The sequence below is a fragment of the Dicentrarchus labrax genome, unplaced genomic scaffold (assembly GCF_905237075.1).
Source record: "Dicentrarchus labrax unplaced genomic scaffold, dlabrax2021, whole genome shotgun sequence".
Lineage (NCBI taxonomy): Eukaryota > Metazoa > Chordata > Actinopteri > Moronidae > Dicentrarchus > Dicentrarchus labrax.
In genome coordinates this window covers 6,877,038-7,134,243 of record NW_026136717.1, presented here as the reverse complement: position 1 = coordinate 7,134,243, position 257,206 = coordinate 6,877,038, and the positions used below count along the sequence as shown (strand labels likewise).

At 41.1% G+C, this 257,206-nt stretch overlaps 12 protein-coding genes, 2 long non-coding RNA genes and 1 other non-coding gene across 31 annotated transcripts; 10 read left to right on the top strand and 5 right to left on the bottom strand.

Annotated features, from left to right (window-relative positions):
• Nucleotides 1–23,311: 23,311 nt before the first annotated feature.
• On the top strand, nt 23,312–42,267 carry si:dkey-183c6.7 (urea transporter 1). The gene is made up of 8 exons (XM_051429124.1): nt 23,312–23,752; nt 24,298–24,487; nt 25,288–25,416; nt 26,052–26,241; nt 29,719–29,866; nt 39,445–39,579; nt 40,928–40,977; nt 41,527–42,267. Exons 1-8 carry the CDS (start codon nt 23,626–23,628, stop codon nt 41,707–41,709), a joined length of 1,152 nt encoding a protein of 383 aa, XP_051285084.1. The 5' UTR covers nt 23,312–23,625; the 3' UTR covers nt 41,710–42,267.
• A 75-nt stretch (nt 42,268–42,342) lies between these two features.
• On the bottom strand, nt 42,343–62,298 carry si:dkey-183c6.8 (protein O-GlcNAcase). The gene is made up of 17 exons (XM_051429123.1): nt 62,092–62,298; nt 59,770–59,821; nt 56,568–56,665; nt 55,925–56,055; nt 55,648–55,819; nt 55,434–55,532; nt 53,504–53,773; nt 51,884–51,970; nt 50,355–50,827; nt 50,061–50,235; nt 48,841–48,897; nt 48,316–48,401; nt 48,068–48,172; nt 47,577–47,668; nt 47,218–47,407; nt 45,874–46,033; nt 42,343–45,471 (listed from the first exon to the last, which is right to left on the bottom strand). Exons 1-17 carry the CDS (start codon nt 62,129–62,131, stop codon nt 45,335–45,337), a joined length of 2,424 nt encoding a protein of 807 aa, XP_051285083.1. The 5' UTR covers nt 62,132–62,298; the 3' UTR covers nt 42,343–45,334.
• A 4,062-nt stretch (nt 62,299–66,360) lies between these two features.
• On the top strand, nt 66,361–69,625 carry LOC127379418 (C-type mannose receptor 2-like). The gene is made up of 6 exons (XM_051428961.1): nt 66,361–66,485; nt 66,614–66,656; nt 67,639–67,809; nt 68,093–68,326; nt 68,577–68,676; nt 69,348–69,625. Exons 2-6 carry the CDS (start codon nt 66,623–66,625, stop codon nt 69,622–69,624), a joined length of 816 nt encoding a protein of 271 aa, XP_051284921.1. The 5' UTR covers nt 66,361–66,485; nt 66,614–66,622; the 3' UTR covers nt 69,625.
• Nucleotides 69,626–70,224: 599 nt separating this feature from the next.
• LOC127349596 (uncharacterized) lies at nt 70,225–93,479 on the top strand. Its single transcript, XM_051375462.1, has 37 exons — nt 70,225–70,266; nt 70,429–70,666; nt 70,919–71,176; nt 71,396–71,653; nt 72,240–72,494; nt 72,714–72,971; nt 73,183–73,440; nt 73,666–73,923; nt 74,135–74,392; nt 74,604–74,861; nt 76,488–76,745; nt 76,965–77,222; nt 77,434–77,691; nt 77,911–78,168; nt 78,380–78,637; nt 78,849–79,106; nt 79,326–79,583; nt 79,796–80,053; nt 80,266–80,523; nt 80,743–81,000; nt 81,225–81,482; nt 81,694–81,951; nt 82,171–82,428; nt 82,640–82,897; nt 83,110–83,367; nt 83,579–83,836; nt 84,056–84,313; nt 84,525–84,782; nt 84,996–85,253; nt 85,466–85,723; nt 85,943–86,200; nt 86,413–86,670; nt 87,803–88,060; nt 88,272–88,529; nt 89,230–90,155; nt 92,490–92,569; nt 92,689–93,479. The coding sequence occupies exons 1-35, from the start codon at nt 70,225–70,227 to the stop codon at nt 89,556–89,558; spliced, it is 8,862 nt and encodes a 2,953-aa protein (XP_051231422.1). The 3' UTR covers nt 89,559–90,155; nt 92,490–92,569; nt 92,689–93,479.
• Nucleotides 93,480–93,709: 230 nt separating this feature from the next.
• Nucleotides 93,710–97,273, top strand: LOC127379617 (E3 ubiquitin-protein ligase TRIM39-like). The gene is made up of 8 exons (XM_051429427.1): nt 93,710–93,784; nt 94,215–94,787; nt 94,880–94,975; nt 95,447–95,680; nt 95,903–96,050; nt 96,133–96,159; nt 96,418–96,563; nt 96,672–97,273. Exons 2-8 carry the CDS (start codon nt 94,218–94,220, stop codon nt 97,101–97,103), a joined length of 1,653 nt encoding a protein of 550 aa, XP_051285387.1. The 5' UTR covers nt 93,710–93,784; nt 94,215–94,217; the 3' UTR covers nt 97,104–97,273.
• Nucleotides 97,274–97,344: 71 nt separating this feature from the next.
• rpgrip1 (RPGR interacting protein 1) lies at nt 97,345–107,839 on the top strand. 3 transcript variants are annotated; one of them, XM_051429425.1, is made up of 32 exons: nt 97,345–98,012; nt 98,528–98,654; nt 99,265–99,318; nt 99,469–99,586; nt 99,787–99,992; nt 100,091–100,193; nt 100,289–100,303; nt 100,766–100,903; nt 101,202–101,307; nt 101,459–101,482; nt 101,598–101,744; nt 101,836–101,909; nt 102,061–102,281; nt 102,459–102,565; nt 102,735–102,785; nt 102,870–103,049; nt 103,149–103,266; nt 103,462–103,625; nt 103,726–104,071; nt 104,243–104,403; nt 104,551–104,783; nt 104,869–104,984; nt 105,157–105,356; nt 105,486–105,542; nt 105,642–105,826; nt 105,995–106,073; nt 106,165–106,237; nt 106,451–106,545; nt 106,666–106,855; nt 106,941–107,025; nt 107,140–107,267; nt 107,441–107,839. In XM_051429425.1, the coding sequence occupies exons 2-32, from the start codon at nt 98,570–98,572 to the stop codon at nt 107,719–107,721; spliced, it is 4,140 nt and encodes a 1,379-aa protein (XP_051285385.1). In that variant the 5' UTR covers nt 97,345–98,012; nt 98,528–98,569; the 3' UTR covers nt 107,722–107,839. The 3 variants fall into 3 exon arrangements, with proteins under 3 accessions (XP_051285385.1, XP_051285384.1, XP_051285386.1); XM_051429424.1 differs by having other exon boundaries at nt 99,466–99,586; XM_051429426.1 differs by lacking the exon at nt 100,289–100,303 and having other exon boundaries at nt 99,466–99,586.
• A 618-nt stretch (nt 107,840–108,457) lies between these two features.
• Nucleotides 108,458–114,568, top strand: LOC127379283 (PC-esterase domain-containing protein 1A-like). The gene is made up of 8 exons (XM_051428692.1): nt 108,458–108,702; nt 108,927–109,008; nt 109,097–109,176; nt 109,261–109,493; nt 110,732–110,882; nt 112,070–112,316; nt 113,363–113,569; nt 113,683–114,568. The coding sequence occupies exons 1-8, from the start codon at nt 108,700–108,702 to the stop codon at nt 113,829–113,831; spliced, it is 1,152 nt and encodes a 383-aa protein (XP_051284652.1). The 5' UTR covers nt 108,458–108,699; the 3' UTR covers nt 113,832–114,568.
• On the bottom strand, nt 114,554–127,934 carry LOC127379281 (dynactin subunit 1). 10 transcript variants are annotated; one of them, XM_051428682.1, is made up of 32 exons: nt 127,793–127,934; nt 125,808–125,873; nt 125,512–125,706; nt 125,335–125,416; nt 125,199–125,230; nt 124,784–124,804; nt 124,146–124,169; nt 123,225–123,311; nt 122,641–122,793; nt 122,435–122,458; nt 121,702–121,899; nt 121,367–121,571; nt 121,183–121,261; nt 120,910–121,069; nt 120,617–120,721; nt 120,163–120,354; nt 119,949–120,062; nt 119,693–119,845; nt 119,388–119,548; nt 118,632–118,800; nt 118,306–118,374; nt 117,913–118,125; nt 117,581–117,742; nt 117,083–117,214; nt 116,834–116,959; nt 116,535–116,677; nt 116,255–116,421; nt 115,861–115,982; nt 115,584–115,779; nt 115,417–115,490; nt 115,233–115,322; nt 114,554–115,137 (listed from the first exon to the last, which is right to left on the bottom strand). In XM_051428682.1, exons 2-32 carry the CDS (start codon nt 125,847–125,849, stop codon nt 115,000–115,002), a joined length of 3,828 nt encoding a protein of 1,275 aa, XP_051284642.1. In that variant the 5' UTR covers nt 125,850–125,873; nt 127,793–127,934; the 3' UTR covers nt 114,554–114,999. The 10 variants fall into 10 exon arrangements, with proteins under 10 accessions (XP_051284642.1, XP_051284643.1, XP_051284645.1 ...); XM_051428683.1 differs by having other exon boundaries at nt 115,861–115,979; nt 127,793–127,911; XM_051428685.1 differs by lacking the exon at nt 122,435–122,458 and having other exon boundaries at nt 127,793–127,911.
• Nucleotides 127,935–128,806: 872 nt separating this feature from the next.
• Nucleotides 128,807–149,247, top strand: tdrd7b (tudor domain containing 7 b). Of its 2 annotated transcripts, XM_051375271.1 has the most exons (20): nt 128,807–128,976; nt 130,868–131,074; nt 131,492–131,636; nt 135,923–136,130; nt 138,949–139,031; nt 140,103–140,311; nt 141,014–141,382; nt 141,476–141,783; nt 141,868–142,060; nt 142,189–142,300; nt 142,405–142,607; nt 142,692–142,826; nt 144,626–144,709; nt 145,033–145,167; nt 145,323–145,433; nt 145,623–145,771; nt 145,882–146,123; nt 146,240–146,423; nt 146,676–146,836; nt 147,313–149,247. In XM_051375271.1, exons 2-20 carry the CDS (start codon nt 130,868–130,870, stop codon nt 147,531–147,533), a joined length of 3,459 nt encoding a protein of 1,152 aa, XP_051231231.1. In that variant the 5' UTR covers nt 128,807–128,976; the 3' UTR covers nt 147,534–149,247. The 2 variants fall into 2 exon arrangements, with proteins under 2 accessions (XP_051231231.1, XP_051231232.1); XM_051375272.1 differs by lacking the exons at nt 128,807–128,976; nt 130,868–131,074; nt 131,492–131,636 and adding an exon at nt 133,853–134,060.
• Nucleotides 149,248–149,320: 73 nt separating this feature from the next.
• Nucleotides 149,321–155,186, bottom strand: si:cabz01076231.1 (calcium-binding protein 2). Of its 2 annotated transcripts, none has more exons than XM_051375277.1 (9): nt 154,436–155,186; nt 152,079–152,203; nt 151,781–151,843; nt 151,564–151,690; nt 150,858–150,888; nt 150,397–150,540; nt 150,173–150,282; nt 149,794–149,941; nt 149,321–149,664 (listed from the first exon to the last, which is right to left on the bottom strand). In XM_051375277.1, exons 3-9 carry the CDS (start codon nt 151,840–151,842, stop codon nt 149,636–149,638), a joined length of 651 nt encoding a protein of 216 aa, XP_051231237.1. In that variant the 5' UTR covers nt 151,843; nt 152,079–152,203; nt 154,436–155,186; the 3' UTR covers nt 149,321–149,635. The 2 variants fall into 2 exon arrangements, with proteins under 2 accessions (XP_051231237.1, XP_051231234.1); XM_051375274.1 differs by lacking the exon at nt 154,436–155,186 and adding an exon at nt 154,183–154,408.
• Nucleotides 153,659–159,826, top strand: LOC127349496 (uncharacterized). Its single transcript, XR_007880306.1, has 4 exons — nt 153,659–153,913; nt 156,576–156,906; nt 158,680–158,803; nt 159,683–159,826. It is a non-coding gene; the product is annotated as an uncharacterized LOC127349496 (long non-coding RNA).
• Nucleotides 155,039–155,202, top strand: LOC127349605 (U1 spliceosomal RNA). The gene has a single exon (XR_007880336.1). It is a non-coding gene; the product is annotated as a U1 spliceosomal RNA (small nuclear RNA).
• tmem88b (transmembrane protein 88 b) lies at nt 155,891–163,427 on the bottom strand. Its single transcript, XM_051375273.1, has 3 exons — nt 162,774–163,427; nt 159,678–160,085; nt 155,891–156,850 (listed from the first exon to the last, which is right to left on the bottom strand). Exons 2-3 carry the CDS (start codon nt 160,077–160,079, stop codon nt 156,566–156,568), a joined length of 687 nt encoding a protein of 228 aa, XP_051231233.1. The 5' UTR covers nt 160,080–160,085; nt 162,774–163,427; the 3' UTR covers nt 155,891–156,565.
• Nucleotides 163,428–170,655: 7,228 nt separating this feature from the next.
• kdm6ba (lysine (K)-specific demethylase 6B, a) lies at nt 170,656–224,406 on the bottom strand. 3 transcript variants are annotated; one of them, XM_051375270.1, is made up of 24 exons: nt 223,685–224,401; nt 201,288–201,349; nt 186,300–186,386; nt 184,107–184,228; nt 183,370–183,493; nt 183,054–183,149; nt 182,599–182,899; nt 182,399–182,476; nt 182,005–182,175; nt 181,712–181,879; nt 180,942–181,502; nt 177,053–180,750; nt 176,705–176,831; nt 176,307–176,412; nt 175,968–176,173; nt 175,411–175,517; nt 175,251–175,319; nt 174,554–174,702; nt 174,320–174,434; nt 174,037–174,224; nt 173,807–173,948; nt 173,453–173,579; nt 172,410–172,580; nt 170,656–172,289 (listed from the first exon to the last, which is right to left on the bottom strand). In XM_051375270.1, exons 5-24 carry the CDS (start codon nt 183,486–183,488, stop codon nt 172,272–172,274), a joined length of 6,717 nt encoding a protein of 2,238 aa, XP_051231230.1. In that variant the 5' UTR covers nt 183,489–183,493; nt 184,107–184,228; nt 186,300–186,386; nt 201,288–201,349; nt 223,685–224,401; the 3' UTR covers nt 170,656–172,271. The 3 variants fall into 3 exon arrangements, with proteins under 3 accessions (XP_051231230.1, XP_051231228.1, XP_051231229.1); XM_051375268.1 differs by having other exon boundaries at nt 181,703–181,879; nt 223,685–224,400; XM_051375269.1 differs by lacking the exons at nt 170,656–172,289; nt 172,410–172,580; nt 173,453–173,579; ... (3 more) ...; nt 174,554–174,702; nt 175,251–175,319 and having other exon boundaries at nt 175,406–175,517; nt 181,703–181,879; nt 223,685–224,406.
• Nucleotides 174,604–176,447, top strand: LOC127349495 (uncharacterized). 2 transcript variants are annotated; one of them, XR_007880305.1, is made up of 3 exons: nt 174,604–174,719; nt 175,427–175,662; nt 175,912–176,447. It is a non-coding gene; the product is annotated as an uncharacterized LOC127349495 (long non-coding RNA). The 2 variants fall into 2 exon arrangements; XR_007880304.1 differs by having other exon boundaries at nt 175,427–176,447.
• Nucleotides 224,407–257,206: the final 32,800 nt, after the last annotated feature.

Sequence of the window (257,206 nt, the reverse complement as noted above, 5' to 3'; positions counted from 1 at the left end):
TTATTGAGCCAGTTTTTGTTTCCAGCATTTTTTTCAGCAAAAAATCCCTGATAAACAGTACGCAACAAACAGCAGACATACAAAGTTAGCAGCAAACAAGCAAAGAATTAGCAAGAAATGTAACTCAGGGGTTGGTGGTGACTAAAACAGGTTTAAAGGGAGCGTATATATTTTACTTAATTAGACAGGACAACAGACACATGACTTTATATGGCTGGATGTGTAAATAGGCAACTGTTTGCTAATGCATTTGTCATAAACTTTGGTTTGTCCATTCTGGGCTACTGTAGAAACACGTCAGCTCAACATGGTAGCCTCCATAGAAGCCGTCCCACAATGCAGCAGCCCCAAATAAAACCAACTAATTTTAATATAACGAAAACACAAGAATTCTTATTTTCAGGTGATTAGACTGTACGCTGATGAAAACATACCTACTGTATGAATATATCCCATTTCTGCCAATAGACCCTCCAAAATTGCACACTGAACCTTTAAGTTTATTATTTGTCATTCCCAGAAAATATTTTTGAAAATTACATTTGTAGAGCTATAATAAGACTATGGTTTCTATAATGAAACCTCCCCCACACCCGTCATCAAATCCCCCACACATTTTCCCCTCCTCTTTCTTTTCAAAAGACAATTCCTCCCAAACATCAAAACAGGCCCTCAATTCTACTTTCTCTTTCTGTCCATCTTCTGTTCTACAAAGCCCATAATTATTGTGTACCCTTTATGTTGTGAAAACCAGGCAAGAAAATATAATAAAAGCGTGAAGGATGAAATGTTGGAATGAAAAGAAGTAAAAAAATAAATAAAAAAAGACTGAATCAATAAAAAACACAACAATATCTCCTTCAATCAAAAGATGAAAATAACAATAGTGACGAGGAGAGATGTTTTTCTTTTGCCAGCAAATGTCAGTTTCATTATACCCAAACAATCACAGTTTAGACCTTTCAGTGAAGCAGGGTTTAATTTTTCCTTTGCTGTTTTCCACATTGATTTAGGATTCAGACAGCCAGTGCAAGGGCAACCGTCTCATCAGCCTTTCTAAACCACTCAGCTGCTTTAATGAAATCTTTGCACAAAAAGATGTAGACAGACAGACACACACAAAGCTGGACCTGAAAGATTCATGTCTTTCAGAATTCATAGTTATTTCATAGCTACTCCAGCTCAGACTCAAGAAACTGCAGCTGAACAGCATACTGTGTGTTAGTATAAGTATGTTAGCATGCTATGGTAGGATGCTAAGTACATGTATGGGTGTGTGTACACTGACAGTTGGCCCACTAGGCCTACAGCATTCCCTCAGGATCTAATCAAAGAGCGCCTTCTCTGATGTAGAACCAGGCCCCTATGCTCCTCAATCCAATCTTAATACTTAATACTCACACACACACACACACACACACACACACACACACACACACACACACACACACACAAACACTCTTAAACACCAATCAATGTGTAGCCTGTCTAGATCCTAACACTTGTCATGGTGAGGTCAAGTCTGATTCAGAGAGACAGGTACAGAAATCAAATCACTAACAGCAGAGTGTGCGTCTGCCTAATATGCAGAGTGTGTGTGTGTGTGTGTGTGTGTGTGTGTGTGGACCTAAGAGATTATAGATTTGTCCTAATTAAACCAAATTAGATATCTCTGGTCCTATTAATGCCTCTCATCACCATGGTTGAGCAACTCTTGCTCTAAATCATCCTCCTCTTTTATGGTGCTAAAAGTGATAAAAAAGAAAAAGAAGCATCACTGGTTAGGTTTTTAGTGAATTAAGGACTCCAGGGGAATTCAAACTGAGAGGAAATATTACATCTGAACTGGGTTGTGTAAATGCATTACTTCATGTGTGAAGTCCTACTAGCTAGTTTCAAATAAGTGATCTACTCATTTGAATTGCACCAATAAAACGTATAATATAGATTATAAAGACTTTATTTAATGTGCACATTGGTTGCCAGGAAACATTTGTAACCCTGTTCAACCAAAGCCCAATCAATAGTGTGAACAGTTTTAGGTGACCTATACAGATATATTAAACTTATCTGCCAATCCTCTGTAAATTTGAGTGTAATATGGAGAAATATGTGTTTTAGTTTAGTTGGATTTTGGAATGAGTGGAAAATATCTGATTTTGCTAACCTAGCTAGCCTGATTATCATAACATTTTTGTACTTTGAGATTTTGGTGCTGTGTTTGTGAATTTTAATTTAAAATCATCAGTTTGCAGGTACAGAAATCAAATTACTAACAGCAGAGTGTGCGTGTCTGCCTAGTATGCAGAGATGGTGTGTGTGTGTGTGTGTGTGTGTGTGTGTGTGTGTGTGTGTGTGTGTGTGTGTGTGTGTGTGTAGTATCTACGTATAACTAGGCTAAGTTTGAACTTCATTGAACCTATGACTCCTGGTCTCTGAAATGCAACATAAAATAGATTGTGAACCAGACCTGGAGCTCCAAGTACTAAGTATGCACAATACTCCTCTGAAGCACACTTCGAAAGATCAATCCACAGAGGGAAGTTAGGGAATGAGGAGAGGAAAGTTTTCAAAGTGAGACTGCAGAAGTGGAGGAGGAAGTAGATAGATGGCCGTAGGGAGGAGGAGGTGGCAGTCACACAACCTGACAGAAATGGAAGGAGGTGTGGAGAGGGATGACATAGTGCCATGTTGACATATGAAGTAGAGGCCAGGCAGACTGCAATGAGAAAGATGAGCAGGGGAAATGTTATTCGGGGCACAGTGAGATTAGTCGGCAAATGGCTGGTGTGTGTGGGTAAGCAGACAGTTGTCTAGGTGGATATCTGAGGGTCATTTGCTGATAATGAAATGACGGCAAAAGAATGGAATGAGGAGGCTGAAGACGTTGAGTAATCAAGACTTAAACCTGATGACTGCAGTAGAATACAAGAGAGAACTTGAAAAAGGAAAGGTGAAGAGTGATGTTCAGCATAATAATATAATGTCCTTGTGTTTGATGAAAAGAACCTTTTAATATCTAAGTACTGCAACAGAATAAGAATAAACATAAGCAAGTAACATAAATCATCTATACTTTCAGCATCATTTTACAGTCAACCAATATATTTACAAATGTATGCATGGAGTATGGTGTGACAAATCCCGAACTCACAGACACACTTTCAGTTATGAATGATTGAATTTTCACCTTAAAGGTCCAGTGTGTATGATTGAATGGCATCTACCAGTGTAGTTTCAGATTACAACTCCCTCACCCCACCTTCCCATTCAGGCGTGTAGGATAAACTACTGTGGCTGCAAAAGTAAAAAAAAAAAAAATGCGAAAGGCCAAATCAAGAGTGAGCGTTTGGTTTGATGATGAATATTATATTACATATTATAATATTATGTTCAATTTCTGCCAATAGATCCTCAAATGTTGGACCTTTAACATAACACTTATTTAATCTTTATTGTAATAGTTATTATTACATATTTATTTATGCCACAAGGTAATACATTCATTATATTCAACAGTATAGTCATTAAATCATTCCTTTATCTACGAGCAATAATTATCATAATGTGCTTACACATTTGCTTATGCTACATTAACATCTGTTACCAAAAAACATTTTTTCCCCCATTTCCTTCTCAAATATTGAGGTGCATATCTGTGTGTAAGTGTATAAGTGTCTCTCAATTTGTCACCAAAACATCTCAGTTATTCAAGACATAATGAAAACCATGGTTTGTTTGTATATGTACAGTATTTTTTTGATTTCAAATATTTTATTTCATGTAATACTTCGCCCCAAGGTTGCTCTATTGTGGTGACAGCAGAGGAGAAACAGAAGGCACGACTAACACTGTGGAGAGGGGACATATTTATATAATCTGTTATCGGTGTTGTATCTTAACCAGGGGCACACTGTACTAATGCACAGAGGGAGAGCGGGGACAAACAGCAAGGAAAGAGCAGGAGAGAGTAAGAGCGATAAAGCAGGAGAATACATGTGCGTGGTGACAAAACTTCAAAGGAGGCCGTTGAATTATTAATGATAACAACATCCTTACATAAGACTCCATGTTAGAAAGTGTTTGCTACCTTACATGCAGCTAAACACTGGTTTCAAATGATCATTGCTCACACACATCCAGAGGGACGGAGTAGAGGGGGAGGTACACTGAAACAAATGGAGGCACAGTAGAATCAAAACACCACCAATTTATATTTATGTACTTATCCTGTTAAATTGGGGTGCCAAAGTTAATCTCATGCATTTTGAGAGTATACCCTGAACAGATTGTCAGTCTATTGGGCTGCACAAATAAACAGACAGCCACTGAGTAACCAGATCACTTGACCCACACTTGACCTTCATGTTGTTGGACTGTGGGAGGAAACTAAAGCACTGGAAGAAATCCCCACAGACACAAGAATAAGATGGAGAACCCAAACCCAGGGCCTTCTTTCTGTGAGGCAAATATGCTGACCACTGTTCTGCCTGTATATAATGTGATCCCACTTTGGATTTCTCTGTGTGCATAATGTATTATTATTTCATATTTTGAGAGACAAAGCATAACAACACTGCAGCAAAAAGATTATATCTTGATATCATGTTTTCACAGATATATCATATTTGTGTTTTGTGACTCTAATACTGACACAAACCCATGGTGATATGTATATCCTTTTCTGCACACTGTTTTAAGTATGCTTTATATACCATATTTCATAAGAAGCTTTTTAGCTCAAGCACTTTTTGTCTTTATTCCTCTTTGGTTGAATTTCTGCTATTTCTTTCTGCTCTGATCTGTTCTGTCACTTCTGCTTCCCCACAATGTCAAAGTTCCTGACATTCATGAATTGGACGTCACAGCATCTGACCAATGATTTTCCTGGACGTATTCCTCGAGCCACTTGTTTCCTTGGATGTTGCTCTATATATCAGTGCAGTTCATTCTGTCTTTCAGACTAATTGCACAACCCACACCTCCACATTGCTACTACAAGCTGCAGGTTGGTCATTTCAGAGTTTCCAACAGGCTTTACTACATCTTGACTCTGGTAAGGTATCACCTCCTATCTCCATATAGGCCCACACTGAATGAAGATGCTTGACATCTGTGGAGTCTAATCGGCAAAGTCTTCCTCTGTTACTACCTCAATACCATCCTGATTGAAATCTCTTCAGGCACAGCACAGACATGTGTTCTGTTCAGTAATAATGATTTACTTGTTCTGCCTTGAGCTCAGCAACCTCCCTTGCCAGGTTCAACCCACTCTGAGTCACAATCTTTATTGTTTTGTCCTCCAGAGTCATTCTAATCTGACAGTGCTCCTCTTTAAAACCATCTGTCTGCTGTGTCTGTCTGTCTGTCTGTCTGTCTGGAGAAATATGTCCCCAATGCACTGTGGGATGGAGGGGATGAGTCATTGTGGAAACGACCGACAATTAAACAAGTTTCACTGAGACCTTTACATTTGGCACACACACACACACACACACACACACACACACCTATACACACAGGAGTATTCAGCACATACTGTATGCATACTTTTACACAGACACACTCTTTATTACAAACAATTTTAGTTGATGTTCCAAGCAACTCGGATCATCAACTCTAATGTGACAATAACATTAAGCATCTGCTGCAATCCTGATGCTTACAACACAGCACACATAAACACACGCACACTAATTACCTAATTTTAATGGGTACTGAAGGCTGCCTATTAGTCAGGACGTGGGAGCACAGAGAAATATATTAGTAAGGGGTTGAAGCCATTAGAGGGAAAAGGGCTAGCATTGGTTAATGAGAGCAAACAGTCGCTTTTGGGGAGTTACAGTTGCTGAATATGTGACAAACAGAATGTCACTGCACATTAAAAGATTAATTTAAGACTCTTTCTTTAACTCTTTTTTTTCATTTTTTAACATTTAATTAGTCAATGTGATGACCTATGAATGAAATGGCCTTATTTGAATATATAGTTAATCTGGGGTAGGCAGTCATGTATTGTGCAAAGCTAAAAGTCTGCAGACTTTCATTCCAAGCAGCAGGCAGTTTCACTGATTAACAGCCCTGCAAGGAGGAACTAATCAGCTGCTTTTGTATTTGGTTGAAAGGAAAATCTACAGATTTTGGGCGGCCCACACCACATGGTTGACTACACCTTCTACATAATGTTACATTTCCTTCTATCAACCCTCCATTCATATGCAAAACCCATTACTTCTCTATGGCTGCAAAAAGTAGTACTTCAAAAATCCCACCAAGAAAATGGTGGAGAGAGCAAGAATGTAAATTCATCCTGAATGGAGCGTTAAATGTGTTTAATGGATTTCACATCATCTGAACTTTACATTTTGGCATTTTTTGGTTATACAATGAATTTCTGACCTGACAGTGGCACTAAGGGAAAGGTCAGGGGTGTCACATCATCATCAATCACTAGGAATCATCCATGAAGGACTATGAATATCTGAGATGATTGCTCTGGGCACATAGGTGAACCAATGGACCAAGCAACTCATTCACAGCCTGTCACTGTTAAAATATGGCTACAATCTAGAGCCGAAGTCCTGGCGTCAGACCCAGCAGTCTCTTACTGAGCATCACATGACGTGTTCCTGTGGTTTACTGGCCATATTCTGAGATCAATCGCCATTCACTACAGCACTTTATATTATTAATTAAATGGCAACAGTGCGTGTCCTCTGGCATCTTAACTTGGTTTTGGTCACATCCATAATATTTACAGACACTCTCTTCTGAAATCATTTTGTCAGCTTGTTTTGCTGTATTCTCTGCCGTCTATAAATGTCAACACTATCCGGTTCCTCTCTGTAATTATAAACATGTCTGCACTAGTCACAGCCCCACTCGCCTCTTCTGCTGAGCTGGTAACATTTAACCTGTGATAGTCTAGAGCAGAAGTTTTCAAAGTCTGACAATGTGGGCCCTGTGTTTTTTGTATTTGTCTACATTTGCTGCTGCAGACCGCTGATGTTTTTGGAACACCTGCATGCATCTGTTTCTTTCACCCTATGACTTTGACTCATGTCTCCCCCACTTCAACTCTCTTGCACCGCCCTGGGGAGGTAAGCCTCACTGTTTAAAAACCTCTGGTCTAGGGCTTATGGTAAATAGTGTTTATTAAAGTGGAGTGAACCATACACACCATAATGCACAAGTCACGTTTCATGTTACCCCAGTTCTTCACAATATTTGACAAAGCTGAAAATGAAATGTTTTGAGCTTAGATTTCAATCAGCACTGTTAACAAACCTGACCAATGGCAATGGTCTCCCTCTATATTAAAACAACAACAACAACATTTATTTGTAAAGATTGTTAATGAATTGCACCCTCCACTGCTCCAACCAATCAAGACTGGGGTATTTCAACCAAGGAAGGATGGAGTAAAGGATTCATATAGGTTGCCATAGCTACGGCATGAAGGCCACAGGTGTCTATCCTTGAAAAAGGTGGCAAACGAGATAGACAACGAGATTCTGTTGGGTTTACAAGACGGAGCCTATAAAGCTACAGCCACCTGGGGGCTGGAGCATGTGTGTGTGTGTGTGTGTGTGTGTGTGTGTGTGTGTGTGATTTAGGCACACACACACACACACACACACACACACACACACACACACACACACACACACACGCAAACAAAAGGTTAAAAACAGGTTTGCTGATCTCTTGCCTTGACATTACCTTTGCTGTCATGGCAACAGAGCGCTGTAGTGGTTCCAAGGTAGCAGGGCAGTGGAGAGCATGAGAGACAGAGAGAGAGGATAACAAATGGAGGAAGACAAGTTGGAAGAGAAGGAGGAGGAATGGAGCGGGGTAACAGAGGTGGGAAGGAGAGATGAGGGGGTGGATACCTCGGCCAATCTGAGCGGTCTCGCTCTGTCAGTCTGGTGATGAGGCAGAAGAAATAGAAAGGAGGCAGCGTGAGATAATGGGTGTGAAAGGAAAAGGTTGGCGAGACTGCACTGACAAGTTTGTTCTTTCACTGACAATTCCCAATTCTGCAGGCCTATCTCTTGTTTTTACAGAGCAATATAGACCCAGAGTATGTGTGTTGCAGTTTAGAATACATTTAAAATATACAAAATATACATGGGGAATCTAGACAGGTATGGTTGGAGGTACATTTTAAGGAAAATTTAATGGGAGGAAACAGGAATGGAAGGATTAAACAACACAATTGTTGGCCATGACCAGTGTATAGTCTCTTGGGTTAATCTCATTTCTCAGTTGGCTTCTGCCTGCAGGGACCACACACAGAGAGACAGACGGAGAGAAAGCAAAAGGAGGTGAAAAGACATCTTATCTTAATCAGGTCACAAAATAAAAACTCAGGAGGATAAATTGCCTTAACAGTGCAAACACATTAGATGGCTTGACTATTAATGACGGTACATACAGCATATGCAACATGCAACAGTTTAACATGTAGGGCTTTATGCAGTTAACAGTAATGATTTATGGCACAGACGGTTGGTATTTGCCAATTACAGCAACATCAATCGCAGCTTCACCAGAACCACACCCCATGTAGAAATTGAAAACACACCACCACATTCAAATACACCAGTTTGTTCATGGCACAGTGTGGTTTCCTAGATTTCCTGATTGAGAACAATCCATTTTGTGAGTTAGCTTAATTTCTGCAAGCCCTGCAGCTTTATTTCCTCAACCCACATCTATGGACTGCATATTTTCTTAATTTGAGGAAGGGCAGAAACACGTACATTGCCGTACTTTACAATCTTTCTATATTCTTCTTCTTTTTTTAGCATTCTTCAATACAAAAGTCCAACATTAAAAAAACACAATAAAATGAAGATTCAACATCCAACAAAATTGTTTTAACATTAGATGTTGAATAGGAAATCATGTAATGTTTTTCATTGTTTCTATCATCGATCCCCTTGTTCTGGTTGGTGCTTCTTTAGTTAGAGGTGGGTAGTGGACACACAGTAGAAAATCCATACCATGACTGCTCATCTAAATGTTTTTCCTAAATGTTTGGAGAAATGTGTGAATGTGCCCAGTAGCAGCCATCGAATTCCACAGAATCAGTTGCCCTAGACATTTATCTCTAAACAAAATGAAAAGCTGAATTTGTTTCTCAGATTGAATCTCCAGGCTGACAGACCTTCATCATATTTATCGCCTTGTATTTCCACAGCTGCTTGCAGAGACTGGGGGAAGGTGTGGCTAATGGTCTGCGGAGAGGAAGCCAGAGGAAGATCAAAAGCACAACCAAATCTGAACACGGAGGATTGTGTGAGCGTGTGAGATTGGTGCGAATTTCATGTGTTGTTAACAGACGTTTTACAGCCCAGGGCGACAGATGAAGGGAGTGAAAAACTTCCTTTTGATCTCTTCCATACCACCCCCCCCCAGTTTTTCCTCCATCACCATCTATCTGAGTGTCTCCCTCTCTGTGTTTCTCCCCTTTTATTTATCGCTCTCATTCGACCACGCTCTCCCCGTGCAATTCCCAGAACATCTCCTCCTCCTGCTCACCGCATCATCTTTCAGATGCAGGTCTTGTTACCAGCTATCCACTCTGCTCTCTCTGCCCTGCTCACCACATTCCCTGTGGTCAGTAGGGCCATCAGTCACGCACACACACGCTCACACATACATGCACACACACAAACATACACACACACAAACCCTTGATCTCTGACCCCGCTCTCTTTCCCACCAGCATCAGCTCCTGCCATGTTGTAAAACCACAGAGTTCGTATATCCTCAATTGATTGCCACTCACTTTTCATCCTTCTTCCCCTTGTCAGTCTTTTCGTCACGTTTCTTTGTCTGATTCACACACACACACACACACACACACATCATACTATACAAACAGATACAATACTGGGGGAAAATTAAATGAATAGAAAAATAATTGACAATAATGACGTTAGATGCTACAACATGACTCACAAGACACTGCACTGCATGACAATTGACGTGAACACACACATACACACACACAATCTCTGTCATCAAAAATAATCTTAGGAAGGACAGAGTGTTGAGTCTCTATCATTCTTTGTGTGTGTGTGTGTGTGTGTGTGTGTGTGTGTGTGTGTGTGTGTGTGTGTGTGTGTGTGTGTGTGTGTGTGTGTGTGTGTGTGTGTGTGTGTGTGTGTGTGTGTCTTCAGTTGTGTATAATGGTGCATTTCAAAGAATGTCCCATGTAAAAATCTGCAGTGGGTCTAGTTTGGTGTACCACAGTAACAGCATAAGCAGTAATACTTTCCCCACTGACTATGATACAGATGAAAAGGTCATAAAAGTAAATTTACAGTATTAAATCGTAAATCACAGCATGTCCTCCATTAGAGTCTGCAGTGATATCCCATCACAGGAAAACCCTCATTGATTTTGATCATCGATGCTCTTAATCGTAATTTTTATTTACATTACAGAGAATATGATGTTTTCTCTGACCGTGGGATTATGTTGCTTAAAACACCAAGACATCAATATTTGAATTTATTGTTTTTACACTCTAGTTCACACACTCTGAAATAAATATAACAATACTGTTCATTTAATAGATTCATATGGAACCATCAACATTTGTATGCATTTATATTAGCGCCCCAGAGAAGCCTCCCAGCATGCACTGGGACAACAAACTCATGGACAAAAGTCTCTTCTTATTTCTTTTTGCATTGCTACTGGTGTTCTTGTGTTTCACTTGTCTTTCTACAATATTTGTTTCCACATTTCCACTGTTGTCATACAATTAGTTATTAACAGTAAATGCAGATAGATGTGGTGAACCCAGTTAGTGGCGTTACTGCCAGTGTAAATGCTTAGAGCAGCTGTTGCATCGCTGGTTGCCACCACTGACAATAGACAGATTAAGGCGTTTGTTGATAGTTTTGTAAAAATATTATATAAATTCAATTAATCAGCCATTTTAATGAAATGAAAAAGGAAAAGTTAGGTAATATCAACAGTTTGCTTTGCCTTGACTTAAAATACCTTTCAGTTATATTAATCAAACTATGTTAATTTAATCTAAAATATGTGAATCATTACCTACATTTTTATTAGGTTGGTTCTTTTTAACCCTCTCTCAATATTACTTCAATACTTAAAATAAACCTCCCTAAATTATTGTAGCACATTTAAATGCTAATCTTTGTAGCCATACAGAATTGTTGCTTTAAAAGACTTAACTCCCTGTGTTTCACATGCAGTATAATGCACAGTCACAACCATCAACCTGATTGCAGGGAGGTCTGACGTTGTGGAGGTCAGATCGGATCAGATACACCTTAGTTATCAAAGGTTCTTTTGAGTTCACGGGCGCCATACCCAGTGGATTAGCAGCTGAAGCATGGTGTTGAAGAGGCTGTTTGCAAGGGGCTATTTGTGCCACAGCTTAATTTGCATAAAATTCTAAGTGAAAAAGATTGCGTACTTTCAAACTTTCAGCTAAAGAGGCTGAGGCACTGTGAACAGCTCAGCCTATTTAGATTTTACTGTCAAATTTCTCTCAAAACCAAAAATCCTCAGTCTGCATGGATGTAAATTGAGGCTACAAATGGATAGTTCCTTTGAGGTCCCGGTAGCTCTCTTTCTGACAGAACTAATCCATCCTCCTCCACTCCTTGTTCTCCAGATTTAGCAGAGGCAACTTGGATTTGAGGGGGTAAGTCTGGGCCAAGAACCCCAGAGACAGGCAGCTGTTGTGGGCTTAGTGGAGGGTCAGCGGTGGCTTGTCTGGAGCACAGGTGGCATTGACAGTACAGACATGATGAGACTGACTGGGCAGAGAGAGAGACAGGCTGACAGATTGTGAATGTGCTGAAGCTGCATCCCAGAGGTGTTAAAAAGATAAAAAATTTGCATTTTCCTACCAGACTGGGTCCTCAGGATACCAGGCAAAATCTCTCTCTCTCGCTTTCCTGATGCAGTCTCATGGCAATAAATATTGCACTTTATAGACCACTTTAAATACTACACTTTAAATTAACTTGACTTTGCATCGGATCCAGCATTGTATCAAAAGGGAGGGTAAGATCTGGAGTTAGAGAGGCAAAGCAGAGTCTAATGATTTTCTGTGTCGATGGCAGCACAACCTACATATTTAGTAAGATACACAAACACAGACAGCAAGCAGACAAACACTCATAAACACACACACACACACACACACACACACACACACACACACACACACACACACAGACACACAGTTGATCGTTAGGGCTTAGCCTCTCTAATGATCTCTTGTCTTTATCTGCTGCTGCTGGTTAATTGCTCAGCCGCTGGAGGGAAGAAGGAAGGTTATCGACCGGCTTGACACAACAGTGTCACTCATCTCAATCACATCGCTCTCTAAGGAAGCAAAAGGTTGGGCCACTGCAAGATCTCATCTCCATAGCTGTCTGAAGAAGTTGTCATGGACAACTACAGTTAAGCTATGATGTGGTCACACCTTTATAAATCTGCTCAGAGAGAAAATCCTATTTTTAGATCAGCATGAACTGTATAGGGTATGAAACCAGGTCACAATAAGATTTAATGATTTTTTAGAGCATGTTGCTTCTTTAATTGAGATATTTGCAACTGAATGAAGATATGTGGGTAGATACTGTAACACAAGCTGGGGTTAATCAAATATGTAATCTGAGATCAGTTAGGGAGAAAAAAGGGTTTTTTTTTTTTTTTCAAGAGAGTGGCAGAGTATTATTTGTTAGGATTTTCTGTAGTGAAGAGCAGTAGAAGAGTAAGGACGACATTGTGTCATTGTGTTTTTTGGGAAGGGAGGAGAGGATTTCGATTTAAATTACATAATGACATATTTGTAGTGAGGCATTTATTACAGAGACTCTAGATCAATCATGTAACATATCGTTTTTGTTTTTTTATTGACAGAAATTAGAAGGTTTGCAACTGCTCTTAACCAGATGTAAATTTGCTAAACTAACCAGTTAATCCCCATCAATAAAGTATAATCTCACCTTTGTGTCACTTGTTTGTTGAGTGTGGATCGGGGTCATTGTTGCCCCTTGTGGCCACTCTGGAAAAACCAGCCACTACATTGTTATTGGACCTCTGTATGTATACATATGTCTTGTATGACAGCTTCACCTAAATTTCTACTTGAGTGTAAATCTTGAGTGTGGCAGTTGTTCCATCTTCTTTTGACAATAAACTTAAGTAATAAAACTGTCTTCAAATTCTTTCAGTTGCTTGTTTTTCTTCCCAAATGGGTTTTGAAATAAAGGACAGAAATTGTTTTTTGAGGCAAGAACTTTGTCCTCATTCCACCTCCCGAGATATAAATTGCTTGTGAAATGAATAAACAAGTTGAAAACAGGGAAACATAAAGTAAGAGCTCGAATGACAGATGTTAGTTTTCTCTCCAGCTAGGCCTATTTATTTATTTCCATTCAACTTTATTTTTCAGCAACAGCTCAGGGGAAGGAAGATAAAATGCTGATCTAACATGCAGCCTTTCGGGGAAAAGCATCCCGAACTCCCTGTCAAGCTTTCACCAAAAACTGCTGTTTTCACAGCGAGAGATCAAACAGCTGATATAAACTCAATGAAAAAACTATTTTAAGATCAAGGACCTCATATTGAGGCTTTGAGCCTTTAAAGACCACATAAAATGGCTACATGTTTTTAATAAAGCATAAATAGTTTTGAGTGCGCAAAGTCTAAACTCTCAACAGCACAAATATACTGTAGCACATTTTTTATTGAGTTATTTGAAGGTTAAACAATAATGGAAGTCTGTCCAGTCTGTTTATACTTCTTACAATAGAGAAATAAATGGCAGGGATGAAGTGCAAGGGTGAAATTTAACAACATTGTACAGGCTATCTACCTGACACTGCTACCAATCATGCCAAGAATACAACTTCAACAACAAAAAGGGAAAACTAAAGAAGTGGTAAACTAAAGTTAAGGTTTTAACATCCCCCTGGTGAGCAGAGTGCTGCGCCAACAAATTGAACTATGTGGTCAATTCTACAGAGCATCAAACATTTATGAGTTTCACAGGGGAGGTCAGAGTACCTTTGATTGGTGTCATGTTCAAGGACATGTTAAAAGAGATGGAAACCTAATCCACTCTCTGATTTCCAAGTGAAGGAATGAAGTGGGAACCACCAGGATACTTACGCCTTGCTGGCTCTTCTTTAAATGTTAAAGCAGGTACACCCCCTTAACTAGATCAGAGCAATTTAGTTTACATTCATTTTACTTGTTTTTACATTATAGTTTACATTTATTTTTAACGCTGCTTTAGCACTAGGACCTCTAAGCTGCACTGGAGCCTTAAGTTGATGTTAACTTTGCTGCAGAGACTCAATTTCAGCTCTAGATCAAGTCAAACAGAGCAGTTGATTATTTCTCTTAGGGTCAACTTTGTTTTTATATTTGGCCATGTTTCTGATGATTGCCTTTTCTAACCTTTGAAGCTATTTCTCCACTAGGTAAATGTCTACAAGTTGATAAAAAAACAACATTTAATTGATTTCTTTCCACAGAAAGAGAGCAAACATAAAGAGTATTCAATAAAACGTTCTGTGAGTTTTGTTTGCAAACTGGATGAAATGATGAAACCTGGGTGAAATGCTCCTTTTGAAGAATAGTTAGCAATAGTTTGGCATTTGGGGAAGCATGCTCCTTCACATTTTTGCTCAATGTTAGTTGACAACATTGATGTAACTCCCACGTCTATACGCTGGCTGCAGGCAGCTTAGCTTAGCATAACGAGTGGAAACATGGGGACACAGCTAGCCTGGCTCTGTCGGACGGTAACAAAATCCACTTACTTACACGTCTAAAGCTCAGCAGTTAGTGTGCAGTCGTGTAATAAGTAACATAGTGTTTATGTCTATAACTATTTACATGTTGTAACTATTTACATGGGGGTATGTCATTTTCTAATTACAGTGAATGCAGCCTGAGAAGTTTGTTTGGTTTTTGTATGTGGTGAAGGTTTAAATCTACCCTGCTAATTTGGCATCCTATGTTGCTGTTTGATGTAGCCTATTCCAGTGGTTCCCAATATTTTTCTTTAAGGGACCCCTTTTCTATCATTTGGTAAACTGACGACCCCTGACTAAGTGACATATTTTATGGATATTTCATATTATATTCTGTACAATTAACCCAAATAGTGAACTCAGTAACTGCAAGACGTTTATATAAAAAGAGTGATTTGGATGAATTTTTGATAGATAGATAGACTTTATTAATTCCCGAAGGGAAATTGGGTTGTCATAGCAGCCAGGTACATTTAAATAGAATAAAATACAACAATAGAATAAAATACTGAGGTAGAAAAGATAAAAAAGATATATAGATAAGGTCCGACAAAGATCTTGTCCCTGATGTTTGGCCATTGTTTTAATTGTTGTAAATTTGAACAATTTAACAACTTAACAATTTACTTCACTTTATATTGACTTATCTTCATGGAAGTGGACCAAATGCTGAGATAAAGGCCTATTGTATATATATTTTAAGTTTTCTAGCACGCCTTAAATCCAAGAAGGCCTCGCGGCGACCCCTAGTGGGGGTCCTGACCCCCAGGTTGGGAACCACTGCTGTATTCTACCTTTATATATACTGTCAATGACCCTTACCTGTTATCAGTCCAGAGTCATCCAACCAACGTCAAGTTCCTTAGATTCTGATTGATGAGGGGCGGGAGAACAACAACAACAACAACAACAACAACAAGGAAGTGTGAGAGCAGTTTGCTTTACTGGTTCCTCAGCAGATCGACGAAAGCTGTAGAGATTTGTGTCGGGACATTATTTCTATGGTGTGCTTTGAGAAGAGCAGTACTGCAGTTGAGAGACGCAGTGAGTTGCCTCTGCTTCTATTGTTGAGTTCAGTGTTTTCAGATAGCTGCAGACTACTGCCACTGGTCAGCTAACGCTAAGCTAACAATGACGCTGCCGCCAAGGACTTCTTATTAGCGCGGGGGCTAACCCGTCAGCTAGCTCTCTGGTGGATATCATCAGGCCTGAAAATGGACAACAGAACAACAGACAGCGCACTGGGTGACCAGGTAAAGCCCAGTTGCACCTCTGGCAACGAGGGAAGAGAGACTTTCCTCATGAACTGACACACAAACAAACGGGTGAGGAGCCGCCCTTCCCCTTGATAAAGGCCTCCTGGGGTGAGTAACCCTGTCATCTTATTCGGTTATTATATTGAACTTCTGCCAGTAGTCCTCCTAAATGTTACCCACTGGACCTTTAAGGCATTAAAGATGCTCAGCAATTCAATATTTGGATGTCAAAAAGATGTTTATGAAATTAATAATCTTTATCTGCTAAATTTTAGTTTAGTTTTCAAGTTTAAGCACTTTGTTGTTTACTCGCAGCTGCCCTATGTGGTAAAGTAGTGCCAAAATACATCGTAAAGGTTATTAGCATTCAGATTTTACTTCAAATTTAGAAGTGAATTTCACCTAAGGGGATCAATAAGGTAACATCTTATCTTATCTGGTTATAAAATGAAACTGTTTTAAATGGCTTGTTTTTCCGAAATGAAATATCTTTTGTAATCATACAAATTCAGAGAGTTTTTACTTAAATGTTAAATAGATCTCATTTCTGACCAAAATACACTCTCCTGGTTTCAGTCCGTCTACGTTTCATCAGCCCTGATGAGCCCCTCTTTCATGACCCCTTCACTGTGGTTAAAAAGGTTGATGACAATATAAAATCCCCATGCACAACACACAGCCGGTGTATGAGAGCCTGGTGAGGAGCTCAGTAGTCTCAGGTGGTGAGTCACAAACACAAAGCAGCCACTCACCGCCTCCATGTTGTCTGTTTCCTCTCATGTCGTATATTAATTTGATTGGATTAGGTTTGGTTGTCATCATTTCTGCACAGCCAAACAAGGAAACACACATGGAAGGAGAAATACAGAGTGAGAGAGGGTTATATTTAAAATCCTCTTCATAGCTGTCCAAACCAGACTATATTTACTGTGTCTGTGGAATCAGTCACCTAACAGTACAAAGTTTCAGGCTTTTATTGCAACATACACACACTGACTATAACAAGAGATACATGAACAAACAAACATGCACGTGGACACATTCAGGGATTCTAGAAAGTCAGTAAAAATCCATTTTAAAAATGAAAACGATTTACTTTGTGTGTATGTATGAGTGGGAAAGAGAAGGATGGTGATATTAAGGAGCTACAGTAGCTAATTGCTGTTAGTTGCAAAGTTTGCAGCTGAATGTTTTAAATATGAATATTTGATTGTATAATAATAATAATAATAATAATCAAGTCTATTAGTTAGTATTTTGTTTTTCCAGACCAATGAATCTCAAATGTTGGCAGGACTGAACATTTTCAGTCTTGGATGTTGCACACGAGCGCTGCATGCTATAAATACAGAACTGAGTTCACAAAAATAGTAAGCGATGCAGTGGTTGAACAACATCCTGTCATTGCTCAAAATACTACAGAATCTACCGGTATTATGTTCATTTGCTTAAAAATAAAATACTGCAATATGGAAGCCCATTTTTACTCATGAGCCATTTAGTCGATGAGATAGTGAGTCAAAATGATAAGATTGGGATTCACTTTTTAAAACGAATTGCGTTAAAAGTGTTATTTTATTAATGAGTCAAAACTAAGATATAGGCATAATTGTGAGATGATAAATCAAAATTATGAGAATTTTTTTGTATTAAGCCTACTAAGTGAAATATCTCTTTGTCAAATACTATGACATGGTCAAGTCAAATATATGAGACATGAATAAAAAATAAAAGAAAGTAAGTTGAATTGATGAAAAAGTAATTTGAAATTTTGAGATGCTAAATCAAAATAAAGAAATATTACATCAGAATTATAACACGCTAACTTGAAAATCTTAAGTACTAAGTAATTCTTTATTATTAAGTCACAATTATAAGATTCTAATTTAAAACTTTGTCTCAAAAAAGTCAGAATTTTCTTGATTGTCAAGATATTCTTTTAGGTGAAGATAGACAGGAAAGGTGGGAGAAAGAGAGCAGCAAAGGGCAACAGGTTGGAATTGAACCGGAAGCCGCAGCTATAAGGGCTCAGCCTACATGAGGAATTTAACAACAGCTTTAATGGTTGATATATATATGTATGTATATTCAGAATTTGATGCAGTGCCAGATCAATGTTTGACAAGGCTTTACTTTGTTTATTTATGTAGAAATGACTACAGTTTAGAGTGCAGCAGTGGAGTTGTCTCAATCTGTGTCAACAAGCGCTGATCATAATAGCCCGTGGTGGTTTTGTCCATTAAGGCTTTACTGCAGATTTCCGAGCAGTTATGCCGTAATGACTGTATTGCACGTTTGGCTCTCTAATCTGCAGCTACCAAATCTAGTTAGTACTATAAGTGAGGAATTAGAAAACCACACAGGAGAATATGTATGGGGTTACTTTGCATACATACCAGTAACAGGTGGTGACAGGGACTGAGCTCAGAGAGTGAATTGCTGGACTGGTGAGAAGTCCATGAAGGAGAATGGAGCTCCACTCATTACCCAGAGGGCTCTCAGCTGGAGCAGCATGAATGATCCCTCCATTAGTCAGTCACCTCTTCCCCCCTCTGTCTTTTTACTCTCCAATGCTTTCCCTAATAGTCTGTGAAGAAGAGGAGCCTTTTGCAATGACACTTGTGCTTAAGAAGTCAACGTTAATTAAGATGCTGCTGTCTGTTGTGTGTACTCTTGAGAGTGTTAGAAGGGCATAGTGTCTTCATAAAGATGATGATTGGACTGGCTAGTGGACGAAGAAAAGAGTGGGAAGAACATCTGTACATTCTCAAGGTCCTATTTTAATGTTTTGCCCCCCTCATGATTAAATTATCTGTGAGGTCAGTAAAGGTAATGTGTGTTTGAGTAAGAGAAAGAAACTACAAACATTTGTTCTTGAATTAAAAGAATTATAAAAAGTAGTGTACTCTTTTTTGTTTGTGGTGAGGACAAACAAAATAAAATCAAACTAGGAGCAGGTCAAGGTCATATCCCAGCCGGCCAAGAAATCAAATGAAAAAACCCTGAGCAAGACTCCAGCTCGACTGATCAGCTCGACTGTACTTTATATCCCTGTGTGTGTGTGTGTGTGTGTGTGGGGGGGGGATATTTGCATAGTTCAAAGTCAGCATTTCCGACCTGAAGTTGAATTGTCAAGGTGGTAGAGGACGACTACACTACAGTACAGTCAGGGAGTATTAGGCTAATGAGCCATTTGTTGTTGTGCTGGCTCTGTACTTCAGCACGCTGCATTTCAAATAAAAAACAATGAGTGAGGTTAAAATGCTGATGCTAATGCTATCTGCTTCATCCACATTAGATTACCAGTGCAAGAACTTTTTTATATACAGTGCACCCAGATAGGAGATAATAAATAATTGAGATAAAATAAACTTAAATCAATCATATGTAATATTTAGTTGCAAATAAATTCTACTGCACACATCAGCTGACAATGAATATCATCTCAATCAACCCCATGACTCTGTTGTGTTGTATCGGGTGGAGGAGTGATGGACGGTAGCGTTGCATGTATTTGCCATATATCGTCTGGATAGAAATAGAATATATGTACTGGTCAGTAATACAGTTAGCTCACCACGGTCGGCTCAGACCCAAGTCCCCAGGAAGAGCGCCAGGCTTTAAAGCAAATTTTACATAATGGCCAAACTGTACCATCCTGTGATGCACATGGACCCCAACGTACTTATACGTACTTCTGAGGGAGGACGTCTGTTAGCCTTAACCTTACACTGCTGGAGTTATAGCAAGTGAAATCCCACTCTGTACAAACCCTGTTACACTCTGACAGGCTTGTATTGCAGCTATCTTCACTTCTCCCTGTTCTTTTAGCCTTTATTTTGGTCTTCAGCAGATGAAATGCATGATCAGTTGTATTTAGGTTAGGTGATGGAATGGTCATGAATATTTCACAATTTGGCCTTTTTAAAGGTCCTTGGTTGCTTTATCTATAATTATGGGTTCACTGATCTGCTGCAGAATCCTGAAATAGGGGGAGGTACAAAAACTGCAGTAGATCCCACTAGTTGTAATGTCACAAAGTCCTGCTCAAACCTACACATTTAAAGGCCCAGTGTGTAACATTTTGTCTAACACTGCCAGATGCCACTAAACCCTACTGGTCCTTTTAAAGAATTAAATATTTAAAAGTGTGCACAGTGAAACTTTTCCCCCTTTAGCAGACATATGTGAAGTCTTGCAGCTTCAAACTATGCACAAACATCATTTTACACAGTGAAAGTCAGTAACAATAAGCAAAACGTGTGGGACTGTTTCCCTTGAGCTGTCTGTGGTAATATAGGGTAAAAGTAAAAGAAACTCGCAGAGTTCCAGTAATACACCAGTGTTCTAGACAGGAGGCGTCTGTTGGCTCTAATGGTAGTTCAAACTTTGATATTTCAGTGTTTTACAGCCAAGGCAGGATGTTGTTAAGCAGCTCACCTTGACTCTGCAGTGCTGTGGGCAACTCTGATTAAATTATGAAGTATCATGTTAACCTAAAGTAGCAAAATAGAATAAAGTGTGTGTGTCTGTGTCACACCGATTTCCTGCTTGCAGCATGCATTCACACCAGGAGAGAAAGGTAGAAAAAGAACAAAGTTAATATAGAAACAGAAGGAAATGATTGCTTTTGCTCTTTTAGATAACACAGTTATCCAGTGTCATCAGTATGTTGCTCCTCTCTCACAACTATAATTCAGTGTTTACACAGAGAGGAAATGTTTTAAGATGAGTTGCCCTTTTGTGTTGACTTCTGAGAAAGCTCTGAAGCTAAGTACCATGATGAACAGTGTGAAAATTGCATCTTGAAGTCCAGATGGGCTGTAATTTTAGCACCTCATTTGAGATGTTATCAAGGCCTCATGCTTCATTTGCTTTGGAGATTGGATTCTTTCAGCCAGTTCAGTAATTAGATATTTTAGTGGCTTGAGGGAGTTCTTTGAACTAATCCAAATGCTCACAATCATGTTTTGATTGTTATCTTGTTTTGTTGATTTAGAATCAACCCGAGGTTAATAAAGTAATACTTCTAAATAACATTGTGTCCCTTTTGAAGTGCTGCACAGTTGAATTTAACTGTGAGCAATGACTTTACTGAAAAACAAGTACCGTCAGGTTTTGTGAATTTTGATATCGACTTGGTACCGAAGTATCGGTTCTCGTGACATCCCTCTTAGATAATGTGGAATAAGATCATTTCACTAACATTAAAGTTACTTTACTTAAAGGGCCAGTTTGTAGAATTTAGTGGGATCTAGTGAAGTTGTAGATTGCAACCAACTGAATATTGCTCGCAAAAACCTGAAAGAATGAACCAGTGTTTGGTTTGTCCATTCTGGGCTACTGTAGAAACATCTACCAGCTCTAAAAATGTCTCATTCTAAAGTAATGAAAACAAAACGTTTCTTATTTTCAGGTGATTATAAACTAATGAAAACATACTTAAGAATATTATATTCCATTTCTGCCAATAGGTTCTCCTAAATGTCACACACTTTTAAGGACACTCAAAAGAGGGGAACTGTATGTTAGAAAAAAGGACAGCTTGTTTTAGTTGTACAATGTAATTTCAACTTTCAGTTCAGAAGCAGGTTGCCTTCCTTTGTGATTGTATTTAATAGCTTTTTCTCTTGTGCCCCAACTGTCCCAATTTTTGACTGTGTTGGGCTGCACAAGTAGTGACAGTATTATCTGTGTGGGAGATCCACCTTGTGTAATGCTTACTCTGTTACAATACACATTTAAAGGCATATGTTTTCTAAGTAAGGTCAAATTTCAGCCTCATTCATGTTTTTATATAAACAGAAGAGCTTACTGCTTCATATGGATATATTGGAGTATACATGTGGTTTTTGAGTAAAGTAAAAGTGCAGTAAAAAATAATTAATAAAATGTAATAGATTTTTTTATGAACAAACGTCTTCACGTCAAGTCATATCACTGGGGTCAGTGTTCTGTTAGTACTCAAGAAACAGGTAACATATTAGGTCAGACAATCATGTAAAGTAATGTATGCTGACTGTATGGCTCTGCCCATAGAGCGTGCTGTACTTGTGCAGTCAGTGACCTTTAACCTGTGTTAGAATGACTCTGGAGTGGAACAGACACAGCTACAGTCTGGTGGGTTGCCTTAATGTGCTATATATGTTCAGCTCCGTGTGTCTGTCTGTGTGTTTTGCCTCAACAAAACCAACACATTTGCAGGTCAAAGTGCAATCGGCCGACGTTTACCTGCATCTCTTCCTCTTATTACAGCCCACTCTGGCGTGTGTGTCCATCTGTAGCTCGTTTCCCAAGCTTCACAGCCTGTGATTGATGGAATGAGCCAAGGAGCAGAGACGGACAGAAGGAGGCGGATGTATTTATCGAAGCAAATAAAAAATGGCTAGAGCGACGGAGACAGAGGAAGAGAGAAAGAGGGAGAGAGAGAGATGAGCTGTCAGGGGTTCTTGAATGGCACAGCAATTTCCACCTGCAAAAACAAGCCCTGTGAATCCCTGCTGCACTGGCTCAGACTGAGTGAAAAGATTCTCTCTCTGATGGTATCTGACATGCTGTTATTGCCTTTCACTTGATGCACTTTGAGCGCACTAATGGATGTGCACCAGCAACCACATATGAACACACGCAAGTACACACGCACACATAGATGCACACACTTCTTCGTAAGTCACATTTTTGTGTTTCTCAAGTGGAAGCAAAATCAAAGCTACTTTTCTGTCATTTAGGTCATTCAGTGAGGTGAAAACTGGGAAAAGGGGCCAACAAGAGGTAGAGTTGCAGATATGCATGCAAATTAAAACCCACACACACCATTGTTTCTGAACTCCAAGTGCTCTCACCTGTTCTTAAAGTGGTAACAAAACTCCTTCAAAGGCAGAAGCATTGTGAGGAACTTGTTAAAGCGGATGTCAACAGAAAGTCAAAAATAAAATAAGTGCCTCTCTGGTGTCAACAATGTTTCCCTCTCCTGCATCCATTTTCTCAAAGAAGGCAAAGCAGCAGAGATAGCTGGATTATATATTACACCTTTTGGAAAAACTTGGAGATAACACAACACCCACTAATGGCTTTACAAATGAAGGAAAGACAAACATTTATGCGCAGGCTGCAATAAAAAGTGGATGAGTAGCTAAAATGGACAAACAATAGGTGAAGAGATGTCACAGTGGGCTGGAATAGATTGGGGGGGGGGCTAGACGACGGAGGAACGAGGTGATTGCGAAATGTGAAAGGAGCAAGGGATGGAATAGTCTCTTCTTTACCAGTTCTGATGGGATTGGACTTTGTTCTTATCTGGCACGAAAGCTGAGTGAATATGTTACCCGGTCCACCGGTTTATAAGTCATCCCCTTAAACCTCACCAGGGAGGAAAGAGGGGGGAGGAAGAAAAGGGATGACTGAGAAAGAAGGCAAGAAAGAAGCAACAGGAGAACAAAGAACCAAAAGACGCAAAGACTTAAAGTGGAACTCTGTGGATTTCTAACATTACTCCAACATATTCATCAGATTAATAGTGGTGCCGTCCAGCAGCTGCAGGGATGTGGATGGATACCAAACCAGAGGCTGAGGAGGCCAGCAGGAGCCGTGCCAGCCTCAGTCGGCGTGTGTTGAACAGTCTGCTGTTGTGTACCGGGGACATGGAGCACTTGGATAAGTACATGCAGGGTAGGAAAACTCAAAACACACTGCTATGTTCATAAAACAATTTCTTCCTTCTAATCTTGAACCCAAGTATAAAATGTAATGTGCTGTATGACCGTTATCAAATGTGCTTGGAAAATGCTCAATTTGTCAAGTCAAGTTTTCACGTAATGTGATTAATTAATTGTCAACAGGAGCAAGCTTCCAAACATTTGGAATGTGTTTAACTGCCATAATCATAAATAAATGAGTCTGAAATGCTTACACTGCCATTAAAATATGCAGATGTAATCATCACACAACTCCCACGGAGAATGCTGCTGCACTCCTCCTCCAACATAAAACATAACATCATTAAACTCCAATCTTGATTCTTTTATAAAAACCCTGTATTTGCATCAGGAAACCCAACTGAGAAACAAGTTTTGTGCTGCAGTTAGCCTCTTTAGTTCCACTTTTACTGCGTTTGAGAAAAATTATCTGGATATGTTTTTTTCCCCCAGAAGATTTTTTGGGAAAAATGCTGCCAAGAAAAATGTGTAAAAAATGTTTTCTTTCTGTGTCCTCAGACAAGTTGTTTGTGCTGCAGCTGGCGGTGTGGGGCTTAAGAGGGGTGGCCAGGGTCATTCTAGCAAACAACCCGCTGAGTGGTGCTCTCGTCTTGGCTGCACTGTACTGGGCCTCTCCCTGGCAGGGCCTGCTGGGAACTCTGGGTGTACTGGCCTCTACGCTAACAGCTATCATCATAGGGCAAGACAGGTGGAATGAAGTGACTATATACAAAAACACACACTCATAATATAGAAGCTCAAGAAAGTACACATTTGTATGTACACGTTTAATGATCTGGATATTTCAAAACCACACAACAGAAAAATGTCCCCTTAATTCATAATTGAACCCTCAATAAAATCCTGTCTGTTGCTGGGAAGCAGACCCTGTAACACAAGTCTATAATTTTCTCAACCTTACAGCTAAAGTAGATTGAAGGTTCTACTTTAAATTCATGATAATAATGGCTCCATGACTGATATCCCTGCATTCACCCACTGCCTAGCAATTCTTATTTTAGTCCCTGTCCCAATATTTATACCAAGAACAGCATAATATGCTAATATACAACCTTGTTTTGAGTTTTAAAAAGAATTCCATCTGAACTGGGACCTCCTAACGTTTTTTAGTCTGACATGTCAAATACATTTAGTGTCACCGTGGGGCCTCTGCTCATTAAAACTGAACTCTTTGTTTCAGCAGGACAAATAAGAAGTTGCGATAATGTGTGCTTTGATCATTTTTATGATCTTACTGTACACCAATGTATTACAGAAATGTTGTCCTCTTTTTTTCTCTTCAAAATAGAGGAATAGAAAATACAAGCTGTAATTGTGTTGTATTAATCTTCCTTGTGTGTGTGTGTGTGTGTGTGTGTGTGTGTGTGTGTGTGTGTGTGTGTGTGTGTGTGTGTGTGTGTGTGTGTGTGTGTGTGTGTGTGTGCGCGCGTGTGTGCATGTGTGTGTGTGTGTGTGCGTGCGCGTGTGTGCATGTGTGCGTGTGTGTAGTGCTGAGGTGTCGGCGGGTCTCCATGGTTTTAATGGCATGTTGGTGTCTCTGCTGATGGGAGTCTTCAGCTCTGCTGGAGACTGGTACTGGTGGCTGCTACTGCCTGTGTGCTTGGGGTCAGCTACATGGTAAGACACACGTGCACACACACGCACATGCCTCTTGTACTGTAGCTCAGCATTCATGGCAGGTGCCCAACACTTCCTCCAAACTAAAAACAAAGTATTTTATCTTACATTGCTTCCTAAAATCTGCTCGGGTCTGTCTTTAGGACAATGCTGTTTGATTCATACTACAGTTCTCTGCCACCACTAGGGGGAAACTATGTGGTTCAGGTTACGGAATATATTGTGGTCAAGGATGTCATCATTATAGAAACGACTAATTAATTTTTAATTTTATATTTTTATTTTGTGAGTTTTGCAGATTTCACAGTAGTTGTGAGTCACTTTATGAAACCGTAGAATCACCCCTGTTTCCAAGGGAACCATGTTGCTAATGTCAATCAACCTGCAAATAGTGAGAATTTTTACACACATTTCCACACTGAAAGCTAAATATAATGGCCACCCTCTCACTACAGCATCCAATGGCATATATCAGGAGTGCCTCCACTTCACTCACAATGTATAGAATGTGAGTGATGTGAAGGATGGGCTCTGCATTTCGTGTGAATGATTGCTACACGTAAGCTTGTATGTAACGAGATCCATTTTCTTAAAAAATAATGAAAACACCTCCACTCTCTCACCCCCATCTCCAGTGTCTTTCTGTTCAGTGGGCTCTCCTCAGTGTTGGACCGCTGGGACTTGCCTGTTGCTGTGTTTCCCTTCAACATCATCATTGTTCTCTACCTTCTTTGTACTGGCCCAGACAACCCGTATTTCCCGCACCACCCAGCTACACCGGCGGGGGCGCTGGAACCTAATAGCACCGAGCTCATTGCAGTAGAGGTAAGGCAATCCAACACTGAACTAAATGTTTGTGCATTGGTTGAATTCAATCATACCGACGCTGGCAGGTACTATTTTGGTTAAGCTACTATATAAATATTCACATGTACATGCTAATATGTTGCATACCATGTGATGGGAATTCGTCAGTGACGGATTTAACATCTTTAAAATAATATCTTTACTGGAGGACATGATTTGGTGGTTAATGGTTGTTGTAACAAGTAATGCTTACAATAAGTGTCTCCATTATCTATTAATCGCTTTCATTTTGTGGCCCTTTTCTCAGCTCCTATGGAAAAGGGACACTTTTAGGCTCAATTTGCATTTTTTCGTCATCAGCCATTCATCACAAGGGTATCTGTCAGAGTAACATTTGCAGTGATATTTGCACAGAGACGGCCCGTCAAGTCACATGATCACAAAAGCCGGTGCAGATCATTAGTAGTCTCAAGGGGCGCTATTAGAATTGACAGAATATATGATGGAAATTTTAAAGAGACAGAAAGCAAGCTGAACGAAGGCCAGAGTCATCCTCTGTGTGTCTGCCATGTTGAAGCCCGGTCTCCAGAGTGGAGTAACTGATAGGAGCACAATATGTATAAGATCAGCCAGCTATGACTCACCAGTTACTTAGCAACAGTCACTGATGGAGCTCCTGTTTGGAAATTATAATCAGCCCAAACTGTTTTAATTAACAATTCTTGGTGATTGAAAGTCTTTGTGGCTGATGTAAGCTGTTGCATTCAAGATAAAGTGTTAATGTTATTTTGTTCAGTTACTGTGGACTGAGATTGTGTAATATAAGTACAGATTTAAATACGAGTTTCGAGGAGGCTTCCAAGACGGATACGTTTAGGGTGATTTTATAGCTGCCGCTTCCTTTGTATTGCCAGGGAGTTGAAAACAAACAACAACAATAAAACCTTGAGGCCTAAATTTATGTTCTACTGAAAGTCCACTTAGAATGCAAGATGTTGCACAGTACACCTTGTAAAGAAAATGGAGAGTTCGCTTCGACCACTGAATTTAAATGAAATGCAGCTGCCTTGAGCTGCTTCTTACAAAATTTGGCAAAAGAATCCAGAGCAGCTGCTGCAGTTGGTTTTTGATCTCCGTGAGGCAGCTGGTATTTCGATGCTTGAAGAGTGATGCTTTTGTTTGGAACCGGGCAGAACAGATTATGGAATCCGAATCACAAGACGAGCTCTACCTTCTTCCGAATGTAATGAATGTACATAAATATTACTTGTTAGCATTTGTGCATATGTATTGACTTACAGCTTGACTTTTATATTTTAGTAGAATACCATATATATATTTTATGTCCAATACACAATGAGATCATTTAAAGCTGCACCAATCCATATTTGTCATACTAGAGTAACAATGGCTCAAATATGTTGTGGAAGAAGTCATTCTGATAAACCCGACAGAATTATCATCCAACCCTGCATTTCCCTTCAGCTCTACAGAGTGATGCAGCCTCATTCAGCTAATTTGTTTCCGTTTTTGGCCCACAACTTTACTGTTTCATCCCCTCGGCTAAGCCCCCACTGTACATTAGCGGCAAGGCACCAAACAACTAACAGACAAAGTTATGGGCTTGCTGGTGCATGAGCTAAAAAGCTAAAGAGGCAGATATATCCCAGGAGTTGGTAAAGACTAAACCTGTTATAAGGCAAGGGAATATTCCACTTATATTTGTCTTGTCATTAAATAAATGCTGATATTGCACCATTTCTGCTGAATGTGTAAATGGGCACTTTTTTGCTAAAACAGTTGGCTCATTTCCTCTCATTTTCCTCATGGACAAGGGGAGGATGTTAACCAGAGCATCTCCATGATTTTAAGTACATTTTGGAGAGATGAAATAGGAAACTGTAAACAGTAGCAAGATTCAAATTAAGTGTTTAAGAGAAATGGAATGACAAAAATAAATACAGCATTTTGGAAAATTTAAGGAAGATGCATTCCACCCGGGGACCTTTTGTATATTTATTCACCAGATTATCCCAAACAAAGGTAACTTTCCACTTTCCTTACATGGTGGAAAAACACCAGTATGACCTTGCTTCATTCTTTCTTCTATGAAAAACCCTCTTGAAACACAATACTGAAGATGGAGACAGTACCTAACTAGAGCTGGAAGATAGTATGAAACTGACAGTGAATATCGACTTAAGTTGTTGGATTTATTCACCACATGGCGTATATTTCTGCACACGATGATCTGCAAACTGACTGTGGAAACTAGATTAGCTACGCTGCTTAAGCCCTCTCAGCGTTGTTAGGTGTCCTGAATATAGAGTCAAGATTTACACACGATTCTATTAACAAGCAGCCTTTGGCACATTATCTCCCTCACACTAAATCATTGCTTTTTACAAGTTTCAGGCCCCTGACTCAGATTTTTCTCTCTCGTTATATTTCAGACTTTCTCCCTCGTTTTCTTTCCCATCCTTATCCTTTCTTTTTAATATTCAACTCACATCTTTTTCTTCCTGTTTCCCTTCATCTGCCCGTCTCTCGTCTTAGAAAAGCTGTCTCTCTTTATTTCATAAATTCCCTTTGGTTTGTTACTTAGGAGATCTGAAACCTCTAAATCCTCCTTTTCATCTCGCTGCTTCCCTTCTCCCTATCTCTATCCATTTTTCTTCCCTGCTATGCAAATCTCCTTCCTCCTTGTCCCACTTTCTGCATCTGTCTTCATCACTTTTTTCAATCATCTCTGTCTTCTTCATCCTCCTTTGGGCTCCTTACTCATAATTCAACCATAAACAACTAGTATATATAACCACATTTTCAAGGACAGCAATTATTTTTCCTGTTACAGTCCTTGATGTGAAACAATCTCATTACCTCTTTCACCTCTCCTCTGTCTTTTCTTTGTTTTCTTCTATTTTTTTCTTTTTTTGTTCTTTTGCTCTACTCCTTCCATTCCTTCCACCCATCTCCATTTCATCCTTCCTCTGGTTCTCTCTAGAGATGGCGATGACGTCGGTCCTATTTATATTTAATGTCTTCAGCTTTCACTCTGCTGTGGATGGCGCTCTGGCTGCACCACCACGGCAGCATATTTAATCTCTCTGCTCGCAAACACACAAATACAACTGTGTACATACATAGAAGCACATGCGCACAAAGAGTTACACGGCCGCGATATAATTAAAGACCATTTATGACTTGTAAATATCAGCGACAGGCAGGTGCACCCATCACGTCGCCATGGAAACTCTTCACTTCTCACTGACTGTTGGGAAAGCAGCATGTGAGTGAGAGTGAGTGTGTGTGTGTATTTAACTGAAGAAAATGGCTGATTGTGACTGGGAAGAAAGAATGAATAGAGTCCACACTTTTTGTCATTATGTTTTTGAGTGTGTTTCTGTTTCATACTTGAACATAAATCTTTTTCATGGTAATTTGCAATATGCTGCATAGTGTACAAATCTGCTATAACTTCTCCCTTTCATCCAGGTGATGCATGGCATCCTGCTTGGTGTGGGTCAGATCTTTGCCTGTGGAGCCCTGGGGCCCTCCCTTCTCATCCTGGGAGCTGTTCTGCTCTACTCCCCCCTGCTGGCCATCCATGCTCTGCTGGGATCGGCAGTTGGAACATTGGCTGGTGAGACTCCATCTGTGTTGTCTGTGTGTCCCTGTTAGAGGAGTGAGAGAGTTAAAAGTGGGGGCTATTATTGTGGTTTTTTTTGTAGGTCATACTGTACATGGTAAAGTAGAAAAGCATCAATGTTGTGTTCCACAGACACAGATTGTAACTCTGACTTCACAAACAGGTTATAGTTCTTGTTTATTTGGTTAAACTAATCACTAATAAGTTTCAAATGAACCTTTCAGTGCCAGTAGCTCACTGTATGGGACTCCGTCTTGGGTATTATTACTTGCAGGAAAACTCCCACATTTTACATCTATATGTCAGTTTACTAGCCATGGGGAGTACTACTCAGTCTGTGAACACAGTTGTATAATACTGTCCTTTGTGGCTCTGGAGGAGTTTTCTTAAGCCTGAGAAAATAACTTCTAATGATATCATCAGGGTGATCACAGCTTGGGCTCTGAGACAACATTTGTAACAAAAGGCCTGTAATACAAACTGAGTGTGGAGTGTGTTCACAATCCAGGAAGGATCGAACAAGTAGATGGTAATGGTTGTGTTATGTGGAGATCCAGCACCTTTAGAGCTTGACCCATATTAAGGAGTTTAAGTCAGACTATTTTTGCAGCTGCTGTTTTGATTTTGACCATTCTGTCTTTTTGGGGCATTTCTGTGCCTTTTATTATAGACAGCAGAGATATAACAAAAAACAGGGAAGAGGGAAATGCAACAAGGCTCTCCAGCTTGAGTCAACCCCTAAAGCCATTGCAGCGCCCCCATTCTGTCTTTGAATCTGTCTCTTGTGAGATCTCCAACTTGGAAATCCATCCATTATCTACAGCCACTTACCCTGTGCAGGGCGGTAGAACATGTAAACTCCAAACATTACTGTAACTTAAATGTGCAATAGTAAATTGCTGTAGTACCTTCAAAATATATGTTTCCTCTTCTTCCTACGGTCCTTCACTGTGCAGAGTTTGACACTAGAAGGATGTTTTCACATTAATCTGCTGAAAGTGGAAAGTTTCTCTGTGCTCATTGAAAATCTCACTTTAAGGGGCAGTGCTACAAGCATGATTCGTGACATCACTAATATCCTGGAGGTCCAACCTGGTCCAGTATGCAACTTGTACAGTGTGATGTAGACACTTGAAGCCACCAGTGCACATCCACTGAGAATGGACTTTACGTGGAGTAGATGCCTTTTTAAGGATTTTAATGTGGAAATTATACTTGCGATACCATACTAAGCGAGATCATACTTGCTTTATGTGGTTACTGACACCATGCTCTGCAGTCATAGTTGCACAAGTCACCAACTGTCCTTATAGCGTAATGCAGCATCATTAATCTTTGTCTTAGGCAGCAGTATAAACCTTCCATTTATTAAACCATCAGCCAGGACCTCAAATAGATGGCAGCCTTAGCTCCCTGCATGGCATAAATGTTGAAATACAGTCGGGTAGGTTTTATGAATCCCTCTGGCAATAAGACAATGTCAGCAGCGCATATGAATATAAAACTGTGAGATAGGCAGAAGCAGCCTGTGGGCAGCTGCTCCAAAAGACACAGAGCAATTAGCCGGGGCATTGATAACGACTGGCTTATATACAAACACACAGGCCTGTGGCTGTGTGCGCCTTTTCCATCTGTGACTCTTTTCAGGGAGAGCGAGAACGAGAAGTGCTAGAAGTTTAAAAGACTTCAGCCCCCTGCTTCCGTCTGCTGCTACAAGTACAATACAGTGTCCTAAAATACTTTGTGTGTGTGTGTGTGTGTGTGTGTGTGTGTGTGTGTGTGTGTGTGTGTGTGTGTGTGTGTGTGTGTGTTTGTGTTTGTAGCTATGAGTCATACTGTAAAAAAAAAAAAACAGTGGGAGTGAGCTTGTGGATACAGACACTGCACAAACCAGTGGACATTTGCTAACAGTGGCAGGTACATACACACACACTGCTGCAATAAAAACAACAGTGTGACAAGAAAGTAATCAAAGAGATGTGATTGTAATGAGATTGTGTAGGCGACAAAACAGTGGGGAAACGGCCTGCTGGAGCATGGCAGTTCAATGCAAAAGAGCAGCACAGCAATCAGGAACTCTATTCTCTCATTTGTAAATTCTTTCTTCCTTCCTTCCCTTTACATTGTACAATCCATGTTTTCTCCAGTGAGTTTGTTTATATAACTCAGTATTTTAGCCAAAATTAAGCCATTTATAGCATTCATAAATGTTGAAAAAGTCAGCCATGCTTTTATTTCTTTCACTGGATGCTTTAATTCAGAGTTCCACCAGATCTTCTATCTTCCCCAAATCTGAAATGTGGGCCTTTTAAACTAATCCCATGGGACAAGGGTATATTGCATTACGTCTCGCTGCTCTTTTGTGGCTTCCTTCCAGTTTAAGCATTAATTTTGTTATTTTGAATGTCTGAAGGATGAGGCTGGTAATATTCTATACATTTCTTATTGGCAACAAAAAAAAGTATTCTCTGTGTATCCAAAGCCTGAAATATTTTATACCTCTGCACCTTATTCTCCAAAATCTGCTAAAAACACATCAACGGGCCACACTGCTGTACTAGGTGAAATGTTCCCTCATTACAATGCACATGGGCACTGTAGTTTCAACTGTGTGCTAATCCACATCTGAAAATAGTACCCAACAAATGCGCTGTAATCCTGTTTTAGTAATGTTTGCTTAAAACTACAGTACCCAGCTGTTTCAGGAAATTGTTTAACCTTTTTAATTTATAAAACTATATAATTGTGTGCCCTGCAGTTTAGATACTGTATGTCAGTCCAGGTGTCATATGGGGTCATTCTAAAAAAGGCTTCCTTGTCTTTGCATCGCATGTTAATGAATTCAATATCTCCTTTTGAATTTAAAATTCTGATACGTAGAATTTCTATTGGTATTATTTGTTTTTACCTTGTAGTTGCTTATTATATTCTTATTCGCATTAGTGTTATTCTCTTTGTTGTTAGGCACTTTGAAACTTTGTTTGGAACGATGTGATGAAAAGGTCTGTTATAATGACTTGTGTTGCTGTTATTATAAGCACAATCTGGACGTTTGGTGTTGTTAGATGCATATTATACCATGGAACTTGGTGTACCGGCTGCCCTGAATAAATGTAAATTCACTCACACACACCCACGCACAGAAACAAATGATGCTGCGGCACACAGTGAGATAGTTAAGACTGTGAATAAGTGCTACAAGGTCAGATTCAAAACTTAATCCTGCCTGACAGAGACCTGGAGGGAAAAAGAAAGATCAGTGTCAGGAGACAAAGAGTGTCAGATGAAGATGGAAGAGGAGAGAAAAGGAAAAAGAAGAGGGGGCATAAATTGAGTGAAAGACAAAAAGTGCCAGAGAGAGAAGGAACAAAAGGGGAAGATGCTAATAAATGTTACAGAGTAGAAAAGAGGACTCAAGAGGTTCTGACAATATGTGTGTGGTTGTGTGTATTGAACTGACACCATCCTCTCCAACACGGGCACACGTTGTGCCCCTGGCTCTGTCTTTCTTCTTCTGTCTTACGTCCCCTCCATGAACAGCCGTTTCTTCTTTCTAGTTCTTTCTTTATCTCTTTTAATCCTTTCTTCTTATCAGCTTCCAAAATTACTCCTCATTCTTTTCACTTTTCACACCACTCTCTCCACTGCTGCTCTGCATTCATTATCCTTCAGTGCCTACAAAATGCTGAGTGTACAGATAGTCTGGTTCGATTTCAGGAAAGAAAAGGTGTGTGTGTGTGTGTGTGTGTGTGTGTGTGTGTGTGTGTGTGTGTGTGTGTGTGTGTGTTTGATGTCATTATCAACTTTTTTCCAAAGGCAAGCGGTCATTAGCTAGCTTATTTTGTATTTTAGGAGTGGAACATTAATGTGCTAGGATATCAGAGTTTAGAGCAATGTTAGCAGCCATGTCCTGGGGGGGTTTACATGCCGGAAACACCAGCCCATCTTGCGTTAAATAATTTAGTTTTACTTTTGCCACATTCATAGGTTATCCAGCAAATATATTCTCTTGTAAAAGTGAATCATACTGACATTATATCTAGCCATTGTGTTGCTTGTCCAACTATGTTTTTCTATAGTAAGCTTTCAAACCATCCCTGGGTTATATTATAATAGTGACATTTTATTCCATTGTTATTTATAATACTGTACTATAATACTACGGCTAACTACCTTTTTTACCGTTTCTTTGTCTTCTAATGTTTGTAAGACCCTTTTACAGCCTTCTTGGTTTAAATCAAATCAGCTGGAAACACTAAAAACTCTTCTGAAGACCAGGATTTCCAGCATTAGCTGACGCAAACCGTCATCTTTGTCACCAGTCGTCATCATCATTATTTTCCTTTTAACCACATCATCAGCACATTTAATGTTGTCACCATCATCATTATCCTCCTTGCAATTGTCCTCGTCTTTAGCCCTGTCCCTACCTTTACTGTCATCATCTTCATTAGTTTACTGTTTCCATTATCATTACCATTCTCCATTTCTCTCCATTATTTTCAGTCACTGTCGTGATTGTTTTTTCCATTCGCCACTATCAGAATAGCCTCCAATTTAAGTATTACCTCTGTCATCTCATCACGTCCACCTTTGGTACTGTTGTAATTACATCATCTTTTTTTCTTTTTAAGGAACGCTGAGGTGAGAGACCAAAGGCAGGCTGACAGCCGATGTTTAGACATGTGTGGATCCTGACGTCAGGCAGGGGAAATCACTTCGGCTCTCTATGAGTAGTCAGCCCCTTAATCATCAACTTATACTTTGTCTGTGAGAAGGAGTGGGAATGACAGATACAGTAGCATGGGTCAGACTAAGAGAGGAAAGAGACATGAAGTCCGTCTGGGACAGGCAGAGTCTGAGGCCATATCTAGAGCTGTCACTCAAATCGTTGTGGTGTAAACTATTCCCACAAGGGGTTTCCAGAGGAGGAGATCAGGGGCTGTATGTAGGCCAGAGCCTCAACCTCCTGCTGCATTCATGTTATAGGAGAATAATTGTCGAAACGCTTCAAAGTGAGATCAAATACAGGAGGAAAGATGATATGAGGCAGTTGGAGAAGTCATCTGGGGTTCACTGCTAAACTCAGAGGTCTTTTAGTAGCTTTGTACTTATGATGTGAAAACACACATAAATATATATATTTTCAAGTAAGAATCTCACATGTGCTATCTCCGGTGTGACAGGCTGTAGATGCAGCATCAGACAGGCGAGGGGAAGAAGAAGCAGAGGCTCTCAGTCTTAGAAAGAAAGTATTTTTAGGAGAGAGATTATGACCTGTACTTCACCGAAATGTTGTAATACAACATAACACTATAACACTTAAGCCATGGCCATCTGTGTGTTACATAACAGGCCTTAAGATGGACGGGGGGTATATTACATTTCACCACTGAAGATAAGCGACAGAGGGAAATTCCGATCATCCTCCATCCTGTTTTACTGAAAAACACCAGTCCAGATGTGTTCATTAACAACAGCAATACCTAACTGTACTTTGTGTTAAATGCTAATTAGTGAGTGTCAGCATGCCTGCTGAACCTCAGCATGTTAGCAGTGTCATTGCAAGAATGTTAGCGTGCAGACATTAGCATTTAGCTCAAAGCACAGCTGTGCCTTAGTACAGCATCACAGAGCCACTAGCATGGCTGAAAATAATGATAATGTTAACACACTCCACTGTCCAATACAAAAGGGTTAAATAGAGGTGTTCTATAGCAAGAATTTAACTCCTAAAAAGAGAAAATGAATTCATCGATTTAACGGTAATCCTAGGAGGATAAAGCACAAACATGAAATTCTTAATAGATATAATTAGAAACATTCACAAAGAAGGAGGATTGTAGAAATAGGCCTTTACAGCATCTGAAATGAGGCTGGTACTTTAAGAAAGGTTGGTGGAAATGGAGACACACAAAGTATTTTTTCTCTGCATGGATAGAAACAAGCTGTTCCCTCTACAGCTCACTCCGCTGATATCTGGACAGTGTTAACAAATGAGCCCACATAAAGAGCAATCCATTTAGCTGCATCCACAGACAGTTTTTCCCTCAAAGGCATCAAAGGACAGAATAATGGATTCACCAGCTGAATGAAGAGCAAAGGCCCAAATGCAAAGTTAGCCATTAACCACTAACACTTGAAAACAAGCCATTATGTACAGTTCATTTCAGTTGTTTAGTCCAACCTATTGCTCTATCCTCCATTTAGTCTGCACATAGTCACTGTGGTATGATGCAGGCAGCAACTGGAAAAGAGGAGAGGAGATATTGGGTTTGATATGATAAAAGCTCTCTGACTCATTCTATTAGCATAGACAGCATCACACTGGGAGTGACTCACACACACACACACACACAATAGTAGAAAAACAGTAAAAAATTTAGGATCCTCTGGGGCCCCCCTCCCACATTGCCATTAGTCTTTAATGACCCTCTTATTGGGGAAGGGAACTAGGGGAGCAGAAAGAGAGAGAGAGAGAGAGGCTGTGATGAAGGAGGCAAGGAAGGGAATGAAGGAACAAAGGGCAAACGGTGACAGTGAAGAGGAAGATGGAGAGGAGGATAATGAAGTGTGGAATGAGGAAGAGACAAGATGAGTGCAGAGAGAGCCGGAGCATTTAAAAACAAAGAGGGTTGATGTGAAAAAGGTACGACAAACAGAGGGTGGAAGGAGGGGAGGGGATGTCAGAGAGAGTAGCCCAGCAGACACAGAGTGAGGAGGCAGCACTGGGGTGTGGTCAGTCTGCTTCAGGACCAGACTTGCTAAACTGCAGCCCACAATGCCTGGTAATGAGGAAATCAATCAAAGCGCGCCCCGTGGGTCATTTATATACAGAGGAGCTTCCAAAATTTACTGTTACTGCAGATGAATTCTTTGGAAAATCCTGCAGTATTAATACAGGGGAAGGTGCAGGGTGCAGCAGCTGCAGTGGTGAATGATAACATTTATACTGTTGTCATTTTAGTCATCTTTTGTTTAGCATACATTTCCAGCACGGCTACGATGAATTTTAGAGGTTTGAAACGGCGTCTTCTAACCAAGATGCGACAATTAAATATGTTGTGATATGACAATATTGAGCAAAGGATAATTCCTTCACCCAGGAACACATACAGCTTAGTGCACGTGTGTGTAAATAATATATAGCTGCTAAAGCAAATAGTGGTGGGCACTCTCCTGCACAGTCAGACGGTGCTCAGTAATTTTTTATGATATTGCTATTACTCAGAAAGGTAAAAATACACAATTTCTGCCTTCGGGTTGATGCTCCCACAGAGATAACCATTGTATATAGCGATAAAACAGTCGGTAAGCAGTTTTAAGGCTCATGCCTTTCCTAAGCTGAGCAGTGTCAGCTGCTCTGGGTGGGGCTACAGGATGACCTTTTCTTACACACACAGATGCAGTGTTGGTTGGTGTGCAGCAAAAAGCAGAAATGAAAGTGCGATTTATTGACAACGTTGATTCCAACTGCACGTTTAGCTTGGTTTATTAGGTAACGCTACACCAACATCCGTGCAATACATCCCGTCTTTGTGAATTATAATGTGCTTATTTGTGTCAGAGAGGAGTTTGTTCAGCTGCTTTCTATTTCTAAAGCTGGAGTGAATGTTGTGTTGGACTCCATGGATGTACATGAGGGGGACCAAATACATTGCTATCTCATTTTGTGTTTACTCACACAATAAACAAAACACGCACATTTAATCCGAAACAAATGAGAGAGAATGTAGCAAGAGTAAGATACAACTCTGTAACATACAAAAAGCTTCAAGTTCTGAGAAACAGCTGAGCTACCGACATCCTTGGACTGCTTCTTTGACTTCTCTTAAAGTGGAGGTGGAGGTTTGTTCACTCGAAGGATTTTGACTCTTAACTTGACTCCTCCAATGTCATCTCTGCTGATGGAACTTAGCTGACTTTAGTATATTGTATAAGTATACTGTAGTTGGTTATTTTTAGTTATGTTGTAGTTGGTGATATTTGCAATTGTACTCTTGCAACAGTCTACTCGGTCAAGTTTCCATCCAAATTTAGCACAAACTTGTCAAGTGAATTTCAAAAAAGATCGGCAAAAGAAAATGTGAATGAATGTTTGTGTCCATCCATTACTGTTATGCAAATATGAGGAGTCGGTTGCATCAAGGTAAAGAGTTGGTACTGATTCTTGCAGAAAAAGAGCCAGAACCTCAAACGAATGAGAACAATGTGGAAAATATGACATTTCTGTTCGGTTCATACATTAATTTGAGGAAGGTTACTGTCTCCTCTTCCCTCGACACAAAATGCACATAAAAACAGTTCTCTCAACTCATTTATTGAAGAGCACCTTAACAGCTCCTAAAAATCATATTTTTGCTCATCTCCAGCTGTTAAACTTCTTACCCCAGCTCCAGTGTACTGCCTCCAGGGTGTGGCAGTACACTGTGATATCACCGTTGGTTATAGGTGCAACAGAGCAGAGCCCTGACCCCACCCATCAGTGATCCTGGGTTTCATCAGAGGGGCAACAAGCTTCTGCCTGGGGGGGCGAAACAAAAACTATTTACTGGTTTTAAATATTTCGAAGTAAAGCAAAGCATCATGCTGCTTGCCGAGTGGCCCTACTCCTTCTGATGTCATTGTGACTTTATTGTTATTCTCCCTCACGTGTGGGTTGAAAGACACAGATCAGCTGCTGCTGAAGGCCAGCAGAGAAAAGGTCACCGCCTCTGGCCCTGAAGAGATGTTTCTGGGCCAGCATGCCCACTGTGCAGTCTGCATATAGCTTCACAACATAGTGTCTGTTCAGTACGGTTGTGAGTCAGGGGTGAATGGTGTTCATCCACCTGCCACAACATATTGATACTGAAGCTGTTCTTGTGAAAATGAATATGATTAATATGCAAATAAAAAAAGGGAATAACATGACAATTAAATAAGTTAAAAGTCCAATATGAAACCACTTATTTTAGTGCAACTCTGGCTCAGAAAAGAGGACACAGGCAGGGTCTCAGTCAACACTTCCTCTACCCAGCCCTGTTCGCCATCATCACATACTGGCTGAACACAGACTTCTCTTCCTTGGAAAAACCATAAATGCAAGAGGCAAAGCAGACAAATTACACCTCAGTTCTTCCTCAGTGGCGCATTATATGCTGTTAACACTGTTACACAAGACTCCAAACAAACAGTGTGCGAGTGGCAGCACTGAAAACAAATGATGTTTTAGCAGGGGTTAACCAAAAGGTCATCTCCCATGTTGGACCAGATATTCATATTCCCTATATGCAGATACCGGGGAACACAAAGGCAACGTCAACATATTTCCTTATTAGGTTACACGCAGACCGAAGTGTGAACTGAAGGCAACCATCCAGCAGTTTGTGTCTAGCACCACCACGTGGATAAATGTTGTAGAGCAGTTCTACACTGTGTATTTCTGCCAGTGTGATTCCCTGATCAGCAGTGACTCATTGGTTCTTGTCATCAGACTAAAGATTTAACACTCACTGTGTGTGTGTGTGTGTGTGTGTGTGTGTGTGTGTGTGTGTGTGTGTGTGTGTGTGTGTGTGTTGTGTGTGGCACAGGTTTATCCATGGCAGTGCGTCATGGTTCTCTGTACTCGGGTTTGTCAGGGTTTAATGGAGCTCTGGGCTGCATGGCTGTTGGAGGACTCTTCTTCACCTTCAGCTGGAGGACCCACCTCTTTGCCATCGCCAGCGGTAACACACAAGCACACACACACACAGACACTGTTGCTATCTTTTGTTCGAAGCTCTTAATGACAGAGTTAGTGATCTAACATGAAGCTTTTCCATCACAGTTTTAGTACAGAGGGAACAGAACACTGTGCGTATGCTACAAGGAATACATTGTTTTCCAGCAAAAACAAAATAGGCCACGTTTTCTTATGTTGTTTTTTTGTGTACATTTAGTTTTTTGTCCTACTACCCCTTAAACACCTTGACCTCAGCAGTCAGACTGGTTAGATCGTTTTGCATTAGATTATAGTATATAAATATCCTAGTACTTTTAGGTTACATGCCTTTTTCACATTTTTCCAAACTTAATAATAGAACTTTAAAACCAAAGAAACTCATACAAAACATTCAGCCCCATACTTTTTAATCTTTAAACACATCTTCTGGAGACTAACTGGTCACTGGTGCTCTCCCTTGTAATTTAGGCTGAAATGTAACTCTTTTTATGAGACCCTTGGTTCTATGAAACCTTTTCAGAAATGCACTGGAGCCAATCAAACAAGGCTCATTTTCCTAGTTCCAACACAGTAGACCCCAGACAGTTTACACATGACTCTCACATTGTTACCTGCTTTTGCAAAATGCAGCTTGTTATGAGTTCATGTAATTTGTGAGAGCCCTTTGAGTACCTGAGATGTTACTTGCTGCATCACTGCTCCTCTCAGTAAATCATGGATTAATTAATTCCCCATGTGAATAAATCACATGATGAATCACACCTTCTTAAGGAGGTAAATGACTACATACAGTCAGAAAATAGGTAAATGCCACACATGAGCTTATTCAGCCTTCTCATTGTACTGTGCTGGGACTTCATATGTTTCCATACATACAGTATTTCCCCTTCACCATCATGCGTCCAGTTTACATCTCTTTTTTGCATACTACATTCTACTTATGTGGGCTCTTTTTGCTCTTTCTCTGCACCAAATGGCTGTAATTGCAGAAAAGAGATTAATAATTCTGCAATTTTGTGAGTTCAAGCTTGATTTAATTGATCTATTTAGACTGGGCCTCCCTCTGCTTCCACTCATGGATACAGACAAACTGACAAAATTATGCACATGTTCTATCTCACTCATGCAACTCATCTGAAATTACAACTGGAGCACCATGGGCCCATTAGTGCTGACCAGGATGACAGGGAGCTAATCAACTCACATTAGGTAAATTGTCCCTAATTGGAGCTTCCAGTGTGTCTCCTATCTGAACCGACTGCAGCTAAACTCTGTTCCAGCAACCTGGAGAAAGATACAGGGTGAGTGTTTGGAGGATATATTTAGCCTAATGTCTTCTCCTCTGCCCGCAGCCTTCCTCTCTGCATATGCTGACATTGCTCTGAGCAATCTGCTGGGTACTGTAAGTACACACACCTCAAGCCAAGTGTGTATGATGCAAAACAACAATTTTCCTTCGTTTTGTATACTCTGAAGAATAGCATTGCTGCAAAAAATACACAACAATGATGTCCAGCTGAAATATATATTGTATTGCTACATTACTTCAGGGTGTGACACATTCACTGCATGGCAAAAAAGAAAGCAGGATTTTCAACCAGTGTGTTTCAGTTTGGTCCATTTAACAGCAGCTTCATCATAAGGCAGTTGGGCTGTTGTATCATAGATACTCAGCACTCCACACGAAGACGACATTTTATTTTATTGGTCCATTTTATTTAGCTTAATCTTACCTGGAATAAAACTGCAGGTGCACAGGAGTTACTTTTTTATTTTTTACCATTCCTGCTAACATACATATTACTGTTTGTCTTTTATACCTTCATCAGAGCACAAAGAGTAGGTTAATGCTGAAACTGTACATGTATAGAGCTTGTTCTCACTCAAACTGTCTGACTCACTTCACTCTCTCTCTCTCGTATGCATTATTACAAACCCTCTCTTTACCTAGGTTGGTCTCCCAGCATGCAGTTGGGCAGCTACTCTGACAGCCACGCTGATGTTGCTGCTCACCGGCAGTCTATCAGCGTACCGCATCCCTATTGGTCAGGTCATGGCCCCTGAACGCAACATGCACTCCCGCAGCCAATGGGAAGCTGGGAACACCGTAGAAAGGGAGAGCACTGATGTGTAACACTAAGAAGTTCACACACTGAGTACTGTATCAGTACTTTGAACTTTTGAGTTGGATAACACTGATACATGTTTGATATAAACATGTTATAAATTAGGGCTGCAGGATATGGTAAAAACATTGGTTATTTTGACAGATGTTGCGATTCACAACTATGTGGGAATTTTTGCATCACACATTGAATTTTTATTTTGAAAAAACTATTAGAATCCTGATAATGTGACATTTTTGGGGGTCTGTTTTCTTCTTTCTTAATTCTGGAGAACTAGATCTGTAGAGCAGGGCAGCACTGCAGGACTTCATTAAAATGCTGTTTTGTCACACATTCTACCTTTTATCAAAAGATTACAGCTCTTACTATTTGCATATTGCACTTGGCCGTATTGGTATTTCCATCATTTTCACTTAATTGTGCAGCCCTATTGTAGATCTTTAGATATACACTCGCATTCCACAGTATGTCCACAAGGTGGCAATGTATATTCAGCAATAACATGTTGAAAATGTCACAGTCTGTATACCAACCATTTCTATTAAATAGATAAAATTTTCATCCAAGTTTTGTCCATGCTTTTTGCCACGTTAAGTGTTTTTACTCGACACACGCTAAAAAAAGCCAAACAAAACAGCCAGTTTAAAGGAAAAAAGAAAACGTATTTTATTTGCCATGAAATCAACAAGTCAGTTCAATAAAATCATTCATTGTTAAAATGACAGTTTAACTGCTATTGTCAATAAAAACACAGACTGAATTGAACAGTAATTATTTTCAACCCCTTCATTACCCTGCATAGACATACTACATAGCACTCCACTGGAACTGATTGTAAAAACAGACTTAGTGCAGGCAGACAGTGGGACAATGAGTACAGACAGACAATGTGTTTCTGGAATCAGCTGCTTAGGCCAGCCAACTGTTATCATTATTATTATTATTATTATTATTATTATTATTATTATTATTATTATTAAATTCTCTCCAATGAAAAAGTGAAGGAGTTCAGCTGTGGTTCATTATTCAGTCCTTCCAGGATTATGTAGCCTTCTTTGTAGGGATTGTGGCATAAAAGGCTTGATTTCACAGCAGATTTTGAAAAACAATTGCGATGTTTTTTGGGTTTTTTTGTGGGGGTAAATGAAAATTGGAAAAAATAGTTGTAATTTAATTTTGTATAGTTCATTAAAAAACAATGGCAACTTGTTCCAGTGGGAATATAATTGCTTGTAGTTTGGTGATGATTGGTGGAACCCGCAGGAAACTACAGCGATTGGTGACATTGCTGTTACTGGACAGAAATGCAAGGTCGGGCAGAATTCAGAAGGATTGGTTGAGTTTGCAGTAAATGTTGCGATCGCAACTTCCTGGAGGAACTGATTATTACACTTTTTCCACAGTGCTTCAAGTTGCCTGTGTAGATTATTTTAATGTACATTTCCAATCAACATCTATATTCCCAAACATACACACAAGTCCACATTCACACACAAACCACACAGCCCAGTCTAATGTCAGAAAATATCAAAGCATATTAAATCTTAAAAAGATTATTTTCTTTTTTCGTACGTACGCTTTCGGACACAATAACGTCTTTTCTAAACATTTTTCTTTGCATCATGCATTTCTACCTCGGTGCTTGTAGGATTTTTTTTGTCTACATCATTTTCAGTTCTGGGACTAAATAGTTTTTATCATGAACTACCTCACAGACAATGGTGATGAGGTTGGTAACAATTAGAAACACACAAAAGTGCCTCTCAGTCTGTGATTGATCAAGCATAATAAAAAGAAAATAACAAAAAAGAAATATAAATACTTGCACAAACAGTACGTGTGTCTTTAAGCTGCGTTACAAAATAATGAACATTCGTAGTTCTACGTACTTTCAGTTGAAGATGTCATAAGGACTGCTGTTGTGCTTCTGTTAGCATGACTGTGTGTGTGTGCGTGTATATTTCTGTGTATGCCTGTGTTCATTGTGGTTCAGAATAAAAGCAGAATGACACACCTGTCTGAATTGCCATGTTTGCAAACACACACACATAAAACGTACAAAGTACCGCCACATACACCATACATACTCACTGGTGATGTTTACAGTGTCTGACAAAAAAATTAGGGAGAGGTATCTATTATATCCAATTGAACCCAGTGTAAACTTCAGATGTGTGTGTGTGTGTGTGTGTGTGTAATGTCTGTCAATAAATAAATAGTTTTTCTAATGAATTTTAGCGTGCATGCACTTGCATTTTGCTATGTTTTCTCCTAAGACTTTATAGCTATAACGGCTGAGGAAAAGTTCAATAAAGAAATCTTCATTAACGTCGCCATGTTAGAGCATTCCATTGAAATGATAAGCCTATGTTTGTGTTTATGTCAGTATATACGTAATCCTACTTTGCGAACAGTCACACAATGTTTTGTTCTTCATGCATGTAAACATTCATCTAATCTAAGCGAGTGTAAACAGTGACGCTGTGCCTGGGTCCAGTCTGGTGTTGGCAGCCTCTAGTCAACCGACAGGACAGCAGCTAGAAAACAACATCCTGACTTTTAAGAAGAAATGTCGTTTATGAACGAAGCAGAGGGAGCAGAGTACAAGATCAGCTGTAGCAGCTTGAACCCTGGTTGTGTACAGGAGGGGATCATTTTATGTCAGCCTAAAGGAATAGTCTGACATTAAGGGAAGGAAACGCCATTATTTGCTGAGAGTTAGACAAGAAGATCAATACCACTCTGTCTGTATGGCAAGTATGATGCTATAAGGAGAGGGAACGCTAGTCTGGCTCTGTCCAAAGGAAACAAATTCCTCCTACCAGCACCTCTAAAGCTCTAAAGAGTACCACGTTATATATCGTGCTGTACACTTGGCCGCTTGGGGCACAAACTGTAAACACATCACTAGCATATTATCACCTTTTATAGATGATATGGAGAACATGGTAGCAAACAGTTGCCTGCTTACACATCCAGCTGGTACAAAGCAACATTATCATTCATTTCAAGTCATGTTTCTGGACACCTGGCAAATATAAGTCCAATATTCACTCTCCTTATAGCTCTGTTTTTGGTAATATATTGATATTATAGCTGCTTTAAAAAAAATACATGTGTGGATAATGACACAGAGGAGATGTTGTAGCTGCTGTGATCTACTGCTCTGCTCCCATCTCAAACTATTCTGTTGTTTATTTCCTCTTACCTAGACTAAATCTTGTCATCTGTAGCCAGGGGTGGAATCCAAGAAAGATTAGCACAGCTCTGCTGAAGGTTTAAACTCTCAAAGCTTATTTTTTATTTTGTAAATCCCTCAGAAATCTCTGGGTTCATCCCCATTACTGCCACACAGACTCAAAGGAATCCAGGATTGTCCCTTAAAAAAAGGGTTTTCTCTCTTGACGGAGAGATTACAGATCCTTCTTCTTTACAAAGCTTAGCATGCTGTTCTAACATCTTTCTGTGTGTGTGTGTGTGTGTGTGTAAGTGCCTCTGTGTCTACTGTATGGGTGCAAAGTGTATTTATGTGTGTGTGTGTGTGTGTGTGTGTGTGTGTGTGTGTGTGTGTGTGTGTGTGTGTGTGTGTGTGTGTGTGTGTGTGTGTGTGTGTGTGTGTGTGTGTGTGTATGTTCAGAGCAGCCTCCCCAGAACCACTCCCTCTCTGCTCCTTGCTTCTCCCCTGAGGATCTCAAGGAAGCCCAGTTTTGTCAAGAACTCCAGCCTCTGGCGGTCTGTCGGCTGCACCTCACAGAACACACCCTGAGATCCTACACACACACACACACAAAAGAAATAAAAGATGTGAGTCTCACTCTCCAGCTGCATAGAAAAAAGCAAAAAACCAAAGTCAGAGGTTCATATAAAAAACAATGAATCATACAGAACTAGAGGTGGTCTGAGGTATCCTGTCAAGAAACATTTAAAAAACGCAGGATTTCAACATTCAGGGTGAACAGCAGCTTACCGGCAGTCAGGCAAATAAATGTTTTAGGACTACTAAACTTCATGGTGTGAAAACATCTATAGGCAGCTTGACACTTGACCCATGCTCACTTTAATGGAGTGTGTTAGTGGTGTTACGACACTGTTCAACGCTTAATTCTTTTCTGCTCTTCTGCTAAACTAATTCTAAGAGAATCCTCCACACACACACATACACACATACTTACCGTTGGCCTTGAGTGCAGTGAGAAGGGCGGTGAGCAGGGTACGGCTGACGCTGATGTCCACCAGCTCAGGCAGGGCGTCCAGTCGCAGCTGAGAGGGGAAGTGGTAGAGGAGAGAGTCTGGGTACTCTCCCTGGTCTTCCTCCATCAGCTGGATCAAGTCCTACACAGTAAAGCGGAGACATTGTCACAATGTGACAAAGTCTTTTGTCAACAGCTCTATGTTGTTGTAGTTTCCAACAGCTGCTACTAGATATTACTAAAAGGCCATATTTGACTGATTACACCTTGTACAAACTCATTAGACCAAGGTACTTTCAAATTACCCCAGCAACAAACAGACAGTATGAAGACTAGTCATCACCATGCATTCAGATTTCACCAAATTTGTTTTGAGCGTACATTCAACGCCTTATAACCTCAACAGAGTCTGTGCTGTAATCACAGCTTGCTAGCGAGGAGGTTTTCTCAACCTAGTTTTCGAGTCATAAAACATATTAAGACAGTAAAGTAACAATAAACTTAGGATAATAACTAATTGCATGAAACACTGGTGTTCTGTTCCTATGTCTAATAAAGCAGGAACAGATACCGTTCAAACACTGTTTGGCCAATTCAACTTTGATTAACAGTAAATCCTTCAACTGGAAAACTTCGACCTCCATACACCTGTGCCTGCAGTGTGGCTGATAGTCATCCAAAGTAGGACTGCGCACCATGACGCACAGAGTGGGCAGATGAATCCACCACAGATGTCAAGGACTGACTGTCCCCGTTGCTCACCACCAGCTCTGTTTGGCTCTTAGCCGAAGATCACTCAACTGTTTGTCATGGTGGGCAACAGCAAGACTATAGCCGAGCCTCCTGTGCTCAACGTGTCTTATCAGTAAAGTCTTGACTGATGCGTACCCCGACCATAACTATCATCTATTCCTGCTGTTAAGTCATGGTTGCACTACAAGCACCTGGCAACACAATTTCTGTACATTAACATGGTGCACTGCTGATGAGGAAACTAGAACCCCATAGTAACGTGGAGAGGTGGAGAAAGAATGTTATAGGTGGTGGCTACATTTCTGTCCAGTCTGTGTGAGTGTTAATCTGCATGTGTGTGTCATTTGCTTTGTTTGTGTGTGCCACCCACCTCCCAGTGAGTTATTAATCCGTCACAGAGCGATCCAGATGGTGTAACTGTAGGTGCCGATATGTCTAAACATTTGTGCGCATAATTTCACCTGTGTGTTGGGTGTGTCTATAACATGGTTTCAGTCCTGTGCCCTTCAGAATGACAGAATAATCAATGTTAGTCATTATTAGTGATTCTTTACTGCTACTCGACATATTCACCTGTGTGTTGGAATGTGTGTTGCCCCCTTTGGATGGGTACTTGTCCCTCATGGCGGGCATCCAGCTGACCTGGCACCGCTTGGCAAAGGAGCGAACATCCAAGATGCCCAAGACACAGCCACACACACCCAGCTCATCCTCTAGGATGAAGCTGTACTCTGGGCACAATGCCAGGCACGGTCCGAGACATCTACGGAAACGAAAAGAAAATATGTGAATATAGAATTCTAACGTGGTAAATTATTAATGTGGAAGTGTTTTGCAATGCAGACAATTCCTCTATCTCCTTTCTCTCTCTCTCTCTCTCTCTCTCTCTCTCTCTCTCTCTCTCTCTCTCTCTCTCTCTCTCAAGCACACACCTGTCTCCTATGACATCTGGGTGAGCAGTACTGGACTCTTGGCCACCCTGAGTCCTCAAGTGGAGTTGGCGAACCATTCGATACAACTCCACCTACACACAAAATCATTATTGTTTGGAGATATGGTAGTGCCCCAGTCTATTAGGCCATATGTTTCTCAAAACCAGAGTGTATATGTTGAACTATAGATCGACAGGTGACTGAACAATCAGGATCCTTCAAAAACTTTGTATAATGTCGCAGCATTTCCCCATAAAAGCTTCCTACTGTGGTCTGACTGAAAAGTCCATACATTTCCCACAACTTTCCAACACTATGTCAGAGTGTCTAAAGCCTAAAAATCTTCCTCCTTCCTGGTTTGGTGACAAGGAAGTGTCTGGTGAATGAATTCAACAGTATACATTAATAAAGTAATAAAAACTGCAGTTCTTTGAATGACCATTATCCTGGCATCACGTGTGCAACAGGAACATGTGGGTGTGACTTCTCACCTTGTCCTTGCCGTGGTAGGGCCTGATGTTATAGAGACGAGAGGTAGGGAAGAGAGGAGGAGGATGAGTGAAGAGATCATTGCTGCTGCCTATTGGGAGAAGCATCTACACACGTAAAAAACACACACGTAGGCAGTTATAAGCATATTGAACTTCAACAGTACATATTATTATGAATTTAAGAACACAAGCAGGCACAATAACAGAACAAGAGGAGTAATTCACAAAATCTATGGAAAATGTTATACCTGCACCTCCCCAGACACGCCCCCTTTGAACACCCATGGCTCTGACTCCATTCCCAGTAGGTCCGCCCCTGTGGACTTTCCACACCCTACCACAGACAAGAACCAAATGTCAGTCCGGTGACATTGTGATGTGAGGGCCAATGGAATGCCAGGAAACATGTCAGTGCAGATGGAAACTGATCGCACAGTTAAATCAGCTTTTAAATATTCATGCCAGCATAAAAGTTTAGTGTTTTACAGCATTACAGCTCCTCAAGAGATGTTGGCTGAAATTAACTACTTCATTTTTATGCTAGTGCCATAAATATTTGAAGCATGACTGCTGGTTCAGTCCTCAGTGCACCCTTATCTGCTGAGCTGCACGAAGCTACAGCTGAGTTATAGCTACTGGATGTTGGGTTAATAGAACATTGTCAGACTGATTTTAATTTTGATAATAATGGTTTGTGAAGCAGTGGTTACTTGTAGTTTGTTATTTCAGGCATAGATATGGAGACCAAGAGTTCAAAGTTCATGCCTACTCACAGTGGAAGCAGTTCTTCCAGGTGCCCAGGGTGGAGCTGTCACTCAACACTCGTCCATCTGAGTGAGATAGATGAGTGAGTGGGGTTAGATTATAATATGTATTATATTATATTATTATAGCATAGGATACTACTGGTATACTATACTATACTATACTATATGCAGTATCATTGAGTAGTATCGCATAACATACCATTGCTTTACAGCACTATACTATACTGTGCTATGCTAGTCTATAGGGTAGAATAGAGAGCATACTACACTATACTATACTGATATACTATACATTACTACTGTATTGTACTGTACTGTATATACTGTGGTACTATACTATACTCAACCGTACTATAGGCTATGTTATCGTATGCTATATAGCATAGAATAGTATGGTATTATATTAGGTAATATATTATATTATAGTGCTATAATACTGTGCATCTCTGACTCTTATTTCCTGTTTTATTTTGTGAACTTCTCCTCTTGTGTCTTCCTTAACTTTCACTTCCTGTCTGTTCTCTCCAGTTTAGATTGTCCGTCCCTGATTATTTTTTCCTGTGACTCGTCCTCCCCCCTACACCTGTGTGTCTTGGTTAGTCTTTGTGTTCCCTTGTTTCTGTGTCAGTTCGTCCTAGTTGTTCTGTCCCTGGTTGCTTTGTCCCCTGTTGCCTTGTTAGATGTTTTTACTTTTGCTTTGCCTGGATCAGTATATGTTTACCTACCTGTCTACCTGCCCGCCTGCCTACCTGTACCTGCACCTGCCAATTTAGCTCAATTTATTTTGAATCACTCATCATCCTGCTGCTGTCTTGCAGTGGGTCTCTGTAAATATTTTTATGAATAAAATCTAGACCGGCTATATATATGAAAAGTTTTCTAAGATAACTTTTGTTATGATTTGGCACTATACAAATCAAATTTAACTGAACTGAATTAAAACTTGATAATACCATACTATATTATAAGCAAAGTATAATAGGCTATCATATTGCTGGTATATTATTGTTCCCATGTCACTGGGGCAGGGAGGGCATCTGGTGTAAAAAGCCTATGCAAAATCGAAAAAAGGCAGATCATCAGATCTCCACGCCGGGTTGGGCAAGGCCCAGTAGTAGTATCAATAACACAGTAGTAGCATATTATACAGTAGTGCAGTAAAGTAAAACACATGTTATTATTCTGTATTTACATACTTTCCTGCTTCCATTTCTCTTTATACTCACCCAGCCAGCATATGAAGGCTTTTGCCACCAGCGCCATGTTCCTCAGGTCCCACACATAAGGGTAAAGGTCATAGAGCACGGCTCTGTTGGCTCCGCCCACCACACTGCAGTGGAGCTGTGCTATGTCTTCACACAGGGACATGAACCTGGAGGCCCGGCCACGCCACTCATCAATCTGAGGATATGCACCCAAGTACGAAAGGTCATGCACTTTTTATCACTCACAATTATCAATCAACAAAAACCCCAATTAAAACTTCACAAACAAGAACTCTACACAAAACACAGACCAACCTTCTGAGGCGGTGCCTTCTTGCTGTTAGTGCTGACCAGGTGGCAGTTTGTTTTCAGCCAGGTCAGGTCCTGCAGCAGTTTCTGGGCTGACAGGCCATGCTCGTGGGGTAGATAATGAAGACCAACCAGCAGCCGCACCTGCGACTCACTGAGGAGACCCTTCCCACCACACAGTCCCCGACCCTGGGCCTTCTGTCCCTTACCCCCACCTGAATGTGCCAAAGGCTTGGATCCTGGAGGCTGATTGGGTTGAACGGACTGGTTTGGCCTCTTCTTCTCCCCCTCTCGTCCCTCCCTCTCCCCCTTGACCTTAGTGGGTGATGATGGGGGTGAGCTGGAGTTGAGGGGGAAAACAGGAAGTTTGGCCACGGCAGAGGTTCCTCTCAAGCTGGAGGGGCAGTCAGCTCTGTCAGGAGTCTTGCAGCGAGATGCTGGAGCAGAGGAACGCTGGTCTGCTCGTGAGCTCTGCCGACCTGTAATTATTAAAACAAAATAAATAATTGCGTTACAGAGCAGCTGAAGTGTTTGGGTCTGGTCTAATGCTGGTCTCAGCACACACATATGCAAGCACAGCACCAAATTATAATCAATCAATCAATCAATCAACTTTTATTTCCAGACTCAAGGTCCAATAAATACACATACCAATACAAACAACGGCACATACACAAACAACAAAAGACCAGAGTTTGACAGCAGCATAATGATGAGGTTACATGAACCATTCAATCTGCAAATAAATTTGTGCATTAGGTTTCTCAACAGTGCATGGAATGTGTTGACTCCTACCCTACAAAATAGTTCACTTGCACTGCTCCACCTGGGTTTTTAAGCAGTATACGCAAATTATAGGCAATTTGGAGCTTCTGGATGCTAGACTTTTTAAACTTGGTCCATAAGGGGCAATATACAGAGGAGTACAATATGCTTTAAACAAGCTTATCTTAACTTTATCTGAGCACCAGTGGAATTTCCTAACCAGCATGTTAGCTTGTGCATATAACATACGGCGCTGCCTATAGATGTCATCATCATCACACATTTGATCTGTGATGATGTGTCCTAAATATTTAGTTTTATTACCTACAGTTAAAACTTGCCCTGCCAGGTAAAAAGATGGAAAGTTTAAATCCTTATCTCCTTTTGTTTTACAGATCAGAACAACACTCTTTTTGCTATTGTATTTAACATCAAATTTGACACCATACTCAGTACATATGTTCAGCATCTCTTGAAACCCAGCACTGCTAGGAAAAAGATAGCTAAATCATCAGCATACATAAGGTAGTTTACCAGGGTGTTGCCAACCATGCATCCTGTTTTACTGGCTCTTAGTTAGTCAGATAAATCATTCATATAAATATTAAAAAGGGCAGGTGAGAGTAACCCCCCTGACGAACCCCATTACCCACGCCAAATGGTGTAGAGACTGCATTCCCCCACTTGACCTGCATGCTCTGGTTAGCATACCAATATGCCAGGATCCTAATTATGCTATTGGGCACACCTCTTGTAATGTTAATGTTTACCTGCTTGTAGTGGTTGGTTGAGTTCTTCCATCCAGTCGTGTAGTGCAGCAGACAGAGCTCTATCGGGACAGTATTCACACTCCTCATCTAGAGCAAACATATTGTGTTACTATGAGGGTACTAAATTACTCATATTCACACAATATACAGGGCAGAAAACCGCTCTCAAATTCCTTAACATAATCAGTCTGTGGTGTTCATTGCATTCTAGTTGGACATGTTTTGGTGCATACACATCTACACAAATTGCATAAAGCTGGAATATTCTAATTTCACAATTATTTCATTGGCTAGAAGTTTGCTCAATGCATAAAAATGACTATTGTGTTCAGAGGTTTCACACTCTTCACTGTTAATCTGCCAATCGACAGTATAGACAGTCGACTAAATCTTATCAGACGATCCCTGAGGCTACATCTTATCAACTACAGTTCTGCATCCTAATGTGTATCTACTTGGGAGTACTTGACACCAAAAAGGTTGAGAACCCCTTCTCTACTGTACTGGAGATACTGCAATCTGCATTATGTCATGTCCCAGAAATGCACACTATGTCAACAAATTCTGTTTTGCAGTGTTGAGTGTTACATATGACACATTTTAAATCATAGACAAGTCTAATTAACTAACTAGCATAACAAGGTCAACTTCAGCTCAATGCTTAAATGCTAAACCTGAAAATACTTTTACATGTCTAATCTAAACTCCAGAAAGTAGACCCTGTTTTTTTTATAATTTTTAGTCAATCCCTCTCACACGAAAAGACTGAAGCCAGTACTTATTTCACACACTACCGCGCCCCCCACCCGTTTAATGCTGCCATTAAAATTCTTCATCCATTTCCATCCACATCACAGGCTTCAGCCTGCCCTTCATCTCTCTTCTCATCCCCCCACCCCTTAAAGCCCTCCGCCTTGTTTCTCCTCCACCGAGGGACCTTCCTCTCTTTTCATTTCTTCCTTCATCACGCCACACAATTATTCCTCCATCACCACCTCTCCCCGCTCGGTCCTTAGAACATCTCACGCTACAGTGGTTCTCTCTCCAGCAGTTTTCCATCCAACTCCCTTGTTAACTCTTTCTTTCTCTGCTGGTATTCTCATCTATACTAAAGTAAATTAAATGCAACCAATATGAACCAAATGTCAAATCTTACTGAATACCTCACATACAAAATAGCAGGACTGTATGCACTTTGTGTGAAATAGACTAAATTAATCTGAAAGCTATGATCTCTTTGCTGTGAGAGTAAATGAATATTAATGGAACTGGTGAATTATGCAACTCAGAATTGGGTAAATATTTTAATTCTGTGCAACCATAGCTTAAAATTTACAGAAAATATTCAACCAGGACAAAGGATGGAGCTTTAATTCTTAAGTTAATTGAGTTGTTAAGTAATATCAGGCAACATTTCTGCCTGGTGGTTAATATTGTGTTAGTTGCCAAGCAACGCTGTCTTATTAAACATTTCTTCAGGAAGCAATGAGACTGTACATGGCTCTGGTCTGGCAGAGCCAATATTAGTTTATTAACTGGGGACATGTCTCATCACTTCTTCCTTCCAACTGCTCATTAATCCTTTTGCCTTTCTGTCCTTCCCTCCGCCGATCCCCTCACCTTTCCTCTCCTCCTTTCCAGCTCTGTACCAGCTTCCCAGCGTATGGAGAGGGATGTAGTTGGCTTCAAACTCGCAGTTCGGGTTGAGTAACAGGCCTCTGAGGTTGCTCCTCAGCTGAGGCTCTCGGCCCTTAAATGGCCCCAGAAAGAGACGTCTGGAGTCATAGTCATTAGCGTGCAGATTGTCCCAGATGAGCGGGGGGCGCTGGAGGACAGACTCCACCTCAGCCAGGCAGTCTACAGACAGTTTCCTGGAGATGACCTTACTGCCTGTGGAGTGTGAAGGGAAAGGGGTGACGAAGGGAAGCTTAAAGGTTTGAAAAACAGACTTTGCCACATCCAAATCTGAGGGAGAAAACAAGAGACTGAAAGGAATAGGTTGTTCTCTCTATTTCTGAGGCACTTTCAGACCAATCAGTGTATTTGAACTTTGGAGTTGCACCTTCAATGTTGGTTCTCTTACAAAAGAAAGAATAGTTATTTCTTTTTCTTTTTTTTTTCTTTTTGGAGAGAGAGGCGACAACAAGCATCAAAGTGCCACAAGAACCACAAGAACCCAGGCTGCTGCATGGAAGGATGTTAAAACAGATAACCATCAGTTAACCATGCTTTAAGTGTCTACTGTAGCTCACATGCGTAGATGTCCACATACCTAAACGAGAAAACAGGACGATTATGAGGACAGAATGGTACAAAACAAGATAAACTTGGTGCTCCAGGAGACAAACGTTTTTTCCGAATAGGTCGACAAGCAGGTATCACAAGATGCTTATGTTCATGACATTGTGACCCTTTTGCAGCTAATTTTTTCTTCAATAGCTTTGTGGCATATTTTGCACGCTGAGCTGTCTTTGTCTTTTTACTGGAAGTATTTGTTTTTCTAATCCAAATTAGGTCAGGTGTCACCTATGTTCCAGCACACAAACAAACCACAACATCTCTGTTACTGTCCCTGTCAATTTCATACACTGAAAAGCAGACAGTCCATCACAAAAGTTTGCAAACTAGGGGACCAAATTAGGCACTAAATTTGCAGCGTGATATATTTTCCTCTCAACTTAATTTTGACACATATCACAAGTCAAAAAGGATAACATAGTTGTGACTCATGCCTGAGCTTCATAGGACTCGCAATTTACTCTGTACTTTTCAGGTAGCATTTTTTTGATCACGTAATCATCACTTGCAAAAACGCCTTCAGGTATGGCTCAAGAGTGAGTGAGGGTTGAAAGGTAAGTGCTCAGGCAGGTCTGCTTTTCCTACCCCGTCTATGTTGACAAGGGAAAGTGAAAAGCAAGCATAAAAGCTTTAGCTCACAATGTATAATTAACGATTCGAAATTCAAAAACTGAAATAGATGAGAGAGGAGGCGATAAAGTGTGTACGTGTGTCTTTCTATTGTACTTCCATATGTATGTGGGTGGATGTGCACCTAAATCATCTTTGGAGAATGTTTAGTGTGGATTTGTGCCTGCACTTATTTGCATGTGTGCATGCCAAGCTGTGTTTTGCCCGTGCGTGTGTGCTGTTACTAAGGGAGACATTGCAGGTCAGCTAATGAGGCCAAAAAAACAAGAAACAAGAAACTGTACTTAAAGCCCCTATAAGGAACTTTCATTTTGTGTTGATTCTGGCTTCATTTATTTCAAGGAGAATCCGACCAAATCTGACCCTATGGCAGGCATAAAGAATACTATAAAGAAATAGTCTTTGTTAATGTAGGTATATAGAGGCATCAGTATTAAACTCATAACCAGTTCAAAACTAATAACAGTAAGTTTAAAGACTGTTGCTTATGTCAACAGCTACATCATACAGTGTAGTAAAGAATACAGTTTCATTTTTGTTGTTTTATTAGTTATAGTCATTTAAATCAATGACTTCATCAGTTAAACTTTAATATTTATGCTGACTTGTGTATATGTCTCACCTGTCCATACCACTGTTATGTCAGGCAGCAGGTCCTCTCCAATAGTCTGCAGGTAGGGAGACTTTGATATACTGGGAGAACACAGAGAACCACAATACTCTACAGGGAGAAAGACAGAGATTTCATCATCAAGCTTCATGTACAGGCAGTAAACACTGCACGTCAAATTTTACTAGGTTCAACACTCCAGTTCAATTCAGTTCAGCACTCCTACCTGTAGGGCAGAATAGGAAGACAGGAGGTTCCCCCAAGAACCGATAGATCTCATTGGTTACAGTGACCTGAGCATGGGCGAATGAAGAGAAGGCCTCGCTGTCGGCCTGACACATGGAGTGATCGATGTCGTCAAACAGAATGGCAAATGCCTGGCAACCCAGGTCTGATACCTGGAGAGAGAGATGAGGTTGTGTATGAAAGAGAAAAGTAAACAGAAGCTCAAATCAGAAAAAGTTAAATTCCTGTAGTATTTATTAAAAAATTGTGTCCTATACCTGTCTCAGCTTGCGTTTGAGTAGTGTGAGGTCACAGGAAGAAGAGAAGACAATGTCCTGACCAGGAGAGAGGGCGTAGACAAACTTCAGGCCTCTCGACTGGGCCTCCGCTATGAGAGTGCGTAACTGACCTGAGAGGAGGAGGAGGGGAAGGAAAAATCTTGAATTTAAAGCGAGATGAAAAGAGACACAAAGGCCAGTGTTTACAATTACAGAAGTCTTTGGGAGTCTCAAATCATAAAATCCTATGAGAGTACTTTAGCATTGCACTCCTATAACATCGCCGGACTCATGATAGACAGAACCAGAGATATTTTCTCTTTTAATCCATGCATGTTTCTTCCTTTCCAAAACACAATGCAACAAAGAGATTTAGGTGTGTTATGCTAGTAGTGTCTAATGTAATGAGGAAGGGGCTACAGAGGTGTGATATCACTTCCTTTACTCCCACATATTTTATATTGCCATTTTAACTGATAGTGGCAGGAAAGGGGAGGAGACAGGGGATGACACCCACAGGTCAGATTTGAATCCTGGGTTGCTGCAGTAAGGACTCAGTCTTGGTACATGGGTCGCCAGCTCTACCAGGTGAGATGAATGTTGAATAGATAGATTGACAGATGGATGAATAGGATGTTCTTACCTTCCTCTTCAGGAGAATAGACTTCTCTCCACAACAGTCTGTGTTTTAGGTCGTCCTTTGGGCCGTACAGGTACGTGTTCAACCCCCAATGCTGCATCCTGGCACAGGGAGACATGGACAGAGGAGACATGGGGAGGGAAAATGTTACTGAAGTGCAGGTTTAACTAATTTAATTAATTTTGTAAGTCTGCAGCAGACACTCACTTAAAGCAGCTGTCTAAAATTATTGCAGAAAAACAAATCCCAGTGGTGATGGGAAAGTCAATGTGTATTTTATACTATGTTACAATTAAGATTGCAAAATATTTATGCATTTACCTTTTTTTTTATTCAAGCACTTTTTCACTTTTTTTACAAATTATAATATAAAAGCAGGTCTAATAAAGGTTTAAGAGTTTTTATTCATTTTAACTGTAGTTGCTATTTTACTCAATATGTAATATAATTCATTAGGGTTTATTCTTTATATTCTAGTAGAAAACTTTCTGGGGTGCAAAATCTCTTCAAAACACTTTTCAATTGCTTTGATAATAACATATATTACTTTGTATATTTATCTGTTATATACAGTATATTTTATCTGCCTTTTCCACAGTTTAAAGCCATAGCTTTATCTCTGTCATGTACTGAAGGAGCCCTAGAGAGAGACATGAGCTGCTGAGAAGAAAAACAAAAACAACAAGCAGCCAGAAAACAGGTCCACTGTATTGATTGTGGGGCTCCATGGCCACCTCAGTTACAGGAAATAACCTCCTGAATTATAAATAGAGCATAGTACTAGGAGTGAAACAATATCTGCATCCCAGAAACACACATATACACAAAAGCATAAATATTGCTCTTTCTCTCTCTCTGTTTCTGGACATGGACCAGCTCTTGTCATGCTTGTCATTTGTGGGTGGACTATTTTCTCATTCTCTCCCGGCTTCATTTCCTGGACAGATGGTGTGTAAGTCACCTCCACAAAGCTGCAACCTACCTCCCTCGAGCACACAATCGCACGCACTCACTTACTGTACACACGTTCGCAGCCCTGCACTGCCAAACTTATGCAACACTCAGTGTATGAATTTTGCCTGCACCCCACACTTGAGTCTAAAAGCTGATCTATAAATAAACCTGGAGCCCACACACTCAGATGCTGCTACACTGATGAAGTTTTGGAAGTCAAATTCATCCATATAGTCTCTTCATAACGCAGTGATAGCCTGCAGTTCAAATAAACATTGTTCGCCAGTTGCCACATCTCTAGACTTCATGCATCATAAAGCATAAATCACCCAAATAGAGGTTTAGGGACACATTATAGTGAGGCGGTCATGGTTACTGACAGTATGCTATAATGATTTGGTCTGTATTTAAGAGCAGTGGAAAGCAGAGAGCAGAGGGAACAACTAACCTCCAGGGATGTAGTCGACAATCACTATTGGCTGTTCCACTCATTTGCAAAATCAGTGTGTCATCAAGAATTACTAACTACATATACATATACATAGACAGTGACTGTACATGAGAAGGGAATACCACCTACCCTTTATTATTTCATATTTAACACACTGTTGTCCCATTATCTGTGTGTTTTCATTTTCAGGAATATACCAATGCCTTAAATGGCGCCTTGACTGTTTGTTTTTTGTGATTTGAAATGATCTTTTACTGTAATTCATGCAGAATTCAAAGAGCTTGTGTTTCTTTGTGAGCTGATGAAACTGTTGTGGCAGTCTCAATAAGGGGCTGCCGCCTTGATTTTGTCTTGTCAAGATTCAAAGAGTCTCGGCTCATTATCCTGCTGCCCTGATATTGGATTACTGTCTCTCAGGCCACTCATACTATATAGACCATTTGATAATCTTGATTGTTGATTTTATCTGGTTTGAATGGCTTTTGTCTACAGTGTTTATGTTGTCACAATGCTTGCAAAAGAGAGCCTGTTATGGCACTATCACTCCACACACTGTGGCCAACAACTGTGGTTGTGCTCAGCAGCTCCCTGGTGTGAAAGTCTCTATGTGGAAAAATATGTTGCTAAATAAGGAGCCATGGGCACAGAAAAATCTCCCCTCTGTAAAGGTGAAGAGGATACATCTAAAGGCGAGAAAGGCTAAAATGTAGTGAGCAAGTATGATTAGTATTCCAGTTAGCTCTAAATCTGACTGATATCACTATTGTTAACACAACAAAAACAAACAGTTCTGTATCTTTAAATGTATTTATTATTTATTTATTTTTTGTTTTCCAGTAAAGTACATCAAAAAACTTCACAAACATGCTTTGGTGTTTAAAGCCTATCAAACAATAATTATTACTATTATCAATTGATCATTTATTGGGTATAATTAAATTATCAGAATAATACATAATAATATAAATTCCCCATTATCAGACAATATTGGCCCCAATAATCATCATACATCCCTACTAGCATTAATGTTTACCATGTTTACCTTAGTTTAGTGTGTTAACATTTGCTAATTAGCACTAAATACAAAGGGCAGCTGAGACAAAACTTAATACAGTAGAAATACAAATAGAAACTAGAGGAGGTGTGAATGGTGGATGTTGAAAAGCTGATGTTTAACTGAATTGCTGGCTTTAATTTATGTAAAGAAGCAGCTAAAGGAGCTGGAAAAGTGGAAAAGGGTTTGATGCAGCTAGATGCATCACAATTCTACAAACCTTTAAAATATGAATAAATAAATGAAACTGTACAAAATGCCACGGCAACCCATCCAGGACCAAACCTGACCCATTCCTACCATCCCTAGTTTGGCTGAAAACCATATGTATGGAACCAAATGATCCGCAGCCAATCTTTGATCCTCTTTCTCTATCCTTCCACTGTAAGAGAAAGCAGTATCTGCCCCCCTCTCCTCCTGCCACCCATGGCTGAGCCTCAGGACGGAGGATGAGCCTGTCCTTTGCTATGGACTCATTCTGCATCACTGATTTCTCTCAGGTCGTCCTGGCACTGAAATAGAGGCGTGCAACTGGGTTCAGCCAACAGGCGTCAGGTCAGTAGTTCCTGAGCTGACGCTGTTCATGTGAAGAACAACAACAACACAAAAACCTCCCCACTCTGACCGGGTCAACACAACATATGTGACACCTGTACCTATGTACATACAGGGCAGCACATGCAAGCTTGCAGACACCAGGTTCATTACAGTTTACTAGCTTGTTTAAAGAGCGCTGGCAGACTTACCACTGGAAGAGGACTTTCCTCTGATCCATAGACCACGGCCTCCCATAGAAACCTGCAGAGGAAATATAAAAATGAAACGAGTGCACAAATGCCACTATAAATCCACACCTTCAGATATACATGATCACTGGCAGAATGAAACACCTACTGTAGAGTACTGTTTCATTCCACAAGGCCATGCAGGGGAGTCAATTCTATTACTGATCTGTTTACTATTATAGGTTTTAATGGATTGTGGAAATCTTTTTGGATATATTACACTTCTTTCTTTTAAATTTCTATTCAATTCATTTTTTTTCCTTATTGATCAGTAAATAACAAACTGTGGTGTTTCTGATAAAAAAAAAATGTTAATGTCTTTTCAGTTACAGCAGATGTTATTTCCCACATTTTATATTCAAACAGACATACTGTATGCATATGCACTATGTTTATCATACGATACTCGTATGTTTTTAGTTCAGCTCTGCAGCAATTAATCACAAATCAGTTAGTTCTCAGATACTGGACACTATTAGCATTACAGCTGCAGTACTGTATGGGCACACAAAGGATGTGAGTTCTCCCACTGACTACTTCGTCACATCCCCTCTGTGTTTGGCAGAGGCATAATTTATCTCCAGCTACACTCTCCATCACATTTTCTATTTTTAGAAATGGGAGCATCTCCAGTGTCCCTCTCCTTCCTTTGTGTTTTTGAATAGGTCTGCAATGTGTGTTTGTGTGTGTGCGTATGTGTGTGCGTATGTGTGTGTGTGTGTGTGTGTGTGTGTGTGTGTGTGTGTGTGTGTGTGTGTGTGTGTAGGTATGTGTGCATGTGTGTCTGTGTGTGTACGGTAAGTGGGTCATAGTGAGAAGTAAATCGGATCCACTAAAAATCCAGTCTGCTTTCCCCTGCATGGCCGTAGGGAGAGTGAATTTCAGTGTGCATGTGCGTGACACATGTACCTGTGTGCATGAGTCTGCATGTGTGTGTTTTCATGTGGAGTGCTCCCCACTAAGCCAGACCCAATTACTAACTCTGTTGGATTCCACCACATGGGACTGAGAAACACACAGGTTTAAGAGGTTCCAAAAAGTAATAAGGTGTGTGTGTGTGTGTGTGTGTGTGTGTGGTGTGTGTGTGTGTGTGTGTGTTTGCTAGAGCTACATGATGTGTCATACTTTTATTATCATTGCGATATGAATTTCCAAAATAAGCCCATCCCAAAGGGCTGTGAAACCACACTAGCTGAGAATTGCAGAGCGAGTAGACAAACAGACCAGTGCTGAAATAATTAGTCATTTGACAGAAATGAATTGGCAACGATTTTAATAATCAATCAATAATCTTTTAAGTAATTTAATAATAAGTAATGGCAAATATTTGCTGGTTCCACCTTCTTAGACACATGGGGATTTGTTGCATTTCTCTGTTTTATATCACTGTGAATTTAGATATTTAAGGCTTTCTGACTGGTGATCAGACAAAACGAAACATTTAAAGATAAATATTTGCAGCATGATTTCTTCACATTGTGTGTGTGTGTGTGTGTGTGTGTGTGTGTGTGTGGTTGTGAGGGCGAGTGGGTGAGTAGGGGGGACACTTCTTCTGCCATTATTATTATCAAGTTCTTCTTTGCAATCCTCGGCAGTAATTAGTCTGTATCCTGCTTTGTCATTGTCATAACCTGTTTCTACAACCTGTATCTTCACTGGAATTTTTTTCTTTTTCATTGAGGCCCTCATATTGTCCTCTCCTTCATTGCTTTCTTTCATCATCCCTTTATCATTACCATCCCATTACCATCATCATTCCCCCCTCACATCCTCGGTCACAGCCTCCCCACCATCACCCCCACTGTCACATCATCCCAACAAACATCATCAGTAGCAATTACCCTCCTCATCATCAAGTTCACCTTCACTATTATTGCCATTATCAGCATCATCACATTGTCTTCATTTCCTCCATTACCACCATAATCATCACATTAATATTATCATCTTCATCCATTATCGGGAGTATTTCCTTCCCTCACGCTGCAGCCTTTGAACCAGACATTACTGAACGCTTTTCACCGCCTGCTCTTTGATCTCCACTCCGAGCCTGGCTGATCACCAGCACACCATCATCTGATGAAGACCCCTAACATCCTACCTACGTCTGTGTTCATAGTACCACTCCCACGCCCCCCTTCACCTACAGTGAGTGACAAAACAATGCTGAAATCTAGGTCAAACGGTGGGCTATTCAAAGACACCCCCCCCCCCAACCCCTGAGGTAAGAAAAAAAATCACATGATCTTACAGGAGGTCAGTTCTGAAGTCGGCCGCTCTTACCTTCCACCACCCCGCAAAGAAACTGCTTCTTCTCCTCCATCCTGTCCTCGGCCCCGCTGCCTCCCTCCGCTTCCAGTCGGCCCCTTAAGAGCGAGGGAAGACGAGATGCTCTCCCCGTCTGACAGCTTAGGTACCGGGGATATTCTTCATGCTTCTCCTCGATCTGCCTCCACCTCCTCCTCTCCCCTCTCCTCCTCTCCACGTCGCTGGGGCTCTCGTGTTGCGTTCAGGGGCTCAGCGGAAGCTCCCGCTTTCAAGCCCTTGAAGCTCATGAAAACAAAAACAACTAATAACAAAAGTGACCCTGCAATAAAGGGGGTCGTTTTTTTGGTGGATTAGTTTTTATTCATGTTTTATACCGTATATATAATTATAATAAAGGCAAACGTATGCTATTTTAATCTGCGGTTACAGTTATTGACATACTGTTTATTGTTATGGTTTAATATATTATAATATAATATAATACAAAAAACATCATTTGTAGGCTATTGCATGTAGGCTATCTAAACGAGGTTATGTTCCTTTACAATACAACTGCAGAATGAAACAATGACATTTGCTAAAATTAAGAGACAACATGAAAAGTAGAACTCAAAATAAAAACACTAAAAGGATATTATTAATAGTTTAATGGACATAAAGAGAGAAAACACATTTTCACAATTAAAATGCATAAGCTATCAGACTAGAGCAGAAACCCTTAATCTTAATTATAAAGCAAAATATTGTTATACTTTTTTTGTTCCCCTTTAATATCTTTGTGCTATATTATATATTCATATACATATATTCAAGGGGTGTGTCACAATATCTGTCAATTAAACCACTTTTGCAGTAAAATAGTTTTATACAAGAATCCATCTCTTATATGGGAGACCTTGGAGAATATAAAAAACATTGTTGGCCTTTCCCTCTAGCTTATATGGGAATGGGAATATCCTCTCAAGGAAGTGAGGTCCAAAAACACACCTGCTATTACCTCCTATCTCCACACCTGATCCTAAAGGTTGGTACTTGAATGTGATCAGTTCCTTTCACTGTGCTGCTCCTGCTGAGGGCTGCTGGCTGCAGTCTCCTCTTCTGGACAGCAGGGGGCAGAAGAACTGAAGAAGCAGGTCTGACATCTTGAAAGTTGCTAACTTAGCTTTATTGTCATTCTGTTGAAGTTTTGTTTGTGGCTACCTGACAAATGTTAGTCCAGTATCCACTAGCCCTAGCTCTGTTTCAGCCCTCACCAACTCCTGAGGAAAATCTCAGCGTTCAATAATGTAATATGAACAGGCGGTAGCTAGCGTTACTTTCACCTGCTAACGTTAGCTTAATGTAGCTAACAAACGTTAACAGTAACATTACACTACTAGCTATAAGTTATATAATTCTTTACATAATATCACATTACAAAGTTTGTAGTTAAGAGTACTTTTAGCTATTTTACTTAGTTACTTTACTTTTAGCTAACGACATTTAATGTATAACAATAGAAAGGCTTATTTTATTCAATAGAAAAACATATAGGATAAAGACAGAATACTGCACTAATATTACAGTGGCTTACATATATACATATAATATACTATATATATTATATATATAATTACATAGGTACAGACACTAGAAACTATTTGTGACTATTCACATATGAAAATTAGCATTCAACCTAAGAACTAAGAAATTTCTTTTATGAATAAATTTTAGGTCCGTTCAGCTTTTCAAATACATTTTCAACATAAATCCAATTTTGTTTCACACATATAACATTAGTTATAATGGGGTCTGTGCCAAACGTGTGCTATAAAATTGAGCTGTAAAGAAAAGCCTTTCAGTTTCCTCTCTGTGACAGCAGTCCTATATTTCAAATATGTATATAGATTCAAATAAAATACGAGTTACTGCTACGTGCCCTAATCCACCTTTTCTATTTCTCATTTCAGTGTTTTTTCATATGATTCAGATATTTCCAGTAGCCCTGAAGGCACCATCTGCCTCTGCTTCCAGTCTCCATTCTGCACAGGCGCATTGAAGAGATGAGAAAAGTGAGTGAGTGTGTGTTTGTGTGTGTGTGTGTGTGTGTGTGTGTGTGTGTGTGTGTGTGTGTGTGCAAGTGAAAGCTTGAAAAATACACACTGCTGTATGCAAAATACTTTCCAGGGGACTGTTTGGTCTCTGTTAATGGATTGAGGGCCATAAACTTAAATGTTTCTTAAACAATTAAACAAATATGCTTTCTCGCTCTCCCTTTGTATTATAATACTCATAAAACAAACTTTAGTTTTTTACACTTACAATAGAACTTATTTGTAATATTTCTTTGTAGACAAATTAACTGTGGGATAAATGTATAATATATTTGTACTACAATAACTACAATAAAATTAATAGGCTACTATATAAATCAGACTATGAGCACCCCTTGCTGGAATTGAACTAAATTACACTTGTGCCACATTAAACAATGAACTGATAGCTCCATGTCCTTTAAAATGCATTAAAATATGTCCCCTAGATAAAACTAATACTACATTGAACATTACCAACATTTTGTATCCAACATAACACCCATCAGAAGACAAAATATATTAAATACCGTGTACACATAACATACCAGTAATTATATTTAAAAAATATAACTGTAATTCACTGTTGGCCCAAGAAGAGCCAACAGTGAATTACAATACAATTAGCACGGTTACGCTGTCTAGTTCACTATGGCTTTATAGATGAGTACTGAAACCACAGACCTAGACTGGCTACTTTCCAGATTTCCCTGAACAAGTAACTTATTAGAAGAATGTGGTATAACTAGGTACTTCCCAGATGTGAAGGTATGTACATCTCAAAAAGGGTGTGCTAAAAAATGTCTCTGACCAAGCAATATACAGTACGATTAAAGCGAGAAGCATGTTTATAGAATTTCACAGCATATTTTATATGAACATACAATGTTTGCATTTTGTTATGGACACTTATTCTGATTTCTACAACATTTTTATTTATGCCATGTAGCATGTTTTGTTAATGGAATATATATACAATGCCAAATCTAGGACATGGGGTACTAAACTTCCTCTATGAATTGAACAGGAAAGATCCTCAGTAGCAGTGTTAGGTTTTATTAAAACATTCCTGAATAGCTTTAACAGTAAACAGCACTTTTACATGATTTGCTTTTGTGTCTGTTACATCTCTGCAATCTACAGAACTACAGTACTAGTATTTTATCACTTTTTTGTGAAGAGAGCTAAAAAAAGAAAATGCTAGACACAGGAATGCATATAGAATATGTCATCCTCATATTATAAAGCATTACTAACCACATATGAGTGAATATGTGTACGTTGGACAGTCAGATCATGTCTGACACAGTTCCCCCAAATTATTTATGTAAAAGTTATGTACATTATCATATAGTACAATGTGAAACAGTAAATTTTGTGGACCTCAACACAGAAGACCTTGATCATGAAAAAAAATATTTAACAGGAAAAAAAAAAAAAACAATGTTACATAACATTTCATGCTACTAGATTGACTGTGATTAAAAAAGGTATGGGGAAAACCCCAACTGCAACTGCTTCCTCCAAGCATAAGGCTAAATATCAGGTTACTCATTACTTAATTCAGAGGTGATTTAAATAATATCATAACAACAACTCAGGTAAGCAAGACATTGTTTTATTATAGTATTTTACAATCAAATAGATACAAGTAATTGTATTTACAGTGTATTTTTACCTTCTTTGTGCTGGATTTGCATCTCTTTGTAGTCGTTTTGCTTTTCTTTGTAGTTGTTTTGTGAATCTGTGGTTGTTTTCGGTCTCTTTGTGCTCATTTTCAGTCTCTCTGTGGTCATTTTGTGTCCCTTTGTGCTCTTTATTTGTCTCTTTGTTGTTGTTCTGTGCCACTTCGATGTTTGGGGTCACTTTTTAGTTGTTTTGTCTCTGTGCCATCATTTTGCCTTTCTTTATGGACATTTTGCTTCTCTTTGCAGCCATTGTGCATCAGAAAGAGACTGTAGTTGTTTGATTGACTGTCCAACAAGAAATGTGAACAGTCCCTTCCTACAGTATAGAGCGCCCCTGATCCACTTAGGCCTTTGTGCACAGTTAAACACGTTGTGGTTGACCAGATCTGCATACCTTTCCATTTGTGCATTCCAAAGAAAAAATGATTTTCAAGTTAAACCTTTACTTCCTGATTCCTGCGCCAAGGTTGTCTTTCTCACTGAAGGGTTGGTTTATCTTCACTGAATCCTAACTACACCAATGACTGAGGACATACTCACAGCAGCTGATTACTGATAAACATCAAACAAGTACTTGGCTGCTGTACAAACACAGTGCCTGACAGTCTGGGAATGTATTTTTAAGCAGGAAGAGGTTAAAGAGTTAAGCGTAAGTAGAATCAATAACTGTACCATATTTTGCATAGAAATGTATTGGGCATTGATATACTTGCACATATCCACATACATCTCGTATAAAAGATGTATAGAGTTGGTTTAACATGTGTTTTTTTTAAGGTTTAACTCATGGATTATGGGCTGATTGTCCTTGTCCTCACAGGTTGGTGCCTCTTGTTTGACTATTCTGGCTTTTTGTCTTTTCAAAGTACTTACAGTTTAAGCTGTCTTCACTCAGTGTTCATTCAGTATAGGTATTTCTACCTTTGTTAGAATTGAGAAAAAAGGACAACTTGCATAAAATGACTGTTGTAGTTCAGGTTAACACTTTTTATGAATTACATAATAAATAACTCTTTTCACACTTATAACCTAACTACTTATATTCCTGAGTCGGTTTTTAGTGCAGGAATTCCAAGCACACAAAATGTTTTATATAGGGTAACTGGATTTTTAATGAGTTATAAGGTAAGACTAGTGTATGGTATAGAAAGTGAATGATGAATATTTAACACAATAGGGAGAGAGGAAAGTGTGTACTGTATGACTCCCAGTCATACACTTCCCGGGTCCTTATGCCAGTTCACGTTTTTTGCTCACCTTTATCTTGTAGTTGAATCTTCAGTGGTGAACAGTGAACACTGATTTTCTAAGACAGACTGAAACTTGATCTGGCTCAATCTGTGGCGGAGAAATTGTTGAGGCTTTAGACGTTAACTTCAGCCGGTCTGTTTGGTTCATGTTCAGTGGCGCATTCATTGTTATTGTGGCCTGAAGTTGTGATGCTGTGCAACCCAGTCAATGACATGGCAAAAATGGTGGGGAGGGAGGGTTCATTTTTCACAGTGAGTTTAACAATGAATACATTTGAGACGAAGGTATAAATTTATCACAACAGCTCTTAGTATATGAACAATATACAAAACATTTCAACTCCATAGAAAGGAGGACTGTTTTCTGTTCTTGCCACAACTGCTTGCAGATAAGAGTTCAAGAATCTCATCAATGAGGAAGAAGCTTTGTGAAACCCCGCAGCCCACTTAATGCATGGTTCCTCTTCATATTCAACCTAAAAGAACATAGAAAGTCTACATAGTTTATAAGAAAGTGAATAATTAAAAAACAATGAATATGCTTCATTTTAGGAGCACTGGTTGATGTTGCATTTGCCCAAACCCGTCAGTACTACTTTGTGAACAAGCTACTGAACTGGGATAATTCTCAGAACTACTGCAGATCTTTCTTAACTGACCTGGCCACCATAGAAAACACAGATGACGTCGATGCCATACTCAGCACTGCATCAGACTACACAGGCAAGTTCTCAATATTGGAATCATATACATGACATATGTATACATACAGTATATGTATAACCATATACTTACACAACAGTCAAGCAACAACCACGTTTTTCATAAACTTACAATAAACATGAAATTGTATTAATTATTAATTAATTTTATGATAATGTGAAATATGAGACACATAATTTAAGTGATGTTTCTGTAAAATCATTTACATTTTAGGTCTATTCAGCACTTGAATTATTTTTTATTATTTCCTGCTGTTTTGTATAATTGACATCTTTTTGAACAGGCAAGGCTTGGATAGGTCTGTATGATGGTTTGATAAACAGCTGGAGATGGTCCCTGAATGACAGCAGCTTCTATGCTGAAGGAGAGACAGAGTTTAGAAACTGGCATAATGACAGTGACCAGCCCAATAACCTTGGAGGACAACAGTACTGTGTAGAGCTTCTTAGTGGTTCATACTTGGGGAAATGGGGAGACACTAAGTGCAGCGAACAACGACACTTTGTGTGCTACAACGGTGAGTTTTCCTATGGCATAAGAACTAAACCAAATAGATCTTCTACACTGCATTTCCAGAAACATTATGCCACTTCAATGTATTTGTTAGGTGGAGGTGACATGAGGAAAAGTTTATCCCTCTGAATCCAGATCTTCCAACTTTTTTTTTCTTCCACTTTTTACTTCAGCATACATTGTAGAAAAATGAGTGTTGTCTACAAGTTCATCCTGACATTGTCTATAACTTCTCCTTATCCATGTATTTCCAGGTACAGTAAATGGCATATCATCCTTTATAAAGGTCAACAGATCTCTGAATTGGACCGATGCTCAGACATTCTGCAGGGAGAATTATGTCGATCTAGCCAGGTACGGTACTAAATCAACTTCTTACGTTTTGATCCGTTCTGTTTATGAAATCAGACTTATTCATTATCGTGACAGTTGTCTGGAATCCCAGCATGAGAATGTTCACAACACTGTGAAGGTGGTCCAAAAATACAACATGATATTTTTAAGGATTTATCTACTACTACTGTTTTTTTGTCCTCATCATTTAAATTCCTTCATTCCTGTGTCTGTTCACATGTTAATTGCTTTTCTTATAAGTTATGTATTTTTCATTTTTATTTTTATGACTCTAGGGAACTTGGAATTAGTCATGCAGTATGATTGTGAATGTGATAATTACAACCAGTATTGGCAGTAGAAGTATCGTAGCGGTAGTACGCTGTGTTAGCAGCTAAGTGGTTAGCACTACAGCAAGTAGGTCTATCAGTGCCCTGACTTAGAACTGGAGTTGGCCCACTGGTCCTATAAACATATAAATGTTTAACTGTAAGATAACTATTGTTGCACTGATTTTAAGTATTTTAAGTAGTGTTAGTTAAATGGCTACATTGTCCAAATCATCTAAATCACCAAATCAGTCACATATCGCATTTTATTATATTTCCAAACAATCAACAACAATGTATTGCATTGTGCATCGGATTGTTATACTCAACACTGATATGCATATGCTGCTGTGTCTCTCTCAGCATACGAAATCAGACAGAAAATGACATTATCACAAACCTGGCAAATGGGGAATTTGTGTGGATCGGTCTTCACCGGGAAAAAGTTTGGTCTGATGGAAGCACCTCTCTATTTCGACACTGGGCTGCCGGGCAACCAAACTCTGGCAACCTTACGTGTGTCACCACTTTGTTCAATGACTCAGGACAGTGGTCAACTGAAAAATGCTTCACGAGATTGCCATTCATCTGTTACACAACACGTAATGCATTTTATTTCTATATTCCACATACTGTATAGAGAGAAGTTCATTGCTGAATAAATAGAATATATTAGCAAATGCAGTATATTTCATGATATATATTAGGAATATATATATATTAGCAAATAGATTGTGATATCTTTTTGCTAATACATTTTACCGTTAAGATCTGATTCATATGTGTACATGAACAACTCTATTGAAGATGAAGGAGAAGCAGAAGAAAAAACATTCTGCATTTTATACTATAAAGCAAATTGAAAGTTCACTTGGAGTCCAAGTGTGTAACATTTAGGAGTATATATTGTAAAAAAAAAAGGTAATATATGTATTCATTAGTGTATATTCACCTGAAAATAAGAATAGTTATGTTGAATGAGCCTTTTAAAGACGCCACGGGCCATCTAACCCTAACCCTAACCCATCGTCAAAAGGGACCAACATAACCCTGGCATTAGATAAGGGGGTTCGCATTTGTCGAGCGTCCACCCTAGTTTCCCTTGCGCTTTGAAAGGCAGAGTGAAGTTAGGGAGTTGCTGTAATCTGTAACTACACCGCTAGATTGCACTGAAGTTTTCAGCACTGGACCATTAAGATAGAAACTGGATTCTTGCTTAACTTTTGGACTAATGGCTATCATGAGAATAAAATTGTTTGATCTGAGAAAGTATGAAGTAGAAGTATGAACCTACAGTACAATGATGAATTGATCAATTAATTTAAAGGCGTGGGTGAATCATCATTGGGAATATTGATTATGTCAAACAGGTTATATGAAAATACATCATATGGGTTGCATCAAACAACTGATGAGTTCAAATGATTCTCACCATTGTATTTAGCTTCTGTCAACAGGACAGAATGAGACCAGTATCACTTTGCAGTGGAATAACGTGAACAACAGCACCAGCTTTATTCTCCAGTTTAATGGCACAGAGATAAACATCAGTGCACCAAATGGAGATGGACCAGTAACTCACACAGTCTCATCTCTCACTGCTGGAACTAGATACACTTTCACTCTCTTGTCTGTGTTTGAGAACAACAGAAGCAGTGGAATAACCACTACTGCAGTCACTGGTAAGATGTTTCATTTCATTGATGCATTTTGAATCAGGAATAACTGTATTGTTCTGTCACCTTAGTATATATGACAGCATTCTATATCATTAAATATATGTTTGAATGCCCAGGGGATTATTGAAATAGCTATATTGAATGCTTATAAAATGAAGTTACAATGTTTGGGCTGCCAGTAGCCACTCAATTTCACACAACAGCAGCCATAGCACTTATAAACAGCAACTGCACTGCTCTTTTTTCTTTTCTCAGCTCCTCCAAACACAGACAGCTTCACATCAACAGGGCAAAATGAGACCAGTATCACTCTGCAGTGGAATAAAGTGAACAACAACACCAGCTTTATTCTCCAGTTTAATGGCACAGAGATAAACATCAGTGCACCAGATGGAGATGGACCAGTAACTCACACAGTCTCATCTCTCACTGCTGGAACTAGATACACATTCACTCTCTTGTCTGTGTTTGAGAACGTCAGAAGCAGTGGAACAACCACTACTGCAGTCACTGGTAAGATGTTTAACTTTGTTACTGTGCAGTATTATTTTTCTTTTATATAAAGTGTGATCCTTGCATTGACAAACACAAGTCTTTCAATATGAACGGCTGTTTCACTTTGTGTTCCTAATACTCAGCGTTACTTTTCATGTTGGAATGCAAAACGGATCATATTAACAGCCAGAGGGAGTGACTCGATCAACTCATTCACGACTCTTTTTCCTTTCCCAGCTCCTCTGAATGCAGACAGCTTCACATCAACAGGACAGAATGAGACCAGTATCACTCTGCAGTGGAATAAAGTGAACAACGACACTAGCTTTATTCTCCAGTTTAATGGCACAGAGATAAACATCAGTGCACCAGATGGAGATGGACCAGTAACTCACACAGTCTCATCTCTCACTGCTGGAACTAGATACGCATTCACTCTCTTGTCTGTGTTTGAGAACATCAGAAGTACTGGAACAACCATTATTGCAGTCACTGGTAAGATGTCTGACTTCATTAATGCATTTTGAACCAGGAATAGCTGTATTGTTCTGTTAGCTGTGTATATATGACAGTATTCTACATTTTAAAATACATGTTTAAATACCTAGGGTATTAGGTTAATGTTTCTATTGAATGGTCACAAAGTTGCGATGTTGGAGCTGCCAGTAGACATTCAGTTCCAGACAGTAGTAGCCATTGCAGTTGTCAACAACAATTGCAGGTACCAACAGTGAGCTGTTAGCAGCAGCAATGACCTAAAACAAACAACATGGGGTGGAAAGCTGGATGGTGTGGTTTTCACCTTGACATGAGGGAAGCTGCTGGACACCAAACAGTTGTAACTAGCAGGTGTAGTAAAGATGAAGAATCCACAAATGTATGGAGGAGGCATTTAAATATCCAACTCTGCTGTATGAACTTGTGTTAGAGGTGTATTAAGCATGTGGGGATCACTTATCGTGATTTCCTGTTCTTCCCTGGCACAATGCTACTGCAATGCAAGAGGAAAATGGTGCAGCTTAAACACCTCAGACGATCCCATCTTGATGAAATCTGTCACTGCTGTGCTTTTCTTTCTCAGCTCCTCCAAACGCTGAAAGCTTCACATCAACAGGACAGAATGAGACCAGTATCACTCTGCAGTGGAATAAAGTGAACAACACCAGCTTTATTCTCCAGTTTAATGGTACAGAGATAAACATCAGTGCACCAGATGGAGATGGACCAGTAACTCACACAGTCTCATCTCTCACTGCTGGAACTAGATACACATTCACTCTCTTGTCTGTGTTTGAGAACGTCAGAAGCAGTGGAACAACCACTACTGCAGTCACTGGTAAAATGTTTAACTTTGTTACTGTGCAGTATTATTTTTCTTTTATATAAAGTGTGATCCTTGCATTGACAAACACAAGTCTTTCAATATGAACGGCTGTTTCACTTTGTGTTCCTAATACTCAGCGTTACTTTTCATGTTGGAATGGAAAACGGATCATATTAACAGCCAGAGGGAGTGACTCGATCAACTCATTCACGACTCCTTTTCCTTTCCCAGCTCCTCTGAATGCAGACAGCTTCATATCAACAGGACAGAATGAGACCAGTATCACTCTGCAGTGGAATAAAGTGAACAACGACACCAGCTTTATTCTCCAGTTTAATGGCACAGAGATAAACATCAGTGCACCAGATGGAGATGGACCAGTAACTCACACAGTCTCATCTCTCACTGCTGGAACTAGACACGCATTCACTCTCTTGTCTGTGTTTGAGACCATCAGAAGTAGTGGAACAACCACTACTGCAGTCACTGGTGAGATATGTTCACTATTTTAATGTGTTTTGAACTATGATTCACAACTATGTTTTGGTAATAAACAGCCAAAGGGAACATAGATTATTTCATAGGCAGTATTGTTTTTATAAATGCTTTCCAACCAACTTTAGGAACTAACAGGGAGATTGCTTATTTTTACACGTAATCCTTTTAGATAAATCCATTCACTTTTGTTTTTCTTTCTCAGCTCCTCCAAACACAGACAGCTTGATATCAACAGGACAGAATGAGACCAGTATCACTCTCCAGTGGAATAAAGTGAACAACAACACCAGCTTTATTCTCCAGTTTAATGGCACAGAGATAAACATCAGTGCACCAGATGGAGATGGACCAGTAACTCACACAGTCTCATCTCTCACTGCTGGAACTAGATACACTTTCACTCTCTTGTCTGTGTTTGAGAACGTCAGAAGCAGTGGAACAACCACTACTGCAGTCACTGGTAAAATGTGTTAACTTTGTTAATGTGTAGTATTATTAAAATTTCTTTTGATATAAAGTGTGATCCTTGCATTGACAAACACAAGTCTTTCAATATGAACGGCTGTTTCACTTTGTGTTCCTAACAGTCAGCGTTACTTTTCATGTTGGAATGGAAAACGGATCATATTAACAGCCAGAGGGAGTGACTCGATCAACTCATTCACAACTCTTTTTCCTTTCCCAGCTCCTCTGAATACAGACAGCTTCACATCAACAGGACAGAATGAGACCAGTATCACTCTGCAGTGGAATAAAGTGAACAACGACACCAGCTTTATTCTCCAGTTTAATGGCACAGAGATAAACATCAGTGCACCAGATGGAGATGGACCAGTAACTCACACAGTCTCATCTCTCACTGCTGGAACTAGATACACATTCACTCTCTTGTCTGTGTTTGAGACCATCAGAAGTAGTGGAACAACCATTACTGCAGTCACTGGTGAGATATGTTCACTATTTTAATGTATTTTTAACTATGATCCACAACTATCTTTTGGTAATAAACAGCCAAAGGGAACATAGATTATTTCATAGGCAGTATTGTTTTTATAAATGCTTTCCAACCAACTTTAGGTACTAACAGGGAGATTGCTTATTTTTAGACGTAATCTTTTTAGATAAATCCATTCACTTTTGTTTTTCTTTCTCAGCTCCTCCAAACACAGACAGCTTGATATCAACAGGACAGAATGAGACCAGTATCACTCTGCAGTGGAATAAAGTGAACAACGACACCAGCTTTATTCTCCAGTTTAATGGCACAGAGATAAACATCAGTGCACCAGATGGAGATGGACCAGTAACTCACACAGTCTCATCTCTCACTGCTGGAACTAGATACGCATTCACTCTCTTGTCTGTGTTTGAGACCATCAGAAGTAGTGGAACAACCATTACTGCAGTTACTTGTGAGATATGTTCACTATTTTAATGTATTTTGAACTATGATTCACAACTATCTTTTGGTTATAAACAGCCAAAGGGAACATAGATTATTTCATAGGCAGTATTGTTTTTATAAATGCTTTCCAACCAATTTTAGGTACTAACAGGGAGATTGCTTATTTTTAGATGTGAACTTTTTAGATAAATCCATTCACTTTTATTTTTCTTTCTCAGCTCCTCCAAACGCTGAAAGCTTGATATCAACAGGACAGAATGAGACCAGTATCACTCTGCAGTGGAATAAAGTGAACAACAACACCAGCTTTATTCTCCAGTTTAATGGCACAGAGATAAACATCAGTGCACCAGATGGAGATGGACCAGTAACTCACACAGTCTCATCTCTCACTGCTGGAACTAGATACACATTCACTCTCTTGTCTGTGTTTGAGACCATCAGAAGTAGTGGAACAACCATTACTGCAGTCACTGGTGAGATATGTTCACTATTTTAATGTATTTTGAACTATGATTCACAACTATCTTTTGGTTATAAACAGCCAAAGGGAACATAGATTATTTCATAGGCAGTATTGTTTTTATAAATGCTTTCCAACCAACTTTAGGTACTAACAGGGAGATTGCTTATTTTTAGATGTGAACTTTTTAGATAAATCCATTCACTTTTATTTTTCTTTCTCAGCTCCTCCAAACGCTGAAAGCTTGATATCAACAGGACAGAATGAGACCAGTATCACTTTCCAGTGGAATAAAGTGAACAACAACACCAGCTTTATTCTCCAGTTTAATGGCACAGAGATAAACATCAGTGCACCAGATGGAGATGGACCAGTAACTCACACAGTCTCATCTCTCACTGCTGGAACTAGATACACATTCACTCTCTTGTCTGTGTTTGAGAACATCAGAAGCAGAAGAACAACCACTACTGCAGTCACTGGTAAGATGTTTAACTTTGTTACTGTGTAGTATTATTTTTCTTTTATATAAAGTGTGGTCCTTGCATTGACAAACACAAGTCTTTCAGTATGAACGGCTGTTTCACTTTGTGTTCCTAATACTCAGCGTTACTTTTCATGTTGGAATGCAAAACGGATCATATTAACAGCTAGAGGGAGTGACTCGATCAACTCATTCACAACTCTTTTTCCTTTCCCAGCTCCTCTGAATGCAGACAGCTTCACATCAACAGGACAGAATGAGACCAGTATCACTCTGCAGTGGAATAAAGTGAACAACGACACCAGCTTTATTCTCCAGTTTAATGGCACAGAGATGAACATCAGTGCACCAGATGGAGATGGACCAGTAACTCACACAGTCTCATCTCTCACTGCTGGAACTAGATACACATTCACTCTCTTGTCTGTGTTTGAGAACATCAGAAGTAGTGGAACAACCATTACTGCAGTTACTTGTGAGATATGTTCACTATTTTAATGTATTTTGAACTATGATCCACAACTATCTTTTGGTAATAAACAGCCAAAGGGAACATAGATTATTTCATAGGCAGTATTGTTTTTATAAATGCTTTCCAACCAACTTTAGGTACTAACAGGGAGATTGCTTATTTTTAGATGTAATATTTTTAAATAAATCCATTCACTTTTATTTTTCTTTCTCAGCTCCTCTAAATGCTGACAGCTTCATATCAACAGGACAGAATGAGACCAGTATCACTCTCCAGTGGAATAAAGTGAACAACAACACCAGCTTTATTCTCCAGTTTAATGGCACAGAGATAAACATCAGTGCACCAGATGGAGATGGACCAGTAACTCACACAGTCTCATCTCTCACTGCTGGAACTAGATATGCATTCACTCTCTTGTCTGTGTTTGAGAACATCAGAAGCAGTGGAACAACCACTACTGCAGTCACTGGTAAGATATGTTCACTATTTTAATGTATTTTGAACTATGATTAACAACTATCTTTTGGTTATAAACAGCCAAAGGGAACATAGATTATTTCATAGGCAGTATTTTTTTTATAAATGCTTTCCAACCAACTTTATTTTCTTAGAGGAACATTGCTTATTTTTAGATGTAATCTTTTTAGATAAATCCATTCACTTTTATTTTTCTTTCTCAGCTCCTCCAAATGCTGAAAGCTTCACATCAACAGGACAGAATGAGACCAGTATCACTCTGCAGTGGAATAAAGTGAACAACAACACCAGCTTTATTCTCCAGTTTAATGGCACAGAGATAAACATCAGTGCACCAGATGGAGATGGACCAGTAACTCACACAGTCTCATCTCTCACTGCTGGAACTAGATACACATTCACTCTCTTGTCTGTGTTTGAGAACATCAGAAGCAGTGGAACAACCACTACTGCAGTCACTGGTAAGATGTTTAACTTTGTTACTGTGTAGTATTATTTTTCTTTTATATAAAGTGTGATCCTTGCATTGACAAACACAAGTCTTTTAATATTAACGGCTGTTTCACTTTGTGTTCCTAATACTCAGCGTTACTTTTCATGTTGGAATGCAAAACGGATCATATTAACAGCCAGAGGGAGTGACTCGATCAACTCATTCACAACTCTTTTTCCTTTCCCAGCTCCTCTGAATGCAGACAGCTTCACATCAACAGGACAGAATGAGACCAGTATCACTCTGCAGTGGAATAAAGTGAACAACGACACCAGCTTTATTCTCCAGTTTAATGGCACAGAGATAAACATCAGTGCACCAGATGGAGATGGACCAGTAACTCACACAGTCTCATCTCTCACTGCTGGAACTAGATATGCATTCACTCTCTTGTCTGTGTTTGAGACCATCAGAAGTAGTGGAACAACCATTACTGCAGTCACTGGTGAGATATGTTCACTATTTTAATGTATTTTGAACTATGATTCACAACTATCTTTTGGTAATAAACAGCCAAAGGGAACATAGATTATTTCATAGGCAGTATTGTTTTTATAAATGCTTTCCAACCAACTTTAGGTACTAACAGGGAGATTGCTTATTTTTAGATGTAATATTTTTAAATAAATCCATTCACTTTTATTTTTCTTTCTCAGCTCCTCCAAACGCTGAAAGCTTGATATCAACAGGACAGAATGAGACCAGTATCACTCTGCAGTGGAATAAAGTGAACAACAACACCAGCTTTATTCTCCAGTTTAATGGCACAGAGATAGACGTCAGTGCACCAGATGGAGATGGACCAGTAACTCACACAGTCTCATCTCTCACTGCTGGAACTAGATACACATTCACTCTCTTGTCTGTGTTTGAGAACATCAGAAGCAGTGGAACAACCACTACTGCAGTCACTGGTAAAATGTTTAACTTTGTTACTGTGTAGTATTATTTTTCTTTTATATAAAGTGTGATCCTTGCATTGACAAACACAAGTCTTTCAATATGAACGGCTGTTTCACTTTGTGTTCCTAACAGTCAGCGTTACTTTTCATGTTGGAATGGAAAACGGATCATATTAACAGCCAGAGGGAGTGACTCGATCAACTCATTCACAACTCTTTTTCCTTTCCCAGCTCCTCTGAATACAGACAGCTTCACATCAACAGGACAGAATGAGACCAGTATCACTCTGCAGTGGAATAAAGTGAACAACAACACCAGCTTTATTCTCCAGTTTAATGGCACAGAGATGAACATCAGTGCACCAGATGGAGATGGACCAGTAACTCACACAGTCTCATCTCTCACTGCTGGAACTAGATACACATTCACTCTCTTGTCTGTGTTTGAGACCATCAGAAGTAGTGGAACAACCATTACTGCAGTCACTGGTGAGATATGTTCACTATTTTAATGTATTTTGAACTATGATTCACAACTATCTTTTGGTAATAAACAGCCAAAGGGAACATAGATTATTTCATAGGCAGTATTGTTTTTATAAATGCTTTCCAACCAACTTTAGGTACTAACAGGGAGATTGCTTATTTTTAGATGTAATATTTTTAAATAAATCCATTCACTTTTATTTTTCTTTCTCAGCTCCTCCAAACGCTGAAAGCTTGATATCAACAGGACAGAATGAGACCAGTATCACTCTGCAGTGGAATAAAGTGAACAACAACACCAGCTTTATTCTCCAGTTTAATGGCACAGAGATAAACATCAGTGCACCAGATGGAGATGGACCAGTAACTCACACAGTCTCATCTCTCACTGCTGGAACTAGATACACATTCACTCTCTTGTCTGTGTTTGAGAACATCAGAAGCAGTGGAACAACCATTACTGCAGTCACTGGTGAGATATGTTCACTATTTTAATGTATTTTGAACTATGATTCACAACTATCTTTTGGTTATAAACAGCCAAAGGGAACATAGATTATTTCATAGGCAGTATTGTTTTTATAAATGCTTTCCAACCAATTTTAGGTACTAACAGGGAGATTGCTTATTTTTAGATGTGAACTTTTTAGATAAATCCATTCACTTTTATTTTTCTTTCTCAGCTCCTCCAAACGCTGAAAGCTTGATATCAACAGGACAGAATGAGACCAGTATCACTCTGCAGTGGAATAAAGTGAACAACAACACCAGCTTTATTCTCCAGTTTAATGGCACAGAGATAAACATCAGTGCACCAGATGGAGATGGACCAGTAACTCACACAGTCTCATCTCTCACTGCTGGAACTAGATACACATTCACTCTCTTGTCTGTGTTTGAGAACATCAGAAGCAGTGGAACAACCACTACTGCAGTCACTGGTAAGATGTTTAACTTTGTTACTGTGTAGTATTATTTTTCTTTTATATAAAGTGTGGTCCTTGCATTGACAAACACAAGTCTTTCAATATGAACGGCTGTTTCACTTTGTGTTCCTAATACTCAGCGTTACTTTTCATGTTGGAATGCAAAACGGATCATATTAACAGCCAGAGGGAGTGACTCGATCAACTTATTCACTACTCCTTTTCCTTTCCCAGCTCCTCTGAATGCAGACAGCTTCATATCAACAGGACAGAATGAGACCAGTATCACTCTGCAGTGGAATAAAGTGAACAACGACACCAGCTTTATTCTCCAGTTTAATGGCACAGAGATGAACATCAGTGCACCAGATGGAGATGGACCAGTAACTCACACAGTCTCATCTCTCACTGCTGGAACTAGATACACATTCACTCTCTTGTCTGTGTTTGAGAACATCAGAAGTAGTGGAACAACCATTACTGCAGTCACTGGTGAGATATGTTCACTATTTTAATGTATTTTGAACTATGATTCACAACTATCTTTTGGTTATAAACAGCCAAAGGGAACATAGATTATTTCATAGGCAGTATTGTTTTTTATAAATGCTTTCCAACCAACTTTAGGTACTAAGAGGAAGATTGCTTATTTTTAGATGTAATCTTTTTAGATAAATCCATTCACTTTTATTTTTCTTTCTCAGCTCCTCCAAACGCTGAAAGCTTCACATCAGCAGCACAGAATGAGACCAGTATCACTTTCCAGTGGAATAAAGTGAACAACAACACCAGCTTTATTCTCCAGTTTAATGGCACAGAGATGAACATCAGTGCACCAGATGGAGATGGACCAGTAACTCACACAGTCTCATCTCTCACTGCTGGAACTAGATACACATTCACTCTCTTGTCTGTGTTTGAGACCATCAGAAGTAGTGGAACAACCATTACTGCAGTTACTTGTGAGATATGTTCACTATTTTAATGTATTTTGAACTATGATTCACAACTATCTTTTGGTAATAAACAGCCAAAGGGAACATAGATTATATCATAGGCAGTATTGTTTTTTATAAATGCTTTCCAACCAACTTTAGGTACTAACAGGGAGATTGCTTATTTTTAGATGTAATATTTTTAAATAAATCCATTCACTTTTATTTTTCTTTCTCAGCTCCTCCAAACGCTGAAAGCTTGATATCAACAGGACAGAATGAGACCAGTATCACTCTGCAGTGGAATAAAGTGAACAACAACACCAGCTTTATTCTCCAGTTTAATGGCACAGAGATAAACATCAGTGCACCAGATGGAGATGGACCAGTAACTCACACAGTCTCATCTCTCACTGCTGGAACTAGATACACATTCACTCTCTTGTCTGTGTTTGAGAACATCAGAAGCAGTGGAACAACCACTACTGCAGTCACTGGTAAGATGTTTAACTTTGTTACTGTGTAGTATTATTTTTCTTTTATATAAAGTGTGGTCCTTGCATTGACAAACACAAGTCTTTCAATATGAACGGCTGTTTCACTTTGTGTTCCTAATACTCAGCGTTACTTTTCATGTTGGAATGCAAAACGGATCATATTAACAGAAAGAGGGAGTGACTTGATCAACTCATTCACGACTCTATTTCCTTTCCCAGCTCCTCTGAATGCAGACAGTTTCATATCAACAGGACAGAATGAGACCAGTATCACTCTGCAGTGGAATAAAGTGAACAACAACACCAGCTTTATTCTCCAGTTTAATGGCACAGAGATAAACATCAGTGCACCAGATGGAGATGGACCAGTAACTCACACAGTCTCATCTCTCACTGCTGGAACTAGATACACTTTCACTCTCTTGTCTGTGTTTGAGAACATCAGAAGCAGTGGAACAACCACTACTGCAGTCACTGGTAAGATGTGTTCACTTTGTTACTGTGCAGTATTATTGTTCTTTTATATACAAGTGGATCCTTTGCATTGACAAACACAAGTCTTTCAATATGAACGGCTGTTTCACTTAATGCTGTTCCTAACAGTCAGTTACTTTTCATGTTGGAATGGAAAACGGATCATATTAACAGCCAGAGGGAGTGACTTTTGATCAACTCATTCACAACTATTTTTCCTTTCCCAGCTCCTCTGAATACAGACAGCTTCACATCAACAGGACAGAATGAGACCAGTATCACTCTGCAGTGGAATAAAGTGAACAACAACACCAGCTTTATTCTCCAGTTTAATGGCACAGAGATAAACATCAGTGCACCAGATGGAGATGGACCAGTAACTCACACAGTCTCATCTCTCACTGCTGGAACTAGATACACATTCACTCTCTTGTCTGTGTTTGAGACCATCAGAAGTAGTGGAACAACCATTACTGCAGTCACTGGTGAGATATGTTCACTATTTTAATGTATTTTGAACTATGATTCACAACTATCTTTTGGTAATAAACAGCCAAAGGGAACATAGATTATTTCATAGGCAGTATTGTTTTTATAAATGCTTTCCAACCAACTTTAGGTACTAACAGGGAGATTGCTTATTTTTAGATGTAATATTTTTAAATAAATCCATTCACTTTTATTTTTCTTTCTCAGCTCCTCCAAACGCTGAAAGCTTGATATCAACAGGACAGAATGAGACCAGTATCACTCTGCAGTGGAATAAAGTGAACAACAACACCAGCTTTATTCTCCAGTTTAATGGCACAGAGATAAACATCAGTGCACCAGATGGAGATGGACCAGTAACTCACACAGTCTCATCTCTCACTGCTGGAACTAGATACACATTCACTCTCTTGTCTGTGTTTGAGAACATCAGAAACAGTGGAACAACCACTACTGCAGTCACTGGTAAAATGTTTAACTTTGTTACTGTGTAGTATTATTTTTCTTTTATATAAAGTGTGGTCCTTGCATTGACAAAAACAAGTCTTTCAGTATGAACGGCTGTTTCACTTTGTGTTCCTAATACTCAGCGTTACTTTTCATGTTGGAATGCAAAACGGATCATATTAACAGCCAGAGGGAGTGACTCGATCAACTTATTCACTACTCCTTTTCCTTTCCCAGCTCCTCTGAATGCAGACAGCTTCATATCAACAGGACAGAATGAGACCAGTATCACTCTGCAGTGGAATAAAGTGAACAACAAAACCAGCTTTATTCTCCAGTTTAATGGCACAGAGATGAACATCAGTGCACCAGATGGAGATGGACCAGTAACTCACACAGTCTCATCTCTCACTGCTGGAACTAGATATGCATTCACTCTCTTGTCTGTGTTTGAGACCATCAGAAGTAGTGGAACAACCATTACTGCAGTTACTTGTGAGATATGTTCACTATTTTAATGTATTTTGAACTATGATTCACAACTATCTTTTGGTAATAAACAGCCAAAGGGAACATAGATTATTTCATAGGCAGTATTGTTTTTATAAATGCTTTCCAACCAACTTTAGGTACTAACAGGGAGATTGCTTATTTTTAGATGTAATATTTTTAAATAAATCCATTCACTTTTATTTTTCTTTCTCAGCTCCTCTGAATGCAGACAGTTTCATATCAACAGGACAGAATGAGACCAGTATCACTCTCCAGTGGAATAAAGTGAACAACAAGACCAGCTTTATTCTCCAGTTTAATGGCACAGAGATGAACATCAGTGCACCAGATGGAGGTGGACCAGTAACTCACACAGTCTCATCTCTCACTGCTGGAACAAGATACACTTTCACTCTCTTGTCTGTGTTTGAGAACATCAGAAGCAGTGGAACAACCATTACTGCAGTCACTGGTAAGATATGTTCACTATTTTAATGTATTCTGAACTATGATTAACAACTATCTTTTGGTTATAAACAGCCAAAGGGAACATAGATTATTTCATAGGCAGTATTGTTTTTTATAAATGCTTTCCAACCAACTTTAGGTACTTAGAGGAACATTGCTTATTTTTAGATGTAATCTTTTTAGATAAATCCATTCACTTTTATTTTTCTTTCTCAGCTCCTGCAAACGCTGAAAGCTTCACATCAACAGCACAGAATGAGACCAGTATCACTCTGCAGTGGAATAAAGTGAACAACAACACCAGCTTTATTCTCCAGTTTAATGGCACAGAGATGAACATCAGTGCACCAGATGGAGATGGACCAGTAACTCACACAGTCTCATCTCTCACTGCTGGAACTAGACACGCATTCACTCTCTTGTCTGTGTTTGAGACCATCAGAAGTAGTGGAACAACCACTACTGCAGTCACTGGTGAGATATGTTCACTATTTTAATGTGTTTTGAACTATGATTCACAACTATCTTTTGGTAATAAACAGCCAAAGGGAACATAGATTATTTCATAGGCAGTATTGTTTTTATAAATGCTTTCCAACCAACTTTAGGTACTAACAGGGAGATTACTTATTTTTAGATGTAATATTTTTAAATAAATCCATTCACTTTTATTTTTCTTTCTCAGCTCCTCCAAACGCTGAAAGCTTGATATCAACAGGACAGAATGAGACCAGTATCACTCTGCAGTGGAATAAAGTGAACAACAACACCAGCTTTATTCTCCAGTTTAATGGCACAGAGATAAACATCAGTGCACCAGATGGAGATGGACCAGTAACTCACACAGTCTCATCTCTCACTGCTGGAACTAGATACACATTCACTCTCTTGTCTGTGTTTGAGAACATCAGAAGCAGTGGAACAACCACTACTGCAGTCACTGGTAAGATGTTTAACTTTGTTACTGTGCAGTATTATTTTTCTTTTATATAAAGTGTGGTCCTTGCATTGACAAACACAAGTCTTTCAATATGAACGGCTGTTTCACTTTGTGTTCCTAATACTCAGATTTACTTTTCATGTTGGAATGCAAAACGGATCATATTAACAGCCAGAGGGAGTGACTTGATCAACTCATTCACGACTCTTTTTCCTTTCCCAGCTCCTCTGAATACAGACAGCTTCACATCAACAGGACAGAATGAGACCAGTATCACTCTGCAGTGGAATAAAGTGAACAACGACACCAGCTTTATTCTCCAGTTTAATGGCACAGAGATAAACATCAGTGCACCAGATGGAGATGGACCAGTAACTCACACAGTCTCATCTCTCACTGCTGGAACTAGATACACTTTCACTCTCTTGTCTGTGTTTGAGAACATCAGAAGTAGTGGAACAACCATTACTGCAGTCACTGGTGAGATATGTTCACTATTTTAATGTATTTTGAACTATGATTCACAACTATCTTTTGGTTATAAACAGCCAAAGGGAACATAGATTATTTCATAGGCAGTATTGTTTTTATAAATGCTTTCCAACCAACTTTAGGAACTAACAGGGAGATTGCTTATTTTTACACGTAATCCTTTTAGATAAATCTATTCACTTTTGTTTTTCTTTCTCAGCTCCTCCAAACACAGACAGCTTGATATCAACAGGACAGAATGAGACCAGTATCACTCTCCAGTGGAATAAAGTGAACAACAACACCAGCTTTATTCTCCAGTTTAATGGCACAGAGATAAACATCAGTGCACCAGATGGAGATGGACCAGTAACTCACACAGTCTCATCTCTCACTGCTGGAACTAGATACACTTTCACTCTCTTGTCTGTGTTTGAGAACATCAGAAGCAGTGGAACAACCATTACTGCAGTCACTGGTAAGATATGTTCACTATTTTAATGTATTTTGACCGATGCTTAACAACTATCTTTTGGATATAAACAGCCAAAGGGAACATAGATTATTTCATAGGCAGTATTTTTTTTTTAGAAATGCTTTCCAACCAACTTTATTTTCTTAGAGGAACATTGCTTATTTTTAGATGTAATCTTTTTAGATAAATCCATTCACTTTTATTTTTCTTTCTCAGCTCCTCCAAATGCTGAAAGCTTCACATCAACAGGACAGAATGAGACCAGTATCACTCTCCAGTGGAATAAAGTGAACAACAACACCAGCTTTATTCTCCAGTTTAATGGCACAGAGATAAACATCAGTGCACCAGATGGAGATGGACCAGTAACTCACACAGTCTCATCTCTCACTGCTGGAACTAGATACACATTCACTCTCTTGTCTGTGTTTGAGAACATCAGAAGTAGTGGAACAACCATTACTGCAGTCACTGGTGAGATATGTTCACTATTTTAATGTATTTTGAACTATGATTCACAACTATCTTTTGGTTATAAACAGCCAAAGGGAACATAGATTATTTCATAGGCAGTATTGTTTTTTATAAATGCTTTCCAACCAACTTTAGGTACTAACAGGGAGATTGCTTATTTTTAGATGTGAACTTTTTAGATAAATCCATTCACTTTTATTTTTCTTTCTCAGCTCCTCCAAACGCTGAAAGCTTGATATCAACAGGACAGAATGAGACCAGTATCACTTTCCAGTGGAATAAAGTGAACAACAACACCAGCTTTATTCTCCAGTTTAATGGCACAGAGATAAACATCAGTGCACCAGATGGAGATGGACCAGTAACTCACACAGTCTCATCTCTCACTGCTCGAACTAGATACACTTTCACTCTCTTGTCTGTGTTTGAGACCATCAGAAGCAGTGGAACAACCACTACTGCAGTCACTGGTAAAATGTTTAACTTTGTTACAGTGTAGTATTATTTTTCTTTTATATAAAGTGTGATCCTTGCATTGACAAACACAAGTCTTTCAATATGAACGGCTGTTTCACTTTCTGTTCCTAACAGTCAGCGTTACTTTTCATGTTGGAATGCAAAACGGATCATATTAACAGCCAGAGGGAGTGACTCGATCAACTCATTCACGACTCCTTTTCCTTTCCCAGCTCCTCTGAATGCAGACAGCTTCATATCAACAGGACAGGATGAGACCAGTATCACTCTGCAGTGGAATAAAGTGAACAACGACACCAGCTTTATTCTCCAGTTTAATGGCACAGAGATAAACATCAGTGCACCAGATGGAGATGGACCAGTAACTCACACAGTCTCATCTCTCACTGCTGGAACTAGATACGCATTCACTCTCTTGTCTGTGTTTGAGAACGTCAGAAGCAGTGGAACAACCACTACTGCAGTCACTGGTGAGATATGTTCACTATTTTAATGTATTTTGAACTATGCTTAACAACTATCTTTTGGTTGTCAACAGCCAAAGGGAACATCGATTATTTCACAGGCAGTATTTTTTTTTTGTAAATGCTCACCAACCAACTTTAAGTACTTAGAGGAACATGCTTATTTTTAGAAGTAATCTTTTTAGATAAATTCATTCACTTTTGTTTTTCTTTCTCAGCTCCTCCAAACAAAGACAGCTTGATATCAACAGGACAGAATGAGACCAGTATCACTCTGCAGTGGAATAAAGTGAACAACAACACCAGCTTTATTCTCCAGTTTAATGGCACAGAGATAAACATCAGTGCACCAGATGGAGATGGACCAGTAACTCACACAGTCTCATCTCTCACTGCTGGAACTAGATACACTTTCACTCTCTTGTCTGTGTTTGAGAACGTCAGAAGCAGTGGAACAACCATTACTGCAGTCACTGGTAAGATGTCTGATGGCATTAATGCATTTTGAACCAGGAATAGCTGTATTGTTCTGTTAGCTGTGTATATATGACAGTATTCTACATTTTAAAATACATGTTTAAATACCTAGGGTATTAGGTTAATTTTTCTATTGAATGGTCACAAAGTTGCAATGTTGGAGCTGCCAGTAGACATTCAGTTCCAGACAGTAGTAGCCATTGCAGTTGTCAACAACAATTGCAGGTACCAACAGTGAGCTGTTAGCAGCAGCAATGACCTAAAACAAACAACATGGGGTGGAAAGCTGGATGGTGTGGTTTTCACCTTGACATGAGGGAAGCTGCTGGACACCAAAAAGTTGTAACTAGCAGGTGTAGTAAAGATGAAGAATCCACAAATGTATGGAGGAGGCATTTAAATATCCAACTCTGCTGTATGAACTTGTGTTAGAGGTGTATTAAGCATGTGGGGATCACTTATCGTGACTTCCTGTTCTTCCCTGGTGCAATGCTACTGCAATGCAAAAGGAAAATGGTGCAGCTTAAACACCTCAGATGATCCCATCTTTATGAAATCTGTCACTGCTGTGCTTTTCTTTCTCAGCTCCTCCAAACACTGACAGCTTCACATCAACAGGACAGAATGAGACCAGTATCACTCTGCAGTGGAATAAAGTGAACAACAACACCAGCTTTATTCTCCAGTTTAATGGCACAGAGATAAACATCAGTGCACCAGATGGAGATGGACCAGTAACTCACACAGTCTCATCTCTCACTGCTGGAACTAGATACACTTTCACTCTCTTGTCTGTGTTTGAGAACGTCAGAAGTAGTGGAACAACCACACGCAGTCACGAAAATAACCATACGTCGTAAAAACAGTGGTAATATAACAGTACCACTGACCTGCAGTCAAATTCTTGGTATAGATGTTTAACTTTGTTACTGTGTAAAGTATCTATTTTTGCTTTTATATAAAGTGTGATCCTTGCATTGACAAAAACAAGTCTTTCAATATTAACGGCTGTTTCACTTTGTGTTCCTAATACTCAGCGTAACTTTTCATGTTGGAATGCAAAACGGATCATATTAACAGCTAGAGGGAGTGACTCGATATACTCATTCACGACTCTTTTTCCTTTCCCAGCTCCTCTGAATGCAGACAGCTTCACATCAACAGGACAGAATGAGACCAGCATCACTCTGCAGTGGAATAAAGTGAACAACGACACCAGCTTTATTCTCCAGTTTAATGGCACAGAGATAAACATCAGTGCACCAGATGGAGATGGACCAGTAACTCACACAGTCTCATCTCTCACTGCTGGAACTAGATACACTTTCACTCTCTTGTCTGTGTTTGAGACCATCAGAAGCAGTGGAACAACCACTACTGCAGTCACTGGTGAGATATGTTCACTATTTTAATGTATTTTGAACTATGATTCACAACTATCTTTTGGTAATAAACAGCCAAAGGGAACATAGATTATTTCATAGGCAGTATTGTTTTTATAAATGCTTTCCAACCAACTTTAGGTACTAACAGGGAGATTGCTTATTTTTAGATGTAATATTTTTAAATAAATCCATTCACTTTTATTTTTCTCTCTCAGCTCCTCCAAACGCTGAAAGCTTGATATCAACAGGACAGAATGAGACCAGTATCACTCTGCAGTGGAATAAAGTGAACAACAACACCAGCTTTATTCTCCAGTTTAATGGCACAGAGATAAACATCAGTGCACCAGATGGAGATGGACCAGTAACTCACACAGTCTCATCTCTCACTGCTGGAACTAGATACACTTTCACTCTCTTGTCTGTGTTTGAGAACGTCAGAAGTAGTGGAACAACCACTACTGCAGTTACTGGTAAGATGTTTAACTTCATTACTGTGCAGTATAGAAATACAAACATACATGCGGTGGATATAGTATTCACTTGGTGATTCATCTACAGTCAAATTCGACTTGATATTTTATTCATTAACACAGTTTACTCAGACAACTCACGTTGGAAACGTTATTACAGCAGTATCGCATAGTTAGATTTTGGCGTCCAGGCTCCGACCTCATCACCCCCCACCGATATGTTTACATAGAGATATTGGGGAGTGATGAGTAAATACCTTGAACCCTTAGGCAGAGCCTCCAGGTGGATGCTGGGTTGGTGGTGGGGCTTACAGAGCTACAGGCAGCAATACTTATGCAGGGCAGCAGGCAGCATTGACAGAGCAGAGGGAGAGCTGGGAAATTGTGCAGTTTAAATAGACTGCCAGATTGGAAGGGTGCACTTGGATAATGATTATGGAGTGAGGCATGTCATGTGTGTATAGCAGCACATCTCGAGTTGACTGCCTGAACTAGCTTTCAGGCTTCGCTCCATTTATATCTATTATATAAAGTGTGATCCTTGGATTGACAAACACAAGTCTTTCAATATGAACGGCTGTTTCACTTTGTGTTCCTAATAGTTAGCGTTATTTTTCATGTGGGAATGCAAAACGGATCATATTAACAGCCAGAGGGAGTGACTCGATCAACTCATTCACGACTCTTTTTCCTTTCCCAGCTCCTCTGAATGCAGACAGCTTCATATCAACAGGACAGAATGAGACCAGTATCACTCTGCAGTGGAATAAAGTGAACAACAACACCAGCTTTATTCTCCAGTTTAATGGCACAGAGATAAACATCAGTGCACCAGATGGAGATGGACCAGTAACTCACACAGTCTCATTTCTCACTGCTGGAACTAGATACACATTCACTCTCTTCTCTGTCTTTGAGAACGTCAGAAGCAGTGGAACAACCACTACTGCAGTCACTGGTAAGATGTTTGACTTAATTTTTCTTCATTTAACTATGCATAACACTCTGTTAAGCATTACAGCGTACTAGACAATGAAATAGACATTTGAATGGCTCATTGTTTGTGTTTTTTTTAAACACATTAAATTAGCTTAGGTGCAACATCGTCATGGCCACTATCTATTGTATCTATTGACTGCAAGATAGCATTAACCAAATCAGTTTGCAGCAGCAATAGTTAGAACTGAACAGAGAGTTGGTGAAAGCTGCTTCATCTTCACCTTGAAACTTAGGAAGCTACTGAACAGTTAGTAGTTCTTACCAGCAGCAATAGTATTTATTTCCTTGTTACATATGATCTTTTTTCCCTTCCTCCTTCATGTCCTTAAGAACTGCCCTCTGTTTTTTGCCTTGTTCCTTGTTTTTTTCTGAGCACCATTCAAAGCCCTCTGCTTTCCTTGGTTTCATTTTTCCTTATCTTTGTTGTTTGAATCAAAATGTTTTCATTTGATTTTCAGTTTAAAAGTCATGCAACAAAAGTTTGAATTACATCTAAGAGAAATGTTCATATTAGATCTTTGAGATATTAACAAAATATAATTTCTTTTTAACATATTCTTCTTTCAATGTGAACAAACACCATCATGCCAAAACTGCTTACTCTGCGTCTCACAACAGGAGGGCCTCGTAAGTATATGCATTTATTAGATACAGTACATTTCATTGTCTGAGTCTTTGCCCAGGTAATACATGTATTTGCATCACTTTCATTGTTATTAACTCAATGTCACAAAATTATTTTTATTTTATGTATATGTATATATGTATATTATGAGCACTGACAGGTGAAATGAATAACACTGATCATCTGGTTATCATGGCTCCTGTCAGTGGGTGGGATATACAGTTCTAAAAGTTTTAGGCAGATGTGAAAAAATATAAATAATTATTGTTTAATTTTTATCAATTTACCAAATGCAAAGTGAGCGAACAAAAGAAAAATCTAAATCACATCAATATTTGGTGTTACTACCCTTTGCCTTCAAACCAGCATCAATTCTTATAGGTACACTTGCAAAAAGTCAGGGATTTTGTAGGATTGTAGTCAGGTGTATGATCAACCAATTATACCAAACAGGTGCTAATGCTCATCAATGTCACATGTAGGTTGAAACACAGTCATTAACTTAAACAGAAACAGCTGTGTAGGAGGCTTAAAACTGGGTGAGGAACAGCCAAACTCTGCTACCAAGGTGAGGTTGTGGAAGACAGTTTCATGTCACAGGTCATACACTATGGCAAGACTGAGCACAGATACAAGTCACAAGGTAGTTATACTGCATCAGCAAGGTCTCTCCCAGACAAATATTTCAAAGCAGACTGGTGATTCAAGATGTGCTGTTGAAGCTCTTTTGAAAAAGCACAAAGAAACGGGCAATGTTGAGGATCGTAGACGCAGCGGTCGGCCAAGGAAACTTCAGCAGATGAAAACACATCAAACTTATTTCCCTTCAAAATCGGAAGATGTCCAGCAGTGCCATCAGCTCTGAACTGGCAGAAACCAGTGGGACCCAGGTACACCAATCTACTGTCCGGAGAAGTCTGGCCAGAAGTGGTCTTCATGGAAGAGTTGCAGCCAAAAAGCCATACTGCCGACATGGAAACAAGGCCAAGCGACTCAACTATGCACGAAAACATAGGAACTGGGGTGCAGAAAAATGGCAGCAGGTGCTCTGGACTGATGAGTCAAAATTTGAAATATTTGGCTGTAGCAGAAGGCAGTTTGTTCGCCGAAGGGCTGGAGAACGGTACAATAATGAGTGTCTGCAGGCAACAGTGAAGCATGGTGGAGGTTCCTTGCAAGTTTGGGGCTGCATTTCTGCAAATGGAGTTGGAGATTTGGTCAGGATTAATGGTATCCTCAATGCTGAGAAATACAGGCAGATACTTATCCATCATGCAATACCATCAGGGAGGCGTATAATTGGCCCCAAATTTATTCTGCAGCAGGACAACGACCCCAAACATACAGGCAAGGTCATTAAGAACTATCTTCAGCGTAAGGAAGAACAAGAAGTCCTGGAAGTGATGGCATGGCCCCCACAGAGCCCCGATCTCAACATCATCGAGTGTGTCTGGGATTACATGACGAGACAGAAGGATTTGAGGAAGCCTACATCCACAAAAGATCTGTGGTTAATTCTCCAAGATGTTTGGAACAACCTACCAGCTGAGTTCCTTAAAAAACTGTGTGCAAGTGTACCTAGAAGAATTGATGCAAGGGGTGGTCACACCAAAAATTGATTTGATTTAGATTTCTCTTCTGTTCATTCACTGCATTTTGTTAATTGATGAATATAAACTATTAGCACTTCCATTTTTGAAAGCATTCTTAGTTTACAGCATTTTTTCATACCTGCCTAAAACTTTTGCACAATACTGTATTAGGCAGCAAGTGAACATTTTGTCCTCAAAGCTGATGTGTTAGAAGCAGGAAAAATGGGCAGCGTGAGGATTTGAGCAACTTTGACAAGGGACACATTGTGATGGCTAGATGATCATCTCCAAACCTGCAGCTCTTGTGGGGTGTTCCCGGTCTGCAGTGGTCAGTACCTCTGAAAGGTGCTCCAAGGAAAAGAACCGAAGACAGGGTCATGGCTTATTGACGCACTGCTACTGTAGCTCAAACCGCTGAAACAGTTAATGCTGGTTCTGATAGAAAGGTGTCAGAACACAGTGCATCACAGTTTGTTGGTATGGGGCCGCGTAGCCACAGACCAGTCATAATGTTATGGCTGATCGGTGTGGACATATACACACATATATATATATATATATATATATATATATATATATATATATATATATATATATATATATATAGTAATAATTAATAGTATAATATGATGCAAATACAGAAGTTATGGTTAATTATTTAATAATCTTTAATACTTATCTATTATCCATTTATAGTGTTATATCTATTATTTAATGTAACATATTGTGTATTTTTGTCAACAGATTATGTTGTTGGATTGAACTTCAGATTAAAGTCATTTATTCAGCTGTCAGACTCGGACATCCAGACTATGTTGGAGGAGGTGAGAATAACTGCCGTTTCAGTTCATTTCAATGCCATGACTGGTTTGTATTAAATTCAAATAATTACATTATCAAGTTAATGCTAAAAAAAAAATATTTGGTTTGTTTTTTTGTCTAGCTCTTCAGACAATACGGATTATCATCACAATTGTTATCCCTAAAGGTCATTCAGACATAAAACCAGTGGAGGAAAGATGGGAATAAATGAAGGACAATGGATCTGCAATGCAAAAACATTGCTTTTTTGTTATTTATTTGTTCTTAAGTTATTTAGACGTTTCACATTTTGAATTACTTTCCTTGAAGTGAATGGGGGAAAAAAATTATGTTGTGAGTGATTTTATAACGTTATAGTGTGAGCTTTTTGGAGAATTTTCTTAAAATAAGACATGACGTGTCCCAAATCCATACTGCACAGTTCCATACAGTATGCACTACATACTAATCATTATAATATACTGTAGTTACTATGCAAAGCAATTCAACATAGTATTATCATGTCATACTACTAGTAAATGATACAGTAATTGCACAAAAATGTAACTTTGGAATTCACTTCCAGTAAACCAAAAATTTCACTTTTTCTTTCTTTCCAAGCTCTCGTTTCGCCACCATTGACAATTTTTTTTCAAACATTTTTCACTTTGAGCACTTCGATTTCCTTTGTGCATTGCTTTGTGTCCATCGACAGCACACTCCAAAGATCAGCTGTATTTAGTGTGCATACTGTAGCTGTAACTATAGCAGGGATCATTCCCAAAACAAATATACCTTACTTATCTATTCTGTAATTCTCTCAAGGTTTTTGATTGTCAGTATTCAGATTTTATTGTTACAGTGTTGTAATAGTGTGTGTAAATATACCTAGTATGTTTCTGAACATGTGAAATAAAGATCTTTGGAATGTTATGTGACTGTGAATGATGAATGTGACTGAGCTTTATTCAAATATTCCCTCGTTGTTGCTCAGACCAATGCAAAACAATACAAATACAATACTATTATATAATACAATACAAAGGAACACAAACCCAGCAAGGCACCTGATCTAGACATTACTCCTCCCACCCGGGAATAACATGGTAGTTGAAAAAAGGAAAAAAATCCCAGAGGGAGTGGTAACAGCAAAACAGGGAGGACTTTGGCTCCACAACCACAGTGCCAGCATTTGCGTTTGCTACCCTCAGAGGTCACATTTCACATTCAGCAACAAGGTAAGCCCAAGACAAAATAACAGATGGCTAGGTATCAGCATTTGGATTAAACAGATAAAATAATTTCAATGATGTTTCTGCTTTGTCTTGTGCCAGGCAGGTAACCTGGAATGTAACAGGGACTCCTATTTGAAGTCATTAGGGTTTGCAGTGAATTATGGGAATGTGGTACATTTAAACACTTGCACTGACGATTTACACTGGGTGGGAACGGGCATGCATGTTTTGTGTTTGGATTTTAGTGGTTGTATTCATGTTTCAAGCTAAGCTTACAGTGAGTTTCTGCCAGTGAACGAGAGGCTGAGTCATGTGACCATGCATCTGGACTTTGAATTGTTTAAAAAACACCTTTCCTCTGTGACTCAGAATGTAAATCATTCATTTCTTATTTACAATCAGTTAACACTGATCCTTTGTCTTTATTTTTGAGGTCATGGCCACCCCCAGCATTCTCCTGTCAGAGGTGCAGTTTCAGTGTTGTATCTGTCAGGATGTTTTCTATGAGCCCGTCTCCATCCCCTGTGGTCACAGCTTCTGCTTCACCTGCATCACATCACACTGGAAAAACAGCCTCGCCATCAACTGTCCCAAATGTCAGACAGTGTTTGAGGGCCGCCCAGAGCTTTGTGAAAACTCTTTCGCCAAGGAAATGTCAGAGCAGATCCGAACGAGGAGGCAGAACGGCGTCATGTCATTGGCAGGAAAATCAATATATTGTGATGTGTGTGTGGGAACGCAAACAAAGGCCCTGAAGTCCTGCCTTGTGTGTCTGACCTCATATTGTGAGAGCCACCTGGAGCCACACCTGAGAGTTTCCACCTTGAAGATTCACAAGCTGATTGAACCTGTGGCATCGCTGGAGAACCGGATATGTAAAAGGCACCAAAGGCTCCTGGAGCTGTTCTGCCGGAGCGACCAGAGGTGTGTGTGTGTGATGTGCACTGAGACCGATCACCGCAATCACGACACCGTCCCAGTGGAGCGAGAGAGTCAGGAGAAGAAGGTGAGGTCCTAAACTCCTCATCATCATTCCATCCAACACATTGGCAGCCTTTGGACACTGATTCCAGTTTTAATTCCTATTCTGATGTTCAGGCTCAGATGAAGAAGATGGAGGCTGATGTTCAGATGATGATCCAGGACAAACTGCAGAAAGTGGAGGAGATCAAACACTCTGTGGAGCTTAGCAAAGTGAGTTGACATAACATCACAGTTCGCTGTTGGGAAACTGGGATCTTGCAGCTTACAGTCTATGTATAAGAATGTAAGAAATAGACTGAACAAATGCAGCTAACACTTTTCACACAAGAATGGTACATAGCAAAAACAAACGATTGGTACTACTACAGTAATAGTCCCAAAACATCTACAAAAACATGTTTGTATATCATTATTCTGCTTGGAATCTATTTGTATTTACTTATACTAGTACTGATATGAGGATCACTTGTTGTAAGTATTGCTACTATTAGTAATGCTTCTACTAATAGATCCCTTCCAGACATGTCTTAAGACAAATGAAAATATTATTCTGATAATAATTTGTGTATTTAGAAGAAAAAAAGTTCAATTATGTAGTTAAAAAGTTTCAAAATTACATCTACTCTTTCTTTCTCATAAAAAAAAATCCTAAATCTATGTTTTGTTATCCGATGTCTTCAGGAAAACTCAAAGAGACACATAGTGGAAAGCAGGGAAGTCTTCTCCGCTCTGTTTCGTGCAGTGGAGAAAAGTCAAGCAGAGCTGGTGGAGATGATCGAGAGGAAGCAAGCAGCAGCAGAGCAGAGGGCAAAGAGGCTTCTCACAGAGCTAGAGCTGGAAATCACTGAGCTGGAGAGGAAGAGGCGTGAGATGGAGCAGCTTTCTCACACTGAGGACAACCTCCATCTTCTGCAGGTCAGGAGTTGTCTCACAGTAAGATATTTGAAGTTTGATAGTGATATAGGTGCCAATGATGCCAAAGAACATTCTTATGAAGTAGGAATTTACAAACTTGTGTGCTTTGCTAGTGGGCTTTGCTAGTTAGTAGTTGGAGTTGTCTTTTATCTTAATTCCCACCCCATCCTCTTGTCTTCTCTACTTTAAAGCCATTTCTCTAATTTGACTTCTCTGTGTCAGAGGTTCCCAGCTTTGAGTTCTCCTCCATCTGCCAAAGCCTGCTGTGACATTATCGTCCATTCAGACACGTGTCTGGGGACTGTAAGGATAGCGGTGGCCAACATTGAACAACAGCTTCAATCAGCTTTGAAGAAGTTTTCCATGAAAGGTGAACTTCTAAAAAGATTTGTTGTTCGCATTTTGTGACAAAACAACTACTTACATTATGTTATGTTTTTTTTCATTTACAGAGCATGAGAAGATGCAGAAGTACGCAGGTACAGTTGAACTTAGACAGTAAAAATGTCAATAACAGTCTCTCTTTTGTGTTTGCTTATAAATTACTAAATTGATTGCATGCAACTCGACATTACCGGCATTTGTAACACTGAGACAAACTGTGATTTCATAACTTTTCATCCAGTATTTGGGACAGTATCTTTCTGGATGCCTCAACTAATGCAACTAAACCACAAATAACTAAGAATAATTTAGTCTCAGCAGAAAGAGGATAATGGAGTATGTTTGTCTACCAGTTGACGTTCATCTGGACCCCAGGACAGCCAACCCTTGGCTGGTTCTATCAGAGGATGGGAGACAGGTCTTTGATGGAGATGTTGAACAGGACCTGGTGGATATAGCAGAGCGTTTCGACACGGCACCATGTGTCCTCGCCACCAAGGTAAACAAAGATGTGGATTGTATGTGTTTATCTCTGTAGAGATGGCATGTATTTCTGTTTTACTTGCAATGAACAGCCCCAGTGACTTGAGCCTCTGTTGTTATGCAGGGTTTCACCACAGGGAGGCTCTACTGGGAGGTAGAGGTGGGAGACAAAACAGCGTGGGATTTAGGTGTGGCTGGACAGTCAGTCAACAGGAAGGGTGTGGTGACACTGAGTCCAGAGGACGGTTATTGGACAATTTGTTTGAGGAAGGGCAGTGAGTACCGGGCATGTGCAAGAGAGGCGGAGCTGCTGTGTCTCTCTCAGAGGCCACAGGTGGTTGGGGTGTTTTTGGATTACGAGGATGGGACGGTGTCCTTCTATGATGCAGAGGCCAAGTCACATATCTATTCCTTTACACAGTTCCAGTTCACTGAGGCCATGTTTCCCTTTTTTAACCCAGATATGAGTGACAGCGGCAGCAACAAATCACCACTTATCATCCGCCCTGTCAATGGAGGCAATGGAGTCGGGGATTTAGATGACATTACAATATGATGTATTTCTAGGGTCTGTTTTTAATGTCATGGCATAAAAATGGCAATATGACTTCAAACTAAATTAACAAACAATATGGTTTATGCTGCCAACAATTAATCTGGAAATCTGGAATGTTTTAATGAAAAAAATGCATATTGTACAATAAATACTTCATTAGTCACCTCAAACACTGTCTTATGAAATCTTTTTTATATTAAAGGGATTCATTATTTGTTGATTTATTAACAGCAACAACTGCTTTCACACATGGATCACACATTTCCTGTCTCGGACTTGCCCCCCCTCCCTCAATAATTTTCAGTGTGTTGTATTTGTTGTACATGCCTACCTCTTCTCCTCCTCCTCCTCCTCCTTTTTCCTCTTCACTCATGCTCTCTTAAACAGTAACACCTTGAGCACAGATCTTAGACCTGCCTCACTCCAACAGTATCTATCCTCAGTAATTACAGGCTAACCACAAAACTGACTTCAGACCACATCTTAGATCTACAACCTGACGGCTGCTAATCAGATTAGTGCAGAGATGGGATTATCCTTAGGGCAGATGGGGCACTGAGGGAGACTTCAAGATTGAGTCTCGGGAGGAGGTATTATGCACACAATCTGCACACTCACAGGTTAGCAACTGAATTAAATGTATGCATGCAGACACACAGTCTTTGCATGTACTCATTTAACACTTGTGAATTCCTGAAAGAATTTCAATGAGGAGACATGTCTGTAAAGAGAGAGCTAAAAGGGTTTGCGAAAGAAGGAAGGAGGAAGGGATGAAGAGGGATTAAAACTGATATCATCCAAGCACAAGGCGGAGACACACATATGTAGAGAGCCAGCAGATTGCACTGAACACCAGACTAAAGCAAGAACACTAAACATTTCTGTACCAGACCTGGCCAGCAGACTAGGGTAAGTCAAATATTTTGTTAATATAGTTTTCAGTGTTGGTGTCTGCTACTGTAGGAGGATATACGAGAATGCAAACCACTGTCCTAACAGTATGATTCCTTCCCAGCAACGTAGATCTCAAGTCAGCAAATAGTGAATGAATAATTCTTTTTTTTTTACCCTTATCCCTAATCCAAACCCCTAACCCTAACATTTAATCCTTAAAAATGTACAACGCAGCTAAAATTAGTCTCCAGGCTTCAGTAGATTATACACAATGTGAGTATTGAAGTAATTCACCATAATGGTAAAAACAAGGAAGGGAAAGATATTTTAGACTCTACAATTACTAATGTAAATGTAGCAGGTCACGGTCACAGGATTGAATTATAATTTTTGATTCCTCCATCTTGCTGTAGTCCTAAGAACCTTTATAACCTTATATTAATTATAATATATCAACCTGTTTCCTATATAACCACAGCTGTGGATATCTACTGTGTATGACATATGTTTGCTGTTATGACATTTCAAAGTCTGGAGCTTTCTGATTGGCTGAGTCTGAGTGGAGAGGTGTGATGTCGCCAGTGGTGGATGAGACAGCCGGGGATCTCCCAGTCAGAGACGTGGGAATGAGGGGGGGACTGATGCCAACTGTCCCAGGTTTGTGTGCATACGCCATTATCTGTTTCTACTTGTTCTTTAACAGTTCCATTAATTAACATCAGACATTTAGGTATTAAAATGAACTCCCACAAGATCATTGAATCTTTGGATTGTTCTTTCTTCAGGCTCTTAGTAGAATACTCACTGTCTGCATCTTAAACATTAAATGCCTTGAACTCATTTGGTGGTATAGACAGATTTATAATGCAAGTCCTTTAGGTGAGAACCCATATTTTCATCTGTTGTGTGATCATGTTTAATATGCTAACCCCCTTCATGTATATTTCCTGTGGAAAATGGGAAGGTTTAACATCATGATTTGTTGAATTTCACTCATTTTGTACACAAAACAACTAGAACTGGTGTTATTTTAATATCAGCCAACATTGATAGTGTGACAATGTTGGTATAGAGCCACAGAGCCGGTGAAATAATGGGACATCAATCATGTAAATATTATCAACATAAATCCAGTGAGCTGCAGTAGCTTTAAGTTAAGGTGTTTAGTTGTAAGAGTGCAGGTTAGCAGTTTAGGCAATGAAATGACTCAAAGGCCTTTGTGAATTCTGCAATAGAAGTGCATTTGTTTACATTTGTTTGTTTACAGATTCTCTACGTGATGTGAAGCCATGGAAGAAGCATCGTGTCATGAAGACAAAAGGTCAAACCACTTTACAAAACTCATCTCAACATTCAAACTCAAATATTCAGACCTCAATTCAATCAAAAGCACACAAAAGTAAATTTTCTCTCTCTCTCTCTCTCTCTCTCTCTCTCTCTCTATGTATCCGTCTGTTCCTCTCTTTAGTAGATCCTCAGCGCCTGTTTCGGTTTTCCAGAGAGCACCTGGAGGACCTATGTCTGAGACTGCAAGAGGAAAACAGCGTGCTAAGACAACACACACGTACACAGGAGCAGAGGCTACGCAGGTAACACACGTTAACACAGAAACACTGACACATACCCTAATGACTGTGTAACACCAGACAAATTGGGATCATCACAATGGCATATCTGTGAATAGCTGGGACAGTCATCCCTGTTGTTGGCCCAGGATGAGACTTAAAAACATATATGATAAGATAATTGCCCTATTATGGCTGATTTAACCTCCTTCTCCTTACCTCAGGATGTCCACCAGACTGATGCGTCTTCGTCAGGCCCGTCCTGGGTCTAGTGGAGTGAAGGAGAAGGACATGGAGGACACCATACAGGAGCTGGAAGCCCGTGTTGCTATGCTGGAGAGACAGAAAGGGGCGCTACAGAACAAACTCAGCCTGGCCAAGCAACACATTATGGACATTGGGGGGCGCACCCCATACAAGTTCAGTAAAGGTGTGTGTATATAGCACCTGAATAGAGGCCAGGGTGATTACTGCTTCCTCTTCCATCTTGGACATTCCTCCCTCTCGTCTTCTTCTTCTTCTTGTCAGGTAAAAGTATGGAAATGGAGGGTGGAGTCAGAAGGGCAGCCCAGACTGCCCCGCCCCGCTACGGCCCCATGTTGGAAGACACCAGGGCAGACATGGATAGACTGTAAGTGTCCCATGTAACACTGAGGAGAACAGAACAGAACTAAAGAATATTTGGAAAGTATTTGTCAATATGATACGTTCCTTTTTCCTAAACAGACACTGTCTCCTCAGGTATGTGAGTAAATATCTGCCTACAGGCAGATAGAATAGCTCTGTGGAGTGCAGTTCTTTTCATATTAGCTAAAACCTTAGTACTTGTGTCCAGTCCACTCTGGTAATAATTAAGCTATAGGATTTGTGCAGGAAATGAAGAATATGCATATACATGAACATATACATATACTACCCTTCCTGATCAGATAGTGTGTACAATTATTATCAAGAAAATAAATCATGTTAGGAAACTGTATGTGTATTTGTTCTGTTTCTATGTCCGTTTTTTCTGCCTTTACCTCCATTCCTTATTCTGTTAAACAAATTTGTCCTGTTTCTATCCTCTGATCATATCATCGTTTAACCTCCGTTTTACTAAGTGACTCTTTATTTCCTCTCAATCCCACTCTTACTCCCAAACCCCCTTCATCACTCCACCCTCACCTCCCTCTACCCCTCTGCATCCCTCCCTCTCAACAGGTCAAGTGTGACAGAGCAGGTGAGGGTTGCAGAGCTGGAGCTGACCGCCCAGACGCTCCGAGACACGCTGAGAGACAAGGAGAAAGAGATCGAGGGAACTGTGAAAGAGATCAGGAAGCAACAGGCTGACAGACACAGGTTACCACTAATGTTACTAATACTTATATGATGGCCACTCCTGCAGTTGGTGACAAGAGGCATTGCGTTTTCTGTGTGTAGTATATTTTCTGTAAATACATTTTTATTTGAATACATTTCAGTGTACTTTGCTTCAGTACTGCTACTAAGTAGATTTTTAAACCTGCATTTACACAATAAGTAAAATATATTTGAAATAGCTAATTTCTGTACAAGGTGGTCATTATAGCACTCTTTCCATCACAACCATGTCAATAAAAATAATTAATGTTAATAATTATGTTTATCTTTCTGACAGAATAACTATAAGAGAGAATGTGGATCTGATCCGTCTACAAAAGCAGCTTTCAGAGAAGAGCACTGCCCTGAGAGTCACCCAGGAGAAGTTTAACAACCTGCAAGAGGTTACATGACCTTATGTGTCTATAAATCATTAATTTCTTCTTCTGTTATTTTATAACTTGACATCATCTTATTAATTCAGGTTCAGTTACACTTTTATCTGTTCACTTAAAAGTTAAATATTTCCCTTCTGTCTTCCTTCCCTCCTTTCAGGCATATGAGAATCAGCTGGAGGAGGTAAACACCCTGTTATGCAAAAAGTGTAATGAATACTTCAAACAAGTAGTCTGATATTTATTCAGACATTAATCAGTAATCATATTAATTTTGATTGTGTTATGTCACCTCCTAGAGTCAGAGGTCGCTGAGGGAAAGCCAGGGAGCTCTGCTGAGGAAAGTGGAGGAGCTGAGCGAGCAGCTGAAGCAGGAGAGACAGAGAGCTCTGGCACTGGAGGGGGAACTTACCGCCTCTACTCTGTCTCTCCAGACCCTGGACAAGGTATCGCATCTATATCTGCATTTATAAGTCCAGACTAAGAAGGGATCAAGTAAAGTTTTTTTAAAAGATTTCATTCTTCTTCTTCTTTCAGCTACAGGAGAGGATATCCGATCTGGAGGGTGAACGGGATCTAATAAAAGAAAACTATGACACTTTACTAGAGAAGTAAGAGTTAAAGTCTTCTAGACCATGCAAAACAATCTCTAGGATCTTATGGAGCACCTTCGCCAAGAGACTTGGCAGATGCAAGTTGCCAGAGCAACAAAACACAGCATTTTGTGTTTCACCTTGTATGTTTACATATTTTCTTTCCTAGTACTTTATCTGGGCAAAGCAACCCTGATGGCCGGGTGGACAAACACATAGAAGTGGACCTGAGGAGGGAGAAACCGGAAGAAAACATCAGCAGGACGGACATCCAGAGACTGGAGGAGAGGCTGCAAGCCGAGAGAGAAGAGAGAGGCCGGCTGGAGCTGGCGAAGGAGAAACTGAGACGAGAGAAGGAGACATTAGAGGAGCAGACAGAGCGAGAAAGAGGTGGGGGTCTCAGCATGTTGGCACTGCATCTGCTGCAGCTTGATGGATGATATAGAGTTAGTTGATGAAGATACATTTTTATCAAGGATTCCACTATACACCCGAAGCCTTTTCCTGTGACAGAATAATACAATATATCAGGTTATTCATTTATGTGTCCTGTGTTGTTTCATTAAGAGTTTTCTGGGATGATGAGAAACAAACGAGAGCATCTTGAGCGGGAGGTTCTCCAGTACAGAGAGCAGGTTTCTGCTCTGCAGGAGAGACTGGACTCTGTCACCAAGGTCAGAGAAGAAGAAATTTATGATATAATTCTGAACAGTTTCTCACATTTGTTTTCTCTCTCTCTCTCTCTCTCTCTCTCTCTCTCTCTCTCTCTCTCTTTTCTGTGTGTTATCCTGTTTTTAACACATATTCTGACCTTTTTTATAATCTCTTCCTTCTCTCTTCCAGGAGTTTGACATGAGTGTTGATGAGCTCAGTGACACTCTTTTGCAGATCAAGGTTTGCACACACAAAGACTAAATGAATTGCTTTTAAAAAACTAAATGAATTGCTTTTAGTTGCATGCTTTGCCTCCACCTACAGGCATTTAGGATACAGCAGGAGAGCAGGGGGGGGCTGCCTTTCCTCTGGACTGATGGGAAGGTGGAAGATTCCCCCCGTGAGCTGGCAAACATCCAGGCATCGCATGCTGAGACTGTACTGGAATTACAGAAAACCAGAAACCTGCTACTGCTGGAGCACCGCATCAGTAAAGACCTGCAGGTACACACAAATAGACACTCTACAACATGTCTTTCAGATGAATGATCGCGTCATTCTTTATTTTAACTGAGCTTCTTCAATCAACCTTTCCTTCCCAAGGAAGAGTTAAACACAGTCAAAGAGAAAATGGAGAGAGAGAGGGAGGAGAGCAGGAGGAGGATGGCAGAGAAAGACAAACTTTTATCAAAAAGATCTCTTCAGATCAACTCTTTACAAGGTATCAACAACAACACTCATTTCCATAGAGCCAACCAAACCTAATATAATTCCTAACCGATTACCTCTGTGCTGCCTATCGCTGATTGACTGACATGCAGAAAATGATGTGTAAACGTGGTTGGCATGAGCAGCAAAGATATAGAAAAAAACTCATCAACTCAACTCATTTTGTACTTTTGTTTGTACTCTACAGCTCAGTTGAAAGAGTTAGCATACAGCCCCAGGAACTACAAACGGACCATACCAATACAGTACACCTGGCCAGGTGGAGACCAGGAGGTGGTACAGCCTATTGAAGATGACATGCCTTATTCTCAGCTGAGGGCTGGGGAGTCACTGTTGGAGATCCACCTTAAGGTACAAAAACACTGTGCCTTAAGGTTGTACCTGATCTTTTTTTCATTCCAAATCATTTGCATATTTCCCATGAAGCTTAAAAATGTTTTCGTTTCTGCAGGCTGCCACCTTCACCCCAGCAGGGCTTCGTACTATGGGCAGCATCCGTCCAGGAATGGATGGACGTGAAGACATTGTGACCTTCTGCACCTACAGCCTCCTGGACTTTGAGGTGCACTCCACTCCTCTGATATCAGGCAGCCAACCCAGCTACAGCTTCACATCCCGCTACGCTCTAACAGCCCGAGATCTGGGCAGGCTGGGAGGTCAGGGGTCAAGAGTCAGAGTGGAGCTCCACCAAGCGTTAGGAGGGGTCAAGTTTGTTACACATGGAAATGGGCAGATGTCCCTGATGGGCGCCATGGAAAGGAGAGGGGAACGCATGGGTGGACATGTCAATATCACAGGTGAGTCATTTATAAATAAAAAGCAATATACTGGATTTTATGCTTTTTTTCATGCACACAGAATAAGTATTGTGCTGTAATGTTCTTACATTATTACATAATGCATTGTGTGTTCATCTGCAGTAATAAGACAAGAATCAGTGTCTAAAAATCTGCCTTTCTCTCTCCAAGGCTCTGAGGGTGAAGTTGTTGGTGTCGTGGATTTCTGGGTGCGCCTGTTCAATCCCGCAGAGCCCGTAGACACTGTGGTAGAGAGAGGAGCTGACAGGAGAACAGCCATACAGAGGAGTCCTGTGCACATTCCTCTTGGCTGGCAAGATACTGGTCATGAGGTAAAAGAGAGTGATTTACTGACAGTCTGTCAGCTTATAATACAATACATACATACAACATACTGTACGTAAAGAAAAAAGACTTGTTATTAATATGACTATCATTGAAGGTTCTGTTCACCCAAATATTTACATATTTTCTAACAGGAGTTGCATGACTACGGTGGGGGGATCCCAAATGAGTTGGTGGTTATGTTGGAACACTGTGTAGGCCTCAGTGCTCGCTGGCCTGGACTTCTTCCTGACGCCTACCTGACATACAGGTTCTATGACCTGCCACCTCACGTCTCTCAAACAGTCCAGTGCACCGCTGACCCGGTGTTCAATGACACCACGAAATACCCACTGGCAGTAACAGCTGATGTGTTGCATTACCTTAGGTATGACAGTCAACCTTTTTACATTACAAAGTCTCTGACCAAATATATGTGTATCCTTACAACATTAACCCCCTCTCTGACCCAGGTCCAGCAGTTTATGGGTGTATGTGTTTGATGACAGCGATGACCAGATCCCACCAGCCTATCTGGCCAAGACCCCCATCCCGCTGCGAGCCCTGGCTACAGGCAGAGAGATCAGAGGTGAGGGAGAGAGAAAAGTAAAACAGCAAACATTATTCATCTGCATCCCTTACAAGAAGAAACATTCTTTTAGATGGAGGTGAAAGCCAACAGGTTATTTTTATTTTCACAAACTCAAAGGTTGTACAAAATTAGTACCCAATCAGCAGTTGTTCTCTCTCTGCCCTGTCAGGTGACTATGTTCTGAGAGATCCAGCTGGTGGACCTCGGGGCATGGTCAGAGTCATGATGAAATGGAAGTACCCCTTCCAGCCATCAGTGGACGCCGTGGTGGGTAGACAGGACAGAGCAATGGAAAGCACTGAGAGGGAGGAGAGGAGGAGAGAGGAGGCTGAAGTGTCACAGAGACCCATAGCCAAGCCCAGAGTAAAGGTGATATTAACAAGAGTGTATCCAGCATCATGTTAGTTAGCATCATGTTACAGGACTAAAATGTTGGATGTGTTCAAAGACACTTCCTGTTTCCTATCTTAATACCTAATCTTTGCATCTTTACCACAGACTCAGCTACTTGAGCCAAGAGAAACCAAAGCAGTGCAGAAAGGGATGAAAGCTTGGGTAAGGTTTTAAGCGCCCACAAAAGTAGCTGATGTCTGCATTTTAATGATGAACCAAGTATAAACTCTTTTGTTTACTAGTATATTTGTCTGTTTACAGCCTCAGCCTCCACCTGTCAAACAGAAAAGCTCACAGAACATGCGACCAGAGCAACCCACCTCTGTGGCCACTCGCCAGTCTGTAGACAGGAAGAGATCCACCAAGAGGTCACCTGAGCTTTACCAGCGCACACCCAAACTGACCCCTGAGCCGAGACTGACGCCCTCTCGTTTGTCAACAAGGAAGTACGTTGCACATTTGTTTTTCTTTTTGAAAAGCTTGATAAAGTTCTAAACATTTAGGATGCATGTGTTATTCCACCTGTCCATGGTTGTAATTTTCACTTCTACTTAAAATATTTTTAAGATAAAATAATGAAAATATATTTGAAAAAACATGTCATCTTATTTAAGATTATCAGAGAGAACGTCTTCCAGACAATCAGCCGCCACGCTGTCGAGGAAAAGCTCTGCCAGCGATGCTAAGACTCAGGTAGGAGCTCACACAAACAAGACTTAATTAGAATTATAACCAATTGAGGACTGGCTGGTGAACGGGCTCATATGTCATTTCTTCTTCTTAGGACCTTCCCTCCATGGATCAGGTGTCTATGGATGAAGAGGAGGAGGAGGAGGAAGAGGAGAGGAGTGAGAGTGGTAACTATTCATGTGCACACAATAGGCCTAAACACCTGCTTTGAATTACTTACTTTCAGTAACTTGAAGCCTCACTCTGCCATTGTTTAAATATACAAAAAATTATTGTAAGATAACCTATTTGACCTCTAAACCTTTCCTCTAATTTTCAGTTCAACCAGTTGAATTTAAAATGAAATAAATCATGTTCATGTTATTTTGTACATCATACAGCTGCAGCACCAGACAGTGAAGCCCCAGAGTCTTCAGAGTCAAGTTCCTCACAGAGCGACATTATCGTCATTCCACCCAAACGAAAAATGAGGAAGGTATGAACTGTGAGAAAAAAACATCTGAATGAAAGAGAAAAAAGGGAAAGATTTTAGCATCAGTGTTTCATCTGCTTCAGTAAAGGTTTATGAACCGGACTGAATTTCACTGTGTTTCAGGGAGACAAGCTGAGAGTGGAGATTCTGTCCCTGACGTTTGAACCGTCCTCACACGTAGCGCTAGACAAGTCAGTGCAGCGTGTTTATGTGGAATATCGGCTGCTGGGCGTCCCGATGGAGACCACAGAAACACCCATGTCCCTCCGCAAACCCAAAAAGGGGGAGGAGATTCACTACAACTTCACCCGAGGTGAGAGTGAGTGAGATTTGTGTATGTTTGTTTTCATCCCAAAACTCCTTTACAAACCCCAAATCTCTGTGTTTGTCTCTCTCAGTGATTTATGTGGATGGTTCTCAGTCAGCTCCACTCAGGCAGTATCTTTACACCATGTTGGAGGGCAGTGACCCCAACCAGGGCAGGTAGTGTCATCAGTGTTGTCTTTTTACACAGTAAATGTTTGTGTCACTTTATGGATGTGTCTTGTCCCAAACCACAAAATTTAAGTGAGGCATGTCTGTGTGTCATGGCTGAAGGTTAAAGTTCACAGTAGTCAGCGAGCCAATGGACGATGACGAGGAGTGTGTGGACGTCGGACATGCTTTTCTGGACCTACAGGAACTGCTTCTCTCTGGAAATGATGTCATTGACCAACAAATTGACAGTAGGTGTTTTTTTAGAAACAGATTTAGGTTCAGATTTTGTACAATGTTATGTATATTTGTAATTGTCCTCCTTCAGTTTCAGGCAGAGGAGGATGCTTTTATACCCTTTCTGGGATAAAGTGTGAACAGTTTTCTTACAGTCTGTCTGATCCCGTGTCTCTGTTTCCTCCAGTTGTTAGTGTGGATGAAGACAAGGAAGTGATTGGAAATCTGAAAGTGTCTCTGGAAGCAGCGAAAGCTCTGACTGGGATATACCAAGAGTTTCACCAGAAAAGCGAGACCAAGGAAGAAGACGAGACAGATGAAGAAGAAGACAAGGAGGAGGAGGAGGAGGAGAAAGAGGAGGAAGAGGGCGAGGAAAAGGAGAAGGAAGAAGAGGAGCAAGAGGAAGAGGAGAAAAAAGATCAGATGCCAGTGGTAGATTATGGTGATGAAGACAGTGACTTTTACTGAGTGCAATTAGATGATCAGATGGTTGGTTTTCTGTGTGAACCTGTTCTAATGTTGTTTGTAACCTCTTCTTCAACATTTCCAAAAGCAATGAAATAAAGATTTTTTTTTTTAAAAGACATTTGAGGCTGTGCTTTGAAGTTTGTTTATGGATTTTAATTAAAACAATTTTTTTAAAGTTTATCCAGTCCATCTTTATTATGTTTCTGATTGACAGACACATTAGGTGTTACTTATTTCTCCACCAAACACACACAAAGAGCTATCTCTGTTACATTTTGTATTCTTCAAAAAGTCATACAATTAAAATCATAATTATATCCTAAAATTGAGCAGTATCGGTATTTGTTCCAATAGATGAATAGAATAAAAAGAGTGGTGTAAAACTGATGACCATCATTACTGCTGGTAACTTTGGTGGCAGCAGGGTTCACAATGCAGTAGTGTGCACAAGTAGATACATTTAAAAGACTTAAGATTACGATTAAGGACATTTAATTTGTATTTTTACTGCACAATTTTAAGGAAAGCTCAACTATTACATTTATAATTTCTCTTTTAAAATGTATGAATTTCTACTTTGATCCTTACTAAGGTAATCAAACCACATCTCAATTTGTTTTGTGGTCTCGCGAGACTGTGATTCAAAATTTGCCCGAAAATCGTCATTTTTCCGACAGGCATTAAAAGCATCATACAATTAGAAACACCTGCATCCTCACAACGGCAGAGCAAACCTTAATGTGGAAGGCACAGTTTTAATAAGATATACGAGCGGTCAGACAAGTTTAACAGTGGAGCCAGTGGCAGGTTGCAGAGGCCGCCGCGGGTTTGAGTCCTGAAACTAAAGGCTCCAGATAAAGTTAGCTAACTTGAGCTAGATTTGGAAAGAAAACACAACGTGCCAACAACAAGATATTTTTTAAACGGGTAGCTTAGCTCCGGATTTTAAATTGTTCTACAAGTTGTTCCTGTTCAACAATGGTAAGTGTGTATTACCTCACGTTCATTTAGGTCAATGTTAAAACCAAATTAGCTTAAGGCTAGTTTATTAGTCTGCTAATTGGTTGTCAGAATATCTTAGCCGCCATTACTAATTGTGGCTAAGAAACTTGGCCTTGTGCTGCTTCCTCAAAACGAAGCAAATGGACCTCATTTCCACAGTACTTTTAATAAAACAACATAAATGTTTGACTTCTAATTAACAGAAGGAGACAACGAAGCCTGTCAGCCACCAGCAGGCCAGCCAGCTGCTCCACAACAAGTTCATTGTGGTGCTCGGAGACTCAAGTGAGTCCTCGCTGTAGTTTTACATACAGACTGTATCTGGTCACTGAGTTGTGATCCACTTTTAATGCTCTCTGTGTCTCGTCCTCAGTCCAGAGGTCTGTATACAAGGACCTGGTTCTGCTGTTACAGAAGGAGAAATATCTCTCTTTAAAACAGCTCAAGAGCAAGGTAAGTGATGTTTTATACAGTCTGTAAACATCTGTATCTGCAGTCTGTCTTCACATCCCTGTGTTAACTCGCTCTCTCCTCCAGGGTGAGATGAGCTTTGAACAGGACTGCCTGGTGGAAGGAGGTTGCCTGAGCGGTATGCACAATGGCACGCAGTACCAGGAGGTTCGACAGTTTCAGTCCGCCCACCATCTGGTCCGCTTTTACTTCGTCACACGCATTTACTCTCGCTACATGGAGAGCATCCTCGAAGACTTCCGCCAAGGCTTGAAACCAGATGTAGTCATTATCAACTCCTGCGTTTGGGATATTTCAAGGTGGGTCCTGTAAGATGTTATTTTTGAAGGTGTGTGTGTGTGCATTAGTTTATTTAATCAAACGTGATTTGGTTCAACCAGCTAACACCCGTCCCTTCATACAAGACTGCACTTGACTTTGTTAGCTGTGGGTGATGTGGATTTAAAAAAAAAAAAAAAAACATTTTGATGTATTTAATCACAATCATTTTGTAATGCCCTGTAGACCATAGCCAGGTTTGAAATGGCCTATAAACTACTCCATTTGCACCATTAAAACACAATAGTGCATTAAAGATACTGCACAGGTTTCAAAGTGTCGAGTAAAACCTGAGTTTAATTTGAAGTTGTATAACATAATCATAAAATTACACTTTCCAAGTTTTTTTCAAGTACTCACAACTCAATTGTTTACAATACGTCACCCAAGGAAGAGCAATTTGTCAATTGTCTAAAGATTGAGTTGGATACATCACTCATGACTGGGTTTGTTCACGTAGAGCAAATCTGTTAGTCAGTGTGGTTAGGTTAAGTTTGGAAACAGAATTAATTCAGTACCTGAAAAAGCAAATTGTGGATGCCTTGGATCACAATCTTGATCTAAAATTGTTAGTTGTCTACACCTAGTTGGAGGTGTGTTTTGGATTTGGCAAAAAGGTGTGGTTGAAGTCTAATTTATTCTTTTCTCCCTCATCCCCACCTCTAGATCTAACAGTGAGGGTGAGGTAGGTGTGGGTAGCCGGGAACAGTTCTTTACAATCTTATAACAGGTGATATCCTGCTCCAAACAGCTGTACTTTTCCACAGTCACACCCTCATTTAAGTGATGTGTGTGTGTGTGTGTGTGTGTGTGTGTGTGTGTGTGAGTGTGTGTGTGTGTGTGTGTGTGTGTGTGTGTGTGTGAGTGATACACACACACAGCAGTAGCAGAGGACAAAGCCCTGTTCAGCTTGAATGTATCAGGTTTGCCTGAAGCACAATGAACTGAAGCTGTTTGCCTAACGTGTTCCCTGGTGTAAGGGCTCACTGAAACACCGGCTCTGAATAGGGCCTTTGGCATTTTTGGAGGTTTCACGGCCACTGTAGTTTCTCCTACCCGCTTGGAAGGCTGAGCTGTATTCAGTTAATTGCAATCTGCAACTTCACCACTAGATGTTTCTAAATCCTGCAATCCCGTCCTTTTGAGCCCCAGTTTGATTAGTTTGTGCGTAGTGAATGTGTTCTTCATCGGTTTGTCTGTGTTTGTGTTGGGTTTGTAGATACCTTTCCAGTTGGATTGATGACTACAAGGAGAATCTGCATAAATTCTTTAAAGAACTACGTGGCGTTCTTCCGGAGGAAGCCCTGGTTGTATGGAACCTCACCATGCCCTTAGGCGAGAGGATCAAAGGTGGTTTCCTGGTCCCAGAGGTACGTCGTCGCCAACCATCCGCATCACAACCAGACATGGAAATCTGGTCTTGTTGGGGAAATTGGAATATCCCCTCTTTCACTGACAGTCGGATCTCATCCTGACAATTGAAGGGGTGATTGACGTTTGGTTTTCCTGTGCTAATATTAAGGCAATTTTAATTGGCCTTTCTGTGGATGTTTATAAAAATCTCTGCATTTAAAGGCAAGTCCTTAATGACAAACCAGTTTGCATTTCTTTTCCACGGACACCTCACATCCCCCTTCTCTATATGCCTGCTCACCAAAACCTGACTCTATGCTCTATACGAGTCACTGACTATGATTTGGATTGTGAGTTTGAAGGTAAGATAATGATGTTAAACAGAACATGATGCTGTGATATTGTGCTGCACCTGGCACAGACACACACTTTATTTTATTGATTTGTTTTTTTTAATCTATGCTGCTGTGCCTATCACACTTTGCATAAGAATTCATAATAAATGATTAATGTCAACCAATAATTTAGCAGCTGAATTTAATTATGGGGATAATCTATAATTATACATTTCTCATTATTGGCCAATAATTTATCTGCCTTAATTATTGTGCATCCCTAAATAATAAATATATTTATTCACATTTTGCAACGTGTGTGGAGCAGAGTGTGCTAGAGCCAGTGCTGGCTTGTAATCCCAGCAACGGACCACTTTTCCCATCATCTCCTGTCTGAGTGCTGGCTGTGTAGTTTTTATTTTCCACAATGCTAATGTTACTTATTGTTATTGCTTTTAATGTGTCGGTTCAGAACATGGTGGTTTATGTTGGTAATTGTCATTTGTGCTGGTTTATAGTTTTAACCATTAGTTCAATTTTATTTGTATAGCGCCAATTCATAACAGGAGTTATCTCAGGACACTTTTCAAATGGAGCAGGTCTAGACCGAACTCCTTATAACGTGAGGTGGTTGTTAGATTTCTTGACTGAGTCATTCATACTGAGAGTTTACTGTGTTCACAACATACAGGCAACAGGAGATTTGTGTCATTTGTGCCTGTGGAGTTTAATTTAGCCACTTAGTAGGTGGGTTGCATCCCTAGAAATTAAGAACATCTTAAAGACCATAGTAATGTGTATTTTGTATCCAAAATATATATATTATGTTCAACACTTTGTGTTTGTTCTCCCTCCCTCTTTCACCTCAGATTGAACACAGGGCCTCTCAGCTGCGTCAGGATGTGATTGAGGCTAATTTCTATAGTGGGACTCTGGCTGACGCCTACGGGATGGATGTGTTGGACCTCCATTACCAGTTCCGCTTCTTCCTGCAACACCGCACCAAGGATGGAGTCCACTGGAACGCTCTCGCCCACCGCAGGATAACCTCTCTGCTGTTGCAGCACAGTGCTCAGGCCTGGGGTGTCGTCATGCCCTCTCCATTGACTACTGTTGGTGAGGAAGACGACACACAACCACACACAGGAGTAAATTATAAAGCCCCACTGTAAGATGGGACTTATTATTTAGGCTTACTGCACTAATGGCCTTTGTTTGAATTAGATTGACATTTTGTTCTTTTGGTGCTATCCATTTGTCTCGGAAACCGACCGCCCGAGTTGGAAAGTGTAAATCTCGCAGCTATCTTGTGACATTTCACGAGACACACCCCCTTTTGGTCGGAACTTCAGCCGTCCAGCTCGGGGTACCTCACAGTACACCGAGCTAAACGAGGACGAACGTATTTGTACTACGTTGGTCGTTTTAATGTCGATTTTTAAATGCTCCTACACACTTGTTTACATTGCTGCTTTAGTTCGGTCACCAATGTATGCATTGCACGATGTTGTACATGCAATACAATGTAAAGTTTTGTTTTGGAGCTGGTTTGCTAAATAGGCTAATGTAGCTAACAATAACACTAGCCTGCCACTGCCCCTGGTGGCTGGAGACAAACGCCACAGCACTTGTTGAAATTGAAATAGGCGAAAATGGCAAAATATTATTGAAATGTAAGACTTGCATTAACGGAATTACTAAATTGCTTCTGTAGAATAACATATTATTTCACATTATTTTCAAAAAACCCAAAACAATAACAACACAGCTGCTGCACTTCATTCTGCCTCGTAATGCCCAAAGACAATCTGGAACGCTATAAGTGGTACAAGCCAGGCAATTACGTCCAATCTCGCGGCGGGGGATTTACCAGACAAATGGATAGCAGCATTTTTTAGAGCAAACAGAGTTTACTGAACAGCAGCATGGAATCAAACCTGCAGGTAAGACAGCAGATGACGACAGTGTGTTGATTAGCATTATTTCTGTTGATGCATTAACAAAGGGCAAGCAAATATGGGTGAAATAAAACACAATAACCGTGTGACCTTCTAAAATAAAGGCCCTGTACATTCAGACATGTTCTTGGATTTGCCACCTGTTAAATTATATACTTGGATGTCCATCATCATCCCTCTATTGTCTCTGTTACTCTGTGAAAGGCCACTCATCAAAGGAAACTTACAACAGCAACAGAGAGGAGTTCTTCAGCGATTCCTTCACTTTAGGCTACTTGAACTTCGAGAAGAACGACCCTTGGCCACAGGCATGTCACCGTAAGGCTGCTGGAGCTCACAGACCCGCCCTCCCAACACTGCCTTACCTACCAGTTCACAGACATCCATATGAACATGGACAGTTTAGAAATGGTAAGTGTACTGAGCTGAACAGATTGGAGAGATTAGAGTATCTGTGTGTTCTCTGATCTACTTATTGAAAATGTCTTTGAGCAGCCCATTGACATTCCCTGTGTGGTCTGCAGGTTTCAACTACAGGACTCCACACCACTTTGAGCCCTACCATGAGCACCATCATCAGCATGTGATGAGGAGCCGACACACCAGACACCACTATGCTCCGTACACCCATCACAGACACAGTCAGTACTCCCGTCACGGCCACTACTACTGAGGCAGGGTGCATCACGACATTCAGACATGGTGAACTGTTATCTACGCCAGTCTCTTGCTTCACCTGCAGTACATTATGGTCCTCTGTGTTCTAAGGAGGAGGCGTTAATCCCCAAACTGCTTACTTTAGTTCACTCAGATTTGATTGAATTCAGCGAATTGCCTTAGACATACACATATATTGGTCCTTTTTCTTATATTGTAAATTAGTTAATTACTCTTTTTTTTTTTTGCACCAATAATAGATTTTAAATATATTTTTCATTTCAGAGAACTTTTAATTCTACACTTCAAATGTCAGGTGCTGTGTTCTAATTCAAAACATTTAAATGGGACTGTTTTTGACTTATTTTAAAATCAATCACTCAAAGTTCTAAATTAATGATCCCTCTGATGTCTCTTAATGACAAGTATGGGATAAAGATTTTGTTTCCTTTAGGCCTTAAACACATCAATGTTCAGAGTGATTTTTCTATCTGATTTATGCAGTCAGAAGTGGTAGAGAAACCGCTTTGGACCTGTCTGCCTTGCCAGTAACAATGTAATCCTGCTTCATTTTAATAACGTATTCACTCAAGCATAATACCAGCTTTGGCTTTAAAGCCATTAACTGAAATGTGTTAATAGTGCTGAGATTAAAACAGGATTACAATTTGTAGACACTGGTGCCCTAAACTCTTCATGAACACTTGTAAGTTTGACATGACACATTTAATAAAGATATTTTTTTGCTCTGAAGTGAATTGCTTTTATTGTCTGACAACAAATACAAAAGATACAAAGGGGGGTGGGGACTTTAATTGTGGAAGTACAGTAAAAATGACTTGCTAGCATTCCCCTTTTCCACAAAGTGTTGGTAAAACTGTTACATACAAAGTGTTTCAGTGATGAAAACACTACCCCATAAAGTGACATAAAGGAGTCAAATCCATTTGGACTCTGTTATGGAACAGTCACACATCAGTTTTGTCAATATAAAGAAACGACTGTGCCTTAGTTTTGTTAGTGCTATAATATTGAATGCAAATATTGGATACAAGTTCCTGAGAGTAGTGAAAAGCAAAAGGGATAAATAAAGGAGAACGTTTAAATGGAAGCTGGAATGAAAATAAGGAAAAGCTTTTCTTGACGTGTTGTCAATCATGGCTGTGGGCCAATGGCATGCGGTCTCAGGCCATGAGGAGGTGGTGCACTTTCTGCAACTGCTGCTGCGACAGGACGAGGCGGTGCACTTGTTCCTGTCCGCGGGAGCATGGAATGGCAACACGGCCTACAAACACGGTACCACCCTGCTTCTCTCCCTTGGCCTAGGAAAAGACACATATATACATGCGGTTTCATTTCTTGAACAAGTATCGAAATCTTCTGACAAGAAAAGATGAAACTTGGTGCAGGGTTTTACCTTAACAAAGGAGGAGACGGGGAATGTGGCGAAGTCAGAGGAAGCCTTTGCTCCAGGCTGATATGAGACTACATGTTCAGCTACTTCTCCCTGAAACAGAAAAGTGTCCAGATGTTTGGTTTTGTATTGCGGTCAGCTTACTGTCACGGTAAGGAGAACTGATATGATTCTGAAGTTGTGTCACCTTGAGTTTATCCAGAGCATCACTGAGGTTCTGCAGTCTAGCCGTCTGCTCCAGCAGCTGGGCACTGGCAGTAACTGGAAGAAACACAGAAAATCAACCAGTTCACTCAGCTGAGAACAACCATAAGCACACATGGGAGCGCACAGTGTAGAAACTGAGACACACACCTGCTGTCTTCCCAGTGACGTCCACCACTTTCACCTCTGAACTCAGCTTGAGCAGGGTGGCCAGCAGTTGGTCAGTCCTGCGATAGATGCCTGTGTTCAGTCCCTCTGGTGGCATGGAGCTCTCTTTGGACACTTTTGGTAGTTTGGGAGGGCAGAGTGGAGGCAGGGAGGCCAGCTGGGCTCTCATCTTCTCTGCCTGTGAGTAAAATATACTCAGGGTCAGTATTACCAGGGTTTACAACAATACCACAACACAACAACACAAACACCAGTGTACCTTGAGTCTGTTGTTTTCATTCTTAAGGTGTTTGATGCCCAGTCTCTGAGCTTCAACCTGCTGCCTGAGGAGAGGGGAGTCCACCACCTGTACTGGTCCTGCCAGGGATGGAGGCAGACCTGCTGGAAACAGAAAGGGAGAGCGGTGAGAGGCGTTCAATCACTATGACAACTGTGCTTTTCCTGTGACAGCAGTGAGTCTTTTTTCCCCAAAATTGTGAGACTATTTTTGTGATTCCCAATATCTAAATGTTTTCTAGTATTAATTGTACAATTACTAACTACAGGAAAAACATCTCTCATTACCAGCTGGTTGAAACTGCTTTTCACAAAGTTGAATTAGAGGCTATCACACCTTTTATGAAACATAAAATGACAATTTCTATCTGCCTCACCTCCTGCGGATCCCTGGACTATGGAGGCAATTCCAGAAGCAGGCGGGCCTCTCAGGCCTTCAATGGTCAACTTGGACTGGTTGTTAATGCGTTGTTTCAGCTCTGCCTTCTCTGCCTCCAGCTGGTCAATATCAGCCTGCAGAGCGTCCATCGTCTCCTCAAACTCCCTGAAGATAAGGAGAGAGGAAGGTGAGCGAACAGGAAAAGTAAGAAGAGAGAAAAACGCACGGAAAATCTAACTTGTGTTCATTTCTTATTCTCCCTTCTTTATCATTCTTACTTTTCTTTCTTCTTCAGCAGGGCGAGGTTCTCGTCCAGTTTGGTCTGAATCTTCTCCACCCGTTCATCTGCGTCTTTGGTGGACGTGTCCAGCTTCTTCTCCAGCAGGCTCAGACGGACGTTGGCCTCACTCAGCTCCTCGCCCTGGGGGAGGGAGGTACAGATGCATTAATTAGGCCCTTCAGTTTGGCATTCCAGTTGGGATTCTTTCAATTTCAAAGTGGCAGAATTATGTAGAACACTTCACTTGGCAGAGAAAGATCAAGTGATTTGTCGGAAGTGTTTGATGTAGTGTGTCACCTTTATCTTGAGTGACTTTTTGAGCTCCTTGATGACCGTCTCTCGGTCTTCTAGTTTAACTCCGAGACCCTCAGCGTCAGTCATCTCGGCCCTCACGGTGGATGCTCTCATCTCAATCGGAGGAGTCTGAGGATGTGGGGGAAGTGATCAAGTAGTGAGAATTGGAACAGGGAATAAAAGACCAATTTGCTTGAATTTCAGTCTCAAATATGCGATTCATTAATGTGAATGTTCGAGGCACGCACATACCATAGCCTGTGGTTTGTCAGCATCATACTCTCCTTCCTGCATGGCCGTGGCCATCTTGTTCATGGTACTGATGACAGAGCTGCAGGACTGGCGCAGACACTCTGGGCCATTCAGGCCATGGGAGCCATACACCTTGGGGACAAGTTTGCAGATTTAGATAAATATAGATTTAGATACAATAACACAGCTGCAACCTAAAATCAACTACCTATGCCTACTTGTCCCAAAACAACAATACTCAGAACTAAAAAGTGTTTTCTAATTAATTCAGTGTACAAAGTTATTGTATTTCAATGCTTGATAGAACAATCCCCGACCACTACTTCACAACAAATGCCAAGAAATTTTTGCAAATAACATTTTGCCAAGGTCTAGTGAGAGCATCTGTGACCATCAATTGTCCATTTAAACCAGACAAAAGACTCCAAACTAAAATAATCAGTGACAAATGGGTCAAGGAGTATCGGGCGAATGGTGCATGATTGATGGTTGAACTACCTGCTCCACAGCCTTGCAGGCGATATCCTCCATCTTGAGAGCGTTGAGCCCCTCCTGTTCTGCCAGTGAAGCAACCATCTGAGCTCCAGCTGCAGCCACTTCCTGCAGCACAGCCACCACGCGGGTCTGCTGGCGCCTGCACTCCGTCAACGTCTCCGACACCTGCCAGTGAGACACAATATGTCAATCAAATATTTACTGCAGATCAATCATTTCTGAGTGTGTGTTAGTGGGTCGATGATCTTCAGACAGTGTGTCAATAAATCATGCAAAGGATAAACATGTAAGACAAAAAGGGAGTTTTCTATTATGTTTGTTTCTGTATCCTATACCTGTGGTCCAAAATTGAGAGCCGCGGGTACTCCAACTACATCTGTTCCAGGCATGCGACGGCGGATCTTCTTACAGAACTGTCTGATATCAGAGCAGGAAGTGTCCAAGTCCTTTAGAAGGACAGCGAGGCTAGAGCTCTCCTGACCCGCGCCCAGGAACGCCCGGAGACGAGCTACCTCCACTCCCATGCATTCCAGGGCACTCTGGGTAAACTGGAGGCGAGAGGGTGGCATTGGTGAAGTTAGGAAACTCTTATTACTACACTGTCATTTATGTTTTACTACCATATTTTCTCATAGGGATAAAGAAAAAAAATTGTTGAGATTTCTTATACATTTTTACCTTAGTAACCACATGAAAATGACTCTAAAGAAAAACAAAGCTTGAAGTACCTTAATGTGGTCAGCCAGCTGCACTGTGCAGTTTTCAGTGTGATCTGCCAGATGGACGCTGTACAGTTGCTGGAAGACAAAACAGTGGACAAAACTTTATGAAAAGACTATATTCAGATTCATATAAATATACTGTATATTTGTTTGATAGTAGTCGTACAATAGGCTGAGAGACTCATTTGAAGCCATCACATACTAGTTTTAAATGCGTATTGGAAGATCTGAATAAATATAATGTAAGGAAAATGTATAGAACTGTCAATCCATAAGTTTGATTGTGTTGATATACAACTCTTGTTTCATATAAAACCACATTCTTTTGTTACCTGATAGTACTTGATGGCCTTAGTAAGAGGTTCCACCTGAACAGTCTCATCTAGCTGATCTTTATGCAGCAGGTCGATGAAATAATCCAGAGAGCGCTCATGGAAGCTCATCTCAGAGTAGAGTGTGCCCATGCGCTTGAAAACCTCCACGCTGCAAGTATTCAGAGCCCTGGAAGCAGAGCAAGGAAGACGGAAAGAACAAATTATGATTTTTCTAGAGATATCAAATATTTCTTCATATAATAAAACAATAATTCTGCTTTTATTGCCAGCAGCCAAGACGCAAATCTTTAAAATCCTCTAATAATAAGAGCTGTGTATGGGCAAGAATTTGTCGATACGATACACAACATGATACCGAGATTATGATTATATCATATATTGTGTATCATATTGTGATACTGTAAGAAGGCAATATATTGCGTTTACTTTATTTTATTTCAATTAAATTTATTTTAGGAAAACTACATTGTATAAAGAACAAACCACCATATGCATAAAATCTGAAGAGCTTTTTTTAAGCAAACCAGAACAGTGAGATCTGAATTTGTTTTTATTACAGTACCTGTAACGCCCAACAGTTTACAACAATGCTATCTAGCAGTGGGAGGTTTAAATATAAAAAACAATACAGTGTTTTGAGAATTGATACTAATAATATCACAAAACAAAATATTGCCATATGATTTCTTACACCCCTAATTATAACACCATATTTGATTTCTGAGGCATTAGTGATGAGGCTGCAGTGCTTACTGTTCGTATTTGTGCAGGGTGGCCTGCAGCAGACTCAGGGAGTAGACCAGTCCTGAGGCAAAGCTACGCTGCTCTCCCGGAGGCCCTCTGAGCCCCGTCCCCTGGGCCAAGTTCCCATTCAAGTCAAACTTCTCCTGAGCCTGTTTACTGATAAGCTCAGCCTGAGAGGTAAAGGACACACACACACATAGAGAAGCATTGATTAGAGGGACAAACTAAGCACAGTGGAGTTAAAATAGTGATGAGGATTCAACAAAAAGATCCTTCTCACAAATGCACCTCCAAACATACACACAGCTTCATACCTTGCATATGAGCCTGGGGATGAGCAGGAGGACCAGAATACAGTCGTGATCTCCACCATGACGGAGGAAGGAGTCCGGCATGAAGGAGGTGAGGAGGGATACCTGTCTGTTTGACTGAGCTACTTCCATCTTCCTCAGCTCCATCTCAATGGCCTAGAGAATTACAGATTACACACAAATGGTGGCAGAGGTGTAAAAACAGGCCAACTCCCATCAGTCATCACTCCTGGCATGATAACACACAAATGTTTCCTACCTTGGCATAAGCCTTGGTCTCTGCAAACTTAATCTTGAAGTCAAATAGCTCAGCAGGAGGTTGCTGAACTTCAGCGTTTGCATTCTGCTGGCTGATCAGCTCCCTGTTGGCCTCCTGATGCACGGGGAATGGAAAGCACATAGTGTCAGGGCATCCACTCGCACAGTGTACAGTCTATCCTTTGATTGTTTCCTTGAGCATCCTATCCACTCACCTGTAGCCCCGTGGTGAGCTCTCTGTATTTGCTGATGGTCTGCTGGTAATCAGCTACAGTCTCCTGCGCAGCCTCCACCCTTTTCTCAGCCTCTCGGACCTTCGCTCCACACAGGTCAAGCTGCTCTCTCAGCTCCATTTCTGTCTCCCGGGCGTTCTCCTGGAGCTCATCGTTCATCTCGTTGATGGCCTCCTATTGTTGCAGATACAAGTTAGAGATCAGTAAATAAATATCCTTTTTTTTTTTTCTTCGACCTGTGTAATAATTTTCTGCTTACATTTACCATAATGTTGGTGTTGAAGTTAATAACTCAAAGATTTTACCCAAAAATGTATTATTATTATTATAATTAATTTATTAAAAGTAGGATCTAACTGAATACTTGCACAGTATGAACACGGCCTGTTTTGGTTAGGAAATAATTGTAGGGAATCATAAGTGCAGCTGTACAAACCAGATCAGTGACTGTTTCTCTCATCTCTCTGACTTTCTCCTCCAGGTCGAGGTTCCTCTCCGTCAGGGTCTCCACCATCTCCTCTGACCCCAGAGCAGCATCCACCTGGTACACACACACACACACAAGCAAGCACATATGTACAGTTTATTTCTCAGATGGCTAACCAGAACAGCCCATTGTTTCTTCTGAATGTCAATAACAAATACCTCAGCCTAAACCTTTTGTTTACTGTATCTGACTCCGCAAAGCAGCAGCAGACATTTCCTTTCTGTAATTACATTCATCCATACCTGCTCCTTCAGTTCATCAATAGTGGCCTCCGCCTGCTTGACCTCTTCCTGCAGCTTTTCCTTCTGAGTCCTCAGAGTCTCCAGCTCATTGTTCTTCTTCTCCATCTGCTTCTGCAGCTTCACATGCTCCTGCTTCTCTGAAGAAGACAGGTCACGCATCCTGAGGAGGAAAAGGACAATTAAATTAGATGGCCCCTTCATAGACCCTTTTATGGAAGTTTTTAAATTTTGTATTTACACTTTAATCAAACGCTTTTTAGACATTTGACTGACCGAACCAATGCTTCCTTTAGCCTGCTGTTCTGCTCCTCCAGCTGTTTGACATGATAACTTGAGGCCGCTCCATCTGAGCCTGAAGGAGAAAAAGGAAACACAGTGAGGGAAAGCATTAAATAAAGGATTGGCATGACAAGAAGAAAGAAAGGGCGAGACACAGATATCTGAGTGGAGTACAGACCTTTTTCTGAGATCTCATGTCTCAGGATCTCCAGGTCCATGGAGAGCTCCTCAACTTTCTCTTTCAGTGTGTCCACCTCCACTTGCAGTGACTCTGCCCGCTCTTCAGCCATCTCTTTGTCCAATGTGGCCATCTCTATGGCATCTGCGGTGTCGGACATCTCTTCCATGTAGCGGTCCTTGGACTCATGTGCCTCACGGGCTTCCTGCACGTACAAGGAGGTACAAAATAAAACTCTAGAAAGTCATGTATGCTGATAGTGGAGCTGCTTCTTTCATTCTTACGGGCTAATTCAGACTTAAAATCAATTATTAGTACTTTATTTTTCTGTGTACCTTCTTGGCCTCTTTTAGTTGTTTCTGCAGCTCAGCCTGCTGCTCCTGCATTTTGTTCTTCCACTCCTGAAGCTGCTCCAGCTGGATCTTGTGTTTCTCAAGCTCCTTCAGCTTGGCCTTGTCCTCCGTCCGCTTCATCTTCAGCGTTTCCAGCTTCTCTTCCAGGTCTTTGACCTGACCTCGCATTGATTCCTCTTCCTGGGAAGGATGGATGGATGGATGGATGGATGGATGGATGGATGGATGGGGAGGAGAAGAGAGAAGACTGTTTTAATGTGCTGCCTATAGCCATTTTAAAGGATTAACTGGACCTCATTTATGTCCCAATATTTAGTTTTAAGGCAACAAAGAAACATAACAAAAACACTGATTATGTCCCACCACCAACAACCCAGAAAAATATGTTAATGTAAATTCTGCTGCCCCAAATCAAGTTGCAAATAAGTTTCCTCATTTAATGGACTTCATCAACTGCATCAACAGGAACCTCTGCCAGACACTTTAAAGATCAATGAAGGAAGATTAATGCATTCCATCCAAACATAATGGTGAATCGAGTATTTCATTCAGTGTCTCAGAAAGTTAATTCATGCATCATTAGCACCATGGGTATATTACAAAACCATATTTAAGTATTGACAGGGTGTGCTGGGGGTCATTCTGTCCTCTGATGTTATGAGTTTATTAGTAAACTCGTGCCAGGTGCATGCATGTAGCCATCAGAAAACTCTACCTGCTTGGAAATGGCAGGTTCCACCTGGTCAAACAATGACAACATGGATGAAATGGGACAAGCTCATTAAAATGACAAATGGAGATGATGGAAATGTTGATCTTTTGTGCTGGTGATATTAGACTAAAAACCTTTTGATTATAGGTCTTTATGAGCACAGTTTTCCCGGACACTAAAATGGGCTCTTCTAATTGTCAGTGACCCACCTTGCTTGGAGTAGCTGGGATCGCGGCCGCCGCCGCTGCAGGTGACCCGCTGGGCTGAGGCATGACGGGAGCCCCCAGTGCACCCTGGTGGGAGGACAGGCCCACCTCGCTGACATCGCCAGACAGAGAGGTCGACAGGCTCTCGCGAGACGTCTGTTGACCGATGCAGGTATGTGTTGGAGAGTGGTGGGAGGCAAAAGGTGAGGGATGAAACAGAGGAATGGTATTTGATATTTGATTAGTATTTGAATGTCAGTTAACAATCCAATAAGAACAAAAACAAAAGCTTATCCCACAGTGAACCCAGTAGAAGAGTGAACATGCTGTGTTATATGCTGTGCCACTGTATTCATCTTGTGATAGCTTATGATAAAATACAACAATCTTCCCGACTTCCATGAGATCAGTCTTCCAGGACCAAACAGTTCACCTCACAAGCTCCCACAGACACCACTTTGAGTTCATTTATGTAGGAGAGTCCTGCACCTGTGCACCGAAAGGGCAACAAATCACCAGTTTTTATGTGACAAAACACAGCACTCCCTGTGAGGCAACAGGTGAGGTCCCCCGATGTGAGAGCGTACCATGAGCGTCTGGCTGGTGCGGCCGGGGGTGCGTCCCAAGAGGGAGGGGAGGGAGGTGGCAGGCGTGAGACGACTTGGAGTGCTCCACTGCCACAGTGCGATCAGAGACACTGCGTTAGGACTCTCAAGAGTTATTTGTAAAACTCAGCTGCAGAGTGAAGCCTTGTGGTTCTTACCCATGCGCATTGTAATTACCAAGTGCAGAGAAGTACAATCATCTTTTGAAAATAATTTTGAAAATGAAAAAAAAAAAACAGTAACACTGTGCATCACAACCTTATATATAGTGTCAATGATCACAACACATAATCATCATCTTCATATAAACCTTAAAATGATTCAATACAAAACTCACTGAATTGTTTATGTTCAGATCACAGTTTTAAGGTAAGTTTGCATTGTTATTCCAGGTCGTTTACTCATTTTATGAATGAATGTCTTGTACCTTCAAATCTCAACATACTAATGCCTAAACCAATTACCATGTACCTTCCTTCATTCTGTTATCATTTATGGCAAATCTTTATTTTGGTGAAAACCAGCTGAAATGGGCCACCTGAAAGCTATAGTGAAAGCTTTCAAATGTAATCTACCAACACCTTCCAGACTTACCAAATAACTATTAAAACTATGCAAAAGGGCCTTTATTAGAGGCACAAATGCGGATAATGAATGAAATGGATTTCTGTTGCACTTATCAAACCAGTGTAATCTTGGTTCTCTTCTTACTGTAGTTTGAGGACAAGTATGTACTTCTTATCGTACTACACAAAAATGCATGGCCTTTGAAAACATTTTGAACATGTGAAGCTGTGCCCTTGGTCTAACTTGCCAAGTATTACAAAGATGACACATGAAAATAACAAAACCATTCTATTTTGATGCTGTTTGACCTCCCCTGTTTGCTGTAGACAAGCTCACCTTGGAAGAGCGGCGGGTAGAGGACTGGAGGAGAGGAGGAGGTGAGTTGCAGAGAGAGGGATGCACACACGCACACACGCGCACACACACACGCGCACACACACACGGATATACACACGCACGTCCGGTGGTGAAGCAAGAAAGAGATTAGCAGCACATAAGAAGCATAGCCACTGTTAGTTTAAATACACTGATCATAGCTTTGATGGCTGCATGCACCATTTTAAAGGACAGTTATTCTTTATGACTCAAGCCATAGGAGCAGGATAAAATGTGAACTCATGCAACAATGTTAAACAGTGGCAAAAGGTCACTGAACTGTGAGGACAAGAGGAATGACACCATCATGATGACCTCTCTCTCTGTAAATGTAAACACTGGATGTCTTAACCAGAATAAAAAAATAAAATAAAATAAAGTTAGCCAACAAGCAACATCATCTGGTGTAATGAATGGAGTGTGGCCTCGGAGAAAATACAGTGAAAATGATATGTATCAATAACAGGTGATGTCTTCATGTCCCGTGCAAACGTTGTAAATGTAAAAGGGTAACTTAAATATAAAAGATGAGTAGCCACATTAGTGTGATTAACAACAACCAAGGCAAAAGCAAATGTGCTGAATTTAAATATTTCTACCTTCTTAACGTTCACAGGTGTCTGTAAAAGGTATTCAGAAAAACAAAAATGACAAGTCAACCCAAAGCTGAGAGGCAAACAGAAACTCATTTGCATTGTACACGAAAGAAAAAAAGAAAGATTGGGCAACATTTTGAAACAAAGCACCTCTGCTCAGGAAAACACAGCAAAGGGACGGAGAGAGGTTTGACAGTCATATCAGAGTGGATTTAGTTGCACACAAACACATTTACATTAACCAACATGGAAAGGGTATGTAAAGTGTCAGTAATTTACTTAAAAAGAGTGAGTATATGGACAAGCCATATTTCTTAAATCTATGGTACATACACCAAGAGCCACAGGAATCCAACCATCTTTAAAGCCAAGTCATGGAAACAACACAAAGCAGTAAGGTGTATGTAATGTTGCCTACCTGCTTGGTTGTTCTGGGAGTCTCAGGAATTTCTAAAGGAAACCAATCAAGAATTATTGTCTGCTGTTATTATTATTATTATTATTATAATTATTATATTATTAATTTTGAGTTACTCTATTATTCTCACACTCACCTTTTTGTCGGAGTATCTTTGCAAGGCCTGATTCAGGAGTATCTGGTGAGGTGGCACTGGAGCCATCGTCCACCACCTGGATCTGTACAGAGAGAGAGGCAGAGAAACACGGGTTGCAATCAGGATGTGATCAGGACAACACGCACATGAAAAAACACAACACACACACACACCAACCTGGGACTGTCTGACAAATATCCCATGGTTTTCCTCACAGGTGAAGTAGCGTTTCCCCTGCACGGTGCCATCATTCTTGCCTTTGGCCTCATTCAGTATGACGCCCACCCACTTCCCAGAGGCAAAGAGGGTGGCGCCGATATAGGCAACAGTGCCACGCTGACCCTTCCCTATTACCTCCACTACAGAGCCAATCTAGGAGAGACAAGAGGGTGAGAGACAGTGAGTCATTGTACACTAGTTCATAGTAATGTCTTTTTTCCCATTTCTTGTGTCTGTATTGATTAATGACCTACCTTTGGAGGTTTGCCACTCTCCACCGTTCCTGCGCTGCTCATTTTGCTGATCAGTGGGCTGGTCAGCTGGAGGATTTGAGAAATACAGTTGGGGATAAAGTAGGGAGAAAGATATGGTGAAAGGTTGGTTACCAATGGGAATGAGGGGTACAGTGTGGGTGGGGTCACTACAAACTAGAGAATTTATTGCTTCAGTTTCAGAATCCCTCAGACATGGTATCTTTTTATATCTTAATTTGGTCAACTAGACATAGCTTAGTGAGAGTATGTATGACAAAGAATGTCAAATATTGTCCACCAGACCTGCTAAAGACCCAAACACACAGCATTGTTTTATGTGCAACAATAATGCCCCATAATTCTCCCTGCTCCAGCTATTAAGAGCAGTCTTAGGAATCAAAAAAAATAAATGACAAGAGAGTCTTAAGGCCACAAAGCACAGAAACACACTCATGCACCCGGTCATATGTCCTGGACCACAATAAACAAGCCATATTCCTGTCTTGCTCACACAAAGATGCTTATTGAAGACAAACTAGGACTGCGGTAGAGTCTAATCCTTTTATGGAGCTGTAGGGACATGTGAATTCACGCTGCCTCGCAGTTTTAAACCAGAGGGCAGAAAACTGGATAGAAAAGGTTTATCAGTACGTTATGATGTTGTTGCTGTAACACAGGATTTTTTTTATTTGTTTAGAGAAGCAGAAAGAAGGTTTGGCAGAATTCTCCAGAAAAAACAATGTAAGGTTAATGGGAAAAGGATTAAAAATTAGGAAGGAATCTTTATCTTATCTCCAGGATAACTAGAGTTACTCAAATTATATTCTTCCTCCTTTTTTTTCGGACGAGGACCCAATATGCAACATCTGCTGTACGGTGAGTGACACAAATCTACTAATCTCTGTAGGTGTAGTCATTACAGTGTAAAGACTTATACTGATCAGGTACAATAATCAAAACTAACACTAATGTACTAAATAAGATAGTATTCATTGTCGTCCACGTTACTTACCCGGGGGGTATAAGAATGTCGCCTGTTCAACGCCATGGTAGCAAGTTAAAATGGTTTCAGCTCCAGTACGAAGATAAAGCTCAAGCACTAATTTAACACCACTTTTTCAACTACATCCCTTCCTCTTTTCCAGAGGGAAGAGAGGACAATTATACAAGGCTGTGATTTCAGGGAGGGATCCCATGTGGTGCATCACAGACCGTCACAGCTGCTCTGAACTGAGAGAGGGAGGGCAATATCTGGCTGCTGTGTCCTCCCACAACAGAAAACACATGGATGTTTAGTCTGGTGCCTTACACTGAGCCTTTTAAATGGTGACCTGATAATTTATGTACTGGCCTGCATTTACTATATAGCTGTATTTGTACAGTAAAGAAGTAGTACCGTATAGAGAAACTGCTGTGTTTTCCCCCTTTCTTAGATATATCATATCCGCCTAACTTATATAAAGTAATCTTGACATATGTTAACAATGAGCTTAACGTTAGACAGCAGCTAACACACAGGGGTTAAGTGCTTAATTAATCTAATGATTTGTTTTTATTCTGTCATAAAACAATATTTAAGTATAGCACACTTGCAAAAAATACACAATGCAATAAAACATCTTTACGACAGAAGAGGGTGGACAAAGTACGAGAGAGAGAAATGTCATTAAATACAGGCTCTTCTGCTTCAACCGTGTTCAGTCAAGGTTCAAAATAACACACACACACACACACACACACACACACACACACACACACACACACACACACACACACAGTGACTTTAAAAAGACTCAACGCTTTACTTTGCCCTCTGGGGTTAGTTTGACTGAAGAATTAGGTTAACAGCTAGCTAACGAGCTAGATTAGCTTCATAGCTAGCGTTAAAACTGGACAAAGCGGCTTAGCAAGGAAGCTAAAGTCAGAAAGAAAAGTGCTGCTAAGACGCTAACACAGAATACAATTATTTTGTAACGTTAGCTCACCTGGCATACACAGAGATTCCTGTCTTTAAATGTAGCTCCTCAAGGTGTTCATACAGACAAACAATGATCCTCTGTTGTTGTTTCTTAGCTACCTAGCTTGGTATCCGGTAGTCTTTTCCGTTGTTTGACAGGTCACTTCCGGTGATGCGCCCCTGGTGGCTGCACCCACTCATGGCTACCTTTGTTTTACTCACTGCACATCTGGGAAGGGATCTTGACCATTTACCTTTTCTTTACAAGGTTTAATGGGAGTGTCTTCTTTCTCTTGAGGACCTAGAGAATGGGGTGTTATTCCTTTTTTTTTTTTTTTTTGGGGTCATTTACTGTCTTTATATAAAAAGAAATGTACAGGTAAACAAACAAGGACTATGGACAGAGATCAAAAGGTGGTGATGATCTTGAGTTTTCACAATCTGACTGAACTCAATTATCTATAAAACAAAAAAGCACATTATATTGCTATTTGAATTTAAATATAGATGGGGATGATTGTGTTAAAGCAGTCTATGAAGCAAGATGAAAGGCAGGAGTAAAATTAACACAATAAGATACTTCAACAATTACCTGAGGTTTTTAAAACAGCATTTTTATTATCAAATGGAAATGTGAGTGAAACGTACAGAGTACAGTAAGTTAATGACAGAGAGTGCATCAAATATTATAGGGGATGGGAAATAAATAATTTGGGTGTGGACAAAACAAGCTATTTGATGTCTTGGAGTCTGGGTAATTGTAATAGATATTACTTATCTTATGGACTAAACAATAAATTGTATAATCAAAAATACTGTACAAATGATTAAATAATGGGAATAATTTATATACATGAAAAATATTAATTTGTTTGGACTTTCAGGAGGAAAACTAAGGTAAGAGCTGACCTTAATAAACTTACAGCTCCAGCACACATTATTCCATACAATGTAACGTTAATGATCTTTCTCTGTGGTTGGACAGGACGCTCTGTGTTGTGCTGCGGGCCCGGATGCATATATTGACGTGTAATTAGCCAGAAGCCGGTGCACAGCCGACCAATCAGGTGGCGGAGGAGAGGCTGTGCCTGGACCGGCTGGCAGACGCTCCGGGGACAGAGCTCCGGCCGCAGCTCAGCCCTGTGGCGGTGACAGCACTGACAGCGACTGGACCAGGTCCTGACTTCACCTCCCCTGTCTGTGTAGAGCAAGGTAGAATGTTTCTTATAACTTTTATTCTGACTTACATTTACTTTTTATAATACTTTCTCCTGGCAAAGTCTTGCCGGGTGTTTATTATACTCCCGGTTTGGATGGCTCGAAAGCTTTCAAGCTAGCGAGGACGTAGCGACGTACTTCCGGTTGTGATTTTCAAAATCATAACTTGTGTGACTAATGTGCCTAGTACAAAATATTCGGTGCGTCTCTGTAGTTTTATTATGAAGGCAACATTTATGTGCTTCCGGTCGTTGGGTAGCATTTACCAGCTAGCTTCACAAGCCGCTGTCCAGGAGGATTTAACTCGATATTACGCGCTGTATCGTTGCCTGGGCGGACTGTACACCGTGTCTGCGACATTGGGCCGGCTTCATTCAATATTTCAGGACCATTTAACGACAGTTTAGTTCAGAAAACGAAAAAAAGACGGGCAAACTTCATCCAAATAGTTTGGTCCCGATGGAGGGTGTGGAGTCGAAGTGTGACGCGTTACGTCATTCATAGTTTCTCTGTCCCGTCTGTTGTCTGAGCTGCAGAAAGTGGCCATATCAACAAGTGGCCGCCACTCATCCAGTGCGCAAACATTTTACTCGTAACTAGTCAAGTTGATCTGACAACATCATTTCACTTGTTTCCAAGAGTTTTCACCCTTTTCTTCATCACAGTACCATCAATGCCCAGTACGGGAAAGGCTAACATGTACTTTTAAAACACATCTTTATAGAGACTTTATAGAGGGAGGTCAGGAGGGAAGATGAAACTGCCTCACAAACAGGGGTGACTGTACAGATCACACAGTAGGTTGGACACTTGTTTTTCAGCGCCGCAGTGTAGCGCTGGGCAGACTTGCGTTATTGAAGCTGCTTGTTGAGGGTGTGTCTCCACGTCCGCAAGAGTCCAGAGTTTTCTTTCACAACGAATATTTGTTGAACTCTTGAGATGTAGTCGTTATTACACTTTTTACGAAGACCATAATGGCTCAGGTTTGTACTTTATAGAGTTCTGTAAATTCCTCTGTAGGGTTGTTTGGTTTGGCTGCAAACAAACTCAAAGTGTTTGGTGTTTTTTTTGCAGGGAGATGGAATGTAACAGTCTGTACAACAGAGGGGAAATCAGTAACATCTTCAGTCTAAAGCCCTTCATTAAAATGTCTCTAGGGGGCTACAGTGATACCTTGTGGCTGTAAAAAACTAGAGCATTTGGGAGTGAATAAAGTCACATACCTGCTTATTACAGTGGAATGGTAATTGAATAGAGATAGATGAGGCACATACATGTTGTGATCACAGAAAATGACTTTATATCTAACAAGAAATACTTATTTTAATGTACATGACTATACATAGAAAACAAACTACCTCCATTCATTCCAAACCAACATTTCTGACAGCCATTGCTGTCTGTAACAGGGTTGTAGCTTGATTGAAATGCAGTTAATAGAAATCTGCCTAACCAGTCAGCAATTGGCACATGGAACAAACTCAATCTATGTGCACACTGTTGCAGTTCTGAATGGGTTTACATCATCATCATCATTATCACTTAACTTCCTGGCTTAAATGGTTTAGGGAAAACAAAATTGACAAAAAGCTTCAAAATGAGTTAGTCAAGTTCAGAGGATTGGTTCATCTGTTTGTTTTCTTGTTCCTTTCTTTGTTTACATGGTTTATATGAGCTAGTAAATATTCTTTAAGATCTGTACTTCTGTCAATGTATTTATTGACTCTGAATATATAAGTATTTCTCTTGTGTAGTTTTCATTTGTGTAGTTATTTTTATGGCAGGTGTGGAGCTGTTTCCGTTTCTACCTTTCAGCTTTCTATTTCTGCATCAGTTTTGTTTATTTATTTGCTTATTTATGGAATATAGGATTTTTTTTTTCTAGATGGCTGACGTGGAGCTGGTGAAGAAGATGCTGCGGGCCGTCCTCCAGGCTAACAAAAGCGGAGTGTCATTGTCCCGTCTGCAGTCAGAGTACAAGGAGCTGACCGGAGAACAGATACCACACAAACAGATGGGACACAACCACCTGGACGCGCTGCTAGCCAGCATGCCCACTTTAGTCCGCATAGAGCGCAACCGCTCTGGAGAGGTGTGTGTGTGTGTGTGTGTGTGAGACTGGTGCAGGATGGTTGGTTTGAAAGATAGACGTGATTAAACAAGACTTATTCTTTTTTCTACTGCTTACAGCTGTTTAGGAGCAAGGGTCATTAGCAGGCAAAATTTAACAAACAAAACATTTTCTGGTCTAGAAAATACCTGTTTCTAGTCCAGTATTTCATCTCATATAACTTAAAAGGATTAATTCCAGATGACTGATGACAACAAGCTACTATAATGAGATTTCTCCCAATTTCTTTATTGGTTTTATGTGGGTAAAGTTTCAATGTATCCAAAGCGCTATGTGCATGATTTGGATGCACACCTGGAGGTTAATGGGAGGTTATAACTCTGATGAATCTCTTATTGATATTAGTGTGTGTCTGTCTGCTCCTCTCCATCTCTCCAGACAATGTGTTTTGCCTCAGGGTCCAATGAGACAGCTCATCTAGCCAAGGTGGTGGCTCGCCAGCGCAGCTCCAAGAAGACAGGCCGACCCCACCTGGTCAACACCCAGATGAGGGTCAAACCGGCTGCCCCACTCGTCCTCAATGGTAAGATTTTGGACCATCATTTTGGGGCATTTGCAAGCATTAACACATCTACACAACTATTGTCTTTAGCTTGTTTTAAAAATCATTATAACTTCTGTCATTGCTGTTACTGAACTCCATTCCAGCATTGTTTAGCATGCAATATTTTGGGCTAATCACTCAACTATTCTGGTCGGGAAGAGGCTAAACAACTAAATTCCAAGCTAACTCACTTTATGAATACAGAATTGGCAAGGCTTTGGATCTCATGGGTTTACAATTACAATATTCATCAGGAAACAACCCAGTTTCACAAACTGCACATTCCACCTGTAATCTTATAGACTTTCCCTTTTATCAGCCTCCTCTGGAGAACACACATTTAGCTCTACCCTATTACAGATGTTTTTACTGAGTCACAAGGTGACTTTAAATCAGTTAGGTATTGATTAAATGTTATTACAGTTACTGCTAAAATGTAAATATGCTATATATAGTGTATCTTCAAGCTAATTTGAGATCATTACAAATTCCTAATCTGTATTTAACTCTTAATTTAAGAAGTACAAATAAATATGGACTGAAACAGTCTGGCAGCTCTGTGGCTCAGTACCCAAACACTGGAATCAAACAATACATGTTTATAAAGGACTTGAACGTCATTCAGATGTGAATGAATGACTATTTGGCTGCATTATTCCAAACATGTTTGACAACAAAGCAAAGACAACACAGCATAAATGCTTTTGGATGCTTTTGGATGAATATCAGCACAAATGTACAGTACATGTCCATGTGTTGTGATGCCAAGTCATCATCATTGTGAATATAGAAAACATGTAGAAAAAAGTAAACAAATAATGATAAATAAGTGCATCTAATAAAAATGATATTTTAATCAGTAATATTTCATTAAGTGTGTAAATTGTGTTGATGTCAAAGTGAAGTCCAGTTTCGTGAAATGTCTGCCTCAAATTATTGTCATCATCAATTTCTTTTTTTGTTTTCAAAATATATGGAGAGACATCTTTTAGTGATGCAGAGAATGTGAGTGTTGTGTTGACTACATGTTGTGAGTCCTTACTTCCACTAGCACTCACAGTCAGGGCTATAGCCATCTGCCAGTGGTGGAATTGGTGAAATTAGTCCACTTTGTCCTGAAAATCTGTGTGTGTGATACTTTATTTGCCTTTGGGAATTCCTAGGTAATCAACATTGGAATTAATATGACTTTGGTTTCGCACCACAAACAATATACTGGGAAGGTGCATCCTTTCAAAGATCTAACTATTCTGTTAATTATTTCCTGAGAATCAAACAAAAGCCCTTTTTAAAAGGGCCAAAGGCCTTGGATTTGGCCAGCTGGCCACTGCATATCTTTGCTGTATAAAATCCCTCCTGTTTGTATATTGGTGATGACAATTTAGTTTTTTGCCCCTCTTGTCCCCCTTACTGTCATATTGTGTGTTTTTTTTTTTAATCATACCCTGACTAAACACATTTTACAAAACAATAGTAAGCTGTAGCTTGGAAATATATATGTATTATATCCATCCATAGCAACCACTCAGTTCTGTGAATATTTCCTGACCTTTCCAAGACTCCTCTTGGGACCGATGCTACAGTGCAGCAGCACTGCAGAAAGAGAAAACTAGAAAGTTCCCTGTTCCTGTATCAGTACTGTGACAATGCAGCATTAGCAAATGCTTTCTGTGGTGCAGCCCGGCAGTCTGTGGATGAATGACTGGCCTGTTTTAACTGTTGCTTTGTGGAGGCCTGCAGTTCCTTAGACACTAAGAATATCACACACACACACACACACACACACACACACACACAAACACACACACACACACACTAGCAGATAGGTGTATCAGGGTCATATGTGTACAAAGATGCTATCTTTTTCTGACTTTATTTGCACTATAAACACTCATAAAAACTACCATAAATGCACATATGCAAACACGTAATCACACAAACCCCTCCACATGTGTGCACATACACACACATACAGAAACATGCATGTAGATTTCTTTTTAGCGCATACACCTCCGCTAGACTGTGATGCTGCAGAATATTCCCAGAGAGTCAGAGGAGGAAGTGGGAGGTGGTTGTGCAGGGAGGAGAGGGAGAGGAGGAGTGGCAGCGAGAGAGTCGGAGGAAAAGAGAAGCAGAGGGATGGTGAAATGGCAAGGAGGGAGGGGGCAGACAGATGACAGGCAAGGAGGGAGTCTGGAAGAGAGAGAGAGAGAGAGTTGGGTGTTGAGATTTGAGGCTAATGCAGCCTATAGCAGCTGAGAGTCAGCTGCAAGCGAACAGCAGCTGATTCACAAATCAACCTCTCCATCTCTCTCTCTCTCTTTCCCTTATTCTCTCCTCTGCTGCCTCACCAGGATATTGATATTCAGGCAGAGACAGACCAGGGACTGTGTGTCCATGCTGGTGAGGTGACGCGGCGTCTGCTCTGACTCTGTGTGTGTGTGTGTGTGTGTGTGTGTGTGTGTGTGTGTGTGTGTGTGTGTGTGTGTGTGTGTGTGTGTGTGTGTGTGTGTGTGTGTATGCTCGTCCTTGCCTATATTTGCATGTGGATTTAAGGCTGTGCCTGCCTGTGTGTGACTGTTGGGTGTGTATAATGTGTGTGTCTGGAAGTTTTATTGATTAATTAATAGGCTGATTTATTAACTGATTGACTGCCGGTAGCTCATATGGTATAAGTAGCATATCCAGTCAGAGAGAAAGGAATCCTGTTTTGAACTCGCAATTGCCTATTGATTACTTTTGAAGAGGTATAAGCTGATTAACTGCTTGTTGTGTTTTGTCACGGGAAAAGAGATTCAGCAAGAACAGAGAGGATGAGGGAGAAGGAGAAAGTTCTAGATGTTGCTGTGAAAAGAGAGATAAAGAAACAAGTGAAGATAAAAGAAAAGGCAGTAGGAGGAAGAACTGAAAAAGAAAAGGGAGTGTGGGAGTGGAAATGACTAAGGGTTATGCAAGGTATATTGGTGATGTCACTGAGCAGAAATGTGATGTCATGCCGGTCATGCTGTGCTTGAATGATGTAAAGTGATGAGGAGCTGGACTGCTAGGTGCTGTGTTAGGATGATGGGCTTTTTGCTTAACAGACAGTGACTACAGTTACTGGGTTTAATAATCATAGTAGAATAATCTTGCTACTTGGTGTTACATGTACTTCCTCCACAATGATGTTATCAGTCTTAAGCTAAGGAGATAATTAAGACAATTCAACCATTCAAAAAGGTGGAAAGCGTTTTCAACAAGAAACATTATTTTTAATTTATGTATATAGAATATAGTTTGCTATATTATATAGTAGGCTCTTTTCCAGCAGAGCCCCACATCATATTTACACACATACTTTCACTCACCTTAAATGTTCCTAGTGTAGCTGCAGTCACCCCAGTACCAATTGTGTTGTTAGGAAACATCTATTAACTTTCACTGTAACACAAAATCAAGTTAGCCCCATTCAGAAGCTTGCTAATTAAAAAAAGTATTACAATAAATTGTTCAATATTTTGGGAAATACACTTATTCAGGAGGGTTAGGGAGAAGTTCAGTACCACCCATGTTTGTGCATTAACTATTGAACAGCTTACCTTCCAGGCACTAGCTTACTTTACTGTAGCATAAAGACTGGAATCAAGGAGTAACAATTAAGCTGGCTGTCCCCTAAAATTCCTAAATACACATAGCAGCTCCCCTAAAGTCATCACAGTGACTGCCTGGAGTCTCAGCTGGTTTTCCCAGTCCTCACCAGGAAGTTAATTACTGAGATTAACAGGTGCTGACAGGCAACCTTTTTTCCCCACTTCCAGTCTTTATGCTAAGCTAAGCTAAGCTAAGCTAATCGACTCCTTGCTCTAGATCCATAGCTAATGCAGTGACACTGGATCGATTGTCTAATCCAACCCTTGGCAAGCAAACAAATAGGTGTAGTTCCTTTTACTCTCCCACCAATTTATTACACAATCCAATTGGGAATTAACTTACAAGTTCAAGAATGTAAGAAAGTTTTCTCAACTTCACTTTCGATATTGTGATGTTGCTGCTCGCTGGCTCGCTGATTGGAGCTACGATGTTCTTCAGATCTACTGAATCTACAGTTATCCACAGATATCTATGACACTGTGTCCTCCAGACAGACACACTGGCCTGTCTCAGCATCAGGTTCAGCTGAGTCAGGGTGTGTTTCTGTGTGTGTGTGTGTGTGTGTGTGTGTGTGTGCCTGTGTGTCTGTGTCCATAGTTTTACTTCCCTTGTTGGCTTTATCTTTCTCTCTGTAGCCAAACCTCAAACCTCTCTGAGGCAGCCGAACCACCGCGGGCGAGGCGGGGGTAGAGGAGGAGGCGGCGGCCGAGGGTCAGGACATGGAGACTTCAGACAGGCGAGGGACATGAGGGATGGCCAGTCAGAGGGCAAGACTGGGGCGCATCCACACAAGATGTCCAATCAGAACACACCCAACAGGAAAGGGAACCCTCCTACAGAGAAGTGAGTAAGGGGAACGGTTAGGAGCTAATTAAGTGTAAGCAGTTGGACACAGAGGAGAAGCTCAACTGAATTATTAATTTAGGTTACCTATAAATGACCTAGTTCAAATAAGTGTATGAATTTAGATGATTTTAAGTGATCACTTTTATGTTGTTTGAGATAAAATATATCCAAAATACAGTCTTTTTTGCCTTTGAATAATCTACATAAAAATATGATTTGTTTCAGGCATTTAGTATGAAAAGACAACTGTAGCTTACATCCCAATGCTAAAGCTCCACATATTTGTGGGATTTACTAGCACCATTATATGTGGAAGTCACCAGCCAGGCTTCCACACTGCTTAGGAAACAGAGTAGAGGAATTTGTAAATGACCAACATGCTGAGAAAAGCTAAATCTCATGCCAAAACATTTCCTGTAGATTCACTCTACAGTGCAACAGGCTTTCAAAATTCTTTAAACCATCTGAGACAATTACAAAAAATTTAATATTTTAGAGTGGTGAATTACCCACTTTCGTGTATTTTCTTGTCACTCTCCACTATCCAGTCTAACCTCAGCCAGAAATCAGTGAAAATCCAAGTTAATCGTACATGTCCCCTATTCATTCTTTATTTCTTTCTGTCTTTCTGCCCCCCCCCATCCTCTCCTCCCCACCTGTGTGGTCTGAGCTGAATCAGAATAGGCTGTTGGTGAATGGGAGCCCAGTTGAACTCTGGTTGGATTCTGAGAGCAAACAGCATCCCCACTGCTGCTTATTCAGCACTGGGCTGATGATGTGCTCTCTAGATTATTCTGGTTCTCTCGCTCTGTCTGGCTCTGTCTGTGTCTAATTCTACGTCTTTCGACATGTTTGGCACATTTTCATTGTTCAACTTCATTTATTTTTATCTCCATTATTCATTCTCTCTCTTACACTGTCTGTGATTTTGTCAGTAGATTACTCATAAATATGCTTTGATCCCCCCCTCTGTTAGTAATTGACCCAAAACCAATTTTCCCCTTCTAATATTAGCAATGATTCCAATTGACTTTGGCTTCACTGTCCTACTGCTGTTCATCATGATATGGACTCCGATAAAAGCCTGATTAATTGTTATGGAAGAAGCCATCTAGAAGCATTGTGAGATATTATCTATCTGCGTTGCTTAAACATGGAATCAAGATTAGTTCAGCTCATTGACCGGCTCTCCCACTTCCATCCATCCACGGCTCTGTTCGTCCATCCACTGTGAAAACAACTGACATCAGTGCTCTGTCAGTGTCTCCATGGGTGTCCAGTGTGCCCGCTGGCCCAACGCAGCACAATAGAGCGGCACGGTGGGAAGCCTGGTGTGGCGGCAGGGGACACGAGCCCAGAGCAGGGGGGGACGTGAGCCCTTTCTAATCCCTGCTCTATTCTCTTGTAGATTAACGCTTCTAAACCGACACAGAGTGAATCAGCACATCTCTCTGTATCCCTCTAGATCTTCCATTGGACAGTACAGTCATCATTTGTGTGTGTGTGTGTGTGTGTGTGTGCTTGCATTATGGGATGCCTGGCAGTACAAGTGGTAAATTCTTTAAACAGAATGAGAGAGCCAACGTGTAGTTTAAATACTTTAACTAGAAGCACAGGAGAAATTAGTTGAGGAGGCTAGTCTGCATGTGGATGCCAGAGTTTTGTAGGTGTTCAGGCAAATGCTGCCTCCGCCTGGGGAGAGGAAGTTGTGTGACAGGCTGGGTAGCTGTTATTTGTATAGTTGTTCTTGGTTTAATCTTATAATGTTACTTTTTCTTCTCAAAGTTGCAATGTCTTAATAGAAAAATAAAAATGTGGCTTCCAGTAGAGAAATTCCTCCCCATTGCTACCTCAACATTTATTCTACTGGACAACAATTACATCAGTCATCCGAAGATGCAGCACTCTGAGTAGCAGTAGGTTTGTGTCAAGTCTAGATCATCAGTGATGTTTGATCCTGCTGTCATTCCTTCTGACCACCTCCACCTGCACAGTGCACAGATCTGTGTATGGAGAGTAAAGTCCTTTAAACCTTCTCACAGCCATTTAGGGTCACAAAGTGAATGGCCTTCTTACTCTCTTTATTGATTGCTTGCTTCCATTATTAGCTATGTACCAGGGTGAGCCAGGAGTTGTGACAGAAGAGAGACAAGAAGGGATAGAGAGGCTGAATCAATAGAAATGTTTAAACAAAGCAGTTACTGTATAATTGAGGTGACTGAGATTGACCTACAAGATAAAATTACGTACATTAAAATCAGTTCAACCATGTGTACAAAAGGAGATGGCTCTTTTACACAGAGTAGAAATCTCTCCATGCATTCTCGGTTTGATGCTGACTAGGGTTTGAGTAGCATCTGATATGCTACACACAGTGAGTGCAATGCAGTATGCAGTGTGCTATATCTCAGGACCCGTTGTTCTAGACCGATGGGGGATGGGACATTTTGATAAATGGGTTGTGGTACTGAGGTACAAACCAAAAAAGACTTTGTCTTTTACTGAACTTAAGCAGGTTATGTGGTTAGACGTTACTAGAGTCCTTTTTTATAGATCTCAGAGTGTGCTTTGCCTAATAAGAGATTAAGGATCAGACATGCAGCACAGAGCCAGACCCAACAGAGCCATAAATCTGTAGTCAGCGTTTAGTGATTTTTTTAAAATTATGCACGAAGATGATGGATGGAGAATGTATGATTTTTAAGGTTCAAAAAAGAGACAAGACTATGGTTCCAGTCTGTTTTCTTCATATTTTTTTCTCTCCCAGAGCCCGTAGAAAGTAATCCTCCTCCTTGTTGTGTTCTCTTGTATCCAGATCAGACAAGAGGATGACCCTCCCATCACGGTTTCAGAAGGAGGTACATGCTCACCTTTCCAGAAACTCCCAACAGACTGGTCGTAAGTAGGACATGCTGCTGTTTATTATGCCTAAAATACATTTTATGTAGCTTTTTGTCCCCTAAAGGAACAAAGATGTCGCCAAGACCTGTATTACTTAAGACGATTCACATTCTGGCCACCTGCTCTAAGCGTCACCAGAGGACATTTAAATTTAAGACTCAGCTAAGTAAAGGACAGTTTTGCCGTGTCATGCTGGGCTATCTTCTACTGAAGTATTAAATCACACCAGTCCCTCTATTATAGATCGTCTTTATTATGTAATGTGTAAAGGAAACAAACTCGTCTCAGTTGCTTCTCTAGGATTCCTACAGACATGCGTTGTATTTTAAAAGCTTTGAACTTAATCAGCTCCCAGTTGTCTGTGTGAGCCTCCCTTCTCTTACCTCCTCTGCTACAAGTCTTTACTTCAACTAAGAATGTGTTTGTTGTCACGTTGCCTGTTTGAAGGAGGGCTATGGTCAGTGTAGCCTGGGGGAAAGCACTGGAATGTAATAAACTGCAGAGCTTTGAGGGACATATATTGAAGGCTCCAGCCATTTCAGACAGGCAGAAGAGACTATTAAAGTTAGAAACTGACTCGTTTAAGAGCCTTTGCTTCCTGTATGTAAAGAGCCATCCCTGAGTGAGGAGGACATGATTTTAACTTGAGATGACCCCTGTTTAATAAATGTGCAGGACCTATGCTTCACAGTGTTAGATACTGTTATAACATGGCTCAGTTTAATTATTGTCATTCAAGGGATTCACATGTTCTTTTAGTGTAACTAAAATAGAAAAGGCTGAATCCATTGGCAAAAGGAATCTTAACTTTGGTTGTGAATATGTTGTATTATCATTCTTCCGTCCATCTATCTTTTTTGATTCAAATCAACCATCTGTCTATTTCAAGACTCAGCTGTGGAGAAAAGCAATCATCATGCAATCCACAAGTTTCAGGGGCGAGAAGATGAGAGTTGTCGAAGCAGTAATTGCCTGCATGTTTAATCTCTCTTTTCTTCTTCTTCTTCTTCTTCTTCTTCTTCTTCTTCTTCTTCTTCTTCTTCTTCTTCTTCTTCTCCAATCTTCCAGCACCCTTGAATCTAAACGAGAGCCCCGGCTCGGGAAAAGGAAAGCCCTATAACCCTCAGCAGGTCCAGGGTCGCATCAGGGAGATCCTGGGGAAGTACAGTAACGGGTTCTGGGTGTCGAAGTTGCCTCAGATCTACAGAGAGCTGTACAAACAGGACCTGCCCACTGAATCCATCAAAGACCTGGAGACCTGGACGCACATATGCACTGTATGCTATTTGTTATATTTTAGCATTATAAGAAGCATTTCTGTTTTCAAATAATTATCTCAAATAATGATCACAAATAATTACTTTTGTGATCAATTATAATACAGTAAGGCAAATGAAATATATGCATATTGTTTCTGGTAACGTGAAGAATTCCTTTTTAATATTTCTTGTCACATGTACAGTTGAAGTATCCCAGTGACTGCATAAAAGTATAAATAAAAAGTATAAAAAAGTATCCCAGTGACTATATAAAATAATAGTCTCCAGACAAGGCCTGGTAAAGTGAAAAATACCTATTAACAAGAAAATTGACTGGTCAGAATAGAGACAGTATTTCATATATCTAAACCTAATTTAATAGAAACATTTGCAGATGTTTTAATTTAAAGTCTAAATTTGTTTGTTTCTCTTTGTATTTATCTGATGCATGCAAACATAAAAACACACAAACCGAAACCCAACAGTACTATTCTAAGTAATGTCATATAATTTTAGTTATTATCTACATTAAAGTATTTATATAGCACAAATCAGCATTCATTTTCTTAAAGAGGACTTTTTGAACCACTCTTTCTATCAATGGAAGATAAATATTGTTTCTTTCTTGAATATAATTTCAAGAACTCACCAACTAGTCATGTTCAGTCTGTATTGCCAACAAAGTGCTTTATCGTGAATCCTCTCCCTTTATTCTTTTAGGTAGAGAAAACCTGCAGCAGCAACCCATCAGAGCTGCTACTCTACCCTGCCAAGGAACAGACCGCCACATCCTCCCCTTCACCCACCCTTAACCCTGACTCCACCTCTGCCCCTGTTCCGACTTCAAACACCCCCGCAGACAAACCCCTGCAGTCCCCTGTCCAAAAGAGACCCCCCAGCGCCCGTCTGACCCGCTCTGGTTCTCGCTCTCCTCAGTCTCCACCATCGTCCTCCTCGTCCCCAAGCCCTCCCTCCTCCCCTGCCACCCTTAGCCCTGACCTGAAGCTGAAACTGGAGGAGCTGCTGGTAAAGTACTCCAATGGTCTGTGGGCCCACGCGCTCCCCAAGCTCTTCCAGGACACCTACAAAGTCAGTAACCCTTTGAAACACTATCATATTAATGTCATTGCCAAATTGAGGAGCTAGGTGCACTTATTTTTAATTTTGTTATTGTTTCACAAGACCAAACTGCCTGGACATGTCCTAGAGAACCTTCACCTCCTCTCTGACATCTGCACCATCGACTACCCAATGCCTGACAACCCCAAGAGAGCTATCTTGTACAGGAGGAGCAGCACTGGAGTCGGAGAAGGAGAGGATGAGAACTGTAATAGGAGGAACTCCTCCATCAGTGAGGAGGAGCTGATGGTGAGGCAGGAGCTTGGTAGGAGGCTAAGTAACCATGCGGTGCCTTCTCTGCAGATCCCCAAAGAGGAGTACCCCTCTGTGCTGGTGGTGGAGGCCACCAACACCAATGCAGTCATACTCAGGTAGGAGATAACTATATGTGTGGATGTGCTCTAAGACTCGACAGTTCATAAATCTCTCCCCGTTTGTCTCTCCTCCTCTCTCAGGTACATTGGTGAGGGTTACTCGCAGGCCCAGGAGTCCATGGAGGATGAAATGAGGGAGTTTTATGGCCTGGACCAAAGCAGTCCATGTCCTTTGTCATCTCTATCCTCGGGCCAACTTGTTGCTGTCAGGGCAGAGGAGGAAGAGGAGATTCTGAGGGCGCAAGTCTGCGAGGTCATGGCCGACAAGGTCAAGGTGAGAATAGGAAGAAGTGATCCAGGACACTAGTCATTGAAGGTTAAATGACCTTGTGTGGAAGGCTTATGGTGGAATTTAAAAAAATATATTAGTGAACACTGTGGTCTTTGCCTTTGGATCTGTAGGTGTACTATGTGGATCATGGCTTCTCAGAGGTGATCAGCAAAACCAAAGTGTTTGAACTGCACGAGAAGTTTTTCCAGCTGCCTTTCCAGGCAACCAAGTGTAAACTGGCTGGTGAGTCTTTTTGTTTCACTACACCAGGGGTCAGCAATCTTTACAAAACAAAAAAGAGAAAAATTTGTCTGAAGCCACAATACACATTTTGTGTGTGTATCCAGGCCTGGGGCCATTCTGTCAGGAGCCTGCCGTTCTGAAGAAGTTTGAGACAATGGCAAGTGGAAGGATCCTATTGGCTGAGATCCTAGAGAGAGGGCAGACCCCTCTTGTCGTCCTGTACGACACGTCACAGGATGATGATGTCAACATCAACGCTGCCTGTATGAAAGCCCTGCAGGACAAGACGCTAGCCAGCCCGTTACAGGTACAGGAGAGTTTGTGAATGTGTGTGTTGTTTGGTCAGTGTGTGTTTACGGCACACTAAACTTGTACCACTGACTCTCCTCAGGTGAACAGTGCATATATGAACGTGACTGTCAGCAGCGTCTGCTCAGATGGGACTGTCTACTGCCAGCTGCCCTCCAGAGGACTTGCCAAGCTGAATGAGATACTGGAGAATATAGAGACATACTTCCACTCACAGGTTAACACCATGCTACATCTGATGTCTCACTGTGTTTTTGAAACTCTAAAAGGTTTTACTTTTTTATTCAGCCAGAGTACAAATGCACCATAGAGCTCCATTGTTGACCAACAACTCTTAAAAACACATCAGTAAGCTACAGTGTTACCCTGGGTTACAGGTTCATTACAATGAACACTGTAATGAACAGTTTGTTTTTATTTAATACCACATTTAATGTCCTGCTACTATAAATACTCATTTGAGCACCAAATGTAATCCACAGCAGAGAATAGTCCCAGGCACTGTTCACGCTTGTTTAAAGGACCAGTGTGTAGGATTTATTGGCAACTAGTGGTGAGGTTGCAGATCACAATCAATTGAATACTGCTTGCCTTCCAAGTGCCTTCCAAACATACCTATGAATATTATATTCCATTTCTGACATTACTGTGATAATAATGTCTGTTGTAAGACCCATTGTTCTTGTGGGAGGAGGGTTGTGAAGGGTGACAACTCCCCTACAGAATACATATGTAACAAACACTGTAGTTCTATTGAAGTTTTTGATTTTATTTTAGACCTATAGGCCCACTCTTGGTCTGGAACTACACTTCTATACTTATTCAAAGCTGTTGGCAGCTCATTTCATTTACTTCTGTTCATTTCATTTTTTTCATGGTTGTCAACCTTTTCTTTGTGTAGCTTTACACGTCACCCTTTCTACAGTTTAGTAGGTGCAGCAATTGCATTACCATATATTTGCATATATGTTTTTATCAATATAGAATAACTATTTCTAAATGGAACACAGGGTGCCCAATGTGTTGCATACTCCTGACTGGAAATGAGAAATATGTACCTTCCTTGCCATGTGCTAATGTGTCTGTTAAATATGTATGTGTTAATTCCAGGATGTTTAGTTAGGCGCCATATTCACAGTGAGTAAACGGAGTACACTAGAACTCACACAATCTTCTGAAAAGCCTTTTGTGAATGTATTTGTGCTGTATTGCTATGTTCAGGCGGAGTTGTGGACAGATTGAGATTAGGTTGATAATCTGGAGTTAAGACATTGCCAAGCCACTTAATCGGATAGCAGCAGTGGAGCTGATGCTTTTTCTAGGTGTGCCAGTGCTGTCCTTTAAAGCTCATACTTGCAGCTCAGTAACGCTTTACGTCAGTGTTTAGGTAAACACAGTGTTGAGTCTGGTAATGTATTTTTACCAAGGCTAAAGACTTCTTGCAAACTTTCATCAGTTCACTGTCAGAGACAGTGTATTTAAAATAATCAGAAGTTACATTTTTATACGTCATTTCATGTCATTTCATTAAATATGAATGCATTTTTACATCCTTTATCCTCAAACATAATGTAATGTAAATATCCTGTTTAGTAATCCATAGTTGAGCAAAATGTACATGGTTTTATCTGTTAAGGTAACTCCCTCTGCTGGTGCAGGTAAATTTGCTGTCATCAATCAGCTGTTGTAATAAATGTAGATGGTAACTCTTCAAGGATTAAATGAACCATTCATAAATCTCTAACATATGCTATGTTATTTTCTTAAACATCAACAACCCTTTCCATTTTAAGTTACCACAGATCTAAGTCCTAATCTCTGGTGTCATTGCAGTGTACACCTGCAGCAGACTGGTTGGACCTGTGAAATGTTTGTGTGAGCTTTTACAGTATCATTTTATTGCAGTCATAAAGCAGCAGTTACACATAGTAACCTTGCCAATCCAGAGGAAATACAGTCAGATTTAACAATAGCATGATGAAAACGGTTTCTTGATTAATTTTTTTTCTCTTCCAGGTAACATCAGAGTTCCTGGTATCCAGACCCTTCTGTGGGAAAGGATGCTTGGCTCGCTACAAAGGCAAATGGTCCCGTGTAGAGGTAAGAAGGCACTGTACTGCACTGCAGCTCAGACTGTGAATTATTAAACAAATCCACATACGATTGATGTTGGCCTGAAAGAAGGATAAAGTCACATTATTGCACAACAGAGCCAGGTGTGGTTGCCATGAGGGCAGAGATCAAAAAGAACTAATAACTAAATACTTAAGGTCAGCCGAGTAATATGATTTGAAACTGGCAGAACATCTAACAGCCATTATATATAACAGTCTATACCTCCATATAACTCTTGAAATCGATTTTGTTTGTATGTTTTAACTGTAAAAAATAAGACGTTTTCCTTTCTATGTTCCTGTCTTTAGATCACCAACCTTCACGGCAGCAGAGTGCTGGACATCCTGTTCATTGATGTGGGTGTGCAGGCTTCTGTAGAAGTGTTTGAGCTGAGAGAGATCCCACCGCCATTCCTCCGTGACCTCATGGCCATCCCACCACAGGTCAGCTCCATGCCTTCAAAGTAGTAGTAGTCAAGAACAGTCAAGAGCAATGATCCAAGGAGAGTTTTGTTATGCACTGTTGTAGTGAGGGCAGCTTCTTCATACAGTCCAACAAGGATTATCTGAGAAAATGACATCCATCAACATGTTTTTAGGCTGTGAAGTGCTGTCTCGCAGACCTGGCTGTCAGCGTTGGATCCTGGACTCCAGATGCTGTCCAGTGGCTTCGAGAGAAAGTGCTCAACACCACAGACTGTAGCATGAAGGTAAATTGCCACCTGTTCTTCCTCAACATCTAAACCAGGGATCTGCAACGTGGTGCCTGAGGGCAGTGAAAGTGAAGAATACATATAACTGTCTATCCCTATAGTTGTCTTTTTCACATTGCTATGTTAGTTTCTTAACATTTACTTACCACGACTGCTACTACTAGTATTTTCTTCTCTCACCCCAAGGTTGCCAAGGTAGATGAAACCAAGCGCTGCATTTACATCCACCTTTTCACCGACAAGAGCTTCCATGACCCTGCCCGTAGCCTCAACCATCAGATGGCCCAGTCTGACCTGTTCAAACAGCGGCCAGATGTTTTCCTGACGAGCCACAGGTTTCTGCTGCTTTTATATTTACCTGTATTATTCCCTCACTGTTTACATTCAGTTAAGTTATACATTACTTTATACATTAAATGTCTTGTTTGTTAATTGAATTTCACAGCCCTGCCAAGATCTCCACAGCCACTTTATCCTCCAAGACTTCTAGCACCAGTAACTCCATTAATGGGAGTCATGTGTCAACTTCAGTCCCAGCCAAGCCTCATCTCAGGAGGGCTTTGTCAGGACCCAGAGGAGGTGGAGGAGGCAACACCACCACCACCACCACCACCAGCCCACCAGAGACACCGTCATCCCCCTCATCCTCTCTCCAGCTTCCTCCATTACTAGAGCTGCCCCCAGCAGGTAGTGGAAATCTTACTTATTAAAGACAAACATATTCCAAGGCATGAAATCAACCGTTTATGCCTTAATGTAGCCTAGAAAATCACATGTTCATATGACAGTCTTTTTCTTCTCAGGAAACAACATAGATGTTTATGTGTCAGTGGCGTGCCACCCAGGTCACTTTGTGCTGCAGCCCTGGAGAGATATGTACAAACTTGTGGTGTTGATGGGAGAGATGATTCTCTACTACAATAAAACTGAGCAGAAACCACTCAACATAGAGAAGAATCAGATATACGCTGCTAAAGTGGAGAACAAGTGAGTAAAGCAATTATTTATTTCATTTCATTCATGAAAACATTGGGCACAACTGAAAATTTGATCTTGAACAGCCTGGAGCTAGCTCTGGCTCAAAGAAAGACAATACATTAGAGTATACTCTATTAATCTGGTTTCCACTGAGCATTTGTGGTTGGGTTCTTCTGTCATTTTTCTGCCTGTAGTGAATATTCAATATATAAATATATGTGCTTTGCCTAAATATATCACTTCTTCCCTCACTTCTCTCAGCTGGCATCGTGTGTTAGTGAAAGGAGTTCTGACCAATGGGTTGGTGTCTGTGTACGAGTTGGACTACGGTAAACACGAGCTGGTCAGCTGCACGCAGCTCAGACCACTGATCAAAGAGTTCAGACAGCTGCCGTTCCAGGGAATCACTGCTCAGCTGGCTGGTGAGTAGAGTGGACTTTCACAACGGAGTGATGGCTATTACTAAGGTCATGTCCAAACTCCAGTGGTGGAATACTCAATTAAAGTACATAAATATTATTTTGAGGTACTCTAACTTAGAGTTAATTAGAGTTAACTTAAAGTATTCCCATTTGCTGTTTCTTTATATTTCTAATTTTGTATTTCTACTATTGCATCAATATTTACTTGTTACCACACAGATTAATATTTTACATATAAAACATATAATGAACTCATACAATATGATGCCTTTTTTTATTAAACTGCCCTTTCCCAACTACTTTACACTGCCAGCTTGTTCTACTACTTTATACAAAATAGTGATAGTATCCCAAAGGACATTTTTCTGCGAAATTAGTACATTTGCTTTTGATACTTTAAGTACATTTTACTGTTCTTCTTGTAATGGAGTATTTTTATATTGTTAAACTGCTCATTCATATCTGACTCTCTGCAGGATTGAAGCCGAGGCAGTGGTCAGAGGAAGCCTCCATCGTTTTCAGGAACCACGTGGAGAAGAAACCACTTGTGGCCCAGCTGGAGGCTGTACAGGAAGCCGCTAACCCCTGGGACAGGAAGTTGACCGTCTTCCTGGTCGACACTTCACAGGAAGAAAGGGACATCTGGGTGCATGACATCATGGCTGAATTTGCCGATGAGCTGACCAATGAGCTGTAGACAACCGAAGATCGTCAACGAGTCTTACTAGCTGAGCAGTTGTCCAGTTGTGAATGAAGACACTGTGAGTTGTGGATAGACAAAATAGAAGAAGCTTATCCATCTTTATCTATCTACCATTTAGGGGGACTGACAGAAGAAGGAAATGAAAAAAATGAAGGACAAGTTGCAAGAAGAAGGGAAATTGAGAGGTTTGATAGCATGTAGAGACTGACATTGACAGAAAGACAAGAGGTGTGGGTGTTGTAGCCACTTGCTTGTTGTGTTTTGGGCTGTACATCGAAGGATGTTGTGATGTGATTTTGAGTGACTGCAGTGTAACCATTGGACAATACACCTATGCATGATGTTGGTCCAAACTTGCCACAAATACTCAAAACATACTTTCAGCATACAGTAAAAAACTGCTGAATCTATCCGTAATAGTCTCACAAAGCTGTGCAAATGATACAACATGCATTCATATACCTGTCGTATGGGCTTTAATGCAATGCAGCATCTAACCTTACAGTACAGTGAGTGCATCCACTTTCAGTGTGTGTCATCTTGGCGGGGACGCCTGAATACCCTCAACCCTGCCAATGTGAGCACCATGCACAGTGCACAAAATGTTAAAATTAACTAAGCAAGTTCTCACATGCTAGGAAAACGTATATGCATTTGTTTACAAAACTCTGCTTTTTGGATGGTATTTCTGATCGTCATAAAGTTTACATAAAGTTAGAGCAGACATTCCCCCTGAGAGGAGAAAAAATAGACGTGTCAGTGGGTCATGGTGGACAGACGTAATGTGATTTTCAGTTTTAAAACTAACTTTCGGGTGCAGTATCTATCTTCTTGGTAATCGATGGGAGCAGTTTTTGCAGTTGGTGCTTTTAGTGCACGAGTCTGCTGAACTTACTGGCCAAACAAAACCCAGACACAGAAGTTAAAAGGTTTTGGTGATACTCAATGTGAGATATGTTTTGTTTAATCCCAACATTCGTTGTTTTCAGTGTTGGTAGGCTACATTCTGGCACTGCAGATACTTTAATTTTAATCAAATTGAAAGAATTGACATGTTATGTACATGAAAAAAAAAAAAAAAAAACAGTTCCTCAGATGAAATTTTTAACTTATGGTCTACTTCCTGACCGGTGAAGGCAGTGACTCATCCATCTCTTCTCCTCCTGTGAAACACTGATTCCAGTGTGACTCTATGCTTTTTAGGAGTTAAGGAGTATCTCTCCTGTTATTCTGTTTCTTGTCCAACCACAAGACTTTTAATTTCAGCAGAATATATGTGCTGCATGTTGCAGATCTTTCTGAATTGTGTGCACATATAGTTTGATCGATGTTATAATAATAAGCAGATTAAGTTACCAGTAGTGTTAAGCTTTTAGATTTTCAAATAGGATATAAGCTCTGCGTGGTTAGTTCCAGTGCCACCATCAAATGTTGGCCTGATGTGGGATTTTATTCTAAAATGTGACTCTTCGGGACATACCTGCACCGTGGTTTGGGATGTGCAAATGCTTCTCCAATTCTAAAGACAGTAGACGTGACAAAGCTCAAAGCTGCATCGTTGTTAACAACTGACAATGAATTTAATTTATATTTAACTTATATTCTCTAGATGATAATTAACATTATCATTTCCATTTCGTTTGACAATGACCTGACATGGTAATAAAAGACTTGTTTTTTGGAATAAAGTCAGTTTGAGAGGTTTAAATGTGATCAGTCCATTGAATTACTGATTCTATTGTATATTATAATGGTGTTGTGGTGTTTCATTGAAGGGCAAGTTTAGAAAACTTACATCTTTTTTATTTCTTTATTAAAATAGCAAACCATTTCAGTCTTATTTACATGTTATATCACTGCAAAAAGTTCACAAATCTACCAAAATAACTCTTGACAGCATGCACCATATTTGTTGTCATACAGCGTCACTCTGATTCCTTTAACAATTCATCATTCATACAATAATTACAGTTAGGCACACATTATGTTGTAGAAGTCTATATCTACATTACAAACATTACCAAATTGTCAAGATTTGATAGTGTGGAATGATTCAGAAGCATTAGCAATGCTGTCCTAGTCAGTGGTCTCAGCAGCTAGCGAATGGAGAGCATCATCACAAACTCTGAAGAGGAGGAGAGAGAAGACAAAGTGGAGTCAGTACCGACTTCATATGACTGAACAGCAAAGGTCCACCTCTGGTTAACAAGTCAGCTGCATTGATGTGTTTGTGTCTGAGCTTCTTAATTCTCACCTTCAAAGTCAATGTTTCCATCTGCGTTAATATCCAACTCCTTTAAGATCTCCTCCAGTTCTCCTTTCTTCAGCTTCTCCCCCAGCATCGACTTGACCGCCTCCCTCATCTCGTCCTGGTTGATCTTCCCGTCTCCATTGAGGTCGAACTAAAAACAGAGAAAGCAATGACAATGGGTTGACAGTAGGAGGAAAACAGTACAATTTCATTTGTTGGAATTTGTACAATTATTTTTTTTTTAATTTATTAACTGAGGTGTACACAACTGGACCATTTTATGTCTGCTCACATTAACAGATTTCAGCTGACTGACCCTCTTTTGGACCCTCTTTTGCTGTTATTTTGTAACTGTGAATTGCTTTATTATCAGCTGACTGACCTGTAGAAAGGCAGATTGGAGCTCTTTGAGTCCCAGCATGTGAGCAGTCTCTCCCATCATCCTGGGTCCCATCAGTTCAACAAAATCTTCAAAATCCATTAATCCGCCCACTGTGGAGAGGAGAGAAGCCAGAAAATGGAAAAGGTGCTCAGTTGCAAAAACATCCAAACAAATTAGCATCTTTTGATGTTCATAGCCATTGTCTGCTTATATTCTCAGCTCACTTCTCATCTTGATTTGTTGAACTATCTCCAGCAGCTCCATTTCCGTGGGCATGTATCCCATGGTCCTCATGCATTCAGCCACATCCTTGTAGTTCAGGTATCCATCTTGATCGTAGTCAAACTCTTTGAAGGCCTCCTGCAACTCTGGAAGGGAGGTTAGGAGTCACAAAGATTACAACTGTTCCAGAAGTGTTGTAAAGGATTATGGCATTGCTGCAACATCACAATCCTAAAATTGATATTCTAAAATAATACAATGTTTTTATTAATGTGGAAGAAATGGCCAGGAAATGGAGAGAGGTAAAAATAAAGACTTTATAATGAATATGGGTTTGGCAGTTATATAAACAGTAACTGATTGATATGCATGGTATTATACTTGTCTGATACAATAATTTAGTACTAAAATAATGAACATGTTAACCTTAGTAATGACATTGAGCTGTGGTAGTGACACTTACCGTCTAACTCAGCCTGAGCTAATTCCCTGTCCTGCAGAAACAGTAAAAAACACAGGTTCAAATACTAATCTATTTTTATAATAAAAAAGGAAGATAACACTGCAATATGAAATACTACTGAAGAATATTGACACCAAGTTTTAATTAAAACAGTTTTTATGCATATTAAAATAATGGATATAAAGAATGACCATGTTTATCAGTTTCCGTTGGCTTGTATTCATATTCACAATGAAAAGGGGAAACATTTTCAGATGGAATCAACCAAGTGTGGCAGTGCTCTTCATTTAGATAACCCTAACAAAGTGTGGCATTAAGCCTCAGCTAATGAGCCACTAATACTACAGACACACCAGGCTTAGTGATGGCAGCCCGAGAAAGATCAGGAACAAAACTGTAAGTATGCTGCCTGACTTCCACCTCACTTCTGAATCTGATGCTTTAATGTCTGACATACAGAGTGTTTGAATGAGCAGCCACTGTATTGTAGAGATCAGTTATATCAATAATACATTTTAAGTAATCCCCATGCCTATCTCGGCCCATAACTATATTAAGATCAATGTGCTTTATATTGTCAGTTGTTGTTGCAGTATAGGTCAAAGGTCACAAGGCGACAGCAGAGGTCCGGTACCATCATAGCCAAGAAGAGGATCGTCACATCTAGTTCAACTAAAATCACAAAATGTGGGTGTTCGCTACTTACTGATCCAAAAACATTTTCGAGCACAGAGTTGTAGACTTTGGTCATACTCTCTGTGGTTTTTTTGGACTTCTTTAAGGATTTCTTTGGTGTTTCTGAGACTGAACCTGATGGGGAGGCAGCATCCTTGCTACAAGATGGAAAATCAAACAATAAACAGCAAATTAATGAATGAAACAATTTCTCAATAAACACCAAACACCAGTGAATTTAAACTTACCCATCTGTTGAGGCTGAGTCAACAGAAGTGGTAGAGGGTGTCCTATCTCCTGCCTTGGACATGCTGTGAACAAACACAGGCATACGCTGTGTATCCAATGGTAACATTCACTCCCCTACCAAAATAATCTGCACATTAGCTTGAACACACATGTTTGGACATGCTGAGGAAATAAATCCATAATTGCTTTTTGGGATTCAAGAAGATTAAAATCTTATTTCAAAGACTTTTAGTAATTTAACTGATTTTCCAGCTAAGACCTTAAATATGAATCGTCACTTCACTACAATTTGCTTACCTTAATTCCCGCTCCTAGATGGTAAGAAAAGCAGCACTAGTTCTCCTCGAGCAGTGCTTAACTTGCGTTGTGAATGGCTGCACACTTCCCGGTCCGTTCTGTTTTTCCCCTCTCTTGACCTCCTTCTATCAGAGAGGCTTAACAGGTAATTACCTGGCTAAATGTGCAGCCAACGATTAGAAAGCAAACCTGGTGCAGCAGTGTGACTGATATGACCTTCAAGAGGTGAGTTTCCTCCTGCTTCACACCCCAGCTTTAAGGGTCTTTTAAGGGCCAGTTGCATTGAGCCTCTTGCTGTTGGTTCTGCGCTGATAAAGTGTGTTTCTGGTGGCTTTGGTGTTATGATAACGGTTGTGACAACTACAGAACTCATATGGGCACACTGGCAGATTCAAATCATACAGTATTTGATCACACACATAATTTGTGTCAATGCAGGCTCTTTCATATAACTGTGATGTAAAAACTAAAGACATGTTAATTAGTTAATTATTCTGACCACAGAGATTTTTGGGGCCAGTGGTGATCATTCATATCAATCACTATGGAACTATGGAAGCAGCTTTACTGTTGGACAATAATAATAATATTGATAGATAGATAGATATACTTTATTGATCCCAAGCTGGGAAATGACTTACTCATCACCTCTGTCCGCTCACAATGTAGTCAGCTAGACAAACTTTGACAAACTAAGTGCACTGTATCTAACTCGCCTAAGATTTTAAAATGTAGTAACTGACAGGCTCATGTAAAGGCTGGTTGTTAACTTTTATTGTTTGATTTTATTGTTGTCCATTTTAATTTTCCTTGAGTAATGAGTGTTTTTTTTTTTAATTTGCTGCAATTATACTGCTTTTTTCTTGTTATATATAATTTGCATCAGTTTTGTAGGATTTTTAAATAACCAAAACATACTGCATTGTATGTTATAATGCCCTTTAACCGCTATTTACGGTACATTTGCATAACCAACGTCCAACTACCAGGCTACTTATTTACGTGGTTTTTTTTATTTAAGTATGCGTTACATGTGCTTAATATAATGTAAGGTAACATTAGCTTACTCATATTAATTGAATGTATTAGTTCTGCAGTCATTTACATCCTGTACTGCAGGAAGAAGGGCCGTGACACGACTTGGACTTAACTGGATTCTTTAAGGAAAGTAGCTATAGGCTATATTCCTCACAGTGGTCTTCATCACCATCACTGTTTACATTTATGATGTCTTATTTATTCTCCTGTACAGCACTTTGGTCAACTTTGGTTGTTTTTAAAGTGCTTAACAAATAAAGTTGGATTGGATTGGATTGTCCTAAAAGTGGCTACAAGTCGCTAAATGACGTCATCGCCTAATTTGCATAATTGGCAATTTGCCTGATGTAACCGCATTTAATGGACGCTGTAGGAGAGAGGAATAATGTCACGGGAGAGACAAAAAGTGAGTAAAAAACCCTAAATTTAATGTATTTTTGGTGAGAGTGAGTGAAGACACATTGACACCCCGCTACAGAGCGGGAACGGCGGCGGCCATGCGCATGCGCGACTCATTTGCAGACTGCTGCGCGAGGCTGCTGAGGCTGCCCACCTGTGAGTGATTTTGGACGGGGGAGGGGCTCACCGCAGCCCCCGCTGCTCGTTGAGCTCAGTAACTGCAGAGTGATAACGCGCTTTCACGTCAAAGTCTCCAATAACACCAGAAAAAGTCGCTACATTTGTCGCTTGTCGCTTTTGACAAAAAAAAGGTCGCCAGGAGGATTTAAGTTAGAAAGTCAGCAGACTGGTAACACTGCCATGGCGCCCTCGTTGGCCTTCAACTCTCTACTCCCCAGGTGAGTTTACACCCTGCTAAGTGGTTTTGTAGCTCGTTAAACAACATGACGTACTAGTTAATTAACTTGTACGCTTTTGTTCGAATATAGTTTCCATTGTGAGTGAAGAAAACATAATAATTTTATAATATAAATAATTAATAATAATTTTTTTGGGTAACGTTAATGGTCACGCTTTACGGAAAAGGCTAACAAGTTAGCTACTAGTAGTTTACTGGGGCACAGCCAGATATTTGAGCCACAAAAGTAGTATAAATTAACAAAATTACCTTTTTAGTCCAAATGTTATCATCCACTCGGTAGATTACCTTTGTTTTTGGGTGGTGAGTAAAAAAAATCTACCAGCCATTTGGACATTTTGCAGTATTTGGCTGGTGGCTGGTGCTAACTCTGTGCCCTTCCCCCACCCACCCGACAGTGTAACGAGTGTAGTTACTGTGGTTCTCCACCAGATGGAGGCAGAGCTCTGTGTGTGTGTGTGTGTGTGTGTGTGTGTGTGTGTGTGTGTGTGTGTGTGAGCACCGTATAAAAACATGTCTGTGGCATCAATAACACGTTTCTGGCGCTTTGCTTTGTTTCTCAGATGTATTCTTGTCCCGTCAGTAGCAGAGGCTTATACAGGCTGTTACCCGCTTCATTCCGATTTAATTCCGCTTCTTGGTGAAGTTGCAGACATTTATTTATACTGCAGTGATCGCAGAGGTGGTTCGGTATGCCACTGTACATGTGTCCTTGTAATCGATAAATGTAACCAAAGCTGAAAACGGAGCCCTCAATTGTTGTGCCACATTTATATCAAGTGAGACACATATATATAACTCATATAAAATATAGTTTATTGAGCGCAAATGTGTATATTGTTTGGCCAAAGTGAGATCCCGGAAGTAGCTTACTACGTGAAGCGTGACACCCAAACAATGCCGCAAAGCATGATGGGGAAATTCAAGAATATAAACTACTCAGATCGAGGGTTTTTTGTTTAAGGTGTTATACGACTGGTGCCAGAGTTTAATACCATTTGATGGTCGTGTTGTGCCTAAAAGTATACTACTGTTTATTTCCTTACACCATCAGTCTAACTGGTATGTAGCTGAATGACGTCCCCCAGTCCGCCATGTACAACTCATACTTACCTGGCAGGGGAGATACCATGATCAAGAAGGTGGTTCACCCAGGGCGAGGCTCAGCCATTGCACTCCGGTTGTGCTGACCCCTGCGAATTCCCCAAATGTGGGAATCTCGACTGCATAATTTCTGGTAGTGGGGGACTGCGTTCGCGCTCTCCCCTGATAAACATGTGAAAGTAAAATCAACTTCCTCCATCTGGACAAAGCTGTAGCTAAGATTGCTGTGATAAATATGTTGTCATCGTTTGGTTACAGTGTGTGTGTAATTGGCATATTCATGTATTGAAGAAATACACAAATGTACTGGGGCAGTTGTTCAAGATACATTTAAATCAAAAATTGTGATTAAGTTTAAAACATGTAAAGTTCTGTGCTGCCTCTTCCCAAATTCACCGAAAGTAATTAATATTGGGTTACAGGTCAGCATGTCTATTTAATATGGTCAATTCAGTTAGGGGTGGTACATGTATAATTTGAACAGTCTTGTGCTTGTTTGTGTCATGTGTTGTTCCACTCTTTCACCACTTGGGAGAGACATTAACTGCATACTGTTCAGCCCACTACAGTAGAGTTTTGACTGCTCAGTCACAAGGCTTTACCTACATGCATTGTATGAATACAACTGTAATCATTTTTCAGGCCTGATTTCTCAAGGGACGTTTTTTAACAATAGTGACTGTTTCCACGGAAGTGTGCAACGTCCGCTGTGTAACGATGGTGGCACCTGGAAGTGTTTTTGAACTGTGTGTACTTACATTCACATTGGTTTTGGCTGGTACTGAGGCCAGTTTGTTAGTAGTAGACTCAACCCATCCATTTCCTTGATAATACAGGACAGACAAAACTCAAGTGGAATCCAAAAACTTTATTTATTAAAAGAAAATATTTGCAGTCACAGTTTGCAACAACTTAACAGGAAACTAGACAAATAGTTTTTCATAATGACAAATATGTGATGAGATACAAGTTTAATGTTTTAGTGTCAATACAACCTGTGCTATTTTCACCTTTCTTATTCTCCCTGATTAATTCAGGAAAGTTATGGTTGTATGCAGGTGTGATTAGATGCTTTATTCTTTATAATTACAACTTCAGTATTAGAGAATTAGAGAGAATACACGCCACGTTTGTAAATAGTCCTCTGCTCAGTGTTTAAAGACTTGTAACTGGAAAGTTACAACATTGTTAAAATTCCACTAACAGCCAGTGTGTGGAATAATACCCACCAACAAAATTCCTTCATACACCATATTAATTTTTCTTCTGAACAATCAGTAATGCTGCTTAAGGACAAAGACATTAAGGTATGGGGAGTAAGTCATTAGTCAGTATTGATAACAGTGTAACTTGTCTTCCAGGATGTTGAGCTGGTTATTGTAATTGTCATATACAACTTCCTCCTTTCCGTGGTATACACTTTGCCGTTCCTTCCAGCCACTGCCTTTTCTTAGTCATCTCATACAACCCCCCCCCCCCATACCCTTGATCTAATGGTCTCCCTCTCCCCCTTCCTCCCACCTTCACCTCACACCCAGACCTTTCCCTTCCCACTACCATCGGCTCCATCTCGGCCACCACAGCAGCCAGTGCCCAGGCCACGGTGCCGGGTGGCTGGCAGGTTCTTGTACACGGCTCGGCTGTACGGGATGAAGCACAGGCCCAGCTGGAGGTGTCGAGCGAGGCGGCAGTATGCCGCCAGCGCCAAGACGAGTAGAGGGGTGACCAAGAGGAAGCCCACCACCAGCAGAGCCACACAGCCTCCATCAGTCAGCAGGTCTGAACAGTAGGGGGTCGTCCCATGAGGGCGGACCTGGAAAGAGGAGAAAGGCATCAGTTGGAATGATGTGGCGGAAGGATGTCGTAGAAGTAAGTTCGACATTCAGACTGTCTACATTTTTTTAAAAACCTTTATTTGAGCAGGCGAGCTTGAGAGAGGAATACATTTTCAGGAATGCACAACACTCACGCCTGGAAGCCCAATCAAATCCCAGTCTCATCTGCTGGCCACTGAGCAGCTCCACTGGATATCAGACTGGCTTTTATCCAGTTATCATCTTGTTTCTTCTGATCTGAATGTCTTATGATGATGTGTGAAGTAAGGCTTAGAGAAACTGGTCTTTGCTTTCAGGCTGGGGTCAAAGTCAGGGACAGCTGTGGAGCAAATTGGCCGGCAGCTGGTGAAGACTCTGTCTTACTCAAAGACACTTCAGCATTATACAGTAGATGATGATGATGATGATGATGTAACACTGACACCATTCCCCCTAGATCTACTGCATTTACATTATATATTAAAATTGTCCATGTCAAGCAGAGTTTTTTAAAGTTGGATTTAGAGGTGTCTTTTGTACATATAGAACACCAGTGATTTAACTACTTGTGTGAAGCGCCGGGAAGAATAGATGAGGACAGCAGATGACCTGCTCTGTGTGGTATGTGTGTATGATGTGAGGACAGACACCAGTTGGTAGTCTGCAATGTAACACTTGTCTCTCTCTTGTACACACACACAGACACAGAAAGTGAACCAGTGGCCCATTGAATTTCATTTTGACAAAAACAAAATAAATTAAACTCTAAGGAACTTAGTAGACATTTCTGTGAACCATCACATCATTAGTATCTCTGTTTTAAATATGTTGATCATGTCAAAGCTCGTTCACTTGTTGCTGAGCAGTAACGCTTGGGGAGTGGGAGAGGAGGTAAAAGGGTCAGGATTTGAGTGTGGGAGAGGAATAGAGAGACAGCAGGCCTGAATCATCCTTATCGCCCCATGAAGGATGAAGTGGATGCATAAGGAAAGTGCTATGAGGAAAGAGTTAAAAAGGTTTGCAGGACTGAGGGAGCTTAGGGGGGAGAGCAGTATTTATTATAGTAGAGGGCATGCTGACGGGGCTTGATTTGATCACTTAGCTGAAGCTCCAGAAAGGTCAAAGATATGGTTTGATTCATTAAATCATTTTAGGAGGAAATTAGTTTATTAGTTGTATAATATAATACTTTTACGTTTTGATATTCAAAGTGTTAGTATTGAAAAGTTTGAAATTTGTAAGTTTTAGATCTCTTGGCATTTGATACTTTTTATACAAACATACAGAAATAATGTGATGCTATCCTGATGTAGAATTACAGCTGGCCAGAAAGAAATCCCAGCTGGAGAGTTAAAGAAAAACTTGGGAGGGAGGCAGGCAGGCAGGCAGGCAGGCAGGCAGGCAGGCAGGACAGACAGACAGACAGACAGACAGAGTGAGCATGTGAAAGAGATGGTTTAAACTGCAGTACATGGTTGGGTACAAGGAGGGTGCAGGGGAGCTTTGAGGGTTGGAGTTGTAACAGATAAGACCCACAGAAGAATGCCCGTGTTTGTTTTTACTTGGTGAGGCCTCCTGTATGGTTCCAGATCTGAGCTAGGTTTAATGGATAAAGCTCTTCTTAAGAGGGTGCTCGTGTGAAATATTGTGTTGGGTTTGTATCTGCACAACTGTTGCAAACAAAATACCCCTTAAATATCTTGAAAGTTTACTCAATGTTGCCTGCTCAATACAAAGAACACTAAATACTGAACCCACCTGTCTTTTTCTACTTTTCTTCTCACCCCTTTTTTTTCTCTTATTTATCCCCCTCTCTCCGTCCTCCCAGGTCCTGGTTAATCCCTCTCTAAGCTGCTGTCACATGAGGTCTAATTGTGAGAGAGCAGGAGAACAGAGGGAATCCTGGTCTCTCTGGTCATTAAGGAGGTCATCGGCACACAGAAATGCCATCGGTATGCATTAAAAGTCTCTGAACCATGATAACTTTTTGGGGTAGCCCTGGATAATCCTACTGACTACTGGGTCAAGTAGGTTATTTTGTTTGCGTTACATCGTCTTTAATATTTTCTAGCAGTTCTCATCACATTCTGTACATTTTCTTATTTTTTCCATTCCAAGCGTCCTTGAATCCCCAACTAGCTACCAAGCAGTGTTTAACTTTTGTACATCTGGCTCCCTTGACTCCCTGCACTCCCTCCCGTTCACCTATCTCCTCAACATCTGAGAGAACCTCAGACTTATCAGATTATAAAACATCTCATCACTGATGGAGCCAAACTCCACCCTAAGCCCCAGGCACAACTATTTCAAACTTCTGGATCAAAGTTATGAGATTAGGACCTCCTAGATGTTTCACAAAAAGATAGATGTAGCCATCTTGCTGTTCCACTCATCTTTTGTTTAGATGTAGCAAATATGTGTGTAAACATTTATCCTTCCCCACATGCAAGCACATTTTCACTTTCTCACCAAAGAACTGTTTTCACTGTCTGTTGGATGTTGAGGTGTATTATGTTCACTGCTCATCCATCTTGCGATTTTGTGAACGCAAATATTAGACTTAATGTCAACAAGTTAATTGTCTGATAATATACTATGGAAGTATTTACCAGGGGTACATTTTGTCCAGTTGCAGTTGTCTGCAATGCAGGTCTGCATTAAATGTCTGTATGCTCTTACTTACTTACGTATTCTCTCACAGAATAAATGCAAATCCTGGAGCTGGGATAGAAATTGTCCGAACTAGTGAACTTCTCACTGGCCACACAAATAAAATCAAAATTGCACTCATTCATCCACCCTCTTCCCTGTCTCCCCCTTTCTTACTGTAGAGTGGCAGAGGAAGCCAAACACCACCATGACAATGGCTGGCGTCAGGATGCTCCCGAACACCAGTCCAGCGAGGCAGGCATTGATCGTGGCAATAATCAGGTTCTGAGCCGTTACCAGCACAGAGCAGGCCCAGCAGTCCAGGGACCCCCGCAGCTCCAGAGGAGCGTCACTGCCTCCACCACCGCTCTCGGCTGCAGAATAAGGAGGAGGTACGACCACACGTGAAGGTGTTTCTCTTCCTCCACCCACAGCGGTGGTGGAGGCCAGGGAGTTGGAGTGGTGAAGATGCTGGAGGTGGTTGATATGGTGATGGTGGTGGTGATGAGGCGACAGTTCTTCAGACAGGTCCAAGGCCTGGTGGTGGGCCCCCTTCTCTAGAGTACCAGTCATACTCATAGTGAACTGTGGACAGAAAAGCGTATATCAATGTGAAATAGACATATAAATTTGATCACTCAATGACAGAATTGCATGTGCCAGTACAGATGTTTTGAATTCCTGATTAGCATGTTTGGAGCTTATATTTGTGGAAAACACATCTTTAGAGACTGAGTACAGTTGAATGCAAAAGTTTGGAAACCCCTGCTTAGAAGAACCCATGGTTATTGCATGTTTGCACAAGGTTTAAAGAGAATATGTAAAGCTTTAAAATTGGCACCAGATGACAATTTTTGACATGCTTGTTGGGTTGCTATTTTTACTTTTGTTCAACTTATGAAATAAAGTAGTATGCATTAATGTTTGCTGAAATGTTGTGTTTTTTGTTCCATATGCCAGAGGCTGTGTTGACATCTTTTAAATAACACCCCCCCCCAAAAAAATGTTAGTTGTCAAGGGGTATCCAAACATTTGCGTACAATGTTACTGTAGTCTGGTGCATTCAGATTCCACTCTTCAAAGGCCTGCTGGCTCTGGGTTCACTAAGAGGTTAGAGGTTTTATCCATCAGGAAGCTAGCCTTGTGTGATGCTGTTGGTAAGGTGATGATTATCAGGGAGCTGATTGGCCGAAAGGAAGGGGGCCCATAATTGCTATATGTAGATTGTGTAATTGAGAGATGAAGGCTAACTGTCATCAAAGTCTTTTTGTGTACTAGTAGGTGTTGTCTGCACGTGTACTTGTGTTCATATGTGTTGTCATGCCTGTGGGTTAAGTAGAGATGGTATTAAAGACGGTTCAAATGCAGCCACTGTTAACAGAACAAAACGTGATGCTGAAATTGCTCCACGTCTATACATTTAGTTGATATATTCAAAACGTAATGTTTTAACTATAAAATGTTGGACAAAATAAGAAAAAAAACAACGTAGGGAATCCTTATTAAAGGTTTGTTATTGTTAACGGAAAACAACAAATAATAGCCCATATATCATTATCAGATTTTCTCTCTCAGATGTTCCCATCAGCCTAAAAAGTATTCCAGTATTGCTATAGTGTTAAGTATGTCATAGAAAAACTAACTTCCTTGCCTTTTGTTTGTTTTATAATTTTACATTTGGGGGTTGGTGTCACTAAATGGTCTTTCAAAGCTCATATTTTCAAACTGTGAGGCCAGGTCCTCCATGGAAGCTCTCCTCCTTAGTCTGCATTCATTCTGTATTACGACAGATTTTATGTGGTACGCAGCTGTGTCTGGTACAGGATATCCTCACTTCTCAGAGGTCAGGAGACAGTGATGCCCCAGCCAGACGGGGGACATCTCTGAGTAATGGGTCAGCTGCCCGAAACAAGTACACTAATGGAAAAATCCCAGTAGGGATGACATAGTCAACCTGTCAGTCTTTCCTTTTAGTCAACATGACTGCTTTCACATACACAATCCTTACTGTTAATCTGAAAATGATTGTGTTGTACTGCAATGGTGGTAAATCTCTCATAGTAAATTGTTTGCTCACAACGTATCTTTACTGCTGAAGTACCATTTTGGCATAGTGGTACGGTTAAACATGTGGCATCATGTTACTGTACATGTACAACACCAGGATGCTCTGACGTGCGAGATTCTATTGCTGAAGTGTAGGGACCAAAGGAGGACTGTACCTGTATTGGTGGTGGTGTGTGACAGGTTACATTATTATAATAACAGTACTAATGTAGCACAAGCTGCTGCTGTTGCTGAAACAGTTGAGGAAGGGTCTAAGTGAAAAAGCTGCTTCATTTAGCCAATCCAACAACCAGTCAACCGGCTCTGAGTGTGTTTCAGTGTATTCCTCTTTTTTTTTTTTTTTTTTAGTTCAGCTAGCGTGATGTTGAATATATACCCAACATTATTTCTCTGCGCAGAAACACTCCTTAGCTATGTTTGGGTGTTTATTGGTTAAATGTTCACTTGAAGCTAAAATTGAAAGGATGTAAGAAAAAAAGAAACACCCCAAATCACGCTTCTATTTCACACTCACTGAATATCAGAACTGACAGTAGAAGACATTATTTATGATGCTGTCCTGGCTGCTTGAGTGGAGTTGTTTATTTTCCACGTCTGTCTCCCATTGTTGTCTCAAGTGTTGTTTCAAGGTTGAAGGTCATGCAGGAAGGACTGGCAGGAAAGTGTGTATGCGCACATACACATGTGTGTGAGGTGACTCATTGCGCCCCTTACTGAAAATACATTTAGGTGCTCCACCCATTTTACTCACTGTTCTTATTATTGTTTGAATAGCATTTCTTTGAGTAACACGTCATGTCATTGTTTGATCCAAATTAAGGAATTACAAATTAGGGAATATTGTGCAGTGCAGCTGATGTAGCTACTGGATGGTGGCATGTAGTCACCCAGTGCATCTTGTTGATTGATGCTAAACTCTCTATAGTGTGTAATGCTCAGCTAGTTCTTACAATGTCATGCTTGAATGCTGAACGGAGATTTCTATTGTTCTGTCATTCTATTATTCTATTGTCTGGAACGAAGCAGCTGCAATAGTTAATTGTGTGTCGCAGACCTCTTACACTCGTTGCTTTATGTTGAATATTAGTAAATATAATCTTTTAGTTCCTTTTCATTGTACTCGGTTGTATGAAGACAACCACGACGGTTGAGTCATAATAATATAATTTAAATGTGCCTGATCGACTCAGCTGCACTTGTACTCACATTGTGCTGTGGGGCTAGGTGGACCTCTTGCTGTTCGTCCTCCAGATTGTTGCTGCGGTTCTCACTTCTTCTCAGAGCCACTTTCAGTTCAGTCAGTCCTCCACGCACACGTTCTCATATAACACTGAAACAAAGTCCTTTTAGGTTTCTCTTTATCCCTTCAAATCTTGACTCCTCTCCAGCACCAGGGTTACTTTCCCCTTCCTTCCCTTGCGTTAAGTTGAAAGAGCTTTTGGTGTGTTTTTTGGAGGTTCCCTCCTGAAGCCTTATCTAGTTAGTGATGGTATGTTGGCTTCCTGCAGCTCTGGTCTCCTGCTGCTTCTTGTCTACACTATCCAGAGTTGTCAGTAGAGCTGATTACGTCCTAGAGTCTCTGTTTTCTTTTCCACATGCGGCATCAAATTCCTGTACTGTTGTGATGAAGTAGTTACAGAGAGATGCTCCTTCCTCAGCTGCTTAAATCAACCCGACTCACAATTGCTGTGGTCTTTGTCTTAAGTATGTCAAACTTGTGTCTATCCGCCCTCCTCTTTTTACCCCCCCATCTGACTGAATCCAGTGTTGTCTCTCCTTCACTCCCTCCTCCCGCTTTCCTTGCATCCATCCCACTCTCTCTCCACCCACCAGGCTTATCACCCCCCTGCCTTTCTCCAACATCTCCTCTTGGCCTTGCATTCCACCTCTCATATCCAGGACATGTTACACCCCCCTTTAACCCTGTCCCTGCTGCAGTGGGGGCTGGGTGTGTGGGTGTGTTGCGTGTTGGGGGTCAGAGCAAGGCGGCTTGCCTGATAAGTTGAGGTTCAGGAGAGCAGAAAATGAGGGGGGAGGGTGGCAGAGACAGACTTGTGTGTTCAGAGTTAGTAGAGAAGAGGTACCATGGTGCTGAATACATTATTCAGGTTGTTGTTTTGTTAGGTTTGGATGTATGAAAGTCTAAAAGTGCTGCTTTAGTATTAGTGTTGAACAAACTAGAACAGGATTAATTTTTACAGCAATCTTCGTAAGAGTTGTTCAGTTCAGCTACATACGGAAGAGAATTCAAGGATAATTGACTGACAAAATGAAAGATATTATAATTAACAGTTGCATATTTTTTAATCCCATTAACCTGCAGGAAGCCTTGGATTATCCTCTTTATATCTATGACCACTATCTACTAGAAACTTCTAAACTTCATCCTTTTGCTTTGGAAGAACAGCTCCCTCTTCCTGTTACATGCTGTAGAGGCCCGAAGTGTAGTAAGTAGTTGGCTGTGCATCAGCGAGAGGGCAGTTCTGCTGTGTACATGTAGGTTTTGCTTGTATGTACTTACTTACTTAAATACAGATTTGACTAAGGACTGAACTTCATGCTTCCATTATGTAGTCAAATATGAAAATCTCTCATGGAGTGATAGACGATCATCTTAATTTTCACTATTAAAATAACCCAGTAGAATTTGCAGGATGCCTCACCCGACGAACCAATGTACGCAGAGGCTGCTGGTCTTTTCAGCAACAGTCTTATTTGTTTCCAGTAAATATAAGAATGTACAAAATTTTTAGGGGCCTATTCCGATACCAATAATGCTTAATCAAGGAGACCGATAATTCATATTTTGAACTTAGTTTTGGAAAGCCTTTAGTTTGGTTTTGGTGTCAATTATTTTTATATTACTTCATACTGTTGGATAGCTTACATCACTTTATTAGTTTATTTTTATTTTAAATTACAAATCTGAATCTGCAAAGTAACTACTATCTAGTAACTAAAGATATCGAATGAATGTAGTCTAAGTGAAGTCTCTAACAACAATATCCTCCTCCTCTCTACAAGACAGTCAGCTTCAGGACATACTTCAGTAATGTTATTCGTAGCAGTTAGTTGTAGACTAAGACACGAGTCAGACAAACAACAAATTAACTTGCTGACGTTTGCTATCTCATTCAAGTTAGCTCTACCAGACTCAATGTTAGCTTATGTTATTATGACCATCAGCTACCTATGATATGTTTAAGTGGCAGCAACATTACATACATACATTATAACGTAGCGATTGCTGATTGCTACGTGAACTTTATCACTGCAACAGAGTGCATTATTTTGTCATTTTCAGTGGTGTAATGTGGAAACTTGCCGTGCTTGTCATCATAGTAAGAGATCATAAGGTTGTGGTGTTTTTGCAACTTTGGCGAGGAGGATTGTGGTGTTTGTAACTTCAGAAATATCACCTGCCTTACTGTAGAAACACCTCATTCACAAGATGCCGTGTCTGTGCCTTTGTAGCGCAGAGGTGGTATTTTATGCAGGTAAAAGTAAAAAAAAGTGTTGGCTCTGAAATGTATTCAAAGTATAAAATTAAAGCACTCAGTACTGGTATCCTCCCCCAAGAAATTTTAATATCTGACTAAAAACTATGCATAATCAAATATTTTAGACTATAGTAGATAGTATTTATTTAACAAACCCACACTATTTGTAGTTATTCACATATTTTTCACAGTATACTGTCATTGCAGCTGTGGCTCAGAGGTAGAGCGGGTCGTCCACTAATTGGAAGGTTGGTGGTTCGATCCCAGGCTCCCCTCGATGCATGTCGAAGTGTGCTAGAGCAGGACACTGAACCCCAAATGAGTGTGTATGAATGATAAGTTTCCGTTCTGGTGAGCAGTTGGCACCTTGCATGGCAGCCACGGCCATCAGTGTATGAATGTGTGTGAATGGTGTTAGTGCGGCATGTAGCGTACAGCGCATTGAGTGGTTGAAATACTAACAAGGCGCTATATAAGTACAGTCCATTTACCATTTTACCTACTTCTTGTTATTTTTGAGGTCAGTATATAAAATCAGTATCTTACTGGAAACCAATATAAAATGTCTGTAAAATATATAATAATCCTGAGATCAAACACAGACATCAGTCAGTATCAGTCCTCCTCCCGCCCTCTCAGATTTAGTGGCAAACTAAAATAAACACTTACGTACAGACAGCTTTAATCATTATGGGATGTGTCTTGTGGTTGTTATAACCACTGCGGGCACAGCAGATTAAAATAGCTCTATCTGTATGTCTGTGTATGACCATATGTTGTAACACTGGGCGCTACCCTCCGTATATAACATTATGATCAATTACCATTAGACTGTTTTGGTGGCGCCGCCTCTGCAGTTGGTGTCCTATGCACTAAGGGGGTCCTCCGATCAGGGCTGTTGAGGCCGATCACTGGGTCTGTTTTAAGCCTTATGTTTAGAGTGTAGCATTATTTAACTATTATCATTATGTATATTAAGAATTACAATTAATTAATTATTAAATTATGAATTGTCAAGTGTTTATTTAGTGTCGGGCAACATATTACACTCTTAGAGACAGAACTTAAACCAGAGCAGCCTACGCTGGTTATTGGGAGCAGCTTAGAGCTTAACAAATACAGAGTGTTTCCACAGAATAGATATTTCTATAAGTCATTTCTTATTTTCACCATTTTTATTCTCTAACAATGGCACTGATTTAATAATCGATAATTATTAAATCATATTTGTGCAGAAATGTTGGGAGAAAAGTAAAACATCAGAAAATTAAATACTCAAGTGAAGTACAAACACCTGAAAAAAGTGCAGTAACTATGTATTTGTACTTTGTTACTTCCCACCTCTGGTGTAGCACAGCACACAGATAGGCACAGAGGAACACATTTAAGTGTTGAAAGGCTATTACTCCAGACAGGTGACTACAGACAGGGGCGGCTGCATCAGAGTCGGCATAGAATATTTTAAAATGTATTTTATCTGAGATGAGATTAAAAAAATAACAATACTGATAATTGGAAAAATGCTGAATGTAGGATCCAATAATTGGCCAAGCCAAGTCGACCCTTTCTAAATATACTAAATTAACTGATTTAACTGATTAACACATACAGCACATATACCTTTTGAATAATACTATTAATTCTATTAATTCAAATGAGCTGCCCATTAACTGTAACAATACAGCTGATCGATGTGGATAAACTTGAGGATTATATTGATGAATGTTTCACCTGACTCTGCACCGTGAGCGACACAAAAAAAAACTACATCCACACCAACCACCAAGAGACTCCGCCAATCTGTCTCCGTTCAAATTTGGACAAATCATGCTATACTGAGGTCAGTGGCATTTTAATCTCCACAGGCAATAAACTTTCGGTGGTACGGCAACCGGGAGAATCACTTTTTAGAATCTCTCCAGATTAAATCCTCCATTCAGACAAAAATTTACATTAAATAAATTGACTTAGATCTCCCACCACTGACATCAGAATTGATTAACATTACTACAAGAGAAAAAAACAACTTTCCTAAATTTATAAGGAAATTTCCAATTCGGACCAAACAATATCCATCTCTTCCGAAAAATGGGAACAAGATTTACACATTACCCCCGGGACTGACTTCTGGACCCAAATCTGCAAAAACGTCTTTTAACAGCCGCACTCATGACATGTCGAACATAAAATTAAACAACACGTCCATTTAAAGAATACTCTTCATAGCCCTAACTAGCAATCGCCCAGAAAACTAACCTCATGAACTGGAAATCAAGGAATCCAATCAATATCACACTCTGGAAAAATGTATTAATTGAATACATATCAATGGAAAAATCTGCCTCAACTAAAAAACAAACCGTTAACTTAGAGATCCCTGCTTATCTCCTGCTGTGGCGCTTCCCTCTGGTTTATTTTTTGTTCTTCTTTACTTATTAAGTTATTTATTTAATATTTATCTTTACATGATACAATTATTAGCATTATAATATTAATATTAACACTGTATATATCACCTTTTTTTGTTGTTATTCATCTTGTCTGTCCCCCACAGACACTCATATTGCCCACACTGACCCTGTTGTTGGTTATATAGTGTGTGTATTCAATTTGATGTAGCATAATAATCAATTGTCATCATTATTGGTATTATTACCATGTATGTCACCAATAAAGATGTATGTCACTTGTTGAGCTTCATTGTAGCAGGGGTCAAACTTCAGCTTTAGTAAGATGAGCAGCAGAGACCCGTACAGCAGTTGATGATGTAAAGATATGGGATGTTGTGAAGCCAAGCAAGAGACGTCAGTCTGCACTGTTTACAATGTATGATGAAATATGTGCGCACTATCAGGAGGGTGATTTAGATAACAGCTTGGATTCTCTAGAATACAGGATTACAAAAGGACGATGAAGTAAGAAGAACAAAGATGTTGAGGAAGGCAGTAATCAGTTAAATGATAAGAAAAGATCAGAGCATAAGCTCAATAATTAGCCTCGTCTGATCCGGATTTCTACCCTTGTCCCTTTTCTTTGAGCTTGCAGTGTTTGTTTACTTCCAGGCCTTCTTTGGTCCCTTATTTTATTTTTACAGTATGTAGAAGATAGAGGTCTAAAATAAAAGTAATTTGATGTCTTCATGCAGCATGATGGTTTACATAAAGTGGGATTCTCAGTGACATATTAGTATATATATGTGTATTTCATTTCATCATTATTTCATGGTTTGCGTTGCGGTCTGATTTAGTGGTGTTATGTCACTGTCCTCGAGTTCACATGAGCTCTCCTTTGGGAAACTTGTCATTACAGATGAAATAGTTAATCTTTCCTCTCATGCTCAACAAGAGCAACATAAACAAACTTCAAAGTGTCATGATTGCACCATGTAGTGGTGATTGGTCTGAGCAAAGAGTGTTCACCCTCTCATCACCTGACTGCAGCGGGGTAGACGGACGGACGGAGGTGGTCTTCCTGTGTGGTTTGAGGCAGGATTTCCTTCAGTAATGCGCTCTCTCTCTCTCTCTCTGCCGGATCTGTGGCCCCTAACTTGACCCACAGACATGCTGACCTGCCAGTGCTCTCTCTCTCTTCCTGGTACCACTGGCTCAATAACTGCTCTCAAGGCAGACCTTAGAAAGTACACAAGAAGAAATGTTTAAGGTTCTTCTGTGCAGTTTCACAAAGGTTTCTTTCACTGTCATCTCAAACAATATTTCAAACATTTCTAATTTATAAAGATTTATTTTCTTTCCATACAGGAAGATTAGTTTTCTTTTCTTTCAGTTTAAAGAAAAAACATTGACAACATTGAAGAAAACATGAATGCTTTAAATGATAAAAACATATTTTTAATGGCTGCATTTGTTTTACTTAAATAAGTAACCTTTTGGCTTCAGACACTTAAGTAGCTTGCTTCTTTTCATAAGACATGAAATGTGCACTTAATATAAATATTTCCATCTACATAAATTATAATGAATTAAATTTGCTTTCCACTAAACATTTGAAAGACAATGGAGTTGGTTAGCTCAGTATTCTGTGTCCCTATGGCTTCTCTGATGTGTAGTTACTTGACAAATTTGGATACTATAGTACTTTTCCAATACTAGGAATAGTGTCTTTGTGCCAGCTCAAAATGTAAACAGCATATCTGACAAACTTTGCTTGTTTGTTTTTCTTTGTAAGAAAATAAAAGCTAAAACTGAATAAAACATGCTATATGAAAACAGGAAGAAGTAAACCATCGAGGCTGTTTGTTTATACTAATAGTTTTATACAATTTTTATACAACCCTATTAATCCATACATCCAGATACAGATTAACTGAACTGTTTGGTGTAGAAGACATCTGCATGGTCATATTTCTTTCTCTGACTTTTCTGCACTTAATTATTAATTCATTATTAATTACACTCCCTCGTACTGTCAGATGCAGGTACATTATATGGGAATATGGAAGCTGTTAGGAAACATAGTTTACACTCAGGGAGTAAGTAGTGGTTAGTCACAAATGTGACCATGAAAGTGACGTTAAAATGGTGGTTACTTTTTATGTATGAGGTTTAAAAGTGTTGTTTGACTCCCTGTTGAATTATCAGTGAGGAAACTAAAGTCTGGGCAGTCATTTAACTGCCCCCTGCTATTTCCTGCTTTGCTACTGTGAGTTTTTGCTGCTAGTACAATCTCCTTCCTTAGTTTACCCTGGATGCTGAAGTCTAAATGGAAACTACTATCAATTTCAGCCTTATTTTTTCACACGCATTTCTAACAATAGCATGGTCAAGTTGAGGACGTGAATGACAAAGCTGTGCCAAACATTTGTCATAGCTGAGGCATATGACTTGTTGTAGGTGTGGACTGTAAATGGATTTAAAGTGGACACATTTGTTGGCATTGAGTTTGCTACAAAAGGTGGGAAGTGATATAAAAAAGAGAGAAGGTATTTCTAGTTTTCTAGGCAGGAGTCTGAAACATTTGAGGCTTCACGTTGAGTGATGCATACAGACTACTGAAGACTGGTGTAGTAGTGTGACAGGGAAAATTTGATGTAAGGGTATATGGTCCTAATAGGGTTAGGGAACTTATCAGTGTATACTGAGACCATTTAAAATTGTCAACTGTCTGATTTTGTCATACTGTTTATACCATGGTAAGCTGTTCCATTCGTTTCTCCAGCTTTATTAGGTAATTGTGTGCAAATTAATGAGAAGAACTGTTTCTGTTGATATTGAAGTTTTACATTTTTGCTTTAATGTGACATGGTTCTTTGATTTGCCAACTACAGATATTCCTGTTTGGTTAGTTTATCTACAAACATGTACACTGTATATGTAGAATGAGAGCAGTTAGACTTTGCTCTTGACTTACATGGTGTGATGACAGAGAGAAGTTGAGTTCAGTTTAACTTTGATGATCAAGCCAACAAACTATTATATCCAACCACGTGCTAAATTCATTTTTTAAATGTTGGTGTATTATGAGGAACGCTGATTCTAGAGGCGTATCTTATTCATATGTTGCTAGCAGACGTGATGTGACCAAGCAACTCAATTGAAAAAATAAAATAAAATCAGACAGGTCCTTGTAAGTTCTGGATTTATCAAAAAGCGTTTATTAATAGTCATAGTAATGTCACACAAATTCACAAGTGTTTAAGACATGTCTGGCTCAGTTTGGTGTGTGTGTCTGCAAGTATGTCTGTGTGAATTCTCTAAACAGTGCAGTTATAAATAAATGACCACAAAGAGAAGGAAAAGGGTAAGGTAATATTGCAACAGGAAAAATAGAATTCTCATTTTAAGAAGACAAACAGAAAGAAAAGGTTGTTCAAAGAGAACATTTAGCACCATCTATCCCGTTATCATGTTCAACAGATACCATAAAATCATTAAAATCTCGTCTAAAAGCCCCCTACATGATAAAAAAATTAACATTTCTCAAAACACTTTGGAAAAAGTCATTTTGTTTTTTCCTTAATGAGCATACAAACACAGCATTCCATTAGTCATCTTCTCTACGTGAGCAGTGTGCCTATCGTCTACAGGAAAGGTGGCGTTATATTCAAGATAAAGTTATCATTTAATATATATCAGGAGAAAAAGGCAGGAGTTGAGAGGCAAGCACCAACAAAAACAGCAGCCTCCACTCCTGTGGACACACAACCCCCACATTTCAGTTCTTACAGAGCAATCGGTCACTATAAAAAATAAAGGGAAAAAAAACGCAAACTTGTACAACCCTATTAAAAAAGGGAGAACATTGATATCCAATAAATAGAGGAAACATTTTAAATTAAATGTACAATGCCAAAAAAAAAAATCCAGGAAATACTAATTCTGCATATTGGAACAAAACAATCAGAGGTACAACACACAAACACCAGATGACAATGATTTTTTTCTTTCTTTTTTAAAGAGATAGTTCATTCAGAGATGAAACAGTTGAAATGAACAAAAAGACCTGATGAGTGTCAACTGAATATTAATCTCCAGAGAAAATAAAAGTTTAATTCATACAAACACAAGATTTACAACACATACAAGAATCTTAAAGACGAAATGAATTCCCCCCAAAAACAACCAAAGTCATTAAAACCCGTATGTTTTGAAGCATTCCAAACATTTGTATTTTTTAAAATTCTTAATGCTTTAGAAAAATGTTCATATCTCTATTATTAGTATTTTTCATTTTCTCTCTTTTCTAAATACAAGGCCAATGTGGTATATATCTAGGCTGATCTAGTTTAGAAAAAACAAAACAATAAATTATTTTAAAAAAGACAGCACCCCACAAAAATTGCAAACAGCATGTACAAATTTCAGTATTCAAGACGACAACAGAAAAAAGTTCTCTCTGGTACTGACAGAAACACGCCATTGAAACCATCAACTACCCTCCATAGTTTCTTCAATGGCAGCACCAACTGCCCCCTGGTTCTCAACTTCACTGTTGCCAGGGTTTCTGGTTGAAAGCACCATCTGAGAGTAAACTGGTATGTTATTGGCGGCTTGGTATTTCTTTTTGTAAACAGTAATGATGAGTAAACGTATTCAACTGGCTGTTCGGCAAGTATTAGCAGTAGTAGTAGTAGCAAAAATGATCTTAAATAATGAAAGGGTAAGTTGAAAACCAAAGTGAAACTGTGTCTTTTGTCCTGGCTTGCAGGAGTTTTGGTTATGGCTGAGGAGACGAAGGAGGGGCTCTGTCACCGGGAGGAGGAGGCCTGGTGAGACAAGACACACAAAAGAAACTATTAATGTAACATTTAGTTTTATATCAGGTCAGATGAATGGCATAACAGGCAAGAGCCTCAGAAAGCAGGAGAATGTACGCGTGTACTAACCAGGTTGAAGGAGTCATATGTGTTCATGAGCTCCTCTGTGCGGTACTGCTCCAGCACCACTACGTTGTTCAGGTTTGGGCTACGCTGACGTGCGCAGTCCTCACAGTGAACCACATATGTCTTCCTGCTGTTGCTCTCACTTGTCACAAACAACAAATTGAACACTTCCACCTGTGACAGGAGACAAAAGAATAAGAAACAGAGGGAAATGATTTAAGTAATGTCTTGAAAAAGGTTTTAACTTCAGAAAATTGCCTGTTCTGCTTTTCATCATTTGTGACCACCACTAGCGTAGTCTAAAATACCCTGCATCCTACCCTGGTAGTCATTTTGGAGGCTGTAGTTTGTGGTGGTGTTGAATGGTATTGCATTGTACTTGGGTCTATCTAATTATCAATGAGTAGACTAAATATCAGAAAAACATTGCAATACAATTGACACACAAAACTACAGCCACCAACATGTTTTCTACTCTAAAACTGAACTTTAAGAACCTTGATGAAGGTTGGATTTATTGCAGGATTGTTATATAAGACTGCATTATTTTAGCTATAAACTCTAAACACTCTAAAACTGGCTTATGAGTGTTTAGGACACAGTGAGGGACTTAATGGTTAGAAATGTGTATCACCGGAGCTTAGTTAGTGGCTTTTCTTAAAATGTTATCTTGTGTACTCTCTACGTCTAAAGACACACCCTGTTGTAATGGAGATGCAAATGTGTATGGAAAAACACCACAGGTTGCCAGTTTATTTGGTACAGAGTAACCAATGTGGTTTCATAAAGATTATGTTCAGTAAATCAAAAAAGTTGATTTAACTTTATGGTCATTGTGCTGTTGAAGTGTGTATATACAGTGTTATGCTGAGGTGTTTCTAATATGTAGTTGACCTTCATTAACAAATGGGCAATGCAGAAAATGTTCAACAGACTCCATGACAATACAGTCAACATCAACATTTCTAGCCCCCTGAATGTTAGATCTGTTGCAACTATGTATACGTCTATGATAGAGTTTCATGTTTAGAGTGAGTGTTACTCACGTCACACTCGTTGCAGTAGTAGGCGGGCTCGTCCTTGACCCGACTCTGATAGGAGAGCTTCTTGCCTGTAGCCACTAGTTGGTCCCGCAGGATCTGGATGTGCTTTATGGACTGCAGCAGGCAGTGTCTGGCAGAAAGATAGAGACCAACGTTAGTATGAAATCGTCAACTGTTTAGGATTTGTTTTCTGTTAACACTGTTATGTACTTAAAAATGCAATATAATGGAACAGTGCAATAAATCCTGCTGTAGTGCAGTTTTGTCACCTTGATGGAGGTAAGAGTTATTGCAGGGCTGTTCATTAGTTTTAGCTAGGTGTATCTAATTAACTGGCAGAGTGTAGTTTGTACTCACTTAATCATCTTGTAGGTGTCTGGGTCGGTGATCTTTACAGTGCGGGCCACGTTCCAGGACACATGAATCATGGGGACGATGGATTTGACCTTCTTGACTTCGTTCCACTCAAACCTCTCCATGGCCAGCTGGTACTGGTAAGCTGCAGATACACAAAACACCAACTTACTAAATGTTCTTACTATTGTTGAAGTAATCTGCGTTCGGTCACTAGAGGGTGCACTCCTTACCACTGAGAGGTCCGACGTTCCAGGCGATGTTGTTGCACCAGCCAACAGCCTGAACCCAGTGAACAGTTCCAGCGTTGATCCACACCAGGTCTCCAGGTCGCTGGATGAAGCGGTACACAGGGATGTTGGCTTTGTACAGGTCCTCCAACACTGGCCACCAAGACCCTGTAAGGTAGTCCACTCCATGCCTGAGCACATAAGAGGAAGAAGTTGTGTTAGAGCGAAGCATCTTAAATAAAGCCTCTGTAAATGTAACCTGAGTGATATAAGCTTGTCTACTCACTTTTCACAGAAGTCACTGATGGCGTGCCAGTAGTTCTCATGGACGGAGAACCACTCACAGTCTCCAGGGCCGATGTTGATATTCACTGAGCAAAAGTTATTGTTCTCCTGGTGACCTGTTGAATAAGGACAGAATATCTTCAATCATATACAATGGTATTTTCATTTAGGTAGTATAGTTGTTTAACTAAAGGTGTCTTCCACCCATTACAGGCAGAAAGTCAGTATCCTTTACCTGGCGTTCGGCTCCCTGGAACCTTCATGTAGAGCTGGACAGTGTTCATGCCCAGGATGGTGTGTCCAACATGGCTCAGCATGTTTCCACTGGATGCTACACGCATAAATGCTGGCAGCTTCTGCAACTCCTGAAGCTGGGGCTTCCACCTGAGCAGAAACAGCAGGTTAGAACTTTGGCTTTAACAATGTCGCCGGATTAGCTGCAGTGAATATGTATAAATGAGTACAAAGGTCCTTCCTACCATAAGTAGTAACCCAAACCATTGACCTTTAGCTTAACATAAGATGGTAGCTAGCATGCTGCCTTTGATTTACTTGGTTATGGTTATATGCATACAGTACAATTAACCCAAATAGGTTAATAGCAATGGGTTCAATGTATTAACCCCCCCAAAAAAGAAAAAAACTCCCATATTTTAAAAAATAAATGTTGGCAGGTATGTAGTAGCCTATGCTGATTACTGTGTGTGTGCATGTCATTGACGAATATAGGGAGAACATTAAATCAGGTTGTTTAGCAAGATGTTTCTTTTCAACTACATGTAAGTTCCCTGTTATAGACTAACACGCAATATTAAAAATATCCAGTTTAGTCTCATTAATTCCCCTTTATTCCCATGAAAAGTTTCAAAAAAATTCCCAGAATTTTGCAACCCTAGTCATGACCACTAGAGACCACCATATATATTGCTCACCTTTTGGGATCTGAGAGATCAATGTTGGTGCCAAATTTAATTATCTTCCCCACTGGTTTCTGCTCAGCACTGAGGAAGAGGAAAATATACAGAATTAACACAAATCACACAACACTTCAGTGTTTTAGTAAACCGTTTGCTCTTGTAACATCAGCTTTACCTGCTACTTTCTTTAGAGCTGTCTTTGATGAGAGTGTCAGAACTAATGGATGGCTTCTTCTCCTTCTCATCATCGTCTTCATCTTCCTCGTCACTGCCTTTCTCCTCCTGAAGACAACATGTTTATCAGCTGGATTGCAACGCAGAAATGTTGAAGTCTACTTGACAAAACCATTCAACTGAAATATACAGTGTATGACAGTGGTTCCCAACCCTTTTCCTAGAGGCTGATTTTCTATCATTTAGTAAACTGGTAAGTCTTGACTAGGTGATGTATTTTGTGGATATTTCATATTCAAAACTGTACAATGAACCCAGATAGTGAACTCAGTAACTGCAGGAAGTTTGTGTAAAATGAGTGATCCTGTCCCAGGTGCTTTGCCCTTGTTCTATTAATTTCTTTATAGAAGTGAACCAAAGGCTGAGATATAGGCCTACTGTGTATATTTTTTGTATGTTTTCTTACACCCCTTTTAAATAATGAAGGCCTCTCAACCTCCAGGTTGGGAACCCCAGTATGAGACTGTAGAAACAGTGACAGCAGTTGAACATGTTTACCTGCAGACTCTCCTGGAAGCTGGAGGCCTGGTACTGGGCGTACTTGGCGATGGTGGTGTGCGAGCGGCTGCTCTCACAGGGCCACGTCTGACCTGTCCCACTGGGGTCCCAGTTCTCATCAGCAGGCTGCTGCACCTGTGTCCTAACCTCCACCGCCTGCTCTGCATTAGCTTCCACCAGTGACTTTGTAGAAAACAGTCCCAGGTCTAAAATAAAACGAGGGGAAACATTAGGCACATACTTTTGAGATTAAACGGTAGAACAGCAATGATGATGATCCAAATACAGAAAGTATTGCATGTAAAGAAAATGAATGTGTTACAGGGACTGTACACTTACTGAGTCGTAGAGATCCAGCCAGGCCTCTGATGACAGTAACAGGATTCTTGGGATCTGTACAGAACTGCAGCAGCACAGGGGAGAAGGCATCCCTCTTGCTTTCCAACTATACAGAATAAAAATCACAACGGTGCACATTAACACAAACTGTTTGAGCTCATTTGTCTTCATACACAATGAATAACCACAAGAGGGCAGCACAGGCTGTACACTCGGTGTACACTACATAATAAGCCAATTTGTTCTGTTGCTTTGAAGAATGTATTATTTGTGTGCTTTCTCATTAAACATTCAAATTGGTTTATGATTTGGCTACATATTACCATATGTGTCAAATGATATGCCAAATACTGACAGAAAGATAGTATATGTAGAAAATGTAGTGGACAGTGACGTACATAGATGCTGGGTGTAGGAGGGTTGAGTTTCTCTCTAGGAATGGGTTCATCTGCACTCATGATGGGCTTGACAGAGAAGGCTGGGAGCAAATAAGATTCTCTGAACTTCCCTTTCACTCTGGAACCCCTAGAACAGGAAAGAGAACATGTTGACAGATGTAAACATGAATGTACAAAACATTTACTTTTCTTGGCTCAACATAACTGCCTTTTAAAATGCTTCTACATTGGTCATAGTAATACATGAGAGGTGATTTAAACTCTGTAGTTTTAGGAAAATATCAATGAATCCCTGAGAGATGAAAAGAATTGTGAGAAAAGTGATAAAGTCATCGACAGTGCACTTACTTGCAGGACCTGATGATTTCACTGGCCGTGTTCTTGATGCTAATTTCCTCCAGTGGGATCCTCTTTTCCTCCACCTCAGAGGCGATAAATGTCTCCCTGTCCCCGCTCTCCACTTTGATCAGGCGAATCTTCAGCTCCTTGGGTGGCCCATCTGACAGGGCCTTTAGTTTCAAGAAGTCCATTGAGCCCAATGAAGAACCAGATTCCGAGCCTTTTTTGTGCTTCGAAGAACATTCTGCATGCTCCCCTTCACTAGTGGAGCTGTCCCCGGACGCATCCTTGCGTTTCTTTTTTTCTGAGTCATAATGACTGCGATTCTTCTCAGACCCCTCCTTGCTCTGGAGGTTGAGGTCACCAAGAATTCTGCGATCCTTCTTCTCCTTATGGCTCTTGCCATCCTTGTGCCGCTTGTGGCTGGAGCTGGAATGAGTGGAAGACGATGATGATGAGGATGATGATGAGGATGATGATGATGATGATGATGATGATGATGATGATGATGAAGAGGAGGAGAAGACCATTTCCTCTCTCTTTTCTCTATGCTTCTTTTCTTTCCTGTCTTCATGCTTCCTGCTGCTACTGTGGCCGTGCTTTCTCTTCTTCTCTTTCTCCCTCTCCCTCTCTCTGTCTCTGTGTCTGTCTTTCTCTCTGCGTTCCTTTACTTTCTCAGGTTTGTGTCTGTCCACTATGCCATGGCTGTCAAGTTTATCAAGGGAGTTCTTGTTAGGAAGTGACTGTCGACTAAGCATGACCTCGCAGCTCTTGCCCAGTTCTTCCAGAGATGACTCAGAGATGGTCGTCAGCAGTTGCTCCTCCTTTACCACTTTAATAGGATTTGTGGTAGAAATACTCTCCTTTTTGGTAGAGTTCATTCTTTCCTCTGTTGTTTCTCCATCATCTCCCCAGACATCATAGTCCTCTATTTTCAGTTTCTTGTCCTCTAGCAGAGGAGGAGAGGACTTGAGAGGTGGGAGAGCTGGACTGAATGGTGGATTGGTTGAATCTGACGTGGGAGAGCTGCCTTGCTGCTGGCGGCAGATGTCAGGGCCCAGTGACAGCGAAGAGGAATATTTGACGCCAACCAGCGCTGATGGAGGGGGTCTCCCAAAGGGCCCACCACGGTAGGCATACTTCTGGCTCTCCAGGACTGTTGCAAGGGATTTGAATGTGCTGTTTACACCTGTTTGGTGGAGGTGGGGTCTTTGGGGTGGTGGAGAGCAAGATGGGGTCTCAGAATCGTCTTCATCATCCTCCTCGTCAGCCTCACTTTTAGTCTGCTCAGGGAGGCCATAAAGTTTAGCCAGGTCACTGTGGCGGTAATTGGTGTTCCCTACTCCCATTCCAATGTCCATTGACTGTTTAGGGTTGAGAGGGACGATTGGAGAGGGTTTAAGGTAGTCCTCATCCTCCTCGTTGAGAGAAGATGTTCGGCTGCATGGGGATGCCAGAGAGCCTTGGCGGCTGAGCACAGGAGGGCTAGCATGTGGATTGGATCCAAAGTCTTCCTGGTTGGGCTTTGTCGCTGGAATGAGGTCTGGGGCACACAGGTAGCTCTTGATGGGCTGGTCACTAGGAGAAAAGCCAGTCTTTTCACTGTTATACATCTCCTCTTCCTTTTTGATAGATTCATCCAGCATGGCCATGATATTAGCCAGACCATCACGGAGCAGTGTGGACATCTCGGAGGGCTCCTCCTCAAACTGAGCGCTGTCAGAGTCAGCGCCACAGTTGCTGGCATTTTCCAGGCCACTTCCTGTCACCTGCTTGTTGAGGATTCCCCTTGTGGAGCTGGAGGTGGAGGATAAAGTTGGTGGTGGAAGGTTTTCTCTGGGAAAAGCCTGATACAGTTTGGGGGGCTCTCTAAGTGCCAAGGTAGGGAGAGAGTGTTGGCTGCTGTCTCTCTCCCTGGCTGAGTCTTTGGATTGGTTGGGTGCGGCCTGCATTGCCGGGGGCTTGTTAGGGTACACCGACTGATTCATCCCTGAGGTACTGTGTGTCGATGAGGGACTGAAAGTCGTTCCACCATTGTTGCCACACATCTCCCTCTGCCTCTGCTTTTCTCTGGCGTACTCAGTCTGAGGTGTTAGAGGGGGGGGACGCAGCCTTTCTACAGGAGTAATAGTAGTGGGTGTCTGGCCTGGTGGACAGGGGAGTATGCCACCACGGCTTAGCCAGGGGTAGGGGGGTGAAGCCTGGGAGCTGGGGGGTGGTGGACCTGAAGGAGGAGCAGTAACAGAAGAGAGGCGAGGAGGAGGTGGTGGTGTTTGGGAAGAGTTGCTGGAGAACAGTCTCTCCAGATTTTCAATAGCTCTTTTAGTTTGCTCCTTGTCCTTTGCACTACACAGTTCCTCCTCCCGCTTTCGTTCCATCCTCTTTTTCTCCTCCTCTCTCCTCGCCAACTCTCTTTGTTTTTTCCTCTCTTCCTCCTGCCTCTCCAGTTCTCTCTTCTTTCTCTCCTGCTCCTGCCTCTCTGCCTCCCTCTTCTTCCTCTCCTCCTCTTGCCTCTCCCACTCTCTCCTCTTCCTTTCCCGCTCCTTCTTCTCCCACTCTCTCTTTTTCCTCTCCTCCTCCTGCCTCTCCCATTCTCTCTTTTTCCTCTCCTCCTCCAGCCTTTCTGCTTCTCTCCTTCTCCTCTCCTCTTCTTGTCTCTTTTTTCTCTCCTGCTCCTGCCTCTCCCACTCTCTCCTTCTCCTCTCCTCCTCCTGTCTATCCAGTTCTCTCTTTTTCCTCTCCTCCTCCCTCTTTTCCAGCTCCTTCCTCTTCCTCTCCTCATCCCTCTTTTGTCTCATCTCCCATTCTTTCTTCCGCCTCTCCTCCTCTCTCATTTTCCTCTCACGCTCCTCTCGGTCCCTCTTCTTCCTTTCCTCAGCTTGCATATGACCCTCTAGCTCTGCATCAAGCTTGTCTAGAGCCTCTTCGATGGACTGAGGGCCAGAAGTTGGAGCTGGTGGACGAATCTGGGGCTGAGAGTACGCCTGTGTTGAGTCTGGCTGATGACGCAGTCTGGAGGAGAGGGCTGGATTGGATGGCTGAGGGGCGGAGTTGACAGCGGAGCGAGGAGCTGGGCAGTATGTAGTGGGAGAGCTAGGGAGAGGATTTGAAACTCTGCTTGTAATCACACTGTCCCCGGCCCTCTGATGCCCTGAGGAGAACAAAGATGATGATGAGGAAAATGCAGGAGGTTGCTCCAGGTCAGCCTGAGCATAGTATGACATCTTCCCCTTCATAGGGTGGGACTTGGTGGATCCCTGTTGTTGTGGTCTGGGTAGTCCCTGTTGGTGAGGCTGGCTGGCAGGTGCAGTGTGGCCTCTCTGAAATCCTGGCTGCAGCAGAGCATCCAGCTGAGAGGTGGAGCTAGCGATGGTGGAGGTTTGGGTGACTGGCTCTCTACCTCTCTGCCAACTGTTATTACTGCTGCCATTGTTCACGGGGCAACCAGCAGGGGGTGATGTGGTTAACGTCGAGACACCAGCCATAGGTCCTCTTGAGCTGCCGCTATAGCCACCGATGGAGCAGGAGGCCTGGGATATGGGAAGATTGGGGGTGATGACAGGTGTTCGAGTGGAGTTGGTTGGGGGGAGAGGAGGGCTGACATGACGGTGATGCTGGGAGGGAGCTGGAACCTGACTATCCACGACCTGATTGTGGCTCTGCTGGCGCTGAGGTAGCAGTCCTGGAGGCCTGTAGATACCAGACTCCTGAAGAGACACATACAGAACAATTTATAATTCATTCATTTGATAATGATGACTATGTGCAGTTGGGTTAACAGTTCAACTGTAAGCCTGTTAATTAAATTCAAAACACCTGCTACATTCGATTGAATGACCATAACTGCAGAAGAACAGACTGATACAAACGAACCATTGCATAAATGACTTGTACTCACTAGGGAGTGACTGCTGGGCCTGCTCTGGTACTTCCAGGGCTCATAGATCCCACTTTGCTGTTGCTGAGGTACTGAGGTGCTGCTGGCAGGAGGAGGTGGACCCTGGTGCCCCAGTCCTGGATGAGGCTGGAAGTGGCTGTAAGGCACACTACTGTTGCTGCTGTTGTTGTTGTTGTTGCTGCTGGTTGCAGGAGGGTTTGCTGGTGACAACTGAGCATGTAGGTGTTGATCTCTGTCTCCCCTTGTTGGGGTAGATGCAGTGTGAGAGGTAGCTTGGCTGCCACCTTGGCCCCCAATGAGAGGGCCTCTCTGGTTGTGAGGACCATGACGCTCCATGGCCTGGCAGGGTGGAGCTAGCCCCAATTTGGGGCTGGGGTAGGAGGAGTGAGGGGACTGCTGGTTTACAGCCTGAGATTGGAATGTGTCTTTCTGGAGCTGAGGAGAACATCCCTGGTTGTAGCTTCCCGGAGAGGAGTTTGGTGGTGGGGAGAGGTTTGAAGGGGTGGAAGAGGCAGGAGAGGACTTTTGGGTGTAGCTGCCCATTCCTTGTTTGTTGGATTCCTGTTAAATTATATAGAATGAGCAGCAGCGGGTTAATTAGAATAATATAACAATTATTTGCAGCACAGCAAACAATATTCTCTGTCAGGCAGCTAATAGAATCAATACATCTTTAGAGCACCACTCAATCCAATAAAGGTTTCCCATTGATTGCAGTCAACAGTAAGCACTATATATTTAATGAAGGGATATTTCCTTACTGATCGGACCTGGAACTCCTGCAATGATGGATTCTTGCGGTCCGATGTCTGCCAGGGAGTGCTGTTGTTCTTGTGAAGGGGGTTCCAAAAGGCAGGTTTTGGAGGGAGGTGGTGGGCTGACGACTGGTGCTGAGATAAAGACTGGCCAGGAAAACGCTGCAGCCCAGGATGGGGTACCTACATTAGGAGTGGGATAAATCATTAAACAAGACTCGCAAACAAAAATGCAGAAAAAAAATCTAGAACTGAGTTTAGGTATGTTTTGGTATAACAGAAAAAATTAGTTTGTTCTTTTCTGATACCTGATCCGAACTCTTTTTCCTCTTGCTGGGGCTGGGACAGTCCTCTGCAACCGGGCGAGATGACGGGTGCAGTGATGGCGGAGGAGCGTGCTGGATAACAGAGTGCTCGCCCAATGGAGGGCCCGGTCTCTTTAGCTGACCCCCTAGCATCTTCCCTGGGTAGCCCCTCTGCTGTGAACAGAAAGATGAAAGGATCAGTGTTGAAGACAACTAGTGCAACTATTGCAGTGTCAGTTAAGAAACATTCCTTTGCTGAAATATTTAGCCAAAGCTCGGTGACGGCGGCTTTGAATGTCTTTCATCTGTCAGGCTGCAGCAGAAATGACAGAATAGGGATTGTTCTAGGTCTATATGGATGATGAAATATGATCATAGCCAATTAGAGAGCTCTTACCTGGTGCACCTGAGCCCACATCTCATCTCCCAGCAATTGTGGACCCCGGGGAACATGCTGCTCCTGAGGACCCCCAAACTAAAACACAGTAAAAACAACAATAACCGTGAGTTTGTTTTTCATCTAGAACAACTGTTAAGACATCGTTTAACTCTGGTGAATAAATCTGCCATGATTTCACCTGTAGCATTGTTACTCACCTTCAGCAGTTGGTTTGGCCTGTTGGGGGGATGATGGGGATTGGGGGGATGATGGGGGTTGGGGGGAGGTCCGCCGCTGCCTGCATAGCCTCCATTATGGAGACGAAGCGAGTGCTCATTGGGCAGGGGCATAACAGGATGTCCTTGAGGAGGGATGTGGGATTCATACAGCTGACCTAGTTGCTCCCATGCTCTGTGTGGAGGTGGAGGATGAAGATGATGAGGAGGGGGTCTCTGCTGCTCCCTCTGCAGACCTGGTAACACTGGCTGTGGGAGCTCAAGCTTCTCACCTCGCATGGGCCTGGAGAGCCAAAAAAGACAAAAAGGGTTAAACAGTATTACAACAAAAACAAAAAAATGACACCACAAGCGTCATTTGTGTCATTTCTGTAAATGAATTACTCTCTTCTTTCTAAAATGTAGTTCTGTCACTAATGATTCTCTACGTTTCTTACCCATTATTAAAGAATTTACTAGGATGGTTCAGTCCGCCCATAGGACCAGGAGGTAGATGGGAAAGGAGTTGGTGTTGGTTCATTCCAGGCAAACACCTGAAGAGGAACACAGACAGCACACACAGTACAGTCAGATGACATTTCTTAGCAGTTTTCACACCAAGGTTATTAAGGTTTTCGATTTGAGATTTTACTTCAGTTCTATTGTTAAAAAAAAAAAAAAAGTAAAGTTCTAATTACAGGATAAACCTAAAAGATTTAGGTTAACAAAGAGGTTTGTAAAAGTTTGTGTGTATGTGTTGTCATGGCTACAGACCTGGCAGGTGGCTGCCAGGCGCGGCCGCCCGAGGGAGGCCATGCTCCCCGGTGGAGTCCGTCCAGAGGGAAGGAATCCCGTGTGCCACGCCCGCCAAACTGCTCTACTGCGTGATGCATCCAGCCTGTGGATGTTAGTGATACAATCATTTAGTTTGCTCACATCCTTGCGTACAGAAAAACCCATATAGACTGAGAGCATAGTGAACATACTTATTGTATTTGTTATAAAAATGCGATTACCTGAAGCTTTTTATTGACTATCTTTACAAATAGAGATATAATGACTCATGACTGTGTTACTGTTATAAAGTGCCATGATCTTTTTAATACTATAGCATCCATGGTAGATTTGTGGTCAAATGGCAGACATGTCATTATGCAACAAACACTAGGGTTTGACAGATTGCCTTACAGCTACTACACCTACAATTACTAGTTAGCCAATCAAAATGATAGGCTTTAGCTGAGGGATTCTGACTCAGAAATGTAATTATTTTTAAATGTTCTTATCTCTTCTGTAACTTATATACACATCAGTTTAAAAGAGGTTTTATTTGAAATGTCACGCTTTAATTTAAACATATTTCAATATGTATTGCCACATATATTTCTATTGACTACTGGTACTAGCTTGTTTAGGGCAATGTAATAGCCATATGTACTGTATACAATATACTTACACCACAATGACTATCATTAAATGCCATTACACTGAATCCGAGAACTCGCACTCACCAAACTAGCGGTGTCTGTGAAGCCCTCCACTGCAGCACAGAGAGGGCCTCACTCCAACACTGAGAATAACTGTACTGTCCGACTCCTCTTGCTTTAGCACCAAGAACCCAAAAGCCTATTGGCTGCAGAGAGAGAGAGAGAGAGAGAGAGAACAGAGAGAGCCACTATGAGAACGAGCGAGACAGAGACACACTGAAAAGTCAATAAAAGCCAGTGGCCTCTCCATTATGTAGGCTAGTTGGTGTGTGTATGTGTGTGAGCTGGAGAGCTTGCCAGCGGAAAGGGGAAGGTGTAAGTAGAATATAGGGCAGGGGAGAGCTACTGTGATTGCAGAGGCAACCTGAAATAAAGCCTTTATTTACAGCTAATTCTCATCACTGAAGCCTCCTCTGATTCGGCCCTAGTTAGGACATTCCCCCAAGCAACATTAGCATTACTTAAATTAGCTTGAAGTCTCACATGAGGAGAATCATCATGACAGTCTTTGTCTGTAGCTGGCAGCTATGAGTCAGTCCAGCCTGTAGGAGGCGCCAGTAAACCAGACGGACCAGCATAAGATTATTACTGAAGCCCAGATGGCTCAGTGGGGAGCTCACCTATGAGGACAGACCTGGGGTTACTGTAATCCTTACCATGGGCCTCCTGATAACAAGAGACAGAGGGAAGACTAAGAAGTGAGAGGCCTTGGTCACATGCCAAGTGTGTGTTTGTGTCTGTGTGTGTGTGGTGTTAGAAGCAATGCCAAGTGTGCAAGCTGCATGGTCGTGTCAGGCTTGTGCTGATTTAGTGTTGGGAGAGAGAATAGTGGGCTCTCTTAAGTGGATGATTGTGTGTGTGTGCTGCAGTGCTCTGAAGGGTGTGTGTATAAAGTGTGTGCATGCCCGGTGGATAGACTAAGGTTTAATCTCATTACGGCAGGCGTGATGGAGAGAGAGAGGGGGGCAGCAGCGACAGACGGTCTGAACAGGATGGAAGGATAGATTAAGGAGAAAAGATGGAGATGGAGAAGAGGGAAGGGATGGAGGGAGGTGGAGTGGAGAGTAGGAACGGTGCCATGAAAACGCCCACACACCTTCCCACACACACACACACACACACACACACACACACACACTGAGACGACACAAAGGAAAGCGGTTGAGGGGGAAACACATATAAGAAGCAGAGAGATAACTCCCTCCCCTCCCTATTTCTGAAACACCGGACAAACACACACACACACACACACACACACACACACACACACAAGTACAAAAGACAGAAGGTGTCAAGATACAAAGAAGTCGGTTTTTCAAAGTATCTCGATTGAAAAAAAGACAACAAAAGAGATCCCTGACAAAACCTGAGAGGCATGTGTTTGCACCTACACATTCACCTCTGCTGTTTAAACTGTTAAACACACACACTTGTACTGAAGATGTAACAGATGGAATCACTTTGTGATCTCTGTTAAATATCAGATTGAAGCTGAATTATCCTCTCCTGATTACTTTACCTTCTCACACTAATTTGGATGGCACAGTTTAAAGATGACAAGATCATCGGACTAGTATATTTGATTTCTGTCACTGTAACGTAAAAGAAACAAGATGTTCAATTCATTGTGGCTCCAAATGTTTAAGACGTGTAATGATAAAGTAATGAAGTAAGTAATGTATAATGCATTAGTTGGAGAGTAAAAGACAGGCACAGGCACACACACACACACACACACACACACACACACACACACACACACACACACACACACACACACACACACACACACACACACACACACACACACACACACACACACACACACACACACACACACACACAGGTTATGATTCATTTGTCTTGCTCAGCACAGCACTCATCCACCAGTTTTCCAGAATTAGCTCTGGTCATACGCAGTCTTTCCTCCCACCAGTTCCTCTCCTCTTCCTTTCGTCCTCCCACCAACTCTGGATCTCTCTGTCTCTATTTAAAGCCCAGTTGGGGATATTTCAATTGCTGTACACTTTTAGCTTGGCAGGAGGAGTGCTATACAGTGACACACACACCACCCTCCCCTATCTCTCCCCTTCTGCCTCACAGGGATCATCATCCACCAGGCACTGCTGCTACGTGAAGATAGGCTGGTGTTAACTGTCAAGACTGCACATGCTTTAAAGACAAACTGAAACAAACACACACTCATGCTGAGCGTACCTTTTAGAGTAGCACCAAGTTATTGATTCACAGTTGTGTTAAATCTCAGCTTCGGCTGCCAATCATCTCTCTGGGGTCTCCTCAACCCTGAAAGACAGAGAAGACAAAAACATTCAAGTCAAGCTGTCATGAAAACAACATGAAGCCACACTAAACACGATACTGAGAGTTAGGATCAAACTGTCATAAACCTAAAACCTCAAAGCATATGATAAAATTCAGGGCTGAGGGTGGTGTTTGCTTTCTATATGAACTGACAACCTCTTTGTCCTGCTGTGTCTCTTTTCTGACGGCGAATCGTCACTACTCTCACCCCTCCTGGTTTCCTGACTTCTGAGGTGACGCCTGGTTTCAGAGCAGTGTAGAAAAGTTGAAGGTGGCCAAGAGGCAAAGGGGTAAATCAGCAGGGAAGCCGACACAATGGGAGCAAGGGGGGCTCTTGTTCACTCACTCTCTCTTTCTCTTCTCACACAGACAATGGCGAGACTGACTGTGCAGCTTAACAGGCGAGCAGACACACAAACAAGGCTGATATCGCTCAAACAGGAAGAGCCGGGCCAGCTAAGTCAACTATCACATGTGGAAGAGTAGCGCTGTGGAAACATAGTAAAATAATAAAACACGTAGCATTATGGAGAAAGGAGAGAGGGAAGAGAGTGGCAGGGAGTTTTATATTAGAAAATTTAAGAAAGAGAGGTACAAAGAGAAACCTACCAAGAGACCCTGTTGTGACTGGTGAGTGCAAACGGGGACACAGTGGCGAGGTTGTAATTACCACTTTTATAGAGGGTGTGTGTTTATGTCTGTTGTGACCAAACGGTCGTCTATTCCAGTTGCTACCCTGGCTATCACATTGCTCACAGCCACTCTCCCAGCACAGTGTGAGAAACTCAGTACTCTGAAACCAGATAGTGTACACAGACGGCAGACAGTGTTACAAACCAGCTCAGGTTCTATCGGATGATACCAAAGTGATGAAATGTGGTTATACCAGCTATGAGTAGTGCTATATGTGTGTATGAAGACAACAGTGAGAGTGCCTGCGTTGGCGTGCATGCATTACGCACATAATTTTTTGGGGAACCCCCGATGACTCAGCGCCCTGAAAGAGGGCTTACCCCAAACCGCTCAACCTAAACTCCACCCTCCTGGGACACGACTTACAATCAGGTGACCGGGGGCGTATTTCTGTGCCGTCATCAAAGTGACAACAGCAGGAATTTCTCGGACAGTGTGATGTAATTTCTGCTTCCTATGAAGCGTGTCGCATTGGTTGATTGTGTGTGTTTAGATAGAAAAACAGGATGTGATGAGCTGCAGGAAAGGGGCGGGGGGTTTCATGGCCGAGAAAAGAATCAAACCACGAGTTCAAGAGAAATGATGCGGCAAATTCTGCGAACGCGATCACTTTCACGCAGACTTTGGGTAGTTGTCTTTATAACTCCAGAGCAATCAAAAAAGTTACAATTTGTCTGATAACACAAATATTCAGCTTCACTGGCACTCTGAATGCTGAAAGCGCTTTAGTAAGATTGCTTTTTGCTTTCACTCTTACCTCAATTTCACCACAACAAACTGTAGTCTTCATCTAGTGAAGTGAATGTGGATTAAGTGAAAGTAATTTAAGGACTCTTGCTACTGCTCAGTGAAAGTATACACAGCTGATATATTTATCAATTATTAGACAGATGGATACTTTATTTATTCCGAGGGAAATTCAAGTTTGTGATGACAGATGATTATCAACAGATGACATAATGAACTGTTACGTTCAAAATTCCCCCACAGTACATTTTGTGCAAGTGAAATCCCCCCCATCAACAGCGGACATCAAAGAGACGTTCCTGTTAACACCCTCGTTGTCATAGTTACGCAAATTAGTTATCATGCCGGCACCGGGGGCCTAGCAGGAAGCTTTGGCAAAGAGACAAAGTAGTGCCAACCGTTGTCAACCACGCCAACCAAGAAGCTGGAAAGAAAAAAAAGGAGCTCTGTTGAATCCTCTGTGGCATCTTAACAAAGAAACACACAAACAAAATAAATAAATCCAACATAATCCCACGTGACACACAAACCAAAGTCAAAAGCTTGTGGCTGTGCACAGGGAAAGCTTGCTTAGTCACTAACATGAGCTGGGGGGCACAAATGGTTGAAATTAAGATGTTGAAATGACGTCTGCCTGTATGCAGTAGCCTTAATTTATCCACCCTCACCCTTCCCTGCCAACCACTGGCCTGCTTCTGGTCCCCAGCCAGACAACCACACTGAGGCCATGAGAGGAAAATAGACTGGAGAGAGACAAGGGGAGTCAGTGAGGGTATACACTGCAAAAAATATCCATTGGTACAAGTGCAAAAATTTTACTTTCCTTTATTGTGACCTAAAAAAGGTATAGTTTGTTCATTTTCTATTTGCTTCAATAAAATGTCAAAGCATTAACATTCAATACAAGATGAATGATTTGCTGAGCTGGGATTTGAGTTTATGCAGCAAGGTAGTGTTCATCAATATTGCCTGGGGAAAGAGCAAGTGATAGACGGGTAAGAAGACAGCTTACAGTGAGAGAGCTGGAGTGACCAGGCCACTGAAAACTAAAAAGAAAACTAAAAGCTTGAGGGCGTAATGGCAGCCAGCTGGAGAGTGTTACTGTCCTAGTAGTAAGTCACTGCAAAGCCTGTCTGATAAGAAATGACCAGATATGGCTGGGAGAAGTAGCAGATAACAGAAAATAGAGTGGGGGAATAGTTCTGGCAGTTTCTGGCTAAGGATAACGGAAAGGCCACGCATGGTCCTGTTCCCTCCTTCCTCTCTCCCTCTCTCTTGTTCTCTCCTCCCTTACCCTCTCTACTTCTTTTGGCCATTACATAATCAGTCCCAGATAGAGATCGTGTTCTGAAGGAAACACCATCTCTCTCATCTCTCTCTCTCTCTCTCTCTCTCTCTCTCTCTCTCTCATACACACACCCACAGAGGAACAGTCAGCCCCTGCATCCGTCCTCCCCCACGTCGTTGCCAGGCTCCCTGCGCGTGTGTATTCGTGCGTTTATTTGTTTGTGCGTGTACAAACGTCAGTGAATGCCGTTCCAAGGCGGTGATGTGGGCTTACTTGATCACGTCCACATCCTTACACACATGCAGAGAATCAGAGGACGCTTCCAGCCAGCACAAACGGGGCAGTGTGGGTCAGCCGAGGACACATCGAGCAAACATTGCTCCTGTGCACAAATGCAAAAGCATCTGACCTCCGTGATGGACGATTATCTCCTGCTAGCATCCGTCTCAACAACGCAGCCCTTCATCCAGGGGACAGAGTGCTGACCTAACCCTTCACCCGGTTGCACCCAGGAAGACTACGCTCAGCAGCAGCACGCCAACCAGCCATAACAAGCCAGATAAAAGCTCTTATTTGTCTTACTTTGTCTCCTCCTGGCCTTTACATGCAATCACATCTGCTTTACATTCAGGCAATGACAGAGGTAAAGCCTGTGAAGGGCAGGGGGAGGAGGACTGATGCTTCGAACGATGCTTCTTATTTCAACATTCAGTACATTTGGAAAGAACAGTGAGATGCTGTTTATTTGTGGCTATTGGTGGCCAGCCCATCAACCTGCTGGTTGGCTTGTCACCACATCTTTTTCCAGTGAATTTTACCGCTTTGGCTGCAAAGCATTTAAGAGATTAAAACGTTGATTTCCGGACCCTCAGTGACAGACTGACGAGAAACAGTTAGTCTACATTTTCATCTGTTTGTGGAAAAAGAACAAGGAGGGGTAGTGGTGAGGGTGGTGGGGGGGAGGGTAGAAAAACATTCAAACATGAGGCCCCTTTTGTCTCCTGCACTCACCACCCTGACATCTGGGCCTATGACTGACAACACAACTGGGTTATTGTGGTGCATCTCTTTTTCTGTCTCACATACACACACAGATCAGATGCACGTGTGTGTGACGTTAAACAGAAGGGGAACAGAGCTTGGAGGGGAGAGGAAGCTATCGTCACAACCACAGGAAGTAGGCCTCCCCGAGGGGTGTCAGAGAGAGAAAGAAAGGCCTTGGGGAGGGGTTTGAAGGCTGAGGCTTCCTGCTGAAAAGATATGACCCATGTGTGTATTTTGTGTGTCTGCAAAAGTTTTTTGAGTGTTAAAAAGTATATTAAAGTGACTGTATGTGACTAACACAAGTCTCTGCAGATGTGAAACAAGGAGAGTCGAGTCACAAACCTAGTCGGTTTCAGTCATACTCCTAAAATATACCTCAGACACAGTCATCTTGTGTGAACAGCACGTGTGTCCAAGTCATGACTCACACAAGCCTCGTCAACAAAAACAAAACAGTCAAGTGACATGAGCATTTATTTCACCATTTACTTGGTTCTGACCCTGGGTGTTATGTTATTGTTGTTTCTCCTCTTTTAAACTTTGTTAAAAGTGAAAGACAAACATACGGTGGCAGAATGAGTGTGTGTATGCTGAATAACTCCTCCTCCTAGTTACTTGTGCCCGTTTCATTTTCACAGAAACTCTGTATTACAGAGGAAAATGGATTTCTCGACAGATTTTTGCTCACACTGCTGTCTGAATCGAGGTGGATGACTCAACCCCTGGCATATGACTCTGAAGAAAGGAAAACTGCGAGTAAATCCCGACTAACCAGAAATCCGAGAGGACGTGGGTGTCTCATTGACAACTGACAATAGCTTGCTCATTATCACTCTCGATTTCCAAACTTCAGCAACCTCAAAAGCCCCCAAAAGTTTCTGTTTATTCGGGGGGTTGTTCTCAATGACAAAACTAAGAGAAGCTCAGGACAAGATAGAATATTACACTACCATTTTTCATAGGAAAAACAGCCTCAAAATAACTACTGCAAAAATCCCCCTCCCTTGTACTGCTCTGTCGCTCTCCTGGTGCTTCTATTCCGCATCCAGGACTAACACACACACACACACACACACACACACAGACAAGCACAGAAATGCACTAAACAAGACAAGAGACTCTGCTCCCTTGGTTACAGTTGCCAAGGGAACCAGTCGCGTCTTCACTAACAGTTATTAAACTAAGCTATAGAGGCAGAGATAGACACAGACGGGAACATGGTTTATGAGAGCTCTTTACTGATCAACATGTTTACTGAGATACAGGATAGTCTGACCTCACACACCACCCTCTTCCTCTTCCTCCCTGGACTCACAACATTAGGTCTCATCAGCAGTTTGTGTGTGTGAATAACAAAGAAACAACAACATGCATGTGTGTATCAGAGTTAATGACTGCATGCGTACAGATGGCCGGTGCAGCGTTGTTCTGACAGTGGGTGTAATTACGCACCGATCGTTTTGACTTTATCAGAACAACTGACGCAGGCTGGACTTTGTTATTCCAAGGCCCGTTTACAGATTCCTCAAATACCAATGTCGTTGATCATTGAGGTGTTTTTAAATAAATCTCCCATGATGCACATGGGCCAACTCGCAGGCTGAGTTGTCATTTATTTTATAGCGCGGCAGAGGTGGGTAAAAGTAGTAGTAGTATGTGAGGGTGAAGGGTGGTTAAAAAAGGAAGGAAGAAAATTCTTTCCTAGGTGTGACAGTGTGTGTGTGTGTGTAACTGTGTGTATGAGTCAACCACACACACACACACACACACACAGTGTGTAGGTTTGCACACCTCCCTTCTACTGTGGCATCATCATCAGTGGCAAAGAGCCAGAGATAACACACAGGAACTGAACTAAAGGGAAAAACTTTCCCTTTTTCTCTCAGTCTGTTGAACAGGACGTAAACACCCTCTTACTGTCTAACACAGCTCTACTCAACCAGGATGGATTCAACCTTAAGATTCTTCTTTTCTCTAATATCATTTTTTGATTCTCTGTTAGAAATGCTGCCATGTTTTACATTAGCCTATTAGCTTGGCTTGTGGTTGCATTTGAATCGCAGCCCACTCCTGTAAAAGCTCTCTGTAAGTTCACTGCTCTACTTCTGGACTGAATTATACTGATCTGTTTTTCCTTACAGGTCCAAAACACAGCGTAATGAAACCTGGAGCGAGACCACAGCTGCATGTATGACCAATATTTACAGTTATAGATGTCCAAGCCTCGTGGTTGGCTGGCAGTATAGCCGGGTCCTGCTGGTCCATAGACTAATGAGGAATATGTAACCAGGACCATGACTTCATCCATACATGTCCATGTCCAGACCCCTTATTTACACAGTTTTTGTGCTCTTTATTGCCTATTTTTGTATTTTCACCTCATTTGAACCTTATTATTTCTGCTGCAATGACTCAGTTTTCCCAATGATATATAAAACGTAATCACATTTTATTCGATAGCATGACCACTGCTGTATTTTATCTGTCTCGCTCTTTTCACCATTTTTCTTGTATTTCACCTTTGGCTAGTACCTAGTAGCTAAAGGGCCTAAAATTAACCCTTTGAATAAGCTGGACCCTACCAAAGTTTCTTATTTTGTGGGGCCTGGCCCCCACTTTGAGAGACCAGGATCCACAGCAGGCAGTCTAACGCTGCATGGTGGAATTCCACACATGGTTGACCGAGTTTTTGCCCCCCTTGGCCCCGACCAAACTCTTCATCCTGCTGTCTGGACAAGCTCTGTGAGCTGAAGTGTTTCAGTGGACTGCAGCACAAGCAGACTAAATAAACTGACGGGTATTTTACTGCAGTATTGAGGGCAGTTGTAATGCAATAAATTCAGTTAGTACTGTATTATAAAGACTACTGTACTGAACGTCTATCATAAAGGGAAAGGGACTAGCTATGATGATGCCTCTTTAAATGTTCAGTGTTTCTGCTGACATGAAGTGAGGGGAAATTCCTCAGCTGGTTTCCAACTGCTGTGCCAGCTAACACGTAGGAGAACTTGTGTTTTGACGCCTGACCTGTTGGGGTGTGTGGGGAGTGTTTGAGAAAGCAGAGCAGATGTTGTCCTGCACCTCCCTTATTCCTTCTCTCTTGTTTTGTGTTGCTCTCTAGAGGAGAAACGACACCCTTTACTGGAAAGGCCGCAACAGCGTGGTGTCACACAAACAGACGTTTCATCATGACATCCAATCACTTCCCTCACCCGCTTCCCTTTGAAACAAACACTGTTTTCTGTAACACGCAACAAAGATAGTTGAGAGGCAGGAGCAGGACCCTAAAATCTGTCTCTCTCTCACACTCACACAGCTCGCGTTTCATCACTGTTGAAGCAGTGTTAGATGAGTAAGCACTTTAAGGCAGCCTACTGACCCATTTCCCATGCCAGTCACACACATAAAAGTAAAACTCTTAATTAGATCAAAGTAATCCTTAATTTTCTTAGGACACCCAGAAACACCACTTTCAAAGCTGTATAAGAAGGGGGCGGGGGTATTGGGAAACTGTCCTAACACTCACTCCTCTTCTGCTTACTCAATTTGTGTGAGTCACACACTATTGTTGAGTTAGCAGCCTTATTTCCACCGTCATCTCTCTCCTTCCCTCCCAGCGCGTGTGTGTATCACAATATTCCTCCATGATCGTCATCACTCATAGTAAAATGGGCGGCGATTGTTCATTCACTCACACACACACACACACACACACACGCTCCTATTGAGATCACGGGACAAACAAATGGGGGCGGGGAGAGCAGAGGCAGCACACAGCCGGCCAACAGAGTGTGTGGAGCTGGAGCTTTAACTTTTTACAACCTCCGACATCAAACGCTGAGACAAAACGCGCCGCTGGTTTCCATGCCAATCGATCTGATTGATCGGAAGTGAACCTTCAAAGGTTTTCTTCGCGACCCCATGCCAGCACACTCCGCTCTTCCTGATATTGACTCGTTTATTGCGGGCAGTAAAGTGACAAATAACCCCCCCCCAGCCAGCCACAAATTCTCTACAACTGCTTGGTCTGACTAGCAGTGAAAAATGGAGACTGGTTGAACGTTTGTGGGCAGTAACAACCAGCAACTATGACTTACATTCCAAGGGGACATAACCACGCCCCCACACTGCTCAACTTTATTCCCTGTTTAACTTACACTGTTTTGGGGGGTTTTCACGGGTCTAAACTAAGACATGTGCGCCGACTGGGTGTGTTAAGGCGTGGGGACTAACCCCAGCTGACTCCAGTGGGCTTTATTAACCATGGATAAAGATAAGAGCGCCCGAAGTGTGTTTGAAAGTCAGAAAGTCATCCAGTTCGTCATTCTGGACTACTGTTCTCTCTAAATGCGTTAATTAGATAACAGGTCACGTTGACCAAACAATACTGTGTGGTCAGACTTTAGTGCACCAACTACCCCTGAAATCCAGACCTAAAGGGCAGCATCAAAACACCGCCCCTCCCCCCAAAAAGGAGAGGTGATGCAAATCACTTCCTTTCAATCCGGCTCTTTGTGTGCGTAAGGATGACTGGGGGGTGATGGGGGTGGCAGCTATCCATTCACTTTATACGGCTGCCGACCTCAGTGATCCTGCCCACCCCCACTCCTGCACACACACACACACACACACACACACACAACACACACACACAATGGCGTGAGGTCTCCTTACACAGGCAATTTCTCTCCCTGTCCTCTAGTTCTCCTTCCTTCTTCTAGCCATGGGATGATCAGGAGTTTTCAGGGCAACAATGACCAAACAGGAACCCACGGTGTCTCAAACCAACACGAGGATTATGCCCTTTTCACTATTTAATGAATAGACGTACCAGGACCACTACTTTATACTCCAGCCAGTGTCATTATCTGCCATTCATATGAGCTGAATTACACACACACACACACACACACACACACACACACACACACACACACACACACACACACACACACACACACACTCTCTCTCTCAGACAGCCTTCCCTGGGACAAAACCTTAAACGTTGGGGGGGATTACTATGGGGGGCTTTCGACTCAAAAAGCCCACGAACCCCAAATTCACATTTACACAAATTACTCTGATCCACGTGCATGATTAAACGTGTCCGGTAAAGATGATCAATCGTGAATGTAAGGAAAACAGTTCGCCGAATTGAAACACGCGTGGGATTAAAGTCACCTGCGGTTAAGAAAAGCACAGCGAAATTCCCCCACCTCATCGATTACAGGCGATCAAGGGCTCCGCCTTAATTAATTCCAATAATTCACTCATTGCTGCCCCGAACAGAGCCGATTTAAATCAACATGGTGACCTGATGGAACAGCCTCTAGTATGTCTAATGATCAAATACCTCGACACACAGCGGGGTATCGTGTTAAAACTGACTTTTTCATCACCACTAACTTGCCTGTTTACAACCCAAACACAGCCAACTGGACGTTTAAATGCTCCCGGTTCACACAGCTGCTTCTGCACTCACCGTTCATTGAAGTACTTCAGAAATAATATAACGTCCGAATAGAAATATGTATCCTGTTCCTTGGGGTCCACGGGAGTCCTTATAGTCTTTATATCCGTATAAGTTTGGAGCTCCGAGTCTCCAGAGAAATTCCCGACCAGCCGGCAGAGCTCTGTAATCCCTGTTAGTCTCAGTCGCTTCCTCTCGAAACAACCATGAAACTTAAGCGACCGGAGAGACTCTCTGATGTCCACGATCGGCTTCTTCTTCTCTATATTCTGCTTATTATTCCGTTTGATGGCTGCCTTTGCCGTGCAGCGACAGTCCCCCTCGCTCGGGTCTCTGTGTCTCTCCGCGTCGAGCTCCGTTTTCTCATACACACACAAGCAGCCGGGCAGGGATCGTACAGCTGAGGTCTGCTTTAAAGGGATAGCGCAGCGCACGGTGAGAGGCGGATAGCGCGTTGACGTCAGCAGGAGTTCCCAGCGCAAAATGGACCAAGTCCGACTTCAGGTGCCGGAGCTGCTCCGCCTGCCCCCTCCTGATGGGGTAATGCATCATTTGTACCTTTTTATTTATATTTTGTTGATATTAGGCTGACTCATGACCGGCTGTTACTCAGTGAACAGTGCCACATTATATTTCTGTGTGCCTGTCTATTTTTGGATAAGGAAGAGTATTACCCCCTGACGCTATACTACCACAGGAAGACAGATACAGTATCGCAGTGCTTGGATTAGATTTAGTGGACTATAAATAGGTCCAGTTGTCAGCTATAGGCAAAATATTTCAAAAATAAACGTTTTATAAGAAGTCTACATCACATACACTGTTTAGTTGCTCTTTTTATGGGTTAATAAAGAACACACACTGTAAGATACATATGTATTATAGATACATACAAATAGGTTAATAAGGCTTAAACTCTTTTGGGGAAACTTTCATACTTGAGATAATAAATAAGGTTCACACAAAACACAACAATTCTTATTTTCAAGTGATTATACACTAATGAAAACATACCTATGAATATTCTATTCAATTTCTGCCAATAGATCCTCCTAATTGTTACACACCTTATTCAGGATTCAGTAAAGCCATTTGTAATTGTCTGAGTTGCCAGGTTATCCCTCTTGTTGGTGTTTATTAATAAATGCTTAATAAGATGTTGAGAAATGGAGTTTGGTCCAGATCCTCTGGAACCTTTTACAGTGAGTCAAAGGGGCATTATATGATGGGATATATAACCCAATGTGAGATTTGTGTATAGATTAATATGTATGTATACTATATGAACTGTAGTACATAGTGTTTATACAGTACACAGTCTGCATTACACAGGGTAGCATGTATGTATACCATGGATAAACAGATAAATGCATGTAGTTGGTCTTTGAAGACTGAAAAATAGCTAACTAATGTATTATTTATGATCACAATACAGTACACATGGCTAGGACTGTAAAAAAAAACCCTGAGGCTAATACATTTCTTGTTCCTGTCCAGTAGGTAACTTCCACATCTAACAGGACATGTGCACACAGAAGGACAAGCATTATATATATGTGCTCAGAGGCAGCCAGTGAACATCCTGTGTGAGGTAAACAAGGCTTTAAAAAACACACATGGGTCTCTCTAAGACAGGAAACATTTGTTCCAGCTTTTCCTCGCCAAAGTAACCATCCTGTACTGTACCGCCAAAGAGCCACATTGGTACAACCAACTGTATGTGTCTCACACACACACAAACACACACAGAGGTTATATTTAGAAAGCACTGCCTCAGCAAGACAACAGGAGGCAAAATTAGCCGTGGCAGGGAAGATGGGAGCGTGTCATGGATGATGCTCAGACAATGGGATAAGGAGACACACATATGCAGTGTATTTATAGTTTTATATTCTAAAAACAACAACATAAACAATAAACTCAGAACATTATGAAAATACTCTCTGCCTTGGTACAAATCAGAGATGCTATCAGTCTCTCACCGTATGTTCTTCAGTCTCCTTTCACAACAGGTTACTCGCAGTATATTTAAAGTTAACTGAAGGTATTTCTGCTTCTATTAGTATGTAGTAAAGAGATTTGTGTGTGTGCTAGATTCAAAGCCCTGATGAAGTAAGTGCATGGCATGTGTGGTATGTACCACCAGGGTGGATCTAGAGTCTATTGTCAAGTGACAATGAATGTTCAATAATGAGTTTTGTGTTGAGAAAGAGGAGGGACTCAGCACAGTGAGGGTCTTTATGACACTGGGAGGCTGTGTGCTTGTATAAGGATGTTTTGTGTTTGTTTGTTAAAGGCTGTATGGCAGATACAGTTCATACAGTACTGTACAGAGAGCTTAACTGTCATTAAAAAAAAAGCGTGTTGGCCAAACTAGTAGCCATTGCAGCTGCAAGTGTGCCTGCAAAAGTGAGGGTCTAGTGGAAAAATAAAGAGCCCACTTTGATTTCTAAGAGTGAGCTTGTAGCAGCTGATAATGTCACATAGCCTGGTAAGTTCCCTCTGTAAGTAGATCAAAGTTGTCAAAAAACAACAACTGTTAAGGCAATTAAATTCCAGATGCTATAATTACATAGTCAGAAAAACCTGCAACCTTACTGTTATAATCAGTATGTATACTGTAATACATCACGTCAGCTGAAGCTCAACTTTTTATAACATCATCTGGAAGCTATTACACCCTGAATTGCTGCAGTCCTTAATTACCTATCACAGAGTTGTAAACTTGTGCATTCTGTATGTAGGCTATATATCATCTGCCTCTCACTGTATGTTGTCCATTCTTTCTGCACTGGTCTCTCCTGCACAGAAATATACTCACAGTACAATCTATGCTAATGTTATGCTGCTTGTTTCTAGTACGTTAAAAGTTATATTTTCTATTTTTGTTTCTTCTTTTCATCTGATGTCATCTTCTATTTTCATATTGATCCCATTATTACACCGTAGCTTCCATTAGGGTGAGTGTCTCAAGTGTGTGACTTTGCTCGGCTTTAAGTGTGTCAATGTATGTGTGTGAGTGTGTGTGACTGTAGTGTAAAGAGTGTGGTGGGAGACCATTAGCCCTCAAAAGTGAACAGGAAGAGGATTGCTGATTGATGTGGTCATGGGTGGGACTCTAGTGTACCACACACACACTCCACGCACACAGAGCTCCTTCCAGCTGTTTCTCTCATAGATATGTATGGTACTGTACATAATAAGGGTCTAAGAATATTAAATGTATGTCTGAGCTCATTTGCCATCCTTCCTCTCCCACAACAAGGGAAGCCAAGGCATTACAGTCTGTCCCGGGGGTCTCAAATGTGTGTGTGTGGCAGGAAGGGACAATAAAGGAAAACAAATTTGTGGAGCACTGTGTGTTTAAGTTCTTACAGCTCATATGCATGGCTAGCAATCCTGTATTCATGTGTGTGGAAGGGAGGCATGTGTGCATGTGTGTGTGGTAGGGACTTTGTGTGTGTAATTAAAGAGATTGGGGACAAGGACGGTTCAGTTCTCACACTCCACACACATATATATATTTATATATTTAGAAGCTCTCTCATGGGTACGAGCCCCAAAATTCCTGTCATAGCAGCCACACACCCACACGCGTGCACGCATGCGCGCACACACACACACACACACACACACACACACACATATATACACACATACTTTTAAAAAATAAACAGCATGAGGTCCAGACAGAGCAATAGTAGAAGAAAGAAAGTATGCATGTGAGCAAGTAAGTGTGCTCTGCAGTCGTAGGAGACTGTCTGGTACAGATGGTACTTCTCAGCCTCTGATATGTAGGATTGTGTGTGGGACTGTGTGTGTGTGTGTGTGTGTGTCAATGTGGCATACCGTGAGTCAGCCTTTTGGGTACACTAAGAGACCGACAGACACGATAATAATCACCTCCACGCACATACTCACACGCAGTCATACCGCGAGGAGACAGAGAGCCACACAGGCAGTCAGACTGGCTTAGCACACCCACATATAGCAGCCATGTAGCCGGCTGAATGGAGCACTACAACCCTGATAATTAGGGCCCTTATTCAAGGAGAGAGGGGCCGATAGGGAGCCTGGCTTTGCCTCTAGTTTCTCAAACAACCAGCTAATCCCGACTGTAGCTCTATGATAAGCTAAGCACTCCAGTCCTGCTTAATATACTTACAATCCCAAAGTTATACATAGTGAGAAAGTTAACTCCACTAGAAGAGCTTAAAAACCTCGAATGGTTCTTAAAGGAGTAAAACATGTTTTCAGGAGATTGTCTAACTGGTCAATTTTCTTCTTAAAAGGTAAAAGCATCAACGCCAAATTCATCCATTTGTCCCTAGTTGGTACATGATAACACTTTTTAATATACACTATTATGGTTTTTCCATTAGCCAGGGTTGGTCCACTTTAGCCATGCCTTGCCGAGCCTTCCCTTAGCTGTGTCCTCAGGGGCTAAATTCATGTGTGTCTGTGCTTCACATTAAAAGCTTTCCACTGATGGGATGCTATTGTGAAGAAGTTATAGAAAATCCTATCTATTTATCACCAACTTAGCAAAGCTTCATTAGCAATCCTATTCTTAAATAAAAACAGGTCTTATGAATTTGGTCAACGCTTGGTTCAAACGTGTCACTTCTATTGCACTGGCTGTTTTAAACATAGTGTATCATCTTTAGGACAGATGCATTTGCAAAACTAGATCTGGATTATTGAATTTGGTAATTTGGTTTTACTCTTTAAATTCAAAAATATCCATGTTGTATAACAGTGAATTACACAATTACAACATATAATGTTATATTATAATGTTATAAAGAGTTCGGTCTAGACCTGCTCTATTTGAAAAGTGTCCTGAGATAACTTCTGTTATGAATTGGCGCTATAGAAATAAAATTTAATTGTATTGAATAACAAAAAGCCCAAGCTGATGTATTCAAACTGCTAATTGATTAAGTGATCATCAAAATTGTCTAATCATTTCAGCTGTGATTACACTAAAACAGCAACAGCTATGTATTCCAAACATGTCAGTCAAACTAATGGGACACATGGATCATTCTGGCATCCATCACTTGGGAGAGTTAATGGGAAAATCTATTAAACACTTAGGGTTTTGCTTGAACACTGGTTGCTAACGGAAAGAGCAAGCAAAGAATTCAGCTCTTTTTTTTCTCTTATGTGGCCTATGAGTTCAGAGTTTCATATCTGATAACACAACTCTTTGCTGACTTTCAAAACACACCACTCACATCCATGATTTTACAACCCACTACCTTCTTAACTAATGAATGAGGGTGTGTATGTAATGTACTACCTCTGTTTAACTCCTACGTCTTACTCACACTCCTTTGACACATCTCGCCCTGTTGCTGTGAGTGTGTGTAAATTCTATACAATATGTGTTTAATGTATTTAGGTAATACCTGTTTTTAAATACTAATATCTAAATACAGAAGGTGGACAAAACAACTGAAAAACCACATAAAACTAAACTACTACTGAACTAAATCAATCAATCAAATCAATTATTTTTATTATTATTATTGTGTGTTTGTGGATGAAAGAAATGACAGTAAGGTAGAAACAGAGTTAGAAAGACAAAATCAGACAAGAAACTGTAAACTGTCAGCTACTGTAAAGGGAGCCTTACCCGGTGATCATGGGTAATGCAGTCTGTCTCTTTCAGCAGGCCACCATGACACGTCCCACCTCCTGAAACCACAACATGGAGGAACAAAGGTCAGTCTAAAGGTCGAACAGTGTCAACAAGAGCAGCAAGGAGGAGCTGGACACAACTTCAGAAGGACAATGTTGCATCAACATTCACTATGGGCTGAAGTCAAGAGTACCCTTTTATATCCATCAAATTCAGTTTGTTAGCAATATTCAGCCATTTTGGTCAATGACTTTTCCCCTCAAAGCTGTGGTTTAAATTTGGCCTGCAATGACGTGTTTTGGGAGAGATGAAGGAGTTTATATTTTCACTTTTGTCAAAACCAGGTCAAACACGTCTGTGACATTCCAGTGGGGGTTGAAGCAGTGGTCAGCAATTCAGCAGCACTTTAGTCAAGAGTTAAAAGATCAACACTTCGTTCTGCCTGCACAAGACAACCAGAGCTAATTTTTATTCCATCCGTCTGTTTCATCATGCATACGTGACGTTTACTGACTGTTCTGTGGTCATGATGTTGTCGATATGTCATTGGTGTGGCTTATAAAATGATGTGTGTGTCAGCCAAAATGCACAGCAGGGCCTAGAGCACACTGTGGCCATCTGTGTGTATGTGTGTGTTCCTCATGTGCCGCCTGTTCAGTGATTCACAGTGTCAGTGCTGGGCCACATGACCGAGAACAGGTGGCACTCTGGTCTACCTCCCCACCCCCAACAAACACACAGATACACACCTCCACTTGCACCCTGAGAACACACTGCACCTGCGACAGGGCTGGGTATATCGGTACTCAGACCAAAATAACCCAGTACCAAGTAGTATCCAAACATCTCCAGTCAAACGATACCTGCATTCAATCCTTTTGTACCCAGATCTAGAGAAAAGACCATTTGTATTTTGCTTGCAGCCAATCACTGCCAGCATTCTTCCATTTAATGCATCATGTGATTGGCCTACAACTGCAGCTACATACAGTCTGTGGTGGTGAAGTCGAGCGTGGTGCATTTGACGTGGTTGGCAATCCAACGTCAAATGCAGAAGGATTATTTTAGGAAAAACTGGGACTACTAGTATCATCATAAAGCACCTCATTAAGCATGGAGAAAACGTCAGGGTGGACAGCTGCACCGTGTGTACAAGACCAATGGCTTCAGCACCAGGCATCAAATGAAGTACTCTATTGATACTTGTATCACTTTAAGGGTTTTTAAACAATACTCAGCGCTAACATGCAATAAACACTAAAACAAGCATGGTTACACACAAATGCACCACACACACACCACAGAAACTCACTTTCTCTCTCTCTTAGACACTCAAACACATAGAATGTGCCCTTTAAACAAATGGTTGTGGTTGACACTAGTTGCAACCTAAATGTCACCATCTCTCTCTTCCTCCTCCTCACACTTCTTCTGTAACATCTATGTGATCTTTGACCTACACACACAAAGACATTGTGTCCGATCAGCTTTCATTAGGAACACACTAACTTTTTTGGTGAGTGAACTATTGGTTGCTGTCCGTGCTATGGGACAGCAAAGTGAATGATCTCCTAGAGACACATGGATGAATTTGGTGCCTGTTCCCACAAACCAATTTGTCCAAACTGAAAACATCTCTCTCTGTCATTCCTCTCATCTTCCCTTCTCATTCTTCTATCTTCTTCCTCTCCTGTATTTCTTTGTCTCGGTCTGATATTCTACCTACAGGGCTGCAACATAAAACACGCCCACACATGGCAGCTTCCATATGTTTCCCTATTGAGCCTGTGCGAACAGAACCAACGCAATATACACAGCCTGAGGCAGCGTGTGTGCGTGTGTGTGTGTGTGTGAGAGAGAGAGACAGTTGTGTCAATACGAGGCAGGTATAGCTGGCTCAGCCTTCACTGATCTTGCAGCCTGGTGGTTACGGCCCCAAACCTTTGAACTCAAGGTCAAAGTTCACACCCCCTAAAGGGCCACAGCTGGCCACACTGTAAAGGTGGACTGGCTGTGTGCGTGTGTGTGTGTAGGTGGGTGGGTGAGAGAGAATTTGGGTGAGCATGACCACCTTAAAAGAAGACATGCCAAAGAGAGCAAGTGTGTGTTGAAGGCTGAATTGTTGCTAGAGTAGAATATATTCTTTCATGACACATCGAATAAATGTCACAAGCTCTGACATAATCATTTGCCCTTGATCGATATCAGGACTGTGGGGGGGAGAAAGAGGGGGGAGGGTTGCGAGAAAGATAAAGAGACAGCGAAAGAGAAAGAGAGACCGTGAGGGGGGAAGGGGGGAGCGTAGTAAGGCAGACAGGAAGACAAAATTACAGACTTAAAAGTGTATTTTATTACATTTTGGTAATGAAATACCCTTTAAAAGTTAGAGTTGTATTTAAATATACAGAGACAGATAACAACAAAGACCATGTCAGAGAGAACAGAGAGAAATAATGAAAGGCTGAGTGAGCGAGAGATAGAAAGATATAGAAAGTGGTGTTTATGTAAAGGTTAAGGGGTGGGTGCCTCTCTGTATGTGTGCTCATGTTAATGTCAAAGGGAGATGCTGAGGGGTGGAGCAACAGAGAGTCTGCTCATGAGAGCAGAGGAGATGAAGAGGCAGAGAGGGATGGGAGGAGGAGGAGGAGGAGGAGGAAGAGAAGGATGATGGAGTAAAGGCCTTGAGCCAGACAAAAGATGAAAAAAGGAGGAAAAACCAAGATAGGTTGAGAAAGATAAGGTGAGAGTGAAAACAGAGCAGGGCTGGTTTGACAGAGACAGATGAGGGAAAGAGAGAATTTAGTGTTTGTATTGTGCAGAGTCATCTAACCAGGCATTCAGACCAAAGACAGGACTGTAGTTAAAAGTAAGGGGCTTTGTTGGAAGGATGTCGCTAAAGGTACACTGAGAAGATGAAATATGATTCAGGAAGTCCACTTTGAGTAATAGATGAAGATAAATAGTTTTAAGGCTTATCAGATGCTGAAACACTACAGGTTTAAAATAGAAAGCAGAGGGATTTCACAACTCAATAATCAATCCACCGCCATGACAGTCACAGGGTTAAAAGCAGAAATATACAATTCACGTTACAAAGTAATCAGAAATGGGCGCTTGTAAAACACAATGATGTGTTGCTGGGTGACCTTGCAATAGTTTTGCAGACATGATTTAACTAATACAGGAAGGGTTTTTTGTTTTTTCACACTGTTTGTCACAACTCTGCCATACGGCTGACTTATTGTTTTTCAGTGCTATTGTGTAATAATTGAATGTCTGAACAAAAAAAACAAAAAATGTTACAATTATATCGGAGATCAGCACAACTTGAATAAAAATGTGCATGTCTCTCTTACTGCAGATTGATTTATTGATACAAACTAAACAACTTTTTATTCTTTTTAAGATGGTCTTCTGGGCGTTTCTGCTGTTAAAGAGAAGTACAACATGCATCACAGGTGTCTGGCTAGAATTGAACCAGGGAAATGGAGGTCATGGACCCCAAGAGGTATAGCTACTGCTTCGGCTACAGCTAATGGGTATCCTAATAAATGAAATATCACAACAGTTCCATGATATTTACATAGATAAATGATCCAATCCGAAGACTGCAAAAATATTAAGTGAACTGACAAAAGACCACCTTGAGAAAACACACACAGTCGTCCAGGTCATTAGCCAAACACACCATTGCCTTTCAGAAAATCTATAGAAACATCTAACTGTCATAAGTGTTATGTGACTTTAGCTAAACACCCAGGTTATCCACCCCCAAAACACACACACATAGGTACTGTACACAAACAAACACAAACATATGAACGTGTGTTAAACACACACACACACACACACACACACACACACACACACCGCAACACACATACATGCTGTACATATGCAATTAAGCACACACACTTTTGAACAATTGATGCAAAGGCTTGTGTGTGTACAATACAACACCTGTAATCTTTAAAGGAGCCCTGTCTTTGTTTGCGTACTGTACATGCTGACCTAGTGTGGAGTAAAATTCACCTAATGGTAAACACACAAACACATCTCCTCAACGTGTGTGAGCCTGCATGGCGTGAGTAGAGTAGCCATGCTTGGGCTGCTCCAGCCCTTAGTCACTGGTTATTCAGTAGGTCTCTTCAAGTTAGGGCAGCAAGCTTCATACCTGCACACACACACACACACACACACACACACACACACACACACACACACACACACACACACACACACACACACACACACATGCACATGCAAAATCAGGTTGCTGCAGGAGTGCTGATAAATAACAGTGTCCTCTTCAGTGTCTTTCAGTATACATTCACTGTCTGCCTGTGTGTCTCTCAGGACAGCTTAAATCCTTAAATGAAGTCTTAGCAAAGTCACCAGGCTCGGGGCGGATACTACAATATATGAGCACTGATAAGCATGTACACATCAAGGAGCTAATCACAAGCGAGGACACTTTGTTTTGTGAACAACTTCAGAGATGTCCTTGGAATGCTGTCACACCACATCCTGAACTTGTGTGCAAGATCAGGATGTGGGTAGACATTTGTAAGAGGGTACATTTGTTCAAGTAGTTAGAATGACGAGAAGGTTACGTCCCTCTGTGGTGGTTAATCATACAGCAGCCCATTTTACTGACTCCATGAATTGTAGATGATAATTTATTCAGTTGGTTGGTTAAAACTGTCCAGACTGCATGTTCTTTGTGTTTGCATGTTTTTATCTTCTTCCAAAACTGAAGATATTAAACTCATCTGCTTTTGCATTTTCTGTCAGATCTGTTGCTATTCAAAAAGCTACATGGCTAATACATCAAATGTCTCAGCACTCAAGCCCAGTAAACTGAGTTCAAACTGTGTGGTGAATGTATTATTTTTGTGTGCATGCATGAGAGAGGCAGCACGTCTGTTTTCTGTCTCATTTGCCTGCAAACATGCATGTGTTCGCACGGTCAGAGCTGGCAGAGCTACAGACAATGAGGAGGAGTGTCAGGTTGACTGTGGTCGGGGCTGTTTGGCTCGGTGAACTTTTGCCACATGGCTTCCGTAAAAGGTCATGGACAAAACCAAGCCTGGCTCTCAAACCATCACACCCACTCTGACTCCCACGCACACGCACACGCACACGCACACACACACACACACACACACACACACACACACGAGAAACGGATGGATAGATGAAGTGACAGACAAGACAGACAGACTGACTTCCTCTTTGGGGACAAGCAGGAAAATGACACCCACTTAAAGAGGAGGAGGGTGGCAGACAGACTCACCGATAAGCCACATACACACACATACATACATAGAGACTGTCTGAAAATACAGCAACTAACAAATAGGAAGACAGTGAGACAGACAGAGAGAAGACAAGAATGAACAGTTGGTAATAAATCGTGTCTAGACAGACGCTAATGAAAGCAGCCCGGCTGTGGCTGCTGCCAAATTCAAGACCTGTGAGCAGCATGATTATGTGTGTGCGTGAGAGAGTTTGTCTGTGTGTGTGTGTGTGTGTGTGTGATGTTTGTGCAAGCATTTGTAAATTAATCTTTGATGAATATAACCCTTTTAACACTTGTCATGTGTAGTTTTTACCTTCATTGTCCATTCTTTCTCTCTCTCTCTCTCTCTCTCTCTCTCTCTCTGACACACACAAAAACTGTGCCACAGCAGCCAAGCAGAGCGAGTCCCTCACAGCTGCAGGCAGCATTCAGAGCCAACGCAGACGACGCCGGCACAGTCCTGTGACGTCAATCCTCCAAAATTAAACACGGCTTTGTCGTCAAACCCTGAAACTCTGACTTTTCAGCTCCATCCCTAAAACAGCATCTAACGTACCTACAGCGCACAAACACTGAGCAAAACACAAACCTCCCTGGCTAAGCATGAATAACACAGCAGTGGGATACTTGACTTCTTTCTGTAGTGCAACAGTCAGGCCAAAGTTTCCACTTGTACAGAGGAATTATCAAAAGAGGTGTTTTTACAGAATAAACTGTTAAAGCACACTTCCATGAAATGTGCTCAACATGTTTATGCTCCAAAGGGGTTTGGGAAACTTTGTATGACTACTAGCAAAGGAAATCTAAAAATGGCACATCTGGCTGGATTATAATAAGCCTCATCAACAATCTACAAAATGTTGAGAGACACTGGTGTAGGTCACTCAAGCTCGGAACATATATGTTACACTGTAGTGAAACACTGTCATCAGCAACACAACTCAAGTCTCTGAAAGTAAAACACTGTGAATGCTGACACACTGCTGGTAGCTCAAAAACAATAACAACATTAAAATGAAGAGGAGCAGGCAGTCGGCATGCCTAAACTTGCTTCACACACACACACACACACGCTGTCTGAGAAATGTGGCCTGAGGCATCCCCTTCGTACAAGCTAAACTAAATACACACATTGGAAAAAGAAAAGAAAGTGTTCTTGTTAAGGGTGATAAATGGTGGGGCTCTGATAATGAATCATAACAACAACAACAACAACAACAACACTTTCTTCACACACGTGTGTGCAATATGAAGAGGGAATTAAAGGTGTTTAAGGCTGTAGGCATTAGCCCAGGATGCACTCCTACTGTCTCTGGGGCTGAGTGTATGTGTGTGTGAGACAAAGTTGGAGAGTGGTCAGGCAAGCCCTACCAAGCCCACATACCAGTGCAGAGGCGCTAAACTGTACTATCCAGTTGAACAATGCCATTAAAGTTAACCGTCACATACCAAAAAGGCTGACTCAGGTATTTATAATTACACCGCTGTGTGTGTTAACTCCAAAATCCACAATGATTTCATACCTAATAAATATAAATGGCTGAGAAATGGAAATTTCTAATTTGCAACCAGCCACACCGCTTGCAAACACACACACTCATTAACAATGAGGGAGTGTTTGAAAGCAAAAGTAACCTCAGAAATAGCATGTGAAAGAGCAGCAGAGTGTCCAATTAGATTACTGTATGTGTATGTATATAGTGTGTCTGTTTGTGGGTGTGTGTGTGTAGCCTGAGCTGCATCTTCTGCATCTGCTCACAAAGACTCCTTTATCTGCTGTGGCACACGTGATCCCCACATGGTGGCTCATACCATCTTCACAGGACCACACACACACACACACAGACAAAGACTTACACACACTCACATATGTACTTGCACAATATGACAAGCACTCAATCACTTTCACCAGCAAGTAAGCATACAACCCCATAATGTATACATACCACCCCCCCCTCCCTCCTCCTCTGTGTCTGTATGGTAAGTCGCTTCCTATAGGCAGCGCTCTTAAATGCAAAGTATCAGTGTCTGGGTATTTAAAGGGGAGGGAGGCCGCCTGGCTGCCCTCCAGACACTGTGACCCCACACTTCCTGCACTGGGTAGGCGCCACAGCACACACACACACACACACACACACACACACACACACACACACACACACACACACACACACACACACACACACACACACACACACACACACACACACACACACACACACACACACACACACACAGAGAGATCCATCCACAATCATACAACAGGCCTCAACACATGTATTGAATACACAGATACTACAGACAACAGAGGGTGTGTGTGTGTCTACTCAGAACAAACAGAACAAAACAGAGAGAAGCTGTGTAGAAATCTATTTCATGGTGTGGATGAGAAATGTCTCACCATACCTAACCCGAGGAACTGACGAGAGGTGAAGATATGTCACCTGGTTTAAGATAATCTAGGCTTTGGTTTTATCTACACAGAAAAGAAATGTGACCTAATGATTAGATCTTGCACCCACTTTACCACATTCTCTTATATTGGACATCTCAGTGGAAACAAAGCAATTCATTTTAAAACCCTTCGCACGCATTTCTGTTGGCTGACTGTAATATTGGTGATGAAGGAGTTCAATCTCACTCTACTAGTGCACTTTAAATAAATCAGCTAAATGCCTGAAATAAAAATGGAAAATTAAAGTAGGGAAAAATGCTTGGAGTGGTAGAATTGTTTTGACGGCCAATGACCAGCTCCTCCTGAGACTTATAAAATTGTGTCTTGACATCAACACAAGAGCTGCTGATGTCAGCGGGGAGCGTTGTTGTTTGTGTGTTCATGAGTGTGTGTGAGTCAGGATCATAATGTTCCTCCAGTGTTGATACATTTGATACCAGCATGAAAATGGACAACCACTATGTCATGTCAAATACAGTATAAATAACCAAAGACAGCTATAAATATTACAATGGTGAGTAATGTTATGTGTATGTGTATGTGGGTGTGGGTGTGTGTTAGATACAATTTAAATATAACATGCAGTGAGAGGGACTTAAGCGACTTTATACTTGGGCTGGATTTCTACCATTCGTCAATCTGTCAGTGTTGCCATGGAAATACTCTGTCAATCGCGTTGTAATCATTGCTGTAATCCTCTTCCATAGGAATTCAAGTGCAGGCAGCCTTATGGACATTCACCACACACACACACACACACACACTCTAGTTTATGCTAATGCTGCATTTGATCCTTCTACATCTTGTATTGTGTCTTTATTTGAGGTGTGTTCAGTATGCATGTCTCCGTCCTTGTATTTGAAGTGTGTGTGTGTGCATGAGTGCATAGCCATGTGTCGAAGACATGCCTGTTTGTGTGTTTTTCAGTGTGTGTGTGTGTAAAAGTGTGTCCTTGACCAGCTGCACAGGGCAGAGGAAATGAGGCGGAACTCAATCTGGTCCACACCTGTCTGTCTCTCTCCCTCTGGAGGGAGGAGCCTAGGGCCTCACACACACACACACACACACACACACACACAACAGACACACACACACACACACACACACACACACACACACACACACACACACACACACACTGTTCAGTGCACTTGTTACATTCTGTATGAGCGGATAGATTATGCATGCAGCAGCCAGCTAAGGAGCTTGGATCTATTAATGTATGCACCAAGACAGTTTTATGTTTGTGTATGCTTCATGAGAGAGGGGGGAGGACAGAGTGAGAGAGAAGGGGAAAGCAATGATGTGTATTTGGGTTTGTGCTGCATGATAGGGTGAGAGAGAGGGAGAAATATAAAAAGAGTGACACACATTAAGTATAGTGAAAGAGAGGATGACAGAGACAGGCGAGAGGGGGAGACTTCTTTAGGAAAAAGCAGACAGGAGCGAGGGATGAGGTGGATGGAGAGAAGATGAAGAGATCGAAGATGACAGTCTGTGCCACACAAGGACAAACCGAGAGAGAGGGAGAGAGAGAGAGATAGAGATAGAGAGCGAGAGAGAGAGAGAGCGAGAGAGAGATATTGCACTGGTATGGGAGGGGGTTACTCCGGGACGCCAGAACCCAGTGACATGACACAGATGCACTGTGCTACTGTGCAGAGAGCAGAGGGGAGGAGGGTATAAAGCGACAGAGGAGAAGAAGGGGGGATGGGTGTGTGAGAGCTCACTGCCTCTCTGCTCTGTTTCCGCACTATTCTGTGGAGAAGATGATGGTAGGCTTGCTGTGGAGAGGAAAACATGTCTTTTCATGTTAAAGGAACTACATGTAACATCAGTTCATCATTATAGAACATTATTATAATTACTGAGCACCTGGTACAAAACACAGCTGCTAGCCTTTTAACTAATTCAGGGAGACAAGACCATGTCACCGCTGTTCCGACCTCTCCTCACTGCTCAGTTTTGGAGTTGATTTTATGGATTGCATTAAAGCACTTCAAGAGCTACACTGTATAATACTGAATTGCTTTTAGACTTTTTCATTTACCGAATTGGTAACACTTTATAATGAGTACACACTATTAAGCATTAGTTAAGCATGAATAAATACTGAATTCATCATTTATAACACATGAATACACATTAGTATGTAGTTTATAAACAGTTAAAAATGTTTTATTCATCATTGATAAGCACATTAGTTATGGATTAGTAAATACTGAATTCATCATTTATAAAGCATGTTTCTGCTGTAAATAGTCATTACTATGTGGTTTATAATCACAGTTATAAATGTTTTAATCTTCATTGTACTGTACATTTCTGCATGCACTTGCACATCCACTATTCAGACATGTATTAATGATTAGTGACTGTGTTAGCAGATGTTCTATAAAAACTCACAACAAATTCATTTTCTAATGATGGCCTATAAACAGTGATTAATGCAGGAATTCACAGTTACAAAGCACTTACTACTCGTTAATTAAGTATTTTGCACGAGCTCATCTAAAGTGAGCACTATCTATGGCTTATTAAGGATTTACAAATGAGATATAAAGGCTGACAATGCCTCGAGACTCACAAAATGTTCAGTTATCTTAACAGACGAAGGAGAGACACAACACAAAGGGATATAGAACATATTGTATTGATATTTACTGCAACTTCCCAACATATTGTATGAAGACGAACAAGGGTGTTTATGAAGACATGCTATTGTTGTGATGTTATACGTCATATTTACGTTAACTCTCAGAAGTTTCTGACAGTGCAGCCAGGGGGAGCATGGAGAAGCACATTGGAGTCGGCGGCCGTCAGCGGCTCTAGTGGTGAGTATGTGTCTTTGTTTGGTAGCACACATTATGGTTGAAAGCAAACGTTAGCTTGTCAGCAGCTGCAGGTGTTTGCCCTCGCTCCCCGACTAACGTTACTAACGTTACCGACCCGCCGCTGCTAGGCACTCACCTCGCCCGGCTACACGAGACTAGACTAGGTCGGCTTAGCCACCGCGGGCGGGTCGGTAACGTTAATAACTGTTTATAGGCCATCATTGGAAAATGAATTTGTTGTGAGTTTTTATAGAACATCTGCTAACACAGTCACTAATCATTAATACATGTCTGAATAGTGGATGTGCAAGTGCATGCAGAAATGTACAGTACAATGAAGAGTAAAACATTTATAACTTTTTAAGTTAAGTTATATTATAAACCACATAGTAATGACTATTTACAGCAGAATCATGCTTTATAAATGATGAATTCAGTATTTACTAATCCATAACTAATGTGCTTATCAATGATGAATAAAACATTTTTAACTGTGTTTATAAACTACATACTAATGTTTATTCATGCGTTATAAATGATGATTTCATTATTTATTCATGCTTAACAAATGCTTAATAGTGTGTACTCATTATAAAGTGTTACCCTGTAGGGTAAACTGCCCATCTTACTTTATAGTTAACATTTGTAGCTCTGAAATACTTTATTATCATTATTACTGCTGAAAAAAACTGTGAAATTGCCTGCATTGTACTGTGCCGGTTGAGATAAAGCTTTATCTTGTAATAGCAGGCATTGGAAGGAAGGAGCATTTAACATTGCTGGCTTCATTTACCTGCTAAAGTGATGGCATTGTGTCATTCAGACATAGATGACTTCTACGTTTATGTTCCTTACGACTTCATTACGACTTCATTCCGACATAACAGGACATTTACAGTTGGCATTAATGAAAACTGGGCCATGTTGGTCAGATTATTACTGTGGTTGTACAGGGTTTTTTCTTAACCTGCTATGATATGAGAACATATGTGAGGAGACCAGTGTGTACATAGTGGCATCTAGCAGTGTAGTTGCAGATTGCAACACCTTCGCCTCATCCCCCCGTTCCACGCGTGTACAAGCAACTATGGTGGCCGGAAAATGTGCGGAAAGGCCATATCTACAGCAAGTGTTTGGTGAGCCAGGTGAGCTATGGGGCGCCCCTGGTTTGTCTGATCTGAGCATCTTAGAAACATGGTGGCCTCTGTAGAATAGAACCTGTTCACTATAAAGATAAAAACGCTTCGTTCTCAGGTAACAAAAACACAACGATTCCTATTTTGACGTCATTATACACTAATGAAAACATACTCATGAATATTAAATTCCGTCTCTGTCAAATGTTACACACTGGAGCTTTCAAATTGGCTTGTGTTTCCTAGTTTATTTAACTTATTGGGTACACAACAAATGTCGTTTGAGTTTTTAAATTTGTTAGAGTGATCTTAAAAGACAAGTACAAGACACCCATTTCTCTTTTTCTGCATGTTTAACCTTGTGCTCTGTTAATATAATGTTCATTCAGTTCAAACTAGTGTTGACAAAGTTACAGAAATGTTACTTGGCTTGCTTTAATAAGATTTCATAGAAGGGGAAAAGACCTTTAAGGAAAATAGGCTCAAATGTGTTTATCCTCCTCTGTAATGTTTCAGTAAACACCAGGGAGGGACAGGGTGGCAGAGCAAACAACATTCATCAGCATCTTTGTGGCAGGAAGAAACAGGGTGTATAGGAAATGTAGTCTTAATGATAGTACTAGAAAAGGTGCGACACAAAGGCTGTCAATCATGCAGGCCATTACTCTCATTGGTTTATAGTAATTATACTGACACATTACAATTTGACAGTGATGTTTAAGAAATGCTACATGCATCAATTTTAATGCAAAAAAAGATTCAGACTATAGCATATAGCAAATTATATATGCCATCTCGTCTGCTCAATAACACATACACCCACACACGCACATGATCTCATTTCCATGTCGCATGTAGAGGACCTTACAGCAGAAGAATGTGCTTCCACCCACACACACAATCACTTGTATTTCTTTTCACTACAGAATGCCAAACATTACCATACATATATGCATGCAAACAGGTTATCAGCCTGCCAACATATAACAGCAGAACCCTCCATCCATCCATCCTTCCCTTCACCCTCTCCCCCCATTCATCTCGTCCCCTGCTTGCCTCCATCCCTCCCTTCACACCTGCCAGGCCTACAGCAAGGTCACACACCTCAATTACCCTGCACACACACACAGACACACATGCACAAAGAGCGAGAGAGGGAGTGTGATAGGGAGGGAAGATAAGAAAGGAGGGGGTTAGAGCAGATTTCACGCTACCCTGAGCACTGGCTAGCATGCACCAGTGTTTCTGACATTATTTATGATGTGCAATGTTCACTACCTGCCCTCTCCTCTTTGCTTTATCTCCCTCTTTGTGTCTCTGGCTCAGGAAACCATGAGCATTACTCTTTGATAAATACTTTTATCACCCAACCATATGAATAGAAACGAATTATGGTGTCTGCACGTATTCTGTGTAAAAACAAACACACAGGAATGCAGCTTTTACACTCCCTGATTTATATGACAGCATGATTAAATCTAAACAGTGACAATGACTTACTATTTCAAGAGATTATACTTTTTTTTTTAAGTGTCATGTTCAGATTGCAATATTCACAAATAATTGTCATCACAGTTTTTTTTTTTAAAATCACAACTCCCTGCAGCAATGTAACATGAGCAGCCGCTAAGAGACTTAATAATCACCAGCTTAACATCACTAATAGTCTGGATATCAGGCTGCAACATCGACACTAATGTGCCTTACAAATAACTCACCATGAATCCCAATGTGCCTAATAGCCATATTAATGTACTAGCAGTGAATGTGATCCTCCTATTAGGGCTTTTTGTATCTGCAGGCAGACTGCTGTTCACCCGTGCAGCCACGGGAGGCAGCCAGCTGTGTTTACACTGTGGGCTTATACAGCCGCCATATGGCAACAGAGTACAGGACACACACACACACACACACACACACACACACACACACACACACACACACACACACACAGAGCTCCTGGAAACTGCAAACACACTGCCCAAACAGCACACGGTGCACGTTCAGCCCTGTGTTAAAAGCTCCAGCTTGATTGGAAACTTTGAATAAAAGAGTTGGTCTGAGTCTAAAACGTATGAGAGAGAACAAATATTTTGTAGCAGTGGGTGGCGGCAGGGTGGAGGACTCCAGTGGGCTGCAACACTCGTTAGAATGACAAGACTGCTCCAATATATTAAAACCACCGACACATGTCGGCCTATGGCCATCAGCTGATGAGAGTGGGAGTTTTTAATGTCTTAACCGTCTCTTATTAAAGGCTTTTCAACTCCCAAAGCCACTTGAACGCATGGACTTGGGTTTTTTTATACCTCAGGAATATATTTAGGGTCAAAGCTTTTCCTTTATTTTCTAACTTTCTGTTGAATGAAAACAGCAGGAGGAAGAGGAGTGAAAAGGCAGTGTTGACCATCTGACAGAGAGGAGATCGAGTACACACACTGTGAAGCTTGTAATTCTATACATCAGTGATAGAAATCCTGTGGGAGAGAGTCAGCCTGTCTCTTGACCTCCTCCATCACCCTGCCCCACCCAACCCTCACACACACACACACACACACACACACACACACACACACACACACACACACACACACACAACACACACACACAATCTTAACCATATTGTATCAGTGCAATACAGTATAGGCAGCTTTGAGAGTGCTCCCAGACATCCAACACTAGTCAAACAAAGGAAACACAGAAAATCAATTACAACACCAACTCTGACCACCCACCAACCACACACACACACACACACACAGACAGACAGACACAGACAGACAGACACACACACACACACACACACTCACATCTACCTCTGATCTCTGCAATCAAAGCCATCTGATCATAGAATGTGAGTGTGTGTGTGTGTGTGTGTGTGTGTGTGTGTGTGTGTGTGTGTGAGAGAGAGAGTGAGTGACAGAATGAGAAAAAGATGCAAAGACGATTGAGGGTTTGGACAGATGTATTTAAGGTTTTGGTTGACAGAGATTTACAAGGTTAAGGTTAGGAGGACAAAAAGGGGACAGGACAAGGGAAAGAGGGATGAATGACAGGAAAAGGGGCAGACAGAAAGGGGAGAAGGCTGTGAACGGATAGGGGGAGACATAGGAGAGAGGGAAAGAGAGGTCGGGTGCAGACAGACAGAGGAGGGATGGAGGGTTCAACTCCTTGAGACAGATCATGTTACCGGTCTGGGGGCAAACACAAACACACACACACACACACACACACACACACACACACACAGACAGACAGACAGACAGACAGACCCATAAAGGTCACAGTGCACCCGCTGCCCTCCAGACACACTCAAGCAGAGACACAGATATCCTCGTAAACACTGCAAGACAGACACAGCTTTGATTTCTCACACTCTGTTTTATACACACACCTGCCATTTCTACAAAAGCACGACAGACAAGAATCTGCTAAAACACACTCCAAAATAAAGAGTAATTACATTAGACACAAATATGAGGCTGGTAAAATTTGAAAGATTCTTACAAAATGAATGGTCTCCTGTGTGGCTCAGCTGTGACTTGTGACTCACGTATTGAGAAGAAGTGGAGCGGGAGACATTGTGTGGACACACAAAAGCACGGTTATCATAGAAGTTACACAAGTGAGAGGGGTTAAGGTTCAGTGTGGAACTGGGTTAAAGAGACAGGCGATGTAATATGCAGAAGAGAAAGCAAGAGCAGGAAAGAGAGAGGAAGAAAGAAAGGCAGGTTGGGTAGAAAAAGAATGAAAAAGAAAAGAGGAGGGGGAGAACAGGGAGGAAAAGGAGGAGGTGGAGGCTGGGGAGGAATAGAGTAATATATGAAAGAGGGGGCAGAAATGGAATGGAGAAGAGAGGAAAGACTGTGGGTGTAAGAGGAGGAAAAGAGACCTCTAACTAAATAATCAACGAAGTAAAATTTCCCCCTCATAGTTGATCAGTTTATTACAGCTGTCAGACTCTGCAGACATACACACACAATCTTCATCTTCTTCCTCTTCCCTGTAGAAACATAATCGGGTTAATGCATTACTGTAAGTCCATCAGCTGGATCGATCAGGTCATTGCGGGGTCACTCACATGTCAGGGCAGATGGTCTGGTGTGTGTGTGTGTGTGTGTGTGTGTGTGTGTGTGTGTGTGTGTGTGTTTGTTTTGCATGATGTGTCATTCATGAACATCCACGGATGTACTAACCTGATTACTGGAGTAAGATGTAGAGTTTAACTTGTGTGTATTGCTTGTTTTATCTCACACATATACACGAGTCATCAGCTGTTTGCAAGTGTCACAGTGGTTCAGTCTGTACAATGTAGTTTTGCATAAATAAGTATAGCTAATCCATCAGTCAAGAACTCTTAACATACTGTAGAACACAAGGGTATTCATGTGACTGATTTTTATTTATATTGTGATGACGATGACTTATTGCAATATTTCCGTCTCAATGAGAATCCGCCCCCCAAGGAAAAGTACTACTGAAGAAAGTTGAACACCTAGCAAGCCAAAGAGATATGTTTTCAATAACTGGACCAAACCAAACAACGCTTGTGAGTCCATGTTGCTAGGGTTCTGCTGAATGCCTACTGTTAGCAAGCAGTCGCTTTGATAAAAATGTATTGCTTGTTGGCTTATTACAGAATAAAAACTGGAACACACAATGCCGTGTCCTCATGTGTGCAAGCCCTTGAGTAAATAGACCACATTAAACCAGTAAAACCAGGGAGACCAGTGAGATAAGGCAGGACTGAACACTGCGTTTCAGTCTTGCATCATTAACAGCAGAAGCCAAACACATACCAGCGAGCAAACCCAGCTCCCTGACAGAAGCTGTGAGAGAGAATCAACTTTTATTCCCAGGCACACACTCCTAACCAGCATCTACTTTTAAGAGTGGTCCCAAGCACATACACATTCCCTAAACTTTCTGAGTTTAGACACGAGTATAGAAACAACATCTCATGCAGACACAATGAGAAGCTGGGCACGACCACATTACTTGATGAGAAACGCCACAAAAAAACAAATACAGAGAAAACGAAAAGGAGAACAGCATAAGAGCAGAAACCTTCAAAGAGCCGGCACAATTACAGACTGCAGTAAAAGCACATGGGCATGAGCCAATTGTAATGCGTTTGTGTGAATCTGTGTTTGTGTACTGATATTATAAATTCTATTTTATGTGGTTTATATTTTAGGCATTTAGCAGCTGCTCCTACCCAGAGTGCAACAGTAGGATAAGCTTCAATGCAGATATCACTAACATTACAAGCAGTTCATAATGAATAAAAGCAAGATAGTGGAGGGGAAAAAACACATTCCATTATCTCTGGAATATTCATGCATCATTAACAGGGAAATAAAGACGTGCTTGGTGCAGACATAGTAGGTATGACACAATGTCTAGTAAAAGTCCCGCTCAATCAAATACCTGACAGGTGTCCAATCAAAAACTCAACACTCACTCTAGTGTTTAACCCCTCTCAACATGTCCCTTTCTTCTTTTCTTTCTCATTCCCTCCCTCCCCTTTCATCATGAACTATAAAGAAGTCTGCAACCTTCATTACAGAGCTAGCACACTTTAACAATCTGCAACCCTTGACACACATTATGCAAGAGACGCCATAAACACACACACAATTCCACTGTTGACCTTTGCCAAGGAGTGATAAAATCATCCATGCAGCTAGGACTTGTGCATGCAGACACACACACACACACACACACACACACACACACACACACACACACACACACACACACACACACACACACACACACACACACACACACACACACCTGTTTCAATCAGTCACAAGCTTCATAGTACAGGGGCCAACACAAGTAACCCATATAATAGTCACACAATCCCGGTGTGTTGTGTGAAGTGTTTGTGTTATGGATTTTGACTTCACCCAGCCTGCCAATCCACTGTCTATCCCCAGTAGTTGTGACACAGCCCTCTCCTGACTGAGACAACTGGAAGCCATTACCTTAAATCAACAAACCCAAGTCAGTCTCCATCACACAAAGAAGCCATGTGCACATTCAGCATACTACCTCTGCCAATGGTGGTGTGTGTGTGTGTGTGTGTGTGTGGGGGGGCATGGCTAGTTTTTTTTTACTCTCCCAGATATCTCTCCAAGCACCGTGCTTTTTCTTTCCTCTCTAATTCTTGTCTCTCTCGTGTGCATCTCTATGACTGCAGCTCAGATCTAGACCAACCTGAATAAATAAGGCAGTCAGGCTGCAGCTTGTGGACTTGACCTTCCACCAGACTGCCTAGCCTCTCTGTCTCTGTCTCTCATCATGTTTCTGTCGCTCTCTTTGTCTTACTCTCTGATAATCATATACAGCTACCTACACAGGCTAGTTTCTATGGTGGATATTAGCTTCAAGGCCAAAGCTAATCTTCCTTAGCCCTTTGACCCTGCATAATAGAATTAACCACCTAAGCCTTATCCCTCTGTGCATTAACAAACTAGGCATTTGAATATAAAACTAGTGTAGGCATAGATAAAGCCTCAGACTACAACATTTAGCCACCGAATAAAATGCAAATACTGTACTGTCTGTCTATATATAAGTACAGTATGTGTCTGATTGTATGTATAATGCATGCTGAGTAAAATAGCCTGGATCCTAAAGGAATTGGCACAAATTCTGACAAATATTCTCTGAACAGCTGACTGTTGTGCAAGGAGAATGCTGTTAGCACTTGCACCAATGTATATTCAGTATTTATTACACAACATTGCACCTTGGAGACAATACAAGGCCAGCTGGTACCACCCACTACACATACACAGTTCACCAATGCTTGTATCCTTCCAAACTAAATAAATACTGGATATCTGTGTAATATTACTTTAGCATAAACCCACTGTCCAACACAAATGCAAAATACATCGCTCTATACTCAGACGTACATTCTATCCAAAAATATGCTGGTTAAAAGTAGTAACTTGCAAATCTTACAATAGGCACATGTCTGTTTTTCTACTCTCTGAAAACACATGCTGCTGTACAACAGCCACTCAACTATTAACTGCCTTCCTAAAGCTTTTACATTTTCTGATCAACAGCCATTTGCATGAAGCCTTACCCCCCTGCTGCAGAAAGATGATGTGAAGTGATAAACAAAGCAAGAACTGTGTGATAGGCTTTGAGAGCAGTAGCCCCCATGGCTAGATCAGAACAAGAGAGCGTGGAACACTGATGGAAATGAACATCAGCATTTACCTTCGAAACATAAAAAACACTGACATAAATGGACATGAAAAGGAATGTCCACATATAAGCAAAATTATGTCGCCACAAATAGGATGTAACTTTTTCACTTTAGTTACTCTAAACATGTTAGGACAGGAGACTCAGTGAAGAGTCAAAAACCACACTAACTTTTTAAGTGAAATCTCACACATATCACCTCCTGTGTAGCAGCAGATGATTTTTTTCCAAGGAGAATCTAGCAGTCATAATAAAGTTCAGAGAAAGCTTTCCTCGGTTGTTATAACATTCGATCAAATCCGAGACAGACAGTAACAGACAGACATTTATTTACAGGAAAGTGTCTCAAATTATTATTCGAATATAAGCTGTTTTTATCACAGCTCCAGCCCCTCTCTCCACAGACACAACCCAGCCACGGCGCCAGCCAGCCTCCCCTCACCTCCACCCCTGGACCTCCTCTCCTGCCTGTCTGCTCCTCTCCTTCTCCTCCCCTTTTCTCCCTGTTTTTAAACACAAGGCAGCCCACTCCTCCCCCTCTCCTCTTCTCTCTCTCTTCTTTCTCTCTCCCTTTTTCTTCTCTAGGCAGCACACTCAATCACCCTCACCCTCCTCCTTCTCCCCCCTACCATCTCAGCCTCCATTCCAATGAATGCACAATCCCCCCCCTTCAGCCGTGGGGAGACTGCCCCAGGGCCGAGGAGGGGTAAAAAGGAGAGCAGCACACATGCACGCACAAATTCAATCCCAAAAACACACATACACACCCCCATCTCCTCTCAATGTGTGTTTGTGTGTGTGCACATCTGCAGAGGAACATAGGAGCATGGTGGGTGACAGACGGGGGTGGGAGGTTTGGGTGGCGTCCTAATGGCTCTCAGTGCAGGAAATGGCTTGTTGCTACACAGACAGCTCCAGAATCAACTGTCATCATGGGCTACATCTCCATATTTTATCTGCATCGGCAAAACACGCACGTTCACTCACAGCTGGGCCGGGTCACCCCCTCCCCCAACTAATGACTATGCAAAACTGTAGCCTACAGAAAAAAAAAAACAACAGCCATAATGGAAAGTAATGGAATCTGTCTCACCACATTATAGACGCTATTATACCGTATTCCTTTGTGACTAACTGAAAACATAACCCCTTTGTTTTATGCTCTATCTTATTGCATCCACCAGTATATATTTTTTTAACCTTTATCAAAATTTGCCTTTGTTTTCAAAATTTGCACATAACAATATATTTGTGTATTCATATGCCCTACATGGGACTATGAGACACCAATATAAATCAAGCATCAAATGTTTGGCATGACACAGAAATAAGAACAAAAACAATGAAAAATCCACTTCCATTATAATAGTCTTTCCTGCCATATATATTAGATATATATATATATATATATATTTACTACATAGCACATTTTATAATATAAATTACTCCATATGATCAAACAAACAGAATTATATCAAAAAGTAATCCATCCTAGCATAATCAGTTCTGACATAATGTAATGTACCATGTCATATCATATTCTCCTGTAAAACAGCATTCTCTGTATTCAGTATGGGAACCAGCAGCTCTGTATAAACAGATTAGCGCAGCATTAGTGCTGGCTGCGTCCTGTATACAGTATTTCCTAATCGGGCAAGGCTATGTCAGGTAGTGAGTGAGCTGCTATGATGTATTCCAGCCCACAGCAGGCGACCCTGGCTGAACTGTGCCTGGCACGCCACTATTGGATAATCGCAGCTGGACAGGAAGTGGTAGAGGCATAAAAAAAGAAAGACAGGAAAAAAGGAAAGAGAAATGTCAGAGAATAGAGGATGCTCTACTTCCGCTGGTAATGAACTAATGAAAAGAGAGAACAGAGGAAATTCCCCGGGGGTGGGGATGTAGGGGCAGGAAGGGTGGGGGCGGCAAATGGAATAGTAACAGAGATTTTGCCTTATGTGTGGAAGTGTGTGTGTGCGCATGTGCAGGCCGGGCGCTCACGTGTGTGTGTGGAGGAGTACTGTACGGATCAGTTTACAGTAGTACGCGTGAGACGTCTTTCTAGTGAGGCTTTTATTCTAGGAATGTTTGTATTGGTTCAAACGGGGGGGGGGGGGACGGATTTAATTAGGACAGGGACTCACACACTCAAACACACACATGCACGCAGTCACATACTGACACCAATATTAGCTCCAGGCAGACACCGGCACAAGTGTTGTGTTTCTCACACACTCGCACAGGGAGGAGCATGCGCGCACACACGCGCTCACACACACACACAGACACACACACACACACACACACATAGAATGCCGGCTCCTATTAGCTCTTTAGATATCACTAACACACACACAAACACACACATTTACACACTGGGTACTGACCGCAGACCAGACTGACAGGAAAAAGCTTAAAGCCCCCAGACCACAACACACTGGACGGGACAACACACTCTGTAATACTCAGCTGTGTGTAAGAAGCTAATGGGAGCCGGCATCTGTGTGTGTGTGTAGACGAGATAGGCATCCACTGATTAATGCTTAGGCAGCAAAGTCACAAGACCCATGTTCAATACAGTCACCTGTCTATTTTGCGATGGAGAGATAAAGAGAGGAGATACCGGTGGGAAAAAGAAAGGGACAGAAAAAAGGAGACCAGGAGGAGAAAGAATGAGTGAAACCTTTTGTGCAAATTGGCATTTAAATCAGCAAGCAGCGAGGGACGAGGAGGAAAGAGAGAAAAACATGAGAGAATAGAATGAAGGACTGAAAGGGGATGAGAAAAAGAGATGGTGAAGTAAAAATTAACTACTTTTGTGTTTTGTTTTCCGCGCCGGTGAGCCAGCTGGCTGCGGGGCCGTCAGGGGTATTTAAATCGTTCTGCTCTGACATGAACCACTGCTTTTTAAACTAACGTGTTGGGACCTTCAAGGCTCCTCTTTGACAGGGTTTCCTTTTGTTTCCCAGTAAAATGACAATTGCTTTAATTTCCAAATGTTTGCTTTCATGTAAAGCACTAGCAGACACTATATAATGACTCATCTGATAGGAGCTTTCACTCTCTCCACCATCAGTACACAACCAGCCAGGACAGGACAAATCTTTTACCAAAAAGGGGCTCTGCAGTCTGGTGTTTGTCTATTTTGGGGCATCTTTCGCATGCAAAAGTTTGGGAAGCCCCGTGACATAAACATTTAAACTTGTCCACAAAGACACACACACACACACATACACACACAGCCCCAGCTGGAGCACACAAGCTCCCTTTGTGCTGCATTCCTCACGCCTTTTAGCCTTAGCTTCAGCCTTTAGCTTAGCTCCTCTCTCCATCTGCACACACATACACACACACAGCAACTTTCTCCTGCTTTTGTCTGCAGAGCGGTAGCAGGGAAAACAGCTGAGAGCCCGTGGATAGGAAGCTTGTCTTACCGTGGCCGGGCTCAGGTTGAGCTCACTGGGAGACACAGGGTCTGCTCGGTGGAGTAAAATCCAAAGAAGGTTTGTTAGTTAAAGCGTCAGCCAGCTCAGCAGATTTCCACTACCTTCTCCTCTCCTTGCCTTTCCGGCTGCCTTGCCTGCCTGCCTGCCTGCCTGCCTGCCTGCCTGCGCTCCCAGCTTTGTGTGTGCCTTGTATTTTCCCTTTAAATTGCACAGGCTGCCTCCCCCCACCTCCTCAGCGCACACACACACACACACACACACACACACACACACACACACACACACACACACACACGTACCGAGCCAGCACACAAAACACACACTGCTCCTGAATATGACACTGTTGTCAAAAGCATTCAGTGCTGTTGTCGTTGTTGTTGGTATATATTTTTTCTTATTTTACAACCTGCAAGGGGGAGGAATATTTAAAAAACAGACCAAGATAGAAATCCTTTGTCTTTCTTCCTCTCTCCTCTCTCTCTCTCTCTAAAAAAAAAGTGACTCTCGTTTTAGATCCTCTTCTTCTCCTCTGTCTGTGTTTCCCTTCCTCACCCTCTCTCTATCTCTCTATATTCTGTCTTGCTTTTTCCCCACTCAGTAGTCAAACAAAGAAAGGAAAGGAACAGAGCGAGCACACACGCGCACAAACACACACAGACATACACAACACACATTCGCTTGCTGCTTTCTCTCTCCCTCTCTCACATACACATGCACAGGCTCGGAGCCCAACCCCCCAGCCTGCCTCCCTCTGATTTTTTTTTCACTCCCTGCCTTTCTCTAAACAGCACCTCCCCCCTTTCCCCCCCTCCCCCGCCCCGCCTCAGCCTGATCTGGCCTCGTTCTCATTCGTCTACCACCCCTCCCTCTCCCCTCCCTCTCTCACTCTCTCTCCATCCTTCCCCTCCCTACCTCTGTGTGTCAAACAGATGGGATTGGAGAGCAGAAGGAGCCTCTGTGTTCACTCTGTACCTCGATTTCTCTTCTTCATTGGTGTGATGTAAGCCTGATGTAGACATACTTTGACCTAGTGTACACACACTCGATGATTAAAAAAAACAAACAAATCGATACAGATGCAGATAACCTTCGATCGGGGTTATAAAACTCTGCAGCGTGTGTTGCAGCACAGATGTGAATTCACTGCACCAACATCTTTGCACCAACAGATGTGTGAAGCCAGCGATAAGGGTTTAGGATAAAAACCAGTTAACATGTGGCACAATGAGAACAATGGTTTCCAGGTTCAGGATCCAGATCTGGTACATCATCAACAGTGGAAGACTTGGTCCCCTGAATTTACTGACTCCTCCATTTTGATTGGATTTACTACATCTAATTTCTGTTTCTAATTAAATTAATCAGATTAGATGATTGCTTTACTGCAGTTTCCTCTTTGCAGACCATGTTTTGTGTACTTTTTTGAACAATATTGAACCTTAAAAAGGTTATATTTCATAGTTCTGTCCTGTTATCTAGTACAACAATTATGATTACATTGTACTTACCAGAGTAATTGCTGAGATGGTACCATGGCAACATTGCTACAAAGTCTTGCTAAGAAACCAAAGCATTCAGACAATCAGACAGGTTGTAACCACACCAACAATTTGGCCAGATCAAATCACTTTATTTCCAAGTAAAACCAAATGTGTTCGCACTCAAAATGTCATATTTCCTCATTGCAAAGCAAAAATGTGCATGCATACAACTACTCCAATTACTTTCGGTCAAAGTCGAAACAGGAAGTTAGTCTGTTATTTGGATGGTTACAATACCTCTACAACATGCCATTGTTTACTCATCAAAATACATTTGTTGTAAAAAACACTCTCTAAGACAATGAATAACGCAATTTTTGCATTGCATTATAGGTTTCCCTTTCCCTTCTTCCTCAGTTTTATCAGTGTGATTTCTTATGTGTTTCCTCAAGGAAATCACTTGACATTTGTGGAACAACACAATAGCTTTCCAGATCAATATTACTTTGTGTGAAACTTGAGAAGACTGACGAATGAACAAACAAGCCAAAACTCTCCAACATGACATTTAGAAAGTCTAATATATGGTTTCTTAACAGATAATCTTTTGATTGCCCTTTACTGAATGTGTTGGTACAAAATGTACTGCATTTACAGTGGGCACAAAAGTGAGTTCTGCAGAGATTTCAGGCTGGGAAAGTGGAAAAAGTAGTGCCCACTTGTTAGCATGTTACACACGAACACACAAAAATGCATGCTTCATGTTTCCTTCTCTTCACCGGGAGATGTTTCCTATAGCTCACGTTCAGACACACACACTCACTTTCGCTCTCTCTCTCTCTCTCTCTCACACACACACACACAAACACACAGAGACACAGACACACACACAGCGTGCCCTCTTGAGTGCAGGCCACGTGCAGGAAGATTGAATTCCAGAGCGGAGAGAAAAAGTACAGTCGGAAAGCCAGGAGAGAGAGGGGTAGGGGGGAGAAAGAGAGAAAGAGGAGGAGAGGGTGGGTAGGGGGTGACGGTATGGAAAATACAGCATGGAGCCACTGCACTCTCTGACCAGGGCATAGGGTGGAGGAAATATAGGCACTATTACTGCACTCACCGACTCCTATAGACTGCACCCCTCACCCCCTCCTCCCTCCATAAAGAAGCCAGGGCACCAGGAGCCACAGCTCCAGACTGCATGACCAGAATGGAAAGGTAACGGAGAATACTGAGACAAAAGCCCTGAGGGCAAAACTGAGGAGTTTCCATAAAGTCAACAGCTGACTTTGTGCCAGCTGTTGAATGTGTCTTCCCTCAAAAAGAGGTTAATTTCATCTCAGCTCCTGCTGTAAAGCATGCATGTTCTGAAGATGCTGTTTGATTTGAAAAAAATGATTCAATTAGAGAACAGTTGCAATGGAAATCTACTACAGCTTATAAACACTACTAATTAGTTTGATATTATACAGTTGAGACAGAACATCCTTGAACTCTGCACAAAGTTTGTATTAACATAAATGTATTATAGATAATTTTTTTAACCTGTTGGTATCTAGGGGTCATTAGTTTCCATCTGGTGTGTACCTACTCAATGATAGAGCATTTTCTCTACCTGTTGTTCATTGTTCTTTTGTCCATTTTCATCAGTTTATACTGTTCAATCAACATTCTGAAACATAGATACGCCTCCAGCAATAAAATGTATCACTGAACCTTTTATGCTCTACAGAAGTTAAACACCTTGTTAAAAGACTTTGTATTATTCATTGGCACAGACACTCCTAGACATTTAACTGGGGTGGATGGATGGCTCAAACAAACAGTGCTTCAGCCCTGGAGACCGCTGTCCATGCCCCGAGTAATACCAATTTCTTAATAACATATGTAAGTTAATGTAACATTCTTAAGTTACGCACGTGTTATTCTTATACTTTAGTTACATCAGGTACTAAACGTATCTTACAATCTTTTCCTCATCAAGCAGTCTTTGTGCCTAAACTTAACTAAACTGCGACGGTTTTACAATGTAAACACAAGCTTTAGTTTAAAGGTCTAAATGGACATTGCATATTTATTATAGCTAACTTGACCCCGGAGCCCTGCACGTCCAGAAATGACACCTACAGTGTCATATCTTGAACTGGAGAGCCATTGATAGGTGTCAGTAATTGAAGAGTTGGGCATGAGAATGAGTTGGCTGATGACCCGTCAACCACTATGCAAGTGTGCTAAAACTCCACCTGTTCACATCCAAGTTTTGTGCCAGAAGGAAGTTGTTTGAATAAAGAGAATTACTGGATGTAAAACGTTAAAGTTATATACTGACTTCAGGCTTCTGCCAGGATACATGTAAACATTACTATACAGTAGCTCACAGAAGAGCAAACCTGCTCACTTTCAAACATTACACTGTGTATGCGCATTTGCAGTCTTGTGAATCAAACAAACACTCACATCAGTTGAGCAGGGAAGGAAATCCAATATTACTAGAGTTTGGCCAGCACCCAAAAAGGAAGTTAAACAATGAACCAACAGAGGAAGTTTACAATATATATTTGATTAAATAATTTAAAAGTTGCAGCATTTATTATTGTTATTTGTCCTTAACATTTATTCCAACCTAACTCTTCTCTACCACCCCCTGAAGCAGTGTGCTGGCAGTGGCCCCTGCACACTGGTTCCAGCCCTGTCTGAAGCCAGTGCTTCATTCAAGGAGTATGTCCCTAACAAAGACGAGGAGAAACTGCAAACCTCACATAGAAAGGTCAAAGCCAAGATTCAAACCAAGAAAAACCTTTTGCCACTGGGCAACAACTTCTGTGCTTCAGGTGAGGCTTAAATTCGCAACCTAATCTTGCAGATTCATAAATACTTCACACAGACCAGCTGCACCATCAGAGCATACACAAAAGTCAATAGATTATATTTTTCCATGTTTGGTTTCTAGTGTACTGCCCAGGGCTCTGGATGTACTGTAATTAAGAACTACACAAGAACAAATGAACTGGCGTACACAGAGAGTGTTGAAAAATTTACAAAGATCACAAGACTGTTTCCTTCTGAACTAAGCTGTTTCTAAAAGTTTAGTAAAGCTTTGGTTTTTAATTTGTCCTTTTTAATGATTCAAACCACTATCAGGTAGAACATCTTACTACATTTGATCACATTTATACTAAGCTGTTTTCTCATTATCTGGCATTTATTTCCCTATCACCTCCAACAGGCAATAATGGTTTGATGACAGCAGTTGTACTCTGTATGAACCTGCATGTCAGGTCGTTGTCTAGAACATGCTTTCACCTCAAAACTAACCCAGAGGCCAAGGCTGTCAATAGGACTTTGATCATTTATCCTGTTAAATGAGGGCAAAAAGCAAACAAAGGGAAGTAAAACAAGGTGAGTCGATGACAGAGAGCAAGGAGTGGAGGAGGAAACCACCCAGGGTGGGGGGCGGGGGGAGGGGGGAGGAGGAGGATAGGCCAGTCAATATGGTGGCACGTTACATAATTCTCTCGCTGTATTGATTTATCGCCTTGCTGATTTGGCCCCTGGCCAGTATGCAATAGCATTTGTAATATTTGAGCTGGAGCCCAGATGGAGAGAGAGGGGGAGAGAAAGAGAGACTTAGATGGTGAGGGCAGATAGATGGCGAATGATAGGATAGAGGGGAGTGAAAAAGAGACAAAAAGAGGTAGAAGCGGAGAGAGGCTGGGAATTTTGGGATGCTGCCAAAGTGACACTGATAAAGGGAACAAAGAGAAAGGAAGTAGCAACAGATACTGAAAAGAGACAGAAGGAAACAGAGCATTTAAAGAGAGCGTTTAATTGGGTGAGATGGAACTAGGTGAGATTTAGTGCGAGCGGGGATGCAGCAAAAGTGACGGCTCAGGGGAAGGTAGAAGGGAAAGAATGTGTGTCAGTGAGTGCACTGCAAGTTAACCTTGTTGTTGTAATCAGTGCTGTTATATAAGAGCCAGCAGCACTGGGTAGAACAGCCCAACACACTGGAAGTGCAGGACAGACTGGGTTTACTGCTCACACAGTACATGCACACTATGTCTTCAAACACCAGGAACAGAAAGTGCCTGTGGCCACATATGCTGGATATAAACTTCAGCAGGGTGCTCTGAAAGTACATCCACACTAGCTGACTAAATCTCAAAAGACACTTTCTCTCTCAGTTTTGGCTCCCTATCCGCACACCTTTTTGACATTGGAATCGGTGGGGGGAGGGGCTGCATCTTTTTTTAACTTTTTGAAAGCAACAATCTAACAAGCATGCACATTTTATGCAGCTATTGGACACCTTTGGTGAGGATGGGAAACGACATAGTTGGGGCTGTGGAATCAAACCTTCTCTGTGATCACTTATTCAAACAAACAATCCAGATGTTACTGACATTAAACTTTGTCTTTATGTTTTTGTCACGTTAACAATAAAATGATGACTTAAGTGATGTACAGCAGAAGGAGTTACTATTGGCCTGGTTAGCAGGTAGCATTTATGTCCTACGATTAAATCCCTATTTTGTGACACCAGAAACAGAAAAATATGTAAATGAGAACAACTACTCATCCACTGCAGTTTGGATACCAGGAGAAGTTGGGCGTGGAGGATGCCATCGTCTATCTGCTCCATAGGGCCTACTCTCATCTGGACAAGGTGAGTGGCGCTGTGAGAATCGCATTTTTTGATTTCAACAGCGCTTTCAACACCATCCAGCTGCTCCTGCTGAGAGACAAGCTGACAGAGATGAGGGTGGACCCACTCATGGTGACATGGATTACGGACTACCTCACGGAGAGACCACAGTACGTCAGACTGAAGGGCTGCACGTCAGGCACTGTGGTCAGCAGCACCGGTGCACAACAGGGGACAGTGCTCTCTCCCGTCCTCTCTCCCATCCTCCCTTCACCTTATACACATCTGACTTCCAGTATAACTCGGGGCTCTGCCACATGCAGAAATACTTGGACGACACTGCGATAGTTGGCTGTATCAAGGATGGAAGGGAGGGGGAGTACAGGAGCCTGGTCGAGGACTTTGTGAGGTGGTGCAGGTCCAACCATCTGCAGCTGAACACCTCCAACACCAAGGAGATGGTGGTGGACTTCAGAAGGAAGAAACCACATCTCCAACCCGTGTCCATCGAGGGGGTCGATGTGGAGGTGGTCAGGACCTATAAATATCTGGGGCTGCAGCTGGACGACAAGCTGGACTGGACAGCAAATATGGACGCTTTACACAGGAAAGGGCAGAGCCGTCTGTACTTCCTGAGAAGGCTGGGGTCCTTCAACATCTGCAAAAAACTATTGCAGATGTTTTACCAGTCTGTGGTGGCCAGCGTGCTCTTTTATGCTGTGGTTTGCTGGGGAGGAAGCAGCAAGAGGAGAGACACCGGTCGACTGGACAGACTGGTGAGGAGAGCTGGGTCAGTGGTAGGCACAGAGCTGGACTCTCTGGTGACAGTGGCAGAGAGAAGGACCCTGGACAAACTGCTGTCCATACTGGACAACACCCACCACCCTCTGCACAACACCTTCACCAGCCAGAGGAGTGTGTTCAGTGGCAGACTGCTGTCCCAGTCCAGCTCCACCAACAGACTCAAAAACTATTTCATCCCCCTGGCCATCAGACTGTACAAGAGCTCTCAGTAAAGGCAGGGAGGACAATAGATAATAGACAATGGACAATTTCTATCTGTATTTTGCACATCCAATTGCACTGTTTTACTTCCATTTGCACTGTTTACTGTTTGCACCGTTTATTGTAGCTACTGTTAATTTTATATATCATATATCTATATCTATAGATATATAATACGTATATTTTATCTTCTGTTTCATTTTTTATTCTATTCTTAAGGTTAGGGATTTTAATTTTAGTCTAATGTATGTTTAATGTATACTTTATATTTTATCTTCTATTTTATTTTTAATTCTATTCTTAAGGTTAGGGATTTTAATTTTAGTCTAATGTATGTTTTGTATTTTGTATGCCATGGATACTTGAATTTCCCTCGGGATAAATAAAGTACCTACCTCCCTACCTACCTACCTACCTACCTACCTACCTACCTACCTACCTATCTAAATTGTGGGTTTGGGCATATTAAAACAGAGTATGGTCAGTCATGGAGAGGAGAAGGAGACTGAGGTTTAAACCAGCTGAAACACAGCAGAGGAACTGGGCAGCGTCTGTTCACTACTTGTTGGCTGGGATGTACACTCTTGCAGTTTGAAGACCAAAGTAGGACAAAGAGTAGTATTTAAGTATTTTCCGATTGTGCAGGATGAAGATCTTTACAAACAAAACCCTGAAAACCCAGTGTGGATGCATGTCTTTTTCACATGTTAACATTTTCACAATAAGCCAAATTAAGTGTGGATATAGTCACACACACTGTTCACTGATATTCCTGTTCCTCATAATTCTCTTCATGCAGGAGTATCAGGGCCTCTCCTTCCTCTTCCTCCTCTCCTCCTTTTCCCCCTGGCACTTACTCCTTGTTGTGACATCTCTCTTTCACTCCCTCTCTCTCCATCTCTGGATGAACTACAGACGGATGAGGGGAAGGAAGCGGAGATAAAGGCAGAAAACTAGATTAATGGGCTGAATGGAACACAGAGAGGGAGAGAAAGAGTGAGAAGATGGAGGAGAGAAAAAGTAGAGTGAGGGAGAGAGGCTGAGCTTGAACAGGCTTTCCTTGTGCTACTGTGAATAATTTACTTTATTCCCCAATCTCTCTCTTTTAAAAGATATATTCAAGTTACATTCAACTGGGGGGGGGGGGTGTGAGCTGATTAATTGCCAATTAATGTTTAACGAGGTACAGCTGTGTTCAATTAACACTGGTTTAGGCACCGTCTCTCCCAACACCCCCCGCCCCCCATTCTCTCCCTCAATCAAATATCTTACCCTCTCGTTCCCCTTCTGCTGTTGAGTCTTACTCGAGAGAGATGGTGAGAAACAGAGGTTTATTTATTGAAATGAAGTAGCTGACTAGAGACAGCAATATTCCATCAGTCACTGCAAAAACTTACATACTGATTTTTTAAAGTTTTTTTTGGTCTTTAAATGTATGCCTGGATGCAAATGTGTCAGAACGAGGCTGGAACATGCTCGTAAGTGTCCGTGGGGCTGTTTTTTTATACTTATATATTTTGAGTGTAATGGTGATTTGCTTTTCCTTTCTAACATCATACCTGCTCCATGACCTTGGGTGTAAGAAAACATCGATCTCAAAAAACAAAGTATTGCGATGTTTTGTTTTGTGATATTGTACTGATTCTCAAAAACACTACTGATTTTTGTGTTTATACCCCCAACTACTAGATATCAGTGTTTTAAACATAAACTGAGGGCTACGATGTTGGGTGTTTCAGGGTCTGTGTCTGTGATAGATCTGTTCTGGTTGCATGAAAAAAGTTAACTTTTTTTTACCTACATTTTAAATACATTTTATACATATGGTGGTTTGCTCTTTATACTGTGACAGTGTTCCTAAAATTAGATTTTAAAAAAATCCCAATATATTGACTTGCTTACAGATCCTTACACAGCCCTACTCCTGACAGGAAGTTGGTTCAACCAGTCAGCTTGTTTGACGTGCAAGGCCGCACAACATATTGATAATATTTGGAAGGTATAACTATATTGTTACTCATAACAACCCTCTCTGTGACTATACACATAAATACCTTAATGAATAGTGGAAAATACACTTCTCATCTGATTCAAGTTAGATGAGAAGAAATGTAAAAATGCCAAACTGTGCTTTTACAGGCGGCTATGTGCCACACAATTTCCTTGCTGGGAGCAGCAACTTCTTGAAATCTGTATTAATCTTCAAATGTAACTCTAGGCAAGAAGGCGTACATATGTATTTCCCAAAATGACAAACTATTGCTTTAATAGAGATTGTTTTTGCAGAAAAATGAAGGGATGGTTTGGAGATGCTGAAAGACCGTAGGATATCATGTCCAAAAACACCCAACACTGTTCAGCTTTCTAGTGGATGTTTAATTTTGACATTCAAGAAACCTATTTTTATACCCTTCAAACGGACTGATGGAAAACACCTAATTTGCATTTGACTAATTTTGCAGAATTTTAAAAGTTTGCATAAAATTCACTTGACAGCTGGATGTAAACATAGCTAGATTTGAGAGAGAGGGTGGTCTGGCCAGAACAAACTTAAATCAAACTAAACTTGCCTGACTGGGAGCACAGAGTCCATGCTGGCAGTACATTTGACCACCATGACCGGCAGAAAGCTGGCAATGTATAGACGCAGTGAGAAACACACAAAGACACACACCTGTAACCCACGGTAGCTCAGACTGTACACATTTCACCAGCCATCCAACTTCTTGCTACACTGCGGAAAAAATAACCACTTATTTCAACAAAATAAGCTTAATTTACACAAACTGCAACAATCTTATAAAAGCTATATTACTTTAATATAAGTGGTAAAATATAAAATGGTAAAAATAAAAAATAACCTGCCACGTTGCACGTGCTATTGAAATGGTTTTGTACAAAATACTGTCAGCCTAAACTGACAACTTATGATGCAGTTTCATCCTAAAGAGTTCTGCAGGAATGAGTCTTAAAACCCAGAAATGAGTTAGCATTTTGCACATAAGGCTCCAAGTCAATGGGATTTTGGTTATATGCCTGAAATAAGGTCTGGTCAACACAAACATATAAATACCTCACCTGTGAATTTTGAATTTTTTGCAGGTCCTTAAAGAGGCGGTTGCTTAACACATGGCTAAATGAGACTACAGAGGTTGTAGAAGTGACATTAAACCTATGAACATAGAGACTTATCTACTCATTAGTCTGCCTTGAGTTTATACTCGTGCTCTTGCAAGCTATTCTAACTTTCCAACTTGTACATTTTAATTACACAATTTAAAATGAAGGTCCAGTGTGGAACATTTAGGAGGATTGATTGGCAAAAATGCAATATAGGGTATATGTATTCAAAGGTATGTTTTCATTAGTGGATAATCACCTGAATATAGGAATCATTGGTTTTTTATTACCTTAGAACAAGCAGTTTTTATCTACAGGCACTGCGGGTTGCCTTCCATGGAGTCTGTCATGTTGAACCACCCTGTTTGTACGGGAGCCCAGACGTACCAAACACTGGCTCTAGATAGGATCTTTTGCCTTCTTCGCAGGTTTTGTCTCCTACACACTTCACAGCCTGTTCTTATTCCCAGGTCGTCAGATAGAGACGCAAGTGGTGTTAAGTTAGTTGCAACCTGTAACTTCACAGCTAGATGCTCCTAAATCCTACACAATGGCCTTAAATAACAATTTGGAAGTTTAGAGGTGGTGAGGCTAAAGTCAAGAAACCTTGGTGTAGTTGGTTCATAGCCTAATATTCGTTTTGTATTCCTGCCGATTGCATTTATGCTTCATAAAAGTGGTGTTCATTTGTAAAGCTTATCTTGCACAGAGCAAAAATCCCAAATCCATTTGGCTTTTGTCCTACAAAAATACGTCATAAGAAATCACCATGCAAAAGTAATGATCAATTCAATTGGATTAAAAACATAGTTGAGCTTTTCCAAGCTGAATTTGTGTACTCATCTCATAGCTTATAAAATGTCATGACTGCTTGTAGCCAACCAATATCTTCAACCCTGATCCGTTAGCTGCATTTGTATCCTGAAGGAAATATCCACAACTTCACGTTCTGTAATTTATATTCATACATTTTAGCAAACGATTTCTTTGTCCAACATCTGATGCTGCTGTTATCTAATGGCATAGAGAAATCAGGTTGTGTAGTCTGGCATAAATTAGTGCACTGTGTGCAGTTAACTGAAGCCTTGTTACAATATGTCAAGGTGGTGAAGTTCTTAAATGGCAAACTGACACCTTTCTGGTGTCATTTGAAGATGCCAACACAGACAATTCCCCAGTGCAGCTTTAAAAATGTAACACCACATGACACGGATTTCATCAGTTCCAGGCACTAGCAGGACTGTATGTTGTGATGTGCAATGAATTCAGTACAGATTGCTGGTGAACCCACTGACACCGAGACATTCGAATTCTGCACCATACCTCCATTTGCCCTCCACCCTGCGCAAGCAAAGACCCACGGGGCTCCCAAGCATGCCTTCTTTCTTCTCTCCCTCTCATCCTCCTTTTTCTTCATCCCGTCTTATCTCTTTCTTCACACTGTTCATCTGATTCATCATCTGCCTGGAGCCTCTCCCTCCCTCCCTCCCTCACTTCCTCTCTGTGTCTGTCTCTCTGTCCAGGAAAAAAAACATCAACATCTCTGGGTCTCAATTCAGATTTGTTGCACTGTGTGTGTACAGTGTCTTCACTGCAGGAATCAGATTGTAGAACCTGTCTGACCTGACCAGTCCATGATCACAATATACAAAACATACACAAACAGAGTGTGATCATATGTAAATATGATAGTAGGAGACAGAGAGCAACAAGGTACGCAAAGTACTGGATCTGTGTGTTGGAGTGGAAGTGTGTGTGCCACCGTGTATAACTGCCAGTGTGTATGTGCTGTATGTATGTCTGTCTGTCTGTCCCTTTCTGCCATTTTGGCTTTCATCACAATTTGATACCTCCACCCATCTGTTCACAGAGAGGAGAACAGGAGAAAAGAAGAGAGGAGAGGTGGGAGCGTGCAGAGTTGGCTATCACTTTTCATCCCTGCTCCTCCTCTTCCTCTTATCTGCTCTCTTTCTTTGTCCTGTACCTCTCTGCCCATCTCCCTCTCTCTCCTACTCCACCTCCTCTTCCTCCTCTCCTCTAATCCCTCCTCCTCTCCCTCCTGCCTGTCTGTCCTCTTCTCCTCCTTTCATCTTCAGATACAGGCAGAATGGAGCTCAGCTTCCTCTAAAGACCCAGCAGGTGTGAGGTGTGTCTAATTGTACGTAAGCGTGTGTGTGTGAGTGTGCAAAATGTGCTTTAAAGTCCTGCACACAGTCACATTGTGCCTGTGTTTGTAGCTACTGTATGTGTGTGTTAGCTGTGTGTGTTTGTGTGTGTGTATCGGAGATATCTTGTTTCCTCAGGGGAGTCCAGGCCCATTTCCACAGTCTGCTGTAGCCAACCAACCCAGCAGTGCATCGATAATCTATTAGGGTAGAAATACACACACACACACACACACACACACACACACACGCTTGTTCCTCTTACCTGTCACTGCTTTGCACTCTCCGGGTGTGTACTGACTGTAACTGGGTGGGCCAGATATTGCCTGTACCTGAAAAGCAAGCACACCACAGCTATAAGAAATCATATGCACATACACACAACATTTATCAGTAGCATTGGCAAATATATATTGTAGGGAGTTGTGCTATGCTTGAGTAAATAGCCACTTCAAACAGCCAGCCACATATCCACACATCTATTGTATTACATTGCCTTTTGCAGACTTGCACGTCCACTGCTTGGTCAAAAGCATGTAGCCCGTTTTAACTACTTTATATACAGTTCAGTAGTTTAGTCTAGTGGTTCCCAAACTGGGATCGGGCAAAATACGCCCCAACTGCACACTCCTTGTAAGAGGTCACAAGTCAAAAAGGTCCACAAAATCCACTGCCTTTATTTTTTTACAATGTGTATTTTATAAGCTTATCATATTTTTCTCAGAAAATAATTTTGATGATATTCTTCATGTACATTTATTTTTTAAATATCTTTACTTCTCACATGTACAAACATATTGAACATTCTTCATGTAAAATCTTAATCTGAAACTTAAGTGCAATACTTGAGTAGATGTATTTAATGTAGTTACTTTTGACTGCTGCCAATATGAGATCGCTGAACATCTCATTACAAAACCATAGGCATGAATCTGCTGCAGTAACAGCCTCCACTTCTAGGAAGGCTTTTCACACGATTTTGGAAGCTGGCTGCAGGGATTTGCTCCCATTCAACCCTAAGAGCATTAGTGAGGTACAACACGATGTAAGACGACAAGGCCTGGCTTGCAGTTGGTGTTCAAGTTCATCTCAAAGGTGTTGGATGGGGTCATGGTCGGAGCTCTGTGTCAGCCAGTCCATTTTCTGCATTTCTGCACCAAACTTAGAAAACTGTTTCTTAATGCTTTGTATACACAGCCATGGAAACTTGGAAATAGGGATGTTCACAAACGTTTGGCTACATAGTGTATCATAAAAGTGCTACAGTATTGCCTAATAATATTAAAGACCATAACTGATATCACTGACAGTGTAGTAGAAAATAGGCAGAGGCATTTCAAAAATACACAGTATCTGATGTAATTCTCCTTGTTCATATGAAAATAGACACACATATACTAAGTCGAACAGAACCTAATGTACTGACCAACCACACAGAGTGGTAGTGATTACAGCTACCAGACAAGGCATACACCCACCGTCATTTTATCCTTAGACATCCAAAACACACACACGCACACACACACACACTTGGAGATATCATGACAGACTTGCACAAATAACACACGGCCAGACAAAACACATAAATAAGATACCAGCATGATGTAAGAAGGCGCAATATCAGACATCACCATAATTACAGCTAAAGCCTGTTTATCGACGAGTTAAGTAGGACAGGAGGAGCTAAGCCCCAAAGATGTAGCTCGTTTACAATAACACAGCCATACACAGTAACACCATTCTGCTGCCAGCCTATATTTATTGTAGCCACATATAGAACACCACCAGGTTTTTTTGTACAGTATATATATAGAGGATCGTAAAGTCCAGTGGGATTATGGAAATATTGCTGTAGTACTCTACTTTAACATCAAAGATCAATAATAAATTGCTATGGAAAGTTTAAGTGGTATATATATTCCAATCTGGTGTTTTGGGGTGGATACTATTAGTCGTTTGGATTGTTTAGGGCTGTAACTAAGTATAATTTTTATTATTGATTAATTTGTTGATTATTTTCTTTAACTATTGACGTTACGTCTTCAAATAGCTTGAAGAACATGCCATTGTTGATCAGGATGCCAATTAGGAACCTTGGCTGATTCAATGGCTGATGTTTTTTTGCTCAACCCCCCCAGGTCCACTGTCATTAAGTAAACCTCTTCTACCTAAATTGAGAAAATGTATCTTGTAGAAATTCACTGCTACCAGCACTATATACTGGAAATGTCTGAGAGAGGAGCCAGCACATCCTGTATTGTTGGTTAATTTTTATCACCTTATTTGTAACTGAAATTGGTATTAAAAAACCCAAGCAATCATTTCAGGTAAACCCTTAAATATTCCATCATCTACTATTTTCCTCTTTGGATAATCCCTGGATTCCTGCCTTTTGGAATTCCTCCACAGATTATCCCTTTGCTTAAACCACTCCAGGGCCAAGGAGAAGGGGAGGAGGGGAAGGTGGAGGACAAGGATGGTGAGGGGGAGAAGAGGGGAGTCTTGTTTTAAGAAGTTGGAAGTCTGTGAATCTTGCTGGGCTTGCAGTTCCCCCTGCGGACATGTTTTGTGCACGTCGAGGAATGCGCTTGCTCCATCCCTCTGTTGTAACCCCCCCCCTCCCATCCCCTGTCTACCTCCTCTCCTTCTCCTTGTTTCTTTCTCCTTATTTAGGGAACAGAGGCATGTAGGTAGACACAGACAGCCGGGCTAACTCACAACAGCTACCATGATCTGCCTGACAACAGCCTGAGGGCCCACACATGGGCACACATACACACAGTCACAACAAAGAGGGGGAAAAAAAGAGACCAAAGAGGGGCCCCGGGACTGAGCCTTGAGGCACTCCTACCTGGTGACACAGCGGCAGCAGTTTCCCTTAAGGCCCCCGGCCGGTAAGCCCAACTAACCACCGGTTGGAAGCTGCTCCACTCCTGCTTGCTAACTGCCTTTGTTTGGCAGAAAACAATGACTAGCCCCCCGCTCTCTAATTTACAGGGGAGTTGGCTCATTCCTCTGGGTGGAATGTACAGTGGGAGCAACTTGCATTTCATGACGGGGTGGAGAGATCCGTGATGAGGGGGGTGGTTATCCGGCCAGAGTGGGGCTGCATTGAGGGAAGGGTGAGTGAGTTTAGCTGCTATTTTTAGATGACATGTCATTTTAAACTCGTGGTCTGTTTCTGTACTGTGGTCAAGGAATGAAACAGTAGTATACGTGGACTTGTAGTGTACTCAGATCTGTAGGACAAAGTACTACCTGCAAAGTGGCACTTTGATAAAACCTTTAGTGACCAAACCTGCTGTACTTTGGCAAAGGTGCAGTTTTAACCAATGTATACAGAGAAATTCACCTTCAAACAATAAGTAATCTAAACAAAGCAAGTTAATCAATAAAAATGCAGAATAAGAAGACAAATACTGAAATCCATATCTACAGAGGGAACAGCAAATAGAAATCCCTAATAAACATACCTTAGATAGTGAGGACAAATCATAGAAGCTATTGAGTCTTTCTGAAATGCACGCAAAAGCATATGCAAACAACCACACAATCACTCACTCTCCACACCACCGCCCACTCAATCCAACTGTCACCTTACTTAACCTGCAGTACACTGCAATAGCTGACAGAATGGTGGGGAAGATGTGGAGAGGAAAAAGAATCCGAGATCAGCTTTTCTCACTGAGCCAATGCAAAGCCTGAAATGAAAGGGAATGAAAGAGAGCGAGAAGAAAGAGGGGAAGATAGAGAACATATGGTGTATGGGGACCTAGTTTCCTTCCCCTTCCCTCATCTCCTCTGTTTCCCCTCATCTCACACACCTGGGACCATTACTCCTCGTGGAATCAACACCCAACTAAAACTCTACTTTCTTTAATTAGTTCTCTCTCTTCCTCTTCTCTCCCTCCCCCATCCATATGCTCTCATCTTTCTGTCACCTTTTCTCTCTTTGTCTCTTCTCCAATCTGCTCCGTCTCTTTAGTCCCCGGTCGTCATAATGTCTTACTAACTTGGATTTGTTTTCCTCACTAACTTAACAGTGTGCCTTTTATTTTACTCAACTTCTCATTTAGAATGACTGTATTAGACAAATAAGGCATTGCATAAAATGTGAACGTGTAACCTTCACATGTTCCATATCTGTTGCCTTTGTGTGGAGGTCTGTTTGTCTGGGTGTGGTATGGAGGCTAAATAATTAACTAATCAATAAAGAAAAGATGGGAAAGACAATATACTCCTGACTAACTGAATCTGTGTGTTTGTATGAGACGGAGAGGGAGCCCTAGACATGACAGACAAATACTCGAAATACTCCTTTCGAAATTGTAACATTTTAAAAATTGGCCTGAACAGAAAGACATACCAAAACTTGATGCTGCCTGTGCAAGGCTACAAAATATCATAAACATCACTTAAACCAAAGCCTCTCCCTTCTGCACTGCAAGAGAACGACATCTCATCTACAATTTGAAACTGGCTCATTTGTGATATTTTATTGTTTATTTAACTAATTTCATTTCCCCATGCATAAGAGATGATAATTAAGTCATCAAAGTGTTGTCTGAATGGAACAAGATGTGCATGCCATATCTCTCTCTAATGTGTGTTTATAACCTTATTTGTGTTGTAGTCTTTTCATAATTGCATTCAATTCTAACTTGGAAAATGTAGCAGTGTTACAGAAACTCTATCTAATCTAATCAGTAAGGGTGCCTTTTGCATAAAAATGACTTGAACATGATGTGGACGCGTAAAATTGCCAGCACATCTATGGAGTATAGTGCTTGTCTGAAATTGGCTACTGACTTGGCAGTCTGCTTGGCTTTGATGTCTGCAACCCTGACCTCAAAAGGGACAAGTCATTATGTGTCTGTGTGTGTGAGTGTGTGTGTGTTGTATGTGTGTGTGTGTGTGTGTGTGTGTGTGTGTGTGTGTGTGTGTGTGTGTGTGTGTGTGTGTGTGTGTGTGTGTGTCTGAGACGGACACAGACAGGCCATGAAGGAATTTATTGCTTACTTAAATCATAGTGACCTTAAACCTGTAAGCCCACATCAAAGTTGTTTACTTACTATGTACTACATGTGGTAACTTTCTCTTTAGATTAGGAAAAAAAAACATTCCCTTATGAATACCATGTGTAAGTTCCCGACAGAAAAATAAAGTGTCAAAGAAAATGCAAACTGAAGCAGAGAAGTATAAAAACCCAGGTACGCATGAAAAATATAAACAACTTTAACAACTGTCAAGAATAATTACAAGACACATAAGGAGGAAAGACACTGTAAAACCTTTCTATAATCCATGTCACAGTAAAGCTGTAGATAAATGTCAAATGGATGAAGCAGAACTAAAAAAGTAAATGTCTTTGTTGTATGTGTATGTATGTGATTTAATTATGGGATATGAATAGGAGTTAGGCCTATAAATACACAAGAGACAAGAGTAACCTGCCACCTTGTGATTTATGCTTGTTAATAAGGCTGCAGCTCACTTGGGTTCACGACAGCCATTATTATGAGTTATAGTTGGTGTTAATGGGAGCTGTGGCCGTGTCTTTACCCATGGCCTAGGTCTTGACAGTGAAATAATGCAGACAAAGGCAAAAATAAATAAATAAATAAAACATGACCAGTCAATGACCAGACATTCCATCACATTATTACAGGTATACTAATGATGGAAACAAGAAACTGAAATATTTCAGTTCAGGCACTGAGTCTATCTGGAAAGGAAAAGCTCTGCAGACTGAATGTGTAACTTTACACAGTGTACAAAGCAATGTAATAATAATTTTTAAAAAATGGTTCTAAAAAGAAGCAAAAATGAAGTTAAATAAAGTTGTGTTTGTTTGAAGATTTCAGGGAAAGTTGCACCCAAATGTGCTGTTAAGTCAGTTTTGTCACTTGTGCATTCATAGCATGTCATGTGACTATATGAATATACAGTGGGTGATCTTGTACTCAGAATGATGCTTTTTGTTGTACTAATTAGAGGATGGAATGCAATGAAATTCAGCGAACGGAGACAACCAAATGACGCAAAAGCACTAAATCACACTGAGAAGGAAAATCCCACAACTGTGTTCAATATGCTGGAGCATGTGTTGCATAATGGCTCTAAATTTGTGTGTGTGAGAGAATATGTGTTTGACTCTGACTCTGGTAAACTTTACCTCCCTCTGCGTGGCTTGGTTGCTAGGACACCTGCTTTGGACATGTGCAGAGGCCTGACTGTCTGATCTGACCTTTGACCCCACAGTGCTCTAACCCTCATGACCTCAGCAGTGCTTTTTTTTTTTTTTTTCTCCCCCCCCCTTTTTTTTTTTTTTTTTTTAAGAGAGAGGGGGATTTTTTTTTTCTCCCTTTTTTTTTTGGAGAGTGTTTTTTTTCACCCAGCTAAAATCTGCACCAGTTGCTTGTGTGAAAACTGCACCCAAAGCTCCAAAAATAGGGGCCACCAGGATGCGGCCGGGGCCTGAGCAGTTGCCTAGTTTGCCACACACACATACAGTGTATCTAGAAATGTATATGAATGCAGAAGCACAGAAAAGGTAGAATTCTGGGTCACAGTATCACAGGGAACCAACATTATTCCACTGTGCAAATATAGCCCAGCAAACAGAGTGGGAGATAGCTTTGTGTGTGTGTGTGTGTGTGTGTGTGTGTGTGTGTGTGTGTGTGTGTGTGTGAGTGTGTTTGCATGTGTGGTGTCATTCTGTCTTGCTAGCAGCAGACACAGGCTCGCTGGGGAGGCGTCACTCCTTTATTTATTCATCAACCTTCTGGGAACTGGCAATGAGAGACAAGGTCAATACATTATTGCACACACACACACACACACACACACACACACACACACACACACACACAAGTGCACCTATAGAACGACCACATATACTGTAAATACTTTTCTAGGATACCTCTGCCAACACATATACTGTAATGACTCGTGTTAAATGGTATCACAGTACATACACAAGCCACACATACTCACTGTGTTCAGAGACTTGTTGGCTGACTGGGCCATGAATCTGAGCCCAGAGAGCACACAGACCCTATTAAACACTGCCGGATCTGCAACACACACCCTATTAAATGCTCCAGATCAGCTGAGTCAGCACGCCAAAAGAGAAAAGACCAGAGGTTTAGACAAAACAACGAGCCCCGTAACCAAGAGACACACAGCACGCACACACAAAACTTTACTCATGATCACGTATGCTGACATACTGCACGTTCTCAAGTACAGAAAGGTGCGTACAGTTCCAGAAACACCCAGAAACAAAGAAAACCTACAAACAAAAAGGAACATGCACACACATAAAGTGCAAAAAGACACACACACACACACACACACACACACACACACACACACACACACACACACACACACACACACACACACACACACACCAGTTTGGGGAACACGTGCATGTGCTATTTCGCATCTGGCTCCTCTTAGACCAAGACACAAAAGAAGTAGTATGTGTAGTGAATGTGGCATTGTGTGTGCGTGTGTGTTCGTCATTTGGTCAGTGCTTTGATAGCTGGCGAATGAGGAGGAGAGCTCACCATGAGTTCAGACAGGAGAGAGAGAGAGAGAGGGGGGCTGGCCACTGTCAGATACACAACACAAACCACATGCAGCTGTTCAGTGTCTCCTTGAGAGGAACGTGACACACACACACAAACATAAAAGATACCGTAGCAACAGAAGCAAATATATATATATGTGTGGTTACTTGGGCAGTGGACAAGTGTGGGACTTTTTTACCACCACGTGCATCTCAGTGGAAATCCTCAGGTTGTGCGTGTGTTTGGCTTGCAGTGACTTGTGAGTCACCTAGAGGGTTGCAGGTCTGACTGCGGGGTAAAAATAGCCCTGTGTGTCAAACATGGTTACAGAGTGATGATGAAACAACTGGCCGTACTAGCTGCTCACACACACATTGTTTTGAATGCATACAGCTCCATAAAGTCATTGTCTCAACTCATCGTGCACAATCACTGTTGCTCCACTGTGCCCTCTCGTCTCTGCGATGTGTGTGTGTGTGTGTGTGTGCGCGTGCGCGTGTAGGGGCGTCAGTATGTCTAATCTTACTTGCCCCCACTTTATCTGCAGGACACTCCTGTGCTAGTCTCACCAGATCACACAGACAGAGAGAGAGAGAGGAGGGGGTGATGGGAGGAGGAAGACGCAGAGATGAAGGGAGGGTGGGTGACCTGAGTGTTTGATGTTAAAGTTTGGAGCCGACCAAAGGAAAACTTCAAACACTGCATAGAATTAAAAAGATTACCTCCCTTGTACACACACACTTCTCTCTCCAGTAGAGCATGTGCGCATGGAGACACACACACACACACACACACACACACACACACACACACACACACACACACACACACACACACACACACACACACACACACACACAGCAACTATCAGTCCTTAACAGGTCAGCATGCCCATCAGTGAGGGACAGAAAAAGAAAAAAGAGAGAAATAGAAAGAGACCTGTTATATGCCCTATAGTCAATTCCTCTTTTGTCTGTAAAGTAATCTAAAAACTGATCCCAGGTCAGTGCCTCAGTCAGCTTTGTAAAGAGAGACTGTGAGAGAAAGAAAAAAGAGAGAAAGTGATCCCATGTAAGTCAGTAAGAGACAATGTCAGAATCATGTAATATGATTAGACTCAACAGAATCCAGCTGAAGCCTTTAATACAGAACCATATAATTCATTTTAACCAGAAGGTAATTTTACATGTATATATGAAGCTGTAGGTCTGTGTGTTAATGTGCTAAGTACTGATCAGCAGGCATACTGTGACATGTATCTTGCACAGAAGCAACAGAGAAAAGGTCCAGTGTTGAAGTTTGACTGAGTTATGTATGGCTGGTGTTAAACATGCTATATTATGAGACATCTAGAGAAACAAATCTTGGAATAGGTAGCAAAATAATCTGAGCTCAAAAGGTTGATGCACTAGTATGGTAAGTTTTATTAGTTAATAAACTAACATTACACTTGCCTCTATGTACTAGTATACTAGTACTGAAAGGTTTCTTGAAAAGAAAGGCTATTAAAAAAGCCTTGTTCAGGGTTAATTGGGAACTGTGCTGTGAGGGTTAGAAGGGGTGAGTGAGGTTGAGAGGTGAGAGTGAAGAGAGAGGGGGTAAATTCAGTTCATAATGAGGAATGCAGGCTTAGCAACAGTTGAGATGCTCGCATTTGTGTTTTGTGACTGTGTGTGAGACCATGTGTTTCAATGTGAACATGAGCACCGCTAGGCTGATTCACTTAAAGTTACTATGTAGGACACTTCATTTTTAATGGTTACAAGTTTTCCTGAATCTTTTCTAATTTGTTTTCTTTTTTGGGGGCTTTTTTGCCTTTAATCGATAGTGACAGCTGAAGAGTGACAGAAAAGGGGGCAGGGAGGGAGGGGATGTCACCCAGCAAGCGGCCACAGGTCAGAGTTAAACCTATGACCTCTGCAGCAAGGACTCAGCCCTGGTATATGGGGTGCCAGTGCTACCAGGCGAGCTACCAGGGCGCCCCACAAGTTTTCCTGAATCTTAAGAAGAATTTTCACATCGGAAAAGCTGACTTAGCACTTGTTTTCTGCCCATTAAGACCACAGTTTCCAACTAGCAGGTATACTAGAGGAATTGGGGGTTGAATTCCTTGCCCAAGAACATGTGGACGGTAGTGTTTCAGTGAGTGAGTCTTCATACAAATCAGAGCTACAGCAGAACCACTTAACATTGGAGTATGATCGTAATGAAGTAATATAATACAACCTCATCCAACCACTTCCGAAGGGAAAAGTAATAATCACTGTTCAGCCACAGAACAGCCACACTCAAAGATGGGATGCAAGCCCTGCCGTCATTGAGAGAGGTCAGATATATCATAGTTCAAATGGAGATAACAGCAAACATTTGGGCAGTTTCTCCTCAAATGCATTCATAGTGTTGCACTTAGTTCTACATTCAAAAAGTGATGGAAGTAGTACTTTCTTCTCAACTGTCAGTTTCAGAAACTGGGGTGGGGTTTTCGCTTCACAAAAGTAGAGAGCTTTTATTATTGTATACCCACTAATTTGTCCACAGGACACTAGCACTATGTACAACATTTACAACTATGATTAATGTGAATATGAACATGTATTATGTTTATACTTCCAGGACATTTTTTTCTGCTCCTGTACTGAAATCTTAAAAAATATAGGGTTGCCAGATGGGCGTTAAATGGTTAAAGTGAGGAAACACACTTCTGATGTAGCGTGAGCATAGCAGAGAATGCTCGGAGACTGATGAAACATTGAAATACATAACAGTCAAATTCTTCAGATTCTTGAAAGTAAAAAAGGAATTAAGGTAGTATGCTGTATGAGTCGACTGTGGGGGGTATATGTGTATTGTTCTTTCATGTGAGGTGTGAAGTCTGAGGTTCGGAGTCATTATGAGACTGCCAGAGTGACAGACAGAGTGGTAATTAGAAAGTTATGGGAGAGAGGAAAACAGAGAAAGACAGAATAATGAAAATTAAAAAGTAAACAATTGGAAAATTAAAAAAGTTCAGTGTTGAAGAAAGAGGGAGGGAGAGAAAGTCAAAGAGTGCAAATAAGAGAACGTTGAAAATGAGTCTGATGTGGAGGGAGAGTGACAAAGAGAAACAGAGGCAGTGTGAGAAAGAACCACTCATCTCCCCATAAAGTATCGGAGTCAACCAGAGTTGTTAGCAGCAGCACTGTGGGTGGTTGTGGAGGATGGAGCACACAAGCACACACACAGACACACACACACACACACACACACACACACACACACATACCCTCAGTGAGTGATGCATTCTAGCTGGTTTGAGCCTGGTGGCTAGCACTAGCCTTTATTGGTTAGGCAGCTGGTTTGATGTGAAGCCCACACACAGCGACAGGATGACAGAAATGTAACACACACACACCACGGGGAGAGGGCGGGGGTATATGTGTGGGTGTGGGAAGGGGATGTGTTGAGCTGGGCTATATGTGTGTTTATATGGGAAAAGTGCAATAGTACATCAGTGTGTGGAGGCTTGAAGAGAGACTGAATGTGTGTATAAATTTGAAGTGGGTTGGAAGTTGTGTGGGAAAGTGTGTGTGCTTGTGGGTCTGTGCGTAGCTGGATTGCTGATACCTGTAAACCTGTGTGTTTGTGTAGAGGGGTTCAAGTACGAGACTGTATATGTGTGCAGATGTAAGGGCCAATGATTGTGTGTGTATTTGTGTGTGTGTGTGTGTGTGTGTGTGTGTGTGTGTGTGTGTGTGTGTGTGTGTGCTGTGTGTGAAATGATGTGTGAGAAAGCCTGGACATTGATGAGAGATTAGGAGCGGTGCAGATGGAGTGAGATGGTAAGATAAACAGCACCAAGAGATGAAAGGCAAACATAACATGAATTTGTAGAGGAGAACAAAAAGAAAAGAAAGAAAAAGAAAGAAAGAATACAGGGAAAAGAGATGGGATAGTGTGCTAAAGAAAACATTTAGAAAGAAAAAAGGGACACAATCACTCCTAATGATTGAGAAGAGAAAGAAAGAGTCTGAGAGAGGGGGGAATGATGGAGAGATAAACAGAGAGCGTGGAGTGTCTGGCCGTGTCCCAGCTTTGTCTTTGGTCTCAGGGGAGGGAGGCTGGCAGAGGCAGGCAGGCTGGCTGCTCTGGCCCAGCGCCAGGCCACACACTGTGCCACGCTGCCCAGGAAAAGCCCCGGCCTGAGAGGGACAGGGGGTTGAGGCGGGGGATACCCAAAGTCCAGGCCCCCCTCAAGGCACTTCAACAGGCCCCGGGGGGCCCATTGTGCCCCCAGCTCAACCACTTGACACATCTGGTCCCCTCAGCCTGGTGAGGACTCGTTCACCTTGGCACTGTGCAGTGGCTGTGGGGCTACAAACCTGTCTGCGGTCTAACCTGAGCTGGAGCTCATTATACAGACACAGGAATAAATATTGGCAGTAAAATAAACTTTTCGCTCTACAGCACAATATTATAATTGAAAGCTTTGAATTATTGGTAATTATTGCATACTAAGTAAAAAAAAAAGTCCAATTCAAAAATTTAAAAAGTACCCTCTAGAGTTTTCACAACAACAAACAGTTATGTTTACATTCAATTCCATTCATGGTTTAGTCTGTAAAATGTCAGGAAGCAGTAAAAATATCTTTCACAGTTTCTTAGCGCTCCAGTTGATGTATTCAAATGACGTGTTTTATCTGACCAACAGTCCAAAACCAAATGATATTTAATTTACAATCATATAAACAAGAGAAAAACCTAACATTTTCATAGCTGAGAAGCTAGGACCAGCAAATGTTTGGCATTCTTGTTTTAAAAATTATCAATTGATAATATTTTCTGTTGACTGACTGACTTCTGCTCTACAGCGTAGTGTTAAATAGGGCTAATACTTTCAATAGTTGCAACAGCAGTTGGTCTAGAATACACAGATGAATTACATAATAATTGCATGAGCAGTTATAACCGCACAAATAAACATCCACCACATGCAGACATGTGTTATCATCTGAAATTATTATCTCAAAGTAAAAGCTGTTACGGTACCACCCACACTGCTGGATTAACAGGTTATTTGTGGAAACTACACTACATAAACAAGACTTTGTCTTTACCTAAAGAAAAATTAGGATCTTAAAAATCAACACTTGAGACAACCAATGAGATCTGATCAACTCAATTCTAAATGCCTCCTGTGTCTAAGAATTATGTCTTTCAATGGGTCAATTCAAACCAACTCAAGACATCAGGACAACCAGGGCCAGCTCTGAGAAACTGAACCAAGTTTTCTAAACTTCACATTATACATCAATGAAAAAGCGAAAGGCAAAAGTCTTTGAATCAAAGCCAGAAAATATTCAGCCCAGCCCCGCTCACTAATGAACACTGTTTCACCATCACTTGCTATGACTGATTAAAACCCAATAAAAACTCCCTTACGTCAGGTTGTCTCAATCTCACTCAGATTTCTCAGACCTACACAATGCCTCTGTATCTCTCTCCCATTCCTGTTTCTAATTAATTAAGGCACTTGACTGGTATGACTGCTTATAAAACACACTACCAAAGCTGTGTAACAAACCTTCCAAAAACTGACAAACAATGGTTTCATCCATTGAAACCACACTGAAAAGATGTATAAATTGGTTTGAAAATATGTAACAGTGCATAATCCTCAACAGCCATAATTACATGTAACAAAACTGAGATCATATATTTCTGAAAACATGCATGTACTCCTCCTTTTTGCTTTGTTTCTACCCCTGATTATAAATCTCTCCATTTCCCTTTAGTCCTTCTCTCATCATCCAGCTCATGTTTCTGTGTTGACAACATGTACTGTATGTACATTTGTGTGTGTGTGTGTGTGTGTGTGTGTGCGTGTGTGTGAGATTGTGTGTGATTGTGTGTGTGTGTGTGTGTGTGTGTGTGTTTGTGTGTGTTGGAGCATGGAGCAGCCAGAGCGCACAGAGATGACTAAACTCCATTTTCCAGCTGCCTGGACAAGCCAACCAGGCACAAACCTCAGAGACTCTGTTTCCGGAGCTTGGGAGAGGACAATCGCCATTGCAACATTGCATTGGGATTACATCACTGATATGGGAGGTAAAAATTGCTTTTCCAGTGTGTGTCTGTTAGATCTTTACATATACTTTGGCACAGGGTGGAGACTGAGTGTGTGTATGTGTGTGTTCACTCATATCCAGTGTCTACAAAAATGACCTCTGTGTTGAATGTACAATCACTAAAGCTCAGGTTACTACCAACCCTTCCTCTCTCTGTCTCTCTCTGTTGAGATATAAGGTTACCTCTGGCTCCAGACAGTGAGGCTAATACTCCTCCTCCTCCTCCTCCTCCTCCTCCTCCTCCTCCTTCCTCACCTCCCTCTCACCTGACCGGAGGAAGGGAAGAAGGCAGGGAGAGTGGGACGGAATAAAAGGATGAGAGAACAGAGACAGGAAGGGGGAAGGAGGAGGATGAAGAAGTTGAATGTGAGGGAGGAGTGGAAGGATAGTATACACACACACAGACAGGCAGAGATTTATATAGAGGGAGAAACAGAGATGAGAATGAGTGATTGTCTTGTCCACCTGCAAGATTGCCATGAGGAGAATGGACAGGAGATACAGATACAGACACTGCACACGCACACACACACACACAGAGACATGAGATCTGGGGTAGCCACAGCAGTCAATAGACGGAAACCTAAGATGGCAGAAAATGGGGGGCCCATAACACCCCTCCCTGCTTGTCTCCTCCTCTCTGAATCGAACCATGCTAGGGGCCCCATCAGGGTCATGCTCACGCAAATATAGACACACACCCCCCTGACCCTGCCCTTCCCCCAAATGAGCCCCTTATTGATGAGGTCACTGGCCGAGAGGTCATATCCCAGCGACACAGAGAGAGATGGAGAGACAGAAAAAGTGTAGTATTGGGACCAAAGACCAGAGACCAAAGGGCAGAGAAGCAGCAGAAGATAATTCTGTTAACTATCAAGCGCATTTTACACAAAGCATTTGTTATTGAATAAGAAATAAAACTTGGTTTCACATAATCATCAGCTCGAAGTGTATATACTGACTTTCTACTTGTAAAAAATCCCACAACCTTGAGACGAATGGAAAGAGAGTAGTATTGAGCAGAAGCTGACAAACACCTGCTGCTTCCTATCGTATTTCTCACACACATCAACCCCACTATAACTACTTCAAAACTACAACGCCCACTTCCTTTAACTAGAATTTAGTGTTGTTTTTGTGCGTGCGGAAGTTAGAAAAAACCTTCTGGTCCAGCCTACATGCCCATTGTCTCCTTCAAGATGTCACAGTATTTCAGTATGACAAGGGTGTGATTACAAGAAATAGCAAAGGAAACTTTGATTTGATGAGAAGCTTAAATTGTCTTCCTGTTGCTCACATTGTTACAAGAAACAGTCAAATTGTCACAAACAACCACTGACTGACTGACATAATACATACTGTACGGCATACACTCATACAGTAATGAGTAATGAGACAGAGTGGTGTGACAGAGATCACTGCTGTCTTCAAGTGCTCAGGCAAACCTCTCTCTGAAAGGTAATCTAAGGATTTGGTTGGAAATAATAAGAAAACAGACCCAGACCAAAGTCATTTTTAGGTAGCTGTTTTAATTTAAAACACCAATCAGTGCAGTGATGCCTGGTGCTGCAGAAACAATATAAAGAAAGGGGGATAGGCACTGTAAGACGAGCATTTAATGCTGGTTATCGTTGCTTTTGAAGGAAACTGTCTCTTTATTTATTTATTTTATAAATAAAGGAATAATTTGACACAGTGACACCAATAAAGCCTACATTAGCAGTTTATCTGCATTGGCCAACACAGATCATGAGCCCTCATCCTAACCAGGACTGACCAGGGTTCGGACCCTAGCAGGCTTTAGTGACGAGACGTCTATTAAGGATGGAAACTTTCATGATGCAGATTTTTAAAAGACATTTATTCAACCTCTTGGAAAGAGAGAGAGAAACTGAAACTTAACTTCATCTGCAGACTGGACTTCATGCTAATGGTGACAAGCTGAGGTTAACCTCCGACAGCAGCTGTCTCAAATGAATGTGTATAACACGTGTTCGTCACGTGCACTTCTCCTATATGAAAGTGCTGTCAGACTACTTGCTGCCTTTGGCAATGAATGAATACTTCACGTGATGTTTTTGTGGTTTGAAAACTTATTTCTCTTAGTTCAGAAAACAGTCTCACCACAAAGCCCATTTAGAAGCTGTTCTGGAGCTGTCAATCATATCAAATGATCTTCCTCAGCAGATGGCATTGCCCAGGTGCAATGGAATTGTAGATGTTCAACAGCTACTAAATGGACCTTGTGATGAGTAGGGCTGAGAGTAATGATTATTTTCATTATCGGTTAATCTGTCGATCATCTTCTTGATTAATTGATTAGTTGTTTCGGCCATAAAAAAGAAAATGGTGAAAAATTTCACAACTAATAGATAAATCGACTAATCGTTGCAGCTCTAGTGGTGAGACTGTTTTCTCAACTGTCTAAGTCAAGAATGAACTTTTAACCTCAGTATTTCTCTCACAACATGTACTCGAATCTGAACTCACAAATTTCTTCAAAAAATGTTTAATTACCCCAAACTACTGATCAACGAGTTATGACAGCTTCTCCAATATGTTCATCTGAGACTGAAGAATAATATTTGTGTTTTCTCTCCATCAGTACAGTGTTTAATCAAATATAGGCAACAGTATGAATGAGCTGTCGTTGCCCTTGATGCCCTATGCCCCCTAAAAATCACATCTCAACAACTTAGATGTCATAGAAACATTCCACCTCCACAGTCGTATTTACTTCTTTTGTTGTCTCATTCATGTGCAGTTCAATTTGTAATAATAGTGTTTTCAGCAGCATATCAAAGGCAGTGAGCCTGAGTCGGAGTATTTTATCCTGTTTTATCTTCCTGCATATGAATTTAGAGTTTTTCCCTTTAGAGACTCATTTGGGAAAAGGAGAAGAAATGTCATCTACACTTTTATTATAAAATATAGCTTGGCATTTTCACAAGCAGTCAGAGAGAAAGTCAGAGATAAAAATAACTCCATAACAGAGAGACCTTCAGTAAAAGAGCAAAATGGAAGTAGGCACAGAAAGAGTTCAAGTGAAGGAATAAAGAAAGAAAATTTAACTGTTGCCTTCCTCTTCCTTTCTCCCTCTCTTCAAAATTATCTACAACTGACTGCATAATCTACTTTCTCTCTCCTTCACTTTCATCTTTCTTCTCCTTCTCTCCTCCCTCTGTGACATCAAATTTCTACTTCTTCATCACTTCTCCGCCCCTCACTCTCTCTGTGGAGGGGCAGTCAGCAGTGATCAGAGGGATAAGAAACAGTCACTGGAAACACACACACACACGTACACACAAACAGAGTAGATGGAAAGACGTGCAGAGTGGTGAAGGGAACTTTTCTGTGTAAACAGATAAATATTGGCAGTAACAGTGTGTTCTGTTATTCACCATGACACCTGCTCTACCCTAATACTCAATATTTTACTCTCCTTCAGATTTTTTTCTGCCTCCATCTGAATCCTACACTGTGAAGCAGAGGGAGAGATTACTGAAATTCCATCATCCAGTGTCTGACTGTAGCTTTCTACCACAGACATTTCAATACATGCAGACTTTGCTGCTTAAACGCACACAGCAACACAGTGAAAAACATCAAACACACATAAACATACTTGCATGTGTCTATGACCCAACCACATGCACGTGGCGCTGCACTGATGCAAACTTGGCATGTCTGATTCCCACGGATGCTCGCTTTCATGTGAACACATTTCTCTTTCTTGCTCTCTTACTTCTTCTTTGCACTCTCTTCTCTGCTGTCTCTGTCTTTGTTGTCTGTCTGAGACGTTGAATGTACAGCAAGCAGAAGTAGAGAAGGAAATAGCAGGAAAGGACAGATGACACAGAGGAGCAAAAAGAAAAAAACAGAGAAAAAAAGAAAAAAAGGGGGAAAGAGGCTGGACTCGGCTACTCAGATGCTTTTAGCTTCTTCTATTTCTGAGCTGCAAGCTGAGCGTGTGTGTGTGTAAATGTGTGTGTGTTTTGTGTTATTTCTATTTTTAAACCACTGCACAGAGGCTGACTGCTTGATTCTCTTCCAATGAGTCCCACTGACTGCACAAGTGCACACTAGGAAACTTTCTGAGTGTGTGTGCTCATGCACGTGTATAATGTTTTCCATTGTTACAGAGGTGGAAAACATGTGCACGTGTGTGAGTTTGTTCTTGAAAACACACCTACATTTACTAAAGCATGCCTCAATGCTCTCATTCCTGGTCATTTTTGTTACTTCTGTTTCCTTTCAAGCCTATTTTGATAATGCCATGTGAATACTTGCATAGAAGAAACACACACATATATACATATATAAACATACACAGTATCAATAAGAGGACTATGGTGATAACCCAAATGAATGAAACCAGTGGGAGAGCTAAGAGCTCCGCTCCAGTGCCAGCTGGGGCTCCTGCTTTTGATCTTATCTTTGTGCATGCTCTCAATCAGTCACTCACACACACATCTGCACCGCTCCTAATCTCTCATCAATGTCCAGGCTTTCTCACACATCATTTCACACACACACACACACACACACACACACACACACACACACACACACACACACACACACACACACACACACACACACACACACACACAGCTAACACAACGAATAATGCCTGTAATTGCTTTGTTTTCACATGAAGCGAGTGAGTGCCATCGTCTCCCTCCCAATTTTTCACTCATACCTCTTCTCTCTCCATCTCTCATTCTGAATAACTGATTGTGAGGATTATTATGAATGAATGAGGGGGCAATCATTGGGGGCTATGGGACGGCCACGGTGTGTGTGTGTGTGTGTGTGTATTATGTCATCTCAAATTCAGCCATGCTCTATTAGCGGAGTTTGATTCATAAATAGGAAGCCTCACTTCAGTGATTCCTGTGGCAGCCATCAGCACAATAGATTACACACACACACTTACACACACACACACACACACACACACACACACACAGTAGAAAAAAATAAATGACAGCGGAAGGAGAAAAAATTTACCCGTGAGAGAAAGCTGAACAAAGAGAGGATGAGGGCCAGGAAACAGGAAGTGTGGAAGGAGGAAATGAGAGGAGGAAGGAAAGAGAAGGGGGAGAGACAGAAAAATGTGTGGACAGAGCGGATGCTTTGTTTCTGTTTCTGCCCACTTGTGAGGTGACGTACAATATTCCTGCCTTTCCAAAAACGAACAAAAAGGTCATTCTTTGTGCTGCTGCTGCCTCTTGGCAAAGTTTGATCATTGACTACCACTGAGTACATGACTCAGTACTTTACCTCAGTTCTCCTTATTCATAGAGCTTGATAAACATATTAAACTCCACTTTGCACTGCCTGGAAAACAACATGCACAAATCAAACGCTCCGCAAATAAAGTCAAACAACTCATCCAGCATCTGTGTCATAAATAAGTAATTGATGAGTCTATGTGACTGATGCTAACCCACATTCTTATGAGTGGATGCACACGCAATACCTCAGCCTACTCCTATGCACAATATGTGTCATCAACACACACAATGGCACGTGAGGCAAACAAAGTGACATTAATAAAGTGGAGAGACCCAGGCTACTGTAGTTTGATTTTATGTTCAATAGAATATTGGATCAAGTGCTCGTCGGGCAGACCTTGTTCTGAGCCGACGGAGCGCCGGACAAGAGGAGGTAGACTCTGTGTTTACATTGATGATGCTGAGTGTGTAAACACAGTCAAAGTGGATGGACACTCTTTCTTTTTATGTGAAGGTGAAACCATATTATCATCACTATCTTGTTGCATTCAAAAGATGCCCTGCAGAATTATTTTCTGGGTGTATACATATATATTTTAAATACCTGTATATACAGATTTATTTATTTCTGTTTATGTAATTATAGGAATTTGATTATCTTTTTCTGTGTGTATAACATGGAGGAACTACAAACTTAATATGTTATACAACCTTGTGTTGCATAATTATAAATACCTTTACTAACAGCAGGACGTTCATCTATCATTTATAAATCCAAGTACTGCAAAACTCAAAACACTTTCCTGAACAATATACGACACTCTCTTATCCTTAAAGCCTTAGCACAACCAAAAGAAAAACCACATTAAAATGATGGCTTTAATACACTTTTTACTTGCTTACTGCTTATGTATACTGTGTAAGTATGTAAAGCTGTTGTCCAGGTTTAATGAAAAGTAAAAGTAAAAGCTACAATAAAAACCTTAGAAATCAACACAGACCATTAACTTACACCTTAGTTCTAAAAGAGTCGGCATGGCAACCACTAATGCACATTCTGTAGAGCCATGCATTATGGGAGCCATCAGCAACGAGCTGAAACAGACTAGCCATCCTGTAGTATATATCCAAGACACTTGCACATCCTGGAAGACACAGGATGTGCATATATGGAAGCTAAGAATTTACATGGATTTTTCTGTTTTGCATGATTGATTATATTGAATGCTACTATTACTGTATACTACTTATTTTATGTGATTAGTTTATCTTACAGTAATAAAATGCCTATACACTCAACATAACTAAAGTTGAAGTAGAGGGATCAGCAATTCTGCTCAGCAGGGTGCAGATATAGTGGTAACAACCCAGCAGTTGGGTATGGGGTACTGAGAGGGTGGAAGGGAGGTGGTAGTGGTGGAGGGGGTTCGGCACTACGTGACGCCAGGCGCGTCCCCAACACTGCTTGGCTCACATTCAAACACACCCCCACTTCAGCTGGAGAGCCCCAAGTCCCTAGAGAGCTCCCTAACATGAACCCACAGACATTAAACACACACAACAACATACTACCCCTTCACACACCTAAAAGACCAGGAAGATACCAACACTGAGAGATAAAAGACAGTGTAAGTGCACGTAAGAGCCCAAGGTAACAAGAAATAATACAAAATAAACATGAACAAAAACATAGACAGTCAAGGACGATCGCACATAAACAAAAGCCCAAACCGATGCACATACAAAGAAAACACACACAATAAAATAAACAAACAGAGACAAACATGCAAACTTCCACCCATGCAGGCAAACATACACACTGTGTGCAGGGCTTCTTTGGATATGGCCCCAGCCCCACACAACAAGCTGCATAAAATATTCAGTGAATTTTTCAACATGTGCTCTTTCCCCTTTCGCACGTGTAGAAGTGCAAAAAAAAAAAAAAAGGGGGGGCGATGGGGAGACAGGAAGGAGGGGGGAGATGGAGTCAATGAGGGCAAAGGCAGAGTGAGCAGCAGGAGAGAATGGACGAGTGAGCCAGAAGCTGACTGGGAGACGTAGAGAGAGAGAAGAGAGAGAGGGAGAAAATCCAGCTGACTCTTTTCCAAGCTACTCCCCTTAGCAACAGCCCTGGCTCAGCCTGCGTCCCATTGGCCAGCTGACAGCATGCATCACA

Bases quoted from the DNA above. Each gene is read 5' to 3' on its own strand.
- si:cabz01076231.1 (XM_051375277.1), bottom strand. From the start codon at position 151,842: ATGTCCAAGGCAGGAGATAGGACACCCTCTACCACTTCTGTTGACTCA. The intron at 150,541-150,857 runs GTAAGTGTCACT...CCTCCCTTCCAG, and splicing joins AGCTCAGGCTGAGTTAGACG to AGTTGCAGGAGGCCTTCAAA. The intron at 149,665-149,793 runs GTGAGAATTAAG...CCTCCTCTTCAG, and splicing joins TGGAAACATTGACTTTGAAG to AGTTTGTGATGATGCTCTCC.
- si:dkey-183c6.7 (XM_051429124.1), top strand. From the start codon at position 23,626: ATGTGGATGGATACCAAACCAGAGGCTGAGGAGGCCAGCAGGAGCCGT. The intron at 23,753-24,297 runs GTAGGAAAACTC...CTGTGTCCTCAG, and splicing joins CTTGGATAAGTACATGCAGG to ACAAGTTGTTTGTGCTGCAG. The intron at 39,580-40,927 runs GTAACACACAAG...CTCTGCCCGCAG, and splicing joins CCTCTTTGCCATCGCCAGCG to CCTTCCTCTCTGCATATGCT.
- tmem88b (XM_051375273.1), bottom strand. From the start codon at position 160,079: ATGAGTATGACTGGTACTCTAGAGAAGGGGGCCCACCACCAGGCCTTG. The intron at 156,851-159,677 runs GTAAGAAAGGGG...TCCTCTTTCCAG, and splicing joins GCTTCCTCTGCCACTCTACA to GTCCGCCCTCATGGGACGAC.
- LOC127379281 (XM_051428682.1), bottom strand. From the start codon at position 125,849: ATGAGCAGCGCAGGAACGGTGGAGAGTGGCAAACCTCCAAAG. The intron at 123,312-124,145 runs GTGAGCTTGTCT...GCACTGTGGCAG, and splicing joins CTACCCGCCGCTCTTCCAAG to TGGAGCACTCCAAGTCGTCT. The intron at 119,549-119,692 runs GTATGAAGCTGT...TTTACCTCTCAG, and splicing joins TCCCCAGGCTCATATGCAAG to GCTGAGCTTATCAGTAAACA.
- LOC127379617 (XM_051429427.1), top strand. From the start codon at position 94,218: ATGGCCACCCCCAGCATTCTCCTGTCAGAGGTGCAGTTTCAGTGTTGT. The intron at 94,788-94,879 runs GTGAGGTCCTAA...TCTGATGTTCAG, and splicing joins GAGAGAGTCAGGAGAAGAAG to GCTCAGATGAAGAAGATGGA. The intron at 95,681-95,902 runs GTCAGGAGTTGT...TCTCTGTGTCAG, and splicing joins ACAACCTCCATCTTCTGCAG to AGGTTCCCAGCTTTGAGTTC.
- LOC127379283 (XM_051428692.1), top strand. The intron at 109,177-109,260 runs GTAAGTGATGTT...TCTCTCCTCCAG, and splicing joins TAAAACAGCTCAAGAGCAAG to GGTGAGATGAGCTTTGAACA. The intron at 109,494-110,731 runs GTGGGTCCTGTA...TTGGGTTTGTAG, and splicing joins TGCGTTTGGGATATTTCAAG to ATACCTTTCCAGTTGGATTG.
- tdrd7b (XM_051375271.1), top strand. From the start codon at position 130,868: ATGGCTGACGTGGAGCTGGTGAAGAAGATGCTGCGGGCCGTCCTCCAG. The intron at 139,032-140,102 runs GTAAGTAGGACA...CCAATCTTCCAG, and splicing joins AAACTCCCAACAGACTGGTC to CACCCTTGAATCTAAACGAG. The intron at 142,608-142,691 runs GTACAGGAGAGT...GACTCTCCTCAG, and splicing joins CGCTAGCCAGCCCGTTACAG to GTGAACAGTGCATATATGAA.
- rpgrip1 (XM_051429424.1), top strand. From the start codon at position 98,570: ATGTCGCCAGTGGTGGATGAGACAGCCGGGGATCTCCCAGTCAGAGAC. The intron at 104,985-105,156 runs GTGAGGGAGAGA...CTGCCCTGTCAG, and splicing joins TACAGGCAGAGAGATCAGAG to GTGACTATGTTCTGAGAGAT. The intron at 105,357-105,485 runs GTGATATTAACA...TCTTTACCACAG, and splicing joins TAGCCAAGCCCAGAGTAAAG to ACTCAGCTACTTGAGCCAAG.
- LOC127379418 (XM_051428961.1), top strand. From the start codon at position 66,623: ATGGATTATGGGCTGATTGTCCTTGTCCTCACAG. The intron at 66,657-67,638 runs GTTGGTGCCTCT...GCTTCATTTTAG, and splicing joins GATTGTCCTTGTCCTCACAG to GAGCACTGGTTGATGTTGCA. The intron at 67,810-68,092 runs GCAAGTTCTCAA...CTTTTTGAACAG, and splicing joins CACTGCATCAGACTACACAG to GCAAGGCTTGGATAGGTCTG.
- si:dkey-183c6.8 (XM_051429123.1), bottom strand. From the start codon at position 62,131: ATGGAGGAGAAGAAGCAGTTTCTTTGCGGGGTGGTGGAAG. The intron at 55,533-55,647 runs GTAGGAGTGCTG...TTCTCCCTGTAG, and splicing joins CTTCCTATTCTGCCCTACAG to AGTATTGTGGTTCTCTGTGT. The intron at 47,669-48,067 runs GTGAGAAGTCAC...TTTTGTGTGTAG, and splicing joins CCTACCACGGCAAGGACAAG to GTGGAGTTGTATCGAATGGT.
- kdm6ba (XM_051375268.1), bottom strand. From the start codon at position 183,488: ATGCATCACGCAGTAGAGCAGTTTGGCGGGCGTGGCACACGGGATTCC. The intron at 175,320-175,410 runs GTAAAGCTGATG...CCTCTTCCTCAG, and splicing joins AGCTCTAAAGAAAGTAGCAG to TGCTGAGCAGAAACCAGTGG. The intron at 174,703-175,250 runs GTGAGCAATATA...GTTTCTGCTCAG, and splicing joins GATCTCTCAGATCCCAAAAG to GTGGAAGCCCCAGCTTCAGG.
- LOC127349596 (XM_051375462.1), top strand. From the start codon at position 70,225: ATGAGAATAAAATTGTTTGATCTGAGAAAGTATGAAGTAGAA. The intron at 79,107-79,325 runs GTAAGATGTTTA...TTCCTTTCCCAG, and splicing joins AACCACTACTGCAGTCACTG to CTCCTCTGAATGCAGACAGC. The intron at 84,783-84,995 runs GTAAGATATGTT...TTTCTTTCTCAG, and splicing joins AACCATTACTGCAGTCACTG to CTCCTCCAAATGCTGAAAGC.